Source organism: Rhinopithecus roxellana, chromosome 9 (genome assembly GCF_007565055.1).
Source record: "Rhinopithecus roxellana isolate Shanxi Qingling chromosome 9, ASM756505v1, whole genome shotgun sequence".
NCBI lineage: Eukaryota > Metazoa > Chordata > Mammalia > Primates > Cercopithecidae > Rhinopithecus > Rhinopithecus roxellana.
In genome coordinates, this window is record NC_044557.1 from 84,614,782 (window position 1) to 84,893,466 (window position 278,685).

General features: G+C 56.3%; 3 protein-coding genes, 1 long non-coding RNA gene and 1 other non-coding gene across 8 annotated transcripts; 2 read left to right on the top strand and 3 right to left on the bottom strand.

The window, feature by feature from the left end:
* Positions 1 to 114,062: 114,062 nt before the first annotated feature.
* Positions 114,063 to 187,652, top strand: LOC104679759 (maestro heat-like repeat family member 5). The gene is made up of 30 exons (XM_010385463.2): positions 114,063 to 114,223; positions 124,268 to 124,449; positions 125,282 to 125,427; positions 125,829 to 125,957; positions 130,132 to 130,291; positions 131,809 to 131,861; positions 140,201 to 140,308; positions 140,619 to 140,735; positions 141,318 to 141,437; positions 141,881 to 142,027; positions 142,722 to 142,844; positions 143,134 to 143,213; positions 144,460 to 144,682; positions 146,397 to 146,492; positions 147,700 to 147,804; positions 149,068 to 149,203; positions 149,491 to 149,657; positions 152,475 to 152,624; positions 153,460 to 153,614; positions 171,981 to 172,140; positions 173,641 to 173,822; positions 179,093 to 179,236; positions 179,611 to 179,725; positions 180,509 to 180,652; positions 183,849 to 184,025; positions 184,642 to 184,797; positions 185,428 to 185,550; positions 185,751 to 185,853; positions 186,051 to 186,125; positions 186,584 to 187,652. Exons 1-30 carry the CDS (start codon positions 114,144 to 114,146, stop codon positions 186,682 to 186,684), a joined length of 3,957 nt encoding a protein of 1,318 aa, XP_010383765.1. The 5' UTR covers positions 114,063 to 114,143; the 3' UTR covers positions 186,685 to 187,652.
* LOC115899821 lies at positions 174,180 to 174,254 on the bottom strand. The gene has a single exon (XR_004059423.1). It is a non-coding gene; the product is annotated as a small nucleolar RNA SNORD5 (small nucleolar RNA).
* On the bottom strand, positions 183,079 to 183,865 carry LOC104679758. The gene is made up of 2 exons (XR_750367.2): positions 183,497 to 183,865; positions 183,079 to 183,312 (listed from the first exon to the last, which is right to left on the bottom strand). It is a non-coding gene; the product is annotated as an uncharacterized LOC104679758 (long non-coding RNA).
* Positions 187,653 to 189,677: 2,025 nt separating the features above from the next.
* PTP4A3 (protein tyrosine phosphatase 4A3) lies at positions 189,678 to 233,045 on the bottom strand. 4 transcript variants are annotated; one of them, XM_030937866.1, is made up of 6 exons: positions 232,961 to 233,045; positions 197,999 to 198,948; positions 194,948 to 195,040; positions 193,001 to 193,131; positions 192,248 to 192,322; positions 189,678 to 189,938 (listed from the first exon to the last, which is right to left on the bottom strand). In XM_030937866.1, exons 2-6 carry the CDS (start codon positions 198,101 to 198,103, stop codon positions 189,821 to 189,823), a joined length of 522 nt encoding a protein of 173 aa, XP_030793726.1. In that variant the 5' UTR covers positions 198,104 to 198,948; positions 232,961 to 233,045; the 3' UTR covers positions 189,678 to 189,820. The 4 variants fall into 4 exon arrangements, with proteins under 4 accessions (XP_030793726.1, XP_030793727.1, XP_010383764.1 ...); XM_030937867.1 differs by lacking the exon at positions 232,961 to 233,045 and adding an exon at positions 209,841 to 209,907; XM_010385462.2 differs by lacking the exon at positions 232,961 to 233,045 and adding an exon at positions 203,615 to 204,014.
* A 24,532-nt stretch (positions 233,046 to 257,577) lies between these two features.
* GPR20 (G protein-coupled receptor 20) lies at positions 257,578 to 268,263 on the top strand. Its single transcript, XM_010385460.2, has 2 exons — positions 257,578 to 257,663; positions 266,797 to 268,263. The coding sequence occupies exon 2, from the start codon at positions 266,821 to 266,823 to the stop codon at positions 267,898 to 267,900; it is 1,080 nt and encodes a 359-aa protein (XP_010383762.1). The 5' UTR covers positions 257,578 to 257,663; positions 266,797 to 266,820; the 3' UTR covers positions 267,901 to 268,263.
* The last annotated feature ends 10,422 nt before the right edge of the window (positions 268,264 to 278,685 follow it).

Sequence of the window (278,685 nt, forward strand, 5' to 3'; positions counted from 1 at the left end):
AGTGTATTTGAATTAGCATAACTGGCCCTAAGTGGAAATAAATTAATGTTAGTGCATATGAAGTTTCTCCAGACATTAGAACTCGAACTAAATTAAATTAATGTCTCTAATCTTCGTTATTCTTACTTCAGAGCCTTAGTTTCCAGATGGTACAGGGTCTCCAGTGGAGCAGAGACCCGCCTAGGCCAGGAGGAAGCTGACCCAGCACCACCCTGCCTGCAGCCTCACAGAGACGCTGGGAGGCCAGGAGTTGGAGGGGAAACTAAGGTTCTGAGGGGCGATGCGCTGGACCATGGGCATGCTGTGGGAGGAGGCTAGGCGGGGCTGAGCACGGCGTTTGGGTGGCTGCGGGCCTCTCAATAGAGGGGCGGCCTCGGGAGCCCCAGCCTGGAGGGAGAGTGACTCCAGGGGTCGGCAGTGTGAGTCACCGCTGTGGACACTCAAGGGCGGATTTTCAGTGCCTTGGACTATCTTTGAGAGGGGTCTTGAGGGAGCCACTCTGCACTAGACACCGGCATCCGTTTCCATTTTCTCCTCAACAACCTCAAAAGGCAAAGGCCCTAATCCCTACCCCACACCTAGAAAAACCAGGTCTGAGCCTGAGACCACTGAGGGGTGAGGGGCTGGCAGGCACTCCAGCCAAGCTGCAGCATTCAACCCAGCTCTCCACGGGCAGTGGCCACCCTGCCTTGGTCAGCGTCTGGGTCTATGTCAGAAACTCCACCTGGACTTGCCACTGCCCCAGTGAGGGCTGGCAATGGAGAGTGCTGTGTCCAGAGGCCATCCGGGAGCTCCAGGCCCCTGCAGGAGCCTGGGTGGACGGTTGGACTGCCATGTGCTTGGGTCAGCCCTTCCGCCCCTTGATGATCATCCAGATGCAGCTGGGAGGCAGCTCGCAGCCACACCGTCCAGCCTTGGCCAGAGGGGCTCCAGGAGGGCCGGCGTCCACCCAGCCCCTCAGAGGAGCCGCAGACACCCTTCTCAGCCCCCAGGAGTCGCTGTGTTTCTCCCCTTAGTCCTCATCTCCTTAGGATGGCTGTGGGGTCTCCTGTGGTCCCTGTACCCCATGACCTGACCCCATGCCTCCTCTGTGATTGGCTGCCAGGGAGCTCAGTGCCAGCCTGCCTGCCCCCAACAAATGTACCGGGCCTCAGGACATCTTCCTCTGCTCAGTTCCTCTCCAACTGGGCTGTCTCTAATCCCCACTTTGCAGTTGAGGACATTTCAGGTTCAAAGACATGAATTGACTTGCTCAAGGTCACACAGGGAGGGACAGGGCTGGGCCCACACCTGGTCTCCCAACCCGCCTGTGCATTCTCTAGCTCGCCCCCGAGAGGCAGCTCCTACAGGAGAGGCCCTGCCAAGGGTCTCCCCAGTGGGCAGCTGTCACAGGGGTATGTCTTTGCTCCAAGGACTGGGTGGGGCATCATGGTGACAGGGCACTCTTTAAGATTTCCCCTCACTTCCCAGACAGGAAAACAGTTCCTGGAGTGAGCCCCACACTGGTGTGCCAGCCAGGAACATGCAGGGCTGGTACCCACAGGCGTCACCGCAGCACTCCATCTTGGATGAGCAAACGCTCCTGGCAACAAAGGCAAACACTTCCCGCCAGCACCCCAGGGTGCACACCACCCTCGGCACCTGAAGGCCCCTCGCCTCCTTCCACAGCCCTCGTGATGACGTCTTTGCCCAGGATTGCTTTTCTCAGTGGGGGTCTGGGAGAGAAACATCAACTGAATGGCTTTTGCCAGAAAGGACATAACCCAGATGCCTTCTGGCCTCCCCGTCCCCATGCCTCATCCACTCCAAGTCTTGGCTCAGCAAACTGCCCCTCAGTGGGGACTCGCCGCCACGCAATGCAGCCATGGTGGCTGCCAGGTGGCTCTGGCCCTCTCTTGGGAGGGGGTCGTGGAGGAGACAAGGGGACAGGCACGCCCACCACAGCACCACGGCGTCCCCTCTGCAGCATCAGCACACAACAGCAGCCTGGCACGCTCCCTGCACTGCATGGCACCAGGACCCTGAGGGAGATGCCCATGTCCATTTTCCCTGCCAGCCGCTCTCCCTTGTCCTCCCCTGGACATGTGACTTCCAGCTGGCTTCTCCAAAGTCCTGCCTCCCTGTCCTAGTGCCCAAACCCGATGGTGCCCACACACCCCAGTCTGTCAAACTAATAGCAAGGAGCCTCTGAGCCTCGCAGAGGGTCTGCTCCCCATCCCCGGGAATTACTCTTTGATTAGCCAACTTATCTGATATTGGCTCCTGTATGAGAAACAGCTGGGAGCCTGGGGAGTCCAAGGCTGCCACTGCAGTATGGAGAGGCCTCCATGAGACGCCCAGTCTCTCCACTGATGTACAGCCTAGTGCACGTCATCCTTGCTTGGAGCGGCGGGGACGTTGGGTAAGCAAGGGCCTGAAGAACCATCACCAGGCCCAAGCTGAAGACCCAGCCATCCCGGCTGTGTCCCCTCTTGCTGGTGCCCTCAGGCCAGTCACTTCCATGCCCTGCGTCTCAGGGTCCCCTGTGTCAAACAGGGTGTCAATGCGGCCTCAGGACTGGGCTGCATGGACTTGCATCCATGCTGGTAAAGGTCCTAGAAGCCAGAAGCTTCTCAGCAAATGCCAAGCTCTCCGCTTACAGTGAGAGAAGAGCACGCTCTGTATTTCAATGTCTGCACTGAAGTAACCCAGAGGCAGGCATTAAAGGGCACCCGCCCTGGGCCCGACTGCCAGGGAGCCCTATTTTTGTGTTCAGTCATGGAACAACTATCACTCAGGGCCCCATCCTGTGCTAGCTGCACCTGGGGAAAGGGCGATGGCAAGGCCTGGTGCCCGCCCTCAGTAGCTCACGGTGCGGAGCTGGTGGGGGAAGCCCATGACCTCATGAGGAGTCACAGCGCAGGCTCCCAGGATGGGCACCATGCAACACGCCACGCAGGCAGCCGCGGAGGAGAGGGTGAGGAATCCTGCTGCTCCCAGGATGGGCACCATGCAACAGGATAGGCACCATGCAACACCCTGCACAGGCAGCCATGGAGGAGAGGGTGAGGAATCCTGCTGAGAGCCCTGGCAGGCACCCTGAGAGGTGCCCCATGGCTGGGATTTTGAAGTATTAGAGAAGCATGCAGCAAAGCAGTACAGTGGGGGGATGAAGGTGGAGGGAAGGATGGCCTGGGATGGGGAGCACCTCCTTAGCACAGGTCACACGGGAGGAGATGGTGAGCACCCTGCCTGCCCTATCAGAGTCCCTCATGTCCCAGACCATTGTGATTGGTTCAGGTGTGGACATGCCGCCCAGCTTGGGCCAATTAGAGAGAGCTCCCTGATTGCAGGGAGCGCTTTGTCTCCAGAGTTAGCCCTGGAAAGATGTGGGCTGAAGTGGATGGGGCTGTATTGCTGCCGTGTGGAGCCTGGGAAAGAAGCCAGTCAGGAGGCAAGCAGAGGCCTGGTCCTGATGGCATCATTAGACCCCTGGATCCAGCCATACCTAAATCCCACATCCACATTGGCAGCACATGGGCCCTTCATGAGTTGGGTTCCCTGTCTCTCGCACCCAAATAAAGCACTGTCTGGTTCTGGGGAGGGTGGAGATGGCGTGGCTTCAAGCCTGGCTCTGCCCTGTGGCCATGACCTTTAGCAAACCACTGACCATGCCATCTGTGCTCCATCCTCCCTGTCTATGAACAGAGGCTGCTGCTGCCACTCACTTCTCTGCAGGGTTAGTGCCCAAGAGGTGAGCCTTCAATGTAATGATTGCTGTGAAAGTGATTTGCTACGTTCTCAACTGTTGATGTTACACGTGATGCTGTATTTGACTTATTCATTTGTTCTGACCTCTGGAGCAGGGGGCCTAACCTGCCTCCATCACCCCAGGAACACACACCTGCAGCCTGGCCTGCCTCTGTCACCCCAGGGATACACACACCTGCAGCCTGGTCCACCTCCACCACCACAGGGACACATGCATCAGCAGCCTAGTCTACCTTCCAGAACTCAAACCCGATGGGAACCCATTCAGGCCATGGGGCAGGCTTGAGGACATTTTGGCAGGGAATACCGCAGTTCCTGGAGCTGGTCTAGAACTGGTATGAGCTGCAGGTGTGAATGTTTCATTGCCCGATAGCCTTTTTGTGTGGTTCTCAAAGAGGCAGCACCTGTGCCTACCCAAATTTAAGGCATCCCAAAGTGAGCACCCTGGAGTCTTGGAAGCCTCCCCTTGCACCAGATGGTTGTGTTTGCCGTGAGCCACATGTGTTGAGCCTGTTTGGTGCCAGCTGCATGCAGGACGCAGGTACTTGGCGGATCATACAGCCTCTGGCCTCCAGAGACTTCCAGGGGGTTCCAACTGCAGAGCCCTTTGGGAATCCCAGGGTGTAGAGACAAAGGCACAGATGGAGGCAGGCACCTCTGCCCGGGGGCCTCCACCACGCCTGCCCTTGCCACTTCCCCGAGCGGCTTTGCTTAACACCTCTTATATGTTGGAGTCTCACGCAAGATTTTCTTCCAGAAAAAGATTTTCACTGCTCTATAAAAAGTTAGAGAAACCATGGATCTGTGTAGACACATGGGATAAAACAGATAAGGCAGATAAAATGGCTGGGACAACGCGGATGAAAGGTGCTGGCCTTGTCACACCCGTGGGAGGACAGAGGCTGCTGTGGCGAGGGAGGGATCAGAGAGACTCCATTGGAGTCCTCTGTCTCCATGGCTCGGGACTCGGTAGGTGCTCAGAAGCCGTGTACTGGGTAGATAAGCATTTAAAGAATGACTCTAAAAGCACAGAGCAGGGAGCAAGGAATTCCTTTGACAGGGAAGAAGGCAGGCAAGGAGCATAGTGGGAGAGTCCACATGGCAGAGACCACTTTATTCCTGAACATGGGGCGCGGGGCGCGGGGCACAGGGCACAGCCACCTCACAGCAGCCTGAGGTGGACAATATGATGCTTCCAAGCAACACAGGAAACCAAGAGCCTGGGATTCGTGACACCTAGGAAATGCCGAAACAGCAAGGGCCAAACACAACACACCCCCCGCAGGTCCCTGGTTCTGCAGACCTGGGATGCCCCTTCTACAGGCTAACGGGAGGCTCTCATCTCATTCCCAGAGCACCTGAGCTGCCGCAGCCTCGCTCTCCAAGCATCTTCCTTGTGCTCCCCTAAATATATAAGTGCGCACCCGGCCTGTGCGTATGTATTTGTGAACAGGTCATATAACGTCATGCCAGCATTAGCTTCTAGCTAAAAGCACATGCATGCTGAGGAAAAGATCAGCTATTACTGACAGTGCATGTAGTTCATATCTCAAATGATTTTTTTAATTATTTGGAATCATTTTGCCCATTTTTCCTGGGAGCTGGTTAATCATGACATTTTGGGTGGCATCTGCTGGCGGAGGTCTGGTGTCAGGATTGACAGGAGCATCACCTCCACTGCTCCCGGGCTTGTAGGGGGCTTGCACCCTCTTCAGTCACAGTCTCTGGAGGTGCAGTAGTCAGGCAGGCTGGTTTACGCGGCAGGAGCAAACAGCACCCCCCAAGCCTCAGGAGTTTCAACAACAAAGCGTAGTTTCTCACGCATGCTGTGTGGCCACCAAGGGCTGCAGGAGCCTAGCGCAGTCTCTCCTCCCTGTGGTCATCCAGGAACCCAGCGGAAACAGCAGCCCCATCTCCAACGCTGCCATGGACAGGGGAGGGGAGAGGGAGCCTGGGAGCCACACTCCTGGGAGGGAAGGCACTTCAAATTCCTCTAAGCAGCCCTGGCGACCTCCAGGGACACGTTCCAGGGCATCTGTCCATTCTGTGAGTGTGATGTGAAACACGTCTGGAGAAGCTGGTGAATAAATCCACAGCACTGGGCACTCATAAACTGCAAAAGGCACAGTACACTAGAAGGGGAGAGTGGGTGCTGCTGTCCATTCCTCCACACTGTGGACCCCACTCTGGGGTGCCCTGAGGTCCACAGTGCACACCCCTCTGACATCAAGCAGGAGCAAGGACCAGGGCACTCCCTGCCTCAATGCTACCACTGCGGTTCCGAAGTGCACAGAAAAACACCCTACACAGAAGCTCTCACCTGCTCCCTGCTCTCTGATGGGCGATCCTGCACACCCCCATGACCATGCAACCGACTTGAAGACCACTGCTCCCCCGGAGGGGGCCACACACACTGTGGGAGCCTGGCAGGGAGTCAGGGAGAGACACACCTCCAACTGAGGCTGCCAGGAACCCTTCGAGCAGCCACTCCCGGGGGGCCATACCTGATGGCTCCCGCCAGCCCCCTGCCCACTGCCTGGTCAATACCTCTTCATCCAATTAAATGAGAGTCCAGAAACCAGGGACACCGTGGATGCTGAGCCATCCGAGCAGCTTGGGGGACGTGGGCAGTGACCAGCAAATCGTGTGTAATGCTTTCTGCCTAAACATTCACAGAGCAGGGCTGTGGGGCCACCAGGGCAGCATGAATAAAGCCTGTCTATAACCATCCTTTCCTTGGGGGTGAGGAGGATGGGAGACCTGGTGGGTGTTGGGGACACAGAGAGCCAAGTTCTTTCTAACAAACCACAGCCCTGCCCTTGGAGGAGGAGGGGATCTCCCCAAAGCACCTCTGGACTGAGCGGCACCCCCAGGCTCGACCACGCCTGATTCTGTGGGAGGTGCCCCCACCTCACCTGCCCAGGATCTCAGCTGGAGTTGGGCTATCACAGAGGCGTGCCTTCCCAATGTTTGTTTCTAGCCACCTGAAGAGTTTCTTACAACTCAGGGCATTATACAGAAGAAATGAATTCATCAGGAATGATTTGATCCACGGTGGAGCAGCAAGCTTTGCAGGTTTATAAAGCCATTCATTGTTAGCATGCAGGACTGACTACAAAACAATGAGGAATCGCTTTACTTCACCTCAAGACTGTTGGAAACCATGACAATCGGTTTTGAAAACCTGGAGGTCCTCTTACACTGCCCTCCCGATTCTCTGGCCTCCCTGGAGCCTGTGAAGGTCATCAGACCCATTCCATGAGCCTCGCAGGCCTGTCCAACCCCAGGGCCTGGAAGCCAACGTGGTCAGGAGCAGGGTCACCCCTCCGGGCACACTTGAAGCTGAGCCGAGCCTGCCCTGCTTCATGGCTTCTCTCCGATGACCCCCTACTCCTGACTCTCACACCGGCTGTTTCCCAGAAAAGGCTGGATCCCTCTATCCTCTGTCCTTGTCCACTCTGGCTCTGCCATGGTCACAGCGGTGAGCTCACGGGTCACCCTGGGCCCCAGGGAGTGGGAGAGAACAGCTCCCATGACGAATACAGCACCGGGGAGCTGGGGGAGAGCAGCTCCCATGATGCAAACAGCCCCGGGAGTGGGGGAAGAGCAGCTCACATGATGAATACAGCCCTGGGGAGGGAGGGGAGAGCAGCTCCCATGATGAATACAGTGCCAGGGAGAGGGGGGAGAGCAGCTCCCGTGATGAATACAGTGCCAGGGAGAGGGGGGAGAGCAGCTCCCATGATGAATACAGTGCCAGGGAGAGGGGGGAGAGCAGCTCCCATGATGAATACAGCAATGGGGAGTGGGGGGAGAGCAGCTCCCATGATGAATACAGCCCCAGGGAGTGGGAGGAGAGCAGCTCCCATGATGAATACAGCCCCGGGGAGTGGGGGGAGAGCAGCTCCTATGATGCAAACAGCCCCGGAGGCGGGGAAGAGCAGCTCCCATGATGAATACAGCCCTGGGGAGTGGGGGGAGAGCAGCTCCCATGATGAATACAGCCCGGGGAGAGGGAGGAGAGCAGCTCCCATGATGAATACAGCTCCGGGGAGTGGGGGGAGAGCAGCTCCCATGATGAATATAGCCCCGGGGAGTGGGGGGAGAGCAGCTCCCATGATGAATATAGCCCCGGGGAGTGGGGGGAGAGCAGCTCCCATGATGAATATAGCCCCGGGGAGTGGGGGGAGAGCAGCTCCCATGATGAATACAGCACCAGGGAGCAGGGGGAGAGCAGCTCCCATGATGAAAACAGCTCCAGGGTGGGGGGTGGTGGGGCAGGGGAGGCCTTTCCTGTCACTCCTCCCTGGCCTCTCTGATGTTGGGTCATCTCGGCCTCTCAACCTGCTGCCACTAAAACAGCTGTTTAGTTCTTGATCAGACTTTGGGGCCCCAAACTTGTTTGATTAAAATATAACACCTCCCTCCGCCTGCTCCAAGGAAGAAGGCCTGAGATTGCTGGCTCCACAAAGCAAACGTCAACCCGTCTCAGGTCCTGCAGCACATGGCTGGGGACTGCAACATCCCCACGGTGCTTACAAGAGGAAGAGTTCCCATGACCCACAGATAGAAAGGTGGCCCAGAGAGGGGCAGCCACTAGCACACGATCACACAGCTCATGGGGGACACACCCGTCCCCTTCGACTGTGCACACCGTGCCTCCACCACTGGAACCAGCAGGTGCCTTCCTTCCATCCAGGATGCAGGGAGCACTCGAGGCAACCGAGAGACAGACAGGGACAGATGTGGGAGTTGAGGTCACCCAGGCCTGCAGTGTCAAGACACAAGGCTCTGTTCCAGACAGGAAGCAACACTTGGCTAAGACAAGTGGCCAAAATCAGAGACCAAACACACTTAGAGTTATTCAGTTCCTAGAAGAACATGGAGGAGCGACTCAGCCAAATCAGATGAAAAATGTATTCATTTGTTCAGCTGCAGAGATCTGGGATCTTATTATGAACTTTTCTGTGGGGAATATGCATGTAGTATGGGGGCCCAGACCCGCCCCCCCCCAGCCTGGCTGAGGAACTACAGACGTTGTGAAGACAACACTCTTTCAGCGTGGCCACCAGACTCCATGGGTCCCAGCTGAGCCACCAAACTCCACGGGTCTCTACTTTCTCCTCCCAGCCCACTCTCCCCATGGCCTGTGGGTCAGGGGAGGAAAAGCCCCTCTTCCAAGTTTCCCCCCACAGGCAAGATCTAGGCTTGCCAGATTCATCAACTAAAATTACAGGAATTCAGATTTTTGAATTTCAGATAAACAATGAATTATTCAGTATAAGTATATCTCAAATACTGGATGGGATATACTTATGCTGAAAAAATTCATTAATTATCTGAAATTCTAACATGACCGAACATCCCTCATTTTACCCGGCAACTCTAGAAGGGGCACTAGGGTGATTGTGGCTACTTCCAGGCCAGGACTGCCATGCTCCCCAAAACCCTGCCCATGGGGTGAGCTGTCCCTTCTCCCAGGGGTCCCCAGCCCCCAAGCCACAGGCCTGGAGCTGCCGGTGGCCTGCTAGGAACTGGGCCCCGCAGCAGGAAGTGAGCAGTGGACGAGTGAGCATTACTGCCTGAGCTCCACCTCCTGGCAGATCAGTGGCATTAGATTCTCATTGGAGCTTGAACCGTGAGCATTACTGTCTGAGCTCCGCCTCCTGTCAGATCCGTGGCATTAGATTCTCATTGGAGCTTGAACCATGAGCATTACTGTCTGAGCTCTGCCTCCTGTCAGGTCAGTGGCATTAGATTCTCACTGGAGCTTGAACCCAGTTGTGAATTGTGTGTATAAGGGATCTAGGTTGCTCGTTCCTTATGAAAATCTAATGCCTGATGATCTAACATGAAACAGTTTCATCCCGAAACCATCCCCCACCCTGTCCATGGAAAAATTATCTTCCATGAAAGTGATCCCTGGTGCCAAAAAGGCTGGGACTGCTGAATTCTGCTCCCTGCCTCCTGACTGCTGAGTAGGCTGGGCTGCCTCATGCTCGCCTGGAGACATCTTACTCACAGCTCAGCCTCTCCTTCCTCTCCCCTTTCCAGTCCCAACTCAGAGGACATCCCCAGGCACATAGCAGGTACTCAGTTACTACCTGTTGGATTGAGTGGATGAAGAGTCAGATATCAGAACCCAGCTAGCTGTGAAGCTGAGAGCTGGCCAGGAGTAGGGAGGCTGTCCTGGACCCTGGGCACAGCCAGCCCCTCAGTTCCCCAGTTAGCCCGTGGCCCTGGGTGTGGGCACCAGTGTTGCTCACCGTGATGCCTGACCTCTCCTTGCTCACTGTTCCCTGCCAATGTGCACCAGGAGGGGCTCAGAGGGGAAGGAGTGAGGACAGCACATCGGGGCCAGGCTTCTGCACCCCAGACACCAGCTCTGTCCCCTCCACCTCTCTCCATCTTCCCCAACAAGTGCCTCCAGGGTGTCCAAAAGCTGCAGCCCTCCAGCTCTCCCCTGGCCCCTGCTGGGGTGATGAGTGAGGCTGGGCATCTCCAGCTGAGACAGGGTCACAGGTTGGCTGCAGAGTAGAGATGCCCACGTGGGTCCCATCCAAGGCTGGGAGGGTAGCAGCGATGCCATGGCCCCGGGCAGCACTTGAAGGTGGCCAGATACTGGTGGAGCCTGGGGCAGCACCGAGGCTGATGTGGGACCCTCAGGGGTGAGCCACAGCTCTCTCAGCCAGGCCAGTGCTGAGCAAGTGCAGGTTGGAGGGTTCCAGCTGGGGACAGCAGGGATGGGGCATTGCAGACGGTACCCAGCAGTTCTCACAGGCCTCCCCACTCTCTCCTTGCTGCCCTCCAGTAGGGTGAGCCCCCCAGATGTGGCTGACAGTGCCACTCCCTGCTCAGCCTTCCACGACACCTCCACACCAGTGGGACGCCTTCCCCATGACAGTGGAGCCCACCTCTCTTGCAGCTGGGCTGAGGGGCCACCCATCGGGGAGGCTAAAGTCCCTACCCAGAAGCACAAATCACTCGGAGCCCTGAGTTACCTTTCCACCAATGCCAGTTGCTCTGTTTGTAATAAGATGTCAGGCCTCCCACTGCCAGGGAGAAAATCTCATGTTCTGAGCAGCGGGGATCCGGCAGCCCTGGTCTATTTGACGGCTGAGTTGAATGCAACCTGAAAAGGAAGCAGAGACGAGACGATGGGGGCTGAGGAGTGGGCCTGGAGGTCAGGAGGCATCCTTGGAATTTAGGAAGCAGGACAGGCACAGGCAAGACACAACTCCTGGGCTCAAAGCAACTAATTCACCAACTTTGCTCTTGGAGTTCGTGTTGAAACGACATCATTTGCTGGGGCACCTGGATTAAGAGGACAGGCTCTCGGAAGGCAGCAAGCAGTCAGCATGTGATATCAGGAGCATGAGGGGCCCTACTGTGTGCCAGTGTGATAGGGATGCAGGATGAGAGACAGGTGCCATTGGGACCTCTGCGTGTCCCCAGACTGCCCCTGGAGCACAAGGAGATGGGGAAGCGCCTGGCAGACGCAGCCCCAGGCCCGAACCCCGGCCGCCTGCAGAGCTCACCTCTGCCACAGGAGCTGGACTTGGAGTGAGGCCAGCGATGGCAACCACAGGTTGGTGCACACTGCAGTGCTGTAGGCTAGGAAAAGACTCTGCCAATTTTCTGGTGCCACATCCTCGTGCAGAGAGGGAGGGTGGGTCTAGACAGCAAGTGATTTTTCTGCTGTCACACACTCGGCCTCTCTGAGACCACCTTCTGACTTGAGCCTCGTGGCCTCTTCAGGGCACCATGGATGGGCAACCAATGCCTTCTGGACACCCCCACCCAGAAGTCCTAAAGTGTCCCAAGCTCAGCATGTCCAAACCCAAACGCAGTGTCTTCACCCACATAGGTTTTGCCATGGTTTTCTATTGCTGTGTAACAGATCGCCCTACACTTAGTGTCTTAAAGCAACATCCTTTTTAGCTCCAGTCTTTCTCGCCATGTGAGTTTGGCTGGGCTCTGCTCAGGGTCCCATGGGCCAAAATCAAGGTGTGGTGGGGCTGGACTCCAACCTGGAGGCTCCGGAAGGAAGCTTTGCCCAGGCTCACTTGGGCACTAGCAGAATCCGGGTCCCTGAGATTGCAGGACTGACACCCCTGTTTCCTTGCTGGCGTCTACGGAGGCTGCTCTGTGTCCTAGGGCCCCCATTCCTCCTTGGGTGACCCCTCCACCTGCCAGTCAGCCATGCACACTGCATCCTCCTCAAGCTTCAGTCTCTCTTCCTCTCCTGCTGCCTGCCACAGAGCATTCTCCAAGTAGGGGATCACCAATGACATTGGGCTCCCAGGACAGTTCGGGCTCTGGTCCCTATCCCAAAGTCAGTTGTGCCTAAAGGGGCCAACAGGGCGAGGTGGGCATGTGTGCACAGGGCACCATGTGCCCCACAGGGCCAGACACAAGACTAAGCCGCATGCCAACCATGAAGTCAGCTGCGTAGGTTCAACCTGTGGAAGAAGAAACAAAAGGTCAGAGTGGTGAAGGGGTTTGCCAAGGCCACATGGCCAGGAGATGACAGGGCCAGATTTGGAGACACTGTTTAATATATGTCTGGGTGACAGTGGCATGACTTGGCACTGTTGAGGCATCAAATGAATGCTATCTGGGGAGAGGAAGGCAGGCCCTAGGGACAGGTCCTGGAGGGCACCGGGACAGTCTCAGCACTTCTCATTGCCAGGCCCTGTGCTCACTGGGGCCACCTCTTCCGTTCTGCGGGGGCAGAGCCTGGCCCAGGGCAGGAGCAGAGGGAGGAGGCAGGCACTGCCGGTGTCCTGGGCTCAGAGGGGTGGGGCCAGGTGTCCAGGACCACCGGGGGGTCTGTTCACACTGTGACCTTCAGCAGCATCACAAAACTCTTTCATGTTTGAAAATTACCATTGTCACAATTCATCGTTTGTGAGTTATTGAGTGAATTAAAGATAGGCAAATCCTGGCTCTGAAGCTCGGCAAAGCTGCGCAGAGCCTGACTGTCTTGTCAGTCGGCTTCTCTGTTGCTCCTTGCAGGATGGTGTGGTTCCGGCTTAGACCCCCTCTCGGAGCCTGACCTGGCCTCCAGCCCCCTCACGCTGGACTCAGAGCCACTGGCAACCTGGGGACTCGTGGCCGCCCATCAGGAGCCACCAGGGATCCCGGCCATCACAGCTATGCCTTGAAACCACCTTCCCCTGGCCCTTGGCTAGAAGAAAAGGAGTGAGTAGGAGAAAGCAGGGACATTTTAAATAAAAACAAAAGAGTTGACATAATTTACAACTCCGGAACAACTAACTTCTCACTGGCATCTGCTCAGAAAATGCAGTCCCAGCTGCTGGGCTAATTACCCTACCAGCGCAAGAGAGCTGGAGAAATGGGCCTGCTGATGGGGGTGACGGGGCAGGGCCCCTGGCCATCACTCCTAGGCATCGGATTCTGTAGGTGCCTAAGAAACGCTTTGGTGACTAACAAACCCCATGCTGTGGCCGGTCTGTATGAACCACCGCCCAAGGGCCCTTTCCATCCCTCACTCCAGCCTCCTCTGGGGCAGCCCCGCCTTGGGAAGTAAACTGGAACCCCCAGGCTCTATTAACTCCCACCACCTCCCTCCAGCCCCCAAGCACAGCCCGGCTTGCCCCCAGCCCCCACCCCTGTCACGCGGTCCCCGCAGGCTGTGGTCCATGGCAGTCGCCAAGAGATGCCTGGCAGTAGGTTCTCGGCTTCAGCTCACGGTGCTGCCACTTTGGAGCTGCTGAACCTCAGAGATGCAGATCACTCTGCCTCACCTGTCTTCACCTGGACAATGGCGAGGTACCTGCCGCCGGAATTTCTGAAGGGTCAGATGGGAAATGCAGGAAACATCCTAGCTTCCCACCTACTCAGAGGACGTGCTCAGTAGCCCTCGACCATTATTACCATCACTCCCCCACCCCCCACAGCACGAGCCCCACAATGCAGGTGGATCAGAGGACACCAGCACTGGTGCTCACTCCTCATGCAGCTCCCACTGCCCTGGCCACCTAGCTGTCCCTGCCCTGTAGTACCTGTTCCTGCAGCCACTGGACATGGGGTGCAGCCCTGGTGTCCCCAATGCCGGGGGATACATTCCCCTCAGCCCCTCTAATCCAGCCACCCTGGGAGCTCATCCTCAGGCATGGCTCATGACCCTGGGTGCCAGCAGTGCCTCCAAGGACTGAAAACCAGCCCTTGGGCATGTGGAAGCCACTTTGCACCAACATGAGGCTGGGACTGAGCCCCACAGGTGTCTCTGGGGATATGGAACAACAGCCAAGCAGCTGACAGCAACGAAGTGCCTCCTTTCCTATGACGCGCACTTGGGCCGTACCACCTGCAGGCTGGACCCCTCGAAGGCCTGGTGTCTGAGCTCATGGAAGCTGCTATAACAGGATGTCAAAGCCTGGCGGCCTGCCTGGCAATTAGGGCAGATATGGAGCCCAGACAACCGTGGGAAGGGAAGCAAGCTTATCAACAAGAGAAATTTATTTCGCACAGTTCTGGAGCTGGAAGTCTAAGATCAGGGCGCCAGCAGACTTGGCGTCTGGTAAGGGCTGCCTCCTGTCCATAGATGGCTGTCTTTTTGCTGTGGCCTCACATGGTGGACAGGGCAAGGCATCTCTCTGGAGTCTCACTGTTTAAAGCGCTGATCCATCATGAGACTCCACCCTCAGGACCTCCTCACCTCCTGAAGGCCCCACCTGCCCATCCCATCACCCTGGGGGTTAGGATTTCCATTTGGAAATATTAGAGGTACACAAACATTCAGCCCTTAGTCCCAGCAGAGGCAGGAGCTGCGGGCGAGACCCCACCAGGGCTTCTGTCTTATTCCCACCACGCCTTGCCCCCTGCAGCAGCCCATACTGCCCTGCCACGCCTTGCCCCCTGCAGCAGCCCATACTGCCGGTAGGGCAGGGCATGTTTAGGACCCTTGGAAAGGAAGCCCAGCCTTAGAGAGCCCAGCCACTGGCCCGTGGCCCAAGGACAGGACCTGCATTCTGTATTGGAATTACCCTTTTCCAGGTTGTCTTTCCAAAGACTGGGGACTCCGTCAAGTTTTCCTACAGTCCCAGGGCCCTCCTGGCCTGAAGCAGGGGCTGCCCAGTGAGAGGGAGGGAGGAGGGAGAAGCCAGTGCCTGATGTTGGGCCTGGATGGCCTCGGGCACAGGGCCATGAGGCTGAGGGTGGCAGCTTAGCCCCAGGCTCACAGAGGCGACTCTGTGTTTGACTGCAGCACTGCTCTCTCCCACCTGTCTAGCAGTGGAGGAGAGGAAATAATCCATAGCAGAATGATAAAGCGGCGATAAGCAGTCATCCCAGTGGCTTTTTTAGTCCAAAAGGCTGGATGGAGGAGGGGGTTGCAGAGTGGAGGGCATAGAGGGTGTCTGAGCCAGCCCGAGAAGCCAGCACTTGAGTGTTATGTCTTAAAGGTGCGTTTATGAAAAGCCACATCCATTTCCACTTAAATCCCTAGCCTGGGATACCTTCGCCTAGGATTCTATTTTAAAATGTCGAAAGCACTATTTCAGTGCAGAAATCAATAAAATACACCCAAAAAAAAGGGAAAAGGAGCCTACTGGGCAAAACATCTTCCTGCCTCTTAGTACACGCTATTTTTCGAAAACATCAATAGCTGCAGTTTTAAACTTAATTCTGGGATCTGTAGTCGGTCTGTTTAGATATTTTTGTGGCGATGCGGCACCTGCTGTCTTGTCCCGACTACACAATCAGGGTGGGCAAACCAAAACCGGGCAGGACCTGGCAGCTGCCGCCCGCGCCCCTGAGGAACAGGGTCTCAGCACCCAGGGCCACGGCTCACAGCTCCAGGACCTCTGAGGTGGGTGGACAATGGTCTCCAAGTCCACCAGGAAGACATGCACAGCTTACGGAAATCAGCAAAGTCCTCACTTACCCCCAACTGGGCAACAACTAAGCCGTGGAGAGAATAAAACTCACGTGGCTCCAGTGCCTCTGAAGCTGGAGGCTTGGGAGGCCAGGTCAGGCGGGAAAGGGAGGGGAGAGACAGAGGGGGGTCAGGGAGGCCCCAGGAGTGGCCCTGAGCACCCTGACACCCCAGCTCTCCCAGCTCATCAGAGTGAATGCGTACCCTCCTCCTTGCTCCCTCTCTTAGGCTGACAGTCCCTACACCTTATCCACCTTCTCTTTTCTCCTCTGTCTTCCCTAAGGGCCCGGCAGCTTCACAAAGGTGTCCCTGCACCTACCTGGCAATGCGGGCAGACATGAAGCCTGGACACCCTCAGGAAAGGAAGGAACCCTGCCCTATGGACTCCACGGGTGACTCCAGAAAAGAGCAGAGCCCTGGAGGAGGAGACTCCAGCCCATGGCCTGGCCCTGCTGCCACCTGTCCGGGGAGACTTAGGCAACTGCCTCTCCCCTCTCTGAGCTAAAGTCTCATTGGCCCAAAATGTCTCCCTGGCATAAATGGAGGTTGGGCCAAACCAGCTCATGGGACGCTCCTTTTTCTCAGATCCAGTTGTCTGTTGGGAGGCTGGAGACCAGGGTGGGCACCAGACAGACCCCAGGAGCCCTGCCAGCCTTTCTGTGCCTCAGCTCCCACAGACCTCCATCATCCTGCAGGACCAGGAGGCAGAGGAACTGGTCCCCGCCTAGAAGCCCCTCGAATCTGCAGCTCACCTGCACTTGGACATGAGGGGCCCAGACCCACTTGACCCTCTTCAAGACAAGCATCAGCTCCCATGTGGAAGCACACACAGTCCTAGGTGCCCTTCTGGAAGCTTCTGAGGCTTTTGCTGAGGTCACCACCAGCCCTGATGCCCACAGCCTCCCAGCAGGAAGTGGAGAAACATTGAAATTAAGAAGCATCCGGAAAACTATCAGCTGTGCCGTTGCCTCTGCCCACTCCATCCCTAACCCTATCACCCTGCAGGGGCGGGTAGGGAACAGGAGGGTGGGGCAGGAGGGATGGGGCAGGAGCCGGTCGCTCAGCCAGGCAGGAACACACATGAGCCTCCAGCCTCCACTGCTGCCAGGAAAGAGGGTGGAGAGCAGCCCAGATGCGGATCCTGGACGCCCGGTGTTCAGAAGCTGCTATCTCAGATGCCTGCCCACCTTGAGGCAGTGGCGGAGGAGGCGACTGGCATTACAATCATCATAACAAGGGGACAATGAAAAGCCCTGTTCACTGAGAGAAGCCTCACTGCTGTGATCAGCTCCATGCAAGCCAGGCCTCCGCGGACCCACTTTACAAAGGATGACTCCATGGCATAGGGACATGGCTGCCCACCCACGGGGGTGAGATAAGGGTGGAGAAGGATCTGAACACGCACAAGCCTGCCATGACTGCTCCCCAGCCCTGAGGCGCCCCGGTCATGCCCCTTCCGCTCCCCTCCAGTGTACCCCTCACCCACCTGCTGAAAGGTCCCGAGTGAGGGAGGCCTCTCCTGCCTACCTCCTAGAAACCACCCCAGCCTCCCCGCGCCTCCAGGCTCTGGCTTTCTCCAGGCCCTTCTGGCCGCCTGATTCGAGCTTGCTGCCCCTATTTACTTCTCTGTCTAACCCCATTAGGATGTAATTCCAGAGGGCAGGGCTGGCATCACTATCCTTCAAACCCACACTGGCAACAACCGCCTGGCATCCAGGGTGCCCCAAGTGTAGGGGACAGGGCAGCCCTGGATCCAGCCTGTGGAAACTTTGAGCTCAGGACTAGCTGCCCACAGGTCCCCACTCACTTCCTTAAGCCTCAGGACACCAGCCTGGGCTCACCTGCCACGTGGCTGCCCAGAGCTCTTTAACCACCTCACTCAGGTACCCCACAGAGCACACAGTCAAGGGCCCAGTGCCTCTGCCCCCTCCTCACTCCAGACCCTCTGGCAGCCTTTCTGGGTAGGTGTGAGGTCCCCATGCCCAACTGCCTGTGCACAGCACTGTCAACACTGCCACAAAGGCCTCTGCCATGGGAGCACCAGCCATGGTCAGGCTGGGCCAGCAAGGTCCAAGTAACACCCAGCCTGGCCTCTGGGCTCATTTCTGCCTCCCATGTAGGCGGAGGCCACTCAGGAAAGACGCTGCCTCTCCACAGAAAGGACAGCTGGGGCCTGCCCTAGGGCCCCACAGGATTGTCACCCCAACAGGACACCACAGGCCCTCCCCAAGCAGGGGGCACCCCCACACACCCATGCACAGGGCAGCCAGGTCAGGGCCCCTGTCTGCGTGGCCCCTGAGGGCCTTAGACAGGAGAGGCCAGCGGCTCTTGGGGAAGGGGGAACCTTCTGGCGGGCAAAGTAGAGGCCCTGGTATGAATGAGAGCCGCGGTCCTTGAGCTCCGCACACTGCCACATGCCTTCAACTTCTTGGGAATGAGATGGGGATCCAGCAACATAATAAAGGATAAAATAAAAACGATAACACAGCCTGTGACTGATCTCACCAACCCTCATTGCAGCCTTACAGTATTAAGCACCCTTTTTTAATGGGGCCCCTGTGGCTTTGAGATTAAGGGTCGTGCCATGGTCACACCGAGCAGGGATTTGGACACTGGGCTTTCCCTTCTCCAGCCACCTCTGGCCTCGCTCACCGAGACCCTGCCCACACTCTGTCTCTCTGAGCCTTGCCTGGGCTCATCCCGTCCCTCTTGGGGCCCAGCGGAGGCTGCTCCTTCCAGACCCTTGACCCATCCTGGGGTCTCTGCCCAGCTTTGAGGGAGCCAGGCCCCTTGAGCCTCTGCCCTGCTCACCCCCATGGACAGGAAAAGGTGGTCTGATGCAGATCTGGCTCCCTTGGTGGGGGCTGAAGGGTGGCCCTAAAAAAAGATGTGGCAAAACCCTAACCCCTGGAGCCTGTGAAAAACCTTATTTTGGAAAAGGGGCCTTTGCAGAAGTAATTAATTCCAGGATCTTGAGATGAGGAAATCGTCGTGGATTATCCGAGAGGGCCCTAATTCCAAGGACAAGCATCCTTAACTGCAGGAGAGGCAGAGGGCAATTTTGGCCGTCTCCTCTAACCATCCCAGCATGCTGTGCGAGCTTCTTTCTGGGGAGAAGAAAACTGAGGGCCAGAGAGGCCAGCATACTTGCCCAAAGACACCCAGCTGTTCAGGGAGAGAACTAAGACTTGAATCCAGGCCTGGGAGGCCACAGAGCCCCTCTTTCCCTGATACTGCTACCTCTCCAAAAACCCAAAGCCAGATGTTGATAGCAGCTGGTTCCCCCTGGCCTGAGCGGGACTTTCACAGAGTCCACCGCGCCCAACTCCCCTGGAGAATACGCCTCAGACCCGCCAAAGAGGGAAGACAGCTGTGGTGGCCCTGGATCTGGGAGGCCCGGCCCAGCCCCCAGCCTGAGGGGAAGTGAGTTCGGAACCCCAGAGACTCTGCTCACCCCCAGCTGCCCAACCTGGAAAAACCGCCACCTGCTCCATTAGAAGAGATCGGTACCATCTGGTCGCGTCACCAGCTCACGCTGACACACGTTTACTGGTGGCCTCCTGTGTGCTGGGCTTGGTGGGGAAACCACACAAATCCCTACGGTCTCCAGAGGAGGCCAAGGCCCCTCCCCATCATCTCTCACACCTCTTCTCCTTCTCCAGGGTACTCGTATTGAGAGCCTGCGATGTGCTGGGCACTATGCCAGGGCCGGGGCCTCCAGGGACACTGTAGCCTTGAAGGCTCAGGGTTTTATTCACTAGAACGGTGAGGATAGGGGAACTGAAGGCACAACCGGACCAAGAGAGAGATTGATTTTCCCGGGGGCCGGGGGGTTGGAGGGGATGAGAAGACAGAGATAATGTCTCCATTTCACATTGGAAAGCTTGGATCCTCTGACGGCCCAGCTGCGCCTTGTGTGAAGTGGCAGAACTTAGGTTCTCGCCCATCTCACTGCGGGTTTGTCCCGTGTTCCCTAAGGCTCAAACCCGCCTGCTGAGGCTGAGACTTCGGGCATGAGAAGCTATGCCATGGACCGATTCTTTCAGGAGCTACCAGTCACCCTGAGGAGACAGCTGCCCTCCAGCAAGCCACTGTTCAGAATGGGGGTGTGTCCAACGTGGCCGAGTCAAACCAGACTGTCTCTGAAATTCCCTCGGGCAGATCCACAGTGGCCTCCCTGCACACCCTGTCCACCGAGCAGCCCAGCAGAGCAGGAGCTCCCAAGCTGCCCTCTGGCTGCCCCATACCTGTCACAGGACCCTCTAAGCATGGAGAGCTATAAGGCAACACCAGGGCCCTGTGTTTCCAATTCATCTCCACCATTAACTCCGCTGAAGTTGCCCTTCACTCCTCCTGGGTGTTGAGGAAGCAAAATCTGATCAAACCCCAGTGTAACACACACAGGAAAGGTAATATGTTCCCTAGCACCTCCCTCAGCTGACACGCTCTCACTCTCACTCCCGTGCTCTGTCATCCTCTTTCTCCCCTTCTCCCTCCCTCCTCCTTCTCTCTCTCCTCCCTACCTTCAGCATAAGTGCCAACATCAGCTGAGTATCAAAATACCCCATGAAGAAGCTAAGTGTGTATATGTAGATATATTATATAATATCTGTACACATACATACAGTAACATACTACGTATGACATCTTAGGGACAGTCGGCAAATAATAACAGGGTGCTTACTGCACAGGCTCTTTTTGTGTTGGTGGTGGAAGTGATGAAAGGCAAGTTAGCCCCAAAGCGGGGCTTAGCCGGCAAGGGTTCTTGGCTTCACCCAGAAAGGAATGCAAGGGCCAGCCAGAGGTAGAAGGGAAGAGCTTTCCTGATGCAGCAGCTCAGGTTGCAGCTCCATGGCAGCTCCCACGGAGCAGGCTCCCTGAAGGGCAGAGAGCAGTGGCCCAGGGCAGTTCAGCGGTCACATTTATACCCACTTTTAACTGCCTGCAGATTAAAGGACTGTTCATGTGGAAATGTCCAGGAAAAGGGTGGGAACTTTTGGGTCACTGAGTCATTGCCATGGAAAGGGGTGGTCACTTCACTCCCAGGAACTGCCATGGAAATGGTAAACTGACAGGCACACTGGGGGGCATGTCTCAGGGAAAGCAGCTTCCACCTGCTCCCTGTTTTCGCTGGTCCTCAGTTTGGTCCTGCCTCTGGAGTTGAGTCCCACCCCCTACCTCAGAAGGAGGGTAGGGAAAGGCAGAGAAAGATTGTGTTTGTATCCAAACAGACCCAAATAATTCAAACAGCAGTCCTTTATTTAGAAGGACACTCAACGCATATCTGCTGTGAATAATTAAATTTTTCATCTTCACTAAATCATTAAGTGAAAACAAACACATTGCTTGACAAAAACAACAGCTAAGCAGCTAACACATATGTACGTGCCGGGCTCCAGGCAGGTAAGATCTCTGTTCATACTCACAGCCTATCAGGTCAGTGCCATCACAACCCCACATTATAGCCAAGGAAACAGGCACAGAGAGACCAGGTCACCCCAGTGCAACCTGCATCCAGGCCCTGGCTCCAGGCTCCACCTTGGGAGGGAGGGGCAAAGGGCAAGCAATGGGGCCAAAGGTCACTGGTGCAGGTATCATGAGACAAGGGGTCACTAATGCAGGTGTCTCGGGGCCAAGGGTCACTAACGCAGGTGTCTCAGGGCCAGTGGTCTCTGGTGCAGGTGTCTCAGGGCCAGGGGGTCACTGGCGCAGCTGTCTCAGGGCCAGGGTTCTGAGGTCCAGGTGTGCTATCTCTGCCCTTCTGTAGCAGTGAACTTCCGGTGGTGGTGACGGGTAGATGGTTGAGGAATAGGAGGCCCAGAGAGGGTGAACAGGCTGTCCAGGACCACACAGTTCGGAAGGAGTAGAGCAGTCCTGCTCACACCTGCATGTGTAGAGGGTGCCTGGCTGCAGCCAGGACCAGGACCAAGTCTCTACCACCAGCAGACGCCAGGCCAGGCTGCCCTCCCCGCTCAGGTCAGCCAGCCTCACCTGCCTTTTCCCCACCTGTGCCCCAGAGCCCCCGGCACAGCCACTTCCTCCAGCTCAGCTTGAGATTTCTCATCTTGCCCTTGGGCTCCACTAGCAGCCACCCTCACGGCCCGCCCCGTAGCCAATCCCCAGAATAATAGCGGTGTTCCCTGCTCAGCCAGGTATGTGATCGCTGCCTTTGTTTATTTGATATTAATGCCCATCCCCTGGCAGCCGACACCCTGGTCGGGCTCTGCTGCATTCAAAGGGAATTTGCCACTGGTGGAGAACAAGATAAGATGTGTACGGCCTGACGTGCTGTGACCTTTCTTTTTCCTCCGAAAACCACGTGCTTAAGAAAAATCTCAGCCATCATAAATCACCATCACTCAGGGGCACGTGGGCCCACGCTGGAAGCTCGGGGGCATTTATCATGGTTTTGGGATGTTGACAGCTTGTTCACTCTCGAGTTTACAAATTGCAGCCCCTTCCCCTCCGCCACCACTCCTTCTTTAACAGAGAAATGTTATTTAACTGGGATCCCCTTCCCCCTCCAGCCTCTAGGTGACACCTCCTATTTCAAGGTAGCCTCAGACTTCACCTCCTCTAGGAAGCCCTCCCTGACTGCCTCCCTAAGGCTGAGTTTGTTCATGAGAGAGAAATCGGTGCTGTTGACAAGGTCATGGCAAGACTACCTAATGATGGTGTTCATATCTCCAGGATCTGAGCATGCACAAGTGGATTTTCTTTCCTTTTGACCAGTCAGCATCCCATAGCCTGCCAATCCCATCCAGCCCACTGTCTGTTTTCATAAATAAAGCTTTATTGAAACAATCATGCATATTCGTTTCTATATTGACTGTGACTGCTTTTGCACTACAACGGCAGAATTGAGCAGTTGCACAGAGACCATGTGAGCCATGACGCCCGAAATGTTTACTATCTGGGCCTTTCCGGAAAAGGCTTGCCAACCCCTACCTTTGACCCTGACTGCCCCCCTCCATGAGTGACTGCTCTCCCTGTGAGCACCTTCCCGTGAGCTGGTGCAAAACAAGATAAGGTTCAGAAATGGTCAGAGGACCTCCCAGGGCCGCACAGCAGCGTGTCCTGGAGGCAGAAGGCTGGAACCCAGGCTGAGCTCCCCCAGGCCAGGCCACACTCTGCTCCCCGACAGCCCTCCTGGAGGTCTGCACGTTTGACCTTGAAGGCTGAGCTCACACAGAGAAAGACAGCCAGAAACGGGACATCCAGAGGAGGGGACAGCGTGATCATTCCAGTGGAGTCCCCCAAGGCTTGGCAAGCCCAGCCCCACCCAGCCCCACCCAGCCTGCCTCTTCTCATGTCCCAGCTTCAGAACCAGCAGCTCACGGGCCTCAGCTGTGTGACCCAGCCACTCATTTCCTGAGACCCGCCACTCTGCCCAGGGGAAGGCTTTCTCAGCTCAGAGTTGATCATGGGGGAGCGACCCCCCCACCCCGGCAGCCAGGCCTCATCACAGAGCACCCAAGAAGGGGGAATGAGGAAGCTTCCAGAAACCCAGCTCCAGGCTGCAGGCTTAGGGAGGGAGGAAGCCCCCGGGTGGCAGAGCAATGTGGTGGGCACCTGGGCTGGGGTCCTGGCGGGAACAAGAGGACACAGTCACGGGTCACTGGGGAGAATCTAAGGGAGGAGCGTCACAGAGGGGACATGCAGGGCTAAGGACCCCAGCAAGGGACACCGAGTCACCTAGAGACTGGCGGTGGCAGGAGCCGGGGCCCGCCTGTGGCACAGGAGCTGGGCGGGAGAGCAAGCACTGAGACTTTGCCAGAGCCAGAGGGCAGGGTCAGCAGGGACTGGGGGTCAGGTGAAGGAGGCCACCGCCACACAACCACAGCTGGCATGGCCACAGGAAAAAACCGCAGACCTCTTTCTCTTCCCACCCCCAATCTCCCACCAGGGCCTCCCAGAGCCAAACCCAACCATGACCTAAGGACAAGGGAGCCTGGAGGGGCGCAGGTCAAGGGCATGGCCAGGCCAGCGTACCTGTGCTGTGTTCTAAGACTGGCTTTTCGCCCGCCCAGCGGGGCCAGTGAGAGCTCCTGCTATAGGGATGGAAGAGACACAGGCCGAGGGGGAGGAGGAAGGAGGCTCTGCGTGCTCCTGCCTCAGAGGAGAGTCCTCAGGCCATGGAAGGTGTGAGAAGTACGAGTTCCGAGTCAGGAATAGCCACTAAGTGTGTGGGGGCTGCAACCTCTGAGGCGGTGCCTGCCAGGGAGCCCCAGGCAGCCTGCAGCTGAGGAGCCGAGGTCCGTGGAACTAGCGAGCTCAGGAAGAAGCTCCAGGAAAGTGAGGGCAGGTCAGGCCTGAATTAGGAGGCAGAGATGGGTAGGGAAGAGCCTCCCAGGCTGAAGGAACAGCCTGTGCAGAGGCCCACGTGGGAGACGGCAAACACAGTCAAGAAACAGGAGGCCAGGCGAGGTGGCTCACGCCTGTAATCCCATCTCTTTGGGAGGCCGAGGCAGGAGGACTTGAGGACAGGAGTTTGGGAGCAGCCTGGGCAACCTAGTGAGACTCTGTCTCTGTAAATATTTTTTTTAATTATCTGGGTTTGGTGGCTTGTGCCTATGGTCCCAGGTACTCGGGAGCCCAGGAGGTCAAGGCTGCAGTGAGCTACGATCGCATGACTGCATTCCAGCCTGGACAACAGTGCATGACCCTGTCTCTAAAGAAGGAGGCAGAGAGAGCCAAGGCTACAGGGCTATAGGCCCTGAGCATGCAGGGCGTCTCTGCCCCAGCAAGGAGCCCGTCTCTGTCCTATGGGCAGTGGGACCCAGCCCTCCGGCTGCCTGGTGGGGACTGTGTTATGGGAGTCTGGAGCAGGGATGGGATACCACACTCACCCACTCTGCCAGAATGCAGAGGTGTGGGGTGAGGGATTGCAGGAGCTAAGAAAGAAAAGGGGGAGTTGCTGGACAGGTGGAGACCCCACAAGGCCTCCTTCTTCCCCCACCCAGCCACCATGCCGGGTGTTTTCTGCCATCTTCAGAGCAGCGTCTTCTGCCAGGGCTGTTCTGTTGCCGGCACTGGAACAGGACACCATACAGCCAAATACAGCCATTAGAACAAACGCCTCTGAAAGCCTGTGCCCCCATGCTGATGAAGACAGGAAGCCACTGCCATGCCCATGGTTCTTGTTGGGGCATGTGGGGAGCCCAGAGAGGCTCCCTTCGGCCTGCCCTAGTGTGCACTCTGCCCCGCCCGGACCACCATGGGATGAGAGACCCAGCCCTGACTAAGGGAGCCTGCAGTCTACGTGTGCACCTGACACAAAAGGAGGGGGGGTGCAGACAGTCGCACACGCACTCATCCAGTGGGCGCCCACTCTGCACCAGTCCTAGAGGGAGCAGAAAGCAGGCCTGGCTCCCACCCCAGGGCCACGGTCGGTCCTGCAGGGGCAAGGCACAGTTGCTCACCAATCAACGTCAAACCTCTGTGGAGGGAGCAGGCCCTGGGAGCCACTCTGATGGGACCTGACCCAGCTGAGCAGGGGAGAGGGACTGGGAACAGCATGCCATCCGGCAGGAACAGAGCATGTGGAAGGGAGGACGAGGGCCGCAGCTGGAATCGGGGATGCGGCGGTGGCAGAAGCCGGAAGGAGCCTTGTGGACCTACATGAAAGAGTTTTGTCTTTATTCCAAGAGAAAGAGAAGCCACTGAGTGTCTGGGTTTTGGGTTTGGGCTTTTTTTTTTTTTTTTTTTTTTTTTTTTTGCCGGGCGGGGGTGTGCTATGATCAGCTTCACAATGTGGAGTGGGAGAGCTATTTAGGGGGGAAAATTGACAAGGCAGGGTGGTGGGTGGGGTGAGGGGAATCCAGACTCCAGGCGCAGATCCTCCGTGGAAGGAGGGCCCTCCCAGGCTGGAGGTTAGAGCAGGGGAGAGACAGAAAGGGAGGGAGGGAGGGGGAGAACAGAGCAGCTTTGACTCAAATTAAAGAGCCTGTCTCTCTTTCTCTCAGGGGAGGCACGGGCTAACCTCTTGGGCTGCCAGAGGAGGTCTGCCAAGATGGGAGGCTCCCCCAGGGCTCCCTGACCTTGGGTCCAGGAATCTCCTTCTCCCACTGGACAACCCTTGGGAAGTCCTGAGGCCTGTGTGGAGCCCAGACAAGCGAGGCGATGCTAACACCCCTCCCCAGCCTCCTCCTGAGTCTTAGATGAGGGCCCAGGTGAGGGGATGCAGGGGATGCAGGGAATACAGTCCTCAGAAAAGCTGCCTTTGGGGCCAGGACAATGGCAGGCATTCTGCCGGAATCTATTTGTTGGAATTTTCTTAAATGCCTGGAGCTAAGGCCTTTATGAAATCTGCCTGCATATTCATTCAAATAATATGCAAATCACACCACCCCCAGATCAGCTGCAGGGAAGTGTGGCTGTTTGTCCTCCTCCCCGAGGGTCAGCTCCGCCCAAGCAGCTGGGCCAGGAGGGACCTTGTCATCTGCCCTCACATACCTACGGCTGGGGAAACTGAGGCCAGGGAGAGGGATGGGTGCCCCTCATATCACCCTGCATGTCTGGGTGAAGCAGGGCAGGAAGCCCCCAGGCTAGGTGCTTTCTAGACCCCCTGCTTCATTCTACTTAGAGAAAATGAGCCAGGCTCCCCACTCTGGCAGGGACCCAAACAAACAACATCTAGAATCTCACTGCTGGAAGGAGGCGTCTGCAAGAGGCTCCTAGATGCCTCTGATAAGAAACAGCAATATTTGCCTTAAATCTACTCCCAAGGTACATAGCTAACAATACCCTCCCCAAATCAAAGCCAGCTCCAGAAATAAAGCATCCGCCAGCCCCTGCATAGATTGAATGTCACCACAGAGAAGCGGAGGAAGAAGGATTCTATGTAGAGTCAGGCTGAGGGAGCTGGGTGCTGAGGGAGAGAGTGCCTCTCGCTTTCAGATAACCCCTGAAGGCCTGGCCCTGTGCCTGCTCTGGGCCGGTGCTGTGCTGGGTGCTTAGTCACCATGAGTCTGTTCCCCACAACCAAGTAGCTCTCAGCCTCCAGCCCCATTGCTCAGATGAGAAAACTGAGGCTTAGGGAAGTTAGTAATGCTTCCGGAAAAGCATGTGCAGGGGCTGAGATTAGAACCAGGCCCCTGGTCTTTGGCTCCCATACGGGGACGTGCAGGAGCTTCGGATCTGCCTCTCTGAGGTTCCCTAGACTCCTCGGAGCCAGAGCACAAGGGAGATCCATGTGCTAGGGTTCAGGGCCACGGCCCCCTCTGCTCTGGAGCCTGAAGGCCCCATGCACTGCAGACAGGCCTACAGGATGGAACCCCAAGGGGTAGATCCCACTGTGCTGGCACAGCGTGAGGACACTGTGCAGGACCTGAGGGCCCTCTTCTAGGGAGTGGAGGCCAAGAGCAGGACTCGCAGGGAGACAACTTGAGGCCATGCCCTGACTCTGCCACTTGTGATTCACTGGAGCCTCAGTGTCCTTATCTATAAAATGGGGTCAAAGCAGTGCTTACTGTTCAGGGCGGCCACGCGGACGGGGTGAGATCTGGGCTCTGGAACATTAGCCCCAGAAAGAACCACCCATGAGTGCATGCCAAGTGTTTAGGAGGGTGCACGGCAGGGTAGGGAGGCTCCAAAAATGCCAGCTGCAGCGGCTGTTAGCACTCTCAGAGATGATCAAACAGGGTCAGCAAAAGCTAACAGCTCCGGGGCCTGAGGGCTCTCTCTTCTTCCACAGACCCTCTCCAAGCTACACACGCAGAAGCCTGTCCACATTCCCCCAGTATTTCCTAAATGGCCTCCAGGCACTTCTGGGGACAAAGGGACACTGAGGAGGGAGGCCCAGATGGGGAAGTCACAGCAGATGAACACTGAAGGGAAACCTCAGACCTGGGACTTCTCTGGACACTCAGCTGACCACTCGCCCTCCTGTAACAAATTACCCAGAATCTAGTGACTTCAGAAGACAACCAGGTGCTCATGAACCTGCAAGATGGGCAGGGCCCTGCAAGGATGGCTCATCTGTGCAGTGAGAGCAGCTCAAGCGGGGCTGGAGGACTTTCTTTGTAGGTGGCTCACTCAAGTGGCTGACAGCTCAGCCAGGCTGTGGGCCCTGGGCCTTGGCTCTTCTCCACATAGGCCTCACCAGGGGCTACTTGGGTTCCTTGCAACATGGCAGCTGGGTCCTAAGTGTAAGTGTCCTCCGAGAACAAGGCAGAAGCTTACCACCTTCTGTGACCTAGCCTAAGAAGTGACCTAGCATTATCTCTGGCCTCATCACAAGGCCACTGGGATGCAGGGGATGGGGACACAGACTCTACCTCTCTCTGGGAGGAATGTCAAAGCCACATGGCAAAAGAGCGTGTGGCATGGGGAAGATCATTGCAGCCTATTTGGAAATGGGAAGCATCCATGAGAGGTCCTGGTCTCTGTCATTATGTGATGGAGTGGAAGAAACCCTCATCATCCAGCCGCAGGATCCGGACCCCTGCTCCCTGTCACAGCCACCCTGACATGTCACCTTTGTCCAACACACCACAAGCCCCAGCATCTGACCTGACAGCAAATTCTGTTGGCTTCTCCATCAAGGTACACCCAGGTCCCAGCCAAGTTTCTCTGTCTCACAGCCACGGACCCCACCATAGCCATGGGTCCTGTTAAAGCCCAAGTCGCACCCTGTCCCTCCCTGTGTGGCTCCTGCCCTGCTCAGAGTAAACCCGGATTCCACACCACAGTGCGTGTCTCCTGGCCCACTCTGCTCCAGCCACACTGAGCTCCCTTCTGCTCCTGGGACCCCTGCCGGCCCCTGCCTTGGGACCCCTGCAGCACCGTTCCCCCTGTGGGAACTGGGCTCCCTCCCACACCTCCTTCAGGTTTCTGCTCAGAGCTCCCTGCTCACGGAGGCTACCCAGATCCCTCTTCAACCTTGCCCTTGACCCTCAGTTCCACATCCCCCTCATTCCTCTCAGCTTTTCCTTTCTCTTGTTTGTCCAACTTGCTCTAGAAGGCCTTGATTACAATGCTTCATGTGCTTTGTCACACATACACACCCCTGCACACATGCACACACCCCCATGTGCATGAAAACACATATGCGCATGTGCACTGGAAGGTAAGCTCCACATGCCTGCCTTGTCACCGATGGCTCTGGGGTTCTGCTGACGACACACACAGCCCCACTATCTCATCACCTTGCCTTGGCATACCCTGGTCCCTCAACCTGCAGCGCCCTCTCCCCGCTCACAGTGCAAATCCCCTTCATGGTCCTGCCGCATGCCTAGGACAGGGCAGGGTGCCACCCTCAGCATGCTCCAAGGCCCTGGGTGCCCCTTCCCAGCCTGTACCTCCATGCGTGGGAGCTGTCTGGGGACCAGCTTGGGTCTCCCTGCACAATGGAGGCCCCTTGAGAAGCAGACACAGGTGCCCTCAGCCACATCTGGAAGCCACGCCACCCACCTGTCCCCGTGGCCAGGCATGGCTGTGATCTCCATGCCCCTCCTATGCCCACACACGGGTGTGGCCATCCTGGCTGTGTGGCCACAGTAGGACTGACCACGCTCCCTGGCAGGAGAAATTGCGACGCCTGCTGCATCTCCGTGATGAATGGTGTGTTCCGTACCCGGAGCTCCCGAGAGGAGGTCACCATGGAGGCAGTGTGGCCTCCCGGGCCAGAGGGAACCAGGCTGAGATTTATGAAATGGCAAGAAGACACCAGGGGCAGGAGATTTAGGGAACGTGTGAGTCCCACAGCTCTCAACCAAAGAGGCTGCTATGAAAAGCTGGGAAAAGTCCATCTCTGCAAAGAGTCGGTGGCAACAGCCAATCCCAGAGCTTCCCAGGGAGAAAACAGAGCTGGGGAAGGCAGGGATGGAAAGAGGAAGGAGGGCAGTTTGATCCCTGGAATTTAAACACACGCCTCAGAGCTCAAGACTGGCCCCAAAACACCGAGGGAGCAAAACACACCCAAGCCGAGGGAGCAGCACACACCCAAGCCGAGGGAGCAGCACACACCCAAGCCGAGGGAGCAGCACACACCCAAGCCGAGGGAGCAGCACACACCCAAGCCGAGGGAGCACCACACACCCAAGCCGAGGGAGCACCACACACCCAAGCCGAGGGAGCGCCACACACCCAAGCCGAGGGAGCGCCACACACCCAAACCGAGGGAGCGCCACACACCCAAGCCGAGGGAGCAGCACACACCCAAGCCGAGGGAGCACCACACACCCAAGCCGAGGGAGCACCACACACCCAAGCCGAGGGAGCAGCACACACCCAAGCCGAGGGAGCACCACACACCCAAGCCGAGGGAGCGCCACACACCCAAGCTGAGGGAACTTGGACCTCAACCTGGGTGGGTGGAGGAGCATGAGGAACAAGGGCTGTGTTTGCCCTGGGGTCCCACATGGGGCAGGCACTGAGACGCTGCCTCATTCAGGCTGCACGACCTCCATGGGAGAGAACTGCTATGACCCTGTTTCACAGACAGAGAAACTGAGGCTCTGTAAGTTCCAGGCAGAAGCAAGGATGGCAGGGCTCAGACAAATCCACCTCCACGCAGCACAGGGCCTCCCCCACCACAACCCCGCGAAGGCCAACAGTTCTCTCCCCAGTGTTGGGTAAAGTGTGCACCATATCCCCCCACCCGCGATGGGGGCGTCACCCTCCAGGGAACCTTTTCAGTGTTCCAGCATGGGGGCTTGGGAACGCGGGGGACAATCTCCACTAATCACCAGCACTCCAGGTGAGGAGACCTCTCCCACCTTCACTCAGAAGGGAAGGGAGCCGGGCCCCTCCAGGGGAGCAGGAGCTGGAGCCACCAGCGTCCAGAACAGCACCAAGTGCCCTGTAGGTTTCTAGGGATGTGCCCTGCACTGCCCCGAGGTGTGGCCCCTGGGAAAGCTAATGGGGCTGAGACGGTTTCCAGGGCTGAACATTCCTTGTTGTTCCCTTGCAGGGACAGCACCCTCCCTGCCTGCCCCTGCAGGTAGCCCCGCTGTCACCCATGCTGCAGATGCTGGGGAGCTGGAGAGAGTGTGGGGCTCAGATGGACATGGGTTCAAGTCCAGGATGGGGTATTCCTGAGCTGTGGGGCCTTGGAAAGCCGGGTCTGCCTGCAGGAACATGAGGATGGCATGGAACAGATGGTACCGGTCAGTGCTGCCCCTGCCGGACTCAGGCGGCCCCCACAGCAGCCCCGCCTCTGCCTGCAGATGATGGCTGTCATTGCAAGCCCTGATCCCTGACCCAAGCCCTGGGTCCAGAGGGAGCGTGAATCAGAGTGTTTGGGATTTTAGAAGAGCAGTATGGTGTTCTCTATCACAAAGTGCCTATCATATAACACTCTCTTGGGGCTGGGGGCTCCCACAACACAGATAGTGATAGTTTCACAGCAAAATCCATTCATATTCACACTGGGTGAGACAAATAGAGATCCCAAATGCATTTGTGGAGGTCAGGTGCACCACCACACGCATTTCAAGTGGGTTGGTTTGTTCAAGCACATTTTGGGTTCATGTTGCAGATGGGGGCTGTGAACCTGCATGATGCACAATTTGCAGATGAGGAACCTGAAGGTCAGAGATGCTGAGTGATTCACCTAGGGTCACGAAGGCTGCAGGAGAGGGAGCCTGCATCAAGCGGGTCAGGCTGCTGGTCGTAGGTCTGGCTGGCTGGCTTCAGCAATTTTGCTCACAGGCCCTGTCCAGTCTGACTCCCAGTAGGGACAGCGGGGGAAAGTGTGGGCTTCAGAGATGGACACACTAGAGGTTAAAGCCTGGCCCTTGGAGGGCCACTGGAGGGGTAGGGACGAGCTGTGTTGGGCATTATCAGAAGGCAAAGGCAAGGCGTCCAGTAAAGCTCTCCAACTCTTCAATTCTCTCCTCTCTCACACGCACACGTGTGCACACACACACATGCACACGCACACCTGTACACATGCACGCAGACACATACACATGCACACACATGCCTGCACACACATACATATGCACACATGCACACACACACACATGCACATGCACACCTGTACACATGCACGCAGACACATACACATGCACACACATGCCTGCACACACATACATATGCACACATGCACGCACACACACACATGCACATATGCACACACATCCCTGATATGTCAAGATTGAGAGCCATCCTCTGGAATGCGCCCGGCCTCCCAGCCCCACTGGCTCTCCGCCCTGCACAGTTCCTCTAGCTCCCTGACCACTCTAGGCCCTCTTAGCTTTTCTGTCTCCAGACATGAGGATCCCACCACTCCTTACCTTGAGGGACTCTGGGTCTGAGAACTTGCTTGGATCTGGCACCAGGCAGCTGACATTGACCTTCCACTCATCCATCCTTGACTTCTGATTATATATTAGCAGATATCCTCGTGCCTGCCCAATTATCTTGCCCCTAGGAGCACAGTGTTCTAGGACCCCCTATAATTCCCCCCACCTTGCTTCTGCAATGAAGTGGTGTCCCCCACCAGCCTCTGCAAGTCTATCACCTTCTCACCCCGTTGCTTCTGGGGGAGCCCAGTTCAGTAACAGCAACTCCTGCTGTCAACAGCTGGAGAGTACAGGCATCGCCGAGCCTCTCCTTACACAGGTGGCCCTTATTGGGGCAGTCCTGCTCACCTTGGTGAACACCTGGTGGGCTCCGGTTCCATGCAGTGAAACTCTCCCAGCAAGACCACTCCTCAAAGCCTCCTGACCCCATCCTCTGGGGCTGGGCGTGAAAGTCCTGGCCTCTCCTTCATTTAATGGAAAGCTTCCAGGAGCTGCCCCAGGAGCACAGGAGCCCAGCTGCCCAGGGGCCCGGTGGGGCAAAATCCAGCCTCAGGGGAGGACACCCCCAGACCCACGGGCTCCTTTATCTCCCTCTGTGCCCACCTCCCTGCCACCACCAGCAGCACCTCGCCCCAGGCCTGCAGGCACCACCACCAGACTAGTGGCTGCCCCTTAGGAGGCCCAGCTCCTCCCTCCCATTTTCCTGGGATTTGACCCTATTATGAGTCCAGCTGGCAGATCCAGGAAGGGACCACGCTGCCCCGCAGTGCCCACCTTACTCAGTGCCTCTAGGGCTGTGTCTGTAGAACTCCAGGGCAGGGCAGGTTGGTGAGGGGGCTTAGGGTTCTCAGTGCATCTCTCCAGAAATGCCCCCAGGCTCAGGGTCTGCCCCTTCCCTGTCAGGACCCAGCGGTGGTAGGAGACCCAGCTTCTGAGAACTCAGCTCCCCTCCTTCCTTCCGATTCAGTCCTGTGTGTCTTCCCAAGCCTGCTTGGCCCCAATGCAGAGAATTACTTCTTTTCAATGCTTCCAAGGAGGCCCTCCGACCCCCACAATTTGTGCTAAGTTGATGACTAACAGATCTGAGTGTGTCAATTTCTCTCGTAATCGTCAGTGGCTCTTAGCCGCAGCCTCCGATTGCACTGTCCTCATGACCGTGGTGCCTCTCATCCCCTCTGTCCCCACCGAGATGTGCCTCCACTCCAGGTTCCTGTCCACTCTCCAGCTCTCGCCCACGTCTCCTTCCACCTGGGCTCCTCCTGGCTTACTCTGTCCATCAGGGAAGCTTCCTCTTGTCCCTCAGCCCCATCCCCAGGCTGGCACCCTCCTGGGGCAGATACAATGGCAGGACAGTCTGAGGGCCCTGAAAGTTGTCCTGCTGGTGGGGTCCTCGCCAGGACACAGCTCGCTCATCTGGGGCAGGGTTGGAGGGCTCCCTCAGTCTGCCAGTAATTACACAAATATAGTGGGACTATAGGGACTGTGGGAGCCTGCCGTCCCCTCCTCTGGCTTTCCACACACCCCAGCTTTCAAGCACATCTCCAGAGGACCCAGAGAATCATCCAGTCACGGACATTAATAATGGAAGACTACACCCAGATCACATAATATAATAATGTGAATATTATATCAGAATAAAATAATGAGATCACAGAAACAAGTCATGTAGTCAACACAGAATCTGAGCCTCCCAGAATAGAATCACCACACTTAAGTATTACCATGGGGTTGGGTCACAAAACCACTGGACAGGCCCAGAGGAGGCTGGATCTAGAAGGACCACAGGGGTTACTCAGTGGACACCTTCAACTTCTGGATGAAGCTGGATGAAGAGACAAGACGTGAACTGCCCAAATTCAGTGTGAGTCATCATGTCCCAGGCTTCCCAGGAAGTCGCTGCTGGGAGTTGGGGAATCTCAGGGGGAGGGGCAGGCACCAGCCTGCAATGAGCTATGCTCCCTTCAATCCAGCAAGGCTCCACTGAGCAGCCCTGGAGGCCCTGCCCCACACACCGAGCAGGAAAGGCGAGGCAGAGGTGTGAAGTGATTTGGCAGGAAAGGCAAGGCAGAGGTGTGGACTGAGGGTTCAGGCAGCCAGGAGTCTGGCTAGAGCCACATCCAGTGGCACAAACACATGGGCAGGAGTGGATAAGAGGCAGGCAGGACCACAAGCCAGCAGGAAATTGAAGGCAATCACAGCCACTCTGGAGTCTGGTCTCGGGAGCCGGCATGCCACGGGGCTTAGTGGCCTTGTGCAGGAGTTTGTTGAGTGAATAAACAAGCCACCAGAATGCAGAATCTGTGAGAACAACAGACCCACCTGCCCTGCCGACCTCCGTGTCCCCAGCCTGTGCCCAGCACAGTGTTGGTGCTCGGTTGGTATTTCTGGAGTATCTGGTGAAGAATCACAGCTAACCCTTTTTTTAAATTGAGGCAAAATTCACATCACACAAAACCAACCATTTCAAAGTGTCCAACCCAATAGCACTGAGCACATTCACAATATTGCACAGCTGCCCCCTCTCCCTAGTTCTAAAACATTTTCATCACCCCAGAGGGAAAGCCCAGACTCGTGGTCAGTCACCCACGCCCCTCCCTGCAGTGCCTGGCAACCCCCAGTCTGCACTGCGCGCACCTGCCGATCCACTCGTCCTGGGTCTCTCCTGGGTGGGATGTGAGGCCTTGTGAATCTGGCTTCCTCCCCTTTCACTAACACTTCTTAAGCACTGACCACGTGCCAGGTGCTGCCCCTTTGGCTGTGGGCAGCTGTCCCCCTGCCCTCCAGTGGCGAACTGGCCCCAAGACAACACAGCAGGGCTGTGTCTTTTCTCCCCATTTTACAGACAAGGAAACTGCAAACGAGAAATAAATGTATAAGCCCCCCAACCATCTTCATGGAATTCCTCCTCATCCAGGCACTCTAAAATTTAACCTGAAAGACTGGTTCAGGTCATGACAGGAAGCAGGAGGTTGGACAGGCCTCATTATACCTCTCTGGCGTTCACATCAATACAGAACTTGAGTGTGATCAAAACATTTGCAGTCTCTTCTCTCTGAAGCCTGCTACCTAGAGGCTTCATCTGCATGAAAAAAAACAACTCTTCCAACCAGTTGCCAATTCGAAAAATTTAAATCTACCTATGACCTTGTATTAGTCCATTTTCACGCTACTGATAAAGATGTATCCAAGACTGGGCAATCTACAAAAGAAAGAGGTTTAATGGACTTACAGTTCCACATGACTGGGGAGGCTTCACGATCATGGCAGAAGGCAAGGAGGAGCAAGTCACATCTTACATGGATGGCAGCAGGCAGAGAGAAAGCTTGTGCAGGGAAACTCTCATTTTTAAAACCATCAGATCTTGGCCAGGTGCGGTGGCTCACGCCTGTAATCCCAGCACTTTGAGAGGCCCAGGTGGGCAAATCACGAGGTCAGGAGATCGAGACCATCCTGGCTAACATGGTGAAACCCTGTCTCTACTAAAAATACAAAAAATTAGCTGGGCGTGGTGGCAGGCCCCTGTAGTCCCAGCTACTTGAGAGGCTGAGGCAGGAGAATGGCATGAACCTGGGAGGTGGAGCTTGCAGTGAGCTGAGATTGTGCCACTGCACTCCAGCCTAGGTGACACAGCCAGACTCCATCAAGAAAGAAAGAAAGAAAGAAAGAAAGAAAGAGAGAGAGAGAGAGAGAGAGAGAGAGAGAGAGAGAGAGAGAGAGAGAGAGAGGGAGGGAGGGAGGGAGGGAGGGAGGGAGGGAGGGAGGGAGGGAGGGAGGGGAAGGAAGGGAAGGAAGGGGAAAAAAAGGCATCAGATCTCTTGAGACTTATTCACTATCAGAAGAACAGCATGGGAAAGATCCACCCCCAGGATTCAACTATCTCCCACCAGGTCCCTCCCAAAACATGTGGGAATTATGGAAGCTACAAGGTGAGATTTGGGTGGGGACACAGAGCCAGATCATAACAGACCTGGAAGCCCCTGTTTCAAGTTGTTCCACCTTTCTGGATCAAAGCAATGTATACCTTAAATGTATCTGATTGATGTCTAATGTCTCCCTAAAATGAATAAAACCAAGCTGTGCCCTGACCACCCTGGGCACATGTTCTCAACCTCCTGAGGTTGTGTCATGGGCCATGATCACTCATATCTGGCTCAGAATAAATCTCTTCAAATATTTTACAGAGTTTGACTCTTTTCTTCAACAAAACTAAGATGCAAGGGGACTAAGACACGTGCCCGAGACCCTGCAGCCAGGGAATGCCCAGGTGGCATGAAAACCTGTCCGACCTGGCCCTAGGGTCTGTGTCCTGGACCACAAAACTGCCCCGCCTCCCTCCGTGACAGACTGAATGAGCAAGGAGGGCTTTCTGGGGGGGCATGAGGCTGGGCTGAACCTTCAGCAAATGTGTGTGAAGCACCTACTCTGTGTTGGTCCAGGGTGGGTAAGTGTACAGTGGACTCGTGTCCCCACAGTCCCCCCAGCATTCGTGTAATTACAGGCAGGATGAGGGAACCCTCAAGTACATCCATTGCATAGACAGGTCCCGCTGTGGACCTTTCACTCCATCCACACCTCTCATTCCTCTCGCTCCTGACAGTACCCAGCCTCGACCCACTGCAGTCTCTCAGGGCTTGGGGAGGACAACTCTCCCTCATTGCTGTGACCCTGTAGGATCTGAGACAGCCCTCAGTCAATTTAAAAAGTTTATTTTGCGCGGTTAAGGACACATCTTTGGCGCAGCGGCAGGAGGTCCTGATGACATATGCCCAAGTTGTTCAGGACACAGCTTGGTTTTGTACATTTTAGGGAGACGTGAGACATCAGTCAGTATGTGTAAGATGAACATTGGTTCAGTCCAGTAAGGCAGAACGACTCAATGCAAGGGGCTTCCAGGTCACAGGTAGATAAGAGACAAGCAGTTGCATTCTTTTGAGTCTCTGATTAGCCTTTCACTGAATCCTTAGTGTAACTCGGTGAATCTGCATTTTTACATAAACAATAGGGCAGAAGAAGTGCATTAGTCTGTTTTCACACTGCTAGAAAGAACTACCTGAGACTGGGTAATTTATACAGAAAAGAGGTTTCATTGACTGACAGTTCTGCAGGGCTGGGGAGGCCTCAGAAAACTCGCAATCATGGCGGAAAGGGAGGCAGGCACGTCTTACATGGTGGCAGGAGACGGGGAGCAGGGGAAGTGCTACACTTGAAAACCATCAGCTCTCGTGAGAACTCATTCACTATCACGAGAACAGCAAGGTAGAAATCTACCCCATGCTCCAGTCATCTCCCTCCAGGCCCCTCCTCCAACACATGGGGTTTACCATTCGAGATGAGATTTGGGTGGGGACGCAGAGCCAAATCATATCAGAAAGCAATCAGATATGCATTTGTCTCAGGTGAGCAGAGGGATGACTTTCTGTCCCACGCCTGTGAAGATAAGCTATCAGTTTACATTGCTGTGGTGAAATTCAACAGAACTGCTTTGTAGTAAAGATCTTGAGGTCCACAGGGAATTCCCTGTGGGCAAGTGGTGAGGGAGATGTGTAGCTTTTTTTATCTTCGTATCTGTCTTATTTAGGAATAAACGGGAGACAGGTCTGCCTCACGCAGTTCCCAGCTTGACTTTTCCCTCTAGCTTAGTGATTTGACATCCTGAGATTTATTTTCCTCTCCCATTGTCATTGTCTCAGTCTGTCTGGGCTACTACACCAAGCTCCACAGACTACGTGACCCAGAAACAACAGAGATCTATTTCTTGCCATTCCCGAGGCTGGAGGCCGAGATCAGGGCACCGGAAGTATCTGGGGAGGGACACTTCCAGGTTTCAAACCCACCTTCTCACTCAGTCCTCACACAAGACCAGGCAGCTCCCTGGGGTCCCATTTATCAAGGCACGGTGCCATTCATGAGGACAACACTCTCATGCCCTCCTCACCCTTACCTCCCACAGGCCCCACTGCCTCATACCATTACCTTCAGGGCTAGGACTTCAACGTGTGAGTTTGGGGGACACAAACATTCCATTGCACCATTTAAAGCCACCCTGCTGCCAAGCCCACTTTCCACCTCTGGAAGCAGGGCTGGCCCGGAACTGGCTTTGGCCTACAGAATACGGCAGAAGAGATGACCCGAGCCTGGGCCTCAAGATGCAGCAGGAGCTTCTACTCCCGCCTCCCTAGACCCAGCCCCTGCCTTGAGAGCGGCCAGAGAAGCCCACAGGGGAGCGAGCCCACCCCCGGCCACTGTCCCAGGCATGTGAGATGGCCCAGGCCACCAGGCTGGACCAGCAGAGCCTCCCGGCCAACCCGCTGCTAACCACAGACATGCCAGCAAGCCCAGCAGGCGGATCAGACCCACCCAAGGCTCAGGAGAAACCACAGCACCTTGTTGTTTTGAGCCACCAAGTGGAGGGACACTTGTTCACGGCGCTGCTGTGGCAAGAGCTAGCGAGGCAGCTGGGACCGGGTGACGCTTCGCCACGGCTTTCCAGAAAGCGCTCTGTGAGCCCAGGCCCACCCTTCCCAACACTCACGGTTCCCTCAGAAACGCTCCTCCCAAATCTCTCACTCTTCCGGCAGCCTTTGTTGTTTCTTTTTTCTTTCTTTCTCTCTTGCAAGATAGGATCAAGGAAAGGTCTCAGACACAAAACGCAACATTTTCCTTCCATGACAGATTCGATATTGAAGGGCTCAGTGAGGAGCCCTGCTCTGGGACATCTCCGTGATTAGTGCTCCAGAGGCAGTCACAGTGAAGCAGGTGCTCCGTTCCCCTCCTGGCCCACCAACCCCGCAGTCCACCCGGCCCGCTCCAGGCCCAGCCAGCCTGACTGCTTGTATCTGAGACAATAGCCTGGTCTGGAGGCAGCTCAGGATGAGAAAGTCCCGGCCACCAGGACAGCAGCTGGGAATTCAGGCCCAGGGATGGGGATGGGACACAGGACACCACCCCCACCTCACACAGGGAGATGAGGGTAGGATCCAGCATGGGGACTGGAGACCCCTGCGTCCAGCTGCCCCGTTACAATGGGGAAACTGAGACCCAGGCATGGGATAGTTCTCGAGCATCTCCCAGTTCTCACAGAGCTGGGAAGAACCGAGATTCCTGCCCCAGCCTGTGCCCCTTGGCCTCACAGTGCCAGCTCACAGAGAAGGGGGAGGCAGCAGGACTCACTGACGCCCTGAGGAGCCTGGAGGCTCTGTGGAGCCCGCTGGGGCTCAGTGCGGCTCCCGGACACAGTCACTTACCCTCCTGTGGCTGCAGAGACTGCACCTTCCAGTCTCTGCAGCCACAGGCCTCCGCAGGAGCCCACGGATGGACCCAACCCAGAGAAGGAGGGGCCGGGTCTTTTCCAGGACAGAGTCCAGGGTTCCCACATTCGAGGAAGGCAAGTGGAGGGAGCCAAGCAAACAGAGGTCTCTGGTCCCCCTGGGAAGTTAGACAAAAAGAGAATGGGAGTCAAATGCAGCTGGATTAGGACCTAGGACAGCTGCTCGGCTTAGCCAAGAGAGCGTGGGCGCCTGCTGGCAGGCGGGGGCTGAGCGTCCAGGTGCTGGCAGGAAGGTGGCCTTTGCCCTCAGCCCACACCCATCTGGGGCCCAGAGCACAACACCATGGCCAGCACTGACTGGGCCCTGGTTGAGCACTTTCTATGGATTAATTCGTTTCATCCCAACCACCCCCTTATGAAGTAGCTAAGACTCGGAAACCAAGGCCCAGAGGTCCATTCACAGTCCTGAGGTCACACGGCTGGAAGGTCGGAGAGCCCCACACGTACCCTTTCATCTCCAGTGGCAGAGCCAGGGCTCGTAACTGTTATGGGAAGCAGCAAGGCCTGGGCTGAGGAGAGAGACACAGGGTGACCCACCTGGGAGCACAGAGCCCTGGGGGACCCCGACATGCCCTGGGGGAAGACCCAGCACAGGGCCGAGCTCTCTACGTCCCTCCTTGGCCTCACCCTTTCATCTCTGCTCTCTGCCCTCTTATCTCAGCCTGCCTCCTTGCTGAGTCCCTCCCCTCCCTTCACTGGTCCCTCCTCCTTCTCTCCTGCCTTCTCCCTCCCTGCTGCCTCGCCGAGGTAGTCTCTGTCTGTCTCTCTTTCTGTGCACCTGCCTGTGTGTCTCCCCATCCCTGGGTTTTTGCCTCTGTCTGTCTCTATCTCCCTGTCTCTCTCTCCCCAAGTTTCTCTCTGTTTCTGTCTCTCTCTCTCTCTGTGTTTCTGTCTCCCTGTCTCTGTCTCTTTCTCTGTCTCTCTGTATCTCCCTGTCTCTCTCTCCCCAAGTCTCTCTGTCTCTTTCTGTCTCTCCTCCTGTCTCTGTCTCCCAGTCTCCACCTGTCTCTGTCTCCCTGTCTCTCCCCATCTCTCTGTCTCTCTCCCAGGCTCTCTCTGTCTCTTTCTGACTCAACCTTTTGTCCCCCACCCTCTCTCAAGGGGTGGGCAGCCCGGATCCTGCCATCAGCTCCTGAACAGCCTGGTCCAGCTTCACAGTGTTGCCCCAGCTGCCTCTCCCATCACTCATCACAAAGCCGTGAGGGGAAGGCCTTAGGAGGCAGGAAGTGCCCAAGCCCCTTTGCCCCATGCAGAGCCTCCCGTCCACTGCACACGATCCTGAGGCTCCCAGCCCCACCACGGCTCTGTGGCTCTGGCTCCTCCGAGGGGCTTTGGGTGGAGGGTCCTTCGGTCTCTTCGCTGTTAGTCAGGACAGCTCTGCTCTGGGGACCCCGACTCTTGACTCTCGAGGTCCAGCCCCATCTCAGTGTTGTCAGCTGAGGGGCGCTCCCGGCTGGTGGCTCCCCCAGGCAGGAAGGGTATTCTTCAGTTATGGTCTGATGGGCCTGCCGTGTGGGTTGGGCTGAGACCTCCCTTCCTCATCCTCGGTGGAGAATCTTCTTCCACTACCCCCGGCGGGGGCGAGGAGACTGCAGCCGCATCTAGTTCCTTCCAGGCCCTGAGCACTTTAGAAGGGCCGCTGTGGCCTGGGGGCTGCCGGGCAAGGGGAGAGAGACATCCACAGGACTGTGTAGCCAGAGTGAGAAGCGCTGCCCATCAGCAAAGAATCACCTGGATTTCTTTTGGGGGAACCCCCTCCCCTCCCTGGAGGCGCATGACAGAGGGTGAACTGGTCAGAGCACCAATGCCCCTGGCCACAGTGGCCAGCTAAGAGCCGGGCCTGTGGTGCCAGGTGGTCAAACAGAGGGACCCCTGGGACTGAGGGGAAATTGCTAAGATGTTTCCCATTTGCCGCGAACGTCAGCCTGGCAGAAATCTGGCCAGGAGCCGAGGGCTGTCACTCCGCCTCCGCGAGAGCCCACAGATGGACCCAACTCAGGGAGGATCAAAGGAAATGAGAGAGGCTGAGCGCTGCAGATACTATTTGTGCAGCCGGAACTGAATGCTGGAACCAAACGCTGATCTTTTCAGTTACACCAGCCAACAAATGCCCTTTCATGTTTAAGCCTTTTTCAGTTTCATGTTCTTCCACTCGCAACCAAAGTATCCTGGCGGCTAAGCCCTCTTTTCCAGGGGAGAGGGACATATCCCAGAACGCCCTTCCCATTTTCCACCCTTGCTCCTGGCCCTCCTCCTTCCCGAAGGCAACAGGACTGTAGGGGTGGGCCCAGGCCACCGTGCACTGAGCCTCATCTTGTCATGTGGCCCAGAGGTCCTGTGGGCTCTTGCACAGTCAGGCCACTGCTCCAAGCATTTTGGGGACCCCAAGATGGCCGGAAGCGGCAGAGCAGGAGCAGGGAGCCTGAGCAACAGCCTGAGAGACCAGAGTCACATCACCCCCACAGAAACTTCTCCAAGAGCCCAGGGCCCCACAGGCCCCGTGGAGAAGAGAGAAGGACGCAGCAGTCTGCCATGCCAGCCTCAGGGCCCGCTGGCCTCCCACAGCCAGGACTAGCGGGCCTTCTGCTTTCCGACACCTAGGGCTGCCCCCATGTCCACACAGCCCTCTCCCCACCAAGCCAGCTGTTCTTGGAGTCCCTCGGCGCCCAGCTTCCGCACCAGTAAGCCTGCCTGAATTGTCCTGGCCACGTGGCCAAGCTGACTTCCTGGACTTCCAGAGCACAGATGGACCCAGCCCAGTGCTGTTACTTAACTGTGTCTGGAACGTCCCTCGCATCCCTGTGGTCACACTGTAATCTCTTTAGAGGGATTGGTGAGAAGGCATCAAGATTCAGTCCGTGACCAGAATCAGGGCTCCGTCAGTGGCCAGGATCAGGGCTCAGTATATAAGGGGATCAGTGCCCAGACTATAACCAGGATAAGAGTTCAGTCTGGGGCCAGAACCAGGACTCAGAATGTGACCAGGGGCAAGGCTGTTTCCATAGCCCCTTCCCAGAGTGGGAAATTCTGCAAAACTGGAAGAAAATTTGGGACCAGCCGGACCTTCCAACGGCCGTGTTTGCTCTCTGTCCACTGAGGGAGCAGGAGCCCAGCTTGGCCCTTCCAGCAGGCCCTCCTGGCTCTCAGCCTCGTCCCTCAATCTCACCCTCCTGGCTGGACCTGCCTCTTGGGCCTTGGAAAGGAGAAATGAGCTGCCAGCACCTCCCTGCCCATCTCTTTCCTGCCATTCCACACTGCGAGCTCCAACTCATTATTCCCCTTCCCAGCAATTGTGAGACTCTCAACCAATTCATCATGATTCCCACAAAACCCTGAGCCATCTCTGGGCTGCGGGATAAGAGGGAGGATGCTGAGGGTTCACACGGGGTCCAGCCATGGGGTCAGCGACGCCAAGACGCTGGCCCAGGATCCAGGCTGCATTGTAGCACTGAGGTCCGGTGATCGCACCTCCTGCCTCAGTTCGCAATCTTCAGATGGGCTGGTGGAAGCGGGGTGCTGAGGAGTGGTGAGCAACCCCTCTGCTGGCTCCTCCTCTCCTCCTGCCCTTGAGGGGTGGATACGACCTAGCCCCATCTGTGGGATTTTCACCTCAGGTCCCATCTGTGGGATCCTCACCTCCAACCCCATCTTGGGATTCTCACCTCCAACCCCATCTGTGGGATTCTCACCTCTAACCCCATCTGTGGGATCCTCACCTCCAGCCGCATCTGTGGGATTTATACCTCCAGCCCATCTGGGGGACCCTCCCCTCCATCCCCATCTGTGGGTTCCTCACCTCCAACGCAATCTGTGGGATTTTCATCTCCAGTCCCATCTGTGGCATATTCATCTCCAGCCCATCTGTGGGATCCTCACCTCCAGCCCCATCTGTGGGATCCTCATCTCCATCCCAGCTCTCTCTGCCAGGTTCCAGGTTCCAAACCAAGCGGCCCCATATCCCTGGAGGTCCCTCAGGCACTTCAACCTTGTTCTGTCCAAAGCCAGGCTCTCAGCCAGCCTTGCTAGTCACCCCCAGAACTTTGCAGGGGAAGAGGCTTAGGCTCAGAACCAGGTTCTGACCTGGTTTGAAACCTCATTTCTTCCACTTTCCCATTGGTTGACCGTGCTGAATGTCTTTGCTTCTCAGAACTTGCTTCCTTGGAGGCAGAATGGGAACAACAGCGGCTGCTTTTTGTGGTTGTGGGCATTTGAGACGATGCGTGACAAGTGTCCAGGCTGATGCGGGTCACACGTAGGCTGTTAGGAAATGGTGGCTGCACTGGTGGTGCCCATGTTGCTAGAGCACAGTGTCTGCCTGCCTCAGTCCCACCCACATTTTGGGTTCCTGTTGTGGGTCCGGGTCACAGCCACAGCGTATCTGCTCAGACCTCTCACCTGGGCACTGCCCCAGTTCCCTCCTGGGGCTCTCCAGCCTCTGCCTGCCCATGTACCCTCCTCCAAGCAGCCTCCACCTTCCTTCTCTAAATGATCTGGCTGCAGTCCACGTGTGCCCAAGCGTGGGACAGGCAGCACCACTTCCCGTAGGCCAGCCCCACTTCCCCAGGGCTGGGGAGACCTCACAGCTGTCCACAGGGATCCTTTCACCTGCGAAGAGAGAGGGGAGAATCCCCAGAGGAGGCTTCTCACTATGGCCTCCACCCGTCAGAGCTGCACATCAGGGCTTTGATTGTTTCGCTTTGCTGTATCTTGGCAGGGAAACAAGGGGAAGACAGAGCCTCAACCTCCATTCGAATGCCAGTGTCCCCAGATTCCAGGGGAGGGTTTCCGAGCACACACCCTGGACCCTGTGGCCAGCTGAGGGGTATTTGGACACTGTGGGGATACAAGGCCAGTCCTAGCTCCTACTATTGCCTCAGCAACCCCAGAGAAACCCTCACTCCAGAAGCAGAGGGGAGCTGTGGTCCCAAAAAGTGACACTTCACAGCAGAGGCTGGTAATCCAGTGAAGATGCTGTAGGAGCCCAAAGAATGCAGCAGTCTCCTCGGGCTTCCTGGAGAAGGTGGCTTGGGATGGAACCCAGGAACGAGGGGCAGGGGAGGAGATGGAGTGAGACAGGCCCGGGAAGGGGTCACGGGGCCCACCTGGATTCTCCTCTTAGGAAAGAGAAGCCAGAGAGAGTGGCGGCTGGGGGTGCCAGGGCCTGAGCTGGTGGAACTACAAGGTCAGGATGATGGGATCATGAGGCTGGCAGTTTGCAGAGGATGCACCAGTTCTACATCTAGGAGCTCCCCGGGCAGCCGTCCATGGAGGGGAACTCCTGGTTCTCCGCGTCTGGACCAGCCGCTGGCCACACTCCTCATACTCACCCCTCAGTCCGCATGCTGCAGCCAAGCCCGCCCTTTCTCTCCACTGTAGTCTCTGCTCAAAGGCCGCCTCCTCCGAGAGGCCGCCCTGACTGCCTGCCCAGCCAGCAGAGCAGTCACTCACAGATACACGTTCTTGGCGCTCCTTACTCTGGCGCCGTGTTCTTGGGTATTTATTACCAGCATCCGGCAGGGCTTGGGAGCAGGAACCAGACCGCCTGTGTGCCAGTGCTGGTCCTGTCCCTCCCGAGTGGTGACCCTGGAGGTCACTTGCGCCCCCGTGCCCAGGGTCCGTGTCTGTAGCACAGGCAAGCACAGCCTACCCTGAGAGCTGTGGTCAGGACTGAACGGGGTCAGATTCACGGAGCACTTCATGCCAGGCTGGACGCAGGAAGTGCCCTGTGGATTTCTGTCATCTGAAATATAAACTTCAACCGTCTCTCCCAGCGTGGCCGCTCTGGGGGCTGGGCCTTTTCTTGTTCACCTCTGAATCGCAAAACTTAGGACGGTGTCTGGCTCACAGAAGCTCTCAGGGAGTATTTCTTGAATGAGCAGACAAGCTCCAGCTCTAGGCACCCCAAGATAGCAAAGCTGTCACGGAACTAGGGAAAGCTCCAGCGGAGTGCTGGGGACAAGGATTAGGAGTCCCCTGCATCCCAGGTCATCCCTGCCTGGGGGTACCTGGCTCCTGCAGTGAGCGGGCAGCAGTGAACCAAGTCCTTCTGAGCTGCACCCTCATCAGTCCTGGTACCCAGAACTTTGAGGGCTGGGGGGCCTGCAGGCCAGGACCCCAGCAGCAGCACCAAAGCCGCCCCTGGAAGGGGCCTGGCATCTCAGAACCATCCCTGGGTCATGGAGAGACCCCGTCCTCTCTGACACACAGCCCGGCATGCTTGACTAACAGAGCCTCGAGTTGTTTCCTATGACGTCTGCTAAAACCTGATCATGCCCTCATTTATTCAACTGCTCCGCTTCCATCTGCTACCCACTACTTGGGCACATGGGGGGTTTTGGAAGTGAGCACTGAGTCTTCTCCTCTCCCCAGTCATGCTTCCTGGAGGGAACATGAAACCATTGTTGTCCCCTGAGGTGAATACAGCTCTTGGCAGGCAGGCAGGCAGGATCAGCACTGGGAGGGGCAGCGCAGGGCAGGGACCACCCGGGTCATGTGGGGCAGATGAGTACTGGCTGGCAGGGAGCCCAGAGAGCATCTAGGCCAGCCCCTCCCTGGACAGATGGGGAAACCGAGGCCTGAGGGTGAGAAGCTAGTGGCCCATAGTCAAAGAACTCACAGTGAGCCAAGACCGTGCCATTGCACTCCAACAGTCTGGGTGACAGACATAGACTCCATCACACACAAAAACAAACAAACAAACAAAGAGCTCACAATGTAATGCCGGCCCCACTCAGAAGCGAAGGACTTCAGCACCTGCCTTGAAGACAACGTGTCCTACCTGAGTCCTACCACCACCACGTGGTGGGGCTGGCTGGCACCTTCAGCAAGTCACTGGATCTCACCGAGCCTCCACTTCACGCGAGAAATGCAGCTACAAGGATGCTCCCACTGCCCAGGATCAGGGATAACTAGGACAGCAGATTATCCAGGGCCTGGGGCTCGGCCAGTGCCCTAGAAACACAACCACTATTCAATCAGATGTCTGCCCACGGGCCCTGCACCCCTCTGAAGGACAGCCCCCTCCCATGGTCTGTGCCCAGACTGGGCCCCACAGGGCTGAGCCACAGGGTCTTAGCATCTCAGGCTGGGGAGGGCAGCCCCACCTGTCTCTGCAGCAGGGCGTCTGTGAGTCCAGGAGACGTCAGACAGGCTGCAGGTGCTTCAAGTGCAGCCACACCAAGGCCACCTTCTGCTTTGCTGTAAAAACAAAGAAGGTGAGAACCCATGGTGGCTGCGCGGAAAAGAAAAAACCAAGGCAAGTGGGAAAGGCCAGGCTGTTCCCTCAGCTGGAATATCCACCTCTAGTCCTCTCACAGCTTCAGGGTCTCACCGCAGAGCCGCCTCCTCCAGGAAGCCTTCCCTAACGCAGACTTCTGCCCGTGGACGGCATCTCTTCTCCTGCAGACTCTCTCAGCACATCTGCTCCTCTTCAGTGCCTCCTCTGGGTTATTTGAAGCCTCATGGAGCTGCTGTGAGCCTTTCTGCTATTGCACAGTCTGTTCACTGTGCACTGAAGAGTCTTTTCCTCCCCTTCTCTTCCTGACAAACTCTAACTCATCCCTCAATACCCAACTCAAGGCTCACCTGCACACGGAAGCATGCTCTGTCCTCCATGAGCTCCTGGGCTTTCCCCACCATAGGACGTCCCACTCTGGCCTGGAACTGCCTATGGAAGGTCCTCTCCCCCTGCAGGCCAAGGCATGTTCCCTACTCAACACCTGTCATGGGTCCTAGCACACAGGAATGGTCTAATAAATGCTTGTTACATGAACAAAGGAAGGACTGGAGCCCATTGGGACCTCTTTAGCGTCTTCCCTGGCCTGCTCAGCACCAGGAGTTTGGAAACTGCCCCGTGGGCCTCCCAGGTCACCACAGACAGAGCTACGGAGAGGGGCAGGGGATACCCTGCTCAGGACTGGACACAGCAAGTGACCCGAGGACTCACTGCAGCTGCCTGGGTGTGAGGAGCCTGGGGGTCATCTCCAGAAGCCCCCAGCTCAGAGGGCTCCTGAGTGCACAGTGAAGGACACAAGCAGCCAACTCTTGTGCTGCTTCCCGTCTTTCTGGAAGGAACACCCTGCTCTGCCAAGACACTGGACCATGCTCACTCCCCCAGGCTGCAGGATGGAGAGAAACCCTCTGCGGACAATCTGCAGTGTGTCCAACATGGGGTCCACTGAGTGCCCCGAATCTGCTGCGCCTGATTGTGTGACTCGTGACCACTTTGTACCCTCTCAGAGCCTCAGTTTCCCCAACTGTGAAGGCGAGCAGACTCAACTCCCAGGTCCAGCCGAGGCTGGCAGGAGTCACTGAGGAGCATGTGAGGTGGAGTCACTCTGTGGCCATCCTCCCCGGGGGCTGCCGGCTCTGCTGCCTGCCTCTGGAATTGTTACCCAACAAAAAATTGGACAACATGCACAAATAAAGCAAGGCAGCAAAAGTAAATATTTATTTTAAATGAAAGTACACTCCACAGGGTGGGAGCAGGCTCAAGCAAGCAGCTCAACAGCCGTCAATCAGAAAATTTTCTGGAGTTTAAATACCCTCTAAACTTTTCCCATTGGTTCACTCTATGCAAATGAAGTAGTGGCTCACAACCAGTCTGATTGGTTGCAGGAGGGGACCAATCAGGATGAAGAGTAGCCCTGCAATCTGTCTGACTCGTTGTGGAAGGGGACAAATCAGAGTGAAGCATAGGCCTGTGACCAGTCTGATTGGTTGCAGGAGGGGACCAATCAGAGGTACTTTCATTTTTCAGCTGTCATGCAGAAAAAAGAGCAGGCTCTGATATCCAGTGGGCATGAATCAGCCTTAGGTTCCCTGCCTCCAGACCCTATTCTCCTGCTTCAGAATCACCTCCTGGGAACCCTGAGGGCCAGACCATCTCACCAGCCTTGCTCAAGGCCACACAGGCCAGTGGGAGCCCCAGAACCAGCTCCCCCATCCTGTTTCAGGCCATATTTCAGGGTTGTCTCCTGCCAACCCACCCCAGACCCCAGCATGCCTATGGGAGACAGTGGTGTCCTCAGGCTTCCGTACCAGCCTCAGGCCTGGCACATCCGAGGAGGTGACTCTGACAGACACCTGCTCCCACACTCTGGGCCTGTCCAGGGGTATTAAATGGTTGGTAAAGTTTAATACCAAAAGTGGGTTTTAAGTTGATTAAAGTTTATGACCAGTGCCAGCTCCATCATAATCACTCCAGTGGCTCCTCCGCCCTCCCCGTCCCCCCTGCACACTGCTGCATTGCTCTCAGGCCCCGTGCAGGCCACTCATCACCAAAGTGTCCCTGGCAGTCATAAAAGTACAGCCAAGAGGACGGTGCATCGGCAGAAGCACAAGTCACGGCCTCCCAGAGTGGTTAAAGATATCCCCACTGACCGTTCCCTGGAGAAGGTGTGAAGGTCATACCTGGAAGATGTTTGAGGAGAAGTTCTGGCTCTGCAGGTGGGGCCAGAGCAGCCCCAGAGCCCCATTCTGCGCACCCCTCTGCCTCACTGCCCCCCACCGAGGACTCAGGCTCACCCTAGCACTGAGACAGGCCCAGCCATGAGACCACCCCAGCCAGGTGCCCAGAGGCTTCCCAGGAAGGTGGGCTGTGCCTCTAGGACCCTCCCTGAAGCTTTTGACAAATAGTCATGGGAAGTGTACTCAGAGCTGGGTGCGGGGGCCAGGGGATCAGACCCTGTCAGTTTCCCAAGGAAGCATCAATCCCCATGGGCAAGGCAGGCACCAAGGAAGAAGACCGAGAGAGCCAAGTGTTTCAAACTTCCTTGCATCTGCTGACTCCAGGGCTCCAGGCGTCTGTGGTGCATGGTCACAGCACTCTAATCTCAGCTCCGGGTCACACATCCCCACCCACCACCTTAACTGCCCTTCCCCTCCCTCTGACAACGACCCTTTGCAAGGGATGCTCCTCCTCCCAAAATCTTTCACTTAAACACATCTGCAAACAACTGTTTTCCAAATAACACCCCTTACAGGTTCCAGTGATCAGAGTATGAACATCTCCTGGGGGACTACTTTCAGTCCCTGACAGTAGGGAGCTGAGACGTGAGCATGGCTGGTGGACGGGGGAGGGCTGCTTCCCCAGCTCCTCCTCTGTCGCCCCGTTGAGGCTGAGCAGCTCCCTCCATCTGGTTCCAGGAGACACCCCCTCATCATCCAGGCAGCTCTTCTTGACTGGGGCTGGGCCACTCTGCCCCCTCTGCCATGTGGTCCCAATAGCAGGGCTGAAAGTGCCCAGGGACATTCCCGGGGAGGGGCTCCCGGTTCAGGCAGCTCAAGCCTGGCTCCTTGGGTCACCAGGTGGACAGTGGGGGGAAAAGCAGAGACAGAGCAGAGCATGGGCTCCAGGAGGTGGCCCAGGAAGAAACTGGTGCATGGGGCGTGGGGCCTGGAGGGAAGTGTGGGAAAGGACAGTGGAAGGAGAGGTGGCCGTGAACTGGATGATGGCAGATCCAGGGCCCCCTTGTCCTTCCTGCAGATCTAGGGCTGCTGTCTATGCGGGAGGCTCCATTTCTTCATCTGCCACCAGCTGGGTGATGACACCTGCCCCAAACCACAGCCATGAGCAGAGCTGACCATAGACTTGCCCCTGCCAACCCGCCCCCACCCCACCGGAAAGCAGACTTGGCCATGGATGACTGGGTCTGGGTGGAGGAAGCCCATGGGGTATGGAACGTGGGAACTTCCCATCTCTGGTGTATGGGACAAGCATCCCAGTGAACAGGATCCCACTGCCACTGCCCAACCCTCACCCTGGAGAGCCAAGGCTGCTCTGCTGGGTGCTGCATGAGGCCACCAGTGTAGACAACCAGAGCAGGTGCCGTGGGAGCTGGGGACAGGCTGGCTGCCAACACTCCGCAACAAGTCAATGGGGTTGGGGAGGGGGGCTGTGCTGGGTATTCCTGCCATGACTGTGAGCCCTGGGTCTCAGGGGCACCCCTACCCTGCTGGGGAGCCTCTAGGACCCTCAGTCCCTGACCTGAGACATGACCTCCAGTTGGCACTCACCCAGCTCCCTGCCCCTGATATGGTTTGGCTGTGTTCCCCACCCAAATCTCATCTTGAATTGTAGTTCCTATAATCCCCACATGCCGTGGGAGGGACCCAGTGGGAGGTAACTGGATCATGGGGGCAGTTACCCTCATGCTGTTCTCGCGATAGTGAGTGAGTTCTCACCAGATCTGATGGTTTTATAAGGGGCTTTCCCCCTTTTGCTCGGCACTTCTGTCTCCTGCCACCATATGAAGGACATGTTTGCTTCTCCTTCCTCCATGATTGTAACTTTCCTGAGGCCTCCCCAGCCATGCGGAACTGTAAGTCAATTAAACCTCTTTCCTTTTTAAATTATCCAGTCTTGGGCATTTTTCATAGCACTGTGAGAACAGACAAAGGCACCCCTCAAGCATGAGAGTTCAAGAAGACCAGGTCCACTGTCCAGGTCTTGGCCAGGGTGCAGCGGACAGTAGGAGCTCAATCAGAAAGCTCCAGTCTCTTGCCCCCACCTTGTTCCCAGGTCCTGAAGCCCTTGGTGCAGGTAGGGCCTGCACACCCATGCCCTCCTGTTCACCCTGTGCAACCACCAGCGTGTCATCAACAGTGCGGTGTTTATAACCAGGACCATCCAGGAGTTTCTCATTCAGACCACAGCATACTGAGGAACCAGCTTTCTGGCTGAACAACACCTTTCCCCAAATCCCAGCCCCTTGACCCCTGCAGTAGCTGGGGAAGGGCCTGATTGTGCTTCTAGGTTACCACCCTTCCCCCTACCTAGGTCACATACAGCAGGTGGTGTCAGTAAACATCCAGCTGCCGAGGGATCAGGCAGGTCTTGGTGGGCCCCGAGTTCCCCCAGCCACCCCATGTCACCTCTCCCTCCGCAACCCCCCACCGTGCCAAGGTCTTGGATTTTCCAGCTCAAATCATTCATCACCCACTGAGCCAGATATCCTCCTTACAGATAAGAAGGAGCATAACCAGCCCAAGGTTACCACCAGACTCGCCAGAGGAGCCTCAGCAGGGGCATGGCCCCAGCATCACTTTCTCATCAGCACACAGCCCACCTCCATGAACTTAAAGAGGCTTCTCTCCCAACTAGAAACACACAGATCGGATGGACTGAAAAAGCCAGCCTCAGGCAAGGAGAGAATGTCAAGGAATCTGGAGACATAGCTGGTGAGAGCTGGAAGCTGAAGGGGTCAGGACTACTTGGGGCAAGTCTGTCCAGGAGGCTAGGCTGAGGGAGCCCTGAGCTTCCTGCATAGCCCTGAGAAGTTGCTCAGCCTCCCCAGCCTCAGCCTCCTGCAGGATGGGAAGCAAGTGGTGCCCCAGGGTGAGGCACGCGCAGGCTGGCCTGTGACAGGTGCTCGGGGGATCCAGAGGCCCTCCCCTCTTCCTTGTGGGAGCCGTATTCTTTCTGGGGATCCTGACCAGCAACCACATCCAGGCCAGCACCTGGATCCAGGGAAGGGGCTTCTCCCCCTAATACCTCTCCACTCCTCCCTACACCCCACCAGGCCAGTAGACTCCAGGCCACTCCGCCTGGGGCCAGGGCCCCATCCATGTCCCAAAGCCACTGTCCCTGAAGCCCTCCCCGACTCCTCACCTTTGTTCTGCCTGGGTGTCTCAGGTGGCTCTGCATAGGGTTGAGGCCTCCTCATGCCAGCCCACCCCTGCTGCCTCTTCCAAGGGTCTCCTGGTCCCATGGTGGGGGCAATGTGGCTGCCAGTGCAGGACACTGACAGGACAGGGAATGTGAGTCTTTTACTGCTTCACCGGATGGATGGATGCACAGCACCACGTTCCCAAGATGGCAACCCCAAAACACCTGTCTCACAAAACACAAAACCCCAGGAGATGCTGCAGAAGACTCTAGGTCCAAAAGATCTCAGGAAGTGCTGCCTCCTACAGCCTCTGCTCTTGGAGAGTCACTGCTGGCACAAGCTTGTCAAAGTCCTGCCACAGAGGCCCCTGCTCAACTGTGTCCAACCCTGAGACCCCCAGACTCCACGCACCCACAAGCCTCCCAGAACCCCAGGAGTGTGAGGGTCCCCCAGAACCCCCGACCAGGACCTAGACAATATGAGACAGGCCTGTTATGTCAGAAACAGTGGCCCAGCGGGGAGCTGCACCAGTGGACCCGGCACAAAGCGGCCTTGGTCATGGGGGCTGCAGGCTGCAGATAAAGTGCTTTTACCTCCCATGCCTCACCCCGTGCTTGCTAGCAGGGCAGGGAGCACTAGGCCCCTTTCTCAAGGAGGGGCCTAGCCCGTAGCCACAGTGCAGCCAGGAGAGAAGTTTGCCGTCCCCTCTCAAGGTGCAGCCCTGGCCTCACTGAACAAGTCACATTCTCCCTGCAGTCCTCTATACCCTGCCTCGTCCACTCCCGCTGGTCCCTCCTTGAATCAGCTTTCTGTCCATTTCCTCATGGCCTCCCCGGCCCTTCCTGCGTACTTACCCTGCAAGCACCATGACTCAATCAGGCTTCCCAGCTGCTTGGGCTCCCTGGATCTCCAAGGAGGAATGCAGGGAGAATCGCTCCTTCCAGAGGTGACTCAGAGGGCACGCTGGTCCCCAAGGTTCTGCCAAGGAACAGAGAGAAAATTACAGCTGCTGTTTTATTAGGGCACATAAATGTCCTGTATGTTTGATGCCCACTGCCACCGCACACTGCCGTGAAGCAGGCAGGCTGTACTTCTCTCCATCTCCCCATGGGTCCCATTTGAGCCTAGCATGGCCAAGTCATCCATCTAAACAGGCCTCCCCTCTGAGACAGGTCTGTCTGGAGCCAAGCCTGTCCAGGTAGCCAGCCTCCAGTACCGACCAGGCTGCAAGGGCAGCAGGACTATGGCCAGAAGGAGGAAGACAAAGCAGGGTCCCCCCTGGCCAGGTCCAGCCTCAGACTGCCACCTCCAACCAGCCATTCCTGAGGACTTTGATAAGCAGGCAGGTGTGAGGTGCTTTCTCAGTGAGGTGCAGTCTCACTTAGGGGGAAGCGTTAGTGCTGGATTCCTAGAGGAGAAAGTCATGGTTCAGAGCGTACTTTGCTGCAAGTCACACAGCCAGGAGATGGGGGAATTCGCTACATGGTGGGCTTGTTGGGAGAAATCAGTGAGGGCTCCGTGCATAACAAACACCCCCAGCACCGAGCACATGGCAAATGCTGACCAAGCACTGCTGCAGTTAGCCCATGCCCGGCACCATGCTCGGCACTGCTCCCACTAAGCCTTGTTTCTATCCATATTCAGCCCAGGGAGTTAGGCTATGAATTCAGGCCTTGAGGCTGAGAGAGGCTATGGCAGGCCCTGACTCCTCTGGTGGGGGCACTGCATGCCCAGCCTGTAAGCTCGGGTCGGTCCAACTCACATCCCTGCTGTAAGAGGCTGACCTAGTTCAGGAGAGGAAGTGACCTGGGACACAGAAAACTCAGGGTCCCTCTTGGAGGCTGTGACAGGGAGCTGAACACCTCTCAGAAGTGTCGCGCTGGAGATGTGGAGGCTGGCATTGTCTTCCCTCACCGGTAGAGCTTTGCTCCTGGGGCATGGGGCCCCCATCTTCCCAGCTGCCCCCGTGCATCCTGAGCACCTCCCAGGGCTCCCATGACAACTGGACAGAAGCACTAAGAGGCGCAGGCAAACTTGAGGCTGGAGCCATCGGTGTGCAGGGCAGGGTCAAGAAATCTCCCTCCAAGGAGTCCCCAGGGATTGCCACCTGGAGATGGCACAGGTCTTGGCCAAGGAGGGGTTTTCCCTTCTATTTCTCCCCACACAGAAGATGCCCTCTCAGGCCCTTGAGCTGGGGCACCCCACCCACCTTCCCGCTTTGCCTGGACACTGGCCCCCTGGCCACCAGCATAGTTGTGCTTCGGTGAGGCCTGTGGCCTGTGATGGGCAGTGAGGTGCTCTGTCCATCTCAAACCTCCCTGTGGTCTTCCGGCAGGAAGCTGGTCTTCACACCCCCAAGCTGCCTTCACGCCCAGCTCTGCTCCTCAGGGCTCCCCTGCCCTGATAAATTCGCTTAGCCTGTGGTGCTGTCCATGGTGCTGACCGACAGAGCGCCTCTCCTTTCAAGTAAGTCTAAAACCAGCCCCAGCGTCTGTCCCTTTCTGCCCCACAGCGAGAGGCAGCGGCCTCCACAACTGCTCTCAGGAATTCTAGAATCAGGGCCTGGCAGCAGTTGTCCCCAGGATGGCTGCACCTCACATTGCAGGGCCTGACCGTCTTTACAGGGTCAAAAAGGACGAGCCTGAAAGCAGGACCGCTGACCAGGCAGGGCTTTCGTCCCTCCGGGGGCAGCGTCTGCTGTGGAGTGCTGTCTGCATCTCCGTGACAGGTTGTTATCACTGAGAGAGCATCAGAGCCTCATCATTTGATCTTCTTAGAAAGCCTTGTTCTTCTGCAAAAGGACAGAAAGGTCACATTCATCTTCAAAGCCCCAAAGGAGAGGCTGTGACCACAGCTCTTCCGGAACGGAATCACGCAATCACCAGGCCCACCTGGGGCCATGACAAGCTTGGAGAGAGGATCTCAGACATCCCCCCAGCACAGCCAACTAAATGCCAGGAGCTTTCCTATATTAGGCACTTTATGTTTGTGAACTAATTGTAAACTCACAACAAAATGAAAATCCTTCCATTTGTAGATGGGAGGACTGAGGCTCAGAGAGGTTAAGCAACTTGTCTGAGGTCGCACAGTGGTGACTGGAGCTGGGGCTTGAACCCGGGCCCCGGGCTCCGATGCTCTTGGAGGTTCTCTGTGGTTCTTTCCCCACTGCTGAGGACAAACACAGTGACAAACAGATTGAGAACTGATGACTCAGCAGCACACAGAATGCCACTCACAGAGCCAGAGCTGAAGGAACCTCGAGCTCCCTCAAAGACGACCCCCTAGCTCAGGCCATGAGGCTGCTAAGTGCACCACAGGCCACCCCAAGCCAGAAGGCTCCTTCATCCGCCTTGAAGAGCCCAGTACATCTCGCACCTGAGGCCAGCAGGGATGCCTGTGTCTTTACTGGGAGCAGGTAAGAATCTTGGTTTGTGAGCTGATTCAGCTTCAGAGACCTCCGGATGCCAAAGAGGTGGACCCAGGGCTTCCAGGCAACCATGGGGTAGAAGGGGAGAGAAAGAGCAAGCCCAGAAACAAGGCAGGGAAGGGCTGGGGGTGGGGGACGGTAACCGCAAGTTGCCCCACATGGATGGAGCAGGGCAGCTAGGCTCTGGGGTTAGAGGTTTGGAACAAACTGAGTTCAACAGGCTTCGCAGAGCCTGCACCAGGCTGGTAGCACCGACTCCCCAAGAGCGGCATGGGAGAGGTGGTGGTTCCCAAATACATGTGCCCCCTCCTTCCCCACCCTCACAGAGCAAAGTCTGGGAAACCTGAGGGGGGACTTCAGGGAGGGGCAAGGCCTGATGGGGGATAAGGCAGAGGCCCTGCCCAGCCTGTCATCCAGGGTCCTCCAAGTCCAGTCTGAGGATGAAAGCACCAGGGAGCTGTGGGTGACTCCAAGAAGAAGAGGACCCTGACATGTTTTCCAGAGAACAGAGAAAAACGCTGCAGAGCATAGGCTGAGTGAGATGAGCTCATGGGCCTCAGATTGGGGGCAGGGAAGGGCAAGGGGAAGACAGTCAGTCAGCCAATGAGAGCAGCTGGAAGTCTCATGAGGCCCTGAACCCACACGCCTTTAGATGGTACAGGGCTGGTGATAGGGAGCCATTGAAGGTTTTAGAGCAGGGAGAGATGGCATCAGGGTGGAGGTTTGAGAAGGAGCATCTGACTGTGATGGGGGGAAAGGTGAGGCCTGAGGCAGGGACCTACAGAGGGGACTGCAGCAGCTATCTTTGCAAAGAGAGAGACTGCCTGGATTGGGGTCACACTCCAGGTGGTCACACTGCTGTCAGGAGATGCTGGGGCTGCCTGCCAGGCAAGGCCTGGAACGCCCCAACTCTGCACCGCTGGACCCTTAGCTGCAGCTCCTGGGGACCATTAACCTGGCCACACTAACTCTTGAAGGGGCAACTGGACTCAGTGGGCCAGAGTTTGGCCTCGCCATGGAAAGTCAAGAGTGAGATGGGAGTCAGGGATCCTCTCATCCAGAAACAAACCCCATACTCCTCCCTCTGTTCCTATTTGCATCCCCCATCCTTTATGAACAGAGCTCTGGACCAAGAGCTGGGAGACCTGGGGTCAAGTCCAGCCCCTTCCTCACCAGCTGGGCCCTGGGTGCATCATCCAACCTTTCTGAACTTCAGTTTGCTCATCTCATGAAGAGAGGTGGCTCGGCTGCCTCAGAGCATGTGATCCTGCACCATGCCTGGAGGGTGGGGGCATTCAACAAATAACAGCTTTCCTCCTCCTGGCTCAGTCTACCCATCTGCAGAATGGGCGTAATCTCCAAGCCCAGCCTGTCTTCTCTCCTGGAAGGTGTCGGCATAACTTCCAATCCATCACCACCATGGGCCTTTGCACACACTGGCCTCTCCTGTGGGAATGCCCGCCTCTCCTTGTTTGCCACAATAACCTGGGTTAATCTTCATAGCCACTGAACAGAAACAGCTTTTCCTCCTCCCAGCTCCCTGGGCGCTGTGTCCCTCTCAGCCCCGATCACTGCTCTGACTATACTGGGTTTCAAGGATTTGTGCCCAGATCAGTTGCTCCAGGAACAAGGGAAAGGCATTTTTCATCCATAGTATGTGAGAGAACCTTCCAGAAGCAATGCCAAATACACCTTTGGGAATCAGTGATTGTCCACCCGGAGAAGGATTTCACCTGCATTACTTTATGTTGAATATTCTCTCCGACTTCCTTTTCTTAACTAGAATCTGTGCTGGGATCACACAGATCCTTCTATCAGGCTGTATTATTTTTAAATGCAAAGGATAAATTTAGAAGTTACATGTGTGTCTCATGCTAACATGGCACTCCCTGACAATATGGCCAGCACTGTTTTAAATGCTTGACTTGAATTAACTCTTTTAATCCCCTGTGACAATCCTGGCAGGGGAGGTAGCATAGTGATCCCCATCTCAGAGATGAGGAATCTGAGGCACAGAGAGATGAAGTGCCTTGCCCTAAGTGGGGAGGTGAGTCCTTCCCTACTCCCCAGAGAGTAGTTACCTCACCAACTTGGCCCCCAGTTCCACAGCCCACCCCACACCTCGGCTGGCTGCAGCACAGAGCTCGACGATGAGGGGCTGGGGTTGTCCGCCACTGACGACTCGCCTGCCTGGGAGGGCTTCCAGGTCAGGGGCTGACACAAAAAGACACTTGGTGGATACTTACAGAACGGATGGGAGCTTGCCAGATGGATAAACTGGTGGATGGATGGATGAATGAGGTTGAAGGGGTGGATGAATGGATGGACAGACAGATGGATGGATAAACTGATTTATCCAGATGAATAAACTGGTGAATGGGTGGATGGATGAACAGATGAATTGGTGGATAGTGGGTGGATGGATGGATAGATGGATGGATGGATGCTTAGAATGAAGGATTGGATTGGGTCCAGCTGGAGTGCTATGCAGGTAGGGCCAGCCCCTGCAAAGCCCTAGCGCCCCATGGGTGCTGTGTGCATGTGTGTGAGCACGTATGAGCATGTGAGGTAGAGTAAATGGAGGAATTAATCACACCGGCACCCCCTGGGCCCTTTATTAATCATGCAGGGATGATTTGCTCCTGTGCCTTTCATACTTGGCTGTCATTTCCGTCAATAAGAGCTACATCAATCACGATGTCGGGCACGTTTCCCTGTAGGAAGCCACCTACGGGGCACCAGCCTGCTCCCTCAACTGGGCACCATCTTGGTCACCGTATTGGGCTGTGTCCTGGGCTGCTGTAAGCAGTGAGGAAACTGAGGTAGGGAGGGGCTTGGCTGGTGATCCCCGATGAGCAAGGCCTGGGTGTGGGTCACTCCACTGTGATCCCCACAGCACTGCCTGTGGCCGGGTGCGCCTGTGCATGTGTGCATACATGTGAAGTGGATGTGCGTGCATGCATAGGCTTGTGTCAGAACACGTGGACAGGGCAGCTGCATGCCATGTGGCCTGTGCATTCGCATGGGCCCGAGCTCACCAGGCCTGCTGCTTGGTTTAATGCTCTGCTGTTGCCATCGTGGAAGGATTAATAATTTTTAGCAATGGGCTCTGAGTTTTCATTTTGGAGTGAGCCCCAAAATTCCACGGGAGGCTACAGTCAGCGGCACCTGGTATCAAATGCCACCTACCTCCAGTAGCGTGGCCTCCCATGGGGCACCAGCCTCTCCCGCTGTCTCTGCTGCTGAAATGGGTGCAGCACTGTGCAGATGAAGCCCCTGACACTCGGCTGAGGCCTGGCCAGCCACAGGCTGCAGAATCAGTGTCTTCCCCTGCTTGCCACTCCCTCACCCACCCGCTGGGCCCCCAGCACAGGCCCCAGCTCCACCAGTGTGCCAGGAGAGGGCGGTGTGTCCGGGAATAACAGATAACGCCATTAGGGAGGCAGAGCAGCTCCATCTTTCCGAGGAGAGAAATGAGGCTGTCAGGTGGCGGGGGCCCCAGGCCTCCAGGTCATGATTAACGGGATCTGGCAGCCCACATGCTGTGGCAGAGGGTGCCAGGAGATGATTGCTTACAAAATGTATCAATTGCCTCCGCGCATTCCCACCCACCCCCGCTGCCAGGCAAATAAACACATCAGCTGCCAGGCTGCTCCAGCCTGGGCTTGGAGAGGGCCCAGCAGCCAGTGGGCATGGTGGGAGGGGCTGGAAAGGCCACGTTGGAGGGTGCAGGAGGAACACCCTGTCCCCACAAACCTGGGCAGCCGATGGGACAGTCAGTTGGTACAGGAGGTGACATCTTTTCCCAGGGAAATGTTTAATGTTTAAGCAGAGATACGGGAAAAGACCAAAGGCCTCCCCAAAAAGCTTCATTGAGGCCAGTCACAGAGGCTCACGCCTGTAATCCCAACCCCTTGGGAAGCTAAGGCAGGAGGATCACTTGAGTCCAGGAATTCGAGGCTGCAGTGAGCCATGATTGTGCCACTGCTCTCCAGCCTGGGTGACAGAGCAAGACCCTATCTCTAAATAAAACAAAACAAAACCATAAAACCCTCATTGAAAGGGCTGACCTCTCCCAGCCTGGGAGCTGTGTGCACCAAGCTGTGCACACATGACTGGCAAACTCAGGGCCACTCCAGGCTTCCTGCCAGCTCTCCAGAGCCACCGGCTGTGTCCCACACAGAGGTATATGTGTCTGTATGCTCATGTGCGTGTCTGGACATGCACCTGCATGTGGCTGTGGAGGTCCACGTTCTAATGTTCATGTGTCTGTGTCTGTGTGCCTGTCAGGTTCGTGGGATGCGTGTGCATATAGCCATGCCTGTGGCATGTGCATCTGTGTACCTGCATCTGTGCGTGTATCTGGTTCCCTGTGTGTGTGCTGTGTGTGTGCGGATGTGGTATACCTACATCCATGCGTGTGCCTAGGTGTCCACGTGTGTGTGCTGTGTGTGCATATGTGGTGTACCTGCCTTTGTGCATTTATCTGGGTCCCTGTGTGTGTGCTATGTGTGTGTATGTGGTGTGCCTACATCCATGCATGTATCTGGGTCCCTGTGTGTGTGCTGTGTGTGCATATGTAGGCACAAGTGCGCTTTCCACACCCCAGTCCAAACCAGCATGAATGGGCAAAGGGAGGTGCTGGTGAAGTCAGGAGCCTCCTCGGGGCACCTGGCCTTCATCTGGAGGACAGTGGCCAGGGCCGGACTAGAAGGAGACGGACTCTCACTGCAGGAGGGCCTGGGGCAGCCACATGGCCATCCAGGGCCTCCATGGGCACAGCCAGGAACAGGGACACAAGCGTGGCTTGGCTCAGCCCAAGGAGGGACTTTCTCACAGGCTCACGACGTGCACAAGGCAGTGGGTTGTCTGCAAGGTGGTCAGCCTCCTGGCCATGGAGGTGTGCAAGCAGGTTACCTCCCTCTCCCAACAAGCCTGTCATTTAGGACACTGAGAGGCTCCTCCCTTGAGGGGGATGGGTCAGAACAATGAAGGCAGCTGAGGGAGAAGAGCAAAGAGAGGCAGAGCCCCAAATCACACACGCGTGCACACGCATGCACACACACACAGGCTCGCATGCACGTGTCAGTTCACCTCCAGGCTCTAGAGACAGTCCCCGGTGACTTCATGATGTTTCAACATCCACATGGATACATTCTCAGACACAACCTGGGCTCCTGCAAGGACAGGGACTTTACCGCTGATGGACATGGAGCAAGAACCTTTCAGATTGATGCCAATTCTGGCCCCACTGCTGCGAACTGGCTGACAGTAGGCTGGTCACACACATCTCTGGGCCCCAGTTTCCAGTCTTGGAAAACACAGTCATAGCTGCAGCCTTGGTATCAGTCCCTCCTCCCTGGAAATCCAATCATGGCCCATCATCAGCCACACCTGATATGGGCGTGGACTTCTGGGCACTGCCCAGCCTGCCGTCGCAGCCCCTAGTGTTACAGCTCCTGCACTCGAGTCCCTCCTCCCCGGGCTCCCTCCCTCTTCCCCTGCCCTCCATTCTCCATTTGGCTCCCTCCTGGGAGGAGGACAGAAGCCTCAAGTTCCACCTGGGGCTGGAGGACGCTAACGGTTCAGACCCCAGAGAGCACCAGCCCTCAGCACAGAGCCTAGCAGTGGCCAGTGCCTGCCTCCCTGTGTCCCCTGAAAGGCCGTTGTTACATTTTTGGACTCTGTCTCCACTCAAAGATGCCCCCTTCCTGCCTCCCAGCCCCAAACCCCACACCCCTGCACCCCACCCACCTTGCCCCTTCTCCTGCATTTTCAGTGCACAGCAGAGCTGGGTAGAGGCACCTTTGGCGGCCCCACAAGGATAAGGTGGCCAGTCGGCCATTCACCAGGCGTGGCCTTCCACTCTCTGGCCCCATGCCAGCCACCAACACTGTCACGGGAAGGCCCGCCGGGCTGCATGGCGGGACCCAAGCTCACTCAGGTCATCCCCAGCTCAAGCAGACATTCCAGGCCTGGGGCATGGAGATCAAGTCTGAGGATGTCGCCCCTGACCTCCCAAGCCTGGCCACTTGTGTTCTGCAAGCACCTGCCCCTGGGATCCACATCCCTCCCAATGCCCACCTCATTGGCCAGCACTGGAGCGTGTCCAACTCCAGGCCAGGTAAGAGCAAGCCCCTGAGCTCTCGCTGCCAAGTCCCGACAGGCGAGTGAGCCTACCTGTGAGCTCGACGGGCGAGTGAGCCTGCCTGTGAGCCCGACGGGCGAGTGAGCCTGCCTGTGAGCCTGTTGGGCGAGTGAGCCCCCCTGTGAGCCCGACAGGAAAGTGAGCCCACCTGTGAGCCCGACAGGAAAGTGAGCCCACCTGTGAGCCTGACAGGTGAGTGAGCCCGCCTGTGAGCCCGACAGGAGAGTGAGCCCACCTGTGAGCCCGACAGGAGAGTGAGCCCACCTGTGAGCCCGACGGGCGAGTGAGCCCACCTGTGAGCCCGACAGGAAAGTGAGCCCACCTGTGAGCCCGACGGGCGAGTGAGCCTACCTGTGAGCCACGCTCCACACTTGCCATGGCACAAGGAGAGGACGAGGAGGCAGGGTGAGGGAGTGAGAGCGTGGGGATGAGTCCCAGCCCCTGCCCCTCACCATGAGCGATGCTGCAGGGCTGCCTGTCCTCTCTGAGCCTCGGTCTCCACTGGAAGCTCGTGAACAGTATGCCTGTTCCCTGGCTCAGCTATGAAGGGTGTGGCCTGTTCCCTGCCCTGAACAGGAGGGACCTCTCACTGCCTCTCAGCCCAGCCAAGTCTGAACCACCCTGTGGGCCACTGCCTAGGTGCCCCCACTCCCAGGAAGCCCTCCCTGACTGGTCCTGCTCTGTTCATCTTTCCCTCTGCCAGGCACAACTTCTCTCTGCCTAATGTTCTCAGCACACAGAGGCCAGGGCCTGGGACGGAGTTGGGATTTTCATTCCAGCCTTCATCATGTGGTAAAGGCCCTGAATAAGGCCTCTAATTTCCTGAGCCTCAGTCTCCTCATCTAGAAAATGGGGACGGTCATATCCCAGGCACTCATTAGGCACTCATTGCCCATCCCAGGCACCATGAAAGCCTGTGGCCTGCACTTCTCCCTTTCAGCCTAACACTAGCACTGTGGGGTGGGTACTGTTACCAATATGTTTTACGCATGGGGAGACCAGAGCTCAGAGAGGTCAAGCCACCTGCCTGAGGTCACACAGTTGGTCCGTGGAGAAGCCAGGGCTCTGCTACTAAGGCCTGCCTGACCTTGTCCCACAGCCTCCATCCAATGCTCTTGCTAAGGGCACCACATGGATATGGAAAGGGTAAGCGACATGATGAGCTCAAATGCCCTTTGAAGACCAACCTCTGGGCGACTGTCAGCTGCCATGCCTCTCTCTGGTCCCCAAGCCAGACCAGCCATTTGAGGTGCAGGACGAGGTTTCAGATCCCAGCCCCAGCCCAGCTCCCAGCACAGGGCCCAGGAAGCGAGAGCCCTTATTCAGCAGCATCACCAGCACCGCGAGAAGGAGAGAGGGGCACATGGGAGGGGCAGAGCCCATTTACGGAGCATCTATTAAGTGTCAATACGTCCCAACAGCTGACCTAATTTATCTCTAACGACCTCAGAAATCCTGTGCGGTAGAAATGGGAAACGCTGTGATGCTTTATTTATGTGTTAACCCGACCAGGCTAAGGGATGGCCTGGCTTGGGGTCCAGAGAGAGGCATGACAGCGGACATTCGCCCAGAGGTTGCTCTTTGAAGGGCGTTGTGCTCATCACGTCACTTACCCTTTCCGCAGCCATGTGGTGCCCTTGGTAAGAGAATCAGACGATGACAAGATCAGGCGAACCTGGGTAGCAGAGTCCTGGCTTCTCCACAGGCCAGCTATGCAATCTCAGGCAGGTGGCTTGACCTCTCTCAGTTCTGTTCTCTCCTTGTATAAAACATGTTGGGAATGGCACCCAACCCACAGTGCCAGTGTGAGGCTGAAATGGGGAAGCACAGGCCACAGGCTTGTGTGGCACCTGGGATGGGCAATGAGTGCCCAGTGCCTTGGGCGTTTATGCTCCTCATGGACACACCTTCAACACCATGAAGAAAATGTGATTTCTGGGTATACCCTTGGACGTCAGCACTCAGGGCTCTCAGGCCTTCAGACCTGGGCTGGGCCTTACACTCAGCTCCCCTGGGTCCCAGGCTTACAGACAGTGGACCGTGAGATTTCTCAGGCTCCATGATGGTGTGAGCCAGTCCCCCACAATAAAGCTCTCTTGATGGATCCAGCAGTCTATCTACCTAATGCCTACTGGTTCTGTTTCCCTGGAGAGCCCTAACACACACCCACCTGAAGGTAGAGAAGCCCAGGTCAGCAACATCAACAGGACATTGAGCCGTGAGCCAGCTGTGCAGACCCACACAGGAACCTGAGCCTCGGAGTCCCACAGGCTGGCATGCCCACACGGGGCAGGGCTGGGCACCCCTATGGGCAGGCTGTGCCGGAGCCCGGGCTCCCCAGGGCCCTCGCGTGTTGGCCGGGTATCATAGCATCTGGTCTCAGGGCTTTATCTCCCTCCAGCAGCTTGCAGCTCCCCCCAGCAGGCCTAGCATCCACCTCCCTACATCTAACCTGGCGCAGGCACCCCTGACTGCTCAATAGCTAGAACTGAATTTATAGCAGAGACAGGCAGCGGTTTGTTGGTCCTGGAGATGGGACATTTATCTTGTTTGACTGTTTTTGGAATGTCAATAATAAATGCCAAAACGTACGATGAATAAAAATAGTCTCAGAAATAATGGGAGAGCAGCTCTCCCCAGACAGACACGTGAATGTGGGGAGGGGGGTCTCGGGGATTGGGCCAGCGGGAGTTCTCAGCCCAAGTGTCCCAGTGGACAGACATGCCCCTCTTCTGTCCAGGCCACAGGAATCTCAAAGATGAGACAGGAGGCAACAGGGTGATGGCAAGGAGAGAGGGACCCAGGAAGCCCTCCCGTGCCTCTGACCCAACTGGTCTGCCTGTGAGTCAACTCAGCCACCAGCGGCGGGCAGGAGGTGCTGGATGAACCACGGCTCTCTCACACCACAGCTCAGCATCTGGCCTCCCTGGCTGCCCTCCAGGGTCTCCAACAGGTTTACATGCCAGTTTCCCAGAGCAGTGGCCAACTGGGCCACACGCCCCCAGTGGGCTGCCTGGGCTGCCCTCCCTTCCTGGTGTCACCCCTGCTCTGGGTTGAATTGTGCCCTCAAGCAACTCACATGACCGGACCCTGTGAATGTGAACTTCTTTGGAAATAGGGTCTATGCAGGCGCCACTAAGATGAGGTGGCGCTGGATTCACGTGGGCCCTAATCCAATGGGATGGGTCTTTATACAGAAAAGAAACAGGGCCAGGTGCAGTGGCTCACGCCTGTAATCCCAACACTTTGGGAGGCCAAGGCAGGCAGATGACCTGAGGTCAGGAGTTCAAGACCTGCCTGGCCAACATGGTGAAACCCCGTCTCTACTAAAAAAATAAAATAAAATACAAAAAATTAGCCAGGTGTGGTGGTGTGCACCTGAGTAGTCCCAGCTACTTAGGAGGCTGAGGCAGGAGAATTGCTTTAACCCAAGAGGCAGAGGTTTTAGCGAGCTGAGATCGCACCACTGCACTCCAGCCTGGGTGAAAGAGCCAGACTCTGTTTAAAAAAAAAAGAGAGAGAGAGAGAACAAGAAACATGGATGCAAGCACAGAGGGAAGACAGCCATGAGACGTTCAAAGCAGACTAGGGGATGCAGCCACAAGCCAAGGAATGCCTGGCACCACCAGAAGCTAGAAGAGGCAGGAAGGAGCCTCTCCAGGAGCCTCAGAGAAGGGGGCCCTGTCAGCACCTGGATCTCAGGCTTCAGCCCCCAGAGCTAAGAGAGAGTCCACATGGCAGTTTAAGGTGCTCACTTTGTGGTATTTTGTTCTGGCCACCTGAAGACTACATGCCCTGCATCCCTGGCCAGCTCCCAGAGGACCTGTACCCTTTTCCCTGTCTCAAAATCTTCAGTGGGGCCTCAAATTAAGACAAAATTTCAACAGCATCCCTCCCGCACCACCCACAAGCCAACCCTGAGAGACTCGGTGGCCTGGGCTGGGCCTTCTCACAGGCTTTGGAGGAAAGCTGGCGAGATTTAAGCCTCAGCCCCACCAATACCAACTGCAGGACCCTGGCCAGCACCAAGCTCACAGAGTCTGGGGTCCTGGGCCAGCCCGCTGTGGGTAGGAGGCCCTCCTGGAAGGAAACTCGAGGCAATCCCATGGAATGACCCAGGAAAAGCAGCAACTGGCAGTTCCCTGTCTCCCCAGGGTTCTGTCATTCTACCTCCTATATGGCCTCCATCAGCCTCCATTCTCTGTCCCCTCCCAGGCTTGTCTGTCTCTCCTAGCCTCAGCCCAACTCTCAGCCTACACTGGGAGGGTGATTGTATTAGTCCATTTTCATACTGCTGTGAAGAAAAACCCAAGACTGGGTAATTTATAAAGAAAAAGAGATTTAATGGACTCACAGTTCCACATGGCTGGGGAGGCCTCAAAATTGTGGCAGAAGGCGAAGGAGGAGAAAAGGCACATCTTACATGGCAGCAGGCAAGAGAGCATGTGCAGGCAACTTCCCTTTATAAAACCATGAAATCTCATGAGACTTATTCACTATTAGGAGAACAGCACGGGAAAAACCTGCCCCGTGACTCAATCACTCCCATGACATGTGGGGATTATGGAGCTACAATTCAAGACAAGATTTGGGCGGGGACACAGCAAAACCATACCAGTGATTTTTCTCCAAACGCCTGTCAAATCAAGCCACATGCCTTCCCAGGGCCCCCCAAAGCTCCACTGCTCCAGTGCCCAAGTCCCCACATCAAAGACCCTTCAACAAGAGTCCAACCTTCCTTTCTAGTCTTCCCTTTCACAAGCCTTCAATGCATGGACATGCCTCCAATGCCATGCACACACTTTCAATGCTGTGCATAGGCCTCCAACAAGATGTACACACTTTCAATGGCATGGACATGCCTCCAAAGCCATGGACATGCCTTCAGTGGGATGAACACACCTCCAACGTGATGAACATGCCTCCAATGGTGTGGATACACCTCCAACACCATGGACACACTTCCAATGCCATGAACACACCTCCACCACAATGGACACACCTCCAACACCATGGACACACCTTCAACACCATGACATACCTCCAACACCATGGACACATCTCCAAAACCATGACACACCTCCAACATGACACACCTCCAACACCATGGACACATCTCCAACCCCATGGACACACCCTCCAACACCATGGACATGCCTCCAATACCATGACACACCTCCAACACCATGACATGGCTCCAGCACCATGACACACCTCCACCACCAAGGACACACCTCCAACACCATGACACCTCCAACACCATGACACCTCCAACACCATGGACATGCCTCCAACACCATGACACACCTCCACCATCATGAACACACCTCCAACACCATGGACACACCTTCAACACCATGGACATGCCTCCAATACCATGACACACCTCCAACACCATGACATGACTCCAGCACCATGACACACCTCCACCACCAAGGACACACCTCCAACACCATGACACCTCCAACACCATGGACATGCCTCCAACACCATGACACACCTCCACCATCATGAACACACCTCCAACACCATGGACACACCTTCAACACCATGGACATGCCTCCAGTACCATGACACACCTTCAACACCATGACACACATTTAACACCATGACACACCTTTAACATCATGACACACCTCCAACCATTACACACCTTCAACACCGTGACACACCTTTAACACCATGAGCATGCCTTTAATGCCATGGGAATGCCTCCAATGCCATGGACTTGCCTCCAATACCACGGACATGACTCCAACACAATGGACACACCTTCGGCACCATGGACACACCTCCAACACCATGGACATGCCTACAACACCATGGACACGCCTCCAACACCATGGACACGCCTCCAACACCATGGACACACCTCCAACACCATGACACACCTCCAACACCATGGACATACTTCCAACAACATGACACACCTCCAACACCATGGACATTGCCTCCAATACCACAGACACACCTCCAACACCATGGACACACCTCCAACACCATGGCACACCTCCAACACCATGGCACACCTCCAACACCCTGGACAAACCTCCAACACCATGGGCACACCTCCAACACCATGGACACACCTCCAACACCATGAACACGTCTTCAATGCCATAGGCATGCCTCCAGTGTCATGGACTTGCCTCCACCAACATGGACACACCTCCAACACCATGGACGCACCTCAGCTTCTGCCCAGACAGGAGCTTCTCTCCGCACATGCCCCCTCTGTGGTTCCATTTTCCTCCTCCATTTCTCTCAACAAACCTCTACCTTCCCTCTCTGCCTCCCTTCCCTGGATCCTGGAGGCCTGAAGGTGGCCACTCCTCTGCCTCTTGCCTTTTGAACAGGCAAGTGCACAGTTCCAAGCCCAGTGAGACCTGACCACACTGGAGACCAGGCAGTGAAAGCCACTACCCCTCCTCCAAGTGCAGTGTTCAGCCTCCAGTACGTCCTCTGCCCATTTCTCTTCTCATGTACAGGCGCGCTCTCTCTCTCGCTCGCGCTCTCTCTCTCTCTCTCTCTCTCTCTCTCGCTCGCGCTCTCTCTCTCTCTCTCTCTCTCTCTCTCTCTCTCATTTAAAGGCAAAATAAAAGTAATCTTAGCCTGCAGGACTAAGCTTGAGGCCTTCTCTTTAGAGATGTCGGTGGCCTGGTTCTCTCTGCAGACCTGCCCAACCCTGCATAATACTTGGTGCTTGGGGCCTGAGGAGTTGTGTGATGCAATCCCTTCCTGGCCAGCAGCCTTCAGGACCCCTGTCCCTGTGCCTGAGCTCCCTCACCTCTCCCTGGTTCTATCCCAGGAGCCTCCCCTCTCTCACTCTTCCCCCAGCCTCACCGCAGCCAGGTCAGGAGTGTCTAAATTACTCGTGTGTGTTTAATCATTACAACAACCAATGAGTTTGGAGTCTAGTATTTTTAATCCTCATTTTTCAGATGAGGAATCAGCCTCAGGGACGTTAAGAGATGCAGAGTTTTGAATCCAGATTTCTCTGTCTCCAAAGTTTGTTCTCTTAACCACTTCCCCATAGGGAGTATGATGTCCCTATTATAAGGATTAGCCAAGCAGTGGTGGTGATGAATCAAGTGCGTCAGTTCCTGTCGTGGTGTAACCATCACACCAAAAACTAAGCAGCTTCAAGCAGTGACATTCTGTGTTCACAATCCCGTTGGTCGTTTGAACAGGGCTCAGCTGGGATGGGTCCTCTGCTCCACAGGATGCTGTCTGGGCTCACAAGAGCCTTTGCAGTGTGCTGGCCTCACCTGCACATCTGACAGGAACAGTGGGAATGGTTGGGCTGTGTGTGTGCCTCACATGGTGCCACGGTCCTGCTGCCACTGCTAGAATCCAGTCCCTCACTGGCCCTCTCCCATCTCACATGCCAAGGACCTCAGTGCTGACGGATCAGGGAAGAGCCTGGACCTGGAGTCAAAGTCACAAAGCCTGAGAGCAAAAATGACTTTGGCAAAGCCCGAAGTAGCCTGCCTCATGCTACACAGGACAAGCCCAGGCTGAGAACTCAGGGGGTTTGCTCAATGCACAGAGAAGCCTTGGCTCTAAGCTGGCTAGCTCTAAGCCACTTCCTAAGGACACCTCCCCCAGGAAGTCCTTCCTGATCTGTTAGTTCTCAGTGCCCATCTGTGAAGAGGTAACTGTACCTGAAGGGCCTACCAGTGCCTGTCCCCTGCGTGTTGGCCTGACAGCCTGATCTACCCAGGTCCACCCTCGGCCTGTGGGCAGGGCCGTCTCCCCTGTCCAGTGCCAGTGTCCACATCTGTAAAATGCATGTTCTACCCTCTGCTGCTGGACCCTTGACTGCGATGAGGACCCTATAAAATGAGATGAGAGATACAAAAGCTTTTTGTACAGTGATGGTGAAGACAACGAGGAAGAGTATGATGAAGCGAGCTCTGGAAGGTTAAGCCGAGTCCCCTTGATGCCTGGTGGATGCTCCCAGCTGGGCGGCTCATGCTGTGTCAATGTCTATGCAGCACCTGTGTGGGCGTCTTATCCCTAGAGTGAACATCTGGAACATATGGGAAACTATGCGCACTGAGTGTATGTGAGCATGCACAATTGCTCACAGGTGGGTGCACACTCACACACTCACACACACTCACACCCACTCACACACCCACACACCCACACACCGACACTCACACACCACACACTCACACACTCACACACTCACCCACACACCCACACACTCTCACACTCAGTCGCACACTCACACACATGCTCGCACTCTCACACATTTACACCCACTCACACACTTGTGCACTTGCACAATCGCACTCACACACACTCGCACTCACACACTCACACACCCGCACTCGCACACACACACACACACGCACACTCACACACTTACACACCCATGGCAAACAGTCACACCTCACACTCTCACACACACTCACATACTCTCGCACACACTCTCACACCCTCACACACACACTCAAACACATTCGCACTCTCACACTCGCACTCACACACTCAAACTCTTGCTCACACACACCCTCACACACACACTCACACTTACACACACTTTCACACACACATTCTCACGCACCCACACACCCACACACTCATACTCTTGTGCACACACACACCCACACACACACACTCACAACTCACACAAACTCATGCACACACACCATTCACTCCCTGCTTGGAGGAGAGGTGGTCACACCATTAGACTAAAATCAGCCTACACAGATCAAGACGGCAGCAGGCAGCAGGACTGTTCGCGCTTATCACCGCCAGCATCAGACCGGAGTTATGAGCAAGCATTTGGAACAGGAAGCTGAGGCCAGCTGCCCTTCCAAGCTGACCAGAGCAAGAGATGGGAGGGCTGAGGGATCCTTGGTAAGTGCTCAGCAGTGTTTGTTGAGGGACCGAATGGCTGAGTCTTCTTGAGTCCTGGGGAGCTTCAGACGGCCCAACCAGGGCCACATGCCCTCCCTATGGGCAGTAGAGCTACCATGCAGAGCCACCATGCCATGCCGGTCAAGGCACCAGTGTCCCCTCTGCCCCTAAATTACTGGCACGGGGAGCTATGGTCAGGGAAGCAAAACTGCAGGTTCAGGGGTACAGTAGGGGAATCAACGGGTGCCTGGAGAAGCAGGGCACAACAGGAAGGGAGGAGGCAACTGGGGGGTGTGAAAGTTTCTTTCTGCTACTGGCCCTCCCTCTATGCTGAGTCATTGTGTACAGGGTCACCCTCGAGCAAGGTAATGCAATAAGCAATTCTGTGTCTCCTGTCAAAATGTGAAGAGGTTAAGTGAATGAGTAGTGGAAGATTCAACCTGGCAACCACTTAGGTTTGGTGTCTTTTTGGAAATCAGGAAGGGCATCTCAGCTACGGTTCCCACAGGAGAGCAGCAGGCGTCTTGCACAGCCAAGAGCCAGGCTGAGACTCCCAAGGACCCCAGGGAGAGGCCCAGGGGCCAGAAGGAGGCAAAGAGAGGCAGAGAAACTGCTCAGAGAGGGAAGGAGGAGGAGCCAGACTTGAGGTCTTGTGAGCAGGAGCAGGAGCTGGCCAGGTCTGGAAGGGATGGGGTTGGCAGCTGCCTCTCCTGGCATCCCAGCTCAGTACAGCTGAGGTAGACATGGCAGGGCCAGACTGCAGGGAAACAGGAGCCTGCAGGAGGGATGTGGGTCGGGTCAGGGCGGAAGGGAATGGGGCTGAGCATGGAAGTGTTGGGGAGGGGGGCAGGAGTGGCTCCACCTGCGGCTGGGGGCGTGAGGGGGTTGGGGGCTCTGCCACCTCTGCTGTACTCCCTTCATGTGGCATGCGTCCCCCAAGGGAGCAGGACTGACTGTGCCTCTATGCTAGGCCTAGGTGTGCCCAGCACACAGAGGAGCAATTCTGCAGACAGCCCCTGCTCAGGATGGGCAGGAACTAAGGTCCTCTAGAGGGGCACCGGCCCGGCCCCCAGAGAGACCCCTGCCCACCAGGTGGAAACACCCCAGCCCCCAGACAGACCCCTGCCCACCAGTTGGAAGCGCCCTTGGCCTCTGGTCCCTCTGCAGCATGTGCTCTTGCAGCACTAGCCTCGCTGAGGAGTCCTCAGCCTGGAATCCGCCTGACGGTGGCCATCCTCCTCCCTGCTCACCTGATTTGCTCTCTGACGTCCACCCCGACCCACTGGATCACCGTGCTTGGCAGATACAGGCCCAGCCCTGGGCCCATGGGCAGCTGACGGGCCTGACTGTGAAGGGTGGCTCGGGACATCGGGTCCAGCTGGGAGCGGCCCCCAGCCCTGAACACATGCAGGAGAGGCCACATGGAGCCCTGGGGGCAGTGACGCCTGCCGGGGACTCACAGGGTGTGCCTATGTCAGCAGGTGGTGAGGGACAGCATCAGAAGAAAGCTGGGTGCCTGGGGCAGCCTGACCCATGTCACGGGGCTTCAGAGAACAGGGCCTGGGCTGCCCGTGGGGCCTGAGGACTCCTTGGGGACAGCTGGGCTGGGCCAGCCCACTGAGTGACAGGAGGAGCAGTGCCCTCCACTGTGAGGCCTCCTGGGCCGAGCACAGGGGTGGAGCCTCAAGCGTTTGGGCTGGCTCAGGAAGGCACCCGTTGCTCAGTGGCAGCCGTGGGGTACACAGGTGCTGGGACCCTGACTGCTGGGCTGGGCTGAGCTGCCTGCGGAGACAAGAGGCCTGCCACCCAGCGACCCCAGGTGGACCTGCGGCTCCACCTTCTGTCCTGGAGACCCTGGTTCTGAGCCACACACCGCAACCAAGGCCACCATGGCCAGTGGCGAACAGCCTAGGACACAAAGGAGGAGACTTTCCAGGTTGAGGCACACCCAGCCAGGAAGTAGGCCAGGGGACATGCCAGGAAGGCAGACATGTCACCAAGTCGCCAGGGGCCCAGTCCAGGGAGGAAACAGAGCCATAGTCGGTCCGCCTCCCTCAGGGGCCACGTGCCACACAAAGGAAGCACAGCAAAGGTGGCAGGGCCCCTGCCCTGCTCATGCCCCCAACCGTAGGTGCAGCCAGCAGAGAAGGAAGTGAAGGCAGTGGACCTGGGCCCCATCACCTCTGCACCCCTTCCCTGAGCAGGGCTGGGAAGCCCCACAGGACTCTTCCTGTCGGAGCCCAGGATCCAAACCTACTCCACCCAGAGCCTGGCTCCCAGCCACAGACCTGGGCCCACAGTCCCGTTCCTAGGTCTCTGCCCTGTGGCCCTGAGGAAGCCCCATGCTGGAAGGTAAGGGCTGCTGAGAGCATCCCTGAGGGGCCGCCTCTGAGGACACTCGAGGGCAGTGGTGGAAGGGGTCCTGCGAGATGCCAGCCCACCTGTCCCACCAGCATCCATGAGGTGCTTGTGCCTGTGAGGACAGTGATGGCGGGCACAGAACTGCAGGGGCCCCGGGCACTCTGGAAAGCTACTTTGTCAGCCTGGGGCCCTGGGATTCTGGGGGCAGGTGACTTGCTGCTCAGGAAGTGGAAGCACAGGCAGGTAAGCTGAGCCCGAACCGGCTCCTGGGTCTGCATCCCCACCCCGGCCCTCCTCAAAGCCCTGTGGGGACTCAGCTCAGACCGCCCCTGCCACCCTGCAAAGGTCAGACCTGGGTGGGGAGGAGGGGGAGGAGCGTGCTGCCGGCCAGACCTAGGGTGGATGGGGTGACATCTGGCAGAGGGAGAGTGGGCGTTCAATCCTGACCCAGAACACGGCCCACAGAGAACCAGGTCAGGACTGCAGACAGGGGCGAGGATAATTCTGCCATTTTCCTCGTCCTTCCTCCCTCCCTCTCTGGGGCACAGAGGCTGAAGCTTCCACCATTAAGCAAGCCCCTGGAGCCCCTAAATCCTGCCTGCCTGTTCTCTGCCAGCTTCCACAGCCACCTCATGTCGCTGCAAAGGCATCTGGCTGGCCCCAGGGAGCACTCACCAATTGCACTCAAATGTTAAGTGAGCCCCAGGCCCCCCTCCTTCCAAATGTCACTTTCTGGAGAGATGCAATGAGCTTCGGGCCCCTCCCAGGACACAGGCTGTCAGACCTCCTGACTGCCCTTCCCAGACCCATATCCCACCCCCCATGCAGAGACAAAGCAGGGCTCCAGGACGTGTGGATCCCCCCTGCACCTAAAGCTACCCACAGTGGTGGGTACCATGCATTTATCAAGCACCAACAGATGCAGTGCCTCCACCACGCTCCTTCACTGACCATCACGTTCAATTCTCACACTACCTCAACAGAAGATGATTTTCCTGATTGTACAGCTAAGGAAACAGGCTTCAAGAAGCAGAGTCATTTGCCACAGACACTGTGACAGGGAGAGTGGTGCTCCCACACATTCTGTCTGCTCCTCCACTCTCCCAATGGGCTGTGAGGACAAATACCATGTCCCTTCCAGGCCAAAGCCCAGAGGAGCCAGTGGCACCTGCAGTTCCCCTCCCCTTCCTGCAGTGTCCAGCAATATACCAAAGGTGGGTCTTTCGTCACCCTGGAGCCCTGGGTGACTCTGTGGAGCAGAACCCCCAGCCTCACTCGGTCACCCCCGCCACCCTAAAGCAGACCGCATGAGCAAGAAATAGCCAATTCCACTGTCACATTGCTGAAGTTGGGAGCTGTTGGAGAAACTGAATGCATGTGGCCACATGCGGCACTGCTCCTGCCTTAGTGCCCATCATCACCAAGTACTCCCCGGGGCAGAGGGCCAATCCTCTGAAAACACAGATAACCTGGGGCCCAACTCTTGGCATGGAGACAAGTGATCCTAATATAGGTGAAGCATCCCAAATCCAAAGATCCCAAATTCAGAATATTCCTAAGTCCAAAACTTTTTGAGCACCAGCATGACATTCAAAGGAATGCTCAGTGGAGCACTTTGGACTTCAGATTTCCAGATTTGGGATGTTCAGCCAGGAAGTATAATACAAATATTCCAAAATCCAAAGAAATCCAAGACACTTCTGGTGCCAAGCATTTCAGATCAGAGATATTCAACCAGGATACGAACAGTAGGTGACAAAGGCTCATTGGCATAGCTTGTACATCCAGGCAGTGTGGCAGGGGTTTGTGGCATTTTGACCCGTTCAATTCTGGTGACAATGCTGGCAGTGACCTTCTGCAGGGACCCAAGATCCTCAGCCTTAGGGACAGGCCACAAGTGTGGCCTAGGCAGTGGCCCTCAGCCAGGGATTGTCAGGAAGTGGTGACTGAAGCATCCACATCCCCACCCTCGGGGTAGGGCACTTCTGAGCTGTGAGACCCACATCCCAGGTCCCAGCCCAGTTGAGCTTCAGGTGCCATGGTGGTAACTGCCTTGATAATAGACCCCTCCTCCCGAACGGCTGCTTCCTGAGACATCTCACACACCCCAAAATAAGCCACACACTAGATTCCTGGCTTCAGAATCTGCTTCTAAGGGAATCCAACCAAACAGAACAACCCTCTGAAGCCTCCATTTTACAGATGGGGAAAACAAGGCACGGAGTGCAGAGTGGCTAGGGCCCCACAGCCCGGGGATGGGGATGCCACCACCATTTGACTCTGGCTCCAGGCTCTGCACCTCCACAAGGTGCAAGCCCAGCCAATGGTCAGTATGCTTACGCATCCTCTCTTTCCAACCTCATGAGGCCCCACGTCCTCTTTCCAAGCCATCCATTGAGCCCCTCAACCATTCATACATCTCTGCATTTATTAGACACACACTAAGTGTCACTCCATGGAGACCCTGGGCTGTCATGATGTCACCATTCACCCTCAGTAACCCCGTGCGAGGCCAGCATGTCCCAAGGGGTGCCCTGCATCCTGGTTTTGTAGAGAGTGCACAGGTGTTTAGGGAGAGAGAGATGTGGGGTCCAAAACGTTTGTAAAAGTTTGGTATAGAAAATGTTGAACACCCACAGTGAGATACCATTTCACACCCACTAACATGGCTGGAACCAAAAAGATTGACCATGACAGGTGTTGACGAGGAGTTGGAGAAAGCGGACCCCTCTGACACTGCTGACATCAACGTGACATGATGCCATTACCTTGGAAGGCTGTTGGGCACATCCTCAAACAGTTAAGGATGGTGCTGCCATGTGACCCAGCAATTCCGCTCCCAGGCATATCCCCAAGAGAAACCAAAGCCTATATCACACAAAACCTTGTACACAAATGTTCATGGCAGCGGTATTCCTAACAGCCAAAAAGTTCAAACAGCCCACATGCTCATCAACTAATGAAAGGATGGGCAAAATGCAGTCCATCCACACAACAGAACAACGTGCCATGGTGAGGCAGAGCGCTGCACGGTCACAGGCCACAGTGTGGGCGAGCCTTGAGAGCCCTAGGAAACTGAAAGGAACCAGACAAGAAAGCCACACACTGCCTGACTCCACTCGTATGAAAATGCCCAGAACAGGCAAATCCAAGGACAGAAAGTGAAGCAGGGGTTGCCAGGGGCTGCCAGGGGGCATGGAAGGGGTGGGGGCTAAGAACACACAGTTTCTCTTTGAAATTTTTCAGCCTCCCTCCCATAAAATGGACCGTGGTGCCGGTGGCATGGCCCTGTGAATATGCTTCCAACCTGTGGGCTGTACACTTTAAAGCTGTGAATTGTATGGTGTGTGAACTGTATCTCAACAAAACTGATTGTTAGAAATGTTAAACTTTTTCTTCAAAGTTGCCCAGTTTTCCTCTTGGGAGGCTTTCTGGGAGCCTTTCCTGGGCCAACTCTGGGGTCTGCAGATGTCCCTGGGTCCCACTCATGATTTGACCTTGACACTTTTCTTGATCTGTTTTCTACAAAACTGCTTCCGGAAGCTCTGAAACAGGCCTGGCTTGGAGCAGGACAGGTGACTGGGCTTCAACACCGACAACCCCTGGCTTGGAGCCGCTGTGTCTCCACAAATGGAAAGAGAGCAGCAGCCTGGCTGTGGGAGGCAGAGGACACAGCGGGCGCGTGTCACTGTATAAACAGGAAGTGCAGCATCAATGCTGGCAGCCCTTACGTGGAAGGCAAAGGACCAGAGGGAAGAGGCCACACCACGGGTGAGTGGCCGTCTCTGCTCTGCACGGTGCCGCGTGGGGGATTTCCACCTGCATTTCCTTTGCTGGTATCAGCTCATCCTTCCCCGCTGGACAGGGAAAATGAGCATGATTTCAAAAAGAGGAAAGAAAAGAATGAGCTGGCTCCAACATGTTCAGATTTCTTTTCCACAACTTTGTGAAGCCAGGGCTCTGTTGTCTCCACCCAGCCCTGGAGGCAGCGGGAGCCACCAGTGAGGGGGTTGGGAGTGCCGAGATCTCTTGGGGTTGGGGGACCCCACTGGGTGGCAGGTGGGGGGCCAGGCCCCGGAAGCAAAGCCTGCTCCTAGGAAGGGCTGTATCCCTCAGGGCCTGGGCAGGGAGGCAGGCGGACGAGCAGGTGGAAGAAGGGGCGAGGTGGGGAGGGGGCATTTCCTGGCTGATCCTCTTCATTTCTTTCCCTTTCATGACTGATTTCCGCCTCAATTGGAGTAATTACTCTCTACTCAGCGTCATTTCTTTCCTCCATTCAAGGAGGGGAAGAAACACACCAGCATCTCTTTAGAGGGGAGGAAATTCTTTCAGACCCTGCACAGCTGCTCTCTGCAGGGCGGGGAAGAAGACTTCTTCAAAGTGTCACTGTCTTTTGTCCCCCGAAAGATGCCCCATCCTTTCTCGAGGGAGTGTGGAGTCTGGTGATCTTTACATTCCTGGGGGTCTTCAAAACCCCAGGCCTCTCTGATCTCCAAGTGGCATTTGATCCGAGACCCCTAGCCTGGCAGATTGGGGAGCCGACAGCCAGCTTGTCCCCCTGCAGGAGATGAAGAGATGAGGGCAGACAGGGGCCACACTAAGACCCTCCCACCTGACCACCTTGCCTCACCCTGAGGCCCCAGGTCGGAGGGCACAGCCTGCATCTCACAGGTGTGGAGAGAGAGGCAGAGAGTCGTGCTCGGGGCTGGCAGTGCCACACCGGGGCTCCGGGGTGCCCTCTGATCCTGCAGTCACAGAAGAGGGTCCCGCTCCTTGGAGTCTGGCCAACAGTTCCCAGAAGCTTAAGTGTGCCGTGCACAGGGACAGACTGTGGACCATCCATGGGTGGAATGAGACACCCAAGCAGCTTCCAGCCGCAGAGGGAGGGAAGCAGAAATCACAGCCACACAGCTGGGCATAAGAGAGCAGCGTGCGGGAGACAGAGGGAGAGGCCTCTCCTGGGTCCCAGCCTCGGGAAGCTTCCTAGTGGTGGTGCCAGGAGGTGGGGTAGGGTGTCAAAGGGGGACAGAGTGGAATGACCCTGCAGTGGAAGGAACGGCAAAGGCCCAGGTGTGGCAGTGGAAGGTTCAGAATGGGATGAGGAAGAGGCTGGTGGAAGCAGACACAAGGTGGAACAAGGATCGGGCAGCCTGCGCTGGGGCTCAGCCCCATCTCTCCCCTCTTCTAGGAAGCCCTCTGTGAGTTCGGGGCTGAGCCTGGTGCCCTGCGCTCACCTGCCCAAGGCATCCCGAGCTTTGTGTCTGCAGGGATTGAGGTTTGTCTTCCCCACTGGACAGAGGCCCCGGGGGCAGTGAACTGGCCTCCTACGCTGTCGTAGCAAATTCCCATGCACTGGGTGGCATTGTTTCGCTCCCTGTTTTGGAGGCCTGAAGTCTAAGATCAAAGTGTTGGCAGGACTGGCACCTTCTGGAGACTGTGAAGGGGGAGCTATGCCAGGCCTCCCTCCCAGCTTTCAGGGTGACCAATGCCTGGTGTTCCTTGGCTGGGGGACGCATCGCTCTCACCTCCGCCCCCGGCATCATGCCGCCTTCTCCTGGGGCCTCCCTGTCGCTGTCTTCAAGCGGCATCCTCCCCATCGCTCTGTGTCTAAATTCCCCTCTTCTCATAAGGTCACCAGTCACATTGGATTTGGACCCACCCTTCTCCAGTATGGCCTCATCTGAACTTGATGACATCTGCAAAGACCCTCTTTCCAGATAAGTTCACATTCACAAGTACTGGGATTAGGACTTAAACGTGTATTTTGGGGAGGCCACAATTCATCCCGAAATATAGAGCCTGTCTACATCGCTCAGGGGCAAGCACAAGACAGCCACGTGGGGGGCTCCCCACACAGTACGTCCACTGATTGAATGATGGCTCCACTCCAGCACTCCCTCCTCAGGAGCACAGCTCTCAGCACCATGGGCCAGCATCACCCAGGCGCTCAGCAGCCGACTTCAACGTCCGAGTTTTCATTTCATGGGAGAAGAGAGAGAGGTAGGCTGACTGGGCCCCCACCCACAGCCTGAAGGAAAGAAGGACAGAGACCTCCAGCAAGGGGCCAGGGCCACCAGCCTCCACTTGTCTTGGGGACTCCTCCAATTGGAGGACAGAAAGGTATGGACCCTCCAGGGAAGAGACAGAAGCATCCCCAGCTCAAACCTCCCTGAAAAACATGCAGAACACAGAGCCGTTAGTGTGATTTATTAATCTGCCAGGAACTTTTCAAGATCTTAATTTGAAATTTAGAATCTACTTAGCTGGGTAACAAAAACATCCGACGCCAGGAACGGTAAATAATTTTCCCATCCATCGGGCCTTCCATGTGCCAGCAAGTGCTCTTCCTTTCTCTGAGCCGCTCGTGGCAATTTTCAACTTTTTCTCTCTGCATTTGGAACGTGCCCGCTTCATCAAAGAAAGCACCAATGGTGGGTTTTGGGGAAAGCCGAAGAGGGACCCCTGCCAGTGTGTGATTAGAATACAAGACGGAGGATCAAGGTAATTAATTTTTTAACTTAATTTTTTTTTTTTTTTTTTTACTTTCTCCATCAGCTCCTGCAAAGCCGTGTGAATTCTATCTGCTTATGTAAATAAAGCTTCCGGGTGATAACATTAATTAGCAGCATAAAACTTTTGCTCATCCAGCTGGAGATAGCAGGTAGTTGGGAGAGAGGATTAATTTCTATTTTAATTAGAAATTTACATTTTCGGCAGCTTGGCCTCCAGCAGTGAACAATGTCGGTGCCCAGTGACAGATTCCGGTCCCTCCCAAATGTGCCGGCTTCTGAAAGGACACCGCAGACATCTGCCCCCAGAGGGGCATCCCAGCCAGCACGGGGCTGGTTGATTAAAAAGGAAGTGATGGGTTGAGAAGCGTCCTTCATGCAGTCGGCTGGTCCTGTGTGGGGCTGGTTCCTCCGGGGGCTGCCTGTCCACCTCCAGCCTCCAGCAGGTGGGAGGCCCCCTGGGTCCACGCTGTCCTGGACGGAACAGGAGGGCAGAGGTGAAGCCTGGGAGGACGAGGCTGCAGCACTGGGGTCCCTGACACTGCCCCATCGCCAGGAAGGCCTTTGCGTTTCATGAACTCCATGCAGGAAGAAGGTATGCGGCTGAGAGGCCTGGCCTGGCGTGTCCTCAGGGGCTGTGAGTGGCAGCCACGGGTCCCTGCTCACGGAGACACACCTGGCTGGCCCCACCCAGGCATAGCGAATCAGACCCCAGGCAATCCCAGTGACCTCTGGAGCCTGAGAGCCCTGGTGTAGGGAGTGCAGGACCTGGCCATGCTCCGCCTGCACACATGTGTGCTGTGCACGTGTGAAGGAGAGCCACGGCTTCTGTAAAATGCATGTGTCTGTGTAACACATGAGCCAAGCGTGTGTAAGGTCTATGTGCTTCCTGGGCTGTGCACGTGAAGCACTGAGTATGACAGGAATGCACAATGGACATGGAGTTTGCAAGTGTGTGAAAGGTGTGTGTGCAGACAGGGTTGTGTAGATTGTGTAGATTCGATCCTGCAGCAATGGAGAGCACTGAAGAAATGACCCTAAATAACAAGAGTCTCTGCCCCGCTGCAGGGAAGTGGCGCAGGCAGTTCCCCAAACCTGGAGAAGGAGGGGTTTATGAACTGAATCAAGTGCCCCAAAAATTTCTCTGTGGAAGTCCTGCCCCCCAGGACCTCAGAATGGGACCGTATTGGGAGCCAGGGTCTTTAAATAGGCAGTGAAGGTAAGCTGAAGTCAGTGGGGTGGGCCCTGATCCAGGATGCCTGGGGTCCTTATAAGAAGAGGCGATGGGGACACAGGCACACTCAGAGGGACAACCACATGAGGCCGCAGGGAGAAGGTGGCATCTTGCAGGCCCCCCCAGGAGGGACACCTTGATCTGGGGTCCCGCCTCTAGGACTGTGGGGACCTGTCTGCGTTGTCTCAGCCACTCAGCCCATGGTGCTTTGTACCACAGCCCCGGGAAACTAACACAGGAGCTCTCCCCAGCTGGCAAAGAAAAAGGAGACCTGGAGAAGCCTCAGGGCTGGGAGTGGAGGCCCCAGCCTCGTTCTCCTCCAACCAGGACCTGGGCGTCTCTGCTTCAGGCCATGGGGTATTGGTGGGTGATGAGGCAGGATCTGCTTGCCCAGATGAGGGCTGAGACCAGCAGGAAGCGGGGCCAGCTCCCACGGCAGTACTGGACATGGAGACACAGGGGCCAACCAGGGCACTTCCTGCTCCGTCCTGACCCGGGGGGGTCCTGTCCATGCTCCCTGTGTACACAGACAAAGACCCAGCCACCCTGCAAGCCAGGGCCACGGAGACAGGGAGAAGGTCCCCCAGGGAGTTCCTGACCCAGATGTCACCCTCAGTGAGGCCAATGAGCGAGAGAGCATGCCAGGACGCTTCCTGGGCGCACCGTGGATCTCATGTGTGTGTGGAAGTGTGCACATGGACACGTTTGTGTGTGCTGCGTGTGTGTGCACATGTGTCTGAGTAGGCGTGGCTGTGTGCAGACACTTGCCTGTGTGTGTACATGTGTCTGAGTGAGCATGGCTGTGCAGACACGTGCCTGTGTGTGCACACGTGTCTGAGTGGGCATGGTTGTGTGCGGGCACGTGCCTGTGTGTGTGTACGTGTGTCTGGGTGGGCGTGGCTGTGTGCGGGCACGTGCCTGTATGCACATGTCTGAGTGGGCGTGGCTGTATGCGGGCACGTGCCTGTGTGTGTCCACGTGTCTGAGTGGGCATGGCCGTGTGCAGGCACATGCCTCTGTGTGTGTGTATGCACACGTGTCTGAGTGGGTGTGGCTGTGTGCGGGCACATACCTGTATGTGCACACGTGTCTGAGTGGATGTGGCTGTGTGCAGGCACGTGCCTGTGTGTGTGTGCACATATTGCACTGTGTGCACATGTGTCTGAGAGTGTGTGAGTGTGTGTCTGTGCATTTGCATGTGCAAGTGTCCATGTGTGCTGGTGTGCATAGTGTGTGTGTGGATGAGGGGGACCCAGGGTTCACAGCGCTCTCTACACTTCACCCCAAGCTGGGTGACCTCAAGCAGTTATCACAGCCCCGACCCTCTCTCTCCTCATCCAGAGCAGGGGGTAGCGGGTGCCTAGAAAGGCAGTCAGTGACCAAGATGATGAGCGGGGACCCGTTTTCTGTGCCTGGATCATGGGAGGAGGCCAGTGCATGCGAGGCTCCCTAGCTTCCCTGCTCAGGGCTCTCGTGCACAGTTTTCTCAGACACAGGAGGGTCCTGACCTCTTCTGCTGGGCACAGCCCCAGCCCAGCCTCCTCAGGGAAGCTGTCTCACCCCCAGCCATGCCAGCTCTCCCTGCTGACCCACACCTCCCCACCGCTGAGGCCCTTGCACAGGAAGCCCTCAATCCAACCAGGATCAGTCACTCCTACAGCTCCTACACAACCACATCACTCCCTGTCCCACCACTTTCAGAGGCTCCCGCTGCCCCAGCCAAGGACTGTAAGGAAGCTTCCGGGGGAGAGGCCCCTGGAGCACCATGTGGAGGGTGACCGAGACGCTCCCTGCACCTGGGCCGGAGAAGTGGCGCTATGGTTGATGAACAATGCATGCGGGAGCCTTGGGGTGGGGCACGGTGCACTCACCAACCTGCAGCCCCCAAGTCCTCAGCTGGCCCTGCACCCTTCATGACATAGCCACACCAGCAGCCACTCAGTCACTGTTTGACTATCACCTGCTCTGGGCCAGGAGCCTCGGACGGGGGCGTGGTTTGAAAACATCACACAGAACCCTTTCCTGGGAAACCAAGTTGGCGGGGAGACGGCCCAGGAGCTGTCCCAGTGGGTAATACGGTAGGGCAGGGCAGGAGAGGCCCCCACACACCGGAGTGTCAGCCAACCCTCGGGTGATGGTCAGGCGGTCGTTAACTGTCTCTCTAAAGTAATAATTGGCCACAGCCGGCGCCAGGGAAAGGCCGTCTCCCAATAGATAGGAAACACCTGAAACGTGATCAGCCGCTTCCCAATAAGATCTCAGGAGCTGGGCGAGTGGGCTCAAGCATGAGCGTGCAGACAGTGCACCCCAAGGGAAGCGTCAGGGCAGAAGGGCCACAAGACACCGGAAGTGTGAGTCTCTGCAGCCCCGTCCAGATGGGCCGCCCGTGACATACTCTGGTGCCATGTGACTCAGATTGGTGCCACCACCGCCAACAGACCCAGTGAGGGAAACGCCCCCGTGCGGGTGCAAAGGAGGATGCAGAGGCAGTCGGTGAGCTCTGGGAAGTGCCCTGCTCCCTGGACTGGGGCTGAGATCCATCTAGCTCCTCCTTGTCACTCCCACACAGAGCCACCTGTCCAGAGCAGCAACTTTGAACATGACACCTCTTCCCACCTAGACTCAGTTTCCCCATCTGTGAGATGCCCCCACCAGTCTCTGACCTGCTGGGCCTTCCTGGATCCGCCATGGTGAGGACCGTGCTGGGCCCGTCCACAACCCTACGATTGGGCAGCCTGCTGGTCACAGCATCTCTCACCCCATCCATCCAAGGACACTCTGGGCCTAACCTCAGTGACTCCTGTACCCCCTCCGCCTGACACGTTTCCAAGACTTGACCTCTTATATGGAAATCCTGTCTCCAAATGGCTTCCGGGGGCACCAAAGACCAGGCTGGGAGATGCCCAGGAAGGGAGACACTCTGAAGCCACCTGAGCCCACAAGTCAGGACCATGACCCAGCCCGGGGGAGGGCAGGGCTGCTGGGGAGAGGATGCAGGAGGTTGGGTGGCCTTTGTCATGATGACAAAGATGGCAGAGGCCAGTTCCTTGTCTGCTGGACAGCCTCCTCGGCAGGGAAAAAGTGATCCTCTCATTCTCCCCTCAGCCCCACTCTGGATGAGGAGGCAGCAGAGCCGCGTCTCTCTATTGCCCAGAGAAGAGCCTCTTCTCCCGTGGAAGCTCCCCTGCTCTCTGTCCTGCACGCCAGCTCCCAGCTGCTCTTCAACAGCCTCACCGTGGGCATGAGGAGGACGCGTTTGAGGGAGCCCACGTGCCGCCCTCCCTCCTAGCCAGGTGATGCCTCTGCTACAGCTTCCCTCCAACTGACTGTCCTAATCAGGCTCCAGAGGGGAGGCTGACTGGAGCTGCAGCGGGTGGGAGCTGGGATAGCCTGGAAGAAGGACTTCCCAGACCCCTAGGGAGACCCAGGAAGCAGTGGAGGGTGTGGGACCTGCTACAGCACCCCCACCAACCTAGGAAGGTCTCCAGCCCTGCTCAGGCCATTACAGATTCTCATCACTGAGCACCCCAGCCCTGCGCACCCCAGCCCTGCATCGCCTAGGCCAGCCCAGATGGAGGCTAGATCCCAGCCCATGGTGCTCACAGGCCCCTGCCCCGGGGAGCTGGGAAGGGCATGTGGGTGGCACCTGTCCCTCCTCTGGCTGCCCAACCCAGCTGTATGCCCTCCCCTCCAAGCTGCCCAGGTACAGGGATGTCCAGAGGAGAGCAGCCCAGGGCTGGGGCCCTGCCCACGCAGGAGGCAGGTGGCTGGGCAGCACACCCCCATGGAGCTGTCCACCTCGTCTGCCCCATGGCTGGTCACATCACACAGCCAATGTCCCTTCGCTTGTCGGGCCCCCAGCTGGACCTGAGATCCTGGGGACAAGGCCTGACAAGGGCTATTCAACTCTGGATCCCTGGACCCCAGAACTAGGCCCAGCCCTGAGTGCCCAGGAGCTGATGGACCCTGACAGTCATAACAGCCCACCTGTTGTCAGGCTCCAGATCCATGGCCCAGTTGGATTATCCCAACTACTCACTAAGGTGGGGTGACTAGTCCCCCATCTCACAGCTGAGGACACGGAGGGCACACGGAGAGATCCATTAACAGGGCCAGAAGCAGACCCAGCAGCCCGGCTCTGAGTCCATGCCACCATGCCAGTGAGGCAGAAGTGGGGGTGGAGAGGGAGAGGCCTTGCCGGTCCCTCTCCAGGTGGCCTGCGGGAATGGGGGACGAGGCTAAGGGTGCGGTTCCTGCGCCGCCAGCAGGGCTCATGGGGAGGTGTCCACTCTCTGCTTGAGGATGCCGGGCTCCACAGGGCCCCAGGTGAGCCGCCTGGGGTCCGCAGTGAGGGAAATGAGGTGAGAAGTCACACCCAGCACAGTAACTGATGAATGAGCGAATGCATGAGGGAGTGAATCTGTCCCGCCCATGCCAATAGCAGGGCCCCTCCCTTGGTGCCAGGCAGGCCAGCCCCAGCTCTGCCCCTCCTCTGTGTGACCGGGCAGTCCCGAGGCCTCTCTCCCTGGGCATCCTTATCTGGGGAGGGACAAGAGCACCTGCCTGGCAGGTGTTTTCAGAGCGACCCTGAGGACAGACGGGCAGCACCTGGCACCTAGGAGAGCCTCGGGCAGCAGCTTGGCCTGGCCCTCTCCACCCATAGCCAACGACAGGGACCCCAGCGCAGCCATGCCTCCAGCAGAGAGGCCCCAGCCCCTCCCTGCCACCCACCGCCCCCTCCCGAGGCAGCATATGTTCCCGGCAGGCGGATCCGTCGCCAGGCTGCTATTTTTGTGCAGCATGTTCTGCTTCTGAGAGCAAACGTTTCTGCAGCTCCGGCATCCAGGCACCAGCCAGTCCCGTCCCATCCCAGCGGGGGAGGAGAGGGCACCAGCCCGAAGCTGGATTTCAGGCCCAAACACTGCCCGAAAGCCCAGGAGATGGAGGCCATGCTGAGAGGGCAGCCAAGTTCCAAAGTCACTCTCCAGGTCAAGGGAAGGGCTGGGCCGGGAACCCTGGACCCATACGGGCTGCCTTGGGCCCGTGTCCTAGGCTGGCTGGCCTCCGCTCCACAGCCTCACAGACCCCCAAGTGTCCAGGCCCGGCTCAGGGAGTGGGAGGAGGAGGATTCCCATCCCCCCAGGATTGTGGGGTCAGGCCAGCCACAGGGCTATGGAGTGCAGCCCCAGATGCCCTGATTTGGCCAAAGTTGCAGGAAGTCCGGGGTCCATGGAGTTCTCCCAGGTACAGGCTTGGGGGCAGTCACTGTTAAGCCCCTCACTCAGGAAAAGAGGGAGTGTTTCCCACCTACAGGCCACCGTGGGGCCTGCCTCAAGTCCTGCCTGCCCCTCTTCCCCAGATTCCCCAGGGGGTTCAGTCCCTCTGCTCACCCACTCCCGCCTGGCACCCTGAAGAGACCCACTCCGAGTGCCCACTGCATGCCCACTGATGGGACAGAGATGACCATCCCCCTCCCCCTCGTGCTGCCCATCCAGGCCCACCCAGAAGCTGTCGCCCCTCCTGGCTCCTCATTCCTGCTCACCCAGCTCCGGTCCTCCCTCCATCCGTCCCATCCATCCCGTCCATCCCATTCATCCAACTCAGTTTCCCCAGTCAGCAGCATTTGGCAACGAGGAAGCAGTTCCCATGACAACGGCCAGGAAGCCAGCTCCAGATAGGGGGCTGTCCTGAGAAACTGGCTCTGCTGAGGCCTGAGCTGCAGGCCAGGGTGGGGTACAGCCACCTGGGTGGGAGGATCCTATGGTGGGGTCTGAGGAGGACCAGTGGGAGGAAGGGTGCCAGGCAGCCCTAGGGAGTGAAACAGCCCAGCTGGAATCCTTTCTGGCTGTGTAACCCTCGACAGAGCAGTTCCCCCGAACCTCAGTTTCCCCTCTCAAAAACAGACACATTGGGGCATATTTCATAAGGTCTGCAGGAAGATGATCTTTCCCAGCAATAACTGGTACCAGGTTTAGAACCTCTACAAATGCCAGGCACTTTACACTCTTCGGTCTTCAGAGGACACCTGTGAAGAAGTTACAACCGTCCCATGTTCCAGAGGAGAGGAGAGTGTCCCAGGGAACGTCCCAGGGAGGAGAACTCCTTTCATCTGTTGCCCCAGGCTGGAGTGCAGTAGCACGAGCTCAGCTCACCACAACCTCTGCCTTCTGGGTTGAAGTGATTCTCACGCCTCAGTCTCCTGAGTAGCTGGGACTACAGGCGCCCACAACCACACCTGTCTAATTTTTGGATTTTTAGCACAGACAGGTTTCACCCTGTTGGCCAAGCTGGTCTCAAATTCCTGGCCTCAAGTGATCCTCCTGCCTTGGCCTCCCAAATTGCTAGGATTATAGGCATGAGCCACCACGCCTGACCTCAAGTTCGTGATTTAACAAAAAGTATTTTCTGTGCTTCATCAAAGACAGTCCTAGGTGAAACTGACTGTTTTGGGGCTTGGGAGTTTTGCAAGCATGTGGCACGGCAGAACCCGATGCCCGCCTCCAAGCAGCACTGGGACCACCGTGGAGATGGTGCTCACACATCTGCAGCATTACCGGTCATTGCTTTGGCACCATCAGGGCAAACATCAAACAGCAAGAGACAACAGCACCTGAGTATTCTTGCTGAAACAATTTTGAACTTGCAGATCCCCTGAAAGCATCTTGGGGGCTCAAGCTCAGATGCTTTGCTGGGCTCAGCCCACCCCATCCAGCCCACCCCATCCAGCCCACCCCAATCCAGTCCATCCAGCCGGCAGCACATCTTAATTTCTTGGCCTCATCAGGCACGTCAAAAACATTTCAACCCTGGCATGGTGGCGGGGTCTTTCCAATCCTGCCCAGGGACCACCTCCGTTGGCTAGCTCCTGGCTCACCGCACAGCTCCATCCCAAAGCTGACTTGCCCAGCCTTCTGGGGAGCCACTCCTCTTGGGGTCCCCCTCTTGAAAAGGCCCCTGCCCAAAGCTCCAGCCCTGGCATGCTGATAGCAGCCACGCTGAGGTTGAGCCTGGGGGTAGAGGGGCCATCTAGAGCAAGCAGTAACTCCCACTACCTGGCGACTTCTGCGTGTTTATCATGCCTCTGTCCATTCCTTCACTGAAAATTATCCATTCTGAGATCACAGATGCCGGCCCTCGGTAGGAAGGAACAGCTCCAAAACCCATACAAAGCGCCAGGCATGTGGCTAGCTGCCTCGGGAAGCAGACAATGGCGGAGTCGGTGCTACTATTCCTGTGGATACTGAGCAGAAGGAGAGGCAGCTGTCCCAGGGCACACACTGCCTGGCAGGACACAGACACCAGGAGAGAGAAGCATGCAAGTGTTACGTCAGGGAGTCCCCTCAGGGCCCCACGGGACACAGAGCCTACCCAGCCACTGGCCAGAGACACCATGGCCCCCGACGGTATCCAAGCTGGGACTTGAGAATCAGTAGGAATTCTCAAAGAAGAGAAAGAAGGCTGTTCCTAGTGGAGGAAACAGCAAGGGTGAATGCCTGGAGGAAGGAGGAGGCAGGGTACAGGAGGGTGGATTCCAACAACCCAACCCCATTCCAGGGGGCAGTGGGAGGGGTGAGTAAGGGGCATAGATGGTGGGACGGGGCATCTCCATCAATGTGACCCTCACACATCTTAGGATCTTCAGATTTCAGAGTCTATTCAGTTGGGGGTTTTTTGTTTTGTGCTTTTAGTTTTACAGATGGAGTTTTGCTCTGTTACCCATGCTAGAGTGCAGTGGCACAGTCACAGCTCACTGCAGCCTTGAACTCCCGGGCTCAAGCCATGCTCCCACCTCAGCCTCCCAAGTAGCTGGGACCACAGGCGCATGCCACCACATCAAGATAATTTTTTAGTTTTTTGTGAGACAAAGTCTAGGTATATTCCCCAGGCTGGTCTTGAACTCCTGGCCTCAAGTCATCCTCCTGCCTTGGCCTCCCAAAGTTCTGGGATTACAGGCATGAGCCACTGCAGCCAGCAGAGTGCGGAATCTAACAGCCAACATGCTAGGCAAATAGCTATGGAGGACCCTCATTCACTCACAGGTTCATTTCACAAACATGCATTCATCAGCAGATACCAACTCCTCTAGTTGGAAGAAAAGACTCCCTGGAGGAAGAAGAGACCCATGAACATTCTGGGGGCCAAGGGAGGACCTAGTTCCAGGGGCCGAGTTTAGCAACATTAGCTTCTTCCTCTGAGCTTTGGGAGCCACTGGAGGTTCTTGAGCAAAGAAGGGTCCAGCGCGTCCTCTGTTCCTCAGTGTATTAGTCAGGGTTCTCTAGAGGGACAGAACCAATGGGATAGAGGTATATATAAAGGGGGGGTTATTAAGGAGAATTGACTCACACAATCACAAGGTGAGGTCCCACAATAGGCCGTCTGCAAGCTGAGGAGCAAGGAAGCCAGCCCGAGTTTCAAAACCTCAGAAGCCAACAGTCCAGCCTTCAGTCTGTGGCTGAAGGTCCAGCAGTCCCAAGGCTGAAGAGCTTGGAGTCCGATGTTCGAAGGCAGGAAGCATCCGGCAGGGGAGAAAGATGAAGGCCGGGAGACAGCAAGTCAGGTCCTTCCATGTTCCTCTGCCTGCTTTATTCTAGCCACGCTGGCAGCTGATTAGATGGCGCCCACCCACGTTGAGGGTGGGTCTGCCTCTCCCAGTCCACTGACTCAAATGTTAATGTCCTCTGGCGACACCCTCACAGACACACCCAGGAACACTTTGCATCCTTCAATCCAATCAAGTTGACGCTCAGTATTAACCATCACATGCAGGCTGGCATCTCTGGGCTGTGACAGGCCAGTGCTTGTGAGGGTGGACAGGCCCGGGACAGGCAGCCTGGGACTCAGGGGACCTGCCTTCCTGCCCCTGCTCTGAGGGGCTGTGCTGCCTCAGCAGGGCCCTGGCCTCCTCTGGCCCCCACCTCCTTTCTGGGAAGCAGCAGGTTTCACATGCAGATCATGAGGTTCCCTCGCAGCTCTGAAGCACCCTGATGCTTCAGATGGGGGTAGTGCAGGGACATGACGGGGCTCCAGGCTCTCCGCAGTCCCCAGTCGAAAATCAGCATCACTTTTTGAAAAATGTAAGCAGAAGACTTCATAAGGAGTTAATCGCATTTCTTGCTGCAGCTTATCTCTGGGCAAAAACTCACAAATATGACATTAAAATCTATAAGTAGCATGATGGTTTCATTAATTTAATGTTTTCATGATTGCCACAAAATGAAAGTGGCACTGTACAACCATAAAGAACAACCAGAAAGACGGCCACCCCGGCCGGGCGCAGTGGCTCACGCCTGTAATCTCAGCACTTTGGGAGGCCGTGGCAGGCCGATCACGAGGTCAGGAGATCGAGACAATCCTGGCCAACATGATGAAACCCCGACTCTACTAAAAATACAAAAATTAGCCGGGCGTGGTGGCGGCACCTGTAGTCCCAGCTACACGGGAGGCTGAGGCAGGAGAATCATCTGAACCAGGGAGTGGGAGGTTGCGGTAAGCCGAGATCTCACCACAGCACTCCCAGCCTAGGCGACAGAGCGAGACTCTGTCTCAAAAATAAATAAATAAATAAATAAATAAATAAAGTCCACCCTGAGTGCCCCCAGCACTGCACTGTCCCTGGCCAGCTGTGCTCCCTGTGAAGGGAGTGGGTGGCACTCACATGCCCCTCCCTCAGGCTCCCGGTGCCCCTCCCAGGCAGTTGGCCTGCTGGGGCGGGGCAACACCCAACCACGAGTCCCCGTGGAGCTGCCAATCACAGCAGCATTTTGGCCCAACAGCAACTGATTGGTCCAGGGTGTGAGCACATGACCCAGAGTGGACCAAGCAGGCACCTTCCCTGGGAGTCTTTTTGAACTGGATCTGAGAAGGCATTTCATCTTTTCCCAGTGGAGGGGCCCAGCTAAAGGGAAGAGAATGAAGACAGTGTGCACAGGTGGGCAGAGGGGCCGAGGGGACAAGTGAGCTGCCTGGGCCTGCGCTTGGCTCTGTCCCTGGGCACAGCTTTCACCCTCTCCCTGGAATGAGGGGGATGGGGCTGGAGGCTGGGCTGGGCTAGAGCGAAGGCAGGACGCATCCCCACCATCACCGTCTCTGTGAATGCAGCCATCTGTCCCCAAGGGGGATGGGGTCACTCCTCATGGGACTTCCCCAGCACTCCCACACCCTACAGGCATCCGCTGGCCTTAAGGACCTGGGGCCCCTTCTGTTTGTCTGTTGCAGGCTTTGGAACCCAATGACTCTGCAAGGCACCAGCCATGGGATCCTGGGCAAGTCCTCACCTCCCACAGCCCCCACTTTATCACTCGCGAAAGGAAGAGACGGGTGGAGGGATCTGGTAGGAGGAGCTCCCAGCAGACATAGGACTATAGCACAAGCCCTCTCTCTCGTTTATGCAATAAGACCACAAAGTCCTTGAGGGATTCTCACTGGGAAGGAGGCAGGGATGCTGTGGACAGAACGTGGAAAGGGGCATCTCCATGTCACACCTAGTGACTGGGAAGCCAAGGATCACGTCTCCATCATCAGCAAAGGAGGCCAGCGCCACGCCTCTGTCCCTGAGGCCCACACCATTACTCCGGGCCCACAAGGCCTTTCCTGCATGCTCAGACCCAACACGTCTGCCTCCCATTGGGGACACCAGCGAAGGGAGCTGAGGTCTTCCCTACACGTCTAAGGCCTTAGTCTGTGAACATGATCAAGACTCAGCTCATGGCTGGGATCAGGGCTCAGATTATGACCAGGAAATGGGCTAGGTTTGCAACCAGTGTCAAGACTCAGTTAGTGCCCAGGATCAGGGCTCAGCCTATGCCTGAAGTCATGACTCAGTCTATGACCAGCATCAGTGTTTAGGATGTGACTGGGATCGGGGCTCAGTGTGTGGCCAGGGTCAGGGCTCAAAGCTCCAAGTATGACCTGGCATAGGAGCTCAGTACATGACCAGGATTAGGCTCAATGTTCAACCAGGGTCAGGGCTCAGGCTGGGAGTGCAAAATGAGGGTTAGCAAGGGGGAGCCATCCTGCACCCCTGCCAAGCTCCAGTACTGCGTGTGCCGTCAGAGCGGTGTCTGCAAAGGATGGATCTGGAGAAACTGCCTGTCGTTTCTGACAGCAAGACACACTTTTTTTGCCTGATTTTTTTCCCCTCCCCTACCCTCAGCCCAGCCAGGCAGCAGGCGAAGGTGTAATTAAAAATCAGGTTTGTTAACACGAACACGACGTACATAATATTTAAAACATCCAAGCGCCTTTAACTTGATACCAACGTGCATTTGCTCATTAAGCAGGAATTTTTTTTATGGCAGCAACACTGCAAATAGCTCTTATTAAAATGCTCAAAACACCATCTGGTCCTTAGCTGAGCCTCTGAAGCATCGCGTAGGTGACCTAACACGCTTGGAGACCTGGAGATTCCCAGCAGGACAGCAAGACTGGCTTTCCCACCAGCTCCCCAAGCATCCTGGACAGCAAGACTGGCTTTCCCACCAGCTCCCCAAGCTTCCTGGGCAGCAAGACTGGCTTTCTCACCAGCTCCGCAAGCATCCTGGGGTCCCAGGTGCACCTTAGCTCACCTCGCCTCACCTCAGTCCACGGCACCTCCATTTTACAGATGAGCATATGGAGGCTTGGCGGCAAGGAGCCACCTGCCTGGAATCACGCGGCTAATAAGAGAAGAAGCCTGGGTGTGAACCTGAGTTTTTCTGACTCTGGGCCCAGGCTCTCCCCAGAAAGGGCCTAGAGGCAGGAAGGAGGAAGCAGCAGGGCAGCCTCGGCATTTGGTGGAGGGGAGCCGGGGTCAGGAATGCAGTCATTGTCTTGCTGCAGGGTTTTCACCAAGAGACACCATCCCCAGGGCTAGGTGGGACGGGGCAAGAGCCCACCCTTCAGGAGGCTTACAAGGGAGACATGGAAAATGTTTTGCAAACTGTACCAGGAGCACTTCATCGGTTCGCCAAGGGCGCTCCAGCTGAGGCTGGGGAGGGGCCCTGAGTCCCCCTGGGGCTGGACAGGTGGCCTGCTGGGGGGCCGGGGGCTTTTTGCCAAACCTGCTGGTTCTTGGGCTCCACGCCTGCCAGGGCAGGGCCCTGCTGCCAGCTGAGGTGAGGGAGTTCCCACACCCATGCAGCTCTGAGCCAGAGGAGAGGCGGAGTCAGCCCCACACAGGCCCAGGTTGTAAGCTTCCCTCAGTCTCCTCGCCTTCCATGCCTCTTCCTCTGTGTTTCTCCCTGCCCTCTGCTGCTCCCTCCTCCCTCCTCTGCCCACTTCCACCCACTTTTGGGCATACTCTGTGCCTTAGGCCTGTGACAGGACAAACACAGACGCAGGAGAGACCCTCCCCACATCCCCTCAAGTATCTACAAGCCAAAGGAAAGCCAAGAGCTGAGCTGACCTCAGTGGCATGCAGGCTGCCAGACCCCTTCCACACTCATGGCAGACATTATCAATCTATCAGGGTGTTCCACACCATGGCAGACATCACCAATCCATCAGAGTGCATGCCTGACTGAGCCAAGAACTCACTTCAGGGTCTTTCTCAACACGTCACCAGAGGAAGCCCACACCCAAAGACCAGCAGCAGCACACAGCATGAAACCTGCCTGTCATCCCCCAATGACATGGGGCTGGGAGAGGTCAGGATCCAGTTCATCCTGAGTTCTAGTTGACATTTCATGTCACCTTGGTGACCACAGAGCATTCTGCGTCTGGCCCTGTGCATCCAGGCCCACAAGACTCAACCCTGCTGGGAATAGATGAACAGAGTGGCAGTCACACAGAGTGATGGCAGTGCTGGGACAAGCCCGGGGGATCCCCAGCCTGGAGTGTGGGGAGGATCTGGGGAGGCTTCCAGGAGGAGGTGTGCCAGGGTGAGGATGTGCAGTCAGGGACCATCTGAGCCACAGAGAGGGAGAGAGGAGGAAGAGTGGGGAGGTGAGCAGACTCCTGGTGGGGGCGAGTAGGGGCGGGAGAACCGGAAGACTCCCCACTGTCTGGCTGCACAGATGGCAGGGCCATCTTGGGAGAGGCCCAGCGGGGGAAGCCAGTTCAGGGAGGATCGCAAGTCTCATTTTGCCTTTGGGCCATTTGTGGAGCTCAGAGGTGCATGCCTAGGAAACAACTGAAGTGGGAGCCAGAGGCTCTTGAGGGGAAGAAGGACCACAGCATTGGTCGTGGAGGGTGTGGTAGGAGTGGGCACTGGAAGCGGAGCTGGTGAGAATCGCAGTGAGACCAACCAGGAGGCAAGGCGACAAAGACAGGAGGGGCCTCAGAACTCCGTGTCCTGCCTGCTGCTCCAATCCACCACGCAGTCACCTCTGCCCTTCCCAGGGGGGCCTTATTGACATAGATGAGACTTAAAACCAGAAACCCAAGCCACATCCCAGCTGGCAGGTCCTCTGAGCCCTCCCAGCCTCAGTTTCCCCCTCAGTAGAAGATGCATAAAATGACAGAGCTCAGAGAGTTCCTGCGACAGAGAGGGGGCGAGGCAGGCATGGAGCTTTCAGAATTACAAGAACTTTCTATTACCCATGTACAGAAACCACAGCGAGCGCAGGCACCCGGAGACACACACATGCACATGCAAGGCACTCACACATGGGTGTGCATGTGTACTGCCACCGACATGTCTACACACACACTAGCAAGCGATGTGCACAGCCGCATGCATGCACAGGTGCACACATGTACATATGTGTGAAGCATGCATGCATGTGCACCGATACCAGCAAACACGTGCACAAGCACAGAGTGCTCAGAGCTCTGCACAGCCATCTATTGTTCCCGCGCCTCATGTGTGGCCGCGGTCAGTATCAACAGACATAGACAGACATGGTGCTAGATTCTAAGAAAATAACAACCAGATATTCCAGGTAATAAACTGATGTATGACCTATTGCAATAAAAAATGAAAATATGGAAGCAGGGTTAAAAATGAACCACATGCAGAAACTCCTCTCTACCTTCCCCTCAATCTGTCCTTGGGTCCTGTGAGGGGAGCCCGGCCCAGAGCCCACGGGATAATGTCCACGGATAACGCCTGTGGATAAAACTCAACCCTGTACCTCCTCCTACCCAGACTGCTCTCCCCACTGACCTCCTGAAAAAGTTGGAGGCCTCCCACCCTGGAGATGCTGAGGATGGACAGGACCTGGCATGTGGGCTCAGCTCGGGGCCTGGGGACTTGGCACGCATGGGGCATCTTTCCCTCAGCCCCTTCCGGGCTGTAAGTGGCAGTTTTTAGAAAGTGTCAACTTGTTCCCAGCTGTTGTTGCCAAAAAAAGGAAAAAATAAAAAAACCCTCATGGTTTCAAGGAAACTCACAACTTCAGAGAAGCGCGTGAATGTGACGGATGGACTCATCTCACTGAATATGCAGCAAAGGCCAGAGGCCTCAAGTTTGCCACATGCATTTTGGAGCCGCTGGAAGTGGGCCGGGGCTGGCCAGGGACCTCTTCCGGGTCTGGCATTGTTCCTCCCCCGGCGATGCCAAGCTTCCAAAAAGGAACTCTCTTTTATGTCTCTTTATTCCCAGGAATAATGGCTCTTGACATAAACGACTCCCGCTAGCAATTAGCTGTGATTAATGTTGAAGCCGGCTGCAGAAGTGGAGGAAGTTCGTGGAGGGGGTGGGCAACAATTGCATATTCATGGATTTGGAACCAACACATTGAATGGGGGAGCGGGGAGCTCCCTGGGATGTTTTCCAAAGCCCTTGGCCTGGGACTGGGCAAAGGGGATGGGGTGGCCAATGATCAAGGGTAGGGCTGGGGTCAGAGCACTGAGGCCCACCCCAGGGCGGCCCTGCAGTCATGGGCACAGGCACCTTGGGCATCAGACCCAAGCCCTGATGGTGGGGAGAGACCTGGTCAGTCCTACGGTCCAAGCTGGGTCCTGGGCTGGACACAGACACGGTGCGTATCTTATTCTGTAATCCACAATGATCTTCTGGCCGTGGTGCCCATCACCCCGTTCCACAGATGAGACCAGAGATCAGAGAAGTTGGGGGATCCAGCCAGGCCACAGGGCAGTCACTAGCAGCATGGACATTGGGACCAGAAACCTGCAGTGTCACTCTGCCTGCCATTGCTGTGTGCCTCAGTTTCCCCAACTGCAAAATGGTGGGATGGTGGGACCCACCAGGTCTGGGCCTGGGATGTTCTCACGCCTGCCCTTGACCCGCCATCACCTTGGAGCCAGCTGATCCACCCACCTCTCACGGGGCCCGCATGAGACCCAGAGGGTGCCTGAATGTCAGAATACCCTGTAAGCCTCCATACGCCACAGTTCTCAGTGGCACAGGGCAGGGACTGCTGGAAGCCTCCCTGCCCGGGCCTCTATCTGTCCCTGATAGAGAGAAGAAGAGAAAAAGAGAAGAGAAGGCAGGGTACCCCGCTTCTTGATTGCATTTCAGGGCTAGGTAGTGTTCAGTAATGAAAAGGTTACAGGGCACAGCCTGGCCTTCGGGCCTGAAATGGGCCTCAGCAACTCCGGCCCCACCCCAGGGACAGGAACCCACCCAGGGGCGAGAGTCAGCTGCCCCATTTTGCAGATGAGAAGCCCGAGGGCCTGCCACAATCAGGGGCTCCAAGTGCACCTCTCCAGGGGCCCTTCAAGTGTCTCGGCCATCAGCAAGCAGGTCCGCACTCCTCCCCCGGCCTGTGTCCCGGAGTGCTGCTTGCCTGCAGCGTTCACGTATTGAGTCCACCGCCTGCCCCAGGACACCTCAGACCCCCCAGACAGCCCCCAGCAGCCCCATCTCAGTGCACAGAAACCCCACCCTTCCCACCACCCCGGCCCCAGCCTTGCCATCCTGACCCTCTCTTTCTCCGAGTTTGTGTCTACCCTTCAGGAGTCCCCACTGGGTCCACCTTCCAGAGGACCCTGAATCGACCCACTTCTCCACTATCTCTGACACTGCCAGACCCACCCAGCAAGAGAGCTGCCAGGGCTCCTCACAAAAGCCCTGAACACCTCCCGCCTCCAACCCCAAACCTATTTCCAGCCCATGGCAGTGAAACGATCCTTCCAGATCAGCGTGTCTCAGACGATCCTTCCGGATCAGCATGTCCTTTCCTTATCACTGCCCTCTAACCTAAGGAACCTTTATAAGCTGCTTTTTTTTTTTTTAATTTGCCTCCCCCCAGCCCTCCACCATGGAATTTTAAAACCACAGACGAATATGCTTCTGTTTAGATGCCATGTAAGTATCCCGGCTTTCTACATAAACAGTGAGATTTCTTCATGCTCCAAGAACCAAATGCTCCCCTGGGGCTGAGACCACCCCCTTGGGAATGCTTGTTCTAATGCATGAACGAGATCATGGCATTTCTTGGCTCCAGACCCAACCAAGTGACAAGTCCCAGTTCCCTCCATCAGGCCTGGGCCCCGGGAGCCGCCGTGTCCTCCCATTCTGCCCTCGGGGGCTGCAGTCTCTTGCTTCCCTCTGGCCTCTAGATGCCCTGTGCTTCTGTTTCCTCTGACCGGGCTCCCCGCCCGCAACTCTCTGCCTCCACAGAGCCCTCCTTTCCCTGGGGCCTCGGCTCAGCGCCCCTTCTCAGGGAGGCCTCCGTGCTGTCCAGTGGGGAAGGATGCCCCTCTCCCCCACCCTCAGGCCTGCCTGATGCCCTCGCAGGCACTTTTCTCACCAAGATGGCACACACTCCCTCATACCCTGTGCTCCATCTTTGGGAAGGCAGGGGCTCCCGCTGGGTCCCGGGCCAGAGACCCGTGTCTGAAATGCAACAGATGACCACCTGCTGAGGGAGGACGCTTGTGCCTGCAGGCAGAGGGACAGGAAGAAAGTGGGCAGAGGGACAGGAGGAAACCTCAACTCATCCTCCCTGTGGCCCCTGATGCACGGTCACATCCCTGCTCCATCCCACTTGGGCCTCACAGCCTCCCATTTCACAGATGAGGAAACTGAGGCACAGATGAAGAAAGCCACTCAGCCAAAGCCACATATCCATGCCTGTGGACCCCAAAAGACACCTGGGTCTGCAGCAGAGCTGATGGCACAGGAGGCACCCTGAATGGTCACAGAGGGCCCATGCTCAGAAGGACTCAGCTGGCTCTAACGTGCTGCCGCTGCCATGCCAAATCTTAGTGATTTTCCCACAATGGCTTTGCATTTCACTTCACACAGGGCCTGCACGTTACACAGCTGGGCCTGCCTGCTGGATCCTGTGCTGGTCAGGAGAGGCTCGACAACACTGGAAGAAAGCCTTCCCAAACTTTCAGGGGCTGGCGTCATGATGCATTACGTCTCACTCACACCTCAGGTCCCCCCCGCCTTGGGCCAGCCCAGGACACGGGTGGTGAAGGCGCCACTGTCTCGAGCACACCGGGGGTGGCAGACAGAGAGCTCCGAGGGTCTCACACTGGCCGTAAATGCTGCCACCCAGAACTGGCAGATGTCATTTTGCCCACGACTCGTTGGCCAGCACTGGTCACCTGCTGACCTCATGCACTGCAGGGGCCAGGAGGAGCAGCGTCCCCTGCGAAGTGCCAGAGGCCAGCACAGAAAGCGCGCGATGAACTCTACGGGCCATCACGCCGAGCCCGCGGCCCCGACCTTGGCACTGAGGTCTTCATCCAGGCAGCTGCCGCCTGGCTCCCAGCCCTCACTGTCATTCCAGCCCCACATGCCTTTGCCGAGGCCGAACACCTAAAGGGGAGGGACACAGAGTGGGTCCTCGCAGTAACTCAATTAATCCTCCATCGGAAATTCTCACACAATCAATTTGAGTAGCTGGTCGACATCATAACACAGTAATTAGGAACAACTTTCAACTCTGGGCTTCCTTTGAAGATGGTAATTGCAATTAATTAAACATCCTCGCTGCTCCGCAGAGTCCGTTCCCAGGAAACTGGAGCAGGAGCAAGGAGAGGGGGGTACCTGACCCCTGTCCCCAGTGGTCCCAGAATCAAAGGGGAAACCCATCTCCTTTGAATATCGAAGGGCATGAAGTCTCCGGGGGCAGCTGGGGAGGTGGAAAGAACCTGGCCTCCCGATTCCAGCCAAAGCCCCGGACTCCTGCCCTCCCTCTGGGGCTCTGCCTGCACCCAGAATGAGCAGGGCCCCAGGAGGCCCCGGCCCCTCTGTTCAGCAAGCTTATCTCCCAGATCACAGTGGCCTATTCAGAGAATACTAACTGCGCACCTCCTGTGTGCCAATCATGGTTCTCAGAGCAGCACCCTACAGGGAATGAAACAGGTCAAGCAGCATGCCCTGGCTGTGCCCTTGGCAACTCCAACTCCCTGCCAAGGCTGGCACGTCCCAGGCTGAGCTGAAGAGAAGGCAGGCAGCCCTGGCTCCAGGGAGGATACGAGGCACCCTGCGAGGCAGCTCTGTTCTCTGGACAGAGGAGGGGTGGCCAGACAAGGAAACAAGTCATAGCCACATTTACAGAACACCGCATGGGCAGGTCCCCGGCAGGTCGCACCAGCTCATCGAGGCCGTACACCAGACATGCTTCTGCTGCCCGTTTTACAGGTGAGGACATGGTACCTCAGAGAGGTCAAGAGGCTTGTCCAAGGCCACAGAGCTGCAAAGTGGGGGAACATGTGTGCTTCTGATTCCAGAACCTTCTTTTCCCCAGCTGGTGCTGGGGAAAAGCCAATGGCCCCTGTTAGCCCTGGGGAAGGTGTCTGTGCCAGCCTGCATATGGGGCAGGGAGTGTGGCCCGTCATGGGGAAACAGCTGCCCTCTCTCTGTCGGGCTCTCACTGTGCCAGGCTGAAATCGGGGGCGTGACTGACGGTCTCTCTCATGATCCCCCCAGCAGCTCCCCAGGAGGTCCTGTTGCTGCGTCCCCCTCACAGCGGAGGACTAAGGCACGAAAATCAGCAGGGGCAGCTGAGGGCTGCCCAGTCAGTGGTTGGAGGACCCAGCATGCAAGCCAAGTTCTGTCATCTCCCAGAGCCTGTGCTGTAGCCCCTGCCCACCCCAGTGGCATCAGGGCCCAACGACACAGTGGCTGGCTCCTGAGGAAATAGCCACGGTATTTCCACATAGGCCACCGGGCTTTGTTTAGAAACAATGGCAGAGTCTCCTGGCAGGTCAGTGGGAGGAAGCTCGGGGGTGAAGTGCTGCTCACCAGAACTGGAATCCGTGACTTCACAAAAAAGGTATTTCCCTCTAATTTCCAAAAATAATTGAAGCATCATTCTTACAATTATAATCCAGGCATTGTAAGACTGGAAATCCAAGCAGCTGGAGAGGAGGGGCAAGTTGCCCCAAAATGGCAAGCCTGGCAAAGTCAGAACAATGGAGCACAAATGTGCTTTGAGCATCCCAGCAGCCATAGCAAAAAGGGCAATATGAGGGCTACCTGGCTCTCTCTATGTGATGGAAGGGAGCAAGGAAGCTGAGTCCCAGGAGACATTGCCCAGGCAGTCATCCAAGGGGCAATGCGGGCAGCCTATTGTCTTGATACCCTCCCAGCCCTCCGTCTGCCAGCTCCTGGCAGCAGGAAGCAGCTTCTCTCCATGAATGCCCAGCCTCAGCATCAGGCACAGAACAGATGCTGAGAAAACAGATTATCGGCTCTGCTTTACACAAGACAGAGACTTCAGCCTGGGGTCGTTTCTGACCATGCTTTTCTGTGGGAGCAGAAGGTCTAACTGGAAGGAAGTCATGAGATTTAGCAGAAGTCATCCCTGGAGCAAATCCCAGGGTTCATACCACTTGGTGGTGCTGGACATGGTGGTCAGCTCCCCCACTGTGGGCCTCACAGTGTTCTGGACCTCATTATCATAATCCGGCCAACGTCACCCTACCTCCTTGCCACAGATTCAGGCAACACAAGCCTAAGCCAATCAATGCATGGCACTCCCTGGGCCGCAGGGACGGTGCAGGATTGGGCATATGACCCAACTGGACCCAACTGGGCCCATTGGTCACGTGAGGAGGCTCCCAGGGCTTTGCAGAACATACAGCTGCTCATCTGAGACAGCTCATGGAAGACAGTGGCCTCTGGCCTTCTCAGTGACCAGGCAGACTGTGTAGTCAGGAGTTTCAGCTACCATGTTGCCACTACTGGGGAAGCCAGTCTCAGGGTAGAAGTGGCATCACAGAAGATTAGGCCTCCATAACAACATTGAGCTCCTGGATCAACCCTTCCCTGAAACTCATCTTATTTCTGAATGTTCCAATTACATGAACCACTTAGTCCCTTTTGTGGTTTAAGCCAGTCAGAGCTTCAAATAACATACTGCTCCATCTGCTCCAGCCTCAAAGAGCCCTGGTTCCCGTTCTTTGACCCTTGAAGCTCTGTCTCATTCCCAGCCTTTGCCCACATGGCCCCCTTGGCCTGGAATGTCCTCCGCAATATCCATATAAGTGGCTGCTCCTCATCCTTCCATCCTCAGCTTCAACGCTGCCTGCTCCAGGGTGACTCACCTCTCTGACCACCCTATTTGAAGTACAGTCAGTCTCTTCATGTCCTTCACAGCACCCTGCATTTCTTCACCACGTTTGTTTCCTGTCTGATTACTTGCCTCGGGTCTGGGTCCCCTAGACCAAGCTTCTCACGCTAGCAGTGGTGAAGGACCAAGGTTTTTGTTTCCAATCTGTCACAGCGCCACACTGCTGTAAACTACTTTAAAAATAAATTTCTAGAAAAATGTGGTTTACAAAAGCACAATGTATAAATCCCACATTTATCTTGTTACACCCTCCAGTCATAAAATTATTCTATCAAATTGTTATAAACATTTCTCAGTGGTCACTGTGAGTTGCTGTTTTCAGGAGAGGTGGATGCATACCCCACAGGCGAGCCAAACTGCCAGTGATGACGAGGAGGTGTTAGTGCTTAGTGCCACTCTCCCTGGGTGGGATGGCTCCGGGCCACGTGCCACGCTGTCTCCCAGGAGTCCCCCATAGGACTGACCTCCAGTGTCCACAGGGGTAACTTGCTCCCATCGCACCTTTCCTGGCTTCCTTCCCTGCCTGTGTTTGCAAGGACCACATCTCCAACAAACCACTTGCACCAAAATCCATGTTCCAGGACTGCTCCTGGGGACCCCAATTCATATATAATATAGGACATATAGTACGTAATGTCATTGCTGCTGTTGCCCCGTCAGAATTCAAATGCATGGTTATTGTTGCAATGTAACTGTGCATCTGTAAAATTGCAGAAACAAGGCCCCGGTGGGAAGGAGCCTGAAGCAGGGGCTGGCATCTCAGCTGGGGCCAGTGGCAGCAGAGGAGGGGGAGGCTGGGGACACCTTTTCCCAGCCCAGGGTTTCCTCTTTCTCCAGAGATGAGTGTTCCCATCCACAACTGCTCCTTCAGCAAAACCAGGGATTGGAAAAACCTTTTCTCCCCGTGACTGGGATGTGATAAATAACTCCTGGATTCGGGAAAAAAAGATAAAAAAAAAAAACCCGGATTCCACCTGCACTTGATGTGGTCTCCCCTGCATGCCTGGGTTCCAAGCTCCCCAGCACCAGAGGACGGCACCTCTCCAAAAGACCACTTGGCCTCCCTGCTTGGTGTTCTGTGGGGAGGAGGAGGAGGAGGCCACCGGGGTCATGCAGTTGTTCAGCTCTGCCACCAGCCAGCCCACAGCAGAGCCAGGCCTCTGGCAGGGGTTTGTCACCTGCAGACGGAGGCGGCCCAGGGCAGAGGCCAGGTCATTGCTGGTCACGCTGGGCTCAGCAAACTCTCTCAGCCTCACATGGGCGAAGCAGGAGGCAGCCCCTCCCCAGGGACCAGGAAGGGGGAGGCAGCAAGTGAGGAGAGCAGCCCCTCCCTCTGCCCCACGCATGCTCTCCACTCCTTTCTTTTCCTCTGCTCTGCTGCATCGCCCTTCTCCCGGCCCCCTCCCCAGCCTGCTGCCCCTCTCTCATGGGAAACGGGAAAGCTGCCAGACTTGGTGTCTCCACGTGGGGAACCTAGCTGTTTCCTGGCGGCATGGGGCCTTGTATGCTGGTCTGTGGAATGGGGACGCTAGTCCCCACCGCAGAGCTGTGGGGAGGGTCGCAGGGCGTGGGCACTGAGGGTGGAGGCCCGGCCCCCCACCCAGCGTACCCAGGCCCTCTTCCCTCTAAAGAGGGCCTGCCTCCCTCACCGGTTCCATTGCGAATGTGTTCACTGTACCTTCGGAGCCATGCGGCTTCCCGGTACCGCTGCTGCCCGGCCTGGCCCGGTGTCCCCGTTGGGCTCCTGGTCCACCGCCCCACCGCCCCTCTTCCCCGCAGGGCCCAGCCGCCCAGGCCACCCAGGCAGAAAAGCGCCGGGCGCGGGAGAGCTGGGGAAACTATTTATTCTGTTAGTTCTCAGGGCAGCGGCGGGGCCTGGGCCAGCCTGGGGGTGCGGTCGCCGGAAGCGCTGGCCTCGGGCTCCAGGAAGGCGGCGGCGGGGCCGGGCAGCAGCAGGACAAGGCCGGGCCCGGGCCCCGCGCGCGGGCGTAGCTCAGGGCCAGCCGCTCCAGGCGCCGCTTGCGCATCGCTGCCTGGGCGGTGGCGTGCAGGGGCCGCAGCAGCACGGGGGGCGAAGCGCCCGGGCCGCGCAGCAGGAAGTCGAAGTCTGCGCGGTCGCTGGGGTCGTAGAAGAGCGGCCCGCAGGCGGGGTCGGGCCCGGGCGGCCAGGCGAACGGGAAGGGCAGCGTGAAGTCCTCGGTGAGCACGCGGATGGCGAAGTCGTCCTGCTTGCCCAGCGCGCGGTAGGCGCGCCCGATGCCGCGGAAATGCGCCTCCCAGAGCTGCACGTCCCCGCCGTAGATGTCCGGGAAGGCGGGCTCCGGGGGCGCCGCGGGACCTGCGGGCGGAGGGGACAGTGAACGCCCGGCAGGGCGGGGAGCGGCCCGCGCAGGCGAGAGGCGAGGAGGCCGGGCGCGAAGAGAGGTGGCCAGTCTGGAAGGAGCCGCCAAATGAGCTCGAAAGGCAGAGCTGGTGACGGCCAGGGCCACCGGTGATGAGGCGAGGCCCGGCCCTGCGTTTCTGAGGAACAGCACCAGCAAATAGGAAGAGGGGGAGGTCCTGGGTCTACAGAAGGGGACGCTCACTAAGTACTCTTTGGGAAGAGCGTTCCCGATGGAGAGGAGGCTGCAGAGTTTGGCCAGCGTGACCGTGTAGGGACTGAGTGAGCTTGGGATGTTGAGGTCCTCCCTGAGGACAGTGTCCAGCTTGGGGCAGGAGGTGAAGCGGTGACTCTCAGTTGAACGTTGATCCGGCCGCTGTGCAGAGAATGGACTTTGGGGGCCCAGCTTCAAGGTCTGGTCAGATCCAGGGGAGGACAAGATGAACATGAGGATGGGAAACCACCACCTGGGAGAGGCTGCAGGGCCACATCACCAGGCCTTGTAGACCGAGATGGGGAGGAGCCTGCGGGGACAGCCTGGCTCCCTGCCTGGACACAGCTGACCCTGGGATCCAGAGGGAGGTGCGACCCCAGGAGGGAGAGGAGGTGGAAGGGGAGTTTGGTTTTGGCTCAGTCATGCCACCCTTCAGCCTATCCGTGGTCCCCAGAAGGCACCCAAGTTGCTGGCCCATGGTCCACACCCTGCCCAAGTCTAGGCCCTCCATTCAGGAGACACCCCTACATTCCTTCTTTCTTTCTTTCATTCAGCAAATGTGCTTAGCTGTGGGGATACTGAAGTGAGCAAAGCAGCCATGGGACCTCACTTGGGCACACAGTCCAGGGAGGAATGTTGTCAGGCCCCAGGTGGATGCAGGAGTGAGACCAGGCAGCTCCCTGGGGATGGCCACACTGGGAGGCTGGGAGGTGGGATTGGATGAATATGACCATGAATTGTCAGATCCTTCTCCCAACACCCTTGGGAGGGGTAACAAAATTCAGTCTGTTTTACTGGTGAGGATACAGACCCAGAGAAGTCATACGCAGATGCCAAGCTGAAGCCCTGGGCTAGGCAATCACTTTCCACTATGCCAGGCCCCTGGTTCAAGGGCCCTTTGATTAAGAGTCTCTTCCCTCTGCACAAATATTCACTGACCACCTACTGTGTGCCAGACAGGCTCTGTTTGAGCCATCAGCTACAGCCATGAGCAGCACAGATGTGGGGGTCCTTCCACCTGTCAGGGCCTGGGCTAATCTTTCACCTTCCATGAGCCTCTGAAAATGGAACCAACCAACCCTGTTCTGCTGCCGTTGCAGATGAGATGACATTGACCAGCCTGTTTGATCAATGGGAAGTACTTTCCTAAATCAGCACCGTGGACAGCACTACACTGGGGGTGAGAGTGGAGCCCCAAGGCTGGAGAGGATCCCACTGACACAGAGCCTGGACTGCTCTGCTTGTAGAGGGGTTGAGGCTGGAGATGGACACTGGGGGGATGATGTTTAAAGCCACAAAACTAGATGAATCACTGAGGGAGTGGGGTTAGAAAGAGCAGAAGTGCAAGCACAGAGCCTAGAGTCCTCCCGCCTGACCACCAGGTCAAGGAGATGAGGAGCAGCCAGTGAGGGCACCAAGAGGGAGCGGGCAGTGATGGGAGCATAGGGGCTCTGGAAGCCAAGTGTGGGAGAATGGACCTGAGCCGTGTGCTGTCAGTGCATCACATCAAATGAGGACCCACAAGTGACCTCGGACTCCCCAGCGCAGAGGTCATTGGTGACCCTTGCCAGAGCTGCTTTAGTGAAGCACAGGAAATTAAAACCCCGTGAGAGTGGGTTCAAGAGCAAATGAGAGAGGAGAACATGGGGGCAGCCAGGACAGATGACCTTTCTACGGTTTGGCTCTGAATGAAGAGCAGAGAAGTAGGGCGGGAGCTGGAGGGAAGTGGGGTCAAGAGACAGGATAAATTGCAGCATGCTTTCATGCCAGTGGGAACGACCTGGGAAAGAGTGGTGTCATGACGCTGGAGAGAGAGGGTGAAGAGTTGCTGGAGTGACAGCGTAAGGTGGGGGATGGAATGAGAGACGCTGAATGCTGCCTTTGGCTGGGAGGAGGGACAGGACATTCACAGGAGCAGGCCAGGATGGACAGTGCCCAGTGCCACAAGTACTGTGGGTGGGCACCTACAAAGTCCTCTTCCAATGGCTTCAGCTTCTCAGGGAAGGAGGGCATAAGGCCAGCAGCACAGTGTAAGGAGAGAGAGGATGGGAGCTCAGAGGGAGAGAAGGTGTGGGGCAGTTGCTAGGTGAGGAGAGGCTGGCAGACCAGGGAGGGCAGCAGAGCCAGCCTCCTTGCTGCTGTAGGCCTGGCCAAGTGCAGGATGGGTGGGTGGGTGAATGGGTGGGTGGATGGGTGAATGGAAGGGTGGGTAGATGGGTGGGTGGGTGGATGTATGTATGGATGAATGTGTGGGTGGGTGGGTGAATGGGTGAGTGGTTGGGTGGAAGGATGGATGGATGGATGGACGGATGGATGGATGGATAGATGAATGGGTGGGTGGTTGGGTGGATGGATGGATGGGTGGGTGGGTGGGTGGATGGATGGATGGGTGGGTGCGTGAATGGGTGGATGGATGGGTGGATGGATGAGTGAGTGAATGGATGGCTGGTTGTCCCTCCCACTGCCTCTGAGGTCCAGAGCTGGGTTTTAGGAGAGGCAAGGGCAGGAGAATGATCAGGAAGCAGCCCTAAAGAGTGAGAAGGACCCTGCACACCTCCAGGTCCATAGGTCCAAAGGCTTCAGGAAGAGAGCCAGCCCCTTCCCTGGGGACTCCAGAGCATCAGAGCATTGGGGAGAGTAGGAAGGAGAAGGAACTTTATGGGAGGTTTTGATGCCCCCACCCTGGCCCAGCCCCACTGCCACTCTCCTTCACGACCTTGGCAGAGCATCTTCTTCTGGAAGATGGTGAGAGGGCCGCTTCCTGCTCCCACATTCTCAGAGCCCCAGGTGCCCTGTCCCCCTTCCCCTCCATTCCCCTCCCTCACCAAGTGTCTCACCTGGAGTGTCTACAGGAGGGGGCAGACCTGCCGGGCTGGGGGTCCCAGGACAGGGGGAAGCCATGCCAGCAGCCCAGAGGGCAAGCTTCTGTTTACTTGGCTGCCCAGGAGATGGGCGGGGCCTCCCAGGGGAGGACAGAACCTTGCATTTAAAGGGCCTCCACTCAGGAGTGGGCTGGGGCTGTGGGGGAGGCTGAGTGGGGACCTGTGGGCTCAGTGGCCTCTTGTGCACTAACCTCTCTGTGGACATCACTGCAGCCCCTCACCCAGCACCCTGACCCTTGCCTGGACCCTGCAGGGCCACCCTCTGGGCCAGCCTCCCATCCTTAACCCTTCCCATTGCACCCAGCAACCCTCTGAGATCAATCCCCAGTCACATCTGCTCACCTACCCTGCTCAGGTGCCATGATAACCTGGCACCCAGAGACCACCAGCCTGTCCCACCAGCACTCTTCTTCCTGACTCGCCTCAGGTCAGCCTGGTATCCACAGCTGCAGCCTGTGAGCGCTTTCAGGGCAGCTGAGGCCTTGATCCAGCCTCAGCTGGCCTATCCCTGCAGACCACGGGGCTCCCACAGGCATTCCCAAAGTCCTCAGAGCCCAGTCAGCAGTCCCCATCTTCAGCAACTCCAGTAGTCCCTGTGAAGTGGGTCAGACCTCACCCCAGCCACAAAGAGCTCATGAGGATTTCGGTTCCCTCAAAGTGGGATCAAGCGTTGGTGGGGACACGAGACAGAGAAGGGAACGAAGCCTGGGAAGACGCATCCTGGCACAGTTTTACCAGGGATGGCTCCAGAGCTACTCCGCCTGCCTACGAACAGTGGTGGGCTGCTGTGTCCCCAGCAGATGTGGCCTGCGAGCAGCTTGGCAGCCAGAGATGGCCTCAGGGAAAGAAAGGTAAGTGCTCCCAGGGGCCTGAGCTGGGGCCTGGCTCCTCACAAGGAGAACCCCAGCCACAGACTGGGATGTGATCAAGCAGTCAACGCGCCTGGTGTTTGAGTGTCACTCATACCAGGCTCTCTGTTACCATAGCCTCTCGTACAGCACGGCTGCAACACAGAGCAAGACGGGGCTTGACCAGGGAACAGGGGCCCCCTCCCCTCTCCTGGTCTCTATATTTCTGCACCTCCACCTCTCTGTGCAGTTGGCTTGAGAGGGTACCCTTCCCACTCTCCTCTGCAATGCAACCCTTTCAGGTTCTGGCTCATACTACCTCCTCTAGGAAGCCCACCTGGCCTGCTCTGTACCTTGGAGCCTCCCAGGCCTGGCTGGCACCCCCATCAGAAGTCACCTGTTTGGATATGGTCCCTCCATTGCCTTCTGTGGGCTCCCATGTGTCCTGGTGATGACCTCAGGCTGCACACGGTCTCATGTCCAGGGCCCTGCCATTCGAGGCCACACCCTCTGAGCAGCTTGGGCTCCAGCACCCTCCACTGAGATTCCTAGGTCAGTGCCAGCCTCAGACTTAGGAAGGTGGGCATGTGGGAGGTAGGGAAGGCCAGGGTTGTCATGGCAAAACCCTGTACCCACTCTGTCTTCCCACCCACCTGAGAACCCCTCAGAACAGGCCTGGGCCACCTCCTCTGGGCCAGACTTAAAGAAAGCCCTGCCCAGCCCCAGCAGGTGAGCTGGAACACTTCTCCCCAGATAAGCCACGCCCCATGCTCTCCCCCACCTCCAGCAAGGCTGGGGTGCAGCCAAGGAGATCCAGCAGAGGCCGAAGCTCTGAGTGGGACGCTCGAAACCTGTGGGCTGTGCAACCTCCTCACCTCCCTGAGCCTCGCTTGCCCGTCTGTGAAATGGGGCTGAAGACCTGAGGTGAACAGAGAAATAAATGGGCCTTTGAGAAGGGACCACACAGTATAACAAAGCTGGAATTCAACCTGCCCTTGGAACATCCCCTCACCCTGGAGGCCTGACTTCATGGCCACCTCATGAGGGGACCTTTGTAGTTGAAGACCATCCGATCTTATGCGGGGCAGGGCGGGGCTGGGCCTGGAACCTGCCACAGGGCTGCTCTGAAAGGCACACATGTGTCTCACATTCACTGTTATAAAATGACAGACGTGGAACAGGAAATTGAGCTCCCTGCATTCCTGCATGCATGGCACCTGCACAGTTCCTTCCCGTTACTGTCCTGTGTGACACCCGCCCAGTGAGGTCACAGTGCTGGGATCGCCCCCACAGGCACAGTGCTCAGGAATGTGGAGTGTGCCTGGGATCTGCCCTCCAGCCATGAGGTCTACACCCTCTGCTTCCTCCATCCAGGCCCTGAGCGCCATCCATGGTCCCAAGAAGCAGCGTCCCAGTGCCCTATCCAGCTTCCACCCCCAAGCCTTTCCTGAGACCCTGCTGGGCCAGGCTCTGAGCTGGGCGTGGAGGATGGGAAGGCTGAAGCCCAGCCCTCCAGGCACCTGTAGGCAGTAGCATACCCAGCTCTCAGACCTCAGAGTCCGCCATGGTGAGTGTAGTTCTGTATTCACATGACCCACATGTGTTTTCCACCTTCCTGTGCTCCAGCCAGATGGCCCTCCGACACCAATTCTCAAGGCGGGCACAGGTCAACTTCAGCTCAGCCTGGTGGGCTGCGGCTGAGCGACGGTCCTGAATGGCGGCTCAGCTATCAATATCATTGTGTGACTGTGAGAGGAAGAAACAGTTCATCCTGACATGCTCATTCTGCCAACCACCACTGAGCACCTCCTGGGGACCACGCCCCAGCTGGCTGGTGGCCTCTAAACCAAGCTGTGTCAGTCAGGGAGACATCTAAGCTATTGTAACAAAGCACCCCCAAATACAGTGGCTAAAACAAGACAGAACATTTGTCTCCCTCCTGCAACAGTCCAGCCAGTGCAGGCCTCGAGGGCAGCTCTGCTCCTTGGGGACAGTCAGGGGCCAAGGCTCTTTGGCCTGTGGCTCTGCCCTCACCCGGGGGTGGGTGTCCTCATCTGCAAGACTGAGGTGCAGCGGCACGTACTGCATCCCAGCCCAGGAGGGGCAAAGCAGTCATGGGCTGACAGCTTCCTATGGAGAACACAAGGAGACACTGCCCACACCACTTCTCAAATTCCAGGGCTGAGGATTTGGTCTTGTGGTCCCCCTTGGCTGCAAGAGAGGCTGGGACATGCCATCCGCTCCTGGCTGGCCATGTGCCCAGCATCTGGAGGGACAACCTTCATTTGGCAACAAGAATGAAGCCGACCCAATGCGTCTCAGTGTGGGCTCCCCTGCGGCCGAGAGTGTGCACTTCCTGGAGCTGCTGTAACTAACTACCACCAGCCTGGGTTAAAGTCACATCCCTGGGCCAAAACCAAGGAGCCAGCAGGGCCACGCTCGCCCCAGAGGCTATGGCGGGAGCCTTCCTCACCTCTGCTGGAAGCTCGTGGCTGCCTCCCTCCAACCTCTGCCTCCGGGGCCACACAGCCTCCTTTCTGTCTGTAGTCAAACCTGCCTCTGCCTCCCTCTTGTAAGGCCACATATGATTGCATTGGGGGACCACCTGGATAATAATGTCCCTAAAGATTCTTAATTTCCTCACAGCTACAATGTCCTTTTTTGCCATAAAAAGTAACAAGTACAGATTCCGGGCATGAGAACATTGATACTTTGGGGGCATTTCTTCTGCCTACAGATCCCAAGGCAGTAACTCAGGGCAGGCGTGTTATTGGGACGTGATCCCAGGAAACACTGTGGGATGGGGGAGGAAGAGAGACTCGGAAGGTGGGAAGCCGGAATGGCGTTGTCAAGCACCCAGCATCTTGGAAGCCACCGGGGCATGATCCCACTGGGTCACCCCATCAGAGGGGTAGGGCTGAGCTGTCTGTCCCCGCCCCCAAATCACGGGTCAAGGCTGCTCCCAGGAAAGCTGGATTCCCTGGTAGCTTCAGCAGTGGCCAGAGATCCCCCCAGAGAGAGAAACACAGGTGATGGCGGGTGAAGAATAGGAATGACGAGAGCCCGAGCGCGGGGTGAGGGAGCAAGAGTATCTGTGCTCAGCCCACCCTCCGGAGCCTCTTGACTGTAAGCTGGGAGGGCAACAGAGAGAACCCCAGAAGGAAATGCCGTTAGGAAAGGGAAATTTGCAGGGAGCTCTGACAGCATCGAGGTGGGCGGGGGACACTCTGTGTCCATTCTGTGATCTGAGATGGCCTCTCAGGGAATGACGCTGAAGCAGGGGCTAGGCGGGCCTTAGGAGCCGTGCGTGCAAAGGTCCTGTGGCAGTAAAAGCCCCAACCCCTAAGGACCATGAAACATCAGCCCAGGAGGCCTATGGCTGGTGAGCAGTGAGCCGAGAGGAGGCCGAGGGCACGGGCGAGACAGGAAATGTGGGGGACGTGTAGGAGCCAGCCCCCTTCTCCCACCTGGGGCCATGGCCCGACATTCCTTCCTCTGCCATCAGCATTATCCCCTCCCCCCAGCAGCTCCCCCACTACACACTGGCCTTTGCTCTCTCCTCCAGCAGATCAGGAAGGCCCCGCCTTCCTGAGGGACAGAGAAGGGTGTCCGGCAGAGGAAGCCTATTGGTGGAGGCATGCAGGCCCCAGGCCCCAGGCCCCAGGTGGTGGCTGCCTACGGAGGAGAGAGAGCAGGCTCGGCTGGCCTCACCAGAAAGGCCCCTCCCAGCGCTCCCCCCGCCAGGAGTTATTTTTAAAATCTCATTTTCAGAAAGCGGAGGAGAAAACCTCTTTCTTTTGCCTTTTCTCCACTCTTTTTTCTGTGAAAGTGTAGGAGCGGGTGTGGAGGAGGAGGGGAGCCCTGGAAGGCGAGGAGGAGCCCCTGGGCAGTGTCCCAGCTTGGGGACCCGGGGCTGCTGCTGACTGGGGCTGCCCCACCCTGCCAGTGGGACCCTCCCTGGGCAATCTTGGCATAGGGAATCACCCATCTGCAGGATGGGGACCCACCCAGGGCTGGGAGGTGAGCACTGTCTCTGCCCCCCAAGGGGGGCCTCAGTCCATCCCTGCTGTGCTCCTGAGAGCAGCAAGGCTCAGAGAGGACAGACACTCCCTCAGCCGGGAGCGCAGAGCCCCGCCCGGCCACAGCTGCTAGGGAAGGGCCAGCCTTGAGGCCCTGCAGCCCCACTTGGGGATCCCAGCGCTGCCACTAGAGGCTGGGTGGGGAGGGCTCAGTGGTGGTTGTTTTTGTTTTTCTGTGGTAAGAACACTTAACATGAGATCTATGCACTTAACAAACATTTAAGTGTGCAGTGCAGCTTCGTTAACTATGGGTGCAATGTGGCACAGCAGACTTCTGCAACGTATCTTCACTGAGACTTGATCCCCATTCAGCAGCAATGCCTCCTTTCCCCTTCCCCCCTACCCCCTGCCCTGGGAACCACCATTTTACTCTCTGCTTCTGACTTTGACTCTTTTAGATTCCATGTAGAAGCAGAATCAAGCAGAATTGGCCTTTCTGGGTCTGGCTTTATTGCACTTGGCATAAAATCCTCCAGGTTTATTCACGTTGTCTCATATGGCAGGTTTCCTTCTTTTTAAAGGCTAATATTCCATTGTGTGTATATACCACATTTTCTTTCTTCATTCATCTGACCATAGACGCTGCAGGTGTTTCCATATCTTGGCTATCCTCAACAAAGCCACAGCCATCATGGGAGTGCAGCTATATCTTCAAGATCCTGGTTCCATTTCCTTTGGCTGTAACCCAGTAGAGGGATTGCTGGATCAGATGGCAGGTCTATCTTTAGTTTTCCGAGGAACCTCCGTGCTGTTTCCTATATTGGTTGCACCATTTTACATTCCCACCAACAGGGTACAAGGGTTCCCTTTCTCCACACCCCGGCCAACACTTGCCATCTTGTCTTTTTGATGCCAGCCATCCTAACAGGTGCAAAGCGATCTCACTGTGGCTTTGATTTGCATGTCCTGGTGATTAGTGATGGGCACCTTTTTATATACCAGTTGATTATTTGTCTTCTTTGGATAAATGTCGATTCATTACCCACTTTTTCATTGGCTGATTGGGTTTTCTGCTATTGAGTGACAGCAGTTCCTTATATATCTTGGATGTTAACCCCTTATCAGAGAGAGGGTTTGCAAATATTTCCTCCCATTCCATGGGCTGCCTTTCCATTCTGTTGTTTCCTTCGCTGTGCAGAAGCTTTTGAGTTTGGTGTCGTCCCACTTGTCTATTTTTGCTTTTTCGCCTGTGCTTTGGCTTCATATCCAAAAAATCATTGCCAAGACCCATGTCAAACAGCATTTCCCCTGTTTTCCTCTAGGAGTTTTACAGCTTCAGGCCTTACGTTTACGTCTTCTGTGGGGGTGTCCACTGGTCAAACAGGGCCACTGTCTCCTGGAAAGGGAACTTCAGGGAGTCAGGCCTTGGGGCAGCAGCCAGGGGAACTGGTAGTGGGACCCAGCTGAACGAGGAGCATGGGTGTCCACCTGGCCCCTCCTGTCACCTCCAGTCAAAGCACAGCCCCCACCGTCCCGCCACCCAGTCAGGCCCAGCACGGTTGAACAAACCATATCGAGAATAAATGCTATGGGAGCCCAAAGAAATCAGGGATGGCTTCCCCAAGGAGGTGACCTGGGTGGGAGTCTCCAAGGACAGATAGGAAAGGGCAAAAATGCTCTTTCTTTAGGAAAGTGTGGGGCAGGGCGCATTCCAGGAGGAAAGCACTGCACAAAGCCTCAAACCTGGCTGCAGCCTAGGAACCCCAGGGAGTTGGGCAGGGACAGAGAGAAGGAGCCGAAGAGGCTAGGAAGCTGCCCCTTCCTCATTGAGTCCGGCCCTTCCTCATTGCAGGCGAATAGCAGGAGGGGGAGCAGCCTATGCAAAGGCTTGGTGGTGGGACCCACGTGGCGCCCTCAGGCAGTCACTGCTCCCAGGGGGTAGTGCCTGCAGCCCCAGGTCTAAGACGGTGGGATGCCAGGCACCCCTACTCATGACGCCCTGTCTGCGGGTCTCTGGCTGGGGGGAGGGTGCGGCGGGGAGGGCGCGTGGGCTGGGTGGCACGTGTGCCTCTCACAGGCCCCCGGTCCAGGCCGTGCCCTCCCGCCGCGAGAGTCCTGCCTGGACCCGCAGCGCCATCTGCCGGCCGCGCGGGAGGCCGGGTCGCGGAGCCGGGGCGGGGAGGAAGGGGGTGCCACGGGTCCAGGGGCTCGTCCTCACGCTAGACTTGGATCTGGGAACCTGAGTATGATACTCATTTCCACCACTGATCGCTGTGCGACCAGTCACTGGCTCCTGGCCCTCTCTGAGCTCCGCCCCAATCCCGGGGCGGTGAGCAGGGAGAGGCCCAGGCCGCTAGAGGAGAAAGCGGCCACTCGGACCCTCGGTCCTGCTCCAGTATTACAGATGGGGAGGAGCGCACTGTGAGGCACGGTGAGGTTCCCGGGCACGCGGTCAGCAGAGAGGGGGCTGGATTTGATTCAGGACAGCCTGCCCAGCCCCACAGGCTGAGCTCCCAGGCTGTCCCCGCTCCTCGTTCCTTCCACTGGAGAGGATCCCAGAGGAGTCAAGCACCAGCACCCAGAGGGGAGCCCAGCACATCGCAGATGTTCAGACTCAGGCCCAGAGGGGAAGTCACAGCTCCAGCCCCGGGACCTGTCACCCGCACAGGGACCTGGACTTCGCAAACAAATAGCCCAGGCCAGATCATCCACGGGTCTCCCAGGAGACAACTGAGGCCCAGAGAAGGAAGGGGCAGGGCCGGGACCCCTTGAGGACACGTCTGAGCACGCACGCACAAACACAGGCACACACGCACGCCTGCTGTCCCCACAACACAAACCCTAGAAAGGATGCTGTGGACACTGGAACCATTGTGACCTCAGGGGTGAGGTCAGGCCTGCCAGGGCGGGGGAGGGTCAGTGCCAGAGACATGGCCAGCCCACAGGCGTGAGGCCAGAGCTAGTGGTGGGTTCCTGTGGGTCTGCACTGCGCCCCAACCATGGACGGGCAGTGTTCTGAAAGGCCACATAGCCGCACCCCGACGGGTAGAATGTCGTCAGCCGCGTCCCAAAACTCCAGGTCAGCTCAGCACCAGCAGGGACCCTCTGACCCCGACCAGTACTCAGCCTTATCTGTCAGGGGATCCTCCCTGCAGGCCATCCAGGGGCCCCTGTGCTGAGGAAGGAGGGTCCTGCCCCCAGGAGCAGCCTGCCAGGGTTGGAGTGGGGATCAGGTTGGAGGAGAAGAGGCCAGGAGGGCGGAAGTTTAAACTGGAGTGAGAGCCTTGCCCACATAGCCTGCACCTGTGAGGGCCAGAGGGACCGTGGCCTGTGTCACCAGCAGTGCCTGCAGGCTGTGTGAACGGGTCAGTGACTGGATGGACAGACTGTCCACCTGTTTCTCTGAGCCTCGGCTTCTATTCAGCACAATGGAGATGATACCACAGCCAGTGTTTCTGCAGGGATTTAAGGGACATGAATAAAGGAAGGTGCCTCCACAGCCTTCCAGGGTCCCCAGGGTGCCCCAGTGTCCCAGGGACCTGGACAGACATCAAGGGCATCTCTACCTTCCTGTGTCTGACAGGCAAGTCAGAGCTGTCTGGCCCCCAGCCCAGAGCCTCACCTGCCCCCTCTATAGGGACCCAAAGCAGGTTCTGCTGTACAGACACTCATCTACCCGGGCTGGGGCCCACAGCCAAGCCATGGGTTCAGAGTAGGCTTCCCAGTTGCAGTCCACGCTGGTGAATGTTCTGGGAGTGTCTCGGTACCTGCCTGTGAACTCAGGCATTTCCAGCCCTCGCAGTCCCGGTTTGAATGTTGTCAGGCCTCCCTTCTCTGCCATAGCTTCTGTTGCTAAGCCAAGAGTGCTCCTCTGCAGATGTTTGCTAATAGTGTGCTCACGTCGTTTATCTATCTTTAAAAACACATTTAGCTCTGGAAGCCACAGGGGCTGCGATGTGGGTTTAGAGGGGCAAGGTACGGGCCTCGCTGGTGCCTGCGGCCCGTGCTGTGACCACTGCTGTGCCTGGGGGAAGCCGGGCTCTAGCTCCAACAGGATCCTCACTCCCACTCCCAGAGTCGGCCCCAGCCAGGTGTGTCTGGAAGGTCACCCTTTCCAGGATGAGGGAACTGGCTAGTTTTCGGAGAGGCCACAGGAAGGAGGCAGCTTCCAGAAGAGGTAAACTGTGTGTTGACCTCTCAAGGTCAAGACGGGGCAGGGTTTGAGGGCCTCCCCAGAGCTGCCCTGGCCCTGAGATGCCAAGAGATGTCAGAACACGTGATCTCCAGGACGCAGGCTCTGGAGCTCTTCCTACTGCAGAGCTCGGATGCGCAGAAATGCAGCTTCTCAGGCAACCCCAACCTTATGATGCAGTTATGGGATGGAGAAAACTGGTGGGTGTCCACCTACAGCCCTGGCAAGGGGACAGAAAGAAAGGAGGAGAAGGAGACATACTCTGGGCAGAGGGGCCAGGGAAGCAGAGCCTCACAGGGTCCACCAGAAGGCATTTGGGAAGCTGGATCTGGTGTGATGATTGCAGGGGACAGACTGGATCCTGGAGAGGTGGGAGGGCTGTCACAGTGCCATGTCCAAGGTCAGGACTGGGCCGGTGGTGGCTCTGGATACATCCCCTGCTATGAAGCACTCCATTCATTCCGCCAGTATTTGCTAGGCACCTGCTGCGTGGACCAGGTATTCTAGGTGTCGGGGATACTGCTGTGAACAAAAGAGATAAAGACCCTGTCCTCATGCCTTACCTTCCAGGTAGGGAGACTGCCAGTGAGACCAGAAGCAGGAAAGTAAAGGATATGATGTTACAGGGCAAAAAGGGACGTGGAAAAAAGAGAGGATGGGGAGGAGGAAGTGTGGGGTATGGATTTTAAATCAGTTCTTCAAGAAGGTGACAACTGAGCAAAGACTAAAATCAGGTGAGGGACTGAGCCAGGCAGCCATCTGGAGGAAAGGTGTTCCCAGACGGAAAGAGTGGCCACGCGAAGGTCCAGAGGTAAACGTGCTCCCAGTGGTGGGAGCGCCCCACCACCGCGGTGGAATAGGCAAGGGAGAGCAGAAGGAAATAAGGGCAGAGAGACCACTTTTGTTCTTATGTGTCTTTTTTCTTTTCCATTACAGTATGTTTACAGATGATAAAATTCACTATTTTTAGCTTATAGCTCTCAAATTTTGATAAATGTATATAGTCATGGACCCACCATCACAAACAAAATATGGCAGTGGGTACATGACCCCCAGACAGCTCCGCCTCCCAGACACTCCCTCCTGTCCCTTGGAGGTGAACTCTCTCCAACTCCCAGTCCTTGGGAACCAATGACCTGCTTTCTGTCTGTAGTTTCGCCTTTTTCAGAATGTCATAAAAGTGAAATGACACCACATGTAGCTTGTGGAGTCCGGTTTCCCTCCTGGAGCATCCGTGTTTTCATGTTTATCAGTGATTCACCTCTCTTGTTGCTGAGTAACTTTACTGTGAATGTGACATGGTTTGTTTATGCATTCCCAGGGTGAAGGACATTTGGATTATTTCCATGTGGAGACCTCATAAATAAAGCCAGTATGAATGTTTGTGTATATATTTTAGTCAGTAGTCATTTCGCTTGAGTGAATGCCTAGGAGTGGGTAGCTGAGCTGTTTGGTAAGTGTACATTGACTTTATTAGCAAATACCAGGCTACCTTCCAAGAGGGCTATGGCACTGTGCATTCCCACCAGCAATGCATGGAAGCCCAGAGCTATTCCGCAACCTCACCAGCACTTGGTATTTCCAGTGTCTCTGATTGTAGCCGTTTCAGTAGACGTGTGGTGATAGTTCACTGTGGTGTTAGTTGGTTTCCCTCATGAGGAATGGTGAGTGCTTTTCAGATGCTTCTTTGCCATCCGTCTGCCTCCTCTGAAGCCTTGTCCCAGTCTCCTGCCTGCGTTTTCTTAGGCTGCTTTGCTTTGTTTTGTTTTGAGAGTTCCTTCCATATTCTGGAGATAGTCCCTTATCAGATATGTGATTTGCAAATACTGCCTCCAAGTCTACAGCTGCTCATTTCTTAATGCATATCCCTTAATCTAAATAAAAGAGAGGGGGACCAGGTGCAGTGGCTCACGCCTGTAATCCCATCACTTTGGCAGGTGGAAGCAGGAGGATCATTTGAGCCCAGGAGTTCAAGACCAGCCTGAGCAATATACAGAGACCCTGCCTCTACAGTAAAAAAAAATTTAAAACGTAGGCAGACAAAGTGGCTTGCAACTGTAGTCCTAGCTACTTGGGAGGCTGAGGCAGCATCATCTCTTGAGCCTAGGAGTTCGAGGCTACAATGAACGAGCTATGATTGTGCCACTGCACTCCAGCCTGGGCAGCTTTCTCTCTAGAAAACAAAAATAAAATAAAGACAGAGGGGATCTCTAAAAGAAAATGATATTTATTCAGGAATAGGCATGGCAATAGTAATGCGTGTGCCGTAGTAAACCGCATGCCTATTCAAGGCTGGGGCAAGGGTAAGTTTTTAAAGGCAAAATTAAAATGATTGATTACGTAAGTTGTTCTGAAATAATAATTCTTGGCTACAAGCGTCAGTGACAAGGGTGGGGTGAGTCCTAGGTTGGAAAGACAGTTTTCTGGGTAGACAACCTCACAGAAGTATTTGTGTGTGTGTGTGTAAGGTTGCAGTTGGCCTTTGTGCAAAGTTGTGGGTTCTGCAGAGTCTTCTGTGATAGTTCTTGCTGTCAGGCATTTGTGCATGAGACCCATTCCTTTATGGCTTCCTCCAGCCCCATTTATCAGAGTTTTAACACAGTGACTCCATTTTGAGTCCAACAAGTTTCACATATCTTTCAAAAAGCAGAAGTTTTTAATTTTTATGAAATCAAATTTATCATTTCTTCTTTTATATAGTGCTTTTGGTGTCACATCTAAGAAATCTTTGTCTAACCCAAGATCATAAAGATTTCCTCCTGTATTTTCTTCTGAAAGTTTTAGAAGTTTAGGTCTTACTTTTGGGTCTTTTTGATCTTTTTGAGCAAATTTTTACATACGATTTGAGGAATGGATTAGGGGTTATTTTTTGCATGTGTCTATCCAATTATTTCAGCACCATCTGTTGAATGCTTTTTTAATAGAGTTGCTCTTGCACCCTTATCAAAAATCAGCTGAAGCCAGGCACAGTGGCATGCATCTGTAGTCCCAACTACTCAGGAGGCTGAGGCAGGAGAATTGCTTGAGCCCAGGAGTTCAAGACTGCAGTGAGCTATGACCACACCACTATACTCCAGCCTGAGCAACAGAGTGAGACCCTATCTCTAAACAAAACAAAACAAAAAGAATCAATTGACCTTATATGTGTGGGCCTTTTTCTGGAATCCATGTTCTGTTACACATATTTATATTTATGTGCTTCTATCAATATTACATTGCCTTGATTACTATAGCTTTACAATAAATCTTGACATTGGTAATGGTCCTCCAATTTGGTTCTTCTTCAAAATTATTTTGACTATCCTAGTTTCTTTACCTTCCCATATGAATTTTAGAAACAGCTTGTTGGTTACTACCAAAAAAATTCCTGCTGGGGTTTTTATTGAAATTGTGTTGAATATTTAGATAAAGTTAGAAAAAATTAACATCTCAACAATATTGAGTCTTCCAATCCATGAACATGGTATATCTATTTTTCTTGATTTATTTCATCAATATTTTGTAGTTTACAGTATATAGACCTTGCAATTGTTGTTAGATTTATGCCTAAATAACTCATGATTTTTGGTGCTAGTGTACATGGTGCCTTTTTTATTTCAGTTCCCAATTGTTCATTGCCAGTATGCATAAATATGAATACTTTTTATTGACCTTACAATTTGTAAATTTGCTGAACTTATTTTTTAGTTCTAGTAGGCTTTTCTGTAGATTTGGAATTTTCCACTTGTACAATAATGCCTTCTACAAATAAAAATAGTTTGCTTCTTCTTTTCCAGGCTGTATGACTTTTATTCCTTTTTCTTGACTTCTTACATTGATTAAGTCCACAGTCTAATGTTGAATGAGAGGGGTAAGAGCAGACTTCTTGCCTCATTCCCAGTCATGTGGAAAAATATTCAGCCTTTTACCATAAAGTATGATATTAGCTGTAGGATTTTTATAGATACTCTTTATCAGCTTGAGGAAGTTTTCTTAATTCCTATGTTTATTTTTGAATAGATGTTTAGGTTTACCAAATGTTTCTCTGCATCTATTGAGATCATTATATTTTCTTTCCTTAGTCAGTCAATCTATTGAATTACACTGACTGATTTTCAAATATTTAGCTAGCCTTTTATTCCCAGGATAAGCCCCACTAGGAGATGATGGATAAGTTTTTCGGTATACTTTGAATTGTTTTGTTAAGAAAGTTTGTGTCTGTTCATGGAAGATATTAGGCTATAGTTTTCTTTATTTCCAATATCTTTATCTAGTTTTGGTGTCAGGTTTTGCCTCATGGAATGGTTGGGAAGTTTTCCCTCCTCTTCAATTTTGTGGAAGAGTTTGTAGGTGTTTGTATTCTTTCTTCCTGAAACACTTGATAGAATTCAAGAGTGAAGCCAACACAGCCTAAAATTTTCTTTGTGGGAAAGTTTTCAACTACACATTCAATTTTCATCATATAGGGTTATTCTTGTTATTTAATTCTTGAGTAAGCGTTGGTATTTTATGACTCTAAGAAATTAGTCCATTTCATCCATGTCACCAAGTTTATTGGCACAAAGTTATTCAGAATATCCCTTCATCATTCTCTTAATGTCTGTAGAACCTGTAATGATGTACCCACTCTTATTGATGTTAATAATCTGTGTTTTCACTTTTTTGCCCTAATAAATCCTGCTAGTGGTTTATCAATGTTTTCATCTTTTCAAAAAAAATCACCTACTGGTTTCATTGATTTTTCTCTATTTTTTGTTATTTTCTATTCATTAATTTTTGCTCTACGTTTTTTTCTTGAGTTTAATATGCTGGGTTTTTTCCTAATTTATTCAGTTACAAGCTGATTTCAGACCTTCATTCTTTTCTAATACAGGTGTTTTAATGCTGCACCCCAGGGATTTTGATATGCTGTGTTTTCACTTCTGTTTTGTTCAAGATACCTTTTACTTTCATTACCATTTATTTCTTCTTTACCTATGGATTATTTAAAAGTATGTTGTTTAGTTTCCCAATACTTAGGTATTTTCCACCTATCTTTCTGTTACTGATTTCCAATTTAATTTCATGGGGTCAGGTATCATGTTTTGTTGGATCTGAATCTTTTCCAACTTGCTAAGACTTTTTATGGCACGGAATATAGTCTGCCTTGGTCAATGTACCATGTGTATTTGAAAATAAAGTTTATTCTTTTGTGGTTAGAGTTCTATAAATGTCAATTCAGTTATGTTGGTTAATAATTGTTTGAGCCTTTTATATTCTTACTGATTACCTGTCGACTTATTTTATCAGTTATCTATAGATGGGTATTGAAATTTTCGACTAAGATTGTTGACTTGTCTGTTTTTCCTTCCAGCTCTAACTTCTTTGCTTTATGTGTTTTGAAGTTCTGTGACTAGATGCATAAACATTTAAGATTTTTATACCTCCTTGATTAGTGAACTCTTTATCCCTGTTATTTACTCTAAAATATACTTTGCCTGATGTTAATATAACCACACAGTTTTTTTATATTTGTGTTAGCATGATATATCGTTTTCCATCCTTTTACTTTTGATTGATTGGTATCTGCTATATTTCAAGTGGATTTTGTATAGGCGGTGTACACTTGGCTCTTGCTTTTTTGTTCAATTTGACAATCTCTGCTATTTGATTGTGGTGCTTTAATCATTTATATTTAATACGACTATTGATATGATTTGGTTTTAGTCTACCATCTTGCAATTTGTTTTCTCTTTGTCTCATCTCTTTTTGTGCAATTTTTTTCTCTTCTTCTGCCTTTATTTGCATTGGGTATTTTTTATGACTCCACTTTCTCTCCTTTGTGGACTTGCTAGCCACACATATTTTGTTTTGTGTCGTTTTATTATTTAGTCATTGCTTTTGGGTTTCTAGTATACATGTTAACTTATCTCAGTCTACCTTCAAGTGAAATTATACCTTCAAGTAAAATTAAAGTATAAGCATCTTCCAACATTTTGTTTTCATTTCCCCCTCCTGGCTTTTGTGCTATTATTGTTATATATTTTACTTCTATATTTGTTATAAACCCACAATGCATTATTATTTTTACTTTAAATTTTAAAAATAAAAAAATTGGCTGGGCGTGGTGGCTCACGCCTGTAATCCCAGCACTTTGGGAGGCCGAGGCGGGTGGATCACAAGGTCAGGAGATCGAGACCACGGTGAAACCCCCTCTCTACTAAAAATACAAAAAAAATTAGCCAGGTGTGGTGGTGGGCGCCTGCAGTCCCAGCTACTCGGGAGGCTGAGGCAGGAGAATGGCGTGAACCCAGGAGGCGGAGCTTGCAGTGAGCAGAGATTGCGCCACTGCACTCCAGCCTGGGCTACAGAGTGAGACTCTGTCTCAAAAAATAAATAAATAAATAAATAAATAAATAAATAAATAAATAAATAAATAAAATTCTATTTACCTACATTTTTCCCATTTCCAGTGCTCGTTATTCTTTTGCGTAGTTTTCTATTTCCATCCGTTGCCATTTTCCTTCTGTCTGGAAGACTTTCTCAAACATTTTTTGTAGTACAGGACTCCTGATGATAACTTCTTCTGGTTTTTGTGTACATGAAAAGTGTTTTTATATCACCTTCCATTTCTAAAGATATTTTCTCTAGGTATGGAATTCCAGCTTGGCAGGTTGGTGTTTCGTTTTGTTTTTTCTTTCAGGGCTTTAAATTGTTGCGCTACTACCTCTTGGCTTGCACTGATTTCAACAAGAACTGTGTTCTCATTTTTCATTCCTTTCATGTGTCTTTTTCCTATGGCTGTTTTTAAGATTTGCTCTTATAATTGGTTTGGGGCAATATTAGTTCAATGTGTCTTCATATAGTTTTCTTTGTATTTCTTTTGCTTGGATTTCGTTGAATTTCCTGGATCTGTGGCTTTATAATTTTCATCAAATTTGTAAAATGTTTAGGTATTATTTCCTCAAATATGTTTTCTTTCCCTTTCCTTCTCCTGTGGGGATGCAAATTCCACATACAAAATGCCATGTGATGTTGTCCCGCATCTCACTAATGCTCTGTTTTATTTTATCCAGTCTTTTTTCTCTATATGTTTCATTTTTGGATAGTTTCTATTGCTGTGTCTCCAGGTTCACTCATCTTTGCTTCTACATTGTCTAATCTCCTGCTAAACTAGTGTATTCATAATGTGAAATGTATTCTTCATTGTTTTATATTTCCCATGTCTCTCCTTACCATGCTTATGTTTTGCTCTACCATGCTGAACATGAGAAATATATTACTAACAGTAATCCTGTACTTTTTAAATATTCTTCAGGTTTGTTCTTTAACACAATTAAATTACTTGAAAAGTTTGATTCCTTTGAGGCTTTGATTTTAAAGCTTTAGTAGGAAGAGCCAAAGCATTGTTGTTTAGGGCAGATTTTTTTCCCCCATTACTGAGGTCATACCATTAACACTCTACCTAATGCCCTGGGAATTACCAGGTTTCCACTCTTGCTGATGTGAAAAGGAACTCTTCCTAGCCCTGTGTGAGTTCCAAAGATTGTTCCTCCTACTCCTTTTGGAGCTTTGTGGTTCTTTTCTCAAATGTATTGAGCTCAGATGAAGACGGGGAATGCAGAGGATCCCCTGCAAAGCGCCAGAACTCTATCTCCTCCTTGTGCAGCTCTCTCCTGTGACTCTTCCCAGCAAACTCCAGCCACTCTGGCTCCCCCAGACTTTCACATCCACTTCCTCAACTCAGAGAGAGTACTGGGCTTTATTGGGCTCCCCCTCCCTGCACTGCAAACTGGAAACTTCCCAGGCAGCTGGCTGTGGCCATGCTGGGCTCACCTTGCTGGTTTTCCATTTTCAGGGATGTTCGTCCTGTGCTGCTGTTGTCTGATGTCTGATAATCATGGTTTTGTATATTTTTCCAATTTTTGAGTTGTTTAAGACAGGAGGGTGAAGCTGGTCCTTGTTACACCCTCATGGATGGAAGCATCAGTGACTTATATGTCATTTTCAGGACTTTGGATTTTACTCTGAGTGAAATGGGAGGCATATGGGTAGATTTTGAGTGGCATGATCTGACATGCATCCCTCCCATGGTAGGACAAATGAATGGGTAAAATATTGAGAGATGAACTGTCTTCTGATATACCACAGAATTCACTGATTTGATTTGCTGCCTTTATCTCATTCATTGATGCATCTCAGGAGCCTAGAACATGTCCCACCCATGGTAGACACCTGGGAAGTGGGTACTGAGAGTGAACAAATGAATAAGGTCAGGAAGTGGGTGGAGCAGGAGCCTGTTCCTGCCCCAGGAGCCCATGGGCAGGAGTTGTGATGGGGGACCAGGCTTGGGCAGCATCCCTGAATGGAAGGACATGGTCTCTTTTGGCCCCTTACGGCCACTAACACAGCCTGAGATAGTGCTTTCCCCACGTTTGCAAGAGAAGAGGAAGGAGAGGAGGAGAAGGCAGAGGCCAGCTTGGAGGAAGGAGGGGAGGCCTTCCTTGGAGGCCCCTGCATCCTCCCTTGCTCTGTTCTCACTGCTCCTGCAGCTCCCCTGCTCCCCTCGGGGACTTCACCAGTGATGTCTGGGTGACAGGAGCAGTCTCACATGTGGTCAGAATGAGATTGGCTCTCTCAAGTCAAGAGCCTGAGCTAGGGATGCCATACTCTGAACCCTGCAACGTCCCACCAGCCATGTCTGTCTCGAACTCAACCTCAGAACCTGACACTTGCTGGGAGGTCAGGCCTCACCAGGCCTACAGGTGATGCTGCCTACTCAACAGTGCCTCTGAGGCCTCGAGACTCCTGCCCTCCTCCCAGGGCCCAGCCAGTCCATTGAATGGAAGGACAAACACATGGAAAGACGTAGCTGAGCCCGATGGAAGCCAACGCTGCGCTCAGCACCCCCTGTACTAACGCAGAAATACACACGTTCAGACGCTGACACCCAGGGTCCCTCCTCCATTTCAGAATCTCCCTCCCTGTCTCCACATCCACGAAGGACTCATCTTACATGAAGGCACCCCAGGACTCTGCCTGCAGGGACAGATGGTCACACCCCACCACCATCCTGCTTCACAAGTCGCAGAGCAGCCAGGCCGCACTGATGCCACAGGAGCACGGGATGTTCATGGCGGAGGCCTACAGTGCAGGTGACTGCCAGCCCTGGGCTCAGACAGGCAGGGGCGGGTCGGCCCAGATGGGGTCAGGCTCCAGCAGATCCCATGTCCCTCCACCAACAGCAGTCCTGAGGGTGACGACCAGAGGGAGTCTCTGCTCCAAGACCTTGAGGGTATCAAGTGGTGTAGATATAGTGAAGCTTTCAGCAGAGAACCCTGCACACATGACTTGGCCTCTTCATGCCTCCTGAAGCACTGTCCAAAGCCTAAATAATGCCCCAGTTCACCCTATACCCCACCTCCGCTATCCTCCCATTCCCTTTCACACCTCAGAACCGCAGTCCAGGCCTGGCCGCTCCCTTATTCAAACACCATTGAATGCTGGATGACTGGACAGATGGTGAGAGGATAGGATGGATGGGAGGATGGAGGGATGAATTAATGACTGGTTGGGTGGGTGAATAAATTTATGAATAGCTGAATGTTGGGTGGATGGGCAGGTAGATGAATGGAAAGATAGATGAGCAGGTGGGTTAGTAGATGGAAGGATGGACAGATGGAACATGTGGGTGGATGGACAGATGGCTGGATGGACAGGTGGATGAGTGGATGATGGGCAGATGGGAATATGAATCGTGAGTGAGGACATGCTCACGCACCTGCACTCCTGCTCCTTCCCTATGTTGAACCCCAGAAAGTCCATTTGGACAGTCAGGAGGTCCTGGACTTCTTATGCATCCATTCCCCAGTTCTCATTTTCAGAGTACTCCTTCCATCCCCAGACTCACCTCCCGCCCACCCAGCCTGGCTGCCACAGTGTGAGCTACCCACAGCCTGCTCACACGTGCCTTCTTGCCAACCTTAGCCATCTGCCTCAAGATGCTGCAGGACATGAACAGTGCTGACCTCTTCCACTTGAAGTACATCATCAAGAAGATCAAGAAGATGGCTCATGGCTCCCCCAAGCTGGTGATGGAAACCATCCACGACTACTTCATAGACAACCCGAAGGTGGGGACAGCTTGGGCCACTGGGGCAGGCACAGGGGGCAGAGCGGGAGGGTGGGACCCCAAGGTGGGCTCAAACCCTGGATCCTGCCTAGAACAGCTACATGACTTGGGGCAAGTCTCAATTTCCTTACATGTCAAATGGGCCAAGTGGGGAGGGAGAAACACTGGACCTGCATGCATTGACCACCCTCGGAATGCGCTCATGAGATGGTGATCCTGACCCTCACAGGTGGAGAAACTAAGGCATAGGGAGGCCAAGGGATTTGCCTGGAGTCGTAGAACCATGAAGTGGCAGAGATAAATGGCTCCTCTCACACCCCTCCCTGTCCACGCCCCTGCCCACATCTCCCACACGATCTGACCTGTTCTGTCCCCAAGCCACCGTTGCTCTGCCATCCGCAGATCTCCAGCAGGCACAAGTTCCGGCTGTTCCAGACCCTGGAGATGGTCATCGGGGCCAGTGACGTCCTGGAGGAGACCTGGGAGAAAACCTTCATGCAGCTCGCCCTGGAGAACATGACCAAGGCCACGGTGGGCCTCCCCTCCCCCAGCAAGTGGGCCAACCCCCCACGAATTCTGGGAATGCTAGCAGCTGCCCCAGGGACCCGAGTGATGCTAGGCGTGCCCAGCCTTGTGAAGCCATTTCCTTTTTTTTTTTTTTTTTTTTTTTTTTTTTTTTTGAGACGGAGTCTCGCTCTGTCGCCCAGGCTGGAGTGCAGTGGCCGGATCTCAGCTCACTGCAAGCTCCGCCTCCCGGGTTCACGCCATTCTCCTGGCTCAGCCTCCCGAGTAGCTGGGACTACAGGCGCCCGCCAGGTCGCCCGGCTAGTTTTTTGTATTTTTAGTAGAGACGGGGTTTCACCATGTTAGCCAGGATGGTCTCGATCTCCTGACCTCGTGATCCGCCCGTCTCGGCCTCCCAAAGTGCTGGGATTACAGGCTTGAGCCACCGCGCCCAGCCTGTGAAGCCATTTCCATCCAGTGACTCGCGTTCTCACCCCCAGCCCTTCAGCAGGACAATCACACTTTTCCATCTCACTTTCCCATGTCAGGAAGGTGAGGCTCAAGAGAGCACTGTTTGTCTGAGGCCAAGGGGCCCATAAGTCGGGGGGGCCCTCTCCCCCAAGGAGGTCTCTCCCTGCAGCAGGCTATGGCTCCCCTCTGACCACCTTTCTCACCATTGCATGCAGCTGCCTGCAGCCCAGCTTCTGGAAGGCCTGCTGCAGTCTAACCCAGGCTGCAGGCTGTAACTCTGCCCTTGGCCTCTACCTCCTGGGTTCTGCTTGATGGAGACTTGGGGGTCTGGACCTGGACCCCCACCCACCGCACCCCACCCCACCCCACCCACAGCTTGCAGTCCGAGAGCCGGCCCCGGCCGCCAAGTCTCCACTCCAAGGTGGCTTAGACTGACTAGGCCAGAGCGGCCCCAGGGGACACCTTAATACACACACACACCAGGGTGCCCCACGATGCAGGAGTAGACACCATTTATCCTCCGTGTGCTGCCGAGTCTTAGTTCATGTGATCGTGCAGGAGGCAAAGGCCACTGAAAGTTCTTTAATACTCAAAGCTCCTCCCAAAGCGAGAGGCACAGCACAGTACACCCCACAGGGCCACACAGGCCTGTCCCACACAGGGTCAGGAAGCAGATGAGGGACCATCTGAACATGCCTTCAGGGCCATGGTGGCAGGAAGTAACGAAGTAGAGACGTCCCCTAGGAGCTACAGGGACACTGGCAGGTCGGGGGCACCGTAATGGGACTTCCATGCTCCCCAAAAGATGTAAGCAGCTTCAGCTGCTCACCTGGCCCTACGATTCAGCAAACTCCAGGAGAGGTTATTAGGAATAACAGACATCAAACAGCCAGCGCAGAGCCTACAAGCGTGGCCAATGCACCCTCCACACAGGGGTTTGTGGCCCCATTTACCCATGGAGAGGCTTAGGGACTGGCCTGCAGTCACAGCCCAGCTGGTGGGCGGCAGGTGGGACATGCCCGTGTGCTCCCCCAGAGAAGTGAATGAGGCCACCCTAGGTGTGAGAAAAAAGGGTGAGCAAGGGCCATGTCCACTTAGTCCTTTTTTCCACCTCATTTCTTTTTCTTTTGGAATCCTAAGCGTGTGTTTGTCACACTCACCGTTGCCAAGTCTATCAGGCATCTCTGCAGTTTACAGATCAATGATCCCAGGGAGCTGGGGTTGGGGAGCAGTGCCCCCAGGGAGGCGAGGGCTTCGGGACACTCTCAGGGCTGTGGTCTGGCCTCAGCCTCTCTGAGGGTGGGCAAGACCCTCCTGGGGCTTCATGAGGAGGGGCCCCCGCACGGAGTCTGGCATGAACGAGGCCAGGACTGGTCTACATTTCTGCTTCTGAACACACCACAGCCCCACACCAGCCCCCAGAGTAAGTGGACACTTCTGCGGGTCCTACCTACCACCTAGCACACAGAGGGGCATCAGGCACTGTCACCTAGGTCAGGACCAGCCAAACTCAGGCAATCTTCCAGCCTAGCATGGAGCCTGGGGTCAGCAGGGACCAGCCTGTCCCCACACTCCTGATGCCCTGCCCCGGTGGGGGGCTGTGTTTCCTACACCCTGTCTCCCCTTTCCCGATTTACTCTCTTAAACCAGACACAGACTTAGGCTACTTGGAGGTGGCTTCTTGGGCAAGGGCTTTAGGGAAGTAAGATTCTGAGCCTGTGCATTTCCAGAAATCTCTGGATTCGATTTCATGAACTGGACTGTGGGTTGGCAACCGCTGTCCATTGTCCTCTGGCCCTCATGGCTGTTGAGGATCCAGGGTCACTCTGAACTGTGATCCTTCACATGCCACCTGCTGTCTGCTGCGGAGCTCGGGCTTGTGGAGTCTTTGCCCTGCCCATTCCGCAGGAGTGGAACTTGCTCTGGGTCCAGAATTAGCCACCAAGATTTGTGGGCACGTATCCTTTCCATCTGGCTACCTGAGCCCTTGGTTCCACCACAGAGTGACCAGGTGAGCCCACTGCTGCCACCCTCACCCAGTTACATCAGTGTCTCTCTGTCTTCCCTTCTGTGCTCTGAGGATTCCCAGGGAGACGCTCACCCAGGGGCCCTGCCTAGAGATCAGGGTCCCATCCCACGGCAGTCATGCCAGGCCTGGCCTGGGAAGTGAGTATTCCTGGAACTTACGGGCCTGGCAACCCCTGGACAGAGACACTCATCTGCCCCCTCCAGAGACTGAGACCCCAGACTCTTGCTGGGGTGGGAGAGGGCCGGCTCCCCGCATGTGTGCAGAGTGTGGGAGGTACATCGATGGACTCAACTACTTCTAAAACTATGCCACCTTTAGTTTCAGCCCCCTCCACTGCCACTCCAGTTCCAGAGGTTGGGAGACAAGAGACCCCCCAACTTCAAATAGTGGGGGATGGTGCCGTGTGGGTGAGCTGGCCTTGGCCTCTGCTCTACTAGCCTATACATGGTCTTCAGTCCCCTCACCTACCTGCTTCCTGCTTCCACAGTGTGGTTACTATTATCCCTTTTTAAAAAATCTCCTAAAGGTAGTGTTAACTGAGGTAGGTTTTTAGAAAGAGCAAAATCAGATTCAATCACCATCTTCACAAGAAGCCCTCATAACCATACTTAGCATGATCTATAAATGATATATCCATTTCGTGCAGTGATTCAAGCTGCATGGCGGGGCTCAGACACCCCCACTTTCAGACGCCCCCAAGTGCAGGCAGGCCTCCTCTTCACCTGCCTCAGAGCCACAGAAGCTGCCTTACAGCTCCTATGAAGACAGAGAAAAGAGTAGACGTCAAAATTGCAGCAAGATGTAAAGGGAGAAAGGTCCCAGGCATGACCACACAGAGCCGGACTCCGGGACCCATGTGGTTCCTTCCTGCTGAAGATGCCCCTCCACTGGACAGTGGGGGCTTGGCCCGGGTCAGAGAAGCCAGGGACCCAGTCAGCATTGTTCTGCCCTTGAACAGCTGACTCCCTGGCTCTCCTGGACAGGAACGTAGCCTCTGGTTCTGAATTCATGGTGAAAGAATTAAAGGATGTGACGTCCTGAGCCGCCAGGAGCTCAGGAGGAGAGGTGATGTGGGCTGGAGGTTTCAGGATGAGTGCCCTGAACCCAGGCCATGCAGCGGGCTCTAAGTGGGAGTGGAGGTGCAGGCAGGCACACAGCGTGAGCAAGGGCTCAGGGGCAGGGAGGAAGAGGAGGAGGTGTTCTGGAAATGGACGCAGACCAGGAAGGCCTCAGGCTCCCTCAGCCTCAGTTTTCTACTAAAAGAAACATGGGCTGTGTGGCCGGGCATGGTGGCTCAAGCCTGTAATCCCAGCACTTTGGGAAGCCGAGACGGGCGGATCACGAGGTCAGGAGATCGAGACCATCCTGGCTAACACGGTGAAACCCCGACTCTACTAAAAAATACAAAAAACTAGCTGGGCGATGTGGTGGGCGCCTGTAGTCCCAGCTACTCGGGAGGCTGAGCCAGGAGAATGGCGTAAACCCAGGAGGCGGAACTTGCAGTGAGCCGTGATCCGGCCACTGCACTCCAGCCTGGGCAACAGCAAGACTCCTTCTCAAAAAAAAAGAAAAAAAAAAAAAGAAACATGGATTGTGGCAGCTGTCCTCCCTCAAACCAGCCCTGGCATGTGAAGAAGCGAGGTCTCAGAACAAGCCGCTCTTACTCTACCTCCCGCCCTGCCTGCTCCCACCCCACCCCAGGAGCTGGAAGACATATACCAGGACGCGGCCAGCAACGTGCTGGTGGCCATCTGCAGGCACTCGTGGCGGGCGGTGGCACAGTATCTGGAGACGGAGTTCCTGACGGGCGTCTTCCCACACCGCAGCCTCCTCTATGTGATGGGCGTCCTGTCCTCCAGTGGTATGTCGGGCGTGCGATTGCGGACAGGGTAGGGTGGGTCATGGAGAGTGATTCAAGAGGTGGCTTTGAGACCCCACATGGGCAGGGCACGGGGCTGCAGGTCACTTGTGCACCGCGAGGTAGCTTAGTGCCTGGCAGCAACAGGCTGCTGCCCCGAGGACCCCCATTGCCCACCAGCCCTCAGAGGGCCCAGGCCATGCTCAAGACCTCCCTGGAAAGAGCAACAGCAGGCCCAGCCATGTCAGCCCCTCTGATGGCTCACCCACTCCTGCTGTCAGTATTGCAACAGCTGGACCTGGGCGGAGCCAGGATGACAGAGGAGGTCCCGGGAGGTGGCCCAGGACAGGTGTGAGGCTGGCACATGGCCGAGCAACTCCACCGCCAGCTGCTGCATCTGTCTCCTCCCTTGGTCACAAAAGGCAGATGGGCCCTCCTCCCCAGGCAGATGAAGAGATGGAGCTCAGAGAGCCAGCATGGCCGGCCAGGGCCACTCCCAGCCTGTCATAGCCTGTAGTGTCTGGGCCTTGCGTCTACCATAGCCGCTGCCTCCAAGCTGTGGGAAGGGCTGGCCCGGACAGTGTGGCCTCTGAGGACCCCAGAGGAAGGATGTTCAGGGAGCTGCTGACACAAAACAGCGAACACTGACTGAGCACCTACCTAATGCCAGGCTCCCAGCCACACAGAGGCAAGGGCCACCCTTCATTCATTCACTCATTCATTCACAACCATATGCTGCTGCGCTTGCCACTGGGAGATGCAGGGCTGCCTTGAGGGCAGCTGGGAGAGCCCAGAGAGGAGAGGGACCAGCTGCCCTGGGGCCATCAAGGAGGGCTTCCTGGAGGAGGCAGCCAGTATAGGCCACATCTAGAGGGATGCGTAGGAAGGTGAGGAGGGACGCTCCCTCTGCCAAGGGCTTTCAGAAAGAGTTGGTCGGCAGCCACAGTGAGGGGTGGGGTTGGGGTGTGGCAGGGCCTGTGACCTGCAGGGAGGCCCAGGCCCAGCCAGGGTGTTTGGACCCTAAGACCTGGGGTGAAGCAGGACCCTGCTTGGCTTGGCCCTACACCCCCCACGCCAGGATTAGCAGGCTGGGTAGAGGTCCCTCTGCACCCTGGGGGTACTGCTGAGGCCACCAGATCCCTCCCCAAAGCAGCCTCTCCCTCTGGGGTAAGTTCCAAAGTTCCTGAAAAGCTCTCCACTCTCACAATGCCTCCCTCCCAAAGACTTATTTTCCCACTCTTGAGGGGCCATGCTTGGTAGTGCCCCTCCATTCACCATGAGTGAGCCCGAGGCCCAGAGAGGGAGCCCAGCCCGCATGAGGACATACAGTAAGGGCAGCAGGGCTGCAAGCCCACCCCAGCTCTCTGAACCCAGAGCCAAGCCTGGCTCACGTCCCTCCAGCTGCCACGCCCCACAGAGCTAGGGTGGGCAGAGGCCAGCAGCATCAGCCCGGGCCAGCGCTAAAGGCAGGAGGAGACAGTTGTTAGACAGGGTCCTATGATCCATCCCTCCTCCCACAGAGGAGCTCTTCAGCCAGGAAGACAAGGCCTGCTGGGAAGAGCAACTAATCCAGGTAAGGAGGCAGCCCAGCTCCCAGTCACCAGGCCTTCTGTGGGGCAACAGGGGAGAGGCAGCAGGACGGGTGCCTGGGAGGAGGGATAGGTGGAAGGAGGGAGGAGGAAGGGAAGGCAAAGGGAGAGAGAAAGGGAGGGAAGGGAGGAAGAGAGGGCAGTAGGGAGACAGGGAAGATGGGAGGAAGGAGGGCATGTGGGGGAGGAAAGAGGGAGGAATGAGAGGGAGGGGAAAAAGAAGGAGGGGAAGGCAAGAAGAGGGGATGGAAGAGGAGGGAGGAAGATGGGGGAACAAGAGGAAGCAGGGAGGTAGGGAGGGAGGACCTCTACTCTGCAGATGAGCACACAAGTCTGGAAAAGCTAGGGGACCGCAGTCACAGGGCCAGTCACTGCGGCACTGGGATTGGGGAGGGGACTGCAGTCACAGGGCCAGTCACTGCGGCACTGGGATTGGGGAGGGGACTGCAGTCACAGGGCTGATAACTGCGGCACTGGGATTGGGGAGGGGACCACAGTCACAGGGCCAGTCACTGAGGCATCAGGATTCAAACCTCGGTCTCCACATGCCTGGCTCAGAGCACATACCCAACACACTGGGCCAGAGCTGTGGACCTGAAAGGAAGGAAGCAGGTTGGGGTGGACGGAGGGAGCCCCAGCCAAGAAACAGAGTCTGTGCAGGCCCATCCCTGAACACACACCCTAGTGAGTGAGGGGCTGACATGACTGAGGGAAGGGACACGAGACTCCTGCCTCCTGGATCCAAGTCCATATTCAACCAATCACCAGTCTGTGACCTGGGGGGACCCGCTTCACCTCTCAGTACCTTAGTTTCCTCATCTGTCAAATGGGAATCCAAGCACTTCACTCAAATGGTGGGTATGACGAGTATACAAGGTAATCCGTGTAAAGTGTCGGGCACCGTGCCAGTGACACAGGAAGCCCTCGCTAATGTCATTATTGTTCTATGGTAAGAGTTGTAGTGGTAGTGATAGCAGCAGCAGCGGTGGTGGCAGGAGAATACTTGGAATGGAGAGGTATCCAGTAGAAGTAGCACCAGCAGCAACACAAGCAATTAATAGAACAAGAAGACAAAAAATTACCGAGGATAGAGAAAACTTGAACAATACATTAACCAAATTCGTCTAATAAAGTGCAAACAAAATATTCACCAGGGGATGTGGGGGGAAGTGGGGATGGTTAATGGGTACAAAAAAGAGGAAGAATGAATAAGATTTACTATTTGCTAGCACAAAAGGGTGACTATAGTCCATTATTTAATTGTAGATTTTAAAATAACTGAAAGAGGCTGGGTGTGGTGGCTCACCCCTGTAATCCCAGCACTTTGGGAGGCCGAGATGAGCAGATCACTTGAGGTCAGGAGTTCGAGACCAGCCTGGCCAATATGGCGAAACCCAATCTCTACTAAAAATACAAAAACTAATCCAGGGTTCTGGGACACGCCTGTAATCCCAGCTACTTGGGAGGCTGATGTGGGAGAATCACTTGAAACCGGGAAGCAGAGGTTACAATGAGTCAAGATCATGCCACTGCACTTCAGCCTGGGCAACAGAGCGAGACTCCACCTTAAAATAAAGTAACTAAAAGAGGGCCGAGCACAGTGGCTCATGCCTATAATCCCAGCACTTTGGGAGACTGAGGCCGGCGGATCACCTGAGGTCAGGAGTTCAAGGCCAGCCTGTCCAACATGAGGAAACTCTGTCTCTACTAAAAAATACAAAAATTAGCCAGGTGTGGTGACATGCACCTGTAGTCCCAGCTACTCAAGAAGCTGAGGCAGAGAACAGCTTGACCCAGGAGGTGGAGGTTGCAATGAGCCAAGATCGTGCCATCGCACTCTAGCCTGGGCAACAGAGTGAGACCCCGTCTTAAAAAATAACAATAAAATAAAATAAAAGAGTATAATTGGATTGTTTGTAACACAAAGGATAAACGCTTGAGGTGACGGATACCTTATTTACCCTGATGTGATTATTGCACATTGCATGCCTATAGTAAAATATCCCATATACCCCACAAATTTATATATGTACTATATACCTACAAAAATTAAAAATATTAAATTTTTTTAAAAATCACCACGATAGACCGTATGCCGAGCCATATATCAAATTCCAACAAATTTAAAACTGCTGAAATCAGAGTACATTTCTCTGACCAAAATACAAATTAGAATTCAATATGAAATATATCTGGAGAAACTTCAAATCCTTGGAAATTAAACAACGCATTTCTAAATAACCCATCAGTCAAAGAAGAAATCATAAAGAAAGTTAGAAACTATTTTGAACCGAATGATAATGAAACACAACATATGAAAATCAGTGGGATGTGATAAAAAGCAATATTTAGAAATTTATATTTTAATGCCTATATTAGAAAAGAAGAAAGGTATAAAATCAATTATCTAAGCCTCCATTTTAAGAAACTAGCCAAAAAGTGAGCAGATAATAAACTCAGAGTAAGTAGAAGGAAGGAATAACAAAAGCTAGAGCAGAAATCAAAGAAACAAAAAGAGACAACAGAGAATGACTGGAACAAAAAGATCAATACATTGAGCCAGATGCCATGGCTTACGCCTGTAATGCCAGCTACTCTGGAGGCTGAGGCAGATGGACTGCTTGAGGCCAGGAGCTCAAGACCAACCTGAACAATGTAGTAAGACCCTGTCTCTAAAAAACTTATATTGGGGTTAAATATGAGATTTAAAAAAAAAAAAAGAAAAAAAAAGAAAACTTCTCAAAGTTATCCAGGCAGAGTAGCTTACACCTGTAGTCCAGCTACTCATGAGGTTAAAGGCAGAAGGATCGCTTGAGCCCAGGAGTTCAAGGCTGCAGTGAGCTAGGATCAAACCACTGCACTCCAGCCTGGGCAACAGAGCAAGACCAATCTCTATTTAAAAAATGACAAATAAATAAATAAATTGATAAACCCCTCACTAGACTGATCAAAAAGAGAGAAAACACAAAATACCATTTTCAGAAAGGAATAAGGAGCAACACTACAAATCCTTCAGACTTTAAAAATGGTAATGAAATATTCAATAAATTAGATAATTTAGGTTGAACAGACAAATTCTCTAAAAAGCACGTTACCAAGCTGAAACGAGAAGAAACAAAAAAGCTGAAACGAGAAGAAACAAAAAAGCTGAAACGAGAAGAAACAAAAAAGCTGAAACGAGAAGAAACAGAAAATGAAGAGTCCTATATCTATTAAAGAAATTGAAATCATAATTTAAAACATTCTCACTAAGAAAACTTCAAGCCCAGACACTTCACTGTGAATTCTATCAAAAAGTTAGAAAAGAAATAGTACTAATTCTACACAAATTTTTTCAAGAGAATAGAAGAGGAAGGAATAACTTCCTAAATCATCTTATGAGGGCTACACAAGCCAAAGACATTACAAAAAAAGAAAGAAAACTAAAGACCAATATATTTTATGAAAATAGACTCAAAAATCTTTCTTTTTTTTTTGGTTTTTGTTTTGTTTTGTTTTGTTTTTTTGAGACAGTCTTGCTCTGTTGCTGGAGGCATGTGCCAGGCTGCAGTGCGACAATCTCAGCTCACTGCAACCTCCGCCTCCTGGGTTCAAGCGATTCCCCTGCCTCAGCCTCCCAAGTAGCTAGGACTACAGGCACACACCACCACGCCCAACTAATTTTTGTATTTTTTTTTTTTTTTAGTAGAAATGGGGTTTCGCTATGTTGGCCAGGATGATCTCAATCTCTTGACCTCACGATCTGCCCGCCTTGGCCTCCCAAAGTGCTGGGATTACAAGAGAGCCACCATGCCTGCCTGAAAATAGACTCAAAAATCTTAACAAAATATTAACAAATTGAATAAAAGGATAATACACCATGATCAGGAGGGTTTATCCCAGGGACACAAGGCCAATTTAACATTTGAAAAGCAATAAGTGTAATTCAACACATTAACAGAATAAAGTAGAAAAAGTTTGATCATATTTATAAAAAATGTGGAAAAAGCATCTGACAGAATTCAATATCTGTTCATGATAAAAGCTCTCAACAAACTAGGAGTAGTAGGAAACTACCTCAATTGACAATGGACATCTAAAGCTACAGTTAACACACTTAATGATCAAAGACCAAACACTTTCCCACTAAGATCAGGAATAAAGCAATGGTATCCTTTCTCTCCACTTCCACTCGACATTACACTGAAGTTGCTAGCCAATGCAATAAGGTAAGAAAAAGGAGAAGGGAAAAAAGACATAGAGATTGCAATTGAAAAAGTAAAACTATCTCGTTTGTAGACAATGTGACTATTTACCTAGAAAATCTTACAGAGTCATATTTAAAATACTAGAACTAATAATTACTAATACTTGGATTTAGCAAGATCTCAGGATACAAGATCAACATACAAAAATCAATTGAACTTCTATATATTGGTGACAAACAGAAAATAAAATATTTCTAAAAAATGACATTTTCAGCAGCATTAAAGATATAAAAGACTCAAAGATAAATGCAACAAAATGTATGCAATATTGTTACAAAGCATTGCAAAAAGAAATTAAAACAACCCTTAAAAATGGAGACATATGGTGTTTGTGGACAAAATTACTCAATAATAGTAAGATGTCAATTCTCTCAAAATTGATTTGTAGATTGAATGCAATGCCAATCAGTCTCAGAAAATTGTGTTATAGTATTAAATATAAGCTATAGAATAAATTTTTGTAAAGAAATTTTAAAGAACCTGGAATAGCCAAAACAATTATGAAAAAGAACAAAATTGCAAGAAATCTGCTACTTGATTTCAAGACTTACTGTAGGGCTACAGCAAACAAGAAATGAGGCATCGGCATAGGTTAAACAAATAAATCAATTGAAAAGGATAGAAAATCCAATATCAAACCATATGTAAATGGTTGTTTTATTTAAAAAAAAAGGTGTCAAAGCAGTTCAAAGGGGAAAGTCTTGAAAAAATAGTTCTGAAGCAATTTCATATATGTAAGCAAAAAAGTGAACTTTAGTGCCTAGTTCAAACCATTCACAAATATTAATTAGAGATGGAGCCAAGGCCTAAAATGTAAAAGGTAAAACTCAAAAGTGTCTAAAAGAAAACGGGAGAAAATCTTGCCAGCTTTAGGGTAGCTAGATGTTTCTTAAGGCTCAGAAAGTAATCATCATAAAGAGAAAAAAATGATGGTAGATTTCATCAAAATTAAAATGTTTCATCAACTGATATCACTAAGAAAATGAAAAGGCAAGCCACAGACATGGAGAAACTATTCACAATCTGTGTATCTGAAAAGAGACTATATCCAGAATAAAGAAAGAACTTCTATAACTCAGTAAGCAACAGACAAAGAGGTCAATTTTTTTAATGAGCAAAAAGGCCACAACACACCTCAGGAAGGAAGACATCTCAATGACCAATAAGGAAGTGAAAAAACGATCAGCAACGTTAGTCCTCAGGGAAGACTCAGTTAAAACCACAAGGAGCCACCTCCGCGTCTGCGCCGAGGGGATGCAGGTGACGAAAGGACCACAACAGACACTGTCAAGGACGTGGAGCAAGCAGAACATTGAGGGCGGGGTGGGAAAATGGCGCAACCTCTTCGGAAAAACTGACATTTTCTTTTGAAGTTAACAGATGACTCAGCAATCCCACTTTTCGGTATTTTACTCAAGGGATGTGAAAACATCCATACGCAAAATTATTTCTACAAAAATGGCCATCGCAGCCTTATTCATTCTAGCCTCAAGCGGGAAACAACCCAGACAGGCAGAATTCTGCACACTCCCCCAAAAGAGCTAAAGTCAATCATCTAAGTGTCCATCTCAGGAAACTAGAGAAGGACCAAGTTAAACCTGAACCAAACAGAGAAAATGAAATAATCAAAGTTAAAATAGAAAAAGAGGTGGGCCGGGCGCCGTGGCTCACGCCTGTAATCCCAGCACTTTGGGAGGCAGAGGCGGGCGGATCACAAGGTCAGGAGATCGAGACCACGGTGAAACCCCGTCTCTACTAAAAATACAAAAAAATTAGCCGGGCGAGGTGGCGGGCGCCTGTAGTCCCAGCTACTCGGGAGGCTGAGGCAGGAGAATGGCGGGAACCCGGGAAGCGGAGCTTGCAGTGAGCCGAGATCGCGCCACTGCACTCCAGCCTGGGTGACAGAGTGAGACTCCGTCTCAAAAAAAAAAAAAAATAGAAAAAGAGGAATGAACCTGCGGTACATGCAACGACATGGATGAATCTCGAAAACATGCTGCGTGAAAAAGTTCCAGACACAGAAGATCACAGGCTGCAGGCTTCCAATTACATGCAATTCTAGAAAGGCCAAACTAATCTGCAGGGAAGTCAGAACAGTTTTGTAATGATCGAGCTTAACCAGGAAGGGTCATGACAGAGCTTTTTGGAGTGATGGCAAACGCTCTATATCCTGAAAGGATGTGAATTACGTGGGCTGGATTCATGAACTCTACAGGAAAGATCTGTCCACTTCATTGTGTGTGAGTTAAAATACCTCGATTTTTTAAATACTTCACACTTTAAAAATTAAAAATTTGGGAAGAGATGGGCTTCAAAATTCAGAATATTTTAGATTTTTTAAAAAGTAATATGATATACACGCTGTATATTCCAAGAACATCCTTAACAGCATCTGGGCAGATGCAGAATGAAATAGATTAGGATCCCTGCTACAGAAGCAAATACTCACACCAGGTCCCACACATTGCATCACTTCAGTGTGGCTCAGTGTCTGCTCTCCAGTGAGGTTGCTGCAAAGCTAAGGGGGAAAAAATGTTTAATTTTCTGAGCTTGGGAATTTGAATTTTAGACAAGGAACTGTGGCGTTGTTACGTGCAACAGTGAACAAAGACAGTAAAGGTCTGGGGGAGAGGACCTTCTAGGGGACGACCTCAGGACTTCCTGGGGGGCTGAGGTTTCATAGAGATTCTGCCGACACCTGTCTTGCGGATGAGAGAGCCCCGGAGGTCCTACTGCACCCCAGTGCTTTACAGATGGCCAGAAGGAGGTCTACCCCGGGCAGACAAGCTCATCCAGCTTCTGCCATAAGTGGGGGAGCATTTCCATTCCAGGAACCGAGGGATCAACCCCAAGGAGGATGCAAACGGTCCTGCCTACGTCTTCTGCCCCACCAGATGTCCCCTTGTGCTCACGGCATCACATATTTAGTATTCCTTCAGGATAAACTTCCAGAAATGGGGTTGCTTGGGGAAATTGTCCATATTTTAAACTTTGATATTGACATTGCCTTTTAATTGAGATTGAAAAAACCTTCCAAAAATGCAGATCCAACCACCCTCCCACCAAAGGACACTTCCTTGCTGATAGTCAGTGTTTGACTGTTTGCCAGTCTTAGTCAAAACGTTCCATTAGTTTTCATTCCTGAAGGCTTAGCGAGGTTGAGTTTACAGTGTGTTCATCGTGTATGTATCCCTTCATCATTTTACAATGCCTTGTTTGTCATCTTCTTACCGATTTATAAAGTGCAGGTTGTTGATCTCTGTCTGATGTTAACCCTTGGCAATAGGCGGCAACAAAGATCAAAACAAAATTTTGCCTCATCTTTCAACTTAATTTATAGTAATGTTGCTGAACTAGCTTTTTAAAATGTTTATCTTCACATTTATCAAATTTTGGCTTTTAAGATTTTGGGGTTTGGGATCATAATTTTGAAGGTTATCATCCAACCCCAAAGAATCTTTGGATCAAAAATCTTGGAAATGTTGAATCACAGAATCTGGGAACACTTGAAATTCAGAAATATTGTAGTCATCGTTATAAAATCACGTGATGGTAGGAACGGAACTTTCAGGACCTTGTATTTTGAAGGGACAGTTCATTCATTGATCTGATTTCTCCTTCATTGATTTATAAAATTAATGGCCTATCTGCTGTGTGCCGGGTACCACGCAGGGTGCTGGGAATCCAGCTGTGAATTACCAGATGAGGCCCTGCCCTCCTGGCACCCACCGCAGAGGGGCCACCTTCCGCTGGCACTCACTAATCATCTGCTCTGTCAGAGACTCCTGGGTGGTGCCCGGGACATAGTCAGGACTCCACTCTCCAGCCTCCTGGTTTTCCAGCCTCACCTTGAACCCCTCCACAGAAAGAATCTTCAGGAATGAGTTCCCTGTCCCTCAGAGCCATAGAACGAAGAAGAGAGCTGGGCACTGGGGACTCCAAAGAGGGGAGGGACAAGGGGGTGATGGATTCAGGGTTCGGGGTGGCCAGGGTGGGCAGGGGCAGCTAGAATCCCAGGCCCTGCTCTCAGGTAGAGGGAGAGATGGCTCCAGCCCCCCATGCCCCTCTGCTGACAGATGGCCATCAAGTCAGTCCCATTCCTGAGCATAGATGTGTGGTCCAAGGAGCTGCTGTGGACACTCACCACGCCCAGCCGGACCCAACAGGAGCAGTCCCCTGAGAAGGTGAGCCCCACCCTGCCTCCAGGAGCAGCCCCTGCCTGCCCCCTACACAGCCCCAGGGGCTCTATCCATAGGACACCCAGGGCCCTAGCAAGAAGTTGGTGGACTTGAGGCAGGGGTGGGGCCTGGACAGCAGGACTTGAGCTGCACCTGCTGCAGCCGCAGGCAGAGGCTTGGACAGTCCACAGCCAGTGTCGCAGTGGCTGCAGGGGCCCGGGGAGGCCGACCGAGCATGGTGAGGGGCAGCTGCTCAGAGGAGGTGGCAGGCCTTCGGAGGGGTCAAGCACAGGATAAGATGCTGCCCTTCCCACAGGCCTTCCTGTTCACCTACTACGGGCTAATCCTTCAAGCTGAAAAAAATGGTGCCACAGTCAGGAGACACCTGCAAGCCCTCCTGGAAACATCCCACCAGTGGCCCAAGCAGAGGGAGGTAAGGACCCAGGCCCCATCCTGTCCCCACCACCACCTGACCCTGACCACAGGCTGAGCCTGATGGCTGGTCTCACACCACACCCTAATCCTAATCACAGCTTGAGCCTTCTCCCTGTTCTCACTCCAACCCCTGACCCTGGTCACAAACTAAGTTCTGACCTTGGTCTATGGCTGAGCCTTGATGCTGATCACAGGCTAACCCCTGACCCCAGTTACAGCCATGATCTCAGCCGCAGCGTAGCCCTCCTCCTCCATCGTAAACACATCTCCTCATTCCCATTCCAGCACAGCCTGCTCATAGCCAGCAGTGAGGGATAATGGGCCTCCAGGGATCCACCTCTGCCCCCCGCGCCCCTCACTCCCCCTACCAGACCCCATAAGCCGTGTGTCCCCTGGCATGGGCTCGGTCACAGGTCCTGACAGAGTGGGGTGGGTGCTGGCTACCCTGGGGCCCTGGATGAGCCCCAACCCCCTCTGGGGGTCCCATTCCCCCTCAGTTTTCACTCCTGCTAGGGGAGGAGCCAGGTCTGTTCCTGGACTTTGGGATCCCCTGACGAGTGGCCCTGACCCCAACGTACAGGGCATGGCTCTGACCTTGGGGCTGGCGGCCACCCGCCACCTGGATGATGTCTGGGCTGTCCTGGACCAGTTTGGCCGGAGCAGGCCCATCAGATGGAGCCTCCACAGCTCCTCCCCAAAGGTACTGGCTCAGGGGTCCCCAGAGACCAGCAGGGGGCTGGGACAGCAGGACCCCCACCCTCCATGAAGGCCAGCCTCTGGGGACTCCCAGGACACTGCCCCGTTCAGCAGGAGGGGAGGAGGTGGGTGTGGGAGGGGCCACCACAAGGAGGGGAAGGCAAGGGGCCTGGACTCCAGCCAGCTCCAGCAGAGCCGAGCGCCCCACACACACCCCACCCTAACACCCTGCCCAAACCGTGGCTCTAACAAGGCCCGAGCCATCCCCCAAAGAGCCAGTCCCAGTCCCCCTGTTTTCCAACTGAGGGCCATGGAGGCCCACTACCCCTCAGGACAGACGCCTGCCCTCAGGGCCCTGCTAGAGCTGGGCGACCACCTCCACAGCTCTCCAGAGGAGGGTAGGGCGGGGTGCTGACACTCCTCACCTGCCTGCCACCCCTCGGCCAGAACTCGGAGGACCTGCGCTGGAAATGGGCCGGCAGCACCATCCTCCTGGCATACGGCCAGGTGGCAGCCAAAGCCCGGGCCCACATCCTCCCGTGGGTGGACAACATCGTGTCCCGGATGGTCTTCTACTTCCACTACAGCTCATGGGTACGCCCCTGGCTGCCCTGGCAAGATCCCAACACCTACCCGTCCCCACCAAGACCGAGTCCTGGATCCCAGCCCAGCTGCCCTGCCAGCCTCTGAGAGCAGAGAATTCCAGGACCTCCCAGGGCCTTGGAGCCCACCGCCACCCCACGCTGGAATCATGAGGAACCAGGCCGAGCTTCCTGGTGGCCCCACGATTTCGTCTGTCCATCCCACCAAAACTTCTCTGGGCTTCATGGTGCCTCTACCCGCACTTCTGCTCTTAAAGCCAACCCTGGGTTTTCACTTTGCGGGTGGGGGACATGGGTGTGGAGAGGCCAGAATGACGTCCATCATGCCTTGATGACAAGCCCCTGACTCCACACCCCACACCAGGGGCCTCCAACCCAGGTCACTGTGAGAGGCCCCGCCAGGGCTGCCCCCACCCCAAAGTAGCCACATCGCTGCCCCGGGTCGCCGCTGCTGTGGCCCTGGGGCATGGGGTTGCCACATCTCACGAGACTTACAGGCACTCTCCCAGTGTTTAAACATTGTCAATTTACAGTTTTAAACAAAACCATGCAGCCCCACCCCTTACGAAGCCCCCCAGATGCGGCCCCGGTGGGTGGTCTCTGTGGCCCCTCGGATCACAGCCTCACGCTCCTGCTCCCACTGCACGTTCCCACGTCCCGGGCCCTGACCCTGTCCCGCATTCCAGGATGAGACCCTGAAGCACAGCTTCCTCACGGCCACCCTGATGCTGATGGGTGCGGTGAGCCGGAGTGAGGGCGCCCACAGCTACGAGTTCTCCCAGACCTCCGAGCTCCTCGAGTGTCTGATGGTGCGTTCCAGGCCCTGGGCGAGGCGGGCAGCCTCTCTCAGTTTACCCCTTGCGGAAGGGGTGGGGTGGGTTTCTAGGGCATGTCCTGACCTGACTGCAGTGGCTTTGCTCTGGTGCTCTGGCCTCCTGGTGGGGCAGCTCACAGAGGCCCCTCTGGGTGGGTGAAGGGCCAGAGCATAATCCTGCGACTCTCGGGGATGCCAGGCACTGAGGTCTTCCCGGGGTGGGGAGACCTGGTGAAGTGAGACGGGCCAGGCCTGAGTGGCTTGGTGCCACCTGTGACTTGCAGATTTTGATGGAGAAGGAGCCCCAGGACACTCTGTACACGCGGAGTCGCCAGCAGACCATGCACATCGCGTCCAGCCTCTGGTAGGCCCCCCGCCTCACACAGGGCTTCCTCAGCGCCATGCAGCAGCCTCTCCACTCGGGTTTGGAGCTGTCAGGCAGCGAGGTGGAGAGGTCAGAAATGGAGCACCATTCTGTGTGCCAGGCACCATTATGGGGTCTGAGGACCCAGTTGTGGGTCAGCAGGGAACATCCCTGTTCTCTAAGACTGACACCTGGGGAGTGGGGACAGACCATGAACAAACCACACACCTCAGCGACACTGACGCTGCTGCCTGAAAGCAGATGGAGCTGGGGGAGCGAGGTGGAGGGGAAGTAAGATCCTCACGGGTTGAGGGCTACAGGAGACTCTGCAAGGAGAATTGATTAACTGAATATTGGTGGACTGGCGCCCAGCACCAGCCCCATGCTCTTCTAGGCTCCAGAATACAGCCTGAGGCTGGGATAGATGGCCCTAAAAGGGGACTTTTGGGCAAAGACCTGAAAGGGTGAGAGAGTAGCCCTGCAGTGCCTGGCTGAAGGGAAAGTGGGTGCAAAGGCCTTGAGGCTGGTGCACAGCAGGGTTGCTGGAGGACCTGCAGGGGCCGGGGTGGCAGGGCTGGAATGCATAAGGACCCCGGGAGCCATGGGGAAGGTCATCCAGGCTACTGCAGGGCACTGGCTCTTGCCTGAGCGAGGTGGGGCCTTGGGGGAGGCACACTTGAGAAGGAATGTCTGGATCCAGTGTGGGGAGTAGAGGGAGCTCCCAAGAGAAAATGGGGGACCAGTCAGGACCCCCTAGAACAATCCAGGAGAAAAGTAACAGTGGTCTGATTAAAAGTAAGGAGTCCTTAAATGTCAAATTGTGATGGTAGAGCTGTCAGGAGCTGCTGGAGGGCTGCACGCAGCTTTCGAGGGAGGGGAAAGAATGGAGAATGTGCTGAGGTTTTGTCCAAGCAACAAGGAGGACGGCACTGCATTCCACTGTGATGGGGCAGGCTGTGGGTGCAGTTACCCTGGGGGAATGCGTCAAGATGGAGATGCTCCTTAGACAGCATCAGGATGCCATTTAAAGCCAGGGACTGAGAAGAGAGATGGATCAGGACATCACCTGGCCAGGATGCCCCAGCTTAAGGTCCTGCAGAGGCAGGTGGGCCAGGGAGGCAAATGTGTGCACAAGAGACTCTATGAACAGCAAAAGGCCAGGAGTCTGCAGGGATGAAGGCAGATGCCACTCAGCAACCTCCCCAGGCCCCAGCCCCATGCTAATGGCCCTCTGTCTTCCCAACAGCAAGCTGAGGCCTCCTATAGACTTGGAAAGGAAATCTCAGCTCCTGTCCACCTGCTTCCGCAGCGTGTTTGCCCTGCCGCTGCTGGATGCCCTGGAGAAGCACACCTGCCTCTTTCTGGAGCCTCCCAACATCCAGGTGTGGCCCATGGCTCGGGAGTGGGCAGGCTGGATGCACCAGGGCTGGGCACCCGGGGCAGTTCTTCACTGCTCTGAGCACCTGCAGGTTTGCTGCATGATACATGCCGCGGTGTGTTTGCCCACCTGTAAAATGGGGGTGATACTAACAGGGCCGATGGTACTTAACATTTGGCAACTAAACTGAGACACTGGGTGAGCAGTGGCGCGGAGGAGCACCCTGTAAAGAGTGGCGCGTGTGGCCTCCCTCCCTCCCTGCTGGCTCTGAGAGCCAGCGGAAAGAAACTGGCAAGCCTGTGTTGCCCAGCCCTGTAGGCCTTGGCCACCATGCTATGTGGCAGGGTCAGGTCTGACTTTTTGCCAAGCTCCCCAGCAGCCCAAGGGAAGTGGAGAGGAAGGGAGGCGTTCCCCAACCTTGTAGTGGTTCCTGCAACACTTGGAATGAGTCACCTTCCCTGCAGGGTGGGCTTAGTCTCACCACACAGCTACTCAGAGGGGGTGCCGTGCCCGTGCCGTGCCCAGGCCGTGCCCAGCCCACCCTGCCACCCCAGGAGGCTGGGGGAAGGAACTCCAGGATTGCTCTCAGCACTTGGCCAGTGCCCACCCCTTCCTGGGTTCTGTTCAGTAAAAGCTGCCCCTGCAGAGAGACACCTGCCATTGCTCATGGCCACCACCGGGTACATGTGTGGCTCCTGGGCACAGTCACTGCACCTGACTTCTTGAGTGTCTGCAGTCCTCGGCCTGTGGCGAAAGCCAGTGTTAACTGAGCCCCTGCTAGGTGCCAGGCCCTAGACCAGTTATATCACCTTCCCAGCGGTGGCCCCAGAGTAAAGAAATGCTCAGAGAAATGAGGCCGTCTGGTGGGAGAGGCAGGGTTTGAACCCCAACCCTGTCCCCCGAGGCTGAGTCCAGTCTGGAACTAGACAGACAGACAGACACCTAGGGTGGGGTGGTGAGAGAACGAGGGTGTCCTGGGCCCAGAGCAACACAGCCCCCGATAAGGGTGGCCCCTGGCCACACCCCAATCCCACCGCAGTTCAGAGTGACCCTGTTACATGATGACACAGTGACACTGAGGCTGGCTCATCCAGGGAGTGCCATGCAGTGTCTGGGGGTCCGGGACTGGGAGCTGGAAGTACCGAACTGAGGTTCCTGTTGACTCCAGTCCTCTGCCTGCTTCCACTGTGGCAGGTGGGGCTGGCTTCATGCCATTCTCAGGTGAGGAAAGTAAGCTCGGAGAGGCAAAGCAAGTCTCCTCAGGGTACCTAGTGAGTGAGTGACCAGAGCCCCAGGGCTCTGCTCCTGGTGGGCCCTGGAGGGGAGGGTAGCTGGGGGCATTTCTCTGGTCCTCGCCCTCCCTGAACATGCCCAGCAAGCAAAGCAGTAAAGATTGGAAACATGGCGTGTAAGACCCGGAACTCAGCCCACTGTGTCATTGGCAAGGCCTGGGCAAAAGGAAGATGCCAGCCCCTGCTTCAAGCCTAAGAACCTCCAGCGCATTCACCCAGCACAGGGCCCCTTTCAGCCAGGACCCTGGGACCACTAAGGGTGCCCTCCTGTGAAGCTAGCCCTGCTAGGAGTGAACTCACCTGGGCCACTAAGACACCTGTGCCCTTGGGTGATCACCAGAGGCCTCCCCACCTAGTCCCCATAGCTGCCAAATGGGGGCCATGGCAGCCCTCTCGCAGGCATGGTGGCGAGCCCCAGTGGTGAGCAGCCCAGCACATGCAGGAAGTGGGCGCTCCTCAGGCCCTGTGTCCACCTGGTCGTGGCACTACCTGACCACCCTCGTCTCTACACAGAGCCTGTACAGCAGGACCATGGAGGCACTGGACCTCATGCTGCAAAGCCTCATCATGCAGAACCCCACCACCGATGAGCTGCATTTCCTGCTGTCGGTGAGGCTGCAGGGAGGCCAGTCGGCTGGGGCTGAGGGGTCCTCAGCCTATGGCCAGACCCCAAAGGAGGGCATCCCAGAGGAGGCAGGGCGGGACCTGGGGGCTTTGAGTGGTACAGGAACCAGGAGGGGTAAGGGCCACCCCCACTTAGGCATCACAGTGATTTGGGGCACTGGGGAGGGAGAGACAGCAGGTGGCCTGGTAGAAAGAGGGCTGATGGGCCAGGCGCAGTGGCTCACTCCTGTAATCCCAACACTTTGGGAGGCCAAGGGGCGTGGACCACTTGAGGTCAGGAATTCGAGAACAGCCTGGGCAACATGGCGAAACCCCGACTCTACTAAAAATACAAAAAAAAAAAAAAAATTAGCCAGGCATGGTGGTGGGGGCCTATAATCCCAGCTACTTGAGAGGCTGAGGCAGTAGAATTGCTTGAACCTGGGGAACGGAGGTTGCAGTGAGCCAAGATCTCACCACTTCACTCCAGCCTGGGCAAAAGAGAGAAAGTCTGTCTCAAAAAAAAAAAAAAGAAAGAAAGAAAGAGGGCTGATGAGGGTTCTGCCCTCCCCTCCTGGAGAACTTCCCCTGCAGTGTCCCCTGAAGGGTCTCCCAAACCCGCTGCCCCCACTCCCACCTGCCCTCCCTCACCTTGTCAGGAGGGAGACCAGAGCAGGCAATGACAGTCCTGGGGCAGGCAGAGGCCCAGGGAGGGAAGGCTGGCTCTGCCTCAGAGGTCAAGTCCAACGGGACTTCTCACAGCCCTGGCTGAGGACTGAGACAGCCACGGGCAGAGAAGGGAAGGGAGGGGCCCAGCAGTCAGAGGGCACGCAGGGCAAAGGTAAGCAGTGCAGAGGAGCCCAGCGCATCTTGAGGAAGTCACAGATGTATTTCTGGGACACCACTGGGTCACAAAATCTCCAAATACCATGTACCCTCATCCTACTTCAGAGTCACTAAATATACATCTAATCATATATCACCTTAATAAAGAGCTCAGATTCGGCTTAAAAACTATTTAACATACCTGTCTCCAGATGCCTTTGTAAGCGCAGCAGGCAGAGCCTGGCCAATGAGGGATGGCGCCTTAGGGAGGGGACAGAGCCGGGGTGGGCGGGGCCTGGACCGAGTGGGCGGGGTCTGGGCGGGTGGTGGGCGGGGCCTGGGCCGAGGGCCCCGCAGCACCCTCTCCCTGACCCTGCCCACCCCGCAGCACCTGTACATCTGGCTAACGTCGGAGAAGGCGCATGAGCGGCAGCGGGCTGTGCACAGCTGCATGATCCTCCTCAAATTCCTGAACCACAAAGGCAACTTGGACGTGAGTATGCGGTTCACCAGTCCCATGCTCTGAGCTGGCTTTTATGGCTGGGCCTCCTGCCCTGGATGGCAGGGGCCCAGCCAGAGCCGCCCTTCTCCCAGATCCTGCCAGGGTTCGTAGGGTTCAAGGCCTCCTGTACACCTGACTCCAGGTCAGAATGGATCCCTGAGTACCCCACAGCACGGCGGGGCTGCGTAGTGAGGCCTCACAGCTGGGATCTGAAGGCAGGTCACCCTGACCCCTGACCCCAGACCCTGGAGCTAAGCACTTGTCTATGCACCTAAGGCCTTGTACAGGTGTTTTTCCTCCACAAGCCCCAGCTTCTCACCTGTAAAGTGAATGGAAATGACCCCTCCCTAGAGGGATATGGTGGGGCTCTGATGGGATGCAGGCTGTGAGAAGGCTGGTAAACTGTACCAGCCTGCACCTGATTAGGGGTTCCTTGCTGTGTGGAGTGGCCACCCCACCACCCCTCCACCAGTGCAGCCCCCATCATGACATGGCTCATCTGTCGCTACTGCCCTTGGGTTGCATCAGCACATGGTCAGAGAGTGCACTTCCGCGAGTGTGAGCCCAAACCCGTGTTAACTCCCTAAGCAGACTCAGGGGGATGGGGAAATTCGTTCCTTGCTCTAATGCCTGGTGGCTGCCTGGTCTAATGACGGCAGGGGGCAGAAGTGCTGGAGGGAGGGGGACTGTTCTGTCAAGGGAAAGACCCTGCACCCCTAGGAGGAGGAGGACAATTAAAGTGGCTTCAATTTACTCAAAATTCATTTCAACATCACAGGACTGGACCAGGGCAAGGCAAGCAAAGTACTCACCTTGCGCACAAAATTTACCTCAGAAACAAAAAACTCTGTAATCAAGATGATTCATATTTTAATGTGATGTTTTTAAAACTCAATTTGGCAAGCTATGGCCGATGGGCTGACCACCTGCTTTTGTAAATAAAGTTTTATTAAACCAGGACCAGGATGAGAGTAGGACAGCCAAGGTGACATGCAAAAGCAGGGTCAGATCCTGACTTTACTTACAGTTTTGAGATTTTGCTCATCACAGAGTTTTTTGCATTTATTCTGATTTTTCTAAATATTGCATTAAAATATTACTTCTCTTGATTACTGAATGTTTTGCCTAGCCCCCAGTCCTGGCCCTGCCACACCATTGGAGGGGTCACCTCTGACATAGGCCGTGCTGGGTGAGTGTGTGGCAGGGCTCTGCAGGGAGGTTCTGCCATCAGTGATTCCCATACTCTCAACACAGCCAAAGGAGAACTTCAAAAGGATTGGGCAACTGGTGGGCATACTGGGGATGCTGTGCCAGGACCCAGACAGGGCCGTCCAGCGCTGCAGCCTGGAAGGGGCGAGCCATCTCTACCAGCTCTTGATGTGCCACAAAGGTGATTTCTGTGGTGCACCAAGTTCCAGCCCAACTGCAACCTCTGGCAGACCCACACCCTCACCCCTGACCTCAACCTTGCCCCAAATTTGCCCCCAAACCCAACCCTGATCTGAACCATAACCCTGTAATGGCCTCACCCTGACCCCCACCACTCTAATCCCAGTCCCCAAACTGGGCACAAGCCTGACCCTAATTACAAATGACCCTACCCTAACCCTGCTCTGTCCCAGACTAGACCCCAAGCCCACCTTCACCCTGCCTTCACCCCACCCTGTCCCTGGCCAGCAGGAGAAGCTTTGCAGGCAGAATCACAGGCCCCTACGGAGCTCTCCCAGGCCCATTCAGACGGAGCCCCACTCTGGAGCAGCAGAGACCAGAAGGCCACTCCCCTGGGCCCCCAGGAGATGGCGAAGAACCGCATCTTCCAGCTTGGCAGCTCCCAAGTCATCAAGGTCAAAGTCCTTAGAGTGGAGGGCAGGGCAGGGGCATGACCAGAGCACACCACATATCTGGGGAGTGGGGAGTGGTGGGTAAATGTGCTCGCTTGCTCTCTCCCACGTTGCTGAGGTGGAGCCAGGAAGGTTTGGGGGGCCAGCACACATTAGATGCCTACTTATTACCTATGCCAGGGGCTTCACAGACATTACTACATCCCTTCCTCAAGTTTTATAAACTGAATTGAACCAAATGATGAAGAAATGGTGGCACAGGGCTGGTCAGTGCCCCCACTGGAATCTGATCCAGCCCCAGCTACTCCAGAACTGGTGCTCTCAGCAACTGTTGCAAGCCATTGTTGTGCTGAGGCCAGTTAGAAGTTTAGTGTGGAAAACCTAAAGCCCTGGGGCCAACTCACTGTCTGTGTCCAGAAGGGAAATACCTCACTTGGCTGCAGTTTACCCTACAGAACCTGCCCTGAAGGCAGAGGCAGAGCCGGGAAGGAAGAGTTGCACTGAAGGGACAGCTGCTTCACCCCATGTGGTCCCTGCACACAGACCATGGGTGTCCAGCTCTGGCTCTCCCCAGACAGACAGGAGCAGGAGAAGAGAGAGGATGAGAGGGTCTGCTAATCATAGAACCATCATAGAACCACAGCACTGAAAAGGTTCCAGCTGAGGAACAGACACTTTGGGCCTGGGTTCTGGTCCCAAGTTTGTCCCTAACTCCTCATTTGGTCTTGGATACATAATATCTTTATCACTACCCCCACTGTCATCATCACCACCAGCATTATCACCACCATCATGGTCATGTCACTGTCACCACCACCACCATTATCACACCATTATCACCTTCACAGCCACCACCAGCATCACCATCACCATCATCACTACCACCACCATCACCATAAGCATCATCACCACCACCACCACAGCCACCACCATCAGCATCATCATCACCACCATCACCATCACCACAACCATCTCCACCACCACCATTACTACCATCACCACCTCCACAATCATCATCACCACCAACAGCATCACCACAACCATCTCCATCATCACCATTACTACCATCAGGACCTCCACAATCATCATCACCACCAACAGCATCACCACCATCATGATCACTGTCATCATCACCACCACCATCATCATCACCATCATGATCATAGTCACCACCACCACTATCACCACCATCACCATCACCATAACCACCATTGCCACCACCACCGCATCACCATGACTACAACCACCATCACCATCTGCATTACTATGACCCTGCACCACCATCATTATCACCACCACCACCACTTCTACCATCACTGCCACCTTTATCTCACATTTATTGCTGCCCTTGATTGAAGGAAGATGGCTCCAAAGTCTTTACCAATCCTGAGACTGTAGTATTCTGAGAATCTAACCACCATTCCAAGTTGAATTTCTTCAAACATTCTAAATGCTAGCTTTAACCAAAAGTTTAACTTATAGCAAATGATTTTAATCATCTAACAAATATTCTAGCCCGATGTATAATAACAATATTCTTGTAAAAAGTTCTTATCACAAATCTTCCACTAAAATTATTTTAACGTTCTAACCATTGTGCTAATACTCTAACATTCTCACAAACACTGTATCAAAATTTTAGAATTAAAAGATTCTAATAAATATTCTAACATCTATTATTTAACACTTAACTTGATGTTCTAATATACTTAGAAATGTCCTAACAGATTGCAGGCACTCCAACAAATATCCTAACATGCAAAGAAGAGTTTTGCCATCCTGACATCCTTACAGACACCCTAATTTTCTGTCAGGCTGCTCTCCCATCCCTCCTTCAGCTTCTAACTTCCTTTGGTTCAATGCTGTGTGTCCCACTGTGCAGAGAACCCTCTGGAAGGATGGGTGTGTTCTATCTCTGTGCTACCCAAGGTAGCCACTGGCCACAGGGAGCCATGGAGCACTTGAAATGTGGCTAGTGCTACTGCAGAACTGAATTTTTAATTTTACTTAAATTGAAATATAAATAGCTGTGTATAGATAGTGGCACAATGCCTGAAGTCTTTCCAGAAAGTTCTACCTTTGCAGCAGTGACTGAGGCCCGGTCCCCCCTCCAGGAGACTGTAGTCTGAGGCTATGAGGCAGGGGTCACACCCACCATCTTGCATTTCTTGAGAGCTGCTTCCTTACCCCTGAGCTCATGGCTACTTGCGGAGGTGAGACTCACCTTCCCGGACCTTTAGAGCCACTCCTGGGAGGAGATGGAGAGGGTGTCAGGGTCCTGGGACAGCGCTGCCTGTCCTGGGACGGGAGCCAGGTCCCGGCTGCACCCACCCTGCCCTGCTCCAAGGCTGAGGGCAGCCCACACACTCTTTTGGGGGTTGGCCCAGGTGAACTTGAAGCTCCTTCACAGCCCGGAAGTTCACTTTCTCTTTGATAAATGCTCATAAGGAGGACTGAAGCCTCGCAGGGGGCACCCCACGGGGCTGAGGCTGGCAGATAAGGAAGCCCTATGGGCAGAGGACAGCAGAAGAGTGGGGAGGGGAAGCCCGGCCACCCGGTCCTGGGACAAACACAGAGTATGAGTGTGGAAAAGAGCCTGGGCCATGGTTGGCTCTGACAGATGTGGACGTGTGCAAGTCTAGACTGCAAATCGCTGGCAGGTGCTTGGAACCTGGAGGAGTGGGGCTTAGGAGGTCAGATATGCTCAGAGACTTGGGAGATCCTGGGACAAAGGAGAAGTGGTAAAAGCGGAAGTGGGGAGGCAGGTGCCCAGGCCCAGGTGGCCCAAGGTGATGGCCTCTCTCCACCCCTGCTGTACAGGCGATCATGCAGCAGCTCACCCTGGCAGAGTTGAATGACCTCATCTGGACGGTCATCGACAGCCTGGGCTCCACCAGCCCCTTCCACGTGCAGGCGGCCTCCGAGATGCTGCTCACAGCCGTCCAGGAGCACGGGGCCGAGCTGAAGATCGTGAGGGCGCTGGGGCCGGGCCAGGAAGGGCCAGGGGGTAGACGGAGGGCCCAGCGGTCAGCATCCAGGGCTCAGGTCCTTGAGCCTGATGGGGGAGTCACAGATCCCACCCTGGGAAGCAACTAGTCTGATGGTTTTGAATGAGCGAATGAGTGAATGGCCCAAGCAAGTCCCCTGGGTCCTGGGTGGTGACTGCGGGGTCTGAGCAGTCGCTGTGTGCTGTAATGCGGGAATGGTGGGAAAGGAAGGGAAAGGCACAGACCAGCCCCTTGAGGAGCTTGAGGTCTCAGGGAAGACGGACACACAGCCAGATGTTGCCCAGACAGTGCACGGGGATGTGATCTGGGGGAGGAGGACCCCACAGGGAGGTGAGGGGTGCACCCCAGAGAGAGGATGCCCAGTGCCAAGTCCTGCAAGTGGGCGAGCTCAGACAGGGAGACTGGCACTGGGCACTAGGGATGATCAGGAGAGACCCCAAGGGGAAGGCAGGGTGCCCCAGGCACAGGGCACCTCATGGGCAAACTGGCATGTTTAGGAATGACATGGGAGACAGCGGGGCTGGACCTTCCAATGTCTGCCTGGGCAACGTGGACAGCATACGAAGACCCCAAATGTCGTGCAGCACATGGCAGGACCTGTCCCCCCCAGACTGGGACTTCTCTGCAGACCAAGCATCTGGGAAGGGGGCACAGCCCCCCCCCAGATGTGCCCCCCATCCAGATGGCTCAGGACAGGGCCATATCTGAAGGGGCTCATCAGGGTGAGACCTCCCTCTGCCTTCAAGCTCCCAGGGCAGGGCTGGGCCTCCCTGTCAGACCTCTCCCTCTCTGCACAGGTTTCCAGCATGGCCCAGGCCATCTGCCTCTGCCTGTGCTCTGTCCGCATCCCCCAAGCCAAGGAAAAGACCCTGCACGCCATCACCCTGCTGGCCCGGAACCACACCCGCGAGCTGGTGGCCACCTTCCTGGACATCTCCATCCCCTTGGACAGGTGCCTGCCCCTCTTCCCTCATTGCCCACCCCCTGTCCTCTCCCCAGGCAGGGGTGGTGACCTCTGCCCTCCTGTCTGCCCCCATCATGGCCCACAGGGATCCCTATAGGGCTGGGTGCTTGGAGGGAGCCCACATCTGTTCACCATTGCACACTTCCTGGGTGGGCACAGGGGAGGCACTGCTCACTGTCTCCTGTCCTGGCTCCACATGAAACCCCTGACACAGCCGGGCCACACTGTCACCTGATGGAGAGGCCGCAGGACCCTGGGTGCTCCTGGCAAGACCCCAGCCCACACCGAAGCCTCGCCGCCAAGCAGCAAACCCCTCTGTCTCTCCTCATCAACAGACATTATCTTCTTCCTGCCCCTCCACAGACCACCCCGCTATGTCCCCGAGGCCATCAAAGCCCTCTCAGGTGGGGCTGGCTTTTTTCTCACAGCCCTCAGACCCCTGTACCTGGAGATGGGCTAGGGTCCTTGCACTGCTCACTGCCCTTCCTTCCCAAAGTCCCAGCTCTGCCTCCCAAGTCCTCAGTCCATACCCCCTGCCACTTACCTACTACGCATCTGTCCTGGATGGCCCCTCGCTCCAGTCAGGGACACCCCCAGCTCACTCCCCATGCTTGACTCCTGGGGGATTTCCCTGTCTTTCCCTCACCCTGACTTCTCCAGGCCTGGATCTCCTCTCTCCCAAGGACCTTGTCTTCCATCCCCGACAGCCACCCACTCCCCTGCCCATCCCTTGGTGTGACCATCACTGGTTCAGGCACTCCCACCTTTACAGCTCGCCTCCAGACCCAGCAAGCCTTACCCCCAGGACCTGCCATGCACTGCCCTGTACCCCTCTTACTTCCCCTTACCTGTCCTCACTGTCACCCTCCTTCTAGTCTGGGGTGCACCTGGTAGTGAGACAGTGACTCCCACACACACACAGGTCCCTGGTCCCAGCTGCTGGCCTTGCTCCCATTTCACTGAACACTTAGAAGCCAACAGAACAGGGGTGTCCTAAGCTCCCAGAGCCCCAGTTGTTTCCAGGAAGATGTCTAATTTCCATGTGGAAACACACCTGTGGTTCTGTGAATAATTTCTAGTTTTACTGCACTGTGGTCAGAAAGTGTTGTCTATAAAGTTTTTACCTTATGGAATTTACTAGTCTTTTAAACGCTTTTTGTGAATGTCCCATTGGCACTCAAGAAGGAGGTGTATTTCCTGTTATCAGGGTGTAGAGTCTGAGGTACCGGCATATCTCAGGATATTACAGGTTCGGTTCCAGGACACCACAATAGAGCAAGTCACATGTGTCTCCGTGTTTCCCAGTGCACATAAGAGTTCTGTTCATACTATACTGTGGTCTATTCTGTAGGTAATAGCATTATGTCTTTTCAAAGAACCTTAAAAATTTAAAACCTACCTTAATTTTAAAATGCTTCAGTTCTAAAAAATGCTAATGATCATCTGAGCCTTCAGCAAGTTGGGACCCTCTTGCTGGTGGATGGTGAGGACTGCTGACTGATCAGGGTGGTGGCTGTTGAAGGTTCAGGTGTCTGGCAAGTTCTTAAAAACAAGACAAAGATGATGTTTGTAGCATCAATGGACTCTTCCTTTCCCGAAAGATTTCTCTGTACCATGTGATGCTGGTTGATAGCATTTTGTCCACAGTAGAACTTCTTTCATGTTTGGAGTCAATTCTCTCAAACCCTGCCACTGCTTTATCAATAAGAATATTGACAAAGAATATTCCAATATCCTAAATCCTTTGATGTCATTTCAACAGTATCTTCACCAGGAGTAGATTCCATCTCAGAAACCACTTTCTTAGCTCATCCATAAGAAGCAGCTCTTCATCTGTTCAAGTCTGATCATGAGATTGCAGCAATTCAGTCTTCCGGCTCCACTTCTAATTCTAGTTCTCCTGCTATTTCTACCACATCTGCAGTTACTTCCTCCACCAAAGGCTCAAGCCCCTCAAAGTCATCTGTGAGGGTTAGAATCAACTTCTTCCCAACTGCTGTTCATGTTGCTATTTTGCCCTCCTTCCCATGAGTCACGAATGTTGCTAATGGCATCTAGCATGGTGAATCCTTTCCAGAAGGTTTTCAATGTACTTTGCCCAGATATATCAGAGAAACAACTATCTATGGCAGCCACCCTCTTACAAAGTGTATTTCTTCAATAATAAGACTTGAAAATCAAAATGACTCCTTGGTCCATAGGCTGCAGAATGGATGTTGTGTTTCACAGGCAGGAAAACAACATCAATCGCCTTGTACATCTCCATCAGAGCTCTTGGGTGACAGGTGCATTGTCAATACGCGGTCGTATTTTGAAAGGAATCTTTTAGTTCTGAGCAGTAGGTCTCATCAGTGGGCTTAAAATATTCAGTAAACCAACCATGAAGCAAAGAGACGCATTGTCACCCAGGCTTTGTCATTCCATGTCTAGACCACAGGCGAGTGGATTTAGCATCATTCTTAAGGGCCCTAGGATTTTCAGAATGGGAAATGAGCATTGGCTTCGACTTAAAATCACCAGCTGCAAGGCCAGGCGTGGTGGCTCACACTTGTAATCCCAGCACTTTGGGAGGCAGAGGCCAGTGGATCACGAGGTCAGGAGATCAAGACCATCCTGGCTAACATGGTGAAACCCCGTCTCTACTAAAAATACAAAAAAACTAGCCAGGCATGGTGGTGTGCACCTGTGGTCCCAGCTACTCGGGAGGCTGAGGCAGGAGAATGACGTGAACCTGGGAGGCGGAGCTTGCAGTGAGCCGAGATCGCGCCACTGCACTCCAGCCTGGGTGACAGAGCGAGACTCTGCCTCAAAAAAAAAAAAAAAAAAATCACCAACTGCATTAGCCCCTAATGAGAGTTAGCCTGTCTTCTGAAGCTTTGAAGCCAGGCTTTGACTTTACCTCTGTAGCTATGGAAGTCCTAGATGGCATCTTCCAGTAGAAGGTGATTTCTTCATTGAAAACGTGTTGTTTAGTGTAGCCACCTTCATCAGTGATCTTAGCTAGATCTTCTAGATAACTTGCTGCAGGTTCTCCACCAGCACTTGCTGCTTCATCTTGCACTTTTATGCTGTGGAGATGGCTTTTTTCCTTCAACCTCATGAACCAACCTCTGCTAGTTTCCAGCTTTTCTTTTGCAGCTTCCTCACCTCTCTGAGCCTTCATAGGGTAGAATAGTCAGGGCCTTGCTCTGGATTAGGCTTTGGCTTAAGAGAATGTTATAGTTGGTTTGATCTTCTCTTCAAACCACTAAAACTTTTCATCCATATCAGCAATAAGGCTGTTTCACTTTCTTCGTATTTTTGTGTTCACTGGAGTAGCACCTTTCATTTCCTTCAATAATTATTCCTGTGCATTCACAGTTTGGCTCACTGTTTGGCACAAGAGTCTTTGCTCTGGGCCTATCTTGGCTTTCAACACGCTTTCTTCACTGAGCTTAATCATTTCTAGTTTTTGATTTAAAGTGAGAGAAATGGGACTCTTCCTTTTAAACACTTAGAGCCCATGTTAAGTTATTAACTGGCCTAATTTCAATATTGTTGTGTGTCTTGCGGAATAGAGAGGCCCAAGGAAAGGAAGAGAGATGGGGGGACAGCCAGTGGGTGGAGCAGTCAGAACCCACAACATCTATGGATTCAGCTTGGCACCTTATATGGGCGCGGCTCATGGTGCCTTAAAACAATTACCATAGTAACAGCAAAGATCACTGATCACAGATCACCATAACAGATTAATAATAATGAGGATGTTTAAAATAGTGTGAGAATTACCAAAATATCACACAGAAGCATGAAGGGAGCACATGCTGCTGGAAAAATGGCACCAACAGACTTGCTCAATGCTGGGTTGTCACAAACCCTCAACTCGTAAAAAATGCAATATCTGCAAAGTACAATAAAGTGACGCACAGTAAAACGAGGTGTGCCTCTCTATGTACAAGGTTTACCTTGATTGTGTTGTCGAGGTTTTCTACCTCGAGGTTTCTACTTCATTTCTGTCCTCTTGATCTGGACTGAGTGTGTGTTAACATCTCACTAAAGAAATGTTGGTGTGTCTCTATCTATACTTTCAATCCCTGGACTTTTACTTCATGAACGTGGTTGCCATGTTATTTGGCACATACATATTCGGAAGTATTCTATCTTGGCCGGGCACGGTGGCTCAAGCCTGTAATTCCAGCACTTTGGGAGGCCGAGGCGGGCGGATCACGAGGTCAGGAGATCGAGACCATCCTGGTTAACAAGGTGAAACCCCGTCTCTACTAAAAAAATACAAAAAACTAGCCAGGCGAGGTGGCGGGCGCCTGTAGTCCCAGCTACTCGGGAGGCTGAGGCAGGAGAATGGCGTAAACCCGGGAGGCGGAGTTTGCAGTGAGCTGAGATCTGGCCACTGCACTCCAGCCTGGGTGACAGAGCGAGACTCCTTCTCAAAAAAGAAAAAAAAAAAAGAAGTATTCTATCTTTATGAACAATGACTTTTAGCATTGAGATGCCCTGCTTTGTCATGCTTAATGCTTTGGGGACTTGAATCTACTTTATCTGTTCAGAATCAGTAACCCTGCTTTTATATTTTTCCATTTGCCCAGTATGTATTTGTCTACTTCTTTATTTCAGCCTTTGGGAATCCCTTTGTTTTAGGTCTCCATCTTATATACAGCACAAAGTTTGTCCTGATCTGTGATCCAAATTGAAAATCTTTTGTAATAGGTGAGTGAAGCCTCTTGATATTGATGCAAATAATATGTTTGGTCTGTCATGACATTCTGTAGTTGTGTGTATTTCATGATATTTGCTGTTTCTTTTTCTACAAGAGGTGCATTCTTTGCTCTTTAACTTCAATTTTGTTTTAATCTAGGAAATGTATTTTTGTCCTAGTTGTTACCTTTGTGCTCCTAACCTATTTTAATGCCCTTAGTCCCCATTTTATTATTCAGCCCTTTAACATCAGGTTTACTTTTTTTTTTTTTTTTTTTTTTTTTTTTGAGGCGGAGTCTTGCTCTGTCACCCAGGCTGGAGTGCAGTGGTACAATCTCAGCTCACTGCAACCTCCACCTCCTGGGTTGAAGCAATTCCCCTGCCTCAGCCTCCCAAGTAGCTGGGATTACAGGCGTGCACCACCACACCTGGCTGATTTTTGTATTTTTAGTAAAGACAGGGTTTTGCCATGTTGGCCAGGCTAGTGGTCTTGAACTCCTGACCTCAGGTGATCCACCCACCTAGGCCTCCCAAAGTGCTGGGATTACAGGCATGAGCCACCGCACCCGGCCAGGTTTATCCTTTTTATTTGATACTGATGCAGGGCAGGTGAGCCCCAAAAGTGGGACTTACCCCAGGAAGGTTCTTAGCTTTGCCCAGGAAAAAATTCAAGAGCAAGCCCATGGTCTTAGACAGCAACTTTTATTGAAGCAGCCATGCACAGCAGCAGCAGAGGGGCTGCTCCTTGCAGAGCAGGGCTACCTAGAGGCAGTGAGCCCAGAGGAGCAGCTCAGAAACACTGCTGCAGTTAATTATGTGCAAATTACGGCATAGGTTATGCAGAAATTCTTAGAAAAAGTATGGTAACTTCTGGGTCGTCAGGTCATTGCCGTGGAAAGAGGTAGTAACGTCCCTGTGTAGCCACGGCAATGGTAAACCGACATGGCACACCCATGGGCGTACCTTATGGAAAGGTGCTTCTGCGCCATCCCTATGATAGCTAGTCCTCAGTTTGGTCCCGTGCCCGTGTCCCACCTCCTACCCCAATACTGTTTAATTCCCACCCGTTTTCTGCACAACAGTCAGTGAGATTACTCTATTTTCCTCTTTCTGTCTCCTTTCTTCTCCCATTTTTCAGTTACATATTTGTACTTTGTCAAAACATTTCACATTCACACTCTACTGCTCCACCCTCATCTCCACACTGTGTTTACACACACACCATCAGTTCCTAGGCTGAAGTTTTCCAGTCATCTTAGTCTAAAGAAGCTCATCCTCCCAAAGACTCAGAATTCTTTAGGTTCTTTTATGTTGAAAGTTCTTTATTTGAAGAATGGTTTGGCTGGATATAAAATTCTTTGTGCACATTTTCTTTTATTAAGTATTTTTTAAATGCTGTTTCATTGTTGCCTTGCATTGTTTTTTAAAAGTTAACGACAACGGGGTTTTTGGCATTTATAAGTTATTTGATCTTTTTGCCCAGAGACTTTAAGATTTTTTTGTAATCTTTGAAATCTAATCATTCAGTAAGGAAATGTCTCACAGCTGATCATTCTGGGTTACTGTTCCCAGGCACCTGGTACATCCTTTGATTATGTAGATTGAGATTTGTTTTTCAAGAGAATTATATCGTTTATTGATTACACATGATACTGGATGATACACAAGCTTCATTCCCATCTATAGTTTTATCTGGTACCATTATTCAATTTAGATATATTTCATAGGATGTGTCAATGATCATTTTTGTTTTGTTTTGTTTTGAGACGGAGTCTCGCTCTGTCGCCCAGGCTGGAGTGCAGTGGCCAGATCTCAGCTCACTGCAAGCTTCGCCTCCCGGGTTTATGCCATTCTCCTGCCCCAGCCTCCTGAGTAGCTGGGACTGCAGGCGCCCACCACCTCACCCGGCTAGTTTTTGTATTTTTTAGTAGAGACGGGGTTTCACCTTGTTAGCCAGGATGGTCTTGATCTTCTGACCTCATGATCTGCCCGTCTCGGCCTCCCAAAGTGCTGGGATTACAGGCTTGAGCCACCACGCCCAGCCAATGATCATTTTTATAACCAATAATTCCATGATTTTGCTTGGGCCATCCCTTTTAATGGTGAATTTCAGGTCACAACAGTTACTATCAGTTCAACTACACCAAGGTCTCTGAAGACAATGATGTCTCCACCCAGGCTTCACCCAAGGTTGTATATAAATTCCAAATAGAACCTGGCATCCACCACCCTGAAGGAATTCTAACTTCACACTGTTGGGGAAATTTACCAAGTTGGCTTCAGAGTAGACTAACTTTACACCGCACATTAGAAAAAAAAAAAAAAAAAAGACATTTATTCAGCATCACAATCAGACTATTTCACAGTCAACAGCATGGGAGCAAAAAGAAAAAAAAATCTACATTAAAACCCTTTGTTGCAATGCTTTATGCTTTCCACAGAACAGAAACTAAAATAACCTGTTATACAATTAGTCACAAATACAGTCCTCGAGTTTTTTGCCCATGCATATGACTATTTGTCTAAAACATGTCTTCTTTGTAGCAGCTAGACCCTGCCACCATTGTGCTTGGCTGAGTTCACAAATCTGTTGTAACCTGTAGCTTCCCTGTCACTTCTCTGGCTCTCCTCTCCTGCTGAGCTTTGTTTCCTAATTAAAATCTTCTGCCACTGCCATAGCTACTGCTGCTGCTGGAACCGCCATAGCCACCTTGGTTTCGTGGTTTAGCAAAGTATTGGCCTCCACCACCATAAGGGCCAGAGTTTCTGCCTCCAAAGTTTCCTCCCTTCATGGGGCCAAAATTTGAAGACTCATTGTTGTAATTGCCAAAATCGTTGTAGCTTCCACCATCTCCAAAATGACTTCCATCATTACCAAGTCCACTATAGCCATCCCCACTGCCACCATATCCACCACCACCATGGCTGCCACCAAAGCCACCATGACCACTGAAGTTTTCTCCATGACCAAAGTTGTCATTCCCACCGAAACCACCTCCACGACCACCACCAAAGTTTCCAGAACCACTTCGACCTCTTTGGCTGGATGAAGCACTCGCCATCTCTTGCTTTGACGGGGCTTTCCTAACTTCACGGTTGTGGTCATTCACAGGATGGTATTTCTGAATGACAATCTTATCCACGGAGTCATGGTCGTCAAAGGTTACAAAGGCAAAACCCGTTTTCTTGCCACTGCCTCGGTCAGTCACGATTTCAGTCACTTCGATTTTCCCAAACTGTTCAAAATAATCCCTTAGGCGATGTTCTTCTGTGTCTCCTTTAATGCCACCAACAAATATCTTTTTCACAGTTAAGTGGGCACCTAGTCTTTGAGAAGCTTCTCTTGAGACGGTTCTCTTTGGTTCCACAACTCTTCCATCCACCTTGCGTGGCCTTGCATTCATGGCGCGTCCACCTCTTCCACAGTGGCATATGTGACGAACCAAAGCCCCTGGAGTGTTGGTGTTTGGGTCCCTCATGACCACACAGTGCGTGAGTGTTCCCTGTTGCTCAGAATGGCTCCTCAAGGCTCTCATCGGTTGTTTCAAAGCTCAACCCTCCAACGAAGAGCTTCCTCGGCTGTTAGGGCTCTTTAGGAGACTCTGACTTAGACACGATGGCAGGGAGAAGAGAGACTTTAACAATGCTTCTTCAGGGGTGTCCACGGGCAGAAGAAAAAAAGAATTGAGATTTTTTTGAGGCTGTTACTTCTGGAAAATTTTCTTGGTTACAGTTCTCTTTTGTTTTGTTTTGTTTTGTTTTGTTTTGTTTTGTTTTGTTTTGTTTTGTTTTGTTTTGCTTGAGACGGAATCTCGTTCTGTCGCCCAGGCTGGATGGAGTGCAGTGGTGCAATCTCGGCTCACTGCAAGCTCCACCTCCCAGGTTCATGCCATTCTCCTGCCTCAGCCTCCCGAATAGCTGGGACCACAGGCGCCCGCCTCCATGCCCGGCTAATTTTTTATATTTTTTAGTAGAGACGGGGTTTCACCGTGTTAGCCAGGATGGTCTTGATCTCCTGACCTCGTGATCCGCCCGCCTCCGCCTCTCAAAGTGCTAGGATTACAGGCGTGAGCCACCGCGCCCGGCCTACGGTTTTAAATATTAGTCATGTTCCATTGCTGTTTTTCTTCCTCAGGGACTCCAATAATACAAATGCTATTCCTCCTGTCTTCCATTTTCACTACTTTCCCTCTGATCCCTTTTACTTTTTCTTAAATTCACTTTCATTCTCTTGGTTGCTTTCCTTGTTTTCCTAAATGCCCCTTATTAAATTATCATTAGAATCTTATCTCTCTTGGACACCTTGTAATTTTTCTTCATTTCTGAGATAATATTTTTATCTCATCCATTTCTTTCCTGAAGTCAATCAACTCTCTTTTCAGCTCCTGTTGGATTTTTTGTCCTTTTTTGAATTCATAATTCAGGTAGTTTTCATATCTTTAAATGCTTATTTGAGCACATTTAATGACACATAGAATGAATGTTGTCTTAGGATTTTTTTCCTGCATCGTGATTTTTTCCAGGGGGAGTTCCTTACTTTGTGTGTGCTGATTTTTGTTTTCTCATTTTTTACAATAATTGTATGGATCTGTTCATTTTGCTCCTGCTCATGTTTCTGTTCTTTGAGTGTTTTATATGATTTTAAGTTCAATGGCACCCTCTTCTGTCAATACAGCAAAGTCCAGATAATTTAATATACTGTTTGGTGGTAAACAAAAGGATTATGGATCCTCCAATGTTTTGGTTCCATTTCCATTGCAGGGCCCTACATTTTTCCCTTTTACCTCTTTCCCTATCACTACCTAATCTCCAAAGGATACCTCTGCTTTCTTTTTTGCCCTTTTCTTTCCCAAAATCTGTGCATTTTGAAGACCGCCCTCCAAATCTGGCATACTTTTAAGTCACGTCTCTGTGATTGGGGCTCTGACACTTGAACTTTTTTTTTTTTAAGACTTAAGGTGGACTTTGTCTTCCAGAAGGTGCTTTAGGCTGTATATCAATCTCAAGCCCTGTTGCTAGCTCCTCCCTTCCCTCTTCCCCCCAGTTTCTCTCAGCCTGCCTTTATCACAGCCTTATGGTAGAACGGGATGAGGCGGGAGCGGTAGAGATTTCATGCTAAGGTTGACACTCTTCTCTTTCTGCTTAGAGTAATTTTGAAATTTGGGAACTCTCTGAATTTGCACTGGAGTCACAGTTTTTGTGCAGTTTTATTTTCCTTCTTGTTTTTGTTGTTGTTGTTGTTGTTGTTGTTGTATCTCAAGGAAATTTTCGGAGGCGGAGACCTAGGCAACAGGCATCGTCTTCAGCTACCTAGAAGTTTACAGTTCTATTTTATTGTATTGGAATTTTTATCTTATTTCCTCAATTCTAAGAAGCATTTTTTTTTTTTTTTTTTTACATTTTAACATTTATGAAGTCAGGGTGCATTTTACATTTTTTTTTTTTTTTTTTTTTTTTTTTTTTTTTTTTTGAGACAGAGTCTCCCTCTGTCGCCCAGACGGGAGTGCAGTGGCCGGATCTCAGCTCACTGCAAGCTCCGCCTCCCGGGTTTATGCCATTCTCCTGCCTCAGCCTCCCGAGTAGCTGGGACTACAGGCGCCCGCCACCTCTCCTGGCGAGTTTTTTTTTTTTTTGTATTTTTAGTAGAGACGGGGTTTCACTGTGTTAGCCAGGATGGTTTCGATCTCGTGACCTCGTGATCCGCCCGTCTCGGCCTCCCAAAGTGCTGGGATTACAGGCTTGAGCCACCGCGCCCGGCCTTACATTTTAACATTTATGAAGTCAGGATCCATTTTACATTGATGGTGCCTTACACCTGGATTTATGTAGTTTTCTGCCAGTCACCTGGTGGCACTGTTAGTTTGAGACCACTTTAAATTTAAAAGTCTCTGCTTGAGATTTTATTGGGCCACATTGGTGGTGTGAATTCAGGCATCCAAACAGGTTTGGGTTCAAATTCTCAGGATATACATACCCCTTCCCACTTCCACCCAGTATGCTGACTGAAGCATGAAAGTTTTCTCGATTTTTCTTCCTGCAGGGCTGAGTTTTGTTTATTTATTTTGATCACCCTTAAACTGTACATGCAGACCTTTGGGTCCCAGCTCTGTGTTGGGGTCTCCTATAAGACTCCCATCTTGGCCATTTTTTCTTTTTTAGAAGTACATGAAACAATGGTGGGGTGTGTCCTAAAAGTATAAACAGAATTGTACAATATGTAGTCTTCTAATATTCTTCTGTTGTCTGGCTTGGGTGTTTGTTTGTTTGTTGAGACAAGGTCTCGCTTAGTTGCCCTGGCTGGAGTGTAGTGGTGTAATCATAGCTTATTGTAGCCTCAAACTCCTGGGCTCAAGTGATCCTCCCACCTCAGCCTCATGAGTAGCTAGGAGTACAGGCATGCATCACCACACCTGGCTAATTTATTATTTTTGTAGATATGGGGTCTCATTATGTTGCCCAGGCTGATCTCAAACTCCTGACCTCAAGCAATCCTTCCACCTTGGCCTCCTCCCAAAGCGCTGAGATTATAGGCATGAGCCACCATGCCCAGCCTGTCTGGCTTTTTTTTTCCTCCAATATGATGTGTCTAAGATTCATTTTAACATGTTGTAGTTCATTCATTTTTGTTGCTGTATAGTATTCCATTTTATGAATGCCAATTATTCTTTTTACTATAGGTCAACATTTGGGTCTTTTCACTATAGGTCAACAATTTCCTGTTTGGTACTATGATTAGCAATGCTGCAGTGAACTTGTTTATACATGTGCCTGGATGTATACAAGCTCTCAGTTTCCACAGTGTATGCATCTAGGATGGAAATGCCTGCATCATAAAGCTATGCATATATCCAACTCTAATACATAATGCAAAATGTTTCCAAAGAACTTGTACTGATTCACACTATCAGCAATATTTTTTTTAGAGTTCCTGTTACTCTGCAGTTTACTAACACTTAGCATTCACTTTTCAGCCCATAATCAAAGTTTTAGTCACTCTGGTGGTGCTATTAATCAGCATTGTGGTATTCGTTTCCACTTTCATGATTAAATAGAGAAGTTGAACATCTTTTCATTTCTTTTTAGCCTCTTTGGTGATATGCCTATTCAAGTATCCTGCACACATTTCTATTATGTTGTCTGCCATTGCTAATTTGCATTCCCCTGGCTCACCCTATCTAAGGTTCATCATTCCGTTGCTTTCCTTTTATTTAGTTTTATTGCACCTAAACATATTCCCAAAAGTACTTTATTGTTTTTCTAATTTCATATAAATTATAATTTCATATAAGTTATAATTTTTATATTTTCATATGAAGGGCATTATGTTGCATATACTTGTTGGAGATTTCCATTTACCTAATATTACTATGGTTTTTTAGAGTTTATATTGTCTAATATTAAGGCTCTAGTCATATAATAACACCAGTTTTCTTATGTTGATATTGCATAGTATGTCTTTTTCCAGACTTTTGCTTTTGCTATTTCTACATTCTTTTGTTTTAGATGTGTCTTTTGTAAACAGTGTTTAGTTGGGTTTTTAATAGCCTGACGACCTTTGTCTTTAATTGAAGCACCTATTCAATTTACATATAATATAGTTGTTTATATATTTGGGATTGAATTTACCATCTTTACTTTCTTTCCAGACCAAAAAACAGAACCTTCAGTCTTCAACTGACTTAACACACTCCCAATTTTAATGCCCTTGTTGTTTAATTCTGTATATTTTTAAATCTCACAAGTCAATATGCATTTAGAGTTGCCCACATTTTCACTATTTTCTTTGCTCTTCATTTCTCTTTAAGCCTCACACCCCTCACCTGAGGCCATTTTCCTCCAACCTAAAGCACATCCTTTAGAACTGTCTTTAATTTGGGTCTGCTGTTAGCAAATGCTTTCAGTTTTTATATGAAAATGTCTTTATTTCACCTTCAATCTTGATTAGACACTTCACTGGGTATAGAATTCTATGTTGGCAGTTATTTTCTTTCTGCACACTAAGCTAACATCCCACTGTCAACTGGCTTCCATTGCTGCTGTTGAGAAGTCAGCTGTCAGTAGGACTGCTATACAGTTTTGTTTTTATTTGTTTTTGTTTTTATTTGTCTGATAAGTCACCACAGTGTGTCTAGGAATGGATTTCTTTGTGTTTATCCTGTCTTGAATTCCTGTTCTGGAATATTCTGGTTCTGGAAGAATCCCAGCCATTATCTCTCCACATAGTGCTTCTCCTGCATTCTCTCTCACTTTCCTTCTAGGGCACTCATTAGGCACATGTCAATATCTCGCCATATCCTCTATGGAGCACTGTCAGGAACAGTTCCTCTCAGAGCACTGTCAGGAACAGATAACACACTCAAATTGGTTGAGCTGGAAAATTTAATAAAAGAGCTATTGGACAAGGGTAGAGTTTAATGTGACAGACAGGGGAAGGGCCAGTGCCCCAGGAAATGTAACAATGCTGAATCATTGCCAACTTCTAGAACTAAAAGGTCAGGGAATGGGAGTCCTCCCAGAACCAAGGATGTCTATATGGCTAGACCACAGGACAGATGGACACAGCAATCCTGTGGCCACCCACAGGGAGAGACTCTGGGGTATAAATACCCTGACTTTCCTCCACTCCCACCTTCTGACCTCCTGCTAGTGCTTACCATTAGCCAAGTCAACTGGAAGCCAAAGGTCAAGAGAGCTTCTTGATGCAATCTATACAGGTCAACTTCCTGGGGCATGAGGCAGGATGGGGAACAGCAGAGATTATATCTGCAGGGGCAAGCGGAAGATACTCAGCACAATTTCTTACTTCCTTTCCGCTTCCCCATATTTGTGTCCCTCGTTGCTGAATTCTGTATAATTTATTTTGAGTTATCTTCTAGTTCACTAATTCTCCTTTAACCATGTCAATGTGATGTTAAAGTTTTCCATTGCATTTTCTTTATTTCAGATTCGGTATTTTTTATTTCTAAAATGTCATTTTGGTTCTTTTTCTCACCTGCTCTATCATTTATAGTTTCCTCATCCCTGAAGACATTTTTAAGCTTGTCTTTTATTTCTTTATTCATAATCAAATATTTGTTTTATAGCTCATGCCTGACAATTCTAATATCTAAGTTTTCAGGTCTACTTTATTTGTTATTCTTACTGTATGTTACTGATGGAGTCTGCCTTCCTTATGTGTCTGATTATCTTTGACTACATACTGGATGTTGTTTTTGGGGAAAAAAATGTAAAAATTATTTGGGGCCCAAAATTAAGGTATTATGAAGACAACTTGTCTTTGTCTCTGTCAAGCACCTAAGGATACTGCAGCCCATGATTACGTTAAGCCAAATCCAGTGCTTCAGATGCCCTGGATGCCCCCATGTAATTCAAACGTGGCTGAAATATGCTTGAGTTTTTTCACATCCACTTAGGCACCAGCCTGGAAGTGGCAGAGGGTCTCCTATGAGATTAACCACGTTGTGCAGCCTCTGAACTTAGGTCTCTGTCCCTTCATCCTACAAAGCTGTCAGAACAAAGGATCTGATTTTCCAGAATTGTCAGATGCCCCCAGGACATCAGTAGCTTTCCTGCTCCCAACCCCTCAGGGTCATCATATTCCCCATGTGTTGGCCTTGCAGTTTCTTACAGTCTCATCATCTCTTTAATATTCCCAGGACCCTTATTTTTTTTTTTCTTCTTTTTGAGACAGGGTCTCACTTTGTCACCCAGGTTGGAGTGCAGTGGCACAATCTCGGCTCACTGCAACCTCTGCCTCCCAGGTTGAAGCTATTCTCCTGCCTCAGCCTCCCAAGTAGCTGGAATTATAGGTATGTGCCACCACACCTAATTTTTGTATTTTTAGTAGAAATGAGGTTTCACCATGTTGGCCAGGCTGGTCTCAAACTCCTGACCTCAAGTGATCTACTCACCTCTGCCTCCCAAAGTGCTGGAATTACAGGTGTGAGCCACCACTCCCAGCCTACATATTTATATTTTCTCTAACCTTTGTAGTTGTTTTCAATGGAGGAGCTGATTCAAGTAGCTTAGTGCACCACTACTGGAAGATGAAGAAGTCTTCTCATTCGCTTTTTTAAAAAACAGATTTATTGAAATATAACTCACATACTATACAATTTGGCCATTTAAAGTGTACAATTCAATGGGTTTGGCATATTATGTTATTTTTTAATTGTAGTAAAATATGTATAATATAAACTTTGTCATTTTATTCACTTTTAAGTGTATGATTCAGTGGCATTAATTATATTTGCAACTGTTGCACAGCTATCACCACTGTCTAATTCTAAAACTTTTTTATCACTCCAAACAGAAACTCCGTAACTATTAAATAATAATTCCCCATCTTCCCCTCCCCATAGCGCTTGATAACCTCTAATCCACTTTCTGTCTTATGAATTTGGCTCTTCTCAACATTTCATGTAAGTGGAATGATACAATATTTGTCCTTTTGGGTCTGGATTACTTCCCTCTGACTAATGTTTTCAAGGTTCATCCATGCTGTAGCATGTATTGGAACTTCATTTCTTTTCATTGCTGAATAATAATCCACTGCATGGGTAGGCCATATTTTATTTATTCATTTATCTGTTGATGGACACTCAGGTTGCCTCCACCTTTTGGCTGTCATGAATAATGATGCTGTCATCATTGGCATACAAGCATGTTCGAGTCCCTCCTCTCAGTTATTTTGGGTGTGTACCTAGGAGTGAAGTTTCTGGGCCATGTGGCAGTACTATGTTTAGCTTTTTGAAGAACTGCTGTACCATTTTCCATAGCAACTACACCATTCTCTATTTTCACCAGCAAGGTACCAGGGTTTCTGTTTCTCCACATACTCTCCAGCTCTTGGTATTTCTCATCTTGGGGCTGTAGCCATCCTAGGAGGTGTGAAGTGACGATTTGTGTTTCCCTGATGCTTAGTGACATTGAGCATCTCTTCATGTGCTTATTGGCCACTTGTCTATCCTTTTTGGAGAAATGCCTGTTCAAGCCCTTTCCCCACTTTTGAATTGGGTTGTTTGTGTTTGGGTTGTGAGTTATAGCTCCCATTCCTTCTTAGACCCACATGAACCAGACTTTATGTACTGCTGCTCCAATAAAATGGTTCTCATTAAGGTCACCAGTAACCTCACGTCCCTAGGTCCAATAGTCCATTCTCTGTCCCCACCTTATGTGACCTGTCAGCAGAAATTGACTCAGTCAGTGACTCTTTCCTCCTGGGAACATTGCCCTCCCCGGCTCTCCTCCTACCTCCCTGGCCACTCCTGCTCAGCCTCCTCCACTGGCTCCTCCTCATCTCCCTAATTTCATAGCCCTGGGGCCATAGGGCTGACCCTTGATCCTCCTGCTCAGCTACACTCAGTTTCATGGTGGCCACATCCATTCCCATGGCTTTAAATATCCCCTAAATACTAACACCTCTGGCCTAAGCCCTTCCCCCAACCCCCTGACAGTAGCCCTTGGATGTCACACAGGCATCTCCCACTGACCCAGCCAGGCCACACCCCTGGCCTCCCCCAACCTGCCCCTCCTGCAGGCTTCCCCATGTCACACCTGGTGACTCTGCTCCCAGCATCTCAGGCTGGAATTCTTGGTGCCGTCCGACTCTTCTCTACACCCACATCCCATCCCCTAGGAAACCCTGCCAGTCCCACCTCTGCCTGTGTGCCGCCCCCGCTGCCACCACCCTAGTCCAAGACACCACCGGCTCTCACCTCCAGTGACTTGCCTACTTCCAGTCGTCCCCCACCGTACTTGAAGAACACACGTAGGCCTGTGCCACGTCTCTGCGTAAAATCCTCCAGTGGTCCCATCTCATTCAAAGCCAATGCCAAAGCCTCCACAGCAGCCATCAAGGTCGTGCTGTGGCCCCGATGATATCACTGTCTCCCTCTCCTCCTCTCCCCTCCCCACTCCACCGCAATGACACTGGCCTTCCTTTACGTCCCCTGAACAGACCAGGAATCAAGCTGTCTCAGGGCTGTCTGGAAGCGTCTCTCCCCCGCATCGCTGCCTGGCTCCCTCCCGATATCCTCAGGGCTTTGCTCAAGTGTCCCTGACTGCCCTGTCTGAAACCAAAGGCACCCAGACTCTCCCCCTGCCCCCCACACTGCTTTTATCTCTCGAGCAGCATTGAGCATCCGGCACACTGCGCTTCCTGCTGTGTCCCCACGAGGCTGTCATGCACAGGAGGTCGGGGACTCCTGCCGATTCCACCACTGGTTGGTCCCCTGGGACACTGCACGCGATAGCGCTCGGCTCACACCTGCTGACTGAGGGGCAGGCCAGCAGGCAGAAGAATAGAAACACCCGCCTTCTGGGCACACACGCTTGCTCAGGGGAGAATCCTCCCGCTTAAGCCTCTGGAGGCAGGCATTGCTCACTACTCTGTGGTCAGGAATCCAAGGCTCAGAGGGGTTCAGTGACTTCCCCAAGGTCACACAGCCAGCACAGGCAGAGTGGAGGTCTGAGCCCAGACCCTTCTGACTCCAAAGGCCCAGCTCTTTCCAGCTGAGTGGAAACTCCTGGAGTCCTCCGAGCTGTGGTGCCCACCCAGCCAAGGGTCAGATGGTCCTGGAGTGGCTTCCCCAGGGTTTTAAGGGCAGCTGCCCTTCAGTCTGTCTTAAAGCAGGGGTGGGAACACATGGAGCCACCCTCCTGTGGTCCTCCCAGCCCCAGCCTCCTCATGCCAGGTGCCCTCCTGCCCCTCAAACCCCTTCCACCCAACACTCAGACCCAAAGACCATTTAGGGTAGTAAACAGGACCATTGTGGTCACCAGCATCTCAGGGCAGCCCAGCTGTGCCTTCCTTCCCTCCAGGCCTCACCGAGCCATGCCCCATGGATCCATGGAAAGGTCACAGGGCTGGACAGCCCTGGCCTCCAGGCTCCCCAGTTCCAAGACAGGGCCTTGATCAGAGCAGGTCTCCTCTCTCCGGTCCTTAGTGGCCCCATCTGCAAAATGGGCACTCTACAAACTGTAAAGCACCGTACGCATGCTAGTGATGGCCTGTCACTTGAAGCAGGTTAGGCCTGAGGAGCTGGACCCCAGCAAGCCCAGACTGGGAGGGAGTAGTCAGGGAAGGCTTCCAGAGGGAAGTGACTTTGTGATGAGCCCTAAGGGCTGAGGGGGAACTAGTCAGGGACAAGGAGTGCTCCAAACAGCAGGAATGCATGTGTGGGGGCCCAGAGGAAGGGAAGAAGAGGAAGGGAAGGACAGGCAGGGGCTGGAGGTCAGAGAGCAGAGGGCTTGGAGGCCGTGGCTTTGACTGCCGGCTGGGGCTCTGGTCTGCAGGACCTGGGAGCCCAGGAAGATGACAAGCAGTTGGGAGACAGGGCACATTAGGAAACCTCCAGCATGAGTGAGGAGCTAGCGGAAAGACCCTGAAAGTGGAGAGACCCAGGAGGAAGCTGGTGTGGATGTGAGACCACAGGCAGGGACCAGGGACCCCCTGTCCAGCCCCTGCCTTGGGCCCCTCCCACACCGACCTGCAATGCTTGTATCTGCCCTGAGCCCCATCCCACTAGGGTCCGGCTTAGGACCCAGCCTAGGTTTGCTGTTCCAGGCACTCAGGCCCTGACGATGGTGGCCTGCTCATGTGGCTGAGCCCAGCCAGGCCTGGGTGGCAGCACTGCCCTCACATGCCCTCTCTGCCCACAGCCACACCTTCCAGCTGTGGAGGGCCCTGGGGGCCGAGCAGCCCACGAGCCACCTGGTGTTGACCACTCTGCTGGCCTGGCTGCAGGAGCGGCCTCTGCCCACCGGTGCCAGTGACAGCAGCCCCTGCCCCAAGGAGAAGACCTACCTGCGCTCGCTGGCTGTGAGTCTCTGCCACCACCCTGTCAGATACTGGTAGCACCTCAAGCAATCTCTGTGCCAGGCTGTAGGGGGGCACCTCATATCCAGGCTGTAGACACCCATTCCAGCCCCAGCCTGGAGGAAAGCTGCCCAGGGCTGACCACACAGGCCCAGCTCCCACCTCCTGGCCAAGGGCTGTGGGCTCCTGTCTGTGAATCAGGACAGTCGTGTCCATCCCCCGGGCTGGCAAGGGGACTCACTCAGTCACTGTGGGGAGGCCTCAGAGAGGGGCTTCAGGTAGAGGAGAAGGGTGTGGACAGACTTGAGAGCCCTCCCCATGCTTGGGTTCTAGGGAGTCATAGATTCTAGAGGAATCTTAGAGGCTGCCCTCTGCAGCCACCACGCCCCTGTAGGAAGCCCCCGGTTTTCCTCATAATCCCGGCACTGCTTCTACACTCCCAGGAGCCATGAGCTCCCCTCCTGGCATGGCCACACCTGTCCCCCTTACCTGGTCCCTGATGAGGCCACAGCTGTGTTCCTGTTTAGAACTTTCCAGGCTGAGTCCCTGCCCCAAAGGCCCCCCAGCAGTGGCCCAGAGCTCACAGCAGCTCCCCTGCCACCCAGATCCCCCCAGACAAGCTACTGCCTGCAGCAGGGGTATGATGAGGGCTTAACAATGGTGGCCAGTGGGAGAGCACCCCCTCGGCCCAGGGATTTGTCAGCTGGCCATCCCCGACACCCCCACCCTGGTCGGCCCTGGGCTGATGCTGCCTCCTAACAGAGGACCCCACAGCAGCACAGGTGAGACCCACCCAGGGGCAGCAGGGGAGCCTTCCCTGTACCCCACCACGCCGCCAGTTCCTGCCCTCCCCCAGTTGTCACTGCTCAGTGCTAGCCCCACCCTGAGAACATTCTGGACTGAATGCCCTGGCAGGCACTACAGGGCCTTTGGGGCTGAGGGCTGCTATCAGCTGACTCTGCCTTCCAGGGCCATGGGTTCCCCAACTCCCAGGCATCAGGCCCTGCTGCGTGCCAGCCACAGAGCTGAGGGTATCGTAGGACCACACAGCATAGGACCTTGCCTTCAAGGCAACAGAGCAGAGGGCCCAGATGCCAGCGGGCCACCCCTCAGACAGGAGCAAAGTGCAGAGGGCAGATGGTGGCATCCAGTGTGCAGTCTGGGGGAGCCCCTGGGTCAAGGTGGAGGTCTGCAGGGGTGTTGGGTGGACAGCATCCAGGTGGACAGCTGGGGGAGGCTGGGGACCACTAGGCCATCCAGCAGCAGTGAGACCCAAGCAGTGGGTCCAGAGGGTGCAAGAGAGGGCCAGGCTGAGGCTGCAGAGGCACAGGGGTCAGGTCCCACAGGGAGGGACAGCATGTGGACACTCAGACTTGGTCCTGGAGAGCTTGGAGCGGGGAAGGATGAGCATGCTAGGACACGGCTTTTGTGGGACAGTAGGTCAGAACCCCTGGTCCCGGGACCCAGGGCCTAGGAGCCTCACTCCATGCCTGCCCCCGACAGGCCACAAACATGCTGCATGAGCTGCAGTTCGCCAGCGAGTTCAAGCAGGCCGTGCAGGAGGCCTACCCCAAGCTCCTCCTGGCCCTCCTCACCCAGATGCACTATGTCTTGGAGCTGAACCTACCCTGGGAGCCCCAGCCCAAGCAGCAGGCCCAGGAGGTGGCTGCACCCAGCCCTCAAAGGTAAGACTAAAGCCTCCCCAGCCTCCTGGCCTGGCCAGACACACACAGGGTTCCACAGGCATCCGAGAGCAAAGACTGTGCTAGTCTCCTAGGGCACAGTGACAAAGGTGCACACCCTGGGGACTCAAAGCAACACCTTCCGGTGCTGGAGGCCAGAAGTCTAAAACCACGGCGTCACCAGGGCGTGCTCCCCTGAAACCCACGGGGGCCTTCCTCACTGCTTCTGGTTCCCAGTGTCTCGTGGCCACACCGGGTGCTCCTGGGCCTGAGGCTGCACCACACTCATCTCTACCCCTGTGGTCACCTGACATTCTCCCTTGTGTGCCGGTGTTTAAATTTCTCCTTTTTTTTTTTCAGCTCTGTCAGAATTAAGCTTTAGTTCATGTCTGTCAAGTGGTTCAGCAGTTGAACAGTTAAATTTAGCATCTGAATAAATTTCCCCTTCTTATAAGGACACCCATCATTGGGTTAGGGCCCCACCCTAACGACCTCAACTTGATAACATCTGCAAAGACCTTCTTTCCAAGTAAGGTCACAGTCACAGGTACCGTTGGTTGACTTCAATATCTTTCTTTTCGGGGGGGACACAATTCAATCCGCAACAGTCATGAACCCAAAGCTCCACCCACGGCCAGGGCTACAGGGGCTGTGGTACTTTGTTCGGCCCACTTACCCGTCACCTGAGGGTGCTTGGCAGTAGAGATACTTAGTGTCACTGCCATACAGGGACCCCAAGGGGACGGCAGTTACCAAGAGCACCCATGCAGTGAGCCACATCTTACCCCAACGGGCTTCCTGTGAGGACTCGAGATGAATCTCACTGTCCCTGCTCTACAGATGAGGCAACTGAGGCTCAGAGAGGGTCAGAGGCTTCCCTTGGGCCACACAGCATGTCCACGCAGAGGTGACCTGGGCTCACCCATGGGGGCAGATGCTTTTCCAGGCTCTCTTGGGCATGCTCAGACTGACATCATGGCCAGCTGCCCGCTCCCCCGCCCGCTGTATTCTGGCCTCAGTAGGGCTGCCTGCCTTCATCTTCCCTCTGCACCGGGTCATATTTCCAAAAATCCAATCAGCAAGTCTTTAAAAACCGCTGGGGCTGACTCTTTTCATTTGTTTGTATTATGATGTGCGTCACGCAATTTGTCAGTTTTAACAGCTCTCCCCAAGGCAAGTCACTTAAAAAAAAAATGCCACTTCTTCTCATCTTGCCTCTAAATTCGAATGTGCATGAAGTTCCTTTTTTATTCAGTTCAACCATGCAAAATGCATGAATCTTTCCTAATAAGCTAATAAAACGTTCTCCTCCTGGTACGTGGGAGGGTTGGGAGAAAGCCTCACCCCGTCTGCTCCTCCCGCTGCTGGAATGTTCTTCCCGCAGCCATCCTGCCTCTGCAGGCTCTGCTCACCCGCACCTCGCTGAGGCCTCCCCCACTACCCTCTAAAATAGCAGCCCCTTCGGCGCCTCCCACCCTCTGCCGCTTTATTCCCTCCGCAGCACCGCCATCAGCTACCATCTGTGATCCGCACCTTTGACCTGCTTTCCTGCCCGCACCCATAGACTGGAAGGTCCCGAAGAGCCAGAGACATCTGTCTGTCTCTCGCGGTCTCCCATACAGCAAGGACGTCTGTCTGTCTCACTGGGGGCTCCCCATGCGGCTGAGACATCCGTCTCTCGCCGGTTCCCCCACCATCAAGGATGTCTGTCTCTCTCGGGTTCTTTACACAGCTGGGACGTCTGTCTGACTCCCCTGGGCTCCCCACACAGCGGGGACGTCTGTCTCACTGGGGGCTCCTCACACAGCTGAGACATCTGTCTGTCTCTCGCGGGTTCCCCCGCCAGCGAGGACGTCTCTCTCTCTCTCGAGCTCCGCATACAGCAGGGACGTCTGCCTCCCACAGGGCCACGGGTGGTTTCTGCTCCGGCCGCTCTGCGCTCCCACCTGGCCCCTCTCCGGGCGAGTTCTCCTGGAGCCCTGGCGGTGGCCCCGCAGCCCCCGCAGCCCCAAGAGGAAATACTCTCACCATGGACACAGTCCTGGGCTCTGATTGGCCTAGCTTGGGTCACATGCCCACTCCTGAACCAATCACCTTGGCCACAGGGGCCTGTGCGGCTCTGATTGGCCAGGCCTGGCTCCCACACCCTCCAGAGAGCGGGATGGGCCCAGGTCTCTTCAACCACCGTGAAGGGGCCCAGGCGCCAGTTGCCAAACCAGCAGCCACGCCATCCAGCGCCACCATGGAGCCAGGGAGGAAGGGAGACATGAGAGCACAGTGTCACCCAGGTGTATCCCGGTGGCCCAGGGTCTGAGGTCCCTGCCCGGCTGCCGTGGCACTGTCAAGGTGGGGACAGGGTCCGAGAAGGACACCTGGATGGGCAGTGCTGAGTAGCCACTGTCTCTGCATGCCCAACACGGCGGGGGTGGCACAGGACACCGTGGGGCAGCAGGCGAGTCCTGAGGCCTGATTGGGCTAGCCCTGGGCCTCTGAAGTTCTCATGTCCTGCTTAGATGGGGAGGCCTCTGGGACCAGCAAGCATCGAGTGGGGTCGGGCAGGACTGCAACAGGTGCTGCCAGGCCTGCCAGAGGGGCCTCCCTCTCCCCTGCTCCTCCACTAACAAAGCCTTTTCCTTAGAGACGTTTCCTGCGTCGGTCAGTTCTCAGCTGGGTCCTCCTCCAGCCAGTCTCCGCCCTGCCCCACAAAGGAATTCTCATTGTTCTCACATGTCATCCATGTGGGCCAACTCTGTTTAATTCGAATGGGCTACATCGTTTCTCTTCATTTCAAAGACACTCATCATTCTCAGCCTCATCTCATCCTCATCTTTCCCTCTGTCCCCCAGGGATTTGGGGCCAAAGGCTTGTGATCAAAAGAAGAAGAGGAATTTCACACCCATTAGGTTGGTTACTGTCCAAAAGAAATCAGAAAATGAGTGTTGGCGAGGATGGAAATCGGAAGCCTTGTGCACTGTTGATGGGAATGTAAAACGGTGCAGCTGCTTTGGAATAGAGTATGGAAGTTCCTCAAAAAATTAAATATAGAATTTCCATATGGCCCAGGAATTCCACTAATGGGTGTACACCCAAAAGAAAGGAAAGCAGGCACCTGGGACAGATATTTGTACACCCTGCCCAAAGCAGTGTTACTCACGATAACCAAAAGGTAGAAGCAACACAAGTGTTCATCAATGGGTGAATTAGAATAAGCAGCGTGGTCCATCCATACAACGGAATACTACTTAGCCTTGAAAAGGAAGGAAATTCTGATGCTACAACATGGATGAACCTTGAGCACATTCTGCTGAGTGAAATAAGCCAGTCAAATACTGTGTGAGTCCACTTACTTACTTAAGGTCCATGAGTAGCCAAATCTAAAAAGACAGAAAGTAGAATGCTGGGTGCCAGGGACTCGATGGAGGGAGAATGGGGAGTTAATGTTTAATGGGGACAGTTTCAGTGTGGGAAGAGGAGAACGTTCTGGAGATGGATGGTGGTGATGGTTGCATAATATTATGAATGTGCTCAGTGCCACTGACCTGTACACTTAAAATGGTAAATTTTATGAGAAGTGTATTTTACCACAATTAAAAATAAAAATAAAACCAGAAGAGCAGGAGGTAGTGGGAGAGGGAAGGGGGTCTCATGGACCCTCAGGCTGGGGAGGAGTGTGGAGAGCAGAGGGGCTTCGCCTCCTCTTTCTCAAGTGCCTTTACGCTCTCCGGGGCCAGAGTGGAGAATGGAGGGTTGGTCGAGTATGGGGCAGGCATCACTGGGATGCCAAGTGTCCAGAGAGGCTGAAGGCAGGCAGTGACATTGGGACCAGCAGGAACAGAGGATGGTTCCTTGAGTCCACGGGCAGGCAGAGACTCAAGGGGCTCCGCCTTCATTGGTCTTGGGGCTATGTATGGATTTCAGGAGACACATGTCCTTGAGCATTGCCGGGGGTCCTGGGCTGGAGGTGAGTTCTACAGACCTGCAGGGAGTCAGGCATGGATTCCCGAGAACGCTGAATCAGCCCATCTTTCTGGAAGCCCTGCGGGGGCTGCAGGGACAAGGCAATCTCGAAGAACAAGCTATCACAGTGCCCAAGAAGTCACAGGACCAGAAGCTTCTGGAGTCCTCCCAGAGCAAACAAAATGCTACCCCCCTACCAAGTCCCCTTCTTCTGAAAACGATTGTCGCATTGTGGCTGAGACCAGTGACCTGGAAAATGCTGCCTCTTTTTATGACACAGCTTGGGGCGAGAGGACAAGCCAGCTGGCATTTGGATTGGCACTGTCAGAACTTTCACGGATGGCATTTCATCATTTGACACTCAGTTTTGCAAATCTGCTCAGAAACGTGCTTGGTCCAAGCTGACAGCCTCGTCCAGGCATGCTCACACATCCAGGGTGATGCACTCACACTGACCAAGCGCGGGGGACAGGGGCGGGGCTGTGTGGCTGGAACAGTGAGACAGGCCAGCAAGCTAGGGTCATCTCATGTTTCATTGGCCGGCATTCTGAGGCTGTCTACCTGTGCCCCAGGGACTGCGTTCAGTGACAGTGACATCCTGTGACAGTGACATCACTGGCAGGTTTGGAGCCAGGGCCCAGCTTGACCCCACCTCTGTGCCCTTGGCCAGGCTGTGTGACAGGACTGCTCCCTCGTCTGCTGATGGACAGTGACAGTAGAGGGCCACCTCAGCTGGGCAGCTGAGGCACCGCCCATGGTACCTAGCAAGTACCAAGCACATGGTGACACCACAAGCCATGCACGGCATCTTTTTCCATCACTCACAAGTGAGGGCCAGTGCTGCTGCGTTTCTCCATGTCCTCTGAGGGCAGAGGAATCTCGGGAGTGGAGAATGGACACTTCTCTGGGCTCCACTATGCTACACGCCCTGGCTCTCCCGTGCCCTCACCCGCTGCTACCCTCCGTACTCTTCGCCCATATTTAAACGCTGCCATCCTCGAGCTGAAGGGCAGGTGCCCTTCAGCAGGGTGCCCCTCCCTAGAAGGGCACCCCCTGATCTCCGCCCAAGCAAGGCCAGGGGTCTGACTGGGCACACGCTGCCTCCCCATGCCTGGCCCAGCTCCACCAATCCTAGGCCCCAGCATTTCCGCGTAAAACAGGGCAGGAGAGAGCAGCCCCGGGGGCCTCAGTGACGCCAGGCACAGGAACCAGAACGTGCCTTTCTATCTGGGTCAGCTGAGCACCCTTCCCAGGGCAGGGGGTGGCCCAGGGGGCCGCTTGTGGCCTGAAGCAAGCCCTGAGCCCCCTCTGCTCAGCTGCAGCATGTCACTGGAGGCACTGAAGAGCCTGCTGTCCACCACGGGGCACTGGCATGACTTTGCCCACCTGGAGCTGCAGGGATCCTGGGAGCTCTTCACCACCATCCACACCTACCCGAAGGGCGTGGGCCTCCTTGCCAGGTATGGTGGGGCCAGGGCACGTCGAGGCAGCCTGCTTCAGGCCACGCCCATCCAGGGGGCTATCTGGACTGCAGCGACAGGACACAGCCCTCTGCCCCCGGTCACAGGCACACACTCAGAGCCTGTTGATGCAGCATCTTCCCCCAGCCCTCACCCTGGCTTGTGACCTCCTAGAGAACAAGGGCTATGCCTGCTTCTCTGTCTCCCACATGTCCAGCCCAAGCCTGGCACACAGTGGGCAGCCAGTGTGTGCAAAGGGAGTGGGAACGTGCCCACCACGTTGGGGTGCTCCGGGATGCCGGCCCTGATGAGATGGGTGGGGGCAGGAGGGTGGGCTCTGGGCAGTGACCACCAGCCCAGGCCCACCCCTGCAGGGCCATGGTGCAGAACCACTGCAGGCAGATAAGAGCGGTGCTGCGTCAGCTGCTGCCCAGCCTGCAGAGCCCAGAGGAGCGTGAGAGGAAGGTGGCCATCCTCATCCTCACCGAGGTAGGGGTGCAGGCCGGCAGGGAGCACCTCAGATGCCTTAGCCTCCTTCTCCAGCCTCCTTGACACCCCAGCAAAACCCATGCCAGAGCTCACCCTGACCAGGGAGGCCACCCAGACAGACCCCCTCGTACCCCTGCCTTCCCACTCCCAGACCTTGGAGGGGGGGCGCAGCTTTTGAGGACCTGTCTCCCCACTCGGCCCTCCCTGGCACAATCCCTGCAGAGTTGAAGGGGCACTGGGAGCAGACTCAGGCAGGTCCAGGCTCCAACATCAGCCCTGTCCTGCCTGTGGGACTCAGGGTGAAGCCAAAGGGGAATGGGTAGAAGCAGATGCCACTGGGTGTGGCACACTTTGCAGCTGTGAGCTCAGGCAGGGGTGGGACTGGGGCGAGGAGGGCGCTGTTTCTGTAACTGACACTAGTACGGGAACCCAAGCGAAAGCCTCATGCCAGCTCCCACCCACCAGCTGCCTGGGCCGCCCTCCATGGGAGCTCTGTCCCCACGTGCCCCACAAGCCCGGCTCTTGATAACAAGTGAGGCCTTACCTCGCTGTGTAACCTGAGGCAAGGCCCTTTCCCTTCTGGGGCTCAGTTTCCCCAGCTGTACATTGAGGGGTTGAACCAGGGAGGTTTCAAATACTTGTTAACCAAGATACCCAGAGGGCACTGGTCAACCTGCCTCCCTGAAACTCCCACTGGACCCCAGTCCTAAAGCCCCACCCCTCAACACAGATGCAGGCGCCTCAAAAAAGAGTGACCTGCCTGCCCTCTGGGGGCCACCCCAGTTCCTCTACAGCCCTGCCCTGCTGGAGGTGCTTCCCAAACAAGTTGCCTTGACCATGCTGACACAAGGCCTCCGAGACCCCAGCCCCGAGGTTCGTGTGTTGAGTCTGCAGGGCCTAAGCAACATCCTCTTCCACCCAGATAAGGTAGGGCTGTCAGACACGGCTGCTGGCGCACATCCGACCCCACAGAACAGCCAGTGCACCGGGTGTAGACAAGGGCCACAGGGTTGGAATCCCAGCTCTGTCACTTAGGGTAGTGTGGCTTAGGACAGCTGACTCCACCTCTCTGGGCCTGTTTCCTCATATGTAGAATGGGGCAGGTTGTGGGAGGGGTCAAAGTGTCTATCCCCCGGGGACAGTTTCCTCCACACCTGAAAGAGAGAGGGGCCTTGCTGCAGGCCTCCAGGTGGCCACCGTGAAGCCCGCCAGGTGACATCCCAGGGCTCACCCAGAGAGGAGAACGCCCTCTGAGAATCTGATGAATGGGCCTCTCCAACCCATTGCTGACTTCTCCAATCCCAGCCAATTTTACCTCTTCACCATAATAACCTGTATCCCATCATGGACAGCTGTAGGAGGGAAGGCCTGCAATGCCACCTTTGGAGGATCTGGCCTTACCCCAGCTACAGCCCCCACAGCACTAGGGCACCATGCAGTGGTTAAGAGTCCAGGCCCTGGACCTATCCCCGCTCCAGCACCTTCTAGCTGGCAGGCTTTGTCAGCTCTCCAGGCCTCAGTGACCACATCTGTAAAATGGAAGCAGTCATAGTGCCTGCCTCTTGTGGTAGGCAGGTCATGAGTGCCATGCGGAGACCAGTCCCTGGCACGTGGTCAGCCCTAGAGGCACTGGCTGGCAGCAGCAGCGGCAGCAAACTTCCTACCTGGCTGACTCGGCACCATGAAAATGCTGAGTTAGAGGCAAGAGATTTTCTCACCTGATCAGGAAGTGTGGAGCCTTAGCCTCCCCTCATCCACCCCAGGGCTGCATTAAGACCCCAGAGGGAAAGCGACATGCCCAGCCCCTATTTCTGTTGTTGCTGGAGAAGGTTGTTATGAACATATTTTCAGGGCTTGTGGGAGAAAAGTGTGATCATGGGAAGGCAGCAGAAGAGGCCGTTTCCAAAGAGATCCCAAAGTCATTTGCCTAGCAGACTAGTTCACTCTGATTCTCCTCCAATCACAGGTCTCCACATGGTTAAGACGACTGACCTCCATTAGGGTCACAGTTGACAAAGCCTTTTGCATTGTGCATGATGCATCGTAGGTGCTTACTGGAAGATGGAGACTAGATAGCACTTCCTCATTGATCTGTTCATCCCTCCATCCTTCATCCATCCACCCACCCACCCATTCATCCAGCTATTCACCTACCCATCTATTCATCTCTCCATCCACGCCTCCATCCATACACCCACCCACCCACCCAATCATCTTCCCATCCATCCATCCACCCACCCATCCACCTACCCATTCATCCCTCCACCCATCCATCCATCCATCCATCCACCCACACATTCATCCAGCTATTCACCTACCCATCTATTCATCTCTCCTTCCACGCCTCCATCCATCCACCCACCCACCCACCCAATCATCTTCCCATCCATCCATCCACCCACCCATCCACCTACCCATTCATCCCTCCACCCATCCATCCACCTACCCATTCATCCCTCCACCCATCCATCCATCCATCCATCCAACCATCCACCCACACATTCATCCAGCTATTCACCTACCCATCCATTCCTCTCTCCATCCATCCAACCACCATCCAACTATTCACCTATCCATCCACTCACCCATTCATCCCTCCACCTATGCCTCTATCCATCCACCCATCCATTCATTCCTCCATTCATCCCTCCATCCATCCATCCATAGACCCACCCATTCATCTCTCTATCCATGCCTCCATCGATCTACCCATTCATCCATCCATTCATCCCCCATCCACTCACATATCCCTCCACCCACCCACTTGTTCTTTGGGTCCTTCATCTATGAGTCATTCTTGCAATATTTATTTTGTTCATTCTTTATATGTCTATTCATTCACTCAATCAGTTATTCACATTTGTTCCCTCATTCATTCAGTGTTTGGTTATATCTGCACCAAATGTTCTCCCAGGCAGAGATGATCAGTGGGAAGTTTCCATGTGCCTCCCCTGTACCCTGCACTGAATACAGGCAATACAGAAAGGCAAAGAAGGGCCCTGCTAGATCAGGAGGACCAGGTCCAGAGAAGAGGGAGTGGTTCCCTACCTGGCATCAGGTGGGATGTGGGCGAGCAGCCAGAGCAGGCCAGAGGAGACAGGCCCCGAGAGCACTGCCAGCCAGGGAGGCCTGCCGGCTTGGAGATGTGCAGGCTGAACCAGGTATGGCTGGGGCAGGCCACCCCGCTGCACTCTCACTGAGCAGAAGTAAGCCAAGCTATGCATTTTTTTTTTTTTTTCTCGCCATTTCCATTACAATTTCATTCTGTTGTCCTGTTCTGACCTGGCCAGAACCCTGGTCTTCAAGCACGGGCTGCACACACAGATGTTCACAAAGTATGTCTGTTGAATGACTCACTTGCTGAAAATCAATTTAATATTTTCAAAGCAAACAGCTTTGAAAGCCAACAAAGTTGCTATAAACTTGTTTAAAAGTTGTAAAAATCACCCTGGTTTGCACACAAGTCACTGCTAAGGGGCCCAATGGCAGGAAACATCCATTGGTGGGCACACTGCTTTCTGACCATTCATCCCGATAACTCAGGAACTCACTGCAAACACACAATCAAGTGGAGCAGGTAGAACTGGCTGAAAATTAATTGAAAAAAAAAAAAATGTCGAATGTGTTGGCTCACGCCTGTAATCCCAACACTTTGGGAGGCCAAGGCGGGTAGATTGCTCAACCCCAGGAGTTTGAGACCAGTCTAGGCAACATAGTGAGACCCCATCTCTACCAAAAACAAAAGCGGAAACAAAGTGAGGTGGCACGCACCTGTAGTCCCAGATACTCAGGAGGCTATGTAGGATTGCTTGAGCCTGGCAGGTCAAGGCTGCAGTAAGCTATGACCACACCACTGTACTCCAGCCTGGGTGACAGAATGAGACCCTGTCTCAGAAAAGAAAAGAGGCCACCCTGTCCAGGCCACACAGCTCCTGGTGGAAAAAGCCCAGGTAGGGGCACAGTTCCCTATGGCGGGCAGCGCCAGGCTGGAACCCGCAGCTCTGAATCACCACCCCCCAGCCCGCGGTGCAGACGGGGTGAGGGGAGCAACTGGGAGGGTGAGGTGGGGCATGGGGCCAGTGGGTCCTGGTGCTCTCTGCCCACCAGCCGCCACCACCCCCAGGGAAGCCTGCTCCGGGGACAGCTGCGGCCCTTCCTCGACGGCTTCTTCCAGAGCAACGAGCAGGTGATCCTGTGCATCATGGACACCGTGTCAGTCATGCTGCACCAACTGGGCACGCAGGGTGCAGGGAGCCAGAGCCTCAGTGTTGCCATCAGTGCACGCTCCTTCTTTAATGACGTGAGCACTGGGGCAGGCGGGGCTACCTCCTGCTCACGCCCTTCAGGACCCTCCTCCCAACCCAGCTCCCTTCCTCTGCCAAAGGGGGGACCCCAAGCTGCAGGCAAGGAGGCCCAGGCCCAGGGGAGCTGCCCACTTGTGGCCCTCGGTTGAGGTGGGCACTGTGCAGGTGGGCTGGGTGGGTCCCTGGCGCTTGCCCCTTCACCACAGGGCTGAACTAGTTCTCACGTTCAGTCTCCAAGTGCACTGGTCTCCGGCCCCACAACAGGCTTACCCAGATGTAACTTTCTGACATGTCAGCACGGTTAGTGTGGCTGTTTTTCCTTCACTGGGAAATCACGGGGACAGGCGCCCCTCAAATGCATTCATGAGGCCTGGACTGCCAGGATGCAGTTGTGAGTAGAAGGGAGATGTGATTCTTACGTCCTCAGGGACGCCAGAGAGCCCTGTGTGAGCGGGGAGCCCCAGCCCTTCCCCAGGAGCCGAGAGCCTGGGTGAAGGAATCCTGCAGAAGGAACTGAGTTACACCCCTACAGTAAGGTGTGGGGTCCCAACTTAGACAAAAGCTGGGACCCCTAGACAGGTCTGGCCGTGCCTCTGAGCCTCTTCCTTGCAGGAGCGGGACAGGATTCGGGCAGCAGCCATGGCACTGTTCGGGGACCTGGTGGCGGCCATGGCAGACAGGGAGCTGAGCGGCCTGCGGACCCAGGTGCACCAGAGCATGGTGCCCCTGCTCCTCCACCTGAAGGATCGATGCCCAGCTGTCACCACGGTCAGTGCCCTCCCCAGGAAAGGCAGGTGGTAGGCCTTCACCTTGGCCAGGGCACGGGGCAGATGGACGGCAGCAGGGCTGCCTGAGAGCTAGGGGAGCTCCCACGGGGCAGCAAGTGGTGGGCAGAGGGTCTGGCCACCTGCACTGGTTTCTCTGGCCACAGTTGGCCTGCCTGCTCCCCGATGTGCACACGCACGCAAGCAAGGCTTGCCGTCAATGCGGCAGGACCCGATCTTTTCTGCTCACTGCTGTGCCCCCAGTGCCCATCACGGGGCGGGGGATCCGGCAGTTCACAGAGCTTGTGTGAATACGGACTGCACCCTGCCTGCTGTGCCAGCACACGCCCTGTGCATAGCCCATGAAGTCACAACTTGGCCTTGCAGGTCTCCCTGCCATGGGGAAAAAGATACGCGGCAACTGTGGAAGGGGCAGAGGCAGGGGCAGGGCCGTGGGCAGGCCAGCCTGGGCTCCGGGGGGCCAGATGCTGTTGCCAGGGTCCCGGAGGCTTGCCAAGGGGCACAAGCAGGACAGAGCCAGGGAACACCCCCACAGCAGGCGCCCTCCAGTGCCCACGGAGGGGAAAGGGCTCAGACACAGGCGGTGGGCGACCCTCCACGCCTGTCCCCACAGCAGGCCAAGTTCACCTTCTACCGCTGTGCTGTGCTTCTCCGCTGGCGGCTGCGGCACACCCTCTTCTGCACGCTGGCCTGGGAGAGGGGCCTCAGCGCCCGCCACTTCCTCTGGACCTGCCTGGTGAGGGGCCTCGGGATCGGTGGGGAGGAACAGGGCCAGGGAGTGGGGGGACCAGGCTTGCAGCTCCCCATTCACTCCCGTCTCACACACAGCTGCTATGGCAGCTCCAAGGGCTGGGCAAAGCAAGCTAGGGCGGGAAGACCCTGGTATCCCCAGGGGCCCCCAACCCGCCCCAGCCAGGTGTGCTCTCCTCCGGCCAGATGACCCGCAGCCAGGAGGAATTCAGCATCCACTTGTCACAGGCCCTCAGCTACCTGCACAGCCACCCCTGCCATATCAAGACCTGGGCGGCGCTCTTCATAGGTAGGGGGGGCAGGGCCGGGCTTGGAGACCCCCAGGCCTGCCCCACCCAAGCACCCCGACCCTCTCTGACCCACCACCCACAAGAGAGGAAAGGGGGTGGATGAGGAGGAGCTTGGGGCTGAAGAGGGGCTAGGGGTGGGCTAGAGACTCCCAGGAGACAGGGAGCCCGAGCCGCCAGCTGCCCGTCTGTCGCACAGGCCACACCATCTGCTGCCACCCCCAGGCCGTGTTCCAGATGCTGAACGCCGGGGACATCAACCTGCTATTCTGCAGTAAGCGGCCCTCCCTCCAGAGCTCCCACAGCCCACACCCTCCCACCCCTGCCCACGGCACAGACAGCAAGACTGAGGCCCCAGAGGGGAACCCCCGCCCCCGTACCCAGATCAGGACAAAGACACAGGCCTCCTGAGCAGTGCCCAGCCCCCATCCCACCTTCATGTCTTGAGGCTGAGGTTGACCCTTCCCCTCCCCAAGCCCCCATCAGGGCACCTGGGGCCTGAGGCTCACACCCACTCCACAGCTGCCTCATGGCACCAATAGAACAAGGGGCCAGGAATGGGGGTGGTGGGTGAGTAGTGGAGGGAAGCATCCCAGGCCTGGAGTCACAGGAGGTGGGGTCTGAGCCGGCCCCACCCACCACCCACCACCCACCCCTCACCCCACCCGGGCTGGAGTAAAGGGGCTGCTCCTGGGCTGGGGTCACCTCTGACCTGCTCCTCCTCTTCTGGAGCTTTTGAACATCTCAAAAATGACCCCGAGCCCAGCATCCGGGAATTTGCCACCAGCCAGCTCTCCTTCCTCCAGAAGGTGTCGGCCAGACCCAAGCAGTGACCTGCAGCCATCCTCCCCAACTGCCTTCCCCCGGCTATGCCCACCTGGTCAGCCCTGCCCCATCCGCCCCCCACAGAGCTTGGTTGCATAACATTTTTCCATTTGAAAGAAAGATCTAGATTCAACAAAGCAGCTTGATGTGTGTCAGCTCCCTGCCCACCAGGGGCCCTTCTGCTGTGACCAAGCTAAGCCCCAGGAGACACTGGCAGGACTTGGGGATAAACTCAGGGTCAGGCCCAGAGGACAGAGACAAACTGTGAAGTCTGTGAAGCGCCCTGCAGGTGGACGCCTGTCCACTCCTGGAGGCAGGGTCCCCTCGATTGGGGCCTGAGCCCAAGCCACAGCCTGCCAGCGTCCCAGGGTCCTGGGGGCTGGGCAGGCGCTCGAATCGAGGGCAGCTTGCACCCAGGGTGGCTGCTCAATCTTCAGTCTGTCTCCAGCTTGATGCGCCACAGTGGCTAGGAGCTGATGGTGGGATAGAGTTCCCTCAGTCGGGACCCCAATGTCTCCCTCTACCGCCATCAACATCCTCAGTCCATTCAGGGTTAGCAGCAGAACCAGCCAGGCCCACCCTGGACACACTGTGGCCTGAGGCAGGAGTCTTGGCTCTCTGAGCCTCAGCTGTTCCATCTGTAAAATGGGCAGTAAGACCTTTCTCCCAAGACCCTTGGAGGGATGAGTCCAGAGGCAGGTACCCTGGACTCCCAGAGAGCCACCAGGGAACCTACCTGCCCAACCTTCAACCTCGGCCTGGGTTTCCACCTGGCCTGGGGTCCACACAGCTCCTGGAGAGCCCCTCCCTGCAGGGCTCTGCCTGGGCTCTCATCCCATGCTGCCTCTGTCTCGGGATTCTGCCAGGCCAGCCACCATCCCACCGATGGGATGATCCAGACTGCACCCCCTTTCCCCTCCCGGCCAGTGCTGACCCCACTCCACACTCAGCTCAGGTGGTCCTTCCACATGGAGCATCTCCCCCACCTCCCAGCCTGGTACTCTGCACTGTGCCCCCCAGGCCCCACCTCCACACCTCCTGTAACTCTGCCCCCCAACAAAGTGGAGCACCCCAAGGCCCCACCTTCATGCCCCCATTTCCCCTGCCCGCCACCAAGGTGGAGCACCCCAAGGCCCTACCTCCATGCCCCCATTTCCACTGCCCGCCACCAAGGTGGAGCACCCCAAGGCCCCACCTCCATGCTCCCATGCCCCCATTTCCCCTGCCCCCCACCAAGGTGGAGCACCCCAAGGCCACACCTCCATGCCCCCCATTCCCCCTGCCCCCCAAGGTAAAGCACCCCAAGGCCCCATCTCCATGTCCTCCATTCCCCCTGCCCCCCATAAGGTGGAACACCCCAAGGCCCCACCTCCATGCCCCCTATTCCCCCGTACCCCTGAGGAGGAGCACACCAAGGCCCCGCCTCCATGCCCCCATTACCCCATCCCCCCCAAGGTGGAGCACTCTGAGGCCCTGCCTCCATGCACCCTGTCCCTCAGTCCCCCCAAGGTGGAACACCCCAAGGCCCCACCTCCATGCATCCTGTCTCCCAGGCCCCCAAGGTGGAGTATCCCAAGGCCCCGCCTCCATGCCCCCTCTCCCTGCCACCCCCCGAGGTGGAACACCCCTAGCTGTAACTGGGAGGCTTACCAGCCTGTCTTCCCCGCAACTCTCCTAGACTGTGAGCCTCTTGGGGCAGGGACATGGCTACACAGGGCCAGCAGAGGTGACCCCAAAACTTGGCTGGTGGATTGAAAAAATACAGCAAACTTCACCCACCACGCATTGGATTTACTTGAGTTCCAAATGTGTTTGAGGAAAGGAGTAACCATCCGGAAGAGCTGTTGCCCTTTCTCCACACAGGTCTGTGGCCCCCTTAGCCATGTGTCAGTCTTGGAGGCAGGGCTGCTTGAGAAAGGGCTTTTGGGGTTTCCACATCTCCCCATCTTATCCACTGACCTCCTCCAGACCTGCCCCAATTGCTCCTTGCTGGAACCTCCTAGGGCCCCAGGACAGACACCACTCCTAGGCTCTCCAAACCCTGGGGCCAGCCCCAGGCCCACCTTCCTCCCAGCTGGGGCCATGCCCTCCGTGCACCCAGGCCTAGGGTGGGGCCGGCCACCAACACAGACACTGCACCCAGGAACACATGAGCATCCAGTCCACGCCCTCCAGCAGGCCCCGGTCCAGGCCTCTCACATCCAGCCCCAGGTGCCCAGGAGGTACCCTCCCTCCCTAGGCTGATGGATGGTGCCTTCCTCCACCTGAGCCACCACCTGCACCCTTCTCTGCACCTCGGAGCCTGAAATGTGGACACCTGGTTGGGGCAGGACAGGGACCAACCCGCCGGACACAGGCCCTGAGGAAGTGCCAAATGAATCCCAGCCCATCCTGCAGAGGACAATGCTGGTGACCCACCTCGCCTTCTAATGTCACAGTCCCGAGAACCGTGAACATGGCCACCCCGCCCAAAGCAGGGCTCCCGCCTGGGTTTCAAGACAAGGCAGGCCGGCCCCTGGGTCGGCATGCAGGGACCCAGAACGGCCACCAGAGGGCAGCGTAGGAGCACGCGGGAGCCCCATCCTGGGCAGCGGCCCAGCATCCGGATAGCGGCCTCCTGAGCCCCCCAGGGGGGCCCCCAGGCCACCGGCCCGCCCGCCTGACGCCTCAGCCCACTCCACACACACACGGCCACGCCACGGCTCCTGATTTATTGCCTTCGAGTGTCCGGAGCACCTGACTGCCCTGGGGTCTAATAATTTAAGGTGCCGAGAACAGGTCAGGGCAAGGGGTCACAGAAGAGGGGCTGGGGGCGCCCAGTGGTTACAAAATGTACCCCCGCCCTGCAACAAACAGGCCAGAGGAGACCGGCCTGGGCTGGTGTGGGAGCGGGCGGGCAGGGGGTCCAGGGAAGAGGGCGCCCGACCCACCTTGGAAAGACAGAGCCACGGCCAGCGCCGCCAGAGGGAGCGGCAGAGACAGGAGAAGGCCCGGAGGCCACACGGGCCGGGGGCTCCTCGGACACAAGTGTGCGGAGGCGTCTGGGAGGAAAAGGCGATGTGGGGCCAGCCAAGGCCTGGAGCCCCTGCTGGGCTGGGCAGAGCAGGGCTGGGCAGGGCAACCAGGCCCGGGCAAGGTCCTGAGCTACATGACACAGCACCGGGTCTTGTGCGTGTGTGGGTCTTTGAACCGCAGCCTCTGTTTGGGCCGGTATTTCTCCAGATAGGTGAGCTGCTTGCTGTTGATGGCTCCACGGCGCTTCCTAGGAAGAGAGGGACAGGGACAGGGTTCATCCAAGGCCCTGGCTCAGCCACCTCACCTGTCCCAGGGAGCTGGAAGCTGAGAGTACAGTGAGCTGGAGTAACGCCTTGCAGCTGGCCAAGCCCCTCCCATCCCAGGGCCTTGCCATGGCCGCTCCCAGAGTCACAGTCACCCTTTCCTGGCCTCCTGCAACTTACCCCTGCTTGCCTTCCAAACTCACCAAAGCGCCACCTCCTCCAGGCTGACTCTGGGCTCCCTACGGCCCCCAGGCTTCCCCAGATGGGTAGGACCCACCCCAAGTCCATAAGCAGGCAACAAGGGTGGTGTCTGGGCACCTCTACCATCCAGGAAGGGGGGTGCTGTGAGTAAGGGAGGAGCTGAGCCCAGAATTCCAGCCCAGCTACACGACCTTCACTTACAGCAGGGACCTCGGTTGCGTGCTCACCCTGTCCCCACCATCCCTGCCACCTGGTCCTTACAGTGGGGACCTGGGCTGTGTGCGCACCCTGTCCCTGCCACCTGGTCCTTGACCACATATACCTGAGCTGGGGTGGACAGGAAGGCTTCCTGGAGGAGAGGATGCTGCACCCACACCTGAGAGACCCTGAGGTGACAGGTGTCCGGGGCCTGGGGTTGCCCGCCCAGCGCCTCTGGAGGCTCATCCATCCCCACCTGCCATGGCCTCAGGCGTGGCCACGGGCTCGCCCTGGCCAAGGAAGTGGGAGCGGAAGTAGCACAAGGAGCCTGTCCAGCAAAGCTGCAGGCGCCCCGTGTGGCTCCACCATGCTCGCTTCCCCTGCCCAGCAACCGGCATGCTGGGGAAGGCGCAGCCCTCAGCAAGGCCTCCACGGAGGGCCCCCACCAACAGACACGCAACAGGGGCAAGAAACACCCATGCTGTTCTGGGCCTGGCCATTTCTGCGGCACCGCCCAACCTGTCCTGACCAGCACAGCCTCAGGTGCGGGGAGCCACACAGCAAAAGCCACAAGGGAGAGACAAGCCCTGGCTCGCTGAAACGTGGGGTCGGGAGAGGCCCCAGGGAAGGTGCTCGCCTGTGTGCACCCGCATGTGTGAAAGTGCATGTCATGTATGAGTGCACACATGTGTACGTGCCTGAGTGCATCCATGTGTGTCTACGTGTGCAAATACCCACTTGTCTGTATGTGCCTGTGTTCACACACACCTGCCTGTACGTATGTGCCTGCGTATGTTTGGGTCTGTATGTGCACACGTGTACTTGTGTGTGCTGCATGACCCCCATGCGTGTCTGTGTGTGAGCATGCACATCCCAGAGTCCCCAAGGAGACCTGAGCACCTGCAGGACACGCTCCCACACAGACCCACAGGGCCACGCTCTCGCACGGACCTGCAGGGCTGGCCACGCTCCCACACAGACCCACAGGGCAGGCCACGCTCTCGCACGGACCCACAGGGCTGGCCAGCCAGTATGGCAGGAACAAGCCGGCCTCTGGGAGGAAGAGATGGCCTCGCTAGCCAAGCCTGTCCAAAGAGTAGCACGGGTGTGTTGCACTCATGGGCAGGCACATGGTGGGCTGGGCAGGGGCAGGCTTCAGGCGCCGCATCCGTTCCTCCAGAGTTGGCCCTGCTGTCCCGGCCAGACTCCCCCAGGGCCCCCTGGGCAGTGGGCAGATGGCAGCCTTCCCCAGGGAGGCCACCAAGTGACAGGGATGGGGCAGGCAAGCTGGACTGGAAGCCTCCAAGGAGGGCGGGAGGGGCTGAGCTGGAGAGCTCAGGGTTGAGGGGGAGGGGTGGTGAGCAGCTGGACTCAGAGCAGCTCTGAGACACTAGCCCAGTGTGAGCGTCCTTGGGGGTGGACACGGTGTGGTATGGGGTTTCAGGCTCTTGTTTTTCATGGAGGGACTGAACTGGCTGGCTGAGGGTCCTTCCACCCCCATCAGGATGGCTGGGAAGGAAGGAGCTCCGTCTGTGGAGGGCAGGCAGGACGGCATGGCGAGTGGCCTCGCTGTGTCCCTGCGTAGCTGCATGGTCCCTCAGGGGCTGCTGTCCCCACCCATTAGAAACACCTCGGACTTCCCCGTTTCTGCAGCAAGGCCCAGCTTGTGCTGAGCAACGCAGCCTCAGGGCAACAGAATCACACAGTCAATGCCAACACCCTTTGTGGGCAGCCAGATCTCCCCTTCCCCAGCGCTCACAGCCCACCCCGCCACCTCGGCCACTCAGCCCACCCCGCCACCTCGGCCACTCAGCCCACCCCGCCACCTCGGCCACTCAGCCCACCCTGCTGCCACCTCGGCCACTCAGCCCACCCCGCCACCTCGGCCACTCACTGGCGGATGAACTGGATGGCATCCTCATACTTCATCCCACTCTCAATGAGGGCCAGCGCCACAAGGACTGGAGCCCTGGGGGCAAACAGAAGGGCTGGGGTCATCGGAGCCTGCGCACCCCTGTCCCCTTGGCAGGGCACCTGCTGAAGATGCAGGGCACAGGGGCCCAAGGGGCCCAGACTCCCCCCTGCCTGAAGCTCCCCCACGGAGGCCACAGCCTCAGAGCCCGGCCTGAGCACTGGGTCCAAATCCTGGCTCCCTCCTAGGCAACCTCTCTGCGATCCGCTGGTAGAGGGTTAAATAAGGGCTCCCGGGTGAAGTACTAAGAGCTGGATCCGTGCCTGCTATCAACCCTGCTCGCCTAGGGTTCCCCCTGCGGATGGGGCTGTCCCACTGGTCATTTCATCTGATCCCAGCTGCCATTCTTCCTCCCGTTCTCCCAGCAGGGGTCTGAGGCCCCAGCTGTGTGGGGGTGGATCTTTGTGTCTGGAGAGGGGAATGACAGCCCTTTCCTGAACAAGATGTCAGGATGGTTACAACCACGGCAGGAAGAAGTTGGGTTAGACTTTGGGAAGCACTTCCTCTCTGTGATGCTGGGAGAGGACCAGTCTGGGAGCCCCAGCACTTGGGGCACGGGCCTCCTGGGAAGGTCGTATGACGTGTGTTCAAGACCCACATCCAAAAGCGAGGCTATCGGACCACGAGATGCCCAACCACCTGACATGGTGAGCCCCGCCCTGCCCCGACACTCACCGGCCCAGGCCCGCCACGCAGTGCACAGCCACGCAGCTGCCGGGGGCCTCACAGAACTTGGCCTTCACCAGGCTCAGCCAGTCTTCCACTACCTTGCCGGGCGGGGGCGCCCCGTCGTCAAACGGCCAGTCCTGCAGAGGGAAGCGACATGAGGACCCCCAGCTGCGGGCAAGTGGAGAGGTGGCCCTGGGGCTCAGGCGAGAACAGGGAGCTCTGAGAGGCAGAGGGTGCCAGGAGCCCACTAGGGTGGGGGCAGCAGACCCAGAGGACACACAGGAGGCGTACAGCTTGACCATGGGCACCCCATGGTGGGTGCTTTAGACTCCTCCTCATTCCCTGTACACTACAGCTGTCCCCTCCTCCAGGAAGCCTTCCTAGACCACCCCACCCCTTTCTGAGTGGAGCCTCGTCCAGAGTCACACAAATCCTAATCCTCACACCTGTCAGCCCTAGCTCTGGTTCTGGGATCACAATCCCTCACGCCTGTGTGCCGGTGGCAGCCTGAGAGGTTTTGGGTCGGCTGGTGCAAGAGGTCTAGTCCCCTGTGGTGGCATGCAAAGACGGCTGGCACGTGCCACACACAGCCCAGGTGCCAGGAAAGACTGAAGACAGGGTTATGGGGCGAGACAGGGCCCATGTTTCCAAGGGCACTCAAAACAGGCGGTTCCACTGGGACCCCGGCCCATTGTTCCTGGGGGTTCATTTGGTCTTAGAAGATGACCTGTGCTTCCCACAGTCCCGTTCCCCAGCGCCCAGGATCGGTGGGCAAGTGAGTCCTCCTAGGGGAGGGCCCGGGCCAGAGCGCTGCAGTAGGAATGGACACATTTCAATCTTGGGAAAGAGAGTTCATGCAGGGCCGCGGGACTGTGCCAGGCCTGGGGCTCTCTGGTGCCAGGGAGAGCCGCTGGGCCCAATGAGCAGACACGCAGCCCTTGGGGGCATCTCACCCCTCCCCAGCCTCCAGGCAGGGCAACTCCTAGAGACAACTGGTCTGCACGACTACTTACGTCTGACCCCAATCCCTCCCACTGCTGTGGAAGAGGAGGAGGGTGTGGGTGCACCCCATGCGAGAAGCGGAGACACGCCTTCACCTCCCATTCTTCCAAGCAGCCTCGCTTTGAGGTGAGGAACCCAAGGCTCAGAGTGACCTGCAGTGTCACAAGGCTGGGGAGGGCAGAGGCGGGACGCAGCCCAAGGCCTGTCTGACCCCAAAGCGCCAGCACTGCCACCACTCCAAACCGCCAAGCTGAGGTTATGAAACAGCAACCACAGCCAAAAGCAGAGTCCTGGGATGAAAAGCAGTGACTGAGGGGATCATCAAGCTCCGCACTGAGGAGACAGGCCCGGACACAGCTGGGCAGGCCTGCACCAGGGGGCAGTCATCTACCGGGCTGGGGGTGGACCCCCTGCCCTGGGGCCGGCTCTGGGCCTGCAGCTGCTGTGGCCCCCCCAAGGATACGGCAGCAGAACCGCCCCACACCCCGCCCAGACCTGGGTCCCCAGGGCCAAAGGAGCCAAGGAAACTGCCCAAGGGTCCTCCCCAGGAGCCTGCTGCCTGGCAACGGGGCTGCAGCAACCCGGGCAGAGACTGAGATGGACCCAAGACAGGACGGGAGGAGGGTCTGAGACAGGTGGAGGAGCCCAACCCCCACCTTGGCCCATGCACCAAGCATGTGCCACCCCTGCCTGGCGAGCCAGGCTGGCCCAATCTAGAGACAGAAAGATGGGGTACACAAGGGTGACTTTCTTGAGGTCACAAGGCCCAACACCCTGGCCTTCCCTCGATGTACCCAGACACACACGTGGCCCAGGCACAAACATGTCCGGGGCTGCCACAGGAGGGGCACCAAACCCTCTGTGCAGGCCCAGAGCCCCCACCCCACCCTCCCCTGGTGGCAGCAGCAACAAGGGTCCCCGTGGCCAGGGTCCCCGTGGCACGCGCCTCACCACGACTGTGATGCCGTCCTTCTCCAGTGGCGTTTTGTCATAGGTCACTTCACACACGCGCACCACGGTGGTGGCCCCGTACTTCTTCAGGTCCTGGGGGAGGGGAGGACGGAGGAGGCAGGGCTGGGCTGGGGCTGCAGTGCTCAGGGAGCGGGACCCACTCACCAGGGCTCCCAGGGCACAGCTGTGTCCCCCATCATCACCCAGGACTTGGACATGTCCCCTCAGACCTCTCAGGGTGGAATCCTGTCCCCTCAGTCCCCTGGGGCAGGGGCATGGTCCCTGAAGCCCCCAGGGAAGGTAGGCAGACCCTGATGCAGTGAGGCCCACCAAGAGTGGACTTCGGGCTCCGCCACTGGTCAAGGTGGTGTCTGGGTGTGAAAGAGCCTGTCCCAGGTCCCTTGGGCCACCCAGCAAAGGCAAACGTGTCCCCACCTACATTCATGGTCACCGGCAGCTGGGACCCCAGCTCCCCAGCACACCACTCCCTCCTCTGGGGTGCTCAGGACCCCAGATCTACCAGCAAGGACATTTCTTCCAGAAAAGCTACTGGGTCCCTGCAGCAGGAACTGGACCCCCCAGTCCACACGTGAGCCCCTGCATCTGAGCAGCGACCCCAGCTGAGCCGCAGGGATGGGTCCAGTCCAGGGGGACTTTGGGGTCCAAGAGGGGCGGGCGTCAGCTGGGGCATCTCAGAGCAGGGAGGGTGGGCATCACTCAGATGGCAGCCAGGAGGGAGCTGGGCCCTGCACACCAGCAGGAAAGCCCCACACGACCAGGGAAAAGGTCGTGGTAGTTCACAGCCAGGCCGACATTTATACCCCCACTGCGGGGGACCCACTTCACGGGGGTCACGTGTGAGGGCTGTTCCCACCCCACCTGCTCTCGCAGCTATTTTGGGAGGGGTGAGGAGTCAGCTGCTGGGTCTTGCTGGTCATGGGACGGGGACCTAGAACACAGAGAGGCCAGCACCCAACTATCTGAGAATGCAGGGAGCAGGCGGGGTGCTGGGCTCTATGGCCGTGGGGTACCTCAGAGTCCCTCTGCACCCTCAGCAGAGGGAACGGCCACCCAGCCCAGGACTCAGCCCTGGCCCTGGTCACAGGTTGAGCCCTTCCTGATCCTGGTCACACACTGAGCCCTGATCCTGGTCACATCCTGAGCCTTGACAGTCACACACCTGTGAGCCCTAATCCTGGTCACATGCTGAGCCCGACCCTGGTGACACGTTGAGCCCTGATCCTGGTCACATACTGAGCCTTGATCTTGGTCGCACACTGAGCCCTGACCCTGTACTAAGCCTTAACCCTGGTCACAGGCTGAGCCCTCCCTAACCCTGCTGACCTACTAAGCTCTAATCCTGGTCACACACTGAGCCCTGATCCTGGACACACACTGAGCCTCGATCCTGGTCACATACCGAGCCCTGTTCCCAGACACACACGGAACCGTGACCCTGGTCACACATGAGCCCTGATCCTGGACATACACTGAGCCTCGATCCTGGTCACATACTGAGCCCTGATCCCAGACACACACCAAACCCTGACCCTGGTCACACATGAGCACTGATCCTGGTCAAACACTGAGCCCCAACCTTGGTCACATACTGAGTGCTGATCCTGGACACACATAGAGTCCCAACCTTGGTCACACACTGAGCCCCGATCCTAGACACACACTGAGCTTCGACCCTGGTCACATACTGAGCCCTGATCCCAGACACACACCGAACCCTGACCCTGGTCACACGGTGAGCCCTGATCCTGGTCAAACACTGAGCCCCAACCTTGGTCACATACTGAGTGCTGATCCTGGACACACTCTGAGTCCCAACCTTGGTCACACATTGAGACCTGACATTGGTTACAGGCTTAACTCTGATCCCAGTCATATTCTGAGGCCTGACCCTGGCCACTCATCGTGATGTTCTCGCCAATCTTTCTTGTACATCCTGCTATTATCTCAAGGGTCTCAGCTGTGAGAGGGACAGCCATCTTCTGTAGAGCACCCGGCTCAGTGTCCAGGGTCCAGGCTCCCTGATGGCAGGGTGCCCAATGCGTCCTGCTGCTCTACAGTTTTCAATACCCCCTCATGCCCAAATCCCTGTTTCATTATGACAAGACCATGATGGCTTATCTCATGTCACAGGAGAAAGGACTCAGTCAGTCATAAATGACCCCGCACACAGCTGCAGCCTCTGACACGGCTGGCACAGTCAGAGGCTGTCAACAGCCCCACACACCGCTGCAGACTCTGCAAATGGCCCCAGGCCTGCAAACAGCAGAGCGCTCTGCAGGGGCCAGGCTCCTCTAGGAGGCCATGCAGGTCTCTCCAGACTCCACTCCCAAGATAGCTTCTGTAAACGCATCTGGTCCCATCTGCCAGGGTTTCCAGTGGCAGGCATCTCTGCTGGCTCTCCAGGGCACAGCGGTCCCTCCCTCCTGTGGTCAGTGCTGACCTTTGCTCAGTCCCTCCTCACATAGAGATCTGGGCCCTGAAGCCCCCTGTCCAGCCACGTCTAACCTGAGGGCTCACCCAGAGCCCAGCAACGTGTGGAGGCCTGGGCTAGCCATGGAGCCGCCCTGCATACCTGTCCCCCGTCTGCCTGTTTCCCCATTAAGCACCCACTTCTCATACCAGGGCACCTCCTGCCCACTCAGCCTATGCACAGAGGTCAAAAGGACAGCAAAGGACTCCGGAGGGCCTCAGCCCAGGCCACGGCTGAGCACGCAGAGCCTGGCCCATGTATCCCCCCACCTCACCCCCTGCCTCTATCCACATGGCATGGAGTTCCTCCTATCACATGCCAGCCCCCTGCAGGCCTCCCAGGGGACCCAGTTGATCCCCCAACACCCTCATCCCTGACCCCCAGGGTACCCTCACGTCCCTCCTCCAGGATCCTGCAACAGGGACTGGGCTTTGCTTCAAGGCTGTGAGCCTTATCTGGCCAGCCGGGGCTGGGGACCCCTCTCGGGAGGCCTGAGGCAGCTCAGCCAGGCTTCCCAGACACCTGGGCCACCTGCCTGCCACACCTCCGTCTCCACTCACCTCGATGAAGGTGCTGAGCGTGGCGTTGGTGGGGTTGTGGGTGATGAGGAAGCGCATGTGTTTGTAGCTCACCTCCACCGGGGCCGGGCGGTTCATCCGAGCCATGGCGCCTCCCGACGGGCCCGGCAGGGCAGAAGGGACTACACAGAAGGCTGGGGACACGTCCTGAGAAGTCCCCACGTACCCCCCAAAAATGAGGAGAACAAGATCCCTGTGCTTGTCCAAGAAAAGCGAGATTTAAAAACCCACCCCCATACCCCGCACAAATATTGTGCAAATAGTTAGGTGTGGGGGAGGAAGCTGCCCAGTGTTTGGATAATTAAAAAAGAAAACCCAATTCTTAAAAAAGAAAAGAAAAAAAACAGCCCCCCACTCCCACCCAAAGTAAAGCGGGCAACTCCAAACTCCTGTCTCTCACAGCTGGATAGTCATAAAGAGGCAAAAAATAAAAAGAACAACCAAAATACCTCAGCAAAGAAAACTTAAAAGCCCAAAGAGAATCCGGCCGCCAAGCAGCGTCCAGAGCTGGACCCCACGCTGGGGGCGCCCTCTCCACATCGGTGGATGGGCAGACAGCCCCCTTCACTCAGAGGTGGGCCCCAAGCCCCCAAGGGCCAAAGGAAGAATGAACTTGAACTGAACCAACTCCAAAGGCCTTGGGCCAGGGGTCACGGGCAGCGGCCGTGGGGACAGCGGCCTCTGACGTGCGGGGCCTCTGTCACGTTACCCCATCAGGGTACGGTGAGTCCTGGAGGGGGGCAGGGGGCTCAGGCGGTAGAGCTGGCCCCAGGCTGGGCAGCAGAGGCCATCGGCAGGCGAGGGCAGTGGTGAGAGCCAGCAGTGCGGGGACTCCTCAGCAGCAGGCGCGGCGAGCCTGGGTACAACAGTGCTCAGGGCTGGGCCCCGTGGCCCACTCCATGAACCCCAGGCGGGTCCGCAGCACACAGCATCTGGGGGGAAAGATGAAAATGAATAGAAAGGGGTCGCAGGGGTTCATGCCTGCCCTGAGCCCTCAGTCACAGGCGACACCTCTCCCAGAGCGCTCCTCCTGACCATGCTGAGTGAATGACCCTCTTAGGTCCATTTCCTTATGTGGGAGCACCAGGAAGCACGGCTCCTGCCAGGACTGACCCAGGGCCTGGAGGCGATAGGGCAGCCACCACACAGCCAGGAGGGCATGACAGAGGACAGAAGGGGACAGGGATTTCAGGGACACACACACCCCCGAGGACATGATGAACCCAGCACACAGACGATGGGTCCCTCTGTGGGGACATAGGCTGAGTTCCCCTAAGAAGCCTGAGCCTGGCCCCTGCCCACCTGCTGTGATCTGTGGAAACCCCACCCCAGGACAGCTGCCCTCTCCTCTTCCGATTCTTGGCCACTGCGAACATCTGAGCCCAGGTCTCTCTGGGTGGCCCATCCTGAGGGAATGGGGCCCAGACACTCAGTCAGTGCTGCCAGTACAGGGAGGTGAGGGGCCTGGCCCCACACGCGGCCGTGGGCCACCCTAATTGCCTCTTGCTTTCTGCAGAGTCTCCTGCCTGTCAGTAGCCCCCTGCTCACCAATGTCCCCCTGCCACTGTGTCTCCGCTGCTCACACAGGGCTCAGCCAAGCTCAGGGGATAAACAGGCCAGCTCTGCCCCTCCAGGAGCTCGCGGAGGCGGAGACAGACCATACCAACAGGCCAGCCATCAGGCACACATGCCAAGGTGGTGACAGCACAGGTGGCCAGGAGTGGGTTCACACCGTAACAGGGCCCTGAAGAGGGAGGCTGCAGGGGGGCCACAGCAACCCGAAGCACCTCCACGCCTGCCTCTCTCCCTCTCTGGGTCTCACAACCCCAAAGCTCCCGGGCAAGGGGGTTCCAGGAGCACGCAGCCCCCTTCCCTCTCTACGGAAGGGCTGGGAGACCTTGTACAAGGTGCCAGCCTCTTTGTTACCCCATTAGCACAATGAGGGGCCACACAAGTGACCTAAGCTCCCTCCGGCTATGACCCAGCTGTTAGCAGACTCTCCAGCCCCCTAGACTTAACCCAAGCCCGGCCCTGTCACTACTGTCTACCACCCACGGAAAGGCACTTCAGGGTCCCTTGTCTAGCAGAGCCCTCCATTCCCCAACCCACCCCCTCTCATCTGTGCCCCTGCCCCAGCACCCCTTCCCAGCTGCCCACCAGGCAGGCTGGGCCCTTGGAGTCTCAGCCCAGGTGCAGGGAGGGCTTGAGGCCTGGGCCCCTGGACTCGGAGGGTGGCTACATGGGACCGTGGGCTCCTCCTTGCTTGCCCTCCACACCCTGGGTGGCAGCCAGTGCTCACGGGCTCAGAGCAAGCGCCACACCTCAGGCTCTGTCCATTGAGTGGTTCTGGGAAGGTTAAAACAGATGGTGGGTGTGGTGGCTCATGCCTGTAATCCCAGCACTTTGGGAGGCTGAGGCAAGCGGATGACCTGAGGTCGAGAGTTCGAGACCAGCCTGACCAACACAGAGAAACCCCATCTCTACTAAAAACAAAAATAAAAAAAATTAGCCAGGCGTGGTGGTGCATGCCTGTAATCCCAGCTACTCGGGAGGCTGAGGCAGGAGAACTGCTTGAACCCAGGAGGCAGAGGTTGCAGTGAGCCAAGATCGCGCCATTGCACTCCAGCCTGGGCAACAAGAACAACCCCCCACCCCCCCGAAAAAAAAAAACGGATGGTGGGGTGGGACCTCCAGCAGGAGGTAAAGGTGGAGACAAGGATCCTGCCCCTGGTCCCGCCAGCCCCCACCCTGCCCAGCTAGAGGGAGCATAGGCTCTGAGAGTGGGTGAGGGAAGCCACCGCGTGTTAACAGCACACAAACACCTGGGTCCCTCCTGGGATGGCAGGATGTCCCTGTGCGCGGGAGCCGAGTTCATGTTTACAGAAAGAAAGGAGGAAAAGCGCTGGAGAAGCCACAGCATTGAGCCTCTCCCTGAGGGGCTGACCAACCCCTCAGGCCCACAGCTGCCAAGGACCTGGGAAGACCCCACAGGCAACAGCACGTGGCCTGGCCCTGCTGCCTAGTGGCCCTAGACAGGTCCTCAGGGCTGCAGGCTGCTGGGAGGGAGGAGGCTCTGAACCACCTCAGGGGTCACAACCCAGGCTAGAATGGGGTCGGGGTCCAGGGAGAGGCTGGACAAAGCTGGTCTGGGGTCTTGCCGCACACCCCACTTGTCTCTGCACCCTGGAGCCCCTACCCCTGCCCCAGGTGAGAGCAAAGCAATGATGCCCTGGCACCACTGTGTGGCTCTGCCCTGCCTGGTGGCTGTCCCCCAAGGGAGAACACCCCTCCCTAACCGCACGCCCCCACTAAGGTCACCAGGTAGGGCCCTGAGAGCAAGGGTTAAGGATCCCCAGGGATAGGCACTGAGAACTCCCTGAAGCCAAAGCCTCAGGCTTCCCATCTGCGAAATGGGGACAGGTTGCCCCTGCCTCCGTGTGTTGAGTCGCTACCACCCCCACCAAGCCCGTGGCCCACAGCACAGGGACCCACTGGCAGCCATAGCCCCTCCTTCCCTCCTGCTACCAAGCCCTGCAGCACCCTTCCCGAGATCCGGCTCAGCCTCCTCGGGCCAGCAGGCCCAGAGCCCTCAGCGATTTCTCAAGACCCTTTAAGGAAGAGTCCATCCTTGTCCCTGTTGGCCAGACCAGGAAACAAGCCAGGGAGAGGGGAGGACGTTCTCGGCCAGGGCCACACCAGGCGTCCAGTTAAGTGGGTTCTCTCTGCCTCAAGTCTAGGAGGCAGGAACAACACGGAGCCCCCTGTACAGAAGAGGAAATCGAGGTTCACGGAGGCTACCACCCTCCTTCCCGATGGCACAGCGGGTTAAGAAGTTTGAATCCAGGCCCCTTCAGAGGGCCCCCCTGTGATACTGGGGAAGAAGTCTGGAGGCCCGGGGCTCAGTGGGTCTCAGAAGTAAGGCTGCGCCGCAGTCAGGGCTGAGGTGGGCGCTCTGGGGGGGTCCCAGGGGAGCTGTCCCGCGTGGGGTCGTGGTAAGGGGCGCGGCCCCCTCCCTAGACGCCAGCGGGGCTCCCGCCCAGCCCTCCGGAGGGTGCCACCTCCTCCCCGGCGGAGCTGGGGTCCCGGAAGGCCTGGGTCCGCCACGTCCCCACCTGCCAGGCTCACCCGCGCCGCAGGCGTCCCGCCGCCTCCATACGCCCGGCCCGGCGGTGCCCACCGTGCTGGGCCCGGGTCGGGGCGCCGCCCCTCCGCCGCGGAGCCGGCTCCAGGCGCTGCCGCCACCGCCGCCTGCGGCTATTTATAGTGCCCGGGCGTCACGTGGGGGGCGTGACCGGCGGGCGACCCGGCTGCCGAGGTCTCCCACACCTGCAGCCTAAATATAGCCGCGCCCTGCCCGGGAAACAAAGGGGCCGCGCAGGGCGGGCGCGGGGAAGAGGAAGCCCGGCCGGGAAAGGGAAGTGCGGGGCGCGGCGAGGGCCGGGGGCGCTGCAGCCCGGGACCCCTCCTTCCTCCCGCCGGCCGGCCCAGCGCCCTCTCCCGGTGCCTGCCCTCCCTAGAACCTCGAAGCTCCCCCGGCCCCCTCACGGGGCTGCACGGGGCTGTGGGCTGGGGGTCCTGAGGGCAGGAGCCGCCGGGCCGCGCTCCTCGTGGGGAGGCCTGGAGGGAGCACGCCCAGCTTTGGAAATGCAAATGCGGCCCCGCTGTGCAGGTGCTGTCCTGCACCCTGAGGAGGAGGGCGCCCGAGTCCCTCCTGTTCAGATCCCCTGCCCAACTCACCAGCCCACAGCCCCGGCACTCCTCCATGTGTTTACTCAGCACCTACCGTGTGCCAGACACTACTGTCCCCTCACTTAATCCTCACGACCCAGCTGTGGCTGGCTACGCTGGTCTCCCCTAGTGTACTGGTGAGGAAACTGAGGCACTGAAACGAGGAACATAGGTAACACCGGCACGCAGGATTCAGCCAGGGAGAGGGCTCCACAAACTCCGAGGCTGGGCACTTCCGAAGAGGCGTCCCCTCTTCCAGGAAGCCCTCCCAGACCCTCTCAAGCAAAAGCCTCCCTGGGACTCCTGGCTCTGCCTCCTGGGAGCATCGTGCCGGGAACTCATGTGCTCCCCAGACTATAAGCCCCAAGGGTGCAGCTGGCATCACGATCCACTCTGTGCCTGCCCTGGCCACCCAGAGCAGGGTGGAGGGGCATGGGTGGCACCCCCAGCACAGGGTCCCTGGAGGCCTGGCCTTGCTTGCAGCTCTCAAACAACCTGGTCCCTGCAATCTGAGGTCACCAAGGGACCCTGCTGAGAGCATGACCCACTCTCCCCCTGCCAGGCTCTCCCCACCCACACTTCCAGACAGCATCACCATCAGCGTGGCCCAGCTGTGCTGGCAACCCTCGTCTCCTCCCGCCCCCAGGTGGGCAAGCAGGCCAGGGAGCCCAGGACAGGAGGACTGTGCCCAGTCTGAAGGGACCCATGGGAGCCCCCACCCAAGGGCGCACCAAGCCAGGTAGCCCTGCCTGCCAGCTCATAGACCCCCAAGGGTGTGAGCTCCCTGGCAAGGACACCCACCCATGTGGGTGCACCCAGCACCACAGGGAGACACTAGGCTCTGACTCCTGCCCAGTGCTCTCAGCTCACCACTTCCAGCAGCATCTCCGTGAAGGTCCAAGGCAGGAATGGGTCAGCTTCAGGGACTCTGCCCCAGCAGTCTCCAACCTCAGCCACTTTCTAAGGATACCAGGCTAGACACTGCATTCCCCGAGCAAGGCACCAACACCTGCCACACTGCAGTGGCGAACCACAACAGCTCAGAGAAGCTGAGCAACCCGCCTGAGTCACACAGCCAGAAGGCAGAAGAACCACAGTTGGAGCTGGGTCTTGCTGCCCCCCAGAGACCCTGCTTATCCAACTCTAGCCCTCTGGGAGAGAGGACCTCTGGAGTAAGCTGCTCCTGCCACCCCAGCCTCAGTTTTCTTATCCATAAAAGGGTCTCAGAGTGAAAGTTCCCATCAAGCTCTGTGATGCTACAACCAGACAGAGCCCATCATGCCTCTGCGGCTACAAAGGTGGACCCCGGCATCCTCATCGCCCCCACCCGGGCTCCACCCCCTTGCCTGGGGCCCTCTGGCCAGGCCTGGGGGGCACCTGCTGCAGCTGGCACAGCCCCAGGCCTTTCGGAGAAGTCTATTTATATACGGGCAGGAGCCGTTCCTGGAATCCTCCCAGAGCGAGCCCAAGTCCGCCCATTGCTAGGGGGGCCAGAAGGGTAGACCCGAGCAGGCCAAGCTCACGCCTGATGCGCTAGGACGCCTTCCCAGAGTCCTCCAGGCCCCTGCACCCGGCAGCTCCAAGAGCCCAGCTCCCTCACTGCCGCTCCCACCATGCCATCCTATCCCCTCTCCCCAACCCACCCCATCCCATCCCCTCTCCCCTTGCTATGTGTCCTTTAGAGCAGAGTGTCCCAGGCCCCAGGGAAGGCATCCCAACTGAAGGAGGGTTGAGAGGTCCTCAGTTTCACCCCACCTCCCACACAGGCCCTGGCACCAAGAGGGCTCCCACTTGTTTGTGGAAGGAACAAATGACCCAACGTTCTGGGCAGAGGTCCAGATCTCGGAAACATCCAGAACCCATCACAGAATCTCGACCCCTGAGGTCTAGAGGAACCTCAAAGGTCACCTACGCCACACCTAAGCCCCAGCTTGCACACCTCTGGTGATGGGGACCTCACTACTCCTTAGCATCCCTTGTGCCCTCCACCTTCAGGCAGCCTCTCAAGCTGTCCGTCCCAGGCCCCCTCTCTGGTGCTTCTGAGCAATCATTGCAGGGACGGGGACCAGCAGGACGAAAGCCCCTGAGCAGAAGAAGCCCCAGGGTGGCAGGTGATCTGGAGGGTGGGAGGTCAGGGAAGGCTTCCTGGAGGAACTGGCCAGGAGGGAGGCAGGCATGATCCTGATGCCTGGAGTCTCACATCAGGCTACTACCCCGACTCCCTGGGTAACCCTGGGCCAGTGCTAGCCCTCTGGGGCCCATGGCCGCCTTTACAAATAGAGACACTGCCAGAGAGGAAAGCCACCTTCCGAGATGGTGTCAGCTCCAAGCCAGTCATGGGGTGCCTGGCTGCAGCCTGGAAGCAGAGCTGTTGGGCACTGGCTCGGGTTCTACCCACTGGGCATCTACAGATGAGTGTGGACTCCAAGGACATAGCCCTGTGCTCAGCCACTGCCCCTCTGGGCCGCACACAGCTTTAACAGTGCCTCCTGGGGCATGGCGCTAACTTGCCAACCCAAGAGGCCTACCCTGCTCCTCCTGAAGCTGCTCACATGCTGCCAGCCACCAGCAGTGCCCAGGCAGGCCAAAGCTCCACCACAGACCTGGGGGCTGTAACCACTGCTTCCACAGGCAGGCGGGCAGGTGGACACCTGGCGAGAGCATGGGCCCACTCATGGGGCTCCCACCCAGGCTGCCACTGGGCCCCAGGCACCCAGCATCAGGCAGGCAGCAGGTGATGCCCACCAGGCACCAGGAGCCTCCCAAATCTGTGGCCACTCAGGCCCTGCCAGGCCCACCTGGAGCCTCCCAAGCTCCAATGGCGCCAGGAGAACCACCCAGTAATGGGTAGAAACCCGACCCCAGGAGGTGCTTAGTACCACCCTGTGGCCTGCTGCAATGACCAATCCCAACCCAGGACTCAGACCCTACCCGCCTAGCCCAGTACCAAGCCCCAGCTCCCCACACCTGGACTCAGCTCAGCCAGCCTCACCCCTGTGGGCCTGGACCGTCCCCTAATGGAACCAGGGATGCCAGAGGAAAGGAGCAAGGGAGGAGAGGTGGCAGGGGGAGGACGCAGAGGAGGGGGACAGTCACAGGGAGGGGTTCTGACCCCACTCACAAGGTGGCACCAAACCACGGCGGTCAGGACTGGGCTCTGGGCTTACAGGGCCTGGGGTCAAGGCCAGTGCTGTCTGTGACTGTTTCTCCCCTCTGAGCCCTTGTTCCCCACCTGTAAAAGGTATGGCAAGCCCTGGCTCACCGGGGTCTTGCGGGGACGAGGAGACAGTGGACACTGACAGCTGGAAGACGAGGCCTCTGGCAGCAGCTCAGATGAGGAAACTGAGGCACGGCCAGGGGAAATGTGACCCCAAATGTGGCCATGCAAACCCTCCAGGTACCCCTTCTGCCACCCTAGAAGCCCACCTGGCAGCAGAGCAGGTAGGGCAACTTCCCTGCCTGGGGGTGTGACACAGCCAGGCCCCCTCCCAGACCCCCTCACCCTGGCCTTGTCATTCCCCCAGCACCCCAGCCCCCCACCTGCCCTTCCTGGGGGCAAGGATGGGGGTGTCAGTGCTTGGAAAGCATCCCAGCAGCCACTGCCAGCCAGGCCACCTGTTGACACCACACGGTGCCACACTCCGGCACATAAGGCCTGCATCCTGGGCTACCTGCCCTGCACAAGGCCCACCACCCACCTCCCCATCCCTGCAGGGGCATCCTGCCCTCTACACTGCTCTGCACCCTCCTGAAGCTCAGCAGTGCCTCTGAGCCTCCCCTGCCCCCACCCTGGATCACAGGACTCCCACCAACGAGGACTGGAGACCAGGCAGTCATCCATTCATTCATCCGTTCATTCATCCAATTTGACAAATATGTGCTGAGCACCTTCAAGGGCCAGGTGCTGGGCCAAGCTTGGAAGATTCAGGAAAGAAATGGACAGAACCAGCACACAGCCCGCCCACCTTCTCCTGCCCTCCCAGGTGGGGTTGCCCAGTCACCCCTCCACCCCCTGCCCTGCCAAGCTGCCTCCCACACTCCCCGGGCGAGTGGGCCAGGTAATGACAATATCGTGGGTTTCCAGGGAGGGGTCTGAGACGCTGGCATCTCTACTGAGTCAGGGGTCACTTCCTCCCTGGAGCCAAGTCACTTGGTTCCTCAAAGAGACCCCATGCCAACCTGTGCCTCGGGTTCCCAGGCTGTCACAAACAGGGTTAGAAGGTAGGATGCCTGGCTCACAGCAGAGACACTGCCATGGCAGGCAGATCAGGTCCCAGGGCCGTCAGGCCTCCACTCCCCCTATTGTCCCCAACTGCCCACAAGCTGCCTCCACAGGGCTGCCCACCTCACCTCCCAGCCCACCCCCACAAGTTCCCTCCCCACCTCCTGGCCTGGGTCATGCTCTGCTGGGAACACCACCTCCTCAGGGGAACCTTCACTACCTAGTAACAGCCACTCCCTGCACCTCGGCTTCCTCCTGTCAAGAGGGACAGCAACCGTTCCTCCCTTACAGAGTTATCAGAAGTAAATGGATCTGGGCATGAAAAGTGTTCAGAACAGTGCCTGGTGCTGCCTGTGTGGCCCCTGTATCCCCGAACCCCAGAGAGGATGCCACCCCTTCTCCTCTGGTCTTGGTCTGGGTCCAGGCAGGAATGGGACACTCAGGCCTGGGTGTCCTCCGAGGCCACAGTGAGCCCCTGGCCGCTGCCTCCCTGACCCCCACCTCGCTGTGGGCCCAGGTCTCAGGGCCTCTCACCCACGTCATTATGCCTTCTCCTTGTCAATGTCCCTGACACCCGCAGGCAGCTCAGGACCCCAACCAGAGAATCAAACGGGAGGCACAGATCTGCCCCCAGAGGGCCACCACTGGGCCAGCCCTGCTTCTACCATTGAGGCCCCAGGGGCCCACTGGTCTCCCTACCTGGTTGGGGTCTCTAGTCTACCACCCCTCCCATCCCCCACCCCCACCCAATCAGCCAGCCCAGCCTCCTCACTAGAGCAGGTATCAAGGGAAGTACATGCATCCTTGTCTCTTGAAGGCAGCTTGATTCACGTTTGGTAAGTGTGCAGCCCACCTCCAGCCCAGACTAGACTTTGGGTCAAGAGCCCACGTCATCTGCCCACCCACCTGACAAGCCACCCCCCTACAGCGAGGCCTGGCACAGGACTGGAGACACAATGGTGGTCCCCACCCTGCTGCTTCTCACATACTTTCCATGGCTCCCTATGGCCTACAAAACCAAGTTCCGGCTTCTCAGCCTGGCCCACTGGCCCCTCTGCCCTTGCCTCCCTCACAGGTGAGGAGGGGGAGGGATTGTAGGAGTCACACTCCAGGTACCCTCTTCTCTCTCCCAAGAATGTCCCTGGACACACCTCCTCATGCTCAAGACCAGACCAGAGTCCCTCCTCTTCCAGGAAGCCTGCAGGTACCCTCAGTGCCTGGGTCTCCCCTACCACGTTTCCATTCATACATGTACCTGCCAAACACGCTCTGGGCTCCAGGCCCCATGGTAGGTGCTGGGTGGGGGTCAGGGGTGAGCAAACCCCATCAGCTACCCTCAGAGGGCACTGGTTGGGTGGTCAGTGGGGGCGGGGTGACACACACTAACCAGGCAAAGGATTATGGCAACAGGAAACGGCATGCGACCCACAGAACCATTGAGTCACGTCCGTCCTGTGACTGCTGGGGGGGGGGGTGCTCAATCACGGAGGCCTCTCTGAGGAGATGGCCTTCAGGCAGGGTGAGATCCTCCCAGAGGGTGGTATGGGCTCCCAAGATGGGGAATGTACCAGACTCCACTGAGCCCCACGAGCCAGCACACATCAAGTCTGTTCCCACTGACATCTCAGAGCCCTTTCATGCCCCATGTTCCATCACCCCCGCCCCCATGCGTGCTGTCACCCCCACCAGAGATCCAAGCCTTATGAGCCCCATTTGACACAGAGGCCGGCCGGACGGGGCAGAGCCGCTGGAAACCAGGTTTGCCAGTGCTAAGCCCAGGGCTCCTTCTCTTCCACCCCAGCAAATCCTGAGAGCCTCATCTGTTCAGAGCCCAGGGGAGGCTGACGACGCATGAGCAGCCTGCAGAGCAGCCGAGCAGATGGCAGGAGACTCACGCCTGGACTCAGACACTGCACCCCAGGCCAGCTTCTCAGATCCCCAACTCAGCCAGGGACTGGCCAACCAACCCAGAAAGCCACTGAGACTTTAGACCTCACAGGGATGATTAAAACCCAAGATACGAGCCGATGACCACCTCAGCTGCCATTTGTTAACAATAATCTTGATGTTTGCCACATGTTGGGAACCTGATTTTTGACAGAGCCTGATGACTGTCGGGATCAGTAGGTCTTGAGTCTTCTCTGCTTATTAGGTGGGGAGCGTCTGCAGCTCTGAACCCCCGCTGACCGCGCACTGCACAGTGGGGTTGAGCAGCCTCGCCTGCTGCTGTGAGGATGAAGAGGTGAAGTTGGCCCACACTCCGGTGCGGGCGAGAGTCACATCTGCTCTAATGGCCATGCCGACCACGGGGCCGCGTGGCCAGCCTGGTTCCGGTCCCACAGCACCTCCAAGGGCACCTGTGTGACTGGGGTGACCCAGGCAGCCCTGGTCCACCCTGCCGTCCTGGAGTGACCGCTCACAGGACCTCCTTTAGTGACAGAGTGACAAACCATGCGGCCACAGAGTGATGACCCTCAGCTATAAAGACAGGCCACGAGGAGAGGGGATCGGGAGCTTTCTCCTCTGCAGAAGAATCAGGTTGACCCCCACCCGCTGGACCCCCACCCCTGCCTCCGGATGGTGCAGCTGGGAGTCGAGGCCAGAGGTCAGCGATCTAGGGACACAGCTCAAAAAGCCGGCCTCCGCACATCGCCACGTGGGGTCTGGGGAGAGCCGGGTCCCGGCGCCATTCAGGGGGGCTCCGGAGGAGGCGCTTTCGCCACCAGGGCGGCGCCCTCGCCCACCCGACCGACTGCACGCTCAGGCCCAGCGGCGCGCGTGCGCGGAAGGCAGGCCCCCCCCCACCCCCTCGCGGGCCGCTCTCCCTGGTCTGTCCCACGTTCCGGGCCCGCCAAGGCCCGCGCAGACACTCACCCGGCAGGCAGGTCCTCCACGCTCCGAGTCAGCCCAGCCCCGCCGCGGGCTTTATCCCCGCCTGCGCCTGCCCTCCCCGCCCCCGCGCCCCCCTCCCCTGCCCTACCCGCCCCACTCCCCACGCCTTCCACTCCCCTCCCCAACCCTCTGCCCCCCCGCCCCCTCCCCCCTCCCCGCCCCCACCCCTCCCCGCCCCCTACCCCCTCCCCGCCCCCTTCCCCCCTCCCCGCCCCCTACCCCCCTCTCTCCACCTCCTACCCCCTACCCCCCCGCCCTCTACCCCTCTCTCCGCCACTCCCCCTACCCTCCCCCCCCTCCCGCCTTCTATCCCCCCTCGCCCCGCCCCCCGCATCCCACCACCCCCCCCCGCCCCGCCCCCTGCCCCCCGCCCTCCGCCCACCACGTACGTCAAAAGGGCCCACCCGGAGTCATGTGGGAGGCGGGGGCGCGGGGCTGGCCACACCCCCGAAGGACCCTGGAATGCTCTGGCTGGGGCCTCGAATTGGGACCGGGTCTGTAGGGTCCCAGGGCTGAGGCGGGTACCGTGGTCCCGGCCAGAGGGCAGGAGGGCCCCTCCAGCGCTGGCCTGGACTCTGGGGCCCACGGGAGACAGGGTGGTCCCTAGGGCCCTGTAACAGTGGGAGGGGGCGGGAGGAGGGTGGCGTACGGAGACCCAGGCCCTGCAACTGGGGTGGGGAAGGACTTGGGGCTGCCCGTGGCTCCGGCCTGTCTCCTCACGTCCTGCAGCAGGCTGGGAAGAGGGTCCCAGACCCCGCTCCTTGCTGCGCTGGAGGGAGCCTCAGTGCATCCCCAGCACTCCCACCTGCCCACACCGAAGGGCCGGGACCCTGCAGCCCTCCTGGGCTGCTCAGCCCCCTGGGTCTCTTCCCTCCCAGGTGGCAGGCCTGGGCTCAGCAGGCCCTCACTTCATCCTGTTGTCCCCATTTCCTCCAGGAGGAAGTGCAGGCAGACAGGGGAGGCGACTTAGTGGTCCCCACCCAGGCTCCCCATCACCCACACCCAACCCCCACCCCCCACACACAAGTTCTAACATAGTTCCTTCCGCAGGAAGTGGGAACTTCACTAGTGGAGGAGGGGCTGTTCCTGCAGTCCAGGGCCAGGGTCACCTGCCCCTCCCCCATCAGGATGCTGCCCCAGGCCTAGTGATATCAGGAGGGGGTGGAGCCCTCCTACCTCACCCTGGAAAGGATGAGGGGGCGTCTCTCAGTCCAGCCCAGCCTCCAGGACTCTACCTCCTGGGGCAGAGAGCGGCCACTAAGAAGTCCACACTTATCCCTGCTCCCCCCAGCCACCCAGACAGCTGCCCCCTAACTCACCACCCCCTGCCTAGGCACCCCATCCACCTGTGCCAGTCTGGGGCTGCCCAGCAGTCACTACGCCCCAGCCTAGGGCTCTTCCCAAGCTCTGTGCCCACACTCTCCTCAGCCGCCCACCCAAACCTCTCCTGCTCCTCAAGACAGAGTACGGAGACCCACACACCTGCCACCAGGCTGCTGCTCCCACGCGCCCTCTGTCTGGCTGCCCTTCTCTCTCCCTACCAAGCCACCTCTTCCAGCCTCCCGGTGAGTGAACCTCCCCTGCCGCAGCCACCATCCCCCACTACAGTCCCAGAAGCCAGGTCTACCTGGAGTCACCCACCAGGCTGGGCCCCCAGACCCCAGGGTCACACTCGGCCCCTTTTGATCTCCCCAGGGTAGGATACAAACCTCAGGGATCATTGTACACGAGTGGCCTAATGTCCAGCGATTGGACAGGACAGCTTCACAACAGCAGGCCAAGTCAGTGGCTCAGACAGGACTCCCAGTTCAGTGCTCATGCCTCACCTCCCGGGATGACTGAGAACCCAGTGTAGAAACTGCCCAGTGGGGAGCTCTGGCAAGCACACACACTGACCTGCATACACAGAGATGTGTGCTCATGTGCACACACACACGTGCCACAGAAACAGATGACCAGATCAGATGCCTGTGCTGGGAAGATGGGGACCCCATTGCCCTGCAGCAGTCCAGCCCTACGGTGCCCACCAGAGCCTCCAGGGACACCATGAGCCCTGAATCCTCCATGCCCTCCTGTCCACACCCCATCTTTCATCTTGCCTGGAAGGCCTCTGTCCAGGCTAGAATGAGGATGGCACAGGAAGGAGGATGGCACAGCCACACCAGCTGTGGACCAGTCACTGCCCTCTCTGCAGCAACCCTGACCCATCTTGGAACAGACGCAGCTGGACTCCTGAGAGTTTCCAAAACCATGGCCTCCGTAACATGCAGGTTTCCAGGCCACACCCAGCTCAGGTGCCCCACTCACACACTCACACACACACGTGGCCGCACCTGGCCCTGGGCAGGTAGGAGCTGTGTTGTCCGCCCTAACCCTCCCTGACCCCAGCCTCCCACCCCAGAGCTCTGTTATAACACACCTGGCGGCAGCAGCTTGTGTTGAGAGTCAGTCACTGGAGTACAAGGTGTTGGGTCGGAAATTGTGCGGCTCCAGGATTCTAGACGGGAGGAAGCAGGCATGAAGCCTGCCCTGGCCCTGGCGTTAGGCCTGCATGCCCACGGTCCTGCTGCCTTCCTCCTGGGCCCCATTTAGCCCATGCTGTGCCACCCACATCCAAGGCCCCTAAAGGCCAGTACCCAGAAGTGGGCTTGGTGTCCCAGAGGGCATGGAGTTTCATTCGGCCTCTGAGAGGGAGCCTCTCCCCGCCCCAGTCCCTGAGCCCCTGCCAAGAATGCAGAGGCCCCCAGCAGGCCCAGAGGAGGCCCCTGATCTGGCCTCCCGGAGAGCTCAGGGCCTCCCTGGCACACCAGGGCATGGCCCCTACCCCTCCTGTGCCACACACCAGTGGACCCTCAGCAGACACAGCTGACTCCAGGACAGGAACCGACCCCCAAGCTCTCCAAGGGTCCACGGGGCCTGATGGTCCCTTCTGCTGGCCGGAGGAGGCTGCCCAGGAAGGTCCTCACCCATCAGCATCAGCCAGAGGCCCCAAAGTGGTCCGCAGTGGGGGAAGGGCATGAGGCCAGCCCTGAGCCCACTGGGCCTGGCTAAGCCTCCACCCAAGTGCCCCCTGGGAACTCCGCAACCCTCCCGTGCATGCTGTGTGCCTCTGGGCCCCTCTCCCGAGCTCCCAGACCTTGTTAGTCACCCACACAACATGGGAATCATGAACCCATCACCAGGTGAGAACACACAGGAACTGCCCCTGAGTTGTGTGCCCCAACTCTGGCAGTGCCCACAGAGTTGTCCCAGAGGCCAAGAGGGCAGGGTGGGCAGCGGGTGCACTTGCTGTGGGAGGGCTCAAGCTAAGCCTGCTCTGCAGAAAGGATCCAGAGTTTTACTGAATTCCATGTGCCTGCCTGGATAGAGCCAGGCCTTGGGCCCACGGGCCGTCTCCATGGAGAAGAGGCCATGGCTCCTCCTCGGGACCTCTGGACCATCCAGGGGACAGGGCCCCGAGGGCCACGAGCATGCGATCAGCACTAGGCAGGCAGGCAGCCCCTGCCTGCTGTTCCTGGCATGCCTGTCCCCAAACCCAGGAGCAGGGTCACACCCCACCCAGCACCTTCACGGGAAGGGGAGTTCTGCCCTCTAGCAGGGGAGCCCATCCCCCATGCCCACCCAGCCACCCGTGCTCATTTGGGAAGTGGGGAGCTGGGCCGACCTGTTCCTTCACAGTGGGACCCTGTCAGCAGGGTGTCCAGGAAGCTTGTGGTCCCAGAGGGTGGCTGGACCTTGGGGCCATTTCCACCATACCCAGACGCCCTGGGCAGGGCAGCAGTCATATACACCTCTGCTGTATCACAGAAGACGAAGAGCCCACCCTCAGCCACTGCCCAGCGCACCATCCCCATACACCCCACAACGCCCCTCCCTGAACCCAGTGTCCAGTCCCGTGAAAGGCGGAGAAGGCCCAAGAACCCCGTGTAGTGGCCTTGCACGGTGCCCTCAGCACAGGCAATGTCCATGTCTGTCCTCAGATCAGTCCTGGAAGGCGCCCATCACCCCCTTTTATGGATGAGTAAACTGAGGCTCAGGCTGTGCAGTCAGCAAGAGCTCTGAGAGGCTGAGATGGGATTCAGGGCCCACGCAAGGTGGGCACTTTCTCTGCATTTTCTTCTTAAAACAGCCAAGCCCTACACTCCATGTCAGCGTCCCAGCAGGCGCGGTCACCCTGTGCTCAGTCCCTGGGATTCCCTCCTCTGTGCCACCCAGGGCCTGTGGGGTCAAGGGGGCAGGAGGGGGGTTTGAGATCATGGAGCTGGCCAGGGCCACTGGCCAAGGCTCTAGTGGACGCACGTCAGAGGGGCCTGAGGAGCCGCGGGAAAGAGCTCTGACCTGGCCTCAGGAGGCCACGTCCAAAATAGCCAGCCCGGCACGGTGAGGGGACTCAGCCGGCGTGCACGTAGGCCTCTCGGCCCCAAGCACTGCCAAGCTGGCTGCAGAAGGTCATAGCTATTTCTGGGCTGGCCCGATGGTGAGATGCAGCCTGGCACCCCCAGAGCCAGTGCACACAGCACCACCGAGGCCCAGCGGGATGGGGCTCCCCCCAGGACACACGGTGGAGGGGCTGGAGGGGCCTACAGGCTCCCCATGGTTTCTAGATCCTGCTGGGGGAACCGGTGCGATGGCCTTTCCTCTCTGAGCCATCTCCCTCCCAAAAGGCATGTGCAGTGCTATGAGTGGATTAGTTTCATAGTCACACACTGGCTTTTAGAGGCCACCACCACATGCCAAGCCCTGTGCTGGGCACTTGGGTAGACAAAGAACCCGACCCGGTGCCTGAAACAATCAAGAGGGGGCACAAAAAGTGGGGCTTGGCCACTGTCTTCAGCTTCTGTGACCCTGGCATACAGGAGGAGGGTGATATGTGGCAGGGAGGCCGCTGGGCACACGTAAGTCCACCCCGTGCACACAGAGGCGCCCCACGCCTCGCCAACCCACACCACCAGTGCTGCCAGCACTGGCCCGGGCTCCATCTACCCTGGGTGTTGGTCTTCCCCATGTGACAAATGGGGAACCTGAGGCTCAGACAGGGTGCAAGACTCAGCCGGTGACCCCCAGGTAGAGCCTCAGCTCAAAGCCAAGGCAGGTAGGTTCTCTGGGGTCCAGGGAAGGGGACAGCTCCTTTCAATCCCTGAGGCCTGGCCATTGCTCAGTCCGTGGCCACTGTCCTCACACAGGGCTGCCAGCTTGGGAGTGTGACCTGGTTCCCCTCCTGGCTCCCCATTGTGAGCTGTGTGATGGGCACATCCCTCAACCTCACTCTGCTGTGTGCTCATCTGTGGGATGGGTTCACTGGAAGGCTGTCCTCTGTGCCTCAGTGTGCTCATCTGTAGGATGGGTTCGCTGGAAGGCTGTCCTCTGTGCCTCAGTGTGCTCATCTGTAGGATGGGTTCGCTGGAAGGCTGTCCTCTGTGCCTCAGTGTGCTCATCTGTAGGATGGGTTCGCTGGAAGGCTGTCCTCTGCCTCAGTGTGCTCATCTGTAGGATGGGTTCGCTGGAAGGCTGTCCTCTGCCTCAGTGTGCTCATCTGTAGGATGGGTTCGCTGGAAAGCTGTCCTCTGTGCCTCAGTGTGCTCATCTGTAGGATGGGTTCGCTGGAAGGCTGTCCTCTGCCTCAGTGTGCTCATCTGTAGGATGGGTTCACTGGAAGGCTGTCCTTCGTGGACCTGCCCTTGGTGTTCTCCTGGGATCGGAGGGACATTACCCTTTCCAAGAGGCCTCGCCTGAGTCCCTGGAACACTGGCACTGTGCCAAGTACCCACAGGGGCTGTGAGGACACCGAGCGCCCCAAGAAGACCACCACCTGGAGGACAGTTCCCAGCAGGCACCTGACAACCCTCAGGGGAACCTGGGCAGATGGGGCTTCCTCCCCGCAGGGCTTCTTAAAGCCCCTGTTCCTCCACAGATGTGGGGACCTCAGAGCCAGGCGGGTGGCCAGCAGGGCATTTCTGGAATGTTTTTGAAACCAGGCACTAGCAACAATGGTACCTCACAGAACCCCACCTTGGCAACACCAGATTGGGCCAGCCCCATTCCCCCAGTCTGGCTGGGAGCCTGAGGGCCGGGGCCTCCTGACTGCTGCCCATCTGTGTGGCTGTGAGCAGTTCTGTGATCCTGGGGCCTCATCCGTGACATGGAACTTCAGACAACCCAGGCCATGGCATGAGGGGATGGCAGGCGGGCCATGTGGGCTGTGACCATGGTGACCATCCGCAGCAGGGGCTGGGCAGAACCAGGCCTGGTCACCTCCCCAACCCAGCCTGTATGTCCCCATGTTCATCACAGCCGTGGTGACAGTGGCTTGAGGGTAGCAAGTTTAGCTCCCGGCTGCAGGCATTGGCTTCCATGACAACAGCCAAGGCCAGACTGGATGCCCAGCCCAGGTGGGTGGCAGGCAGGCACTGCCCCAGGGAGGGGGCTCCCCATTAGCAGGCACCGCTGGGCACCCAGCCACGGCCCCTCACCAGCCCAGGCAGGGCAGGAGGAGGCCTGGGTCACATGGTGCATCCTGGGAGCTGGGCACGCCGAGCAGCCTGCACTGCCCGATTTGAGCACCTGCCCAGCTCCCAGGAGAGAAGGAGGGGAACCATCAGAACCAGCGGACCTAAGGGAGACCTGCTCTCCCAGGCATCTGAAGACTCAGCAGGCAGGTGGGGAACACCCCAGGGAGGAGCCAGAAACCTACAGGCGCTTTCCAAAGGACCTCAGCTCAGAACGCATCCTGCCAGCCTAGGGGCTACGCCGAGCCCTGTGCCATCTTATGCCCTCCTGCACAGCCCCCTGGGGGCTCTGGGCATTGCCGTGGTGCCCAGAAGGGGTGGGCAGGAGGTCAGGCCACAATCACCAGGCCTGCAGGCAGACTAGGCGCCGGGTCCACGGATGGAGGCTCCCATCCTTCCCATCCCCCTGCCCCACCAGGATCTGCCACCAGATAGCCCTGGACCTGAAGGGTGGATCTGGGGGTGGAGGGAGCTCACAGGAGCTGGTCTCTACCCCGCCAGCTCCAGGACTCAGAGACAGCCCTGGGCCAGGAACTTTGCCCTGTCTGGCAGTGCTGCAGCCAGGCCATTCACATGGGCCTGCTGGATACTGGCAGCTCCCAGGCCTCCCCCAGCAGGGCCCAGGGAGGACTTGGGAAGGCAGCAGTGGGTCAGCACCTTGGGGACTGGGAGATGCTCAGGTCACACTGCCTTCATGTTGGGGCCGGGAATCCCCAAGGAACCATGCAGACTGGAACCCCACCCTCCAGAATCAAATGCCCCACCAGTCCACCCAGATGAGCAAAGAAAACAGGTTATCCACATCAGGGCGTGGTGACACTACACAGCAGCGTGGGTACCTCACAACCTTGTCTGTGCCTTCACTCAACTCCCCAGTGGCAAGGCACTCTGTGAAGGCCGGGGAAGGGCCTTCTTAGTCTAGTCTGTAGCGCCCACCAAGCTCCTGCCCTGAGCCCTGGATGAGTGCCAGCATCCCTCTGTTCTCCAGTAGCCGGTGACGTCCCCATAGCACTGGGAACCCGGGGGCAGGGCAAGGACACTTTAACCCTATTTTACAGACTCCTGAGAGCTGCTCAGGACAGAGCCTGTGTAGGCGGGGGTGCTATCCTAATTTATTTTTTGAGATAAAATTCATAACGCATGAAATCCACCATTTTAGTCTTTTTTTTTTTAGACGGAGTCTCGCTCTGTTACCCAGGCTGGAGTGCTGTGGGACGATCTCGGCTCACTGCAACCTCCGCCCCCGGGTTCAAGCAACTCTCCTACCTCAGCCTCCCAAGTAGCAGGGATTACAAACGCCTACCATCACACCCAGCTAATTTTTGTATTTTCAGTAGAGATGGGGTTTTGCTATGTTGGCCAGGCTGGTACCAAACTCTTGACCTCAGGTGATCCACCCACCTTGGGCTCCCAAAGTGCTGGGATTACAGGCATGAGCCACCAGCCCCAGCCATTTTAGCCATCTTAAAGTGTGCCCTTCCGTGTTTTTAATATATTCACAGTGCTGTGTAATCATCACCACTAATTCCAGAACACTTCCATCACCCCCTCCCACCAGCAGTCACTCCACCCTCCTCCCCCAGCCCCTGGCAACCAGCAGTCTGCTTTCTGTCTCTGTGGACTTGCCTGTTCGGGTCATTTTTTATGAATGGCCTCACCACGTGGCCTTCTGCGCCTCGTTCCTTTTGCTTCTCCTGGCGTTCTAAAGGCTCGGCCACGGCGCAGCCTGGGTCTGTGCCCGCTCCACTTGTTGGCTGCTTCTATTCTACTGCAGGAGTGTGCAATCTTTTGGCCTCCCTGGGCCTGGGCCACACTGGGAGAACTGTCTAGGACCACACATAAAATACACTAACACTAATGATGGCTGATCACCAAAAAACAAAAAACCCTCATAATGTTTTAAGAAAGTTTATGAATTTGGCCGGGCACGGTGGCTCACACCTGTAATCTTAGCACTTTGGAAGGCTGAGGCAGGTGGATCACTTGAGGTCAGGAGTTTGAAACCAGCCTGGCCAACATGGCAAAACCCCCTGTCTACTAAAAATACAAAAATTAGCAGGGCGTGGTGGCGGGCGCCTGTAATCCCATCTACTCAGGAGGCTGAGGCAGGAGAATCACTTAAACCCAGGAGGCAGAGGTTGCAGTGAGCCAAGATCCCACCACTGCACTCCATCCTGGGCAATAGAGTGAGACTCCATCTCAAAAAAAAAAAAAGTTTACGAATGTGTGTCGGGCTGCACTCAAAGCCGTCCTGGGCCATGCTGCGGGCTGGGCAGGCTTGTTCTACTGTATGGGCCTGCCACATTCCGTCTGTCCGTTCCTCAGCTGACGGACATTTGGGGCATTTCCAGGTCTGTCTGAAATTTATTCTCAGGGACTGAGCCAGGGGGCTTTGCAAGGTTGAAGGGAGAGCTACACCTTAACCGTCACCCCACAACTTCTGTTCTCCCAAGACCCCATCGGGTACAGGAGGTTGAGGTCCTACCAGATGCATCCTTGCGGGAGTCCCAGCTTTGTGTCCACATGTATGAAGGAATGGAGGGGGCAGGAGAGGGACTGGGGGTGGGGAGGCCTGGGAGTCCAGGCCAGCGTGTAGACTGCGAGGACACAAGGCAGGCGGGCAGAATCCACACTTTCCAGGGTCTGTCCAGGCTGTGCCAGGCTGCTGAGGGAGGATGCTGGGCAGGTCAGGGTGGGAGGGAGGTCCCAGTGGCCAGGGGAGTTGGGGAAGGACCCTCTAGGATCCCCGACAGAGAGGGCAAAGGGTACCTCCCAAGGGCCTGAGAGAGAACCCAGAAGGTGAAGGTGGCATCAGAAATGGGCCTTAGAGGACAAGAAAGATTTCTGAGTGCATTTTTGGAAGTTCAAAGCATAACCTGCATGACCTCGCACATAGGGCACAGGGCAAAGACTTATTTAATTTGCTCAGTGGGAATGGCAGGAGGCAAAGCCGGCTCAGAGGAGGATTCAGGGCAAAGTGCCTACAGCCCTTGAGAGCTGGCAAGATGGATTAAGATGGAAAGAAGAGGTGGGCTGTCGGTGGCGTGCAGGCAACGCAGCCGTCACCACTCGCCATCTTCTCTGCCACAAAGAATCCACTTGCACCTCTACCAAAACTGTAGTTCACACAGGATGTCAATCTGGGCCCCATCTGATCACAAACACTGGGACACACATCCCCAGAGTAGGCCTCATTGATCCAACAAAGCAGAGTGGAAGAAGTGGGCGTCCAGACGGGGGTGCGGCTGGAGCAAGGGCCAGAAGCAGGAGGGCAGGCAGCGGAGAGAGGAGGGCAGGACTTCCCAGGGGTACACCCCAGGGAACTGTTCTCCGGAAAGGGCGGGCTCTGGGTGGCAGCGGAGAGAGGAGGGCAGGACTTCCCCGGGGACACCCCAGGGAACTGTTCCCCGGCTTCTCAGAAGTGCTTCAGGGCATGGACAGGCCTCCACAATCCCCAGTCCAGGCACGTCACGGAACCAAGTGCAAGGTGAAGAAGTGGAAAGTCCCCAGAATCCCCAGACGGGGCAGGAAAGCAGCCATGGGTGGTTGACAAGTGAAATGGTGACACCTGAGCCCAGATACCTAAAGCCACCGCCCAGAGGGGCCATCGAGGGTCACCAAGAATCTGAGATACCCACTGGCATCCTGAGTATCCCCACTGCTGCCCCCACCACTGTCCTTGACCTAAGTCAGATCATAGTCCCCTCTGCACAAAGCCTCCAATGGTGCCCACATCACTCAGGAAAACCAAAAATCCTTATCGCCCTAAAGGCCCCACACGACCTGCTCCCTGCCCTCTGACCTCCTACCACTGCCCCCTCCTCATCTGCTGCAGCCTCACCTGCCTCCCAGCTGTTCCTGCAACTTGCCAAGCACAGTCCTGCCTCCGACCCCTTGCACTGGCTGTGCCGGTGGCCAGGAGCATGCTCTGTCCCCATGTTGTCCGGTGCTGGCCCCTTCTTATCACTCGGATCTCAGGTTCAGCATCCTCCTGTTCCTCCTGCTAGCCACCGAGACCTGTCCTCCGTCCCCCACCCACGGTAGGGGTCATCTGTCCTCCTTCTGGCAAACTTGTCCGCCTCTCTCCCCACACAGGACAAGAGCCCAGCCACAGCCCCAACCTCAGCTCCCTGGTTCTGTGAGCCCCGTACACAGCAGGTGCTGGCTCAGTGGGTGTGTGAACACATTTGACTGTCCCGTGAGTGGGAGTAAGGCAGAGACAAGCATCCCCAGTGAGGGATGAGGATGCTGAGGACGGAGAAAGGAACACCCGCCAGCAGCCATTCCTTCTCACCCAAGCACTCCCAGCAACACAGTGACCAGGGCATCTGTGGATGGACCCAAAGTCACTGTTCGGGTGGTCTTGGGGAAAACTAACTCCGACCTCAGGGACCCAGAGGCTGGAGGGCCTGGAGGAAGGATCGTCTGCTGGGTGTCTAGCCAAAATTGCTTGGGGAGACCCCAAGGAAGACAGGACATGCCAAGCACCCAGAAAGAACTGGGGGCCACTTCTACGTGGGGCCCACAGGACAAGGAGCCAGGCATGCAAGGCCCAAGGGACCTGGGTCCCCACTGCCTCAATGCTCCCTCACCAGGGGGCCAGGGCCCTAAACAGTGCCAAAGAGGTCCTGCTTATTCCTGGGGCAGCCCCTGCAGCCCTGTTCGTGACTTGTCTGTCCCTGTCATGAACTGTGGGCAGCAGACCAGGAGTGTTGACTGACCCATGCCAGGTCCCCAGAATCAGGCACAGGGTCAGGCCCAAAGCAGGTGCCGGTGAACGCTGTGGGATGAGGATTTCTGGTAGTTTAAATGACTTCTTGAACACTCCTGGCAATGCAGACAGTCAGTGCCCAATGAGTGCTGCCAGTGGGTGGTACTTCCTGAGTGCCAGGCACTGCTCCATGCCCTACTTCTGCGCCCGCCCCATGGCTGCCTCCTCCTGGAGGCCCTGAGGGAATCCTTGAGGATGGAGCCCCTGCCTCTGCAGAGATGTTCTGCCTCCAAGCCTCTGCTGACTCAGTATCACCTCCCAAGGACCTGTCCATTCTGTCCATCCAAATCCCACCTCTCTGGAGGCCCATTCACCAGCCCACACTTACTGGGCACCTACTGAATACCATGGCTATACTGTGGGTCCAAGGGAGTTCACGAGGAGAAAGATTCAGTTCCTGGCATGACAGCAAACTTGGCAGAGCAATCAGGAGCTGGACTCATGGCGGCCAGAGACCCCAGGACACCAGGACAGGGGGAGAGAGGCCCTCAGCTGCTGGGGGGCCCTGCCCCAATGGACCCTCCAACCCCATGAGAACCCCCTATCCTTGACCCAGTTTCTACCCGAACCCCTGAAAGGGGGAAGAGGCACAGAGGCCCCGAAGATGGCCCACCTTGTCCTGCACCATCCATCAAGTACAGCAGCTCCTCAAATAACACTGTTGCTTTCAACGTGGTTTCGTGATAACGCTGATGAGAAAAAAACATCGCTTCCCATTCAGGGCCATTGCGTGGCGTGTGCACGAGCTCCCCAGGTCTGTGTGGGTTTCTCCCCGTCCTCCAGCTCCCCCATACCCCAACGCGGCGCACATCAGGTAAACAGGAGTGTCGCCATGGCCCTGGCTGAGTGGGTGTGGCTGTGCATGTGAGTGTGCCCCGCAAGGGGATGGTGTTCTGAGCAGGGTCGGGTCCCACCTTGTGCCCAGAGCTGCTGAGACAGGCTCGGCCACTCGTGATCCTGAACTGGAAAGTGGGTTGGAAAATGAATGAATAAATGAATAAAAATTATTGCAAAATAAAAATTTGTCAAATAGACACAGTCAGACAAATGCATGGCAATACAGGAAGCTGCCACGTTTGTGACTGTTTGATTTTGAAGTGCGTGGTGGCAGGAGGCACCCCTGACTACGGTCACCGTGCAGACGTGTGTTCCGCTGTCACTCACTGACACGGAAAGCTGGGGAAGCAATTCTCTTCCATGTTTAATTCACTTTTCTTACATTATGTGTAGCTCACATTTACTTCAGTGTTTAATATTAGAAGTGTTTGGGGTCTTCATTTGAAGCTTGGTGATGTTTTTGTAACCAGAAGTACCTGGCAGGAACTTAACTGTTACCTATATCTATCAACTTATGGTAATACTAGTTTCCTTAAACCAATTTTCACTTACAACTGGCATCACTTTGCTTAAAGTCGCAGCTTCCAAGAACTTATGGATGACGTGACATGAGGACTCACTGTACACCGTGCCTAGGAAACAAGTCTGGGGTGCCCTGTGGCCAGCCTGGGCCCAGCGAGGCCCGGGACTCTCAGACCAGAGCTTCCCCCAACATCCCACAACATTCTCCCTTCTCAGCAGCATCGGCAACACCAGGGAGGGCAGTGCCACTGCACACACGGTGCCTAGCCTCCTCGGCCCTGCGCGAGGCCACTGCAGCCTTTCCTCTGGGGCTGCGTGCTGGTTGCATGCCCTCTTTCACTTACTGTCTCGTAACGAGACAGGATGGAGAGGCTGACGGGGCTCATCCTGGGGTTAGCCTGGCTCTGCCTGTCTGACCTGGGGAGGTGGCTAACCCTAAGTCCTATCATGCCCTCCGAATCAGGGGCACCACACCCCAGGGCTGCTGGGAGGCTGGATGGAAGAACAGTGGCCCTGGTGCACACAGGAGGTGCTTGGGACCAGCCAGGGAACCCTCCTGAGACATCTATTCCTACTCTGGACCTGCCCGTTGGCCAGGCCCCCAACACACAGCCCTGGGGCTGCCTGCAGGCACCTGGATCCGCCAAAGCCTGGGTTCTCACGCTCACTTCCTCTTCAGGGGAGGCTGGGGATGCTCGCCAGGCCCAAAACCCCAACACACTCTCAGGGAGGGCTTACCCTAGAAGATCCTGTGTAGACACCTTCTAAAGGGATGGGAAAGGGGAAGCAGAAGCGGGGAGGGGTGGAGGGAAAGTGAGGCAAGAGGGGAGCAGGAGGTAGGGGGAGGGGAAGAGGGGTAGCCAGAGGCGGAAGGGCCATTCCCCAGCCTCCCCATGTGACTCCTGAAGGCAGGAGGCCAGGACAGGCGCAAGGCCGCCAAGAACACAGGGTGCAAGGCCCCACGGAGGTCGAAGATCCCCCTATGGCCAGGCAGGCCCTACTGGCAGTGTCTATGGGAAAGGCCCTGGACGCAGCCTGCTACATTCAGGCCTGTCAGTGGGCACTGGGGTTGCCACAAATGCCAGGGCGGCTGGACCCATCCTGTGGAGTGGGAAGCCCAGGCCCCTGAGCCCGCTCGAGGAGGGTCCAGACCTACAGGGTGACCTGGGGGAGCCCTGAGCAGGGCACCAGAGGACTGAAGGAGGTGGTGGAGAGAGGGTTCTGCAGGGCCACAGACACCCCGACTGGCCCCATTCATGCCCTCAGCTCCCGCCGGCTGCACCTGCCCACCTCTCCCTTCACCCGCCTCACCCACACCTTGCAGCCTCAGACCTGTCACCCAGGGCGGCCTCCAATGTTCCCAGAGGCTGCACCCTCTGCCAGCACCCCTCTCCCCAACCCCCTTCTCCTGGACACCTCAGCTGCTGCCCAGGTCTCCTCCTCCAGCCCCAACCCAGGGTGGCTTGTGTGATGTCAGGAGAGGTGTGGGATCCCGGGAGCTGGAGGAATGGCCCTTACATCACGCAGGCCACCCTGGGCTGAAGCTGGAGTGGCCTCATCTGTGCCCCGAGACTGTGAACTTCATGGGACTGGGCCCTGCTGGGGCCGCAGCGGGGGATGGGTAGGTGACTGTGTGGATGGACAGATGGATGCACTCGGTGAATGGTTTGGTCCACGCTCCAGCCCACGTGCCCCAGCGCCCCGCTCCACCTGCTGTTCTCTGAGCTCCCTGCCCCCGCATGCTTTCCTGGGACTCCACGGCACAGACCTCTGAGCCGATGGCTGTCCTCACAGGCCCAGGGCCCCTCGGGACGGCCCTTCCGGTGACTTCCTGCCAGGGAGGCTGGGGGAGGGGTAAACAAGGCCTCCAGATGGCTTCCTGTGGCTGGGCAGCCGTGGGAACAGCCCGGCCCAGGGACACCACCAAATGAGGGGAGGGTGGGAGCAGGGGCCGGCCAGCAGGATCCATCAGCACAGCATCTGCTGAGATGGACCCACTGCCCTCTTGGAGCCTCCGACATGGCCGGGGGGGATGTGACACCCTGTTTACAGAGGGGGACACTGAAGCACAGGCAGGCAAGTTACCCCAAGGCCAGCCACGAGACCCCTGAGCCCATCAAACCCTCCACACCAGAGGCTCCTGTCTCTGGCCTCATCTGCAAAGGAGCAGACAAGCTGGCTGGCTGGAGGCCACAACGACACGACATGCAGACATGCAGGTGCCAGCTCGTCTGTCTTCCGTCCCAGCACTGCCACTCCCCAACTGTGTCACCTAGCAGAGTGCCAGCCTCAGACACAAGCTTCCCTCCCTGGGACACAGGGCAGCCATGGCAGCTGCCACCAGGGGACCCTGAGGTTTAAGGATATGCCCTGGGTGAGCTCCGGCTGCTGGCCCACAAGAGGCTCGTGACGGTGCCATTCAGAGTGATGCTGTTCCATCAGGTCCCGGGTGCCCAGGAGGCGCCTGTCCTCGCTCGGCTTGCCCCTTCCTGGTGCCTCGTGCACGACTCCCTCTGCACCGTGATGCCATCTCCTCCCAAAAGCCCACCCTGACTAACTGCTTCCTGCCCCACCGTGACTTCTAAGTCTTGGGGACACACGCTTCAGAAAGGGAACTGCCATCTCCAAGTCTATCTCTAGGGAACTGCCATCTCTAGGTCTGTAAGTCCTACTCATCCATGGGATCTCTTTGGGGTCATGACCGCCCCTCTCTGCCTACTGTCATCTCCACAGGGCCAGTGTGGGCCCGGGCAGCCCCCCAAGAGGTATGGGGAGGCGGGAACCACATAGCAGCCAGGATAGGGACGAAGGGGGTGGCAGGACACACAGCCAGGCACCAACAACCCTCCCATCTGAGCCAGGGTTCTGCCAGTGGGCCAAGAAAGACTCACCCCGGTGCCGAGATGCACATCCTGGCTGTCCGCGGCCTCACTCAGGAGAGCCCATCATGGGGATGGGGGGATGGCTGGTTAATAAGCATCTGGCCAGACCCAGAGACCAGGGTCCAAGGGTGCCATCGGGAGAGGACCCCAGCCAACACCCAGGGAAATTTCAGTGACACCGCAGAACAGCACCTGAGGCCGGCCTGGTTCTTGTGAAATGAAGCAGAAGCCAGGGCTGCTGCAGCCACGTATTTACCGGGCTGTTTGAATCTTTATAATGAACATGACCAAATGTGTGACTGAAAAAATAACCACGTTTGGGCTGGGCACAGAGGCGGGCCAGGCGTAGTGGCAGGCCAGGCGCAGAGGCAGGCCGGGCACACAGTGGGCCAGGCACAGTGGCTCACACTGTAATCCCGGCACTTTGGGAGGCTGAGGCAGGAGGATCCCTTGAGTCCAGGAGACCAGCCCAGCCAACATGGTGAAATGCCATCTCTACAAAAAATAGCTAGGCATAGTGGCACATGCCTGTGGTCCCAGCTACTCAGGAGGCTAAGTCAGGAGAATCGCTCATGCCTGGGAGGCAGAGGTTGCAGTAAGCTGAGATCGTGCCATTGCACTCCAGCCTGGACAACAGAGCGAGACTCCATCTCAAAAAAGAGAAAACAATAACTACATGTTTGAAGTGTTGTTCAAATGTCACCTCTCCCCTATGTGAGCCCCTAGTGGGTCCCGTAGTGCTGCCATCGCAGGTCCCCAGCCTGCCCCAAGAACACACCCCGGCAGGTGGGGAAACTCAGGCACCCGTGGGCAGCCCTCTGCCAGGTCACAGGCCTGGAAGAGAGTAAAAGGCGTGCCACCACGACCCGGTCCATCCATGGCAGTCACCGGCTCAGAAGCAAGCAGCTTGGCTCAGCTGGCTGGGGCTCACCCATCTGCTGTGGGGGCTGGGGTCTCCCCATTCTCCAAACACAAAAACTGAGGCCCAGAAAGGGCAGGAGCAGGGAGAGCTGGCAGAGCCAGGGCCAGGCCTTGTAGCTCCCTAGGGCCATGCAGAGGGGACAGGGAGGCCACCGAGGGGAGGAGCAGCCGGGAGCCCCGGGCACCCCCAGGGACCCCCTGAGCTCCACACGGCAATTCCCAGCAGATGGGCCTCTGGGCAGCTGGCCAGAGGGAAGCAAAGCCCGGGAGGAAGGGCCTCTGCGGCTGACCCAGGACGGGGAGATTAAAGGAGAAGATGTTTGCCTTGGCAGGGGCCCCAGGACCAGGCGAGCCAGAGGAGGGGGCCAGCGTTCCACGCATCAGTAGAAGATGCCAGAGTGGGGGTGCCAGGAGTAAGAGGTACCCGCTCTAGGGGCAGGGGCAGAGTGGATGAGCAGGTAAAGCACGCTGTGTGCCGCAGCAGGGGTGGTGACGGGGACCTGAGGCAGGCGGGCAGAAACCCTGGGTGGGGTGGCGGGGAATCCTCCAAGCCCTCCCAAGCCTCTTCCAGGAAGCCTGAGTCACAGGAGGGCCCCAGGGCCAGGAGAGCAGCCGGGAGCACTGGTCCCGTGGGAAGGGGACCGAGATGGGGACAGGGACAGGGCAGGGCCACCCGTCACCTCCTCTAGCTGGGCCAGGCCTGGCTTCGAGGTCTCCGTGGCGGGTGAGGACGAGGCCGTGGGAACAGGCTCCTGCAGCTCTCCGGAGGGACTAGGGGGTGGTAAAGCTAGAGAGACTGGGTCCAGCCCATCCTGCAGAAGGGGAAACTGAGGTCCAAGAGAAGAGCCTCCTGGACAATGATGTCATCAACTGCCCAAGTGTCCCCTGGGCAGCCCAGGCCCGGACACTGGGGAGACCAAGGCAAGAGTCCCCCCAGCCAGGCCCTGAGCACCCTCATCCGGGGGTGTTCAGCTTCCAGAGTCCGGGTCTAGCACATCCACCCTCAGCCACAGACCCGAGACCCTCCAACTCCCAGGGTTAGAGCCTCCCTCCTGATGCCCCATTTCCAGGACCCCACCCCAGGGAAATCTGATCCCCCCAGGCCCTGCCCCACCTTGCTCTAGAACATTCCCTGGCTCTGCCACTCCATGCCCCAGGATGAGAGTCAGGGACTTGAACCCTAGCATGCCGCAGTCTGGAGGGTTCCCAGACTCCCATTTGCCCACATCAGTAATGGTGGCTCCTGCAGGGGTAGTGGAATCTCCGGGAGTTGGGGGCTGTGCCTCAAACAGAACCAAGCAATCCGGGGGTGCTTCCCCAACTTACAACCATTCATCTGGTCCAGCCTCTTATTTGCAAGTGCAGAGCAGAGACTCCAAGGGATGTTATGCCCACTCTGAGGGTCACCTAGCAGGAGACCTGGGCCCCACTGGCCCACTCCACCTCTCATCCAGCAGATAAAACCTGAGCACTGGCTAGGCCAAGCCCCAGGCAGAGGGCACAGGGGCCCTCTTCTCGGCCATCCCAACACCACTGGACCCTGACCACATCTTCCAGGGCCAAGGGCTCCAGCCTGGGCACCTCCAGGCAGGCCTCAAGCAGATGCCTTCCTCCCTGCTCTGCCTGCGCTAACTGTCCAGGGTCCCACGTCCCAGTCTCAGCCCGTCCAGGACTCTGCCACACACAGCCAGGCTCACACATAATAAAGGCAGGAGCCAGGCTGACCCTGGACAGAGAGCGGGCTAGTGGTGCCAAGGCCTCAGAACCAGGGGCAGCAGGAGGAGAAATGCCCAACTCAGGTCCAATTTCTGCAAAACATTTTGTTCAACTCCCTTCCAGCTCCAATGGGCAAGGATAACAGAACCTCACTGAACTATCCAGAAAAATCACTGCCTTTTATAGACAAGAACACTGGTCCCAAAGAGGTCAAAACCAGGCTCCACAGCCACTGAGGCACTCAGGCCCCGAGGCAGGGTTCTCATGCCCAGTACCCGCCCCCCGACCTGCCTTGTGAGGGTTTGCAGGGGACGTGCACCCCACCTTCACCTCCTGACTCACTGGACTCCCAATTGAGGCCAGCAGGGAGCATGTGCCCAGCGTAGGGCAGCCAGGTGGCAGAGCTGTCATTGTTCTGTACTTGTGGTAGGAGCTGGGCATGGCAGAGGCCCTTGCCAGCTGGACTCCTGCCCTCTCCCACCCAACCCCAAGCCAGGACAGGCCTTACAGGAAGATGTCCCAGCCCACCCAGGGGGCTCCATCCGGGTCACTGGGACCTCCTTCAGAGAGCCCCCATTGCCTGGAGCCTGTGTGACCTCATGAAGTGACAGAGCCTCAGCCTCTCACTGTACAATGGGCAGACGGCCTGTCCTGTTGTCACAGGGACCTACCAGAATGGGGTCGGCACAGCCCTGCACACCCTGGCAACTATCTTCCCCAAGCCCTGGCTTCCCTGACTGTAAGACAGCTCTCACTCCTGCTCCAGGAGCCACTCTGGCCCTGAGGAGGCGGCTGAAGCCACATTCAACACAGATCAACCTGCGTTCATCCCCCTGAGCCCTCTAGGGCCTTCCAGCCTGGCTTTCTCCCTGGCCAGCAAAACAGCAAGGGAGGAGAGGCTGCGGGATCCAAGCCCCCAGCCAGCCCGGCCACCCTCCCACAGGAGCACCTGGCTCAAGGGCAGGTCCCAGAGAGCGCAGCGCAGGCTCTTTGGTTCCCTGGATCCTTCGTCCACTGTGCCTGGAACCCCAGCAGGCTCAGTGCACTCAGGGCCCGCACGTCAGCTTATCTGCTCCGCACACGTGGCCCATCAGGTGATGCGTGGTCTCGTCCCACAAGAGAAGGGTACACTGAGGCTCAGAAGGTGACATAGCCAAGCTGGCGTGGCCAAGTTAGCCCTTCCTGAGGCCACCTTCCCCCCACTCTGTAGCCCCCATCCCCACCTCATCTCTTCCAGGCCCAATCATCAGCAGGTGCCCTTTGTCCCCCGTGTGCCTGTGGCACAGCTGCTCCACTTGGTGCCAGCTCCTCGGGGCAGGGCTTAGGACTGTCCTGTTCCCAATGGGCCGCAGCAGGCACACACAGTAGGTGCTCCAGGGTTGGGGGCTCGGTTGAGAGAGGAATGCTGGACGGGCTGCCTGGGGCCAGATTCCATGCCACCTGATGACCTGGCGAGGGGTCCTTAGGGCCACACCCTTGGCTGGGAGGAACAGCCTCTCCTTTTCTAAACTGTCTTTTGTACAACAGCCTTGGCACACCTCAAAAGATAAGTGAGGTTCTCAGGCTCCTGACCTGAGGTGCCCCAAGGAGGGGAGACACGTGCACCCTCTCTGCCAGGTGAACTACTGGGCCATCGGAACCCACAGCTCTTGCCCCACCCACAGTGGCACCGGCTGTGTCCACGTAGCCCTGATCCCACTCGGCTAAAGAGCACAGCTCTCAGCTGCCATAGGTGGCTGCCAGGACCCTCCACTCTCTGCTCGGGCTCCTGGGTGGAAGGATCCCTGTCCCACCTCTGGGAGCCCCACCCCACCTGACCCCCAGGGAGGCCAGCCTACCCGATTGGCAGGCGTGGGGCACACCCCGGGCTGCCCCCAACCGCACCCACCCCACTCGCAGCACACCGAAATCAGGCAGCGGCGATGCCACCCTGACCACGTACCTGTGCGAAGTGCAGTACCTCCTCCTGCGGCCCACAGCCACTCCCACCCAACTCTGAACCTCCACCCGCGGCCCACAGCCACTCCCACCCAACTCTGAACCTCCACCCGTGGCCCACGGCCACTCCCAACCAACTCTGAACCTCCACCCGCGGCCCACGGCCATTCCCAACCAACTCTGAACCTCCACCCGTGGCCCACGGCCATTCCCACCCAACTCTGAACCTCCACCCGCGGCCCACGGCCATTCCCACCCAACTCTGAACCTCCATCCGCGGCCCACGGCCATTCCCACCCAACTCTGAACTGTGCAGAGAGGGCGGGGCTCATCGGCCCTCGGACCTTACCCCGGTTCCTGCCTATGGGCCCTGCGAGCAGGTCCAGGTCAGAAGGAGGGGTGGGAAGTCTTTTTTACCTCACACATGTTCACCCGTGTGACCGAGCCTCACCACTTCCTGCCAGGAAGACCCATCATTGCTCCCATTTTACAGGTGTGGAAACAGAGGGGCAAGAAGTCAAGCATCCAGTAAGACACTGGGAAGCCAGGCCCCCCTGCCTCTAGCCCAGCCTCGGCCTGCTGCACTTGCTAGGAAACGCCACTGAGGGCAGGGAGGGGTGCCAGGGATCAGACGGAGTAGGTGACAGCAAGGGTGGCCAAGGTGGAGGGAGGTAGAAGCGGTGCTCTAAAGGTGAGAAAGTGCCCTGGGTGGTCTGGGACAGTGACCATCTGGTTACAGCCTTTGGTCAGGTTTGGGACCTTCATGGAACAAGGCAAGCCCAAGGTCTTGGGGGGCAAAAAATCACTGCTGTCTGTCAGCCCCCGGCCCAGAAGCTCGCAGCTCAGCCCCTCTGGCCAAATGCCACCTGGACACCAACCTGGTATGCTTTCCACTCAACTCTCCCTTTTGCCAGGACCTGCCAACCAGGGAGAGGCCTCCCCAAGCTGTGTCACCGCCATCTGGATATAACTCCCTAAGGAGGTCACGTGCATAGGCACTGGGCACCAGCGGACACTCTGCCCACCCTGGCTGTGAGCGGGAGGGCTCACACCAGCTTATGTCCCCCTCTCAGGCTGTGTGCACCTCTGCCCAAGTCCTCAGCCAGTAAAGTCACGTCTGTGTAGCTTGGGAGTAGTTACACCACAGAAATTGGCCAATGCCAATTCAGAATTTGGTTAAGCATTTGTTAAGTGTGCCCTCATGTCATTTTTGAGCCCAGCCACCCATGATGACTCCAAGACCTCCTCACCATCCAAACTGCCCACTTGTCTGAGAAAGAAGCCCACCCACCCGGACTTCCTCCTGTCTCCCATGTCCAGTGCCTCACTGCATCAGCCAGCCACCCTCACCATGTCCTCAGCTGGTACTGAGGACAGAGAGAGGACCAACTGAGGCCCCCAGCCTTCCTCAGGGCAGGCTTCCGGGAGGAGGGCAAAGGCAGAGAGGAGCAGGTAGCTGAGGAAACCACCTGGAGACTGCATCTCATCCCCGCCTGCATTTTCTCCCTCATGCTGACTGCCTGTGGGGACCTGTCCACAACCTGCCCCGCTCCACCAGCCCACCATGCCCCAGCTCCAGGTCCAGCACTAGGCCTGGCACAGAGTAAGTGCTTGGCGAACATGTTGGGAGTGTTGAGGGGTGACCATCTCCCTAGTGGGGCTATGTGGAAACAGCCCAGAAATTCCTACACAGGGCAGGGCAGCTTCTCCTCCTTAGTAACCACAGTGAGGGGGCCAGCATGGTGATTGGGAGACCCCCAATGGCTAATTCCACTCAGGTGACAGGCTCGGAGCCCCCCATTGACAGCAGCTCCAACGCCCCCTTCACAGATGGGAACACCAAGGCTCTGCTTAGCCCTACAGGCTAGGGGTTGCACCAACTCCACCTTTCTGGGCTTCCATCTCCTCATCTGAGAAATGGTGTTAATGAACTTCTTGGGAGGATTGCAGGAACTCTGTGAAGCACGGCTCTGCACACGGCTGCCAGGGGGCTTCTGTCTGTGGAAGGCCACAGGCATCCTGTGTTCAGTGACCTCCTCTGGTCTGCAGCCGAGGACACTGCTCCAGCCTGGGAACAGGGCCCCCAGGGTCGGCAGACTAGGTGGACGCCCAGCACTCACCATCATGAGCAGGGCACACCCCAGAGCCCGCAGGCAGAGAGAGGAGGTGCAGCACGTGCCTTTCTGCCTTGGCTGAGGGTGCCCGGGCACACACTGTGACCAGCTAGCCTGGACCCCACGCTGCCCTTGGAGCCGCTATCAGAGAGGGCCAGGGAAGCCTTCCTCATAAAGGGCTTCCCTCCAGGAAGCGACAGGCCAGGGTGAAACTGCTCTGCCCACTTGGAGCTAAGCATGTCACCACCCCACCCCTGCGGCCACCAGCTGCCCAGGGGCGTGTCAGGAGTCACCCGTTTAATCCTGAGGCACGTGGATCAAGGCTGCTGACCTGATTCTACCGGGGTGCTGCTTGAAGGGCTGAGGCGCCGCCCGAGTCCCAACACTGGTGTGGTCTGAGCCGGACTCCACCCGGTCTGAGACCTGACGCTCCGCTTCCCCGTGACCTCCACTGACATCCACGACCTGCCCTGGAGGCACGGAAGGCTGTGGGGTTCCAGCCCTCCAAACTGTGCGGCTGAGGAAACTGAGCGTTTAATGGGGGCAGAGCCAGATCCTGGGCGGGACCCTGGGCAGGATGAACTCAGGGTAGGAGGTCTCCCGCGCACCCAGAAACGGCAGCGGGTCACCCCTTCCAGCCAGGGGTGTCCTGTGGCTCGCCTGGGGAAACAGCAGCCTCCCGGGGCTCGGCCCCGGCACGTGGCAGCCTCCAGGCCCACGGCCGCCAGGCGAAGGGTCCCGGGACGCGCCGGCAGGGGGAAGGCGGCGGCCCTCCCGGCTGCGCGGCCCCGAGCCGTGCCCGGAGCGGGCGGCGGGCTCGCGCGCGGACGGCCCCCCACGCGCCTGCACAAAGCGCCGCGCGCCCCCGCCCCGAGCGGGCGCGGAGGAGACTGACCTGGCGGTCCAGGCGGCGCCGGCACGACGGGCGGAGGGCTCGGGACGCGCGCGCCCTCGTGCACAGGCGCGGCCGCGGCGCCGCCAGCTTGGGGCGCGCGCCGGACCCACCGGGTCACGTGGGGGCACGGCCCAATGGGAGTGTTCCCCACGCCGCGGCCGCGCGCTCGCCTCCCCCGAGGCCGCCCCTGGGCTGGGAGGAGGTGGCTGCGGCCGCGCGGGCGGCCTCGAGGGCTGACCTTGGCTCTTGTACCTTGGCTCCTGTACCTGGCGGGCGCCTAGGCCAGGTCGGCCTGGGGCGGACGGTCGTCGGAGGGGCAGTTTTGAAGCCCGAGTGAGGAGGCAGAGGGCGGGATGTGGACGAGGCCATGGAGTTCACGAAACTTGGGAGTTCTCAGTTTCCCCCTAAGTCGACTGGGGCTGGGTCCCCTGCCGCCAGGCGGGCTGACTGAGGGGATGGGCTGGGGCGACAAGACAGCAGCCACCCGGCCCGGGTACTTGCGGTAAGACCGGCTTCGAGGCCCCTGGACCCCCGTGTTATCAGGACGGGTAGGGCGCCCACGGGACACGTGGTGCTCAGAAGAGCGGGAAGGCTTGTGAACGGGGCCTGCCTGAGCTGCACCACCCCGTGCCTCCAGGCTTCGAGGCCAGCCCAGGTGAGGGCGGCATCTCAGCCTCTAGCCCTTGGGGACCTTGAGGACGTCCTCTTCTAGGTCAACCCTTCCTAGGGAGGCTTGTGGCTCCAGTTACTGGAAAAACCAGTGCTGGTTCACGCAGGAGGCCCCAGGACAGGGGGAAACAGAGGCAAGCTGGGGTCTCCCAGGGGGCCTTACCCACCCAGCCCTTTTCCATGCCAATCCCTGGACCCTTGGCCCAGTCAGATGTTCAACTGCTCCAGTCCTGCCTCCACTTTCCCGAAAGGTGCTCTTCCACCCATCCACCCTCAGCAGCCAGAGGGACCCTGGGAAGATGGGAGTGAGAGCTGCCTTCCTCTGCAAAAGCCTCCAGGCACCACCTCACTGGGGAAGGCCAGAGACCCTAAACTGTCCCAAGACCACCTGACTGGGCTGCCTCCCTGCCACCTAGCTGCCAGCCTCTCTCAGCGCCAAGCTATTCCTCCAACCGAAAGTTTCCTTCCCAGCTAAGGGCCTTTGCACCTGCTGCTCCTTTTGCCTGGAAGTTCACCCCAGACTATTCCAGGGCCTCTGTCCTTCCCATTGCGTGGTCCCCATCAGCTGCCGCCACCTCTGAGAGCTCAGCCTCCACTGGCCATCCTGTCCCTCAGCCCACTATACTCTCCACTCTGCCAGAAAGTCCCCCAATCAGTGACAACACAGGTCATGGTCCACACCTCATCTGGCTCGTCCCCAGTGCCCAGCATCTGGCACAGAGCTGGTGCGTGCAAATCCTGGACAGGTGGGCGAACTGATGGTGTCCAGAGGCCCCTGGTCCTTAAGGGTAGGGGTGGGGATGTCTCAGAGGACATAACCTTGCAGACCTGAGTTCAAATCTGGGCTCATCAGCTCATTTAGTCCTCACACAGCCCATATTGGGAGAGTTAGTATTCTCCCTGTTTTGCTGATGAGACACAGAGAACGTCAGCACCTCCCAAAGACTGCCCAGCAAGTTGGGAGTAAAGCTGGTACAGTTCCCACGTTTAGCTGCTAAATAGGGTGTCCTGTACCTGGTGTGTTCAAGCAGAGATCCACACACGGGAAGGTCAAGGCAACATCCCTGGTGCTCCAGCTTTGAGGTCCTAGGGAAAAGGGAACCTCCCATTAAATGCTTCTATTGCCGGGAAGTTCAGCACCTGTAAAAGCAGCCCCTTCCCATTTCATTGTGGCTGCATTTTAATTATTTTTTAAATGTTTAGCTTCAGGCCAGGCACAGTGACTCACACTATAATCCCAGCACTTTGGGAGGCTGAGGCGGGAGGGCCACTTGAGCCCAGGAATTCAAGACCAGTCTAGGTAACATAGTGGGACCCTATCTCTACAAAAAATAAAAAATGAGCCAGGCATGGTGGCGTGCTCCTGTGGTCCCAGCTACTCGGGAGGCTAAGGTGGGAGGATCACCTGAGCCTAAGAGGTCAGGGCTAGAGTCAGCCCTGATTGCACCACCGCACCCCAGCCTAAGTGAAAGAGCAGGAGCGTGTCTCAGAAAAAAGCATTAATAAATAAATGTTTGGCTTCGTCTAGCCTGGGCAGCACCAGCACCCCTGCCTGTTTCATGCTGTTTTCCTCCTCTCCTGCCCAAAATCTCAGAGAGATTTCTATCCCAGCCACCCAAATTTGCTGGGGTGAGTGGGCTCCCAAGAGGCTGGAGTCGCCTTCCTCCCCACACTCTTGTCATCCTGCAGGGAGTTGGGAGCAAAGGAGGAGACTCCTCCTTGCTGGATTCTTTTCAGTTCTCAGACATTCACTGAGTGCTAACCACATGCCAAGGACTTACACCCACCCACCAAGTCCACACTGAGCCCTGCAGAGGAATCCCTGACACCCCCATTTTGCAGATCAGGAAGCCGAAGCTAAGTGAAAACAGAGTCAAGATTCAAACCCAGTCGTGGTGAAGCCAGAGCCGTCCAACTGCTGTGAGTGGAAGGGCCGGGCGTGAAGAGGCTTGGGGAGAATCCTGGGATTTCATAGCTGGAAGAGAGCTCAAAGTGACGGTGTTTGACAGAGGAGAAGATGGGGCCTCACAGGTGATGGCTGAGCCATGAAAAGGTGGGGTCAGAAGCCAGGCCCAGTCTCCTGAATTCCAGACTCCAGAATCTCCCCCAGGATTGAGGTATGTTCCACAGAAAGAATCCCAGCTCCACCTACCCCAGTCACTGGACCTGCCCCTGCCCTGGAGGCATGGCCAGGAGGAGGCCCCCAGCAGGCAGGGGATTGCTGGAGGGGCGCCGACCGTGCAGGACGGTCTAGACAGTGGTGAGGCCCTCTGGGCCTGGCAGGATTAGCAGATTAGCTCCAAGGAGGACAAAGACAAGGTCAGCGCTAAGTGGATTTCTGGAAAGCCTCCTCCAGCCCAGCAGGGCCCTACAGGAGGGGCCCAGGCTGGGGGACCTAGATCTAGCCACGGAGGGCATGGGTGGGCTAATGACACCAGCAGCAGCTCTTGAGCCCCCATCACTGCGCTGCACACTTTCACCTCTCCTGGCCTCAGTTTCCCCATCTATAAATGTCATGGTAATAGCTCCAACCTCACAGGGCTCTGGGGAGGACCCCATAAGATGGTGCCTATCAAGTGCTGCGTTGCTTCTGCCTGCGCAGAGCAGGTGCTCAGTAGATGTCTTTGTGACTGTCTTTTGAATCCTCCTCCAGCCCTGAGGCTCAAACAAAATTAAAAAGAGCTTGCTGTTTAGTGGTAAGTTAGGTAAACAGAAGCGGGGTGCAGGAGTATACATCTAGGAAGAGAGTAAGTGTGGGGAACAATGCTCTCTGGTCCATCTCACATCCCCCCTGTGCCCTGATTTCAGTGGCAGTGGCCCATTCTGAGCGAGCTTGGACCCTCCTCCTCAGTGCCTGCCTTCCTTGTGTACCGAGCCCCGAAGGGCAGAGGAGGGCCAGCCCTCCGCAGTGTGGCAGGGCTCTGGAGGACACACCTGCCTCCCATCTGCAGAAGGACCTTCCTCAGGTGTCCGGCACGCTTCCCAGGAGGTCCTGAAACCAGCTGAGACCTCGATAACACACCTGTGTTGGCTCCCTCACCTGGTCATCACAGGTAAACCACCTGCGCCCATGTCCCCATCTCAGGCTCTGCCATCGAGGGAACCAGTGTAAGCAGCCATGCCCCTGATGCGAAGAGGAAGTAGGGCTTGAGGGAGGCCAGGACCCGGGGGGTTGGCATGCAGGAGCTGTGAAGGTCATTTTCATGTCCCTCCTTCCCCCAGTTTCATTAATGCAACCATGCTACTATGATGATGAAATTTTCATTTGTGTATTAGCGGTGCCTGTGAAACCTGCTCTCTCTGTGCATCTGTGGTCAGGAGTTCTGAGTGACTGGGCTGGGCGGTTCTGTCGGGGGTCTCAGGAGATGCAGTCAGGCGGCCAGGGTTCCAGACATGCAAGGTCCCGACTGCGGCTGGGGGATCCCCTTCGGAGCCCTCTCATGGGCCCAGCTGGCCAGGCCATGCAGGTTATTCGCTGCTGCTTCAGAGTCTTCCTCAAGACGCCCCTCTGTAGGGTTGCTTGGGTGTCCTCCCAGCGCTGGGGCTGGCCTCCCCCGTATGGAGTGTCCCAGGAGAGCAAGACACGTGTGATCTGGCCTCATAAGCCACCCAGCACCACCTCACTGTGTTCTGTGGGGCACCCAGGCCTGCCCTGACTTGGCATGGGCAGGGTGGGGCGACTTCCCGAGCCTGCAGCGGGTGCCGCCTGCAAGGATGAGGGAAGACCATTGCAGGCTGAACTCCGGCCCCTTGGGGGCTGGGGTGGGCGTAGGGCTGTGTCTGACCTGGACTTCTGAGACCACCAATGAGGTAGGGTATGGGAGCTTAGGGGGACACTGAGCTGGGACCCCTGCACTGGTGGGGCTCCCCTAAGCCTGTATGCTCTAGCTGTGTGGCCCATTGACAGCTGAAAGGGCTCCTGGCTCCCACGGCCCCTGCGTTTGTCAAACTTTCATTGAGGACCTGTGCCAGGCCGCGCTGGGACCTGCAGTGGGAGTCCCCTTAGACAGTGCCCCAGCTACCATACTGGGGGCACCCAGGAGGCACGATCCAGGCACTGCATCTGAGCAGGGAGCTGCCGGCCAAGCGTTCTTCCTGGAGGAAAGGGGCTGGCGCTCAGCAGGCAGGAGGGGCGCCTTGGTGGAGGGAGGATGGGGGAGTCAGCAGGGACCCTGTGGCCTGGTGCTAGGGTCCCAGGCAAGAGCTGGGGTGTCTCCTGGGGATGACGGGGCCTCCCTGGGGGTGACCATGGCCAGGTGTCCCACCATACACGGCCCTGCTGGCCTCAGCCCCATCTGGCACCTGCCGTTGCATTTGTGACCCCCAGCTCCCGGAGGACCACCGTCCATAGATGCTCCCTCCAGTGAGGAGGCCGGGACACCCACGCTGCAGCATTGAGGATGCCCGGGAGGGTCGGGGCAGGCGGGCCTGTGGGGAGTGGGCCTCAGGCACGCCACACGGGCGCCCCCTCGTGGGGCCTGTGGGCAGGGCTACTGCACTGAGTGCGAGCTGGGCGCAGATCATGGGCGCTGCCCTCAGCCAGGTCAAATGCTCTGCTGTTGCTGTAGGGCAATGTTGAACATTTGTGAATGAGAGGCCTGCATTTCCATTTGGCCCTGGGTCCCTAAAATTGCGTGTCAGGTCCTGTCTGCAGCCCCACCTGGCCTCCTCATCTGCTGGGATTCAAGGGAGACGCCAGCAAAAAGCGTCCACATGCCAGCCCTGCAGCACCCCATTCAGGGTGAGAGACAGAGCCACAGCCGGGGTCTGCTCCTCACCCCACAGTCCCAGTGAAGGAGGATGTGATCTGCAAGCGCAGAGCCCCCCGCTCAGTCCTTTGAGGCTGAGCATGTTCACAGTCTGACTGATGCTCCCGCACACGTGGCACGGCCGAAAGGAGACCTCTCTTGTGTCTGATATGCCCCCATCCTGTGGCCCATCAAGGTGGGGTCTAGCTCCGTCCTCTCTGCCCTGCAGGGTCCAGCAGAGCCAGCCTGGAGCAGCTGGTGGGGAGAGTAGCAGGGCTTTGGGATACCATAGCTGGGTGGGCCCCAAGGGTGGTGGAGGGCTCGGGGACTCTCGGAGCAGGCCTGGCAGCTGGTGGGTGTCAGGGGGCTGGCCCAGCCACCACCCCCTACTTCCATCCATGGAGACTACGGCCCTGGGAGAGGCCTCCTAGGCACCCAGGACTCCTGGGGGTCAGGACCCTCCCCCAGAAATCAGCCTGGGAGGGCCTGTCTTTTCACCCCCACCAATGTAGGGAGAGCCCGCTCCATGAGTTGCCCTCACCAGGCCCTGAGGCCCAGAGCAGAAGCCGCCCTCCCCAGGTATAGCCCAGACCACTGGCAAGTAGGGAGGGACAGGCTGGTCTGCAGGAAGACCCCCAGCTGGGCCTGAGCAAGCCCACCCCTCAGTGTGACTTAGGAAAATCTGTATCTTCAGAGGGGCAGACCTCACGGGAGGTCTCCAGGGAGAGTGGGGAGTGAACTTCCACCGGGGTCTGCCCAACTTACCCACCCGCCCAGGTTCAGAATGCCCCTCTCCCCTGCACCCCTGGCCCACCAGGGGCCCCAGGAGTGGGGTTCCTGCCTCCTGTCCTAAAGCCCTCTCGTGTACCTCTGGGCAAGGGTATTGACAGAGGGCTTTCATCCCACCTCATTTTCTGGGAACCTCTTAGACCCTGGAGGGGCCCGCAGGGCTCAGAGACCACTGTCACACCAGGAAAAAACACTGTTTCTGGCACTGAAGTTCCCAACCGTCAATCCAAGAACAATTTGGAGAATTTGTGGTAAGGCTGTTTCTCCTGTTCTTTCCAGATTCAATGAAGGTCCCTGAGCTGAGGAGGAGAGAGGAGAGATGAGGAAGGCAGGGAGGGGACGGGGAGGAAAGCAAGGAACAGAAGGAAGAAGGAGAGGACGGGGAAGGGACAGAGAGGGAGGGAGGGAGAAAGGAGGGAGGCGGTGAAGGGGAACATGAGAAGGGGAGGAGGCAGAAGATGTTCGGGGAAGGGATGAGAGATGGGCCTGGTGCCTGGGCCCCGTGCCTCGCACTCCTCAGCAGATGAGGCCTGTTGGGGAGGCTGAGGAAGGGAGATTGGTGTCCGCACGGGGAGCAGAGCAGGGCTGAATCTAGAGGTGCAACAATGCAGAGGGTCCAAATGTCCCCACCAGGCCCAGAAGAGGGCAGGGGCAGCTGGCCCCACCCAGGGACCCAGGCTCCGGTGGGCTGTGCAGTGCCCAGCAGCAAGGAACGTGGGGCCAGGGCCTCCAGGCCTGCTATGTGCTGAGGCTGCATGCCAAGCCGCCATGGGGAGCCTGGTGGGATACAGGGGGCAGCCACAGAACAAGTGACCCTCCCTGGAGGTTGTGGGCCCCAAACACTGGATGCTGCCCAAGACACGGCAGATCCAGGCTGAGGAACCCTGAGGTCCTGACCCTCTCACCATGGGACAGGGCCTGCAGGAGGCAGCCTCCAGGCCCCCTGAACCTGACAACACCTCGTCCTCCTGGTGTGTGGGTCTGTCTTCTCCACTGGCCTGGGATCCATCCGTGGTTGCCATCTCCCTCGTCCCCACCAGTGGGCACTCAGGGACAGGAGTTGAGTGAGGCTGCATATGAGATGCGGGGAACACAGGCACTGGTGGGAGCAGCACAGCTTGCTGGAGTCCCAGCTTCTGGCCGCTCTGGAGTCAAGGAAGGCTGTGGGTCTCATACCATGTCCTCAGAGCTGCTGACCGCCCTCCATGAGGGCCTTTTTCCCAGGAAAAATCCCTCATTCCCAGGAAGCTACTGCTGCCAAAAATGTGGCCTGACAGGTACCCGTCTGACGGGTGCTCCTCAAGCACCCATCCGCGGACACATGCTGAACCTGTACGATGCTCTAAACGAGGGGTGCACACTGCAGCCCTCTCAGCATGGGGGCCATGCACCACCAGTTACCAGGAGAGTCCCCGTGGACATCGGATTACAGCCTGCTGGGCTGGAGAAGTGGCCGCCCTCAGCGAGGCACATGCCTCTCCAATCATCCCAGTCCCGCTCTGCAATGACAGGGCCCCAGGGAGCTGCGGAGAAGGGGATTTCTTCTTGCAAACAAAACCCCACAGGGAACCCCAAGTTCTGGCTCTAGTTTATTCCTCTATCCAGCAAGCATCAGTCAAACACCTCCTGCCTGCCAGGCCTGTGCCAGGACAAGGCGACACCAGACCCTGTCCTCCAGCTGCATCAGGGAGGAATTGGCGAACAAGGGAAGGAACAACAGGAAGGTACCAGTGGAGAGGCCAGGCACGTGCGATGGCAGTGGTAGTCCTCTGTCCTGCAAATCATCCAAAACCAAACAGCAAGGAAATGCAGGCGCGGGGAAGCAAACCCAGGAGCCCCTGATGCCCACGCTTTTAGCCACCCATCCACCTGGGTGCGGAAGATGCTCTCGGGGTTCACACTGAGAGGGAGGCTGGAGCTGGGCGATGGCCCAAGTGAGTTCAGAACAGGCTGTGGGGTGGGAGCACTCCCACATCTCTAGCAGGGCTTAGAGAACAGTCCAAAGTGGATTCCAGTCTCGGCGAGGCAGTGAGTATCCCCCCCTTGGAAGGTAACCGAACCTCTCCAGGGATTCCTGGGATGGTAGATGGAGAGGAGATTTCTCCCCAGAGGGGAGACCAGCCTGCTGTCCCAGGCTCGGCAGCAGCTGAAACTCCTTTTGGGGAATTTTCTTTGGACCTGATTTATGAGGCACAGGAAGAGCCCAGTGTGGTGCAGCCCCACACCGCTTGTGTCCAGACACAGCCTGTTGCTGTGGGCACCCTCATCCCCTGCTCCTGGCCCGGGGTGGGGCGACTTGCCAGGGCACACAGAGCCCCCTACCAGGAGCTGGCCTGATCCCTGACCTCTGACCCTGGGAGCATTTGGGCAGTGCTGGCTGAGGAAGCAAAACTGCCAGTGTGGCATCCATCACGCTTTCTACATGTTTTAGCAGCAGGGTTTTTGCTTGTTTGTTTAAGAGACAGGGTCTCGCTCTGTTGCCCAGGCTGGAGTGCAGTGGTGCAATCATGGCTCACTGCAGCCTTGAACAACTGGGCTCAAGCGCTCCTCCTGCCTCAGCCTCCGGAGTTGCTAGGACTGTGGCATGTGCCTCCACGGCTGTCTAAGCAGCAGATTTCTTCTTACAAACAAAACCTCACAAGGAGAAACTCCAAGTTAGAGAGCTAGCTTATTCCTATACTAGCAAGCATCAGCCAAACACCTCATGCATGTCAGGCCTGCACAGGACAAGGTGATACCAGGCCCCGTCCTCCGGGCACATCAGGGAGGGGTCAGTGAACAAGCCAAGGAATGACAGGAAGATGCTGTGAGTGTGGCCAGGCGCGTGCAGAGGCAGTGGCTTCTTCCCCTCCCTGCAGAACGCACCACCTAAGAGAGAGGCTGCTCGTAACTGGAGATCAGCAACATCCCCTGTTCACAGAGGGAAACAGAGGCACGGAGGGAGCACGTGAATGCGGAGAGGGATCAGTTGAGGAAGGAATTCAATGGGATGAGGCGTAGGTACCTGCCCAAAAGAATTAAAAGCCAGGACTCAAGCAAGAACTTGTATGTGAACATGCGTAGCAGTGCTGTTCACAGTGGCCAAAGCCGGGAAACACTCAAATGTCCGTCAGCCATCACTGGATGAACAAAGAAAAGGTGGCACATCTCTGCAGTGGAATAGCATTCGGCCGTGAAAAGGAAGGGCACTCTGATCCAGGCTGCGGTGGGGACGATTCTTGAGAAAATGAGGCTGAGGGAAAGAAGCCAGACACGATAGACTGTATATTGCCTGATTCCATTTACACAAAGTGCCCAGAGTAGGCACATCATAGAGACGAGCACAGATTGGTGGTTGCCAGGGCTCGGCGGGAAGAATGGGGGTTCCTGTTTCAGGCGATGGAAATGTTTTGGAAGCAGAGACGATGGGGCTCCACCCTGTGAATGTACTAAATGAAGCTAGGGTGCATACTTTAACATGGTGACTTTTATGTTATGTGCATTTTTTCCCAAATAAGAACAGGACGCCGCTGTGAAGTGTAGAGACCGCTCATGGGGACTGGATGGCCAGGAAGCCACTGCTGTGTGCCAGGCCCCTTCCAGGCTTGGGGTCATGCCCCCTCATATTAGGCATGGCCACCAGTGTGAGTAGCAGAGATGAATGTGATGGGCACCTCAGGGACAAAGCTTTTAGGAACTGGTGCCCGGTTCTTCCACTCTCCCCCACCACAGGGGACCTGAGGCCTTGTGTTGAGATAGCACTGGCTGCAGGCAGTGGTGGAGCCTCTGTCATTCAGGTCCCCAGGCCACCAAGGAGCAAGAGCCCCATCCCCTGCCGCACTGACCAGCAATTTGTGGTGTGAGCGACACCCACACCTCCATCAATAAGGCCACGGAAGAATCAGGGGTGTGTGTGGCTGTACCAAACCCAGATGGTCCTGGCCACTCACCTGCCCTGAGGGGCCAACATTTGAGCTCGGCCCTCAGTGAGGTGAGCAGTGACTGGCCTAAAGGAAGAGCGCTCCTGGCCAAGGGAGGAGCAGTGCCAAGGCCCCACAGCAGATGTGTGCCTGGTGTGTTCAAGGACAGTCAGTGGCTGGCAGAGCCCGCAGTGGGAGGCACAGGCTGTGGGGCCCCAGCGGCCCAGGTGAAGCACTATCCTTCCTCATCAAGGAATGGGAGGCCCTGGCGGTTTTCAGCAGGGAGGGATGCAATCAGATGTGGGCTCTAGGAGGATGCTCTGGGCCGTGTGGACACTGGGTACTTTGAGAAGCAAGTGGCAGGATCCCAGGCTTCCCAGTGAGGAAATTCAGGAACTCACATAATGGGAGGTGCAGAGGGACTGTGGGCTCCAGGACATGGTGACCACACCCAGCTGCGCGTCTCTAAGATTTTCCCCACCCTCATTCTCAGGCAGGCTTCCCTCATGCTCACAAAAAGGCTGCCTGTCTATCCGGGAACAGGAGAGAGCTCAGAACCCACAATAAGCCTCTGGTCACCTGTCACTGGCCCAAAGCCGGCTAGGCTAATCCCCCCTAAACCAATGACTGGCCAGGAGGAAGGGTAGCCAGTCTGTGATTTGTCAGCAGTGACAATATAAAACCCTCACGACCCAGCCACGCAGAAAAGGCTTTGAGAGCTCAGACCCTCAGAAAGCCAGCTCCAGCACTGCTCAGCCACTTGCCATGACTCCCCGCTGTCTGTAGGGCAGAGCCCAAACTCCTGAGTGTGCCTTTCCAGGCTCTGTGTCCTTAGATGATTTTACCCTTGCAATGACCCTGAGAAGTTAATATGATTACTCCTTTGAGAGATGAGGCAACCGAGGTACGGGGAAGTTAAGTAACGTGCCCAAGGCCACTCAGCCATCAGGTGGTGGTGGCAGGACTCACACCCAGACAGTGGCCCAGAGCCTCCCCTGCCCATGCCACCAGCATCTGACTAGTCCTCTCCATGGACGGCCATGGATTTCAAGCCTTCTGGCTGCTGCCTGAGGTTTTCTCTGCGGGCCATGCTGTTCATTCCATGGCAGGCAGGTTTACTCCATGGCAGGCAGGTTTGCTTCCTGGTCTTCACAGAAAACCAATTCGGGCATCCCCCACTCAAAAAGCCTTCCTGGGCTCGCTCCCCTTAGCAGCCTGAGGCCTCGCCTCAGCACTTCCCCTGGACTGAGTGACCTCCAAGGCCTCGCCTGTGAGAACGAGGACAAGGCTGAGAACAGGGTGACCTGAGACACTGTGTGGAAAGGATGCCCTGAAAGCCCTGTGGTCCCTGCCCTGTCTCCGGCCTCCCTCCCGCACCTGGAGTTTCCGCTGATGGCCCTAGTGTAAACACACCAAGGCGGGAGGAGAAGAAGTGTCAGCCTGGCCTTAAACAAACCTGCTCAGCCGGAGATGGGGAGCAGGCTTGCAGGCAGCAGGGGCTCTGGCTGGAGGGATTTGGATGGGAATTAAATAGGACTTGGTTTACAGAGGGAAAAAATAATTATCTACAAGGCCTCGGATAAAGTAAAGCCCATTTGTTCGTGAGTGAATGAAGGAACACGTGGAAACTGATGATGTCTACTTGAGACTGGGCTCAGGCAGTTACTCCGTGGGAGCCCGACTAGAGGCTGGCCGTGGGAAACAAGCGGGCTGACCCCCGGTATCCACTCGAACCGGCATCTCAGTGTGTGTTCAGGAGCCAAAGGCCAGCTCAGGCACAGCCACCCTGGCAGCACATCAGAATCATGGCAGAGTCTTTAAAATGCTGATGACCGGCCCAGCGTGGTGGCTCACACCTGTAATCCCAGCACTTTGGGAGGCCGAGGTGGGCAGTCAGAAGTTCGAGACCAGTCTAGCAAACATGGTGAAACCCCATCTCTACTAAAAATACAAAAATTAGCCAGGCATGGTAGCGGGCACCTGTAATCCCAGCTACTTGGGAGGTTGAGGCAGGAGAATTGCTTGAACCCTGGAGGTGGAGGTTGCAGTGAGCTGAGATTGCACCCCTGCACTCCAGCCTGGGCGACAGAGTGAAACTCTGTCTCGGAAAAAAAAAAAATGGTGATAACCAGGCCTCTGCCCAGACCATTAAAATCAGCCTGTCTGGGCCAGGCCCGGACATCTGCGTTTGATGGGAGCTCCTGGTGGTTCTGATACACAGGCAGACATGGGCACACACGGGCTCACTGGACCCCACACAGCCACAGATCAGACCCAAACCACAACTGTTGCCTCATTTACTCCTCACACAGCCCCAAACATTGCTGTCCTCACTATGCAGATGGGGAAACTGAGGCACAGGGAGGCTAAGTAACTGCTTCTGGTGGGAGGCGGTGGGGCCTGGGTTGAGATCTAAATCTGCCATCCCAAAATGTCCCCATCACCCCGTTGATGAGTCATTTTTCTGTTGCCTCCTCCCTCAGATCAGGGTCCCCAGGGCAGATACTGTCCTCATCAGACCTGCAGCCCTCAGGACCATGTCCTCACTCCCTCCTGACTTGCTCCACAGGCTCCTGTGGGGAAGGGGCTGTGTGCTGGCCTGGGTGGGCCTGGGTGTGAGTCCGGACTCTGCCGCCTGCCAGCTGAGTGGTCCAGGGTCCGCATCTCAAGCCTCTGAGTTGGGACCCCTGGGCCCTTGGGTAAGGGCTGGGTCCTGGCAGGCCTCGGGGTGGGGAGGAGGTTGGTTCCTGGGTCTGGGGTTCTGGGGGAGGCAGCTCCGGTGGGCAGGGAGGTGCTTCACCCCTGCCCTGCTTCTGCCCAGGTAGAGGACATGACACATTAAGTATTCCCCCGGACAGTGGACAGGGGTGGGAGGCTTCCGTCGCCCTGCCCGGCAGTCCCACCCAGATGGACCCAAATGCTGAGTGAGGAAGTGCAGAGCCCATGGCCCAGCTCCCAGCAGGAAGAACACTGAGCCAGGAGCAGGCTGGCCCTGAACACTCGTGGAACTTTGGCAATTCCCATGCCTCTGGGCTTCGGGTTCCTCATGGGTAAATTAAGGAGTCTGGACCCAATCCAGTCGGGGCCATGCTGCCCGCTATGCTGGTCCAGTGGGCCGGTTTTCCAGAGGGCCGGGGAGGGGGTGTCCATCCAGGCTCCTGGGGAGAAGAGCCTCATTGATTGGTGACAACTGCCTGGGACCAGCCAGGGATGAGGTAGGCGTGCACCAGGGCTTCTCTCCTCCTGTCACCCTGCACCCACAACCTGGGAAGGGAAGTCGGCATTAAGCGACACATTTCTGCCTCTACTGGTGTATAGGCCTGATGGTGATATGCAAGTGACTGAACAATTAGACAGCAGAGGAGTTTCTGTATTAAAATTTATTTTGTATAAATTAATAATAAATACAAATCAGTGGAAAGAAGAAATTAACAGTCACCTGCTTTCCCCCTGCCCAGAATGAATCCTTGCTAACATCCTGCGAGAGTTGCTTCCAGTCGCTCCAGGCAGCTTTTCGCTGTTCTTTAAGGAAGAAAAGGACGTGTGTTTATAGAACGGCACGAGCTCACCGCAAAGATGTCAAACACGGCCAGGATGTACAAAGGTGAAGGACGAAAGCCTCCCGGACGCTGCTGCCTGGAACTAACCCCACACAGCGGTGTCCGGCCCCCCCGGTGGCCTTCTCTGCCAGGGTCCCGGAGAAGGACAGATAGACGCATGGTCGATGGGACAAGTGAGGTGAATCTTCCACAGCCCATTTCTCTGTGGGTGTTGACGGGGCTCATCTGAGGCCCATCCCAGTCTCTCGGACAGAAATCTGCCCCTGGAGGAGGGTCTGGGGCATGGGGGCAGAGAAGCCCTTCCCAACAGCTGACCTGGCTCTAACTCTCCAACTCTCAGTGTGGCTTTGGGGACTGCCTGCCCCATTGGCACTGAACGGGGCCGGACCACACCGTGGTTCTAACCCACGTGGGTTTTTAGACCCTTGACAGCCCCGATGGACCCTCATGGCACAAACATGGGCAATTGCACACACACAAGGTCTGGGGGTTCGTGAAGCCATTGGAGCTGCCCAGGACCCCAGATCCAGATCTCTGAATCAAAGGATGTTGCCCGCACTTCCCCAGCTAAAGAGACGAAAGATTCTAAGAGCTTCCTCTTGGAGAATGTTTTCAAATGACCTGACTGTCCACCTGTCCCCCACACAGGTGCCTGGTAGAGACAGAGGCTGGACTGGTGGCTAGGACCCCAGGGTCTTTGCTGGGTCTGAGAGGGCCACACCCCATTCCCCACCCATGGCCATGCCCTGCCTGCCCACTCCCCAGACACCCACAGGCAGGACGCAGCAAGCATCTGCTTCTACACACACTCCTACAGTAGTCCACCCCCAGCAGTCCTGCCCCTGCCCCCGGCCATAGGAGGCCCCACCCAGAACTGGCCCTCAGCCGTGACTCCCGCCTGAGACCTGCTGCCCCTCCGACCACCCACCAGTGGGGTCTCTCTCCTCCCTCCCCTCCAGGAAGCCCCACCTGCTCCTCCACCGACCGCCAACCTTAATCCCACCTGCCACGCCAGGCAGGGCCTTCAGGGACAGGGCTCCCCCGGGTCTGGCTGGGGTCTGCAGAGTTTCTCACTTGCAGCCCTTGCACCCCATGGCCCGGCCCTTGTGGGGAACAGCACAGGTGGCTCTGTGCCCTGGTGCAGGACCACTGTCATGAGGATACTGCCATCACCACCATTGCTATCAGGAAGGCCATTTGTCTCTTTGTGTTTGTGGATCTGCTGCCTAGTTTCCTGCCGGGCTCAAGGCTCTCACACCCCCACAGAGAGGGGCCTGAGTCACAGGGTCAGGGAGGGCACCCAGTATGGGCACAAGGCTCATTTCCTGAGAGTGGGGCGGGGGGCGTGGGGACTGGAGCCCAGAGTCCAGCTCGTCAGAGGGAATGCAGGGCCCCGAACCCAGACGCTCACCATGACCCTCTTCAAAAGCAGAGGCCCGGGCAGGATAGGAACCGGGGAGCTGGCCCTCCAAAAGCACCCCTGGCCATGGGCAGCCACCCTGCAGCCTGAGAATGTGCCTGCCCCACCCAGGCTCCCTCACCTCTTCCCTGAGCTTCAGCCACTCCCAGTCGCTCCCACCAGCTAAGCAGCTTCCAGGCCTGCTCTCTGTCCTCCTGACACACCTCATAAGCAGGAAGTGGTCTGGGGCCCTCCATAGGCAGGCCTGCTGGATCCCAGACCCCAGCAGCTCCACTGCGAGAAAGACGTGGGGAGCGCCTGGGAGGGGATGCAGGGAGTGCCTGGGAGGGGACTTTGAGCACCTCCCCATTCCTCACTGGAAAGAGGACCCCCACCTCCACCTCAGGTCAGGGCACAGAGGTCATGAGAAATGCCCGACATGGGGCCACCTGGGGTCTATGAGAGGCTTTCTTAAGGGGGCCAGGGTAGATGGGGGGTAACCTGCATCGAGCTGAGTGTCCTGATAGCTGACTCCAGTCAGAGGATGAGCCCTGATCCTGCTCACACACTGATCCCCGGCCCTGGTCACACACTGATCCTTGGTTCTAGTCACAGCCTGAGCCCTGATCCTGGTCACACAGTGAACACTGACCCAGGCTCACACTTGACCCCCTATATGGCCCCACGAGTTGGTCAGGACAGAGAGGTCAATGCTGTCAACTCCAAGTGAGCCAGCTGAGGCTCTGAGCCATGAAGCCCTGGCCTTGGTCAGCTGCCATGCTGGGACCTGAGCCTGGGGCTTAGATTTTGAGCCTGGTTCTCACTCCCACCTCCAAAGCACCTGAAGACTTGGCCTCAGCTGCTGCCCTGGAGGAGCAGTGACAGAGTTGAAGGAGGTAGCCCCTCCTAGATCAGCACCCATGGGGCTGAAGGCAGAGAGGGTCTGTGCCCCAGGCAGACAGTGAACAAAGCCTGGTAGGGGTCCAGAGCTAGGCAGAGCCAGAGCTGCCAGTGGGGGCTGAGTTGCCCTGGGAGGCCTCCAGGAAGACCGCTCAGGACAGAACAGGCCGATTTTAGGGGGTAGCAGAGACAGGGAAGGTACTTCCTTAGTGAGAGACTCCACAGCTCTTGAGACAACCTCAAACTGCGCCCCACCAGCAGGAGCTGGAATTTTGATCCCAAGGAGTCCTCGTCCCAGCTTCCAGGGCAGGCTCTGGCCACCCTCTGGTCCCTTCTCCAAGCCTCAGGTTTCTCATCTGTAAAATGCAGGAGACAATCAGGTTCACAGTGGCTTGCAGAAACTTTTGAGGCTGTGTGCATTTCAGGATCTGGTTCAGATTTTAGAAAGACAGTGAGATGTACCTAGCGGATGTCACATACTCACATACACCCCGTGGGGTCTGGGAAGCACCTCCACCACGCACACTGATACTTCTGCCGCGAGCCTCATTGATATGCCCACGGGGAGGGACACATGGATTCGGAATACCCTCAGGTTGGGTTCAGTCAGTTTATGCAGCTGAGTGAGCTTGTGTCAAACCTACCTAAATGCTTCCCTATCTCAGAGCAGTTTGGATTTCGGGATCCTGGGTTGGGGCTTCAGCAGGCACACATGAAATCTGGTCTGCAGCCCTCACCAGGGCCCCGCCTACCCTGTTGGGACCGCCCATTGGTGGGTGCCATCCACTCCCCTTTGCTCGGTTCCCAGTGCCCTCCCCTGCCTGCCAACCGGGAGACTTGGCATCAGCCTTCCGGAAAGTAACCTACCCCGCCAACAACAGCTTCCCTCCTCCCATTCCTGAGCACTCCTCCAGGGCGGCAGGCAGTCGGCAGAGACAGCAGGCCTCTATAAATAGTGGCCCTGACTCCTCCACCGCCTCGCTGGGGTTGTACCCCCACTGCCCAGATGGACAGACCCAGATCGGGAAGGAGACAGGCTGGGACTTGCCCAGGGCTCCCCTGGGAGGTAGGGGTCAGCCCTGGTGAGTAGGGGAGGAACCCACTGCAGGAGGGTCTCTGCACAGAGAAATGTGAGGCTCACAGCCAGGGGGCCAGTCCGAGACCCTAGGCTCACCTGATGGTTCAAATCCTGGCTCCACCTCCCAGTAGCTGGGTGGTTCCTTGGAGCTTTAGTTTCCTTGCTTGTGACAGTGAAGGTAATATCAGCAGTCCATCCCGCTGCCGCCATCCCCCAAGACCACTGCATCCCCTCCACTCACTAAGAGATGGTCTCCTTGCCCCTAGGAGGAGAGGGCAGGGTGAACAGGTCCAGCTCTTAGGAGCCTCAGAACCTAGACAGAATGAGATGAAGCTGCAGCAGGAAGGACTAAGGTTAGAAACGGGAAAGAACTTCCTGTTCATAAGAGCAGTGTGTGCCACCCCGGAAGGCTCTGTGGGCAAGTTTATACAGGCAGAAAAGGGGCCCAAGTGCCTGCAATGGGGCCATGCCAGCCTGGAGCCCAGCCCTTCCCACCCATTTTTAAAATGAGTAGGCATTTGCATTTATTGAGCTTCTGCTATATACCTTCCCACATGCTCAGCAACAGAAAGGAGGAAGAAACAAGTGAAACGTTGGCCCTGTCTCGGAGGAGTCAAACATTTGGCTGGGGACAAACTTGGCTCAGGAAAATCCCAGCAAATGATCCAGGCCCAGACCGCCCTCAGAATTCAGGGCTAAGACAAGCCAGTCAGGGCAGGCTTCCTGAAGGAGGTGGCCTTGTGGCTAGAGGCTGGTTTGGATCTGTGGGAAAGGCTTTCTAGGTGGAGAGAACAGTGGAGCAGAGTTGTGCAGGTGGGAAGGCTCTCAGGCTTCTGCAGAGATGGTGAGGAGAGACCTTGGGGTGGCATTCTCGGTCCTGTGCTGGTGGCCAGTGCCTGGGAGGACTTGTTCCAGAAACCCTGAACCCAAGCAACTTCCTAAAAGTTGCTCTCAGAGCCAGAGAGTTCAGAGCCCGGGTCCCCACATCCCGCTCCTTAGAGGTCACCAGTTCCCCTGCCCACCAGTGCCAGATGTCCAGCCAATAGCTTTTAGCATGTGCTGGCCTAGGTCGTTTCGGCCACTCACAGTGACCAAAGCTCATTGCTATGAGGGAAGGTGGAGGGGTCAGGCAGAGAACAGCAGCCACCACTGCAGCGTCCCTGCATGGACACTACCCCTGGACATCTGTGCTCCCAGCTCCTGGGCCAGCGAGGAAGCCAAGGTCAGGAGAACCCGGGTACCCACGGCGACTCCTCTGAGGCCTGCCGAGCAGACAGACACGGACAGACACAGACAGACACAGCTATTCCCGTCCCAAGGGGCCATCGGGGGCTGGGAAGGGCTGAAATAGAAAGCAGGTCCCAAGCCCTGCTGGGGACGTGGCCTGTTCTTGACCTGAGTGGACTGGGCCAACTCTGGAGGGAGTTGCAGCTCAGCCCAGCCTGGCCAGTTTGTGGTGGCTGGCCTGGGCCACCCCGGGCAGGCGCCTGGGCCCAGAAGGGATCTTAGACCCCACACTCTCTCCCCTGGGGTTCCCAGGCTGTGGGGTCCTTGTCACAGTTCCCCAGGGGACGGGTTCCTGGAGCTTTCAGAGAGAAAGCAGGCCTGGCTCAGTGGGGCAATCTGGCGGCTTTGTAAAGGCTGAAAGACTCCAGGCCTGGTCCCAGCTCCACCCTCCTAACTGCGTGACCTTGGACAAGTGACTTTGCCTCTCTTAGCCTCCCTTTCCTCTTCTGAAGATGGGAACAGGATGCCCCGTTATAAGATTATTTGGTGAAGTAATAGACCTGAAGTGCTTCCCCTGTGCCTGGCACGCCAGCAGCGCTCAGTGAGAGGCAGCTGTTACAGGTTTGTCTCGGTGAGCACTGCTTGTTGAGTGACTGACCTGCTAGACCAGTGGTTTCAACCCGTGGATTACATCCCAGCAGGGCTCCACGCAGCGGTGTCTCATACTCGGCCCTGTTTTGTGTTCCAGTGCCTGGGATAAGAGGTGCCAAGCAGGGCCTGCATGGCCACCACCCCCAACCACCAAGCCTGCTGGACCTGTGCTTGCTCTGGCACCTGTGCTGACCCCACTAGAGCCCTCCCTGGCTGGGCCAAGTGTCAGAGGAGGCCATGGAGGGAGGGAGCAGGGCCAGGCCCCTGAGAGGGCCCCGGGGCTTCCTCTCTTCCTCTCCCTGGGAAGTCGATTGCCTCAGCAGCCCCAGCGGGGGTCAGACCCCAGAGGTCCGGCCGCCTCCTCAAACCCCAAATGGAAGGCCCCGCGGTAGTGGGAGCCCAGTGGCCTGGCCTCTGAGCTCCCAGGTTCCCACCTGACTCTTCAGGGGCCAGCTGTGTGAGCCCTAGGGAGGGAAGGGACTTAGTCCCCTTGCTTCCTGTGGGGACCCTCACCAGGAGGTGGGTGGGATGATAAGTGCTAGTCCAGGCATAGGCCAGGTGGAACGGGACACACAGGAAGCAATCCTCCCACGGTGGCAATCCTCGGTGCCCCCCACGGTGGCAGTCCTCATCCTGCTATCTCTGCCCTGGGGGAACCCACCACTCACCCAGCACCTCACTCAGCCAGCACCTCCTGGACTGGCCCTGGGTGGGCCTAGAGACCCAGATCATGGGAAGTGCACCCCCTCCCAACCGCAACCTGGCTGGCTGAAAGGAGGCCAGGGCGTGAAGGGGCCCCCCTGCCCAGGTGGCAGGAAGACTGGCATGGAGCTGAGCTGCCTCAGAGCTTTGATAGCTGAACCCCCTCTCTGGGCCTTGGTCTCCTCATGTATAAAAGGTGGGGCCAATTTAGAGGATTCCAAGGTCCTCTAGTCCCAGTGTTCCCCCTGAGGCCCTGCTGCCCCATTCTGTAGGCTAAGACTCAGCTAGCCCCACCCACACGCCACACTCAGACCTCACCCCAGGCTCCTGGACACATGGCAAGGCCAGGCAGAGCCAGTGTGAATCCTGGGAGAGCCTGGGAGGCTCGTGACCAGACCTCCTCCACCAGCAATCCCTTCCGGATTGGGTCTTTGGAGCCTGGGACTTTCCCTCTGCTTTCTCACCAATGAGCCCAGCACCGCTATCCCCCACCATTCCCTGCAGGGACCCTCCCTTGGCTCCATGGGGCTCAAGGCTGCAGCTCCTTCCATACGGGTCCCCGCAGCAGCACCAGCCCACGCTGTGTCTCACCACCGTGTGCCAGCTGTGTCCAGGGCCACAGCCCTGCCAGACCCCATGATGAGGCCGTGTTCTGGGGGTGCCCCTTCCCACAGTCCACGAGGCTGAGTTTAACAGAAGGGTACTGGGAGGCTGCAAGCCAGGCATGGTTCCGGCCAGGGTCTGCATGCCCCTTTTGCTGTGTGACTTTGGACAGGCCTCCCTGTCTCTCTGGGCCTCAATTTCCCTGTGCGTAAGAGCAGGCGGTGAGATAAGATGCCCTGGAGGGACCCCTGAGTATTGAGCAGGCATGGGGGTGTCTTGGGGCACTGAGGGAGCCAGCCCAGAGGGCAGCAATCCCAGCAGCCACGCCAGGATGACACCCTAGAGCTCCAGAGCCAAGCGCTAACTGTGCACTGGGCACAGCACCAGGTACCCTGGACGTCCCCGGTTGTGACTGAATTCCAGGCATTCATCCCACCTCTGGGTACCTCCCCACCCACCTCTCAAAGGCTCTGCCCTGCAGGGCCTCATAGCCTGCCCTGGTTCCTCCAACCTCCAACCCTGGGAGCCCCGACACGCTCTGCTACCGTCAAGTCCGCGTCTTCCCCTCAGATAGGAGGAGACTGCAGACTGAGCCCAGGCTGTCTCCTCACTGCTGTGGGCCTTGGGGCTGGTCCTGCCCCTGCGCCCCCAATGCGGTTTCCTTGGTTCCCACTGTGGAGCTGAGCCTCCCTGTGGAGCTGCGATGTGGCCGACAGAACCCGGCACTTCCTGAGAGTGGGGATGCTGCTTCCCAGCCATCAGCACAGGCCACAGGGCTGAGGCTGAGGATCAGAGCAGACAAGAGAGGCGCCAGGCTGGGCTCGAACCCAGGGCTGTGCAAGGGGCCCCCACATTCCCCGGACACGCAGGCTCACCTCTCCCTGGGGCAGAGAAGGGCCCCTGCCCACCCCAGCTCTCTGGCAGGTGTCTGCCTGTTACCCAGCAAGTCCAGAGTGCAGGAGAGGGCCTGTGGGCACGGAACCCCCAAGGAAGGAGCCTGCAGGTCTCCCAATCGCCCCTCATCTGGAAGCTCTGCACTCGCCCTCTGCCCCTCCTCCATAGCCCTGGCCTCTCGAGTAGGTGGGAGTCCTCCAGAGCTGGCTGGCATCACCCCACCTTCGCAGGTCCCCTCGGACGGGCCTCACCCCTCCACACATGGCAAGAAACCGCTGCCAGGGGCCCGCGGCTGTTTACATCCTCAAGTGGCACCAAGACAAGGGTCCCTCAGGAGGGCAGACGAGGTCTGCAGTGTCAGGCACCAGCAGGGGTGGCAGAACCCGCCTGTCACCTCCGTCTGCTATTCCCTGTTGTCCTGCGCCCTCTCCATCCTGTGGACTGCTCAGTGGCCGGTTGTTGGCTTAATCCCTCAGGATGGGGACCCTGTAGCGCCAGCACTGCCCCTGATGGGCGGGGCTTGTCAATCCTGATTGCAGCATGGGCGGGGCTTGTCAGTCCTGATTGCAGCATTACGGGATTCCCAACTGCAGCTGCCACAGCGAAAAGGCCTTGGCGTCACAGGCCCATCCTCCTGGAAGCACAGACTCTCGGACCCTCTCCGTGGTCACCGGAGCTGCAAGGTTGAGTCTTGGAGTCAAGGCCAAGGGTAGAGGACAGGAGCCATGGGTCCACCTGGCTCCTATGGGGGTTCACAAGGGGCCACTTCTGCATCCTGCCCAGGGTGGCCTGGTAGCCCTGCCGGTGGCTCCTGTGGAGATATCATTGTGGCACTTCCCTGCACCCCGTGGGGAAGGAGGAATGGTTAGGCTGCTGATGCCTCACCGCTGGCAGGGCCTCCAAGGATGCTTCCATGGGCTTGAGAGGGCTCTCCCCCAGGCCCAGCTCCCTACAATGTCTGCCTAAAGGGCCCCTCCCACCCTGTAAAGTGTGCTGGAGCCCAGGACGAGCAGTAAGTAGGCTGGAGCCCAGGATGACCGGTCCTGCCCTGCTAAGGGCCAGTCAGATACACATGAAGGGGTCCTGACCCTGGGCGCAGCCACTCTCTGACCTCTGACCCCAGTCACAGACAGCCTGAGCTGACCCGCCAGCCTAGTAAAGATGACAAGGGGGAAATTGTCCCTGTGCCCAGTCTCTTCTGAGGGTTGTGGGGGGTTGGCCCTGAGCTCGGGACCCCCATCCCTGGCGTCCCCCCAAGAGGATCCCTGGGTCCTGCTGAGAAGAGTCTCCCTGGGGGAGGAGTCAGGGAGGCTGGCCTGGGCTGTGACCCCTCCCCAGGCACTTCCCCACTGTTTGCTGGGGACCATCTCTGAGATTTCTTTGAGAACAAGCCTAAGTGCAAGGCTGGAGCCCCAGGCCCTCAGAGGCGGGCATGAGGCCTGGCACCAGTGCGGTAACTCAGCCACCCTCACCTGCTCAGGAAATCCGAGGCTCCCCTGGCTCCAGCCCTGCCCAATCTGGGCTGCCTCCAGGCCACCCCCACACAAAAATGACATTGTGTCCACCCCAACCTTCCACAAGCCCGGTGAAACTCTGCCTGCCGGGAGCCAGTGCTGGTCCAGAGAGGTGCGAGAAGCTGATGGCCAGAGACTCCTGTGCCTCTCTGGGCCTCAGTTTCCCCAGCTAAAACAGACCCGACAATGTTCTTTTTTCTTTTTTTTCTTTTTTTTTTTTTTGAGACGGAGTCTCACTCGGTCGCCCAGGCTGGAGTGCAGTGGCCGGATCTCAGCTCACTGCAAGCTCCGCCTCCCGGGTTCACGCCATTCTCCTGCCTCAGCCTCCCAAGTAGCTGGGACTGCAGGTGCCTGCCATCTTGCCCGGCTAGTTTTTTTTTTTTTTTTTTTTTTTTTTTGTATTTTTTAGTAGAGACGGGGTTTCACAGGGTTAGCCAGGATGGTCTCGATCTCCTGACCTCGTGATCCGCCCGTCTCGGCCTCCCAAAGTGCTGGGATTACAGGCTTGAGCCACCGCGCCCGGCCCAGACCCGACAATGTTCTAAAGAAGATAATTGCAGCCTGTGGGCTCAGCCCTGCGGCAGCAGGGAGGCTGCTCCAGAGTAAAGAAACCCTCCTCTCCCAGAACTTTCAATGGCTCCCCGTTGCAGCACTCTGGTACACATAGAGGCTGCTGAGACTCAGTGTGGAAGTCCCCTGCCCATTCCCAGCTTTGCTCCCCAGGAAGTATTCTGATGGCCTCCTGTCCCTCTGCCCATCTGGGCTGCCTGCCTCCCATTATACCTCCCTCTGCCCCTTCCAGGAAGCCTTCCCAGACTGCATCCCTCCCCAGCAGGCTGCATCAGGACCTCAGGACCCACCTACTCTCTCCTGTTGTTCTGCATTGCAACCAGCCTGAGCTTGGGGAGGCCCAGCGCCTCCTCTGGGGAGCCTTCCCTGAGTCTCCGGTGTGCAGCACAACCCGCTCAGCAGGCCCTCGGTGCTCAGGTGGCTTGAAGATTAAAGTGTGAGTATGAACAGAAGCACATGGGATGGGAAAGAGAGGAGATGGCGCTCTCGGCAGAGGAGACAGTACATGGTCCCAACCACTCCTCGACAACCCTGCTGCCACCCCAGGCTGGCCACAAGGCCTCCCGACTCTGAGGCTGTCTAAGGGGAGTGGCCCTCCAGCAGCCCTCTGGGATCAAGCCTGTCAATGAGCTCACGCTTCCTCCAGCACTGAGGTCCGGGAGCCATGTGCTCTCCCCACCTGCTGGCCTGGGTCACATCCAGGTCTTTCCCACACACCCAACCCCATATGCCACGTGCCGCCAGTGCGTGGGTGCAAACAGAGGCCCAGATGCCAGGCATGCAGGCTCTCGGTCATGGGCACACATGGACACAGCCAGACCCAGGACACATGCAAAACAGAGAACCATGCAGGAACCTAGGCTTGCGTAGGCTGAAGCCTCCGTGCACATGCCCGCTCCCGGGAAGGAACCTGGGCTTTCATGTGTTCCCACCTCCTGCCCCGTACACAGCACACACAAGTGCCAGCCACTGTCTCCTGGATAGTACAGCTGAGGCTCAGCCCCTTCGTGCCTCAGTTTTCCCCTCATGCCCCGCACACAGCACACACAAGTGCCAGCCACCCTCTCCTGGATGGTGCAGCTGAGGCTCAGCCCCTCTGTGCCTCAGTTTCCCACCTCCTGCTCTGCACACGACACACACAAGTGCCAGCCACCATCTCCTAGATGGTGCAGCTGAGGCTCAGCCCCTCTGTGCCTCAGTTTCCCCCTCTGTCTCCAGTGGGTGTGGGAACTCTGGCACCCCAGGCCCCTCCGTGCCGCAGTTTCTCCTTCTGTTTCCAGTGGGTGTGGGGACTCCGGCGCCCCAGGCACCCTCCCTCAGGCTCTGAGCCTTGGCTCCTCCTGGGGGCGGGGAAGGAGCCTGCCCCGCCCCCACCCTGCCTTTGCCCAAAAGGAGCCCCAAGCGCTGGCCTGACGTCAGGCCCTAGGAAGGCGAGGTCCAGGCTGCATGCAGATCTGAGAGCTGAGGACTCACATCTCCAGCCTGCCTGGGTGAAGCACGGTAAGTGCCCCTGTAGGCTGGCCCCAGCCTCCCTCTCCCCAGCTCCCCTAGACAGGAGGCTCCTGAGCTGCTCCCTGCCGGGGTTCTCACTCCCAGCCAAGCAGGAGTGGGAAGGGAAGGTCAAAGAAACTGCCTCCAGATCCAGTCTGGGGAGAGCTCAGAGCAGGTCCTGCCTGACAGGGAGCCATTTCTCATATGAGAAAACGGAGACCCAAGGGAGAACGCGGACGCGAGCTGGGCCGGTTGCATAAGGGGGAGCTGGCTGCCCACCTAATTCTGGATTTCATTCATTCACTCATTCATCCCTCCAATCAACACTCATTGAGCATCTGCTGGGCTCCCAGAGCTGGGTCTTGGTTTCCTTACCTGGCAAGGCAGCAGGGTTGCCCACAGGCCAGGCTGGGGACAGAGCTGGGGAGCCTCAGAGGCTCTTGGCAGGCTCTGGGGCCTCAGCCACCACCACCCCGCAGCTGGGGCAGGGCCATGGTGAAGGCTTTGTAGACATGGGCTCCAATGCCATGTTCCCTCTTCAGAGTGCCCGTCCTGCCATCCCACAGCTCAGACCCTCTGCAGCAGCCTTGGTGCTTTCTCTACCCCTTAGGGGTGGGGAAACTGAGGCCCAGGGAAGCCTTGCTTGCCAGCCCCCAATGTGGACCTGGAAGCTGGCTCCAGCCCTGCGAAGCTCGCAATGGGGCTGCGCTGTGAGAAGGCGGCGGGACAGGGTCCCGAGGGGGCAGAGGGCTGGGAACTGGCCAGCAGCCAGGGTGCTGGCGGGGCAGACGTGGAGCAGCTGGCGACCTTGCAGGACGGGGAATGCACCCCACAGGAGGCTGGGCCTGTCCACTTGCCCTGTCTTCTTCCTTCAACAGCTGGCCATCCTGGGGCTTCCCTCCCCTCTCCCCACAGGACTCATCCAGTCGCTGGGCTCCGGGGCGGTCTGCTGAGTGGCCGTGGGCAAGTGGCTGCCCCTCTCTGAGCCACACGGTGCAGGCCCATTAGCAAAGGTGGGGTCTGTGGCTGGAGGGCCGGGCGTGGGGGTCATGCAGTTTGGACGGTTTCTGAGCAGCTCCTGGGGTCCACGGGGTGGTCTCGTTGTCTTCTTGTTAAGTAGTGTTAGCATCTCCTCTTTATAGATGAGGAAACTGAGGCTCAAAGAGATCTGAGGGGTCTTTTAAAATCATTTGCTCGGTCACTCAGCAGTGACTCAGTGACTCAGAGGGGCCAGCCAAGGCCAGGGCCCCTGAGGCACTCCAGTTCAGTGAGGGAAGCACAACGAACAGGAAAGCAGGGACGCAGGGCACTGCGCGTGGCAGGGCACTGCAAAGGGAGCCAGGCGGTGCAGGTGTGCGGGGCTGCGGGCTCAGGAGGGCCTCCCTGAGGAGGGACGTCCGGGCCCAAAGAAGCTTAAGCTGACCCCTCACCATACGTCCAGAAGCCCTCCCCACACCCCTGGCGTCTCACAGAGCCCTGAACACAGACTCTCCTTCCCACCTCTGGCCCTTCATGCTCACTGTGCCCTTCCCGCTGCCAGGAACACTGTTCCCTCTGATCCTCCCGAGGCCCATCCCAGCCGTGACCAGTCACCTCTCACCCTACCCCGAACTGTGAGATCGGAAAGGTGGGGCCAGGTCTGCCTGGGACCCCTTTGTACCCCCAGCTATGGGGTCTAAGTCCCAGTCTGACACCTCCAAAGTGCACGGGGCTGTGTGGCCTGGGGCCTCTGATTCCCTCTGCACACAGGGCTGGGCACAGCAGAAGGCGGATCCCGGGCACTGGGACAAAGGGCCAGCAGGCAGATTGAGGCAGAGCTCAGCCCCTCCTGCACCCCAGCTGGGTGAGCCCGGGCACATGACTTAGCCCCTCCGTATTAGTTTCCCACAGGCACAGTGGGGCTGGAAACGCCCACCCAGGGGCATCTTGAGGGAATCAATGAGACCCTGGGAAGGATAAGCCCAGCAGGTGCCCTTCGAATTGCAGGATCATAGCTCTCCCCCTGGGGCAGGGGCATCCAGGGCACTAGGGCGTCAGAGGGGCTCAGGGAGGGCCCTGTGGGATAGTGACTGTGGGTGCCCGAAGCCTTCACCAGGTGGCACAGGCAGAGGAACAGCATTCCAGGCAGAGGGAACAGCACATGCAGAGGGAACAGCACACACAGAGGGAACAGGCTGAGAGGACCAGGCTGAGGATCTTCAGGCGAAAGGACCAGGCTGAGGCCAGGCAGGTGCACATGACAGAATATGCCCATCCCAACAGCTGCTGGAGAGGCTGAGGCTGGGGAGGGGATTTCAGGGGCTACTGCAGCTACAGCTTTCCCAGCTAGAGGTGAGCAATGAACCTGGTGATGGGGAGGCAGGGAGGGGCCGGCAGGTGACATGCAGTACCTCCAATGGCCATGCCCCTCCCAGAGACACTGGTGTTTCCATCAAAGCCACGGTCTCAACAAAAGGGTTCTCAGCTGGTGGAACTGAGGCAGAGTCAGGCCAGATGGGGACCACGTGTCCTTCCCCACAGAGCTCAGTCCGTGCCCACCAGCAACATCTCTCTCTGCACGGGGGTGGAGGGAGCCCTGGCCTGTGGGTGTGGGGGCTGGGGAGAAAGACTTAGCTTCTGGCCAGGGCCACCTGGGACCTGCTAGGTGACCTGGGGTGAGTCTGACCCCATTTGGAGAGCTCAGCAAGCACCTACCCACCTCTGGGTGGAAGAAACAGAGGCTCAGACTTTGTCAAAAACAGTAAGTGATATTCAAAAGCAGATGCCGTGAAACCAAGAATAATCATAAAAATAAACAGGCAGACAGTTCCCCCAGTCATGGCTATTTTAGCCTTGGAAGGCCATGAGGGCCACCCCATCTGGGGTGCAGGCTCAAGCACACACAGACCCGTGGGCACACATGTGGCCTCAGGGCCTCGAGAATCCCCTTGGGCACAAACTCCTGGTCCAGAGATGCCTAATCCAGCCCCTCTGCTCCCCAGCCTGCGCCGCGCTCCACTCCGGCCTGCGCTGGGTCCTGCCAGCGGACCTGGGTCTGATTCCCAGCCCCACCAGCTCCATGCTGGGTAACCGTGAGGACACCACTCACCCTCTGGGCCTCCGGTTCCTCATCTGTAACAGCTGGGACTGCTGTGTGGATGCTCAGAGCCCCTCTGTGGGGAAAAGGCTGGGCCCATCCTCCACACCTCCACAGGCAGCACACAGGGTCCTGAGCCAGACCCCCAGGCAGGCTCAACAGTCACCCTGGGCCACCTGCTGCCCTGGGGCCGGGGCCACTCTGCTGCCTGGTCTCACATGTGGCAGGACAGAGGCAGACAGGCTGCTGGGCAGCCAAGAGAGAACTACCAGGTTGGGGGGTGGGTTTGAGAGGAGCCCAGGGAAGTAAGGACACAGCCCTCCCCACCCACCTGCCAAGGAGGGAGGCTGACATGACCCTGGTGCCCCCCTGGAGACCTCTGGGTAGGTGCCAGCACCCCAAGTCCGGGAATCTGGCCTTCCATGGCCTGGTGCCCAGCAGAAATTCAACAAGCTGTGGGTGGGGGCAGGGAGGCAGCAGCCCCCATCAGTGCTCTGGGCACGGAGTAGTGGCGTGGCCATTGGGATGTATGGAGCAGGAATCCCCGGGGAGGGGACAAGGTCAGATAACTTCCATGCTCGATGCTCATTCCCACCCCTTGGAAGGTTCCCAGGACCGTGAGCTTCACAAAGGCTCTGAGAAGTCCTGTGCTGAGCACCCGTGTTGGTCCTGGCCTCTCCCCCGCTGTGAGCAGGCTGGTCCAGACAGGGCCCCATCCAGGAGCCAAAACCAGGAGCCTCCAGTGCTCTGATATCACACGTCTCCCATGTTGGGGGTATCTGTGGTGTTTCTCACTTAGTCCAGACACCCTGCCTGATTTCATTCATTCATTCAACAAATATGGCTCCCAAAGTCCCAGGTGAGGGAACTGGGGCTCCCAGTGACGAAATGATTTGCCCGAGGCCTCGAAGGTGGTGGGTGGTAGAACTGGCTTGCGAACCAAAGACCATTGCCATCAAGAGAGGTGATGGGACCAGGTGCAATAGCTCATGCCTGTAATCCCAGCACTTTGGGAGGCCAATGTGGGTGGATCACTTGAGACCAGGAGTTTGAGACTAGCCTGGCCAACATGGTGAAACCCCATCTCTACCAAAAATACAAAAATTAGCCAGGTGTGGCGTGGGCACCTGTAATCCCAGCTATTCCGGAGGCTGAGGCATGAGAATCACTTGAACCCAGGAAATGGAGGTTGCAGTGAGCAGAGATTTCACCACTGCACTCTGTCTCCAAAAACAAAGCAAAAAAAAAAAAAAAAAGAAAAAGAAAAAAGAAAGATAAAGCAAGCAAGAAAGAATGGTGATGGGAGATAGAGGGTGGGAAGGAATGTAAGTGTGGGCACAATGGTCAGAGTGATTGGGACGGGCTTCCTGGAGGAGGTGTCAGCCTTGCTCGGCTGGGAGGACTTGTGGGTAGTAAGGATGGGGCTGGGAGTGGAAGCCAACTCCCGACCAGTACCAAGACACTAGGTAGGTAGGTTTCAGAGGGGGCCAGGCCAGGTGGCATTCACCCTGAATGCCAGGGTGAGAAACCAGGCCACACTTTGCCAGCCTTGATGGGGCTTTCTCAGGGCGTTCATGCAGCCCAAGGGGAAGACAGGTGCTGCTCTCTGCCAGGCCAATCTGGGTGCTGGGCTGGTAGAACAGATGGGAGCCCTGCCCCCACCCACAGCCCTGCCTTGAGATGCTCAGAGTCCAGTGGGGAAACCTGCAGCACACAGCAGCGCCACAGGATGAGTCCCAGGCTTGAGGAAGCGCAGGGTGCCCTGGGAGGACGCACCAGGGAGAGGCAGCCCAGGCAGGAAGAAGAAGGCTTCCTTAAGGAGGCAAGTCCAGGGGGAAGGCCTAAAAATGGGCACGAATAAGCCGAAAGGGAGAGAGCAGGAACAGCTTGGGGACGGGCCCGGAGGGCGCGTGGAGTGTTTAGGCCCCGCTAGCAGATTCCTCTGCAGAAGCATCAGTCAGGTGCAGTGACTGGAGAGTCACGTCCCCAGCCCTGCCCAGCAGTCTAGGCCTCAGGCCCCTCCCAGGGAGAACCCCCGAGCCAGCGACAGTCCCACCTTGGAAGGCTGTTTTGCGATGTGATACCTATGGGGAGGGCATGACGGGCATCCTCCTTTACCCTCTGCCCCCTCCCCTGGAGGAGTCAGCAAAGCCTTGAAAGGCTGGGGCTCTCAGCTGTGTGCCCACCTGGAGGGGTGGGGGCTCGGGGCTCAAGAGGTGGGCCAGAAACAGAAAAGAAAGAGATGCCACAGCGCACCTGCCCCTGCCCCACCACACCTGCAGCTGGTGCTCCGTCTCAGCCATGGACCAAGACAGCCCTGCAGGGCAGCGTGTCCGGCCATTCCTACTTCACAGGAGGAGAGACTGAGGCTCAGAGAGAACCCACCCAGGTCAGAGCCCTCCCTCGTGCTGGCAGGGGCAGTGAGTAGTGTGGGAGCTGGACCTGGTCTAGGCTGCTCGCCCACTCGCCCTGAGCCCCCGCTGGCAGCTTGTCCCATCCTTTCATCACTTCCTGTGCCTGAACCCCTACTCTGGGCTGGCACATCAGGACAGGAACCCCCAAGGAAGATTCTATTTTGCCCACTCTACAGATGAGGAAACTGAGGCTCAGAGACTGTAAGGCCACATAGTCCCTTCAGAGATGGAGCCAGGCTTTGGCAGGGCCATCCAGGCCAGAGCCGGGGCTCCATGGCCACACTCCAGGTGCCCACCTTGCTGAGTCTCCACTCACTGACTCTCAGCCCTGGAGAGCAGGCCCTTGTTCCCTCTGTTCTGTCCCCAAGGAAGTACTTGTGTATGGGTAGGGAGCAGAGCAGGCTTGGGCCAGTGGGGAAGAGAAACCTCCCAGCCCTGGCACAGCCTCCAGGCCCTGAGCCCCAGTACCATGGCAGCACGGTCAGGACATGGTGCCAGCCCCTGCCTACAGGGCTCTGGCCAGTTGGCCCCAGCCATGGAGTCTGCTGTCTCAGACAGGCCCAGGGTACCTGCCAGGAAAGAGGGAGGAGACAGGGCCATCTCCCCCACACCCAGGTTTGGCTTGAGGACAGGGCCCTGCCTCCCCTCTCTGGCCAGCTCTGAGGGTAAGACCATGCCTCTCCCCTCAGTCCAGGCTCCCAGGGTGAGGCAGAGCTGTGGAAGGCACAAGTGACCCCATTTAGCAGATGAGGACGGTCAGGCTCACTGACCAGGCCCAGGTCTCGGCTGAGGGAGTGGCAGAGCTGGACTCAAACCTGGGTCTCTGTGCTGGTGACTGCTCGTCACCCGGGCCCTCCAGAAAGCAGAGTCTGTGCCTCTTCTGCAGGCAGAGCCAGGCAGTCCCGGGAGGGGCAGAACTTTCTCCTTTCCCCAGTCGCTCGCCAGGGGGCCACTTCCATGGGCCCGTGAAGGGTCTGGAGTCCCCGCCTGCGTTCCTCCTCCTTCTGAACAAAGAGGGTGGTGAGTGGGAGCCCAAGAGAGGCCCCTTAATAATCGAATCCGGACATCCGTCACTGTGGGAGGCGGGTGGGGACTGACAATATGGAGACAGAGACAGCCAGACGAAGCTGGGAGAGGAGGGCAGAGACAGGGACAGAAGGTCTGGGCCGAGGGCCCAGGTCGTGGCTGGGATCAGGGCTCAGAGTGCCACAGGAATCAACGCCCATTGTGCTATTAGGATTGGGGTCAGTGTGTGACCAGGGTCAAGTTCAGAGTGGGACAGGGATCGAGGTTCACCACCTTACTGGGATCATGGCTCAGTGTGTCACCAAGATGAGGGCTCAGCTTTGTTTGAGATCAGGGTCAGACCCTTAGTGTTGGGAATCAGCGCATGCTTTGCTAGCTCCCTCTCCTCACCGTTGTGGCCTCTGGGGTGTCCGGCACATTCTGCCTATCCCCCCAGCTCCAGAGGCCGCAGAGCCCCCACATCCCTAGCCAGGACCCCAATACCTCAGCGTTGTTGGTGAGCCTGCTGGGCTGGCCTTGGGGAGTTTTCTGGGAGGGCAGAATCCCCGGGGGCCAGCGTCACCCTGGGACTCGCTCCCAGAGGAAACGTTCTGTGTTGTTTACGATTTCTCTCTAATTGGGACACTAATATAGGCCCCGTACTGACAAATTGGAAAAGCAAAAGGCACACAGAAAGGAATCCCAAAATAGTTTTTTGGCCCTGCAGTCCCTCAGTCCAGCTGCGGAGCGTCCTGGACCTTTTCTGACAGTGTTTCATCCATAGCAGAGGAGGGACCCATCTCCTTCCGGGTACCTTCTGGGGCTCCTGAAGCCCACAGCCCCGAGATGCCAGGTTCCCAGCCCCCATGTGCCCAGCCTCCTCCCCTCCCCTGGCTGCCTGCTGTGCCTCAAACCCCCTGTCTCTGGTGGCCCACCAGGGCTGAGGGAGGACTGATCTATTCATCCAACAAATGCACCCATCAATGCCCCTGTGTCAGGGCCTGGAGATAGAGAGCTTGCTTGCAGTCGGGGGGAGCTGGGAGCTGAGCCTGGGCCCTTGTGTGGTGGGGGTGGCAGGAGGGGCTGGACACAGGCCTGGGCAGCACTTGACTCCTCCCACCCAGGGAGGTAGCACGCACCCAGGGCTGGGGTCCCAGAGGCAGAGGGCATGCTGGGTGACCTCATGCAGGCACTGACCTCTCTGACCCTGAGGAAGAAGGTGGCCACCGACTGGAGGGACCTGGCCTCTGAAAGCAAGAGTTCCTTGCTGCCCTGAGCCAGGCCAGGGGCTGTTTGAAGTCAGGGCTCATTGTTCCCCAGGGGTGCGATGGGGCCACACATTGGTCAGAGGGAGTGGCCGGGTGCAGAGTGTTTACAGCAGGCAGCCACCAGGAGGGGAAGGGGCAAGGGTCCTCCCTTTTCCAGCAGGTGGGGGAAGGGCGCTATGCAGAAGAAACAGCCCACGAGCCTCCCCACCCTGCCTTACCCCAAAGGCTTCTCCTTTCTCCTGAAAAAGCCAGAAATGCCCTTATTTGGAGGGTCAGCCCAGCTCTAGGGTGGGGGTAGGGCCGTTAACCCTTCATTTATAAATAGAGGGATAAATCACTGCCGAGTTAAACACGCCAGGGCAGGAACATAAACAGAGTGGGTGGCTCCGGCACAGCCCCTCACCCGCTCCCCACCCCGGCCCCCCTGCCCAGGCCAGACGGGAGCTTGGTGTTTATTTGACTCACACCCTGGCTCCAGGCTTCAGCCCCAGCCAGCCACCGCACAGGGGCCTCTGTCTCCTTTTCTGTGGGTTGGGGGGATTATAGAGGTGCCTGCCTCTCAGGGACAGTAGGAGCCTGGGGTGCCCAGTGGGACTGGACCTTGGCTCCCATCCAGCCCCACTGGACAGTCTAGTTCCCTTTGTGAAAGCCCCTCATGAGGACCCCTGTCCAGGGCATTGACCTGACGCTGGCCTGGGAGGAGGGGAGAACAGATGGGTGGTCCTGGAGGATGGGGGCCATGACGGTGGGTGTGGGGACAGGGGAGTGGGCAGGGCAGTCAGAGGTCCCCACCACCAGCAAGGCTCTGGCCCAGCAGAACTGGTTCCTCGGCCACCAACTCTGCTGGTGCTGCTGTGCTGACCCGCTTGCTTCATCACCCCATCAGCAACGCCATCACAGTCATATAGATGAGGAAGCAGGTAGAGAGGCTACATGGCCTACTCGAGCACGCACACTAGTCAGTGGCACAGCCGGGCCTGGAGCCAGGCCCTGGAACTGCACCCTGGAGCCCCGTGGTCGTGCCCTTATCAGCTCTCCATCCTGAGGACAGCCCTGCACTGCACATGTTTCCACCTCCTCCTCCTGCCAGGATGGTCGCAGAAACCTCCACATTTTGTCAAGGCTCCATGCTGGCCAGTGCCAGGGCTGGAATTTGAACCCGTGTCTGAATCTGAAAGCCTGTGTCTTTTCTGCTGACGACCGAGCCTCCCTCTGGGTAGAGCCAAGGGAGCAGGCATTTGAGGCCCCAGGCCAGGCGAGGGCATGGAGGTGGGGGCTGCTGGGCGTGCAGGGGCAGATGGGCTGGCTGAGTTCCGGGCCTCAGGGCAGGGCTTAAGGCCAGGCTGGCGCCTGGGGTGACCTGGTCTCCTTGCTTCCAGGCCTGGGGTGTGCAGGCTGCCGTCATGCCCTCTGTGTCTCCAGTGGGGCCTTCGGCCGGGGCAGTCCCCAATGCCACCGCAGTGACAACAGTGTGGACCAATGCCAGCGGGCTGGAGGTACCCCTGTTCCACCTGTTTGCCCGGCTGGACGAGGAGCTGCATGGCACCTTCCCGGGCCTGTGGCTGGCACTGATGGCAGTGCACGGAGCCATCTTCCTGGTGGGGCTGGTGCTCAACGGGCTGGCGCTGTACGTCTTCTGCTGCCGCACCCAGGCCAAGACACCATCAGTCATCTACACCATCAACCTGGTGGTGACCGATCTGCTGGTGGGGCTGTCCCTGCCCACGCGCTTCGCTGTGTACTACGGCGCCAGGGGCTGCCTGCACTGCGCCTTCCCGCACGTCCTCGGTTACTTCCTCAACATGCACTGCTCCATCCTCTTCCTCACCTGCATCTGTGTGGACCGCTACCTGGCCATCGTGCGGCCCGAAGGCTCCCGCCGCTGCCGCCAGCCTGCCTGTGCCAGGGCTGTGTGCGCCTTTGTGTGGCTGGCCGCCGGTGCTGTGACCCTGTCGGTGCTGGGCATGACGGGCGGCCGGCCCTGCTGCCGTGTCTTCGCGCTGACTGTCCTGGAGTTCCTTCTGCCCCTGCTGGTCATCAGCGTGTTCACCGGCCGTATCATGTGTGCACTGTCGCGGCCAGGTCTTCTCCGCCAGGGCCGCCAGCGCCGCATGCGGGCCATGCAGCTCTTGCTCACGGTGCTCATCATTTTTCTCGTCTGCTTCACGCCCTTCCATGCCCGCCAGGTGGCCGTGGCGCTGTGGCCCGACATGCCACACCACGCGAGCCTCGTGGTCTACCACGTGGCTGTGACCCTCAGCAGCCTCAACAGCTGCATGGACCCCATCGTCTACTGCTTCGTCACCAGTGGCTTCCAGGCCACCGTCCGTGGCCTCTTCGGCCAGCACAGAGGAGAGCGTGAGCCCAGCAGCGGTGATGTGGTCAGCATGCACAGGAGCTCCAAGGGCTCGGGTCGTCATCACATCCTCAGTGCTGGCCCTCACGCCCTCACCCAGGCCCTCGCTAATGGGCCCGAGGCTTAGTCAGCAGGGCTCATGCCAGGGGCTGAAGGTCAGGGCTATCTGGGCATGCCAGCCTGGACACCCACCATGCCAGGGGTGGCAATTGGTTTCATCTCGATTGATTGGTGATGGCTACCCAGAGCACTGCATTGAGTCTAAGGCCACTGTGCTGTGGTTGATTAGCAATGTCTGCCACTGGCTCCAGATGGGATGTGGCGGCCTGAATGCCAGTGATTTGCTGTTCCTGGGGTATCGCGTGTCCCCTGAAAACTCACAGGGGTAGCCAGGAGCTGCTTCTCACTTTGGCCAGTTTGTCTCCAGAAGGAGTTCCTCAGAAAAAAAGACAAAGTGGATTCCATTGATTAGAAGGATGAGATGAAAAAGGACAAAGATTATTTAGGTACTCAGAATTCCCAAGAGAGTTAACAACAACAATGCTCCCTCCAACACCCACACAGGAGGAAAAACAAGGACAGAAAGCAAAGGCCAGGGAGCATTCATGTTGCATTAACGGAGGTGCGGGGGGGGTGCATGTCTCTGCAAGACCCCCCCCACCTGAGGCCTCCGTGAATTGCACGATAGAACAGCAGACACCCACAGGCCGCTCTGCTGTGAGCAAGCACTTTGATAGCTGGGTTGACACTTGAACCTGCAACAACCCACAAAGAACAGGCGATTTTTCATCCATTTCTTGGTGCTGGAGGGGTCAAGTGACACACACAGGGGCCACAGCTGGGAAACGGCAGGGTCAGAATGAAAACCAGCCCCACCTCCTCCAGTGCCCTTGCACCTCCTTCCACAGAGACTGCACCATCTTCCCTAAGCCCTCACTCTAGGAACAGCCTCAGAACAGCCCAGCTGCTGCCCCAGGCAGGCGGCAGTGCTCACTGTCCCATCCTACGGATAAGAAAACCAAAACCGAAGCCGCACAGCAACAAACCCAGGCATGCCGGGTTGCAGCCACCATCTCCCCATGCAAAGAGCCATCTTTCTCCCCTCCGGGGGCAGAGAGGTCGTGACCAGCTGCTCTGGCCCAGCTCACTATATGTCCCCATGCCTTCACTAGGGAGGGAGCTTTTCTCTGGCTGGGGCCTCTGGTCATCTCCTCGGAGCTGAACTCCAGGATTGCCTCCCATGTGCCTTCTGCCGGGTGTCCAAGCTCCCAGCCCTTTCGGGACTGGTGTATGGGGAAGGGGGTCTGTGGCGACGGAGAGGAGTGTGGGGCATCTCTGGCACTTCCGGCTCCAGGGCCCTGCCATCATACCTGGCCATAGCCACTGAAGCAGGAGAGATGGGCTCGGGTCCCCAGGCCAGGCCTTTGGCTACAGAGAAGTCCTACACACTCAGGGTGACCGTGGCCTGTGTGGCTGCGAGCAGGAGGGGGAGGAGGAGGAAAAGACTGGGGCTCCCCGACTCGGCTCGAGGCAGAGTCTCCTATCCCCACTTTAGGGTCCTGGACTTTATATCCCGCGTTACAAATGAGGAAACTGAGGCTCAGAGGGAGAAAGGGGCTTGCCAAGGGCATAGAGTGAGTGTCTGAGTCATCCAAGGCCAGTACTGTCCTCACCAACCCCAACTGTGGCCATGTGGGGCAGCTGGGGTGGGGGGTGCTGGCCCAGAGGAGGCAGAGGCGTGCCCAGCAAGGTGGTGGAACTGGGAGTGCTGCCAGGGCTGCTTCCTTCCTGGGTCCGGATGCCCAAGAAACAGTGGGTATCGCCATGGCCACCAGCATTCTTGACACTTACCAGGCACCAGGCACAATTCTGGAACCTTCCCCCAGCCCCTAGCTCTCTGGCGCTTTCAGAGAGAGGCTGTGGCTTACTAGGGACACAGGGCTCCACAAGGCAGAGGGGTCCAGAAAGGAGGCGGCTGGGGGACGGGGCTGTGCGTGCAGAAAAACCCCACTGACCCCAGGAGCAACCTTCAGGGCGGCTTTCAGGCAAGCAGGCACCACAGCGAGCGAGCCGCCATTCCCAGGGCTTTCAGGCAAGCAGGCACCACAGCGAGCGAGCCGTCATTCCCAGGGCTGCGAGTCGGCACCCACGTGGTCATGCACCTAGAGCTGAGGAGCAAGGGGTCAGGGCTCAGGTGTCCTGCTCAGCCCATGCCCGGCTGCGGGCGTCCCTTCCAGGCTTATGTGGCCCAGCAGTCCCTGAATGGACTTGCTCCTCTGGGACCCCCCCCATCCACGCTCACAAGTCATCCAGGGCCAGGGACTCTGGACTCCACTCCTCCAGGGGCTGTGGGTCCTCCTGCTCCATCTTAGGGGTTGCCCAAAGCCCCAGAGACTACCTGCCAGCTCCCACTCCTGCCCCTCAAGCAAGCTCTGCACGTGGCCTGGGGTATGACACCCCTCTGCCCTTGGTCCCACACTGTACTGTGAAGATCCCTCCAGGCCGGGGCCGCAAGGAGGCAGGGGGCAGCGGGAAGGGGTGCTCAGGCGAGGGGGAATGGCCTGGGCAAAGGTGAGGCCGAGCGCCGCCTCGCTGGGGCCAGTCAAGGGCCTTCCATGCAGCTTCCCGGCCCCCTCCCCCGCCAGTGTTTCCTGCCCCTCCTCCTCCAGTGTTCCCTGTCCTTTGGGCCTTCAGCTTCCCCGTCAGTGCCCCCCAACCTGGCTCCATTCCTGGTTGTCACTCTAATTCATGCTGAAGAGTGAATGGCTGACACTCGAGGATTGCTGTGCTCAAAGAGGAAGGGCTTGCAATTTTTCTGGAACAATCCCTCTCTTTAGGAGGAGGGCTCTCTAAGGCGGGTGAGCCAGGTCCCCCTCTTTGTCCCCGTGTCTGAAATCCCGTCATTCAACTTGGGTTCCCTGGCCTCAGAGGCTTCTCAGACTGCAAGAGGCCAGGAGGGGAAGGACCTCCTGGCCGAAGCAGGCACGTCCACTACCACTCCTGCTGGAGAGCACGGGCCGCCTGTTTTCTGTGGCCAGGGACACAGGCTTGGGGCCCATCCTCAGACCTCTGAGAACTGCCTGCCAGCCCCCCATGCAGAACCCTTGATAGGCAAGCCTCAATTTCTCCACACCCTACTCCTCTCTCTCCTCTCCTCAGCCTTATAGCTGGAGGGCAGGGGGCTGAGGGAGGGGCGCACCCCAATGCCCTGGACTGCCCCACAGCTTCCCCAGCCGCTTGCTTTGTCCTCCTGATGGCTGGCTCCTTCCCACTTCAGCCTCCTTTGTGCCCTCCTCTGAGCCCCAGGAGCTTCAAAAGTCAGACCAAGACTGTCCTTGGTCCCACAGGAGCAGAGGTGAGATCTGTGCGCGCCCCTTCTCCACACTTTCCTGGGGACAGAGCGTGAGAGTTTTGTGCCCCCTCCCCACGATCCCCCTTTCCGGATTTTCAAAACGCCCCAGTGACGTGAAATGGTGTGTGTATTTATATCCGACATCAACAATCTCCTTCACGAGATGTCCTTGTCCGGAATTAAAGCTGTTTATTCTATTCTTGCCCACGACTCTGCTCCTGCGCTGGTGGGGGGCATGGAGCTGGCGGAGGGTGTGGAGCAGGGTGGCGGCCCTACACACGCTCCAACTCCGTGTCCTGAGGACCAGCAGGGCTCCACAGGGAGGCAGTGGCCGTGGTTGTGTGGTTCTGTCATCCCTGCTGGGAGGCAGATTTAAGAGCCTTGAGCTCCCCCCAGCTCTGATGGGCAGTGGATGGAGGGGGCACAAGTGGCCGACTTGCCAGCAGGGTATGGGCACAGCAGCTTGGGTGGGGGTTGACATGGACCAGCAGAACAAGGGGGCTCCATCCCTGATCCCAATCCTGCCTACCCAGGGCAAGGACATGGAGGTGGGTGAGGCAGCCAGACCACCCACAGCCACTGAGTCTCCTATCATATCAGCAGAGATATGGCCTAGAAGGAGAGGGAGCAGATGGGTCAGCTGGTCCGATACCCCAGGGAGAGGGAGGACTGGCCTTCTTGTGGGCCTACTAAGTGGTGCTGAGTGGCCCTTTCTCTGAACCTGGGAAGGTGGGATGACCACCTCCATTCCTAGAGGAGAAACTTAGGCTTTGGGGGTGGCCAGGGAGGGGGCTCAAACCAGGGCCCCTGGGTGCCCAGTTCTTGGTCTCTGGTCTGGCGCAGTGGAGCTCCGGATGGGGAGGCGCTGTCTGGGGGCTCATCACTCCCACAGTCTGGCACCCGCGGCGGCCGGAGGCGTCTGGAGGTAAATATTAGGGTCTGTTTAGATTAAGCTCCATTAATAGCAGGAAATGTCGCCTGGGTGCCTGCCCCAGCTTCCTGGGGGCCTGAAGGCATGGGGCGGGGTGGGGGTGCACTGTCTGAGCTGGACACCCCTCCGTGTGCCCTATTGGAGCTGGACACCCCCTATCTCCACCCCTCCACGCCCTGCTTGCCGCCTCGCTTAGCGGCTCCGATTCCAGCCTCCCTGCCTCTTCACACACAGCCCTTCCTCTCTCCTTCAGGGCCTCCGCAGCCCAGCGCTCTGTGTTCCCCACCCCATCCCCTCTTGGGGTAAGGCCTCATGGGATGAGAGGGGACCCACGGGGCCACATTTGCCTACCCTCCGGAGCTGCACCCCCACCTGAAGGGGTCTGTGCGCCCAATTTACAGAGGAGAAAACCGAGGCTCAGAGATATCATGGGACCAACCCAACGTTCCCAGGCGCCACCTCAAAAAGGAGCTGGAATTCCCCTCCCAGCCCTGTCTGACACCAGGGTCAAGGCCACCCCTACCTCCTGACCCCCTATCAGGAGTCACAGAAAGCTGTGGGCCAGGGAGAGGGGCAGTCAAGCTCAGCATCTGCAGAAGGTCTCTGACTGTGGAGGGGCGGGCCCAGGTGCAGGAGGGAGCGGAGGGATGAGTGGGAAAGGCGGGAGGGGAGAGAGGGGCCCAGGGGAGGGGCTGCAGTTGGAGGGCCAGGACAGGCCTGGGGAAGTGGCTCCGCCCATGAGACCACAGTCTCCTGCTCCCAGGCCTGTCCCCTGCCATTCCCTCCCCCTGGATGGTCCCTCACCCCATGTCCTCGGACCACCTGCTCTGTGACTCCTGGCCCTCGCCCCACAGGCCCAGCAGCCTGTGCTTATCCCTAGCCAGGGCCTTCCACTTGTCATGTGCCACCCCCTCCTCTGTCCCTGCTCTTCCTGGGGACGCCTCTTGAAGCTGATTCCTCCCCACCCCACCCCACCCCCACCCCAGGACAAGCCACAAAGCCGAGCCTTGCCCTCCAGACTGGACCCTGCCCCACCTTTCCTCGGCCTCACTGATCCCTCAAGGACTCAGCACGGATGACCCCTTCACCGCCCCTCGGCGCGTTCTGGGCCTCCAGGTGTGTCTGCCTAACCCTCCCCTGCAGCACCTCCCCGGAACTCAGCTGGAGCTGAGGCCAGGCCCCCTGCAAACCCCTGGGGAGTCCTGTGCTCTTGTGGCACAGCTGCGGGGGTGCTCAGATCCTACCCCCATGTGGCCAGCCCCAGGGAGAACAGTCAAGTGTTGGGCACAGGACGGGGTCACCCAGGAGGGCTCCAGTGAGGAAGAGGTACTCGACGTCCTTCCCTCCCGGTCATCTCTTTGACCACCTGGGCCGGAAGGGACTTCTTCCAGATGGCTCCTAGCTGGGCCTCTCATGGAGGGTGTGGTGCTGGGAGCGCCAAGTGACGCGAAGATCTAGACAGGCCAGCAGGGCCAGAGGTGTCGTACCCCCATTTTACAGATGAGCTCACCTGCTGCGACCACACACCCTGCTGCCCAGTCCAGCTCGGCCCCTGATTCGCTGATTCCAGGTTGCCTCTGAGCCTGGGCTTTGCCCCTGTAGGTGGAAGCCTAACACCAAACTGCAGGTACCCCTCGCACCTGCCCAAGGGAGGCAGTGGAGGCCTGGCAGCTCGGGGGTCCCCCTGAGACCTCAGCCATGTCCCTGCCCCTCTCTGGGCCTCAGTTTTCCCATCTGTAATCCAGAGCTTAGAACAAATGGATCCCTAGCCCTGGTGTGCGAGGCACCCACCCAGTGCCCCTGGGCCCTGCCCACCTCCACTGCTGCCCCAGCCCTCAGCACAGCCTCTGCGTATCATGCCTGCGTGGGGACGCCCTTACAAGCTGACACCAAGGGCTGCCGTGGGAAAAGCTCTCTGTGTTGGTAAACCAGCCCCAGGCTCTCTGTCTGTCCTCCTACAGCCCCCCAGCTTCCCAGGGCACCAGCGTGGGAGTCCTGGGCAGAGAGGGGAACTCCCCCGCACCAGACCACAACCCAGGCAGGCCTCGGGACGCTCTGTGCTGAGACGGAGTGGAGGTGGGGCGTGAACCTGGGTGGGAGGAGTGGGCCAGGTGGGCTGTCACCTGTCCTGCACTGGAACATCGGGGACCTGGGTGCCTCCCTGGCATGTCACAGCATGGAGGGCCCCTGGGTGTCCAGTGTGCTGTCTGACCACCCAGTGAGAACTGCCCTTTGAACTACCACTTCACCCCAAGGGCCAATCAAGAAATGCCACATCATCGATGTGCTTACTATTTCGATGACATTGTAGCATCACTGGGTTTTGGGGAATCCTGGGTGTTTTACATACAGGGAGTTCACAGGCATCTTCAGCCACCAAGGGTCCCCAGGGGAACAGGCACTGACCATCTGAACCTGGTGTGTCTGGGCGGGGCTCCCAGGGGACTGGGAGGGCTGGGGCCACCACTCTCCTAGTACCTGCCCCATTGCCCATGAGAGTCCCATCCCCTTCCAAATGCATTGCACATTTTACAAACTATTCTGCTTGGAAACTCAGCAAACGAGCTACCTGTGCCGGGAGGGGGGCAGCACAAGGGCCCAACACATCCGGGCCAGCCCCTGTGCACTGCAGGCATCCAGGTGGTACCAGTGACCTCGGGTCAGGGTTCTCCATTCACCCCCACGGGCGCCCCCCCCTAGTGGCCTGGTGAGGTTTCAGGGTTGAGGTCCAGGAGTCCAAATCCCCCACCTCAACCATCCTTTCCAGAACAAAGCCATGGAAGGGTTCGGGGGAGCTCCCAGAACCCTAACTCAGGAGATCACAGAGAGGCTGCCAGAGCCCAGCCCAGAGCAGGCCCTCCAGAATACAGCCCAGGTAACAGAATGGCCCGGTCGCCGGGCCCCTGAATCACACTAGCCCCTGAGCAAGTGACGCGTCTTTCTTGAGCCTCAGTTTCCTCTATGCCAAGGGGAGATTACGGACATGCTCTGCCTTAAGGCAAGGTTGCGATAAGTAAATGAGTGCGTGTGGATCTGTGTGTAGGCGTGTGTTGTGTATGCCTGTGTGTCTGTGTGTCTACCTGTACGCAGGCATTCATGTGTACATGCAGGGATGTGTGTGTGTGCATGTGTGTGTCTCAGTCTCCTTTCCATTGCTATATCCACATGAACAGAACACTGCAAACTGGGATAATTCCTAATGAAGAGAAATTAATTGGCTCAACAAATTCCGGAGGCTGGGAAGTCCAAGATGGAGGGGCCCCAACTACTGAAGGCGAGACAGACAGAGAGACAGAGACAGAGAGCGTGCCAAACTTGTCCGTTCCTGAGCAACCCACTCCCAGGATAATGAACCATTCCCTGCTTTTACCTTTTGTTGCTTTGGGGGGAAAAGAACCATTCCTGAGATAACGCATTAATCCATTCATGAGGGTGGTGCCCCCATGACTCAAACACCTCCCAAAGGCCCCTCATTCCAACACTGTCACACTGGTGATCGAGTTTCTGACACGCGAACCTGGGGGACCTGTGGGAACTGTAGCAGGAAGTATGCGTGAATGTGTGTGTACATGTACGTATGTACAGTCATGCATCACTTACTGGCAAGATACATGCTGAGAAATGCATCATTAGACCATTTCCTCACTAGGTGAACATTACAGACTGTCCTTACACCAACCCAGATGGAACGGCCTCCAGCAGCCCTTGGCTGTACACTACAGCCTCTGCTCCTGGGCTGCAAACCTGTACCGCATGTTACTGTGCTGAATCCTGTAGGCAACTGTAACGCGGTGGTTGGCATGTGTGCATCTAAACAATCTAAACATAGAAAAGGTAACCCATTGTGCCATAGTGTTAAGACTGCTAGGACATCATTGGGCAACAGCAATTTTTCAGCTATTTAGAGTCTGATGGGACCACTGTCATACAGGCAGTCCATCACTGACTGAAACGTTATGTGGAGCATGGTTGTATATGTGTCATGTATCTGTGTGTATGTTCGTGAATCTGTATGTGAGTCTGTGTGTATATTGTGTACGTATGTGCATATATATGTATGTGTATAGGCATGTGAGTCTGTATGTTTGTGAGTCTGTGTATGTATTGTATATGTGATGTGCATATGTACGTGTATATGTACATGAGTCGTGTGTATGTGTGTGCACGTGTGTGTATGTGTTCGTATGTATATGTATATGTGTGTATATTTGTGTGTGAGTCTGTATATGTGTGTGTACATCCATTTGTGTTTGCGAGTCTGTGTGTGTATGTGCCTATGTATGTGTATATGTGCATGAGTCTGTGTGTGTCTGTGTGTGTCTGTGTGTGAGTCTGTGTTTGGGTGTGTGTATGTGAGTCTGTGTGTGTGTATGTTAGTCTGTATTGTGTGTATGTGTTGTGGGGAAAAGAAAGAGAGATCAAACTGTTACTGTGTCTATATAGAAAGACGTAGACATAAGAGACTCCATTTTGTTCTGTATTTGAGATGCTGTTAATCTGTGACCTGACCCCCAACCTTGTCCTTGCAAGAGACATGTGCTGTGGTGACTCAAGGTTTAACGGATTTTGGGCTGTGCAGGGTGTGCTTTGTTAAACAAGTGCCTGAAGGCAGTATGCTTGTGAAAAGTCATCACCATTCTCTTAATCTCAAGTACCCAGGGACACGTACACTGCCAAAGGTCGCAGGGACCTCTGCCTAGGAAAGCTAGGTATTGTCCAAGGTTTCTCCCCATGTGATAGTCTGAAATATGGCTTCATGGGAAGGGAAAGACCTGATCATCCCCCAGCCTGACACCCGTGAAGGGTCTGTGCTGAGGAGGACTAGTACAACAGGAAAGAAGGCCTCTTGGCAGTTGAGACAGAGAAAAGCATCTGTCTTCTGCCCGTCCCTGGGCAATGGAACATCTCGGTGTAAAACTTGATTGTATGTTCTGTTCACTGAGAAAGGAGAAAGCCACCTTAGGGCTGAAGGTGGGATGTGCTAGCGGCAATGCTGCTCTTTTTATGCACTAGAAATGTTTATGGAGATGTTTGCATATGCATATCAAGGCACAGCACTTTTCCTTAAACTTATTCACATCACAGAGATCTTTATTCATACGTCTTACTGCACACTTACCTAGGATGATCCTATTATCCTGCCACTTCCCTTTTTCTAAGATGGTAAAGATAATGATCAATAAATCCTGAGGGAACTCAGAGACCGGTACTGGCGTGGGTCCTCTGTATGCTGAGCGCAGGTCCCCTGGGCCCACCTTTTCTTTCTCTATACTTTGTTTCTGTGTCTCATTTTTTTTCTCAAGTCTCTCGTTCCACCTAACGAGAAACTCCCACAGGTGTGGAGGGGCAGGCCACCCCTTCAATGTGTGAGTGTGTATGAGTCTGTGTGTATATGAGTCTGTGTGTGAGTCTGTGTGTGTATGTGAGTCTGTGTGTATATGTGAGTCTGTGTGTGTGTGAGTGTGTATGTGTGTGTATGTGTGTGTGAGTCTGTGTGTATGTGAGTCTGTGTGTATATGTGAGTCTGTGTGTGTGTGTATGTGTGTATATGTGAGTCTGTGTGTGTCTGTGTGTATGTGTCTGTGTGTATGTGAGTGTGTGTATGTGTGTGTGAGATGGTGTCTATGTGAGTCTGTATGTGTGTGTCTGTGTGTATGTGAGTCTGTGTATGTGAGTCTGTGTGTGTATGTGTGAGTGTGTATGAGTCTGTGTGTATATGAGTCTGTGTGTATGTGTATGTGAGTCTGTGTGTATATGTGAGTCTATGTGTGTGTGAGTGTGGAAGTGTGTGTGTGTGTGTATGTGAGTCTGTGTGTATGTGAGTCTGTGTGAGTCTGTGTATGTGAGTCTGTGTGTGTATGTGAGTCTGTGTGTGTGTGTATGTGTGTGTATGTGAGTCTGTGTGAGTCTGTGTGTGTATGTGAGTGTGTGTGTGTCCTCCCATGGTGTTTGGCACTCAATTAGTGATTGAACTGAGCTAATGAAAGGAGCAGGGCTGTCCTCTGGAAGTCCCCAGCATGTTCATTTGTTAATTCAATCAACAGTTTCTCTACCCACCCTGTGCCAGGTATAACTGAGTGTCTCACTCCCAACAGAACATTTGCCTCCCCATGCACACTTAGTCTATGCACCATGATCACAGTGGCCGACCCCTCCATTGGGGCTCATTCCCCCGGGGCCAGCCCTATTTTTCTCTGGGCTTCCCCTGGAACTTGCACACACGTGAGGGGTGGGCAAAGCTAAGTGGGCACATTCTGGGCCCCAGACCAGCCTGGGCAAGCCACTCCAGCGGGCCCCAGCCCCTCCGCGGATCGGCTGGGAATGCCAGCAGGAGGGAAGTGCCTGGGACATGTGACCACCAGGTGGTGCTGCTGGCCTGGGAGAGGCTGCAGAGGCACTGGGACCCTCTGACCTTCCTCTGCCACCTGTCTCTCAAGGAGTTGTCACCAGAGCTGGGCAATCCGGGAAGAATGCTCGGAGGATCTGTGACTTCCTGACCGGCCTGTGAGAGACTACCCCTCCCTCTAGGTCTCTCTCCTCGCCTAGGGCAGGGCTTGTGCTCAGGGGGCACAACCTGGAGAGAACGTCTGCACTCCTCCTTACCTGAGTGACCTTGCAGCTTCCTTTGT

What these genes read in the sequence shown, in the direction of transcription:
- LOC104679759 (XM_010385463.2), top strand. Translation starts at nt 114,144, where the DNA reads ATGGACGGGCAGTGTTCTGAAAGGCCACATAGCCGCACCCCGACGGGT. An exon ending in TCCACAGCTCCTCCCCAAAG is followed by an intron (nt 141,438 to 141,880) that starts GTACTGGCTCAG and finishes CCCCTCGGCCAG; the next exon opens with AACTCGGAGGACCTGCGCTG. An exon ending in CACGCTCCTTCTTTAATGAC is followed by an intron (nt 184,026 to 184,641) that starts GTGAGCACTGGG and finishes TCTTCCTTGCAG; the next exon opens with GAGCGGGACAGGATTCGGGC.
- PTP4A3 (XM_030937866.1), bottom strand. Translation starts at nt 198,103, where the DNA reads ATGGCTCGGATGAACCGCCCGGCCCCGGTGGAGGTGAGCTACAAACAC. An exon ending in AGGACGGCATCACAGTCGTG is followed by an intron (nt 193,132 to 194,947) that starts GTGAGGCGCGTG and finishes TTCCCTCTGCAG; the next exon opens with GACTGGCCGTTTGACGACGG. An exon ending in GCCATCCAGTTCATCCGCCA is followed by an intron (nt 189,939 to 192,247) that starts GTGAGTGGCCGA and finishes CTCTCTTCCTAG; the next exon opens with GAAGCGCCGTGGAGCCATCA.
- GPR20 (XM_010385460.2), top strand. Translation starts at nt 266,821, where the DNA reads ATGCCCTCTGTGTCTCCAGTGGGGCCTTCGGCCGGGGCAGTCCCCAAT.